The sequence below is a fragment of the Ciconia boyciana genome, chromosome 14 (assembly GCF_034638445.1).
Source record: "Ciconia boyciana chromosome 14, ASM3463844v1, whole genome shotgun sequence".
NCBI classification, from domain to species: domain Eukaryota; kingdom Metazoa; phylum Chordata; class Aves; order Ciconiiformes; family Ciconiidae; genus Ciconia; species Ciconia boyciana.
In genome coordinates, this window is record NC_132947.1 from 15006117 (window position 1) to 15256637 (window position 250521).

General features: G+C 50.2%; 2 protein-coding genes across 3 annotated transcripts; one reads left to right on the plus strand and one right to left on the minus strand.

Annotated features, from left to right (window-relative positions):
* Positions 1-26911: 26911 nt before the first annotated feature.
* TOX2 (TOX high mobility group box family member 2) lies at positions 26912-183641 on the plus strand. The gene is made up of 9 exons (XM_072879461.1): positions 26912-27077; positions 88690-88755; positions 119666-119911; positions 157474-157713; positions 162288-162515; positions 172763-172843; positions 174787-175194; positions 177309-177439; positions 182560-183641. The coding sequence occupies exons 1-9, from the start codon at positions 26976-26978 to the stop codon at positions 182594-182596; spliced, it is 1539 nt and encodes a 512-aa protein (XP_072735562.1). The 5' UTR covers positions 26912-26975; the 3' UTR covers positions 182597-183641.
* Positions 183642-220005: 36364 nt separating this feature from the next.
* SNTA1 (syntrophin alpha 1) lies at positions 220006-233435 on the minus strand. Of its 2 annotated transcripts, none has more exons than XM_072879291.1 (8): positions 232848-233435; positions 230200-230385; positions 222819-223017; positions 222519-222726; positions 222320-222450; positions 221260-221351; positions 221000-221187; positions 220006-220670 (listed from the first exon to the last, which is right to left on the minus strand). In XM_072879291.1, the coding sequence occupies exons 1-8, from the start codon at positions 233119-233121 to the stop codon at positions 220578-220580; spliced, it is 1371 nt and encodes a 456-aa protein (XP_072735392.1). In that variant the 5' UTR covers positions 233122-233435; the 3' UTR covers positions 220006-220577. The 2 variants fall into 2 exon arrangements, with proteins under 2 accessions (XP_072735392.1, XP_072735391.1); XM_072879290.1 differs by having other exon boundaries at positions 221260-221456; positions 232848-233432.
* Positions 233436-250521: the final 17086 nt, after the last annotated feature.

The following is a 250521-nucleotide window of genomic DNA, read 5'->3' on the forward strand; positions in this document are numbered from 1 at the left end:
CAGTCCTTTGCAATGAATTTGCCTGCAGTGAACCCAGGCCAAGCTGGCAGAAACACACAGTAAGACCTTTCCCAAAAAAGCTCATTTTGTATTAAGTTATAACTTCCCCCCTGCTGAGTTTCAGGGTTGCCTCAGTCCCAGCCTCAGCACACATTACACGGTCTTCCAAGGGACCTTCTAGTGTCCCCAGGTCTGGCAGGGCTCTGGGGCACTTTGCGATGGCACCTCCATGTCCCAGCGTGGAGGCCACTTGCAGGCGGCCACCAGGTGCTCTCTGGAAGGATCACTCAGAATCGGGCCCAGGGCCATTGCAGGGCAGTCTTCATCCTTCCCTCTTGTTTCAGTCCAAATAGTGTAGAGGTCCTACTGAAAACCCCTGAGGGACTGAGCTGCTCTCCCTCAGCTCTCCCTCTGACTCTTCCAGGTCCCCTTTAACCACCTGCTTTCCCTCCTGTCTCCTACATATTCTGGATTAGGTGGCAGCTGAAAATCAACTCACAAGCAGAGAAACAATTCATGTTATTTTGGAGCCCATAGCATCACATCTCCTCTTTCTCAACCTTTGACAACACATTTTCTTGAGGAACCAGTCTAGCACTATCATTGCTGATGCTAAGGCATGGGGCGCTCCCAGCACAGGGGATAAGTCTGGAGTGTGCCCCTCCGCGTGATGAGAGGCCCTTGAAGGACCCAGTAAGACTTTTTCTCTGTATGCCACTGTTTTCCTTAGTGAAAGCAAATTTTGAGGTTCTGCCAGAAGTTCACTAGTACCAAAGCAATAAATGCAAGGGAACGTGGGTACTTTACTAGTGTCTCTGCTTTCACCTACCTCCCTAAACCCCTCCTGGGAGGGAGGTCATCAGAAATCATCGCAAGACACTGAGAAGCCTCAATTCCTGCTGCAACCAGGCAGGATGGAGAGCTGCTTCTGCTGCCCAAGATAGAGCCCTGCATGAAGTCAGATTCACGTCATCACTTTACCTATATTTTTTTTCAAAAAGAGGGATGAGTGTTATCAACCAAGTTTTGCACGAGCAGTTTGCCCAGTTCTGCCTGTGTCTGGCAGAGGTGGAGAGACCTTAGAGACACATGTTGAATTCTGCTGTCCATCCACCTGCATGCAGCCCTGGCTCAAATCTATACCCCATCCTTGGCTTCAGGGACTGTAGAGTGAAGGAGGAACTGCCCGTGTATCTATACAAATTATTCTCAGTTACCTGCAATTTACGTGCATCTCCCTTTAATGATGTGACCCTTCTGGCGGGCAGGGTTGTGTCCAGGAACTCCTCCCTACGGCTCTACACAACTTTTTAACCTCTACTTCATCTGATGGTAGCGGGTTGAGGTACTAAGGAGAAAACCTCAGTGCATGTGCAGTGCAATTATTATTTCTCAAAACACTGGGGAAAAAGCTGGCAGTGCAGCCGATGAGTGAGAAGCTGCTTGCTCTGTCCTGGCTCAGCGAGGCCAGGATTTCTGGGGCAGCAGGCAGGGCTGCAAAGTGCCAGGGGTTTGACAGAGACTGACTCTCCCAATTCTCCCCATTCCCCGTGATGAAGCTTATAACGAGCTTTCCAATGGCTGGGTTTGGCCCCGCTGCTGGAGTCATACAAAAAGGCTGGGCACATCTTCGGACTGTGCGGATGTGGTGTATAGCCAGGGGAGGATTGTTTTTGGCAAACCTGAGGCATATCAGACAATCCATTTCTGAGACATGGGTCTTAGGAAAAATAAGTGTAATTCAGAGTGTTTGAAGCATCTCCTAATGCTTTTACATGTCATATCTCAAAAATGGCTTGGCCTAGAAACTTCAGATTTGTTTAATTCAAGAGCCCTTGACGTAATCTAGCACAGATGAGGGCTTCTGAGAGGCTGCAGTGCTTATTTGGAGTTATTCTCCTCCGAATTACAAATATATTAGTGTTCTATCAGCAGCTGTGACAGTGAAAAGTTAAGACAGGCTTTTCAGACTTTGTCAAAGCATCCTTGGAGTCCTTTTCCAGGATCCCTGTGTCAGACTTGTTTCACCCACAACAACCCTGGGGCAAGGACTGCTAAGATGCACTGGAAACCAAATTCCGCCCTGATGTCTACATCAGCCAGACCTCCTCAAACCTGCTTGCTTCCTCAAATAACAAGACTTTCCTTTCTTCTGACTTCAGTGCCCCGTTCTGGTACCACTGCTTCCTTGCCAGAGGTATTCCACGGTAGGAGGGTTTTGCAGACTGGGTGAAATGGGCTCAGCCATATTCAAAGCACAGGCTGGTGGCTGTGTGTGCACAGAGCACACTCGGAGAGGGGTGGCCCAGCTTCTGTCCCCGGAGAGGCTGAGAGATGCCTGCTGTGCTCCCACCAGAGCTCCTCTGGACACGAGTGCAGCCTTGCACAGGAGATAACAGGGGAACAAGCTCAGCTCCTGGTGATCCCTCAAAAAACACACAAAAAATGCAGATCTAGAAATGAGGCTATGAAAACAAAACTTCCCGGAGGGCTTCACCAGGGAAATACAATAATAGACAGGACCAATACCCTGGAGCCACCCTGTATCCCTCTTCCCAGCCCCAAATTACAGCAGCTGCCTTTCAGGAGGTCTTCCCTGGCAGTGCCCACCAGTAGGACTGACCGCTGCTGTCCTACCATGCCCATGCCACCCTGCAGTTTGTGGCCCAAGAGCGTGCTGACTTTCCAGTCCTCACCCACATCCCATTTCAGCCAAACCTAAATAAGATTAAAAAGTGTCAGACAATTCCTGGCAACAATTCAGGTCAGAGAAGGAGGAGTGAGACAGCATGAAGTTTGGGAAGAGCTCTATTTGCAGTAATAAAACTGAAAAACTACTGAAACTTGTTTCCTCTCTAATGGCCAAGGTGACTGGGAGAGTGTGGATTTTTTTCATAATTATCAGAGCTAAGGAGAGATGTTGCGGATGGGGTGTTAATTAGAGCTGATATACTTGGGTATATTGCATTTCATTAAGAGAGTAAATAACCCCAGCAGATTTTAATCCAGCTGGCAAATTGCCAAATGCTGTGGAGAGATTATCTTTGAGGGTTAAAACTAGGCTAAAGAGCTAAAAGCAGCCTTTCATGAAAGAAGAAGGCCAAGGATCCAGGCTAGAAGTGGTTGGCCAAAGCTCTGGGATAATCAGATTGAAATCCTCAGCAGAAAGCACATTAAAAATTAGATAAATCACAATTGCCTGACTTCTGTGGGTGAACAGGCACACAGGAGGAAGTCGAATCCAGGCACTTTCTCCAAATGGAAGAAAAACATAGCCTGATGTCATTTGCCTTATCAACCCCATCACACCAAAACATCTGACAGAGCTGCTTTGGCTGTCAAGGCTGAGGAGGGCAACCCAGCACCGACGCTAAGGAGTCTCGAGGGCAGCAGAGATCCCCTCCGCTCAGCCACAGCAGAGGGGACGATGGTCTCAGGCTGCCATAACACATCCTTGTAGAGGTGGGTGAGATGTCCCCCATGGTGAGGTCATCCAAAAAGCCTCCTGGTACCTCCCCAGCGCTCTCTCACACCATCATGTTTGTGAACCTCGGGGTGACCGGTAAGGAGACGCTCAAGAGAGACGAGCAGAGTGACCCTGGTTTGCTTCAGATGTGACTTTAGGTCAGCCCCATCCACCTGGCAGCATTTGATGCAGGGGGATTTAGTTACTTCTGGAATGAGCTTCTCTCATAAATGCACACATGGAAATGAAGCAGAGAGGTGCACGTATAGGAAACAGGATTTGCACGTAAATTTAACAGCTCCCAGTCCTACCTGATGCATGTAATGCAATTCCTCAGAAATCAGGGGAGCTGGTCCCTTGTTCCCCCAGGATTTACTGCAGCTACTTCTCAGACGTCTCAGCCTTTCGGCAAGGGAGTGCAGTGAACACCGTGCTCAGGGTTCAGGTAGCATCGGGGAAAGGGGACACACTGAGAAGTCAGGTCAGATGCATCCTGGCTCCTCTCATGCTCCATGACCCGTTCACCAAGGGAAGCTGGCTGCTAGATTACAGCTCAGGCAGGTGAAACGCAGCAGGCACGAGTGCTGTGCTCCAAAGGGCCGAGTTTTGGAGATCACCGTGGGTGGGCGAGAAGTTGGGGTCAGAGGAGTTAGTTGTAAAGGGCACAAATCTGCATCCTTCAGCGGAGAAGGGAAATGTGCCGCATCACGGAGGATCCAGCAGATGCGTTGAAAGCAATCAAGAGAGACACGAGCAAACAAGTATGGTTCAGCTGCCTTCATCTTCCCCAAATAAATTAGCACCGGTAACGTGGCCTTTAGTCAAAATGATCTGCATTTGCAGGAGCGCAGCAAAGCATCACTCTCTGCAATCGCAGACACAAGAAAAATTAAGTAGATCAATGTAAAAGGTGCAAATGAAAGGAAAAAATAAGCTCGAGCTGTGACCTTCTCAGAGCATTAGGAAGCAAAAACTGTTGAAGGAGGTTAAGAGGGTCTGCGATCAGTGTGAATTTCCATGTCCCACTCTTCACCTGACTCTCCACTGTCAGCAATTTTTGAATGTTGAAAATCACTTCTGAAAAATTCAAGTATCAAAAGTTTTCAGCCTGTAAATGAGGGAGAAATTAATTTTTGTCCTTTCTACTTGGGAGCATGAATTGTAAATCACTCCATGAGCTATTTAAGGGCAGTACTAGAGGGTGATTATACGATGGCTGGATTACTTTGACATAGCTTAATTCAATTAAAATGCAGTTGTTGTATCCTGAGAAGGAACCCAGATTCCTCACCAGTGACTGCACAGAGACTTGCGCTGAAGTAACCACAGGAGGGAATTACACCATTTCATGATCTCAGCTCCAAGTAAAGATGGTCTAACCCTCCAGCGCCCACAAGTCATGACATCAGTGCTGACCCACAAGGGCACCTTGCAATCAGCAGATATCTTTGGTTGGAGGAACCATGGGAAAACCAGAGTTTGCTAAACAAATCAAAGAACTGGAGAAGAGCACAAACACAGTCACATAAATATCTCCATCCACTCCACTGCAGTGGATACAAAAAGACGCAGAGCTCACTGGAGCATGATGCTCAGTGGCATCTTTGGTGTCTGCGGTTACTGCTGTCATTAACTTTGCTGGAAATCCTGCTTATTTGTCCTAGACTTGAATCTGAAATGATCACTTCTAGTCTGGATCTTCTCTCACATCTTTGATGTAGTGATCCTTTGGAAATGAGAGGGGAATGAAGCCAACCCAAAGGGAGGAGTAGGTATCAGGGATGATTTTTTGCATTTATTGAGAGATCAAGCCTAGGAAATTGTTTCCTTCCCACATGGCTGCTTGTAAGTCCCCTTCAGAGACAGTACTCATTAATGCCTAAGAGGCTTCAGTGCCGTAGGTGGATATGAAATAACAGCAGAGCATCTGTTAGTAGGTCTCAAAATACCTTATGCTTTGACATAATAATTACTTCTAAAGCTGAGTAGGGATTCAGTACGTTAAAATTCAGGAAAATAAATTAAAACGAGCTTCAGCTATGGGAAAGGCCAAACTGCAACGGGAAAGGAATCCTACACTGTGCCTAAGACCATGGCTGGATCAATTCAGGAGATATCTGGTATTTAAACATGGGTGATGTTTATTCTCAGAACATTGCTAGAAACAAAGGATCAGCTTCTCCCATATCATACCTATTAGATCTCATATTCAGGATAACAATCTTATATGCAACCTAATTTTCATGGCAGAGTTTCTTGAAATCAGCATGATACAAACAAAACTTTAAAATTAAGTGTGTTTAAGTGCTTGTCTTTGCCTACTAACTTTGATGTTGCCCGTGCCCAATAGTACTCCCTCCAGCCAAAGGGAGCAACTGTGGGTGCTAAGTGGGGATAAAAAGGAGACAGGAATACAACTGAAACAACAAAATCTTTTCAAGTAGGTACAAGGCACTAAACTGTTCATCACATAGAGTAGTTCCTAAAAAGCACCAGACTGAAGTGAAAGGGTAACAGGTGATTAAGCACAGGAAAGAATAGAAAGCAAACAGCAAGAAGGGATTTTTAGTAGCCTTTATCACTGTATTACTCAAAATTTTCACCTGTGAGCCCTGGCTCACCTGCTGCTGGGGAGCACTGGGCTGCTGTTTAACAGCCATGGGTAGCCAGCCCTGGGTAAAGTAATGAGTACTGAAGAGATCCTGCAAGGGAGGGTTACAGCATGGAGCCCACATTGTGAGCTAAGGTGTTTTACTGAAGAGTGTTTTGAAAGGGCTCCATCATCTAAAAGAAAGAGGGGGGAAAAGATATAGAGTGTTAAAGGGGCTGATTCTCCAGCTTTGTCAGGTGTGTGTGATTCTCTCAGATACCAGGTAGGTGCAAGCTATTGACTTGTTGTTGTTCTGGGACTATTTTGTCTTCTGGGTTCAAGGTCAGATGATGATAGCTAGTACAGAGAAGGGAAAATCAGACTAGCATATACAGTTTAAAAAAAAGAAGGGGGTATAGAACAGTGAGTTTGGGATTGAAGAGCTGAGGGGATACATTTTTCAATAAAAAAGCTAAGCCTCGTGGAAGGGAAGAGGTCTCTAAAGAATAGCAGGAATATTTATTCCCGGAAGTGTCTTGATTGAAAGAATTCCCTCAGCCAGTATGCAAAACTCTCTCTGCTACTGCTATTAGTCACACAATAGATTAATACTGAACAATTAGGACTGTTGGCAGGTAATTTAAGAGTGGAAAAAGTTCTCCTGATTAAGGAATTTTGGGCATCTAATTAGAAACTAAAACAAATTCCATGTGATTGAGCTGTCCAGTCATAAGGCTCTTAAAAATATTCAGAAAAGCCCTACCTCCTGAGGCTGTCTGTCTGTCCAGCCAAGCCCTACAGCTTGGTTCATGGACCTGTCAGCCTAGCTGTCAAAATGGCTTCTGGCCTCTATCTGTACCATGTTAACAAATATGACTTTACCCCCGTGTAGTTACAGTGCCCACCTGGTACCAACCAGGTTTGAAGTGGCGCTCAGTGGTGGAAAACTCTTCATCCTGTGGCCTGGCTTTGGTTGATACTCAGGGTGCCCTATGGCAACTGGACTAAAATCAGGTTTTCCCACAGTAACCTCTCTGAAAAGGATGCTTGGAAGAAGCTGCAGCTGGCTGCTAGAGATGGGACAGGACAGGAGGATGGGTACTAGGTCATTTAGTGCCCAGCTTTGCTCGGTACCAAGCAATTTGACTTTGCCTCCATTAATTTCAGGATGTAAATTAAGAAAAATGAACTCAGCTTCCAGGTTACTGGAGATGCATGACATTCACTCAGTCTGGCATTTAGCTATTTCTGTTGTTTACATTTGATGCCTCTTATAAATACACTATTTCTGATTAAGAAGAAACCTTTTTCTAAAGGTTTGCTTAATTTTTCACTTCAAAGTCAATCTTTAAAAACCTCTCTGCCATTATCAAGCCTGCAATGGTTTCATCCTAATCCCTCTTACGCTCTCCATTCTTATCCTTTGCTGAGGGGAAATGATAAAAATTTTTCTGACACAGAACTTGGATCCAGTGCTGAAAGATAAGCTGTTTCAAAATAAAATGATGAATTTCAATTTCAAGCATTGGTTAACATTGCCATTTTTATAGATATTTTCCTACTGCAGATTGAACAAAGCATATTAGCTAAAAGGCCTTCTCCTGAAATAGTAGCTCATATTTTTCTAGGACTCCTTCTTCCTTCTAAATTTCCACTTTTAAGTATTGTCTTTCTATAGTAGCTAACATCCAGGGATCAAAACCATCTTTATAATTAATTCAAACAAAACTAGGTCTTGGAAATTTCCAATAGGTGAGAAAAACCTAAGTTCACCTACAGCCAAGATTGCTAGCTGTTTTTATTGTAAGACTATTTTAAGATGCTTAAAGTTTCCCTGTTATAGAAACTAGCATTCAGACTTTGTCAGACATAGTCACAGGAAGATTGAACGAGGATGCGCGACTGCCCTTGAATGCTTGTCTTTGCGAATTCAACAGTCTTTCAGTGCAATTTGCATTGGAGTAATGGATGTGTATGTTATGATCTGAAAAGGTCTGTCCAAGGGTTTGGAAGAAACTGTCTTGTCTGATGGAATGAACTGGCCTAGCATGACTTTTTGGTGGGTATGAACTGGGATAGTTTCACTAGAGTCAACAGCTGGGTCAGCATCACCAGCTGGAGATTCCTAAATCAAAGTCATAGGAAACTGTATGTGCATAATACAGATTCTGTTAAATATTTGTGTTTTGAAGGGAACCAGAGGGAGGAAGGTCTGCTCTGTTCATGCTCTGGCTAATTTAGTTCATTTCTAGAGTGAAACAAAGCACCCATGATAGTGTATGCACACACATACCACCACCGCCACCCCCGACCATGAGCTGTGCGTACAGAGTAGGATACATCGATTAATACAAAATACTGAGTTCACTCCATCTTTAATATCAATAGGGGAGTACTAACCCAAGGAGGGAGTGGTGGTTCAGGGGGTGTTCTGGGGGTTCAGCTTTCCCTCCCCCTGTCTCTACATTCTCTGCTGGACACTAATCTGGAATTAGCATCTGCAAATAGCCAGTGGGCAAACCCACTGCCTTTGGACTGCTTGTTTCTTGCTCAATAGAGAAACAGCTATGGTGGCAGCTGGAGTCCTCCTTGGCCCTATTTGGATTGCAGCAGGACTATGCCAAACCCTTACCTGTCCACTAATATCACTGGGATCACTGCTGTAGGATCCCGCCTGGTTGCTGCAGCATTCATGGCTACAACCATGAAATCATTTCCACCAGCCAGTCTCCAGCTACAAACTGCAGCATGTTGCAGATACAAGCAGCAAATAGTCCTGGAAACTAAAACCCAGACTGAAAGCTCTTCTTTTTAAATCAAAGTACAGCCATGATAAATACCAGGTGTGTAGAAAGCTTGCAAAGTCCTGTGTTGCTGAAAGTTGCTTCGGTGACTACTGCGCAGTAAGAATATTGTGTAACTCGGTGAGGAACATCACTGTCCCACAAAACCTTCCAACATCCCCAGAATGTTCCTGCAATGGGACAAGTAAGAGGGCTTTATTAAACCCCATTTTGGGGGTTACTAACACTAAAGAAGATAGAGACTAACCCTCAAACCCCTGAAACAGCACATATTCACTTATAAGCTATGTGACACCTTAGGTCAAGTATGTTTCTGGCCAGGAACTTGAACCCAAGTGATGCACAGAGCAGCTGCGTGATTGACTGTGGGGCTGCTGGGTGCAGCTTTTCCCGTAGAACTTAGTATTCAGTAGAGGTGCATTGATGGAGGTTGAATATCAATAGTCAGGACTTTCAGCCTTTGGTGTGGAAAAGGAAATTTCAAGTCACCAAGTCAATGAAGGCTTTATATTTACCATGTGGAGGTGCTCCAACAGGAGATATGGGAAGCACCATACATCAGGATTCCTATGTCCCATATTCAAGTGTCTGTCTTCACCCAGCTCTCAGTTTGTGCTGTGTGTTCCCAGCTTTGATCAGAAATTTCATCGCTGACCAGAGACATCTTTTCTCAAGCAAATTTTGTCGGAAGTAATACGTTCCCATCATTTGGGTGAATCCTAAGTGTCTGATTTTTAGAAAGTGCTGTCAAGAAAAACCCCGCCCCCCAATCCCAGCCTGATGTTAATGAGATCTGAATCGCTGTTTTCAAAGTGTGAAGTTGGCAGTGATATCTTAAGCCTGAAAATGATACACATCCAGCAAGAGGAAGTGGGACCTGCTTGGTTTGTGAGAGGGCATGTTCCACAGCATAGACACATCTTTTGTTGTTGTTTTGCACATAAAATCTCTCTGCTCATTAACGACACAATGAGGCACGTGTCCACATCGGAGACTTTTTTGTTCTCAGGCGTTATAGCCACCAGTTCTTCTCCATCTCTGCAACACTCTGTATTTTCTAGTAACCTTTGGAAATTGTTCATTTCAATTTTATTCACCAGAGACAAAATGCTAATACCCTGGCACTTCAAATGGTGAGGGGAGAAGGAGGGGAAGGAAGGAAGACCTATGTGATCTATTCATTCATTATTCCACGGTGCCTGGGAAGTTGTCTCTTTACATGATTGACCTGCCTGGATTTGATTACAACACACAGCTAACCTTTTCCAAATCTGGTTGTGTCATACAAGAAAAGGGTTGAAGGCTGTTGCCATGGTGTTAAGGTATCTCTTGAGAAAGAAGAAAAAAAGAGAGAGAGAGAGGAAATGATGCTTCTTTACTTCCTAGCCAAGTATAAACAAGAAACACACGCACATGTTTTTGTTTTGGAAGAGCTTTCAGCTTTTTATCGAGTCTCATCTATCAATGCATTTCCTCGGGAAGGGAAGGAGGAATTGTCTGCTTTGCAGATCAGTGTCTATTCGGTGGGTGGGGAAGGGGGGGAGATGACAATCGGAGGGAGAAAAAAAAAGAATAAATCAGTCTTGCCACCATTCATGATTTATTCATGAGACACGTGAGTTTTGCATTTAAATGTGACATTCTCATGATCTCAATATTGTATATGCAAATCTAGAGATTTCTGCATCTCTCCACATGCCCAGCTTAAGTCTCGTCTCAGATCCGCAGCTCTGTCAATGTAAAACTGGCGAGGTTCGCACAGCTCCTGGTTTACTCCCTGTTTATTCTGTGACTCAAAGACTGTAAGCAACACTGAACTGCTCTTAATATCAGAGGTATAATTTAGATGTCATTATTTTTTATTTTTTTATGATAGTGAACTCTCACAGTCAGGAAATTACCTATAGATTTATTAATGGTTTAACTTTCTGAGGTCTTTCCTTGCCTGAGCTTTCCAAGCACTTCTCTGCTACGGCAAACAGTTATCACTCAGGATAGCATATCAGGATTAACACAGAGTAAATGCTGCGCAGCTCTGAACAAAGAATTTACACCGTGAGCCGTGCCTGCTTCAACACTTTCAACACAAATGTTTAAGTTGTCACTCAGTAAATAAGGGGGAATGATGTTGTTTGCAGGTTTTTAATTAAGATTTTCTTTATATATAAAAACAAACAAGTGCACCAAATATGCTGGTGTAGAGAGAACAGGCTTCCTGCCACAGCGGTGCTCAATTCGGGACACGACCTGAACCTGGGTAGAATCTGTCAGTCTTTGTCCCTGGCCAAGACTCCCACTTTGGGGACAGGCAGCAAAATGAGAGGCATGAAGGCATGACTGTGCAAAATAATGCAAACTCTGCTCCTAGCTAAACCGAGATATACAAACTCCTGCACAGGAGAGACCTTTGGCCCAGTATTTGCAAAAGTGGATTGTGTAGGGAAAACGCTGTTCTTGGGGCTTTGCCTGATCCGTGTGGCTGGAATGTCACTTCATGAATTAGTTACGGGATCTTGTTGGTACTTAGTGAATAAATCAAAGCATAAATAATTTTTATATGTTATTGGGTCAGCTCTGTCGCTAGGCTAATGCAAATATTCCTTAAATATGTTATTGACAAACAACCACCGCATTCATCAGTAACAATAAAATTTGTAGGTTTTTTAGCACTTTCCCACATTCTACACTCGCCTCCTGTTTTCTTGTCAGACTAAACCCAGAACTTGCTGAAGTTAATCGTATCTTACTCACTTGTGGACAGGGCCCATATCAGCAAAATTCTTCCTATTGGTTCCATGATTTTTAAAGCCATAAATGTTTCCTAAATATCCATATAGCCTAATATCCTACCTCCAACAATGACTGCTTAAGGCAAGTGTAAAAGAGACAAAGCCTGCCTTGAATGACGCTTCCCCAGGGTATTATCTCAGATTTAGGAAAATATGACTGTAGAAAGTTCCTGATGTTATATATTCAGGTCATCACATCTAATTGCTCTCAAGAACTTGTCCCTTTTAAACCCACCTGTACATTTGGTCCCACAGCACCCTATGGCAATGAGTTCCACAATTTAATTTCCTATGGGGTGGACAACTACTTTCTTTTGGATAATTTAATACAGGTCCCACTGTTTTTTCCATTACACGAGATAATAAATATTTTTTCCTGAGCATCTTTCTGCACGCTGCTCATGTTGTTCCACAACACCTTTCCTCCAGCAGCAAACCTGGCCTAAGAAAGTATGTGAATACCTTGCACTATCTGCTAACGTCTTCGTTGTGTTAATTGCTCTCTTTTCCAGACCGCTGATGAACGTGCTGACGGCCCAGGCCCCAGCCCGTGTCCCTGTGGGGCTCTACTGGCAGCCTCCCTGCTCGGGTGAGACCATCCATTTGTTCCTGTCCTTTGCTTCCCATCTCAAAACTACTTATTTAGCTCTGCAAGGCAACTTTCTTTTAGCCCATGACACTGGCTAGGAGCCCGCAGTGCGAGTGTGTGTTTGCCTCTCGCAGTGATCTCAGAAACTTGCATTCAGCTGAAAGACAGGGGAAGATTGCCAGGGGAAAAAAAAAAATCTCGGTGGAATTAAATATTCAAAAGTCATTTACCGATTTTTTTTTTTCCCCATCATTCTCACATCCTCTTTTGCCATGTCTTCAGTATGTTGAAAGGCTGGTACTGATACAAGCACCTGAAATAGCACACTTAATAGCTGGCCAGGCTGGCAGCCCTGTCTTACCAGCCAGGGAAAAGAAACTCACACAGGGCTTACATTGTTATTTAGAGATATGCTATCAGCTCATTTTAGCCCCCATTTAAAATCTCAGAGGGATAAACATTTCCTTGCAGAAAAAAACATATATATATATATATGTGTGTACTACATTCAAAGTCTCAGAAAAGACTGGGTTTGCCAGGTTTTCTTCATTTACTTGTTTTTAATATGGTTTAGCGGCGGGTGTTTGCAGCCGTGCTCAGCAGCGTTGAAACAAAGCAGTTTACGCCTACAGATGCCACAGTGATGCACTTGCTCTTGCACAGAGCTGTTCACTCCCTGCCTTTGAGGAATGCAAGGACATTTATGCTGAAGGGTGCTGCTTGCAGAAATACTGCAATGCATGTTATTAACCAGACTGAGTGAAGCCCAGAGCTGGATGAAGTGGCTGCTCTGGAGACCCAGGCCATGAATGATTTCACTACTATAATTTCATTCTCCAGCAGTGGATGGAGCAGGCTTCTCCATGCCTTCCAGCTCCCACAGACCTCAGGCATTGCAGCTCTGCCTCCAAGCCAAGCACCCTTGGACATCATTTGGGGCTGCATTTGTGAAGAAAGGGGCAAGAGGAATAAGCAGAGCTGTCACACACACTCAAACGTGATTTAATTGTGCTGCGCAAGTAGGTTTCACCATGTTGAAGTCTGCTCAGGCCTGCGTTCACGTGGAGCAGGGGTGTATTCTTAACACGAGAAGGATACGCTCCCTTGCAGACCTTGGTTTCTGCAAACGTGGCCCCTGTGAATGTAATCAATGTTGTGCAGAGCTGCTGAAACAGAAAACAAAGCCAGAATGATCATTGTGCTAAGTTTGGGTTCCTCATTGTTCATTGAATTACATCAGTGTTTTCTTTAGTTGCACAGTCAGCTGGCAAAGGTTTGTTTGAAATCTCGAGACTCTCCCCTTTCAGGGGAAAACATGAATTTCCGGGAGATGTGGGCTCTGCTGTGCATCGCGGTGCTCGGTCTGCTGTGGCCTGGGACACGACTCGACGGCCCACTCAGCTGGGGGGCTCAGCCAGCCCAGAGCCCATGAGCGAAGGCTGCAATGCATCCCAGGAAAAAAGTGCTCTGGGGTTTTTTGTGAGGTTTTTTTTTCTTTTGTATTTAATGTGCAGAAACTATTTTATCTGCTTTAAAACAAAAACAAGAAAAAAACATTAAAACTTGTTTTGTAGATAATCCCTCTCTCCAGCTCATGACCATAATGAAGTATTGTGTTTCACTGGCATTTTACAAAGGTGATCCTATGTGGCAAAAATCTTGCTTTCTCCAAAGACTCCTTGAATGCCGAGGGTGAGCAGCGACCGGCACAGCCTGCACTCCCAGGGCACTTCTCCCTGCGGCAAACCCCCCGGAGCCTTGCTCCCCTGCCCGGTGGGATGGTGAATGGCTGTTGTATCAGCATAATGTGGGATCCCCTGAAATTCCCCCTGGAATATCAGGACGGGGTAAATCCTTCTTTCCCCTGCTGCATTCACGTACGAAGTTCTCCAGCAGCTGTGGGACAAGTTGCAACTGGATGCTTCGGATCCTCAGGATGGACCGAGTTTGGGTGCGTGCTTTTGCACCAACGAGCACACATGCTGCTGAATGGGAGTCACTGCTCATTTAAATTTAACTTGACTTCCCTCTAAAAGTCTAATTTCCATCATCCACAGTCTAACTTCCCCCAGAAGTCATCTCTCCTGACACCCCCCATGCCGTGTCTCAGAGCAAACTCTTCTGGCAAGTTGAAGGGGTCAGATCATGAGCTGTAGAGCGGTGGGGTTTGGCTTTTCGAAAGCTGTATTTTTGTTTGATCCAGAGCATGTACTGAGTGGCTCAGCCTGCATAGCCCGCACTGATTTCATGTTGTTTGCCTTGCTCAGGGACTGGGTTTCTGGCTTTTTTAGCTGTATAGAGGAAAATAGTCATAAAATGGCAGAATCTGGGATGAAGTTTATTAAGAGTCAAAGCAAAAATCTAGCATGGAAGAAGGTGTACAACATCCATGTACAAGTTTCCCTAATAAGCCTGCAGAACTTAGGAAACTAAGAAAAAGAAACTTTGCCAAGTCTTGTGTGATACTTGCTGCTTTTATTTGGGGGGGAGGTCTGCATAGTCATGGAGAGAAGCTGGCCAAGGTGAAACTGAAGCCCAGAAGACCAACGAGAGGAGGCAGGAGTAAAAGGCACAACGGAGAAAAGAGCACTGAGGGACCATCGGGGCAGCACCAGTGGGTAGGGGAGGAAGAACAGGGGCAGAGACTAAGAGGAAGAAGAGTGTGGGTTGTGGTTTGGGGTATTTTACCAACGCGTCCAGAGCTGAGAACCAAGGTCTCTGCAGCTGGGCCTGAAGCAAACAGGGCTCATCCTTGGACACTGATGGGAGGAGGTATCTTTTTGGTGAAAACTCAATTTATCAAGGTTAAACAATTTGTGATTTGTATTAATTTTGCAACTTCTTTCTGCAAGAGAGAGGAGGGGGGAACAGACTGAAAATACTCAAAATATCTCATTTCAACTTTTTCAAAAACTAGACATTTTCAGTTTTCACTTTGAAAGAAAGCCTCTGTTTCCTGACTAATGTAATTATCTTAACATATAGAGGGCAGGAAGTAACCTGACACTTAGCTGAAAGTTTTGTTTCAGACAGAGGACGCTCTGGGGGTTAACCCGTGATAATTCCCTGCACCCTCCCTGGCATTGCTGGAGTCTTTAGTTCTGCCATTGAAATGAAAATCCATTATTTGTCCGGCTCAGCTAATAACACCGACCGGCATTTCCACGGGCAGCAGAAACCCTGGAGGAAGGCTGCCAAAAGCCCAGGGAATCAGAGTTCCTTTTCATGTTCAAAGCTTCAGACTCTCAAACGCTTTAGCGATGCCATTACCAATGCCTAATGTTAGGCTTGTGTCAAACCTCTCTTCTCCCTCACTCCATTAGCCCCGCAAGGACGATGATAAACCATCTGAAGAAGCAGGAGTCATCCCAGGTCAGGCTGAAATAGCTAGAAACCACTGATAATCTCCAGGTTCATTAACATTTTTGTTTTAAAAAAGGTAACTTCCTGTCACTAAGACAGTATAATATATATAGCAAGTGGAACCTGCGATATAATTTTAGCCTTGATTCTTAAGGCAATAATATTTTGGGTTGTCAAGTAGGGGTGCAGCGTGTGTTGATGCAAGGGAATACATGCAGAAATGTTTTTAAAGTGTAGTACGTGTACCTAACTTTAGATCAGAGGCTACCCTGGGAAGTTCCCATCCTGCCACAAAATACCCAGCAATGATATGTTGGATGAAAGCAAAAGCAGAAGCCTGGAAACATTAGAAAAAATTGCAGCAATGAAACTGAGCTAAAATGAATTTTGACATTTAATCCTAGATCAATTGGCAAATCTCACAAAAGATAATTTTTTCTTCTCACCCTGACAAAGCAGAGCCATGTGAAACTGGTTAAAAAAAAAAAAAAAAAAGAATTAATTTCTAAGATCAGCCTCCAATCTCCTCACTGGACTGAGGGGTGAGCAGAGGAGCTCCCTCACACCGCCAAAACGTTGAATAAGTTTAGAGAAAGAAGCCAACTATTGCAAGCTCAGGAGATCATTTATAAAACAAAAATCACTCTCTGCTGCATTGAAGAGCCTGAGAGATGCTCTCAGAAAGATTAATTTCCTGGTAAAGGAGGGGAGCGTCGGCTTCACCCCTCAAAATGAACTGGCGAGATGATTCAATCACGTCACTTTCAGAGTGCGAGCCTGAGACATTCATTCAAAGCGTAGTTATAAGAAATGACTCCTTTACTTTAGGAGGAGGAATACTGAAGAAACTGTTAAATTTGGTCACAGTATGTGACATCCTTGAAATCAAAAGCAATACTTCTTCTCAGCGACTGCACAGCAAAATTAAAGATATGAAGCCAAATTCATCTCTGGTGTAATACTCCTGCCAGTGGCCAGGGAAGCACCTGGGATTAATTTCCTCTATTATACAAATGGCACAAGACCCTGACAAATTGTTTTGAATGTTTTTTGTAACACTTAGTTACAGAAACCTTATTCACTAAGTGTCCCACGCGTGGAAATTGAGTGGCTCCAAGCTCCGCCTCGCCAAGGACGCGATACTGGGCTAATGGCAGCCCATGGGGGTGACTCCCACCCCGTTCACGTGGGCGAAAAGTGGGAAGCCGCTAGATTTTATTGATTTCTCATGTAGAAAAAATACCCCCATCGGGTGACTGGTGATCAAGGAGGGAATGTGGACCTTGGTGTGCCTGCCTTGGTGAAGGGGCAGGTCTTTGGCTGATCACTGGATTTGGAGGCTGGATTACAGGCTCATTGCCCTTGACCAGTGTGTTGCTGGTGGAGTTGAGCATCACCTCCTCAAACTCTCGGGTCATCCTGTGACACCTTCCCCAGACAGCGGCAGAGAAAGCTCACCTCTCTCTGTTCCTGCAGGCCTTCTCTTTTCCTTTGGGGTCGAGCTTGTAAACTCAACATGTGCAATACAACGCCTGTATTTATGCTCCTGGACATAGCCTGCTTCTTTGCTTACATTTTCCTGGAGGAGTAATAAACGTCAGTGTGGCATGCCGGTCCCTGCCGTGCCAGCGTGCTGAGGTGAGAGCTGGGGCAGCACTGGCCCAGACCCCTCTCCTGAGATGGATCCTGTGCTCAACTCTGAACAACCCCAGGCACTCGCTCCTCCCCGGAGTGCACACTCCTCTCTTACGCAGCGACCCTTATCTTGCTGCCCCAAATTTGCATGAGCATCGCTGGCTAGGTCAGATTTAAGCAAGCACATAGCATTCAGATAGTCTTCTCCTCCCACATAGCAGCACTAGGGAGAAAGGCAAGCTGTTACACTTCCCTGTGAAGCAAGGATACCAGGCAGCCAAAGAGTCAAATGATGTCCAAAGTCAAATGCAAACTCGGGACAGACGTGAGTACAGAGCCCGTGGTCAGGGCTTTTCAAGCAAGCCACCTGCAGCTGGCCTCCCAAGTCTGCATCTGGTGAGTAAATTCATTTTCTACAGTGCTGCCCCACATCTTGGAGGAGGGGGGTCTGCTGGTCACTTGACGCTTTGAAAAATGAGGAGTGTCTTTCGGTATGGGCTTAAGGAGGTGAGGTTAAGGACAAGGCTCTCTCTGCCTTTATTAGTGAAAGGATTTCACCTCACATGTTGAAACTTCTGGCCAGCAGAAACAATACCTATGATCTTTGAGAGGACAGGTCTGCTAACAAACCATAAAATACCCTCCTCCTGCTACATCACATATTTCCTAAACTGAGTCCAGCTCACTGTGGCACTCTGAAACAGCAACTACTGACACAGTCCTGAGCTGGCTCTGCAAGCCATCAGCTGTCATTCTCAAGCCCATGTGTTGATGTTGCCCCGAAGAACAGATTTACTGACAAAACTCAGGAAGAGGCAGCCTCGTGCAAAGGCTCGTGCCTCCGAGCACTGTTGCCATCTCCCGCGATGCCGAGCTGGCCGTCTGGCGCTCTGCCAGCGCGTGGCATCTTCACCTCGCAAAGGCCTGAGCTGCTCCTCTGAGGCTTTTGATGTTTGCTGCCAAATCTCCTCATAGAGTTAAACAACTAGGTAATCAGTGCAGCTGTGTTTCCTACGTTTAGCCTCTGTGAAATGTGCTAAACTTGAGCTTTGTTATATTTTCATTGCATAAAAAGAAAGTCGGGTGAGGATCTTACAGGTTCCACCGCCCCGCAACTCCATTTGGGTAATACCCTAAAGGTTAGGAGGAAGCACGGAGCCTGGGTTTGATGTATCAAGGTGCCCAAGCACTTGTATCACCTTGAACACAAGAAGAAACTTGCTGATGTGTTTTACAGTATTGGGACCTTTTGTCTTCAGAGTATTCACATTAATGGAGATTTTCGGGGGTAAATTATCCGCTCCTAAGCATCAGCCCATTTGGTATTTGACCAAAGGAGAGCAGATACTTTCACCTGGGCAGAAGAACAACGTAAGTTGATGTGTGAGCACCCTTAATGCTTCTCCGTCATGCTTGAGCTTATTTTGTTTTGTTATATTTGGGTTTCTGGAATGTTTTATCCTATCAATGATGTTAATTACAGAGTAATTGCCTTAGTAGCATGTAACAACTCTCCTCTTTTTTTAAATAGATTTTCACACAATGTGTAAACTTTGCTGTATATGTGCTACGTTTCTTGTGTCATGAAATAATGTGTAGACAAAATAATGTTTTTCCTGTCAGAAATTCAATGGGCATCTAAAGCAAAGTGACAGGTGGTTAAATAGCTGCATTTAAAGGATGTCAAGAAGATTTTTTGGACAGGTACCAAAACCCAATGCCAAAAAGAAGGCCTAATACCATCTGTTTTGTTAGCAGAGAGATGCAATTTTACATTAGATTTTAAATGACATGAAATGCCAAATTCATAACCTTGATTTGTGGGTCAAATCTAGCTTATCTAGATTGTGGATGTCTTTATTTACTAGCACAGTTCCTGACCCAGAGCCCACGCAGGTAAACGAACACGCTTTCAATCAGACCCATTTTAAAGTAATAGGAAGCTCTTGAGTTGCATTTAATTTTGTTTTGTATTACATGTAAATCCAGATGCAATGTGGATTTAATTAATCCAATTTCATTGCATTTTAATGTACACATTTGCATTGTGTTTATTGGCAATTGGTTTTATCCATTTGTTCGGCATTTTTATGACCAATGAAACTACTGAATATTTAGAGATCTATATACTTCCTAGCAGGAATGAGGAGTGTAGCCCTGAATTAAATAGTTCTCAGACATAAACTGGGGATAAGACTAAAATGTCAAAATATAGCTGCATAATACTGTGGAAAAATTATATCAGTATTTTAAAGTAATAAACTGTGTTGTGCTAAATTATTTTAAAAATCATTTCAGCTGGCATTTTAGATGGTATGTTGAAAGGAGGAGGACTACTCTGAAACAAATAATGAAACTGATAGATTCAGACAGGTTTTCCTGCTTCTAAAAGGTGCCTTTGAAATTATGATTGTTCAGGTTTAGCCTAATATTTAGAAATACTCACTGTAGAGTTTTCTCTTCTTTGTGAGGAGTCCGAGTGGCTTAAATGGGATTGCTGAGATAATCACACTCCGCTGTTTCTGTTCTAGGGCTAATGTTAGGCATGAAATGTGAGTTGTCATGTTTGGAGCTCCTCTTTCAATGACCCAGCCAAAGCAACTAAAAACATTCTGGGTTTTGTGAGGAGTCAGTTGTGAAAAGAACGAAAAGAACAGCATCTTTTCATTTCTGTGTTTAGCTGCTTGGCTTGGCTCTGCTGTGAATGCTGCGGCTCGGGTCGTATCACCGGCTTTGCTGTCCCTTCAGCCGTCCTGGACCATCCCTCTCACCTTTTGACACTTGGCCAAAGCACAAGGTCTCAACTCGCTTTTCCCTTGGTCCTCTCTTTGTGGATCCAGGGGGTGTTTTGCTGATCGGTGGCTGATCCGTTGAGCCATGTGAAAGCTGTTCCTCTGCCGAGGGTCTGCACCACCTCTCCCTGTCCCCTTTGGCACCCAGCTGTCCCTACGGAGGACACCACCCAGCTTTGCTGGAGCTGAGCTAGCCCAGAGGAATGGCCACGGCACACCTTGGAGGGGAAAAGCCTCTGCCCCAGCCCTGCAGGCAGATCTGTGCCTGCAGTGGGCATATGTGGTGTCGGGAGGTGAGTACACCTGCCCGGAGGTTTGGCCTTTATTTTCCCTCTGCCCTAGATCTCCTCGCAGTGAGAGGTCCCCCAGGGATGGTCCTTTGAGGTCTAACCAACCTGAATTATTCCTCCAGGTTATGTTGGCGCCAATAATGGGCAACGTGGACTGGGGCTGATCCCTGCAATTCTTTGCACTGTTGGGATGCTACTTGCTCGGCTGGTGATATCTTGTCCTGGTTTTGGCTGGGATAGACTTAATTTTCTTCATAGTAGCTAGTACGGGGCTATGTTTTGGATTTGTGCTGAAAAAAGTGCTGATAACTCAGGGATGTTTTCATCACTGCTGAGCAGTGCTGACACACAGTCAAGGCCTTTTCTGCCTCTCACCTCACCCCACCAGCGAGGAGGCTGGGGGGGCACAAGGAGCTGGGAGGGGACACGGCCGGGACAGCTGACCCCAACTGCCCAAGGGGATATCCCACACCGTATGGCGTCATGCTCAGCATGTAAAGCTGGGGGAAGAAGAAGGAAGGGGAGATGTTCGGAGTGATGGTGTTTGTCTTCCCAAGTCACCGTTGCGCGTGATGGAGCCCAGCTTTCCTGGAGATGGCTGAACTATGGCCTGCCCACGGGAGGCAGTGAATATATTCCTTATTTTGCTTTGCTTGCGCACAGAGCTTTTGCTTTATCTCAACCCATGAGTTTTCTCACTTTTACTCTTCCAATTCTCTCCCCCATCCCACCGGGGGGGGGGTGAGCGAGCGGCTGGGTGGTGCTTAGCTGCCGGCTGGGGTTAAACCATGACAGTCCTTTTTGGCACCCAACGTGGGGCTCGAAGGGTTCAAGATAATGACAGGTTTGATTGGAATGTGCTAGATCGAATTTATAGCTGTTGTTGCTGTTTAGCTATTAACTGACAAGCTCCTGTGCTTGCCACGGGGCTGGCTTGCCGTACTGTATATTAGCGTCTGGTGCTCGTTAGTGGCTGCTTTTGCTTTCACTGCTCGCTGCGCTGCTGATCATCTGACTCTGCTGTCCCTGTTTGATAACAGCAGTGGCCGTGCGCCGGGGCTGGCAGATGGCCAGGGCATCGCTGCTGTTTCTGTGCTGCTGCACTGGACAGGCTGGAACTCCAGTGTGAACTCGAGTCGAAGGGACTGTGACCTGGGGATGAGTCCACGTGGGAACAGGACACCCTGAAGTGTCTGTGGCCATGGATAAGTCCACGCCAGAGCAGGTACACCTCGAAGCCTCTGTGGCCGTGGTTATGTCTGTGCCACAGCAGGTATACCTCTGAAGGAATTGTGGCCCAAGGATACGTCTACGCTGGAGAAGGCACACCTCGAAGCATCTGTGGCTGTGGATAAGTCCATGCTGCAGCAGGTACACCTTGAAGCATCAGTAGCTGTGCATGAGGTCATCCTTGAGCACCTCAAAGCGTGTGGCCATGGATAAGCCCATGACAGAGCAGGTACACTCCTGGAGGGACTGCAGCCATGTTGGGGCAGGTTTACTTCTGAAGGGACTGTGGCTGTGGGTAAGGCCACGCTGGAGCAGGTCTATCTCTGAAGACATTGTGGCCCATGGAGAAGGCTGTGCTGGAACAGGTGCACCTCAAAGCGACTGTGGCTGTGGATAAGTCTATGCTGCAGCAGGTAGAGCCCTGGAGAGACTGGGGGGCTCCACTGGGAGCAGGTACTCCCCTAAGGGACTGCAGTCTGTGGATAAGTCCAAGCTGGAGCAGGGGCAAGGGGAGGAGTTCATTGCAACGTTAAACCCTATGGTCTGGTCCAAAGGGGCCAGGGGTGGAGATTGTAATGGATATACCTTCAAATTGTTGTAACCTGGGATTTGAGTTGCATGTTACAGGAATTACTATAGCAGGAACGCCTTGTTGCTAGCCAGGCTAGGAGCAAGGAGAGGAGTTCATTGCCATGTTAAACCCTGTAACCTGGCCCAAAGGGACCAGGGGTGGAGAATGTAAAGGAAATACCTTTAAATTGCTGTAACCCATGATTTGAGTTGCACGTTATAAACATTACTACAGCAGGAACCACCTGAACCAATGGAGGAGAAGCCTTACAAGAAGCAATGCAAGTGCAGCAGTGACCTGACCTGAGCTGGCTTTGGTGCCCGGTAACTCCACGCAACACACCACCTCTCCTGTCCTGAGTGACCACCGTAACAGATGGAGCCCAAAGTCATGGACTAAATGAACCCAATGGACTTTTTGTGGACATTTATGGACATTTTACAGACAGTTTAGAGGGATGGCCCATAGACTAAGGGAATGATATCTGTGTGTATATATCAAAAGACAGGAAAGGTGGTGGTGATTAATTGGGATGTATTGGAAAGCGTGGGACCTGGGCATGAAGTAGATGGTATAGAATAAGGGGTGAATACAGTCCTGGTTTCAGCTGGGATAGAGTTAATTTTCTTCACAGTAGCTAGTACGGGGCTATGTTTTGGATTTGTGCTGAAAACAGTGCTGATAACTCAGGGATGTTTTCATCACTGCTGAGCAGTGCTGACACACAGTCAAGGCCTTTTCTGCCTCTCACCCCACCCCACCAGCGAGGAGGCTGGGGGGGCACAAGGAGCTGGGAGGGGACACGGCCGGGACAGCTGACCCCAGCTGACCAAAGGGACATCCCACACCGTATGGCGTCATGCTCAGCATGTAAAGCTGGGGGAAGAAGAAGGAAGGGGAGATGTTTGGAGTGATGGTGTTTGTCTTCCCAAGTCACCGTTAGGCGTGACGGAGCCCTGCTTTCCTGGAGATGGCTGAACCCCTGCCTGCCCACGGGAAGGAGTGAATGAATTCCTTGTTTTGCTTTCCCTATTAAACTGTTTTTAGCTCAACCCATGAGTTTTCTCACTTCTACCCTTCTGATTCTCTCCCCCATCTCACCGGGGGGGAGTGAGCGAGCGGCTGGGTGGGTCTGAGCTGCCGGCTGGGGTTAAACCACGACATATCTAAGGCAAAGTGAGATGAGTCTCTGGGGCTGGCAGGTAAGACCTGTCCAATGTAGGCATCACTAGGGGAGAACAAACATGTTGTCATTGTGAGGCTCAACATCCCCCTGCTCCAGTGGCTCCTGCGGAGCTGAGCTTTCCAGAGATGCTCAGCCTTCTTTCTGTTATCACCAGCTCTGAAAAAGGAGAGGCTGCTTTCTCTCTGACCTGCTGGGAAAGACTCAGAGACAGGATAGATACCAACAAGTGGGGTCTGGGTGGATACCTGCATTCTAACCCATGCACGGGAAATTCCCCCACTTTGGGAAAAAGCTAGTAGGTGCCTGAAATCACTCAGCTCCCTCCATTTGGACAACAGAGATCCCAAAGAGGAACCTTCCAGGGGCATGAGGGCACCTTGCTCCTTCCTAAGCTCTGCTGCAATCCAGATGTGGGTGACCCAGCAGGAGCACATCTGCTGTGTGCGCACACCGTCTCGCGCGGAGCTCAGGAGACGCAGTCATCCTCATCCGAAACTTGGCCAGCACTGATTGTACCTTTGCAGTCCCCTCAGGGCAGGCAAGCTCCTGCTGCTCAGGCAGGATGTACTGCGTGTCCTACACCCACCAGGAAGAAGCCCTGCGCCATTAATCCCCCTGCCTTGGTGGGGGTGAGGTGATATAATGTTGGTCCTATGTAGAGAGGGACATCAAAGCGCTAGAGGAAAGCAGGAGTTCAGACGAATCTGCATCTCCTTGTAGACCCCCACTTGCTCCATAGGGCAGACACCAAAGTGCCACCACGAGGGACAAAATACATTGAAGCCTGGGTAAAACCAGGCTGAAGCAGGATTTAACAGCAGGTACAAGGTGGAGGCTTCCTGAACACATGGTGAGCCCAGGCAGGTCCCCCCAGCACAGCGGGAGCTGCTGATGCACGGGCAGAGCAGCGCAGAGGCTGGAGGCACTCGTGACACGTCATTCTCCAGGCGCTGCTCAGGGGTCGTGCCGGGAAGCCGACCGATGCTCAGCTCCATCAGGTTATCTTCTTCTGACAGTCTAACGAGTAGAAACACTGAAGACACGAGGTGAGCTGTAAGAACATTTGTTTGATGAAGAGCGTTTCCTCTGCCAGCTTCCCTTGGCATATATCAAAAAAAAAAAAAGCATTTATGGATATTAATAGCAATAACACTTTGTGACGACGGGTTTTTCAGATCAGTCTCTGTTTGAGGTCTAACGAAGGCAGATGAATGTGCAAAGTTTGACAGGGCTGATTGTTGTAAATCTCGTGCTCCGGGGATCTGAGGAGGCATTAAGAAAATGGTGCTTCGTTTGGGAAAGACGAGCATTTAGAATGGTTTGAATGGGACCGTTGTGGTGTCTCAGGCACTGAAAAGAAACTGGGTTGTATCTGCTGGGGAGACGCTGCAAGTTTGGTGACGAAATGTGTTAATTTTTGTAGGAAACAACAGAATTAAATCCTGCTTTAAGTGAAAAAGCCAGTTCAGCCTTAACTGTAAAGCTGCTAGCAATGACTCCACAATTTATGAAATATAATAATTATGATACTGTATTATTATCTTTATTAATTAAAACCTTGCTAATTCGTACTAATGACTCAGAGGCTGCTTACTAATTACTGAATTTTGTGGATAAACAAGCCAGAATAATGCATCATAAAATACACTTTGTTCCATTATTTTGACAACTTGCGTTTAGTTTTAATTATTTATACTTCATAATATACTAGTCACTCTACTTGGGAGGGTTTTACAAAAATAATGAAGCTCTAATAATTTGACATGTCAGTTCAGTGTTTGCTGAAACAGGGAGGGAGGAAAAGCAGCCCCTTCTGGATGCGTGCAAATCAGGAAGAGCGCAGATCAGTTGAACACAGATCTTCAAAGTCGTAATGCAAAATATTATATGTCTCTATAATGCCTTTGCCCGGGAGCCCTCGGAGCAGCTCTCCTCATGGAGAACTCCTGCGAGCTGACCTGCTTCACTGCTAAACATGGAAGGATCAATGCTGATTCTCCAGAAAAATCACATGGTTTGAAAAATAATAATAAATGTGAAGTAGCTTTTGTGCCCAAATCAATTTTTATCCTCAAATCATTTTTTTCCACCATCACGAGGGCTAAAAGCTTGGTTTTAATTTAAATGAGAGCTACGATTTTTACATAATCTCTTGATTCCCAAAGCTGGCATTCCCTCGAAACCCCAGCCTGCCTCCCCCCTCCCGAATTTGGCAGGAGTTGGCCACACTCTTGCAATGAAAGAGGCTCGTGGAAGAGCTCAGCATTTATTTAGCTCAGTTTTCCAGCTACAGAGAGTCCTGTAGGGTGCACGTTGCAAATGTGCCTTCGTAGTCATGATGGTTTTTTTTTTTTTTTTAAAAAAAAAAGGCCGTTTCCATCGTAGGTTTGCCAGCAAACTGACTCTATCAGCCCTGTCCTAGCTGTCTGTGAGCATATGGATCGGTTGTGGTAACTCGCTGTATCTGGAAATGGAATAACATACTGCAGAAACGCTCCATATATAATATTCCCTTCCACTGGGCTGGTTTTCTAAGAGGCCTGTTGTGAGACGTGCAGAAGGGAGCGGGAGAGCAACGAGCCCGCGGTGGCGTGGCAGAAAGGGGGTAATCCCACACGCCCCAGGGCCGCCGGGCAGGGCTCAGCCTGTCCACCCAGAGCATCCTCCCTCCCCACCCGCTAGATTTGGGCTTTCTGTGCCGGTCTGCGCCGCAAGCCCCAGCCCGTGGGGAGTCGGAGAGGGACGGCAGGGAGGGAGGGCTGTTGGTTGGCCATGGATGGGTGCTGCTAAATTTGGGCTTTCTGTGTCGGTCTGCCCTGCAGGCCCCAGCCCGTGGGGAGTCGGAGAGGGACGGCAGGGAGGGAGGGCTGTTGGTTGGCCGTGGATGGGTGCTGCCTTTTCAACAGTGGGGTCTATAAAGCCGCAGAGGTGTAGAAAGCTGGGCAGCCTGGGATGGTGGGAGGCTGCGGGTCTCCGTGCCTTGGGGAGCACGAAGCCAACACCGGTGTCGGGCCGAGAGCGGCGGCGTTTCTCTCCCGGGCAGAGCGTGCGTGGGGAGACGCAGGCCTTTCAGAAGCGGGGTCTCGGTGCTGGGGTCGTATTTAGGGGGGGTCAGCATGACGGAAAGCATCCTCCTTCAGGGGGTGGGCACCAGGGGCTGTGCAGGGGGAAGGGAAGGCTGCTCGGCACCGTCCTGTGTCGGGAGGAGGGCACAACCGGGCACGGTGTTTCGGTGAGGGCCGGGGGCAGAGGCGACGTGGCGGGGTCCCCGCCGGGGAGCGGGAACCGGTGTCGCCCCCGCTCTGCCGCTCCCCCGGGGCCGTTGCCGCCCGCCCCTGCCGGGTGGGCTGGGGATGGGCAGGGGGTGCCGTCCCGCTCTCCTCCCTTTCCAGGCACCCCGAGGGGGGGGGGGGGGGGCTCCCGCCCCGCCGCCCCGAGGTGCCGCAGCCCCGCCGGTGCCGGCAGCGGCCCGGGGGCGGCCCGGCCGCCGGGGGGAGCCGCCCGGCCCCGCCGCGAACAATAGCGGCCCCGGCGCGGGGCGGTGCGGAGCGGGGCGGGCCGGGGACCGCCGCCCGCCCTCTCCCCGCCCCCCGCGCCAGAGGCACCGCCGCCGCCGCAGCCGGGTCCATGCCCGCTGGAGCCCCCGCCTGCCGCCGCCCGCAGCCCCGGCATGGACGTTAGGTTTTACCCCTCCGCCCCCACCGCCGTGGGCTCCCTGCCCGGCGCCGACCCCACTTGCCTCGGGCCGCTGGATTATTATCACTGCAACAAGGTACCGGGGCGGCGGCGGCGGCGGCGGGCGGGGGGGATGCGGGGGGCGGCGGTGCCCGGCGGGGCTGCCCGGGCGGCTTCGCTCGGCGCGTCCCGCAACTTCTCCGCGGGGGGAGGAAGGAAAGTGCCGGCGGCGCCCGGCTCCTGCGGGAGGGAATTTTGAAAGTGGTCTGGAAGCGGCGCGGGCAGAGCCGTCGGGTCCCCGGGCCGCCCCGGCACCGGCCCCGCCGCGCTCCCCGGCGGGGCGAGCGGAGCTGCGGGGCGGGAGGAGCGCGGGCGCGGGGCGCTGCTCGGCGGGGCGGGCTGGGAGCCGTCGCGGCCGGGAGAGAAACGCCCTGGGGCGAGCGCGGCGCTTTGGGGCTGTTTGTTTCCGCGCTCGGTTCGAGCGGTGGGCCGCTTTCACGTTTTCCCCGCGGGAGCGTTTGGCCCGAAGCGGTGTACGCGGGGCGTTTGTTGCTGTGGCTGTCGTGGGGCACTTTTGCTGTTGTTGTTTGCTGGGTTGTTTTGCGCCTTCTTGGCGAGGCTGGGGCCGCTGGCACCTCCCGAGCGGGGGCCCCGGCTCTGCCCCTCGCCTCCGGCACCCACCTGCCTGCGCGCCCCCGGCGCTGATGCTCCCGCGGCGTGCGGCCCCCAGCCCCGGGGCCTGTGCTCCCCAAGACCTGTGCTCCCCACGGCGAGGAAGGCTCCCTGCCCTGCCCTTCCCCGCTCGCTGCCGCCGCAAGGCGAAGCGCTCTCCTCTGCTAACGAGAGAGGGTTCCGCAGGGGGATGTTTGGGAGCGCCGGGGGTGCTGCGGGAAATTCCCTTCGTCCGAGGGAAGCCGAAGTGAAGGGGATCGGTGCCGTGCTTCAGGGGCAGAGTTCTCTGCGAGTGTCGCCTTCCTCGCTGGTGTTTCGGCCGCGAAGCCGTAGGAAGCAGACCCGTTTGGAGGGGGGAGGATCGCCACCGGGAGCTCCGAGACGTGACCCCGGCTGCGTCCTCCCGGGCCAGATTCGGGTAACCGCACTGAAAAGCGTTCATAAAGGGCGACAATGTTCTCCTGCGTCGGGACTGCAGCGCAGGATGCCCTCGGCTCGGCTCGGCTCGCTGTTGTGATACTTCGGGATCAAACTCTTTCGAAACAAGCAGAGGGAAACCCGCGCGGCTTCCCAGATGCAGCAAATTAATCTTTATGTATCAATATACGTGTTTAACTGCTCTCTGCCATTTGGGTTATTTATCTCTTTTTATTAAGTTGTAGCAAGCCTAATAGTTCTCATTTATTTTGAGATGCCTGATTATGCTGAAAGGAAACAACTTAAATTGATTTCTTTTGTATCCACATACGGCTAGTTTCAAACTGTTTTATTCTCATTGCCGTTGCTCTTAAAATGCTAAATATGCTCTTAAAATACTAACGAGAGACGGGTCACCTGGGAGCAGGACATCCGTGCCGCTGAAACGTCAGCTGATAAAGTGTGCAAAAGCTGAAAGTCTGGGATCATGCGAGCGTGTGCCGCTGGGAACTGCGGCAACCCCCAGATCCCGCTGGCTTTAGGAACTCGATTTTACCGCGAAGTTGTCAGATGTGAACATGATTTAGTTTGCCTTCCAGTTTTCCGTGCGGGAGCTGGTGCTCGCGGGCGCGCACGCGGTGCTGCAGGCCCTTGCCGCGGGTCTGCACGGTGCCGGCATCGCCCCAGCAGCGCCCGCCTGAGCCTTGGGGTGCATGGGGCCCCACGTTGTCAGCTCATCCGTGGCCTGAATCCCTGAGATTAGTCCCGGATTAGGCGGTCGCAATCGGTCCGCGGGTCCTTGCTGCCGCCCGGCGCTGCGGACAGGGGGGCTGGAGGGAATCGCCTCTTCTGGGTCTGCAGCGAGCACAGCCCGGGAGAATTGCGGGTGCCTTTCGGCGCCGGTGCTGGCCAGGGTGGATGGGACGCTGGCGAGGAGCACCCCAGGTACTGACCACTGCCACCAGATGCTGCTGTTGCCACTGCTACGGAGGATCTTAAGGCAGCGGGAGGAAGAATGAAGAGACTTACCCTTTTCTGCTATTCAGGGCTCTTTTTTTTTCTTCTTCTTCTTCTTTTCTGAGTTGTCAAATGTCATTTGCTTATGCACAGCGGTGCACATTTGTCTGTGGGATGAGGCTGCTGGAACAAAGCTGGAGATGAAATGGGTTGACTTTGTTTCCCTGGCCGAATGCAGGTATAACGGTTGTAACTTCAGCATCAAAACGTGGCCCGGTGCGGAGCGGGCGGTGGTATCGCCTGCTGCCTTTGCAGACTTTGCTTCGGAGAACTTCTCCAGCCAGTGTGGGGTGGCGTACGGCCGAGGATGGCCACCGGCACGCCGTTACCTTGCGCCCGCTACGGAGAGCGCTGCCTGAGCACACCTGCCTCCTTGGAGCCGCATGGGACCCTCTGGGAAACTCCAAAAACTCACACCAGTCCCAGCCCCATTGCTCCTGTCCACTGCTGGTGGCTCGGCCCACAGCTGGGCCAAGACAGTGTCTGCCTCAAAACATTTCCACTTTAGAAAGCTACGGACTAGGGTAGGGTGGAGGGGAAAAATCAGAAGTTCTTCCACTATCGCATGCAGGTATCCCAGATGAAATCCAGCTCCAGGAAGGACCTGGGCAAGGAGTGCTTACAGGCTCTTTGCTGTCCTCCTGCTTCACTGAATTTATGGAGGGGCTTTAAAGCCCTTCGATTTAAAGGGCTTGTTCTGTTCAGGTTTGGCTTTTTTCTCCCAGAGGGCTGCTTTGTTTATTTATTTATTTAGGGGGGAGGCAGAGAAGCCGGGAAGGAGTGTGCAGTGTCACTGCGTATAAATAACTCGCTGAGAGCACGGCAGAGCTCTGCCTGCACGCCCATCGCCAGCAAGCTTGCTGGGGAGATGCGCTTTAGCCCAAAGCATCTTGAAATGTTAATGTAATTGTTTTGTGCACTTACTGAACATGATATTGTTACCGTGAGGTCTCTGATCTCGCCTGCGTGCTGCAGTAAGCCACAGTTTCTCTTTGTAGCGACAGAGGTGCCTAATGGGTATCAGCATTTCCATTTTTAAAAGGACAAGGGATGTTTAGAGGGGTAACGAAACGCGAGCATATGTTCAGCCGAGGCCTCCCCAGAAAGGGAGCATTTGCACCCTTTTTTCAACCGCTTCTGGAGCATACCTATTTTCCCTCGAAGGGCTGGCCACTGGGAGGGACCAGTGGCGGGGAGCGAAGGGCTGGACACCCATGGGTGGAGAATGGGGTCCCTTGTGCCCCAGCAGGCAGGGTGAGAAGGAGCCTTCCCCTCTGCTAACTGCATTTGGTGAGGAGTTTTTATGCGTTGGGCATGCTGGTGGCATCGGAGCAGGGGAAGAAGGACTCGCCATGTAAGCCGGTCCCCATCGCAGGTGACCTGCAGAGCAGCTTGCCATGGCAGGTGGGAAGAGGAGCCAACCCCAAACTTCCCGGTGCCCGGGGAGCTGCTGCTTGCAGCCTGGAGGACTGATGCTCCTTGGCAGGATTTTTAGGGTTTCACTGGGCTCAGCCCAAGGTGCAGGGGCGATAAGGAGTGACACCTTCCCGGAGCCACCCAAAAGCCTCCCTAAGGGCACGCTGCAACGAGCATTTCCCACTCTGGGGTGCTGGCCCCTCCCCTCCTTCTTGTGGGCTGGATCCAGGACCTCTCCGTCGTTGGGACTGCACAGAAGAAACACCACTTGTGCATCAGGTTGTGTCTGCACAGCGGCTACGAGGGACTGGGGGGATTCAGCTGAAAGTGGTACCATCTCTGCATGGAGCCCTCGTCCAAACTGTGACACCCATCTCTGTCATTGGCCACCTGAGCCCTGCTGAAGGGAGCACCTACCTTCATTTCGGATTCCTCTCTTAAATCTGGTTCTAAAGCCACTTTTTTCTGTCCCCTCTGGCCTTTTTCCTGGGACGCTGGTAGCTGCTGCAGACCCCCTCCTGCTCCCTTGCTGGGGAAGTGGGGCTTCATGGTGTTGTGATGGTGTTAGGGCGGCGAGGCAGTATGTTCCTGCTGCACCTAAGGGGATTGTCAGTCTGTGGTGGGATGTTTTCACATTCCCCCAGTTGCTTCGAGAAAATTTGGCGATTTTTCCCACTTAAACTCTAGGAAGACCCTTTGCATTTGTGCTTCACAATAAGTAAACCATAGGAAAAAAACCGTGCAGTTTAGTAACACAGGGGCTCATTCTGCTCTTAGCAGAGCTTTAGCAACAGGATCTAATATGCTGTCTGATATACCAGCATGGAAGGATTTTCCCAGATCTTAAATTCTGTGGGTCCACAAAGTACAGAAGGGAGTTTTTCATTCCTAGCTCAGGCAAAATTGCTTTTGCAAGGGAGGCATACGGCAGGAATCCTGCCTGAGCACAGTACCGCGTGCTCTTTCACCCAGCATATGCAGGGATGCTGTGCTGTGATGCACGAGGAATAATCCTGCTCCCTCTCCCTACGGGCAACTTCGGGGAGTGAATTAACATCTCTCTATTCTTCCCGCAGAAAGAAATTTAAATATAAATTCTTCTTAGTTGCTTCTGGTTTATCAATGATCAGACTTGGTTAGCACGATGCCTAATTTCCACTTAGGGCAATGATTGATGATGATGATGAGGAGGAGGACCCAGCCTGGGAATGCCTAATCCTTGCCGAGCAAGCGCACTGCTGTGACACTGGGAGTGCCCATGGTCCTTGGGGATCCCCAGCAGTTAATGGGAGCTGCGTGCTGGGGAGCCCTGTTAACCCTGTAGCATTTCTGTAGGATTCAACAGCACCATCAAAACTCGTTTGAAATCTTTCTAATAGGGCTCTGTGGCTTTGCATCTCCAAACACACCCTGTGTCTTGCCTGTTAGGCTGATAAATTGACAAAAACTATTTCACCAATACACCATCATAAATTATGGATAATTAAAATCTGCTAGTCATGAGATGAGTATTAATCTGCAACCAATGCTCTCTTCTTCTTTTAAGAACCCTTCAGAAATGGGATCTGAGCTGCTGGTAGGAGCCCGGGTCAATGTAGCGAATGCATTTCTGTGGAACATTCTGTTTTGTTTTGACTTTTACCATAAATTGTACATTGCAGTGATAAACACGGTCCCTTTTTCGTCATTCCAGAACTGCTTTGCCATTCTGGAAGATAAAATATATTCTCTTCCTTTCTACTTTCTAAGCCAACTGTTTTGAAGTAGCATAAATCTTTCTTTGGAGATGGAGGATTTTGGATGGGGAACAAAGTCAGGCAAATTTTTAATTTGGGGCCCATTTTATTCTCATTTGGCAGGCAGCTCCTGTTGATTTGCAAATGTGGATTTTTTTAGGCCCTGAATATGGGCAAGGGCTTCCTCTGAAAAGTGTTTGAGCTACTCAGTGGGACGATCCGGCGTTCTGCAGAGCGATCTTTGATGGGTTGCACAGCAGAACGTTTGAAGCTCCGTTTTGCCTTGGGCTTTAAGTCAGGGATTGGGAGCTTAATAATGAATGTCCATCCATTCATAGAAATTGCAGTTCTCTCTATATGTGCAGAGGGAAGGCTTTAAGCTGGTTGGTTTTGGAACAATGGAGATATTTTGAAGACCGGTCTGACTTGTATATAACAACGTGTTTGTTAGGGCCACTTCTGAATAACCTTGTCAAGGGTCTGATCCATGAAAGCCCCTGTAGCAGAGGAGGCATCAAGACACCAAAATTCAGGATCAACATTTTGCAAGTTTCTCTGATTTATTTCTGATGCTTCAAATAAATTATAAACGTTGTCCTCTAAATCAGTGGTCCAAAGCCTATTGCGTGTTACACCGCCATAACCACAGGGTAAATCCATGAACAGCTCTGGACTTACTCTATACATCTGAGCTTGCAACAGGCGCCAGGATCAGTTTGTGCATCCATAATGGAGAAAACATTCTGTTGATAAATTGTATTTTGCTTGTAACAGACCGCAACATCCTATAGCTTGTGTAGTGCATGGCTGCCGCTTGCTCCGTGGTGGTGGGGAGAGCACCTGTAACCCTTGCCGAGCTCTTTCCGGGCCCTGCTTTTGCTAGTTGTAAGAATGGGTGCTGCCGCCTCCTTTCCTAGTGATATTTCTGCAGCATTTAAAGAAAAATCTCTATTTTCATTCTGCCTTCACTTTGCATCTCCTCGACGCTGGGTGCAAGAAGCAGGAGGTGAGGACTCCTCCACTCTGCGAACGGACCGTGGTGCTGTGGTGGGGGAGCGTTATCCCCTCTAGGTGCACAATTTTTCCCTATTACCTTTGTGCTCATCCGTTTTTTTTACAAAATGAGCTCTAAATGCTTTTACCATAAGTTGGGTTATATCTTTCAGTATAAATGAAGCATATAATTGTGTTTTCCTAACAGCTCTACATTAAAAATAAGTTATTGTGCCGCTAATGTGTTTTCCTTGACAATTTTCCATCCAGCGAGTGCAAGGCTTCTGTCTGAAGCTGTTGTGCACCACCTTCTCTGCCTCTTCTTTATATTTTATTCTGCATTTCTAAAGTCAGGGGAAAGTGTTAGTGTGATTCCCGCTTTGATACCATTAACTCCTAATTGGAGGTTTGAGCTCTAATGTTCCACCTTTGTGATTTTACACACATGTTTCCATATAATTAAAGCTTATATTTGGGGATGCACAGTTCAGCTGCAGGGGGGAGAAATCTTGCAACAAAACTTACTGAAACAAGCACTAATCAAGCCATTCTTTAAAAAAAAAAAAGTGTGTGACTGAAAACAGTGTTACATTGCCTGATTTTGCACTTATATGACCAGATTTAAATATTTTAATCATCTGTATCCCCCCCCCCCCCCATTGTTTCCCTCTGGTGGTTTTGTTCTGATGGATGCCATTTCTTCTTTGAAAAATGGCATTGGCTGCTGCGTCGCCTGCAGGCGAAATCTTTGCATTATGCCACAGAATATCTCTCCTCCGCCGTAATCTTTTGCATAGATTGGTTGACCTCTGCAGATATAATTAAATCTCTTCCTGACGACTGTGTGATTTCAGTTCAGCTCTGTGGTGAATGTGACTGTTCGGTAAGTGTTAAATTAGGGCCCTGGACCAGTAATTGTTATTATGGAAAGATTATTTGAGCATCGGTTTATGCTGGTTGCCGCACATGGCTTCTGAGGAACCTTATCTGCAGAAATCGGGTGACTCTTGGTCTGAGGCAGTTTCTTGACCTCTTATTATAGCCTGGACACAGGAGGCTGGATTGTGCAAATGTTTAAAATGTAGATATTTTAATTTTTTTTCTGTTGGTTTAAGGACCCAGCCTCTTGCTTTCATGGTGCTGCTTTTTTTTTTTTCTGTGTTTCTAAGGATCTCATAACCCAGCAGGAGCTAGAAAAGGGGGGAGTCAATACGGGGCCCTATTCCCAAGCGGGGTGCATGGTAAAACTTGCTGTGGCTCTGCCCGGAGCCTCTCCTCCCCACTCCTGATGTGCACCTTCGCTTCCAGGCGGCTGAAGCCACCAGCCCTGCAGAGAAGGGCAGGGGCAGCCCCGCTCCACATGGGCAGCCCCAGCACCGCGGTGCTCGGGAGAGACGGGGGAGCGAGCACCAGGCGTGCTGGCATGTGCCGCCCTCGCCCCTGGTGACACCTCACCATCCCCTCTGTCACCCGGGTTGTATTTTCGCCTGGGACCGGGCTGCCCGTGCCCCGTGGATCCTGTTCCACCTTGGCAGTGGCGAGGAGTGCTTTTTTTTTATCCGATTAGCTGGATCACATTAGCAGGTTTTTCTTCCCACAAAACCTACCGATGACTCAGAGTTTCCATTCTCATCTGGACTCGTCAGGGAGGCTCCGTCCCCTTTCTCCCCGGCTGTTTGCCTGCACGCCGTGCTCTCCCTCTCCCTCTCCCTCTCCCTCTCCCTCTCCCTCTCCCTCTCCCTCTCCCTCTCCCTCTCCCTCTCCCTCTCCCCTCCAGAGAAAACCATCGTCTTCTCTTCATCTCCTTCTGCTTGCAGGGTGGAGCCTGCACTCGCCTGCGGTCAGGGCTGGGAGGTGAGGGCTGTGTTGTGGCTCTGCCATTTATCCTCTGTGTGAACTGGCCTAGGTCTCCATCTCCAGAAGCAGCAGGTCATTTTGGGGTACCCCAGGTATTTGGGGGTTATTTTTATGAACAATTTGAGCCATCCCGAGCACTGAGCATCCGTTGCAGGAGACCCAGGTACCTGGAGAGCTGCAAGCAGAGCCCAGAGCACCCTGAAAGGCTTCTGTCTTCCAAAGACGTGGATCTCCACATTTATACCTATCAAAGAGTTTCACCTTTCCGGCCTGATTTACGCAGCGGTTTATTCCCTGAGCATCTCCTCCCTCTCCCTGGGAAGGTGGTAGAGCTGTACAGCTCATTAGGAGCGGTTAAGCCATTTGAAAAGCCTCAAATGCAACAGTTTTAATGTGAAGGACGGTCCTGTGCAGGGGAGGAGATGGGGCAGGTGGTGGTAACGGAGAGCTTGGCCTCACGTGGTGCTGGTCTCGCAGCAGCTTGCTGTCCGCGTGGGGAACTGGTGGACCCCAGTCCCGTTCCCAGCAGCGTGCAGGCTGAGCTCCTTTCTCCCCCAAAAGCTGACCTCTGGGTCAGCGGTGAGCTGTTTCATTGCACCTCTACCATCACCTTTCCTTTACAGCATGGGGAAGATGCAGCCACAGTCCCAGGGACCTTCGGGGCACTGCAGCTGGGGGGAGGACAGCATGGGCTGGCTTATCCGAAGGTTGGCTTATCCGAGTCCAGCACTGCTGCGCCCACAGAGGCGTTTGTGGGCTTCAGGTCTCCTGGCTGGTGCTGCTTGCTAGCTCTGAATTAAAAGACTTTTTGTTTTATTGCTTACACTTAGTGAACCCTAAAATAAAGGTAAATTTCTTTTTCTCTGTCAAAAAATAGCTGTTTAGATGCATTCCATGTTTCTCATTTTTCATGGGTGCTTCTTTGAACAGTGGATTTTTATACGGCGAGCCATCTCAGCACAGCGTGCCTGCTGTGGAAGAATGATGTATTTTTAGAGAATTAGATTTCTAGTCCCTAGTGTCAGAAGAGGGGCAGTGTGCCCCGGAGTCCTTAGTGAAAATTAAAGAAACTTTGACAGCATGGAAATTAAATTTATGAAAACTTTAGAGGAAATTTTGTATGGAAACACTTAATTGAATTATCTTGGTTTGTCCCAGCTTGTGCAATGGGCACAAAAAAGTGTTTGGGTGTCATCTGAAAAAGAAAAAGCAGCAATACTAGGGGGGGAACATGAACCACAGAAGCTGGGGCTTGTCGTAGCGCTGGGAAATATGTGTTCCTCCTGATCAGGTCCTGCTGTATTTGTCCGTGTTAAACCCAGGGAGGCAACTTTTCCCCTGATGCATTATCTTGTCTCTAAATAGCATTCAGAGGAGAAGAAGAATGTGCTGTTAAAAATATCAAACTTTTGGGAATGGCTGGCGGACTTTACCACTGATAAGCATTGTTGATTGAAGATCAAACAGCCCTTGAAAGCAGAAGAAAAACCTTCCAGCAAGCGCCATGGATCTAACCCTGCAGCCAGACAGTGAGGTCGCGCAGGCTTCAATCTGTGTATATTTAGGAACCTGCACTGGAATTACAGTCTGGTCTCCTCTACCCCAGACGGATGTTGGCGACATGGTGGTTTTAAACCTGATAAATCTGTTAAAGCAGAGAACAACATTTATTAGATGCCAAGAAAACCAGAGTCATGTTTTCATTATTAGGTGGTAGGTTTATATATTCCCCCCCCCCACTTAGGATGAAGAGTCTGCCGAGGAGGAAAGGCTTCAAGTCATAAAGTGAACTGAAGACTAGTGGCATGTGTTTTTTAATTAATTGACAACCTGCATTTCTGTGTCAAGGTGGCAAATTAATTGTGGGTGGCTGTCTGTTTGCAAACCAGATAGTTCTGTCGTGGCTGTGCCAAATGGTACATGTGGAGTATTTAACTATTTGATTTAAATCAGACCACAGTGTAGGTTTTATGAAAACTATATTAAATCAGTTTTTCCACTTAAGAGTTGGGCTTTGAAAACGGGAAAAATATTAATGAAATGGTCTTTTTAACTTCATAAGCTTGCAGCCCTTTAAGTAAGGTGGTTGGCATGTAGTGACCTTCTTTTGGGGGAGGCCAAACCCTGGTGGGAATAACAATATGTGACTTCAGTCATCTGTGGAAGTGGGGTACCAAATTTGTGTGAGAGCGCAAATGAAACAAATACATGTTTAAAATCATAAAATAGCTGAGGCTGGAAGGGACCTCTGGAAGTGTATTTAAAATAATTCCAATAGCACCTTCTGGGATTGAGATGGCAGGAGAGAAAAATATCAATATACAGCCTGCACCAACTATGAGCCATGGATTTTCTGCTCTGATACAGTGAGAGTCTCAGTGGTGACGGCTGCAATCAAATGCTAAATAGGAAGTTTGTAATAAAAAGGGCTTTAGTTAGAATTAATAAAATGTGAAATGCCTCATTCCTTGGAAAACATGCGGTATTGACTGAGATTTAGAAACACATCCTGTAGGAGCAGGGATCCAGATTGCAGGCTCCAGAGCTGGCTCCGGCATCCTTTCCTTGCATGTGTTACTATTCCTATCAGAGTGCAGGGTTTAATTTATTTTGTTATTTTGGCTGGAAAGGTCACAGTGTGCAAGTTTGAGAGGAAATTAGTGAAGAGCTGGAAACAAGGGCAGCCTCGTACAAAATTGTCATCGGCTGCTCCCACTCTTGCACCTTCCCGTGCCTTGCGTGGCAGCGGTGCCACCCCACGCAGGCGACTTCCCTGCTCCGAGCCTGCGGGCTCTGCTGGAATCACACTAAGTCCCTTTGTAATGTTCCTGCTGTGTCCAGCTGGACCAAAGCCTGTTTTCATTTTGATGTTGATAGTATCTAAGGACTAACTTTCTGAATGTGAGGTGCTGCACACTAAACCTATGTGATAGACAAGAACACGCCCCGTTTCAAGTGTAATTGTTGGGTCCTCTATAAGCTCCCAGAGCGGAGACTGAGTACTGAATTTCAGGGAATATAGGCAGGATCTAAATGTAAAGATGTGATAGTCATTATCAAACTGCTTATATAGCGGGGAAATCCAAGGTTATAATGGAAACTTATTTCTGATTTGGACCAAGTTTGATTCATTTTAAGTCCTCCTATCCAGAGCTGTCCTCCACGAGCTGCACGTGAAGCCGTAGGTGCAGTTTCCATTTGCAGGAAAGCATTGCTTTAAGTTAATTGGGAAATGTGGATTTCAACATCCTCTTGTCTTGTGGAATTGTCTTATCATGTTCTGAAGCTCAAATGAAGCTTCCCATTTGCCCTCAGACTTGGAAATCTTGGGTAGCTCAGAGGCAGGAAGAGCGTGCTGCTGGATCTGGGGCTTTGGCTTGTGTCACTGTCATCGTGCCACGAGCATGGGGATGGTGCCAGCTTGGAAGGGATCCTCTACTTGGCAAAAAAAGGTCTCGAGAGCAGGCTGCCTCCTTGCTTAGCACAGTTATAGCAGGAAGGCTGCAGGACCCAGAGGTTTCTGAAGAGCTGCTATGGCTCTTTCCATCACTAGGTCACCAGGCCAGAGTGCCGAGGGACCAGACGTCCTCAGATGCTGCGAAATAGGGCTGGTGGTTGCCGTCCTGCTCTCTGAACGTGGGCGTGCACATCACGGCTGCTCCCAGTGGCAGTGTGGCACGTACAGCAGGACGGGGGCTAGCTGGGCCACCTGAAACTGGTGGCCTCATCCCTTTGGCCAGAGCCGGAGCCACTGGAGAGGCCAAGGGGGAGATCCAGCCTTCTTTGGGGTTTCTGCTGTATTTGTTTGGGGGTAAACACAACCTCCAATACTAGTAACCCAGCAACATCCAGGCTGAATCGGCGTAAAAATGACGATGTGAAGTTTGTGTGGTTGAACGCTTCCGAGCGCGATGCCTGTCGGTGCTTCGCCCGATGCAGCGGCGGAACCAGGCTCCGCGGGGCTGGCTAGCCAAGGCGATCAGTGCCTTGGGTCCTTGCCCAGGCGTCACTGAGCTCTGCAATTAGCATCCCGGGGCCGGAGGCGGCTCGGCAGGAGCTGCTCAGACCTCACAGCTTGGAGCCCTGCACGAGACGGCTTTCCCTTTGCTGTGTTTAAGTGGCGCAGGCTTGACTGGAGTGCCTTAATAAGCAGAAAGCTTAGTCTGACGGGGGTGGGAAGGAGGTGAAAAAGGAAAGCTTAATTCCCTGCTCATCTCAGCTGCGATTCAGGTTTCATTTCCCCTCACGGAGGTTTCCCCTCTTCCTCCCTGTTGTCCAAGTGTTGCTTCTGTTGCATTTGTTATTTATTTTCTTTTTAGCCTGGGGGCTGCTGCGAGAGGTGTCTCTTTGCTCTGCCGGCTGTTCCTGATGCTTCGTTTTCCTTGCTAATACCAATTGTTTCTGCCAAAATCGTTTGGTGGTGTTATGTAAACCTAGAATCACACGCTAACGCTCTAATCCGGGTGCTCCTAAACGTGCTGGATCGGATTCGCCCCCACGCTGACTCGGCTGCCGTCAGGCACGTTATGCCGGGGGTCCCCTTGGCTCAGCAGCCATCGGGGGTGGGATGCCACTGGTCACGACATCCACAGCCATCTGAGCCAATATCGCTGTTGTTGCTGGTAGTTTTAGTGGGAGGCATGAAAACACCCCGTAAGTCACTCAGGGCTGGGATTTAAGCTGTTTATAGAGTATGGTACCTGCACAGCAAAACTTGTTTCTTGGCACCGGGGTCTGTGTTTCTGCTGTTGGGTTTGCAGCAGCGTTGGTGGATGCTACGTGCGTGGTTCTGTGCTAGCACCAAAAAGTGGCTTGCTGCATCTCTGCCCCATCACTGCCCACGGTCTGGGGCAAAGCCTGCCTGTGCAGTCCCTGTGCTCGGCGCCAGCCAGCCGATGGGATTCGAGCTCCTGGAGCATCTTCATGGAGATCCTGTGTTCCTGCAGAGGCTGCTGGATGGGCACCTCTCCTCCTATGCCAAATAGCGTGGGCCCTCCTCTGAAGTGTGCACGCTGTCTCGGTGGCAACTGGTTGTTTACCTGGAAAGAAGTGATATTAGCAAAGATCTTAATGAATTTCCAAGTGCTGCTTAATATGATTTGGCAGCTAGAATTATTAAAAAAAAAAAAAGAACAAAAAAAACCAAACCAAAAAACCCCCCAGGGAGATCCACCATTGCTGTGTTCCCAACCTCTTCCTCATATACTCCACTGTTTTTTGAGAGATTAAAAAGAGATTAAATCCTGCTGAGCTGGCAGGTGATGCTGATGAATGTTTGGAGGGGATTAGGGTAAATCCATTCCTCCTTCTGATTTAGCTCAAGATTTGAATTCATTGATAAAATTTGCCCAGGTTACATCTCTGAAACCTCCTCTGAGCCGGTGAGTCTGTAGAGGTCTAAACGAAGGCAGAACTTGTTTCTGGGGCAGAAAGGCTAATGAATTAACCTTTATAAGGTTGATGAATGCTTAAGATAGCTGTACATCTATTCTTGTCGCAGTGTCCAATTAATCCGCATTGCCACAGAATTAAAGGGTGCCCAGGCTGGCTCCTTGGCTGGGGGAAACTGGCCTGATGCTCCTGGTGTGCTGCAGCACGGCTGTGCGATGCTCTGCACCAAGCGAGCTGCGTGTGCAGGATGCCGTGTTCATGAGTCACTTGAGTTTCAGCTAAAAAATGCCATCTCTCCAACTAGGGATGAAGTGGAATGGGTGCAGCTCTGCATTGGGGTTCAGGGACTAGATCCAGCCAAAGCTGTGTTGGTGTCCTGGCCACTGTTTTTCTTCTATGGTGGCATTGCAGTGGGTCTGGAGGTTAAAGAGGATGTACTTGGCAGCCTCCAGCAGCTGTTGGACCTTCAGGTATATTTGCATGCATCCTACGGCACAAGCACAGGGATGGCGGGACTCCAGCGCATGCTCCTATAAGGTGCCCCAGCATCAAAAAGTTTGTCTTCAGAGGAGCATTGAGACCTGCAGTGTTGCCACTTGGGCCAAGGACCAGCGCTGTGATTCACACCAGCAATATGTAGTGCCCTCTGCTGGGCATCTTGCTGGGGCTGCAGGAGAGAGCATGGCTCTGCAGCAGTTCCAAGGATATATTCAGCACAAGGCTCGGCAACAGCACCGAGCAACTGTCCTGGTGGTGGGAGAAATGAGAATAGTCTTCACGTCTTCTCCTCTGTGTTGCGCATAGTCTAATTAAGTTCTTGAGGACCAAAAAGACCTGCTGGGAGCACAGGGGGTACAGCGGTGCAGCCTCCACCCTGGAAGAGCTTTATAAACTAGGGCAGCGCACAGCAGGGTGTTTGCTGCTGGAGATCTGCACTGCCCCTGGCATCCATGGGAGATGACGAGGCAGAGAGAGGAAGATGCTTTGTGCAAAGCGACTTTGGCGTTCTTGGCTGTTGGAGAGGAAGAGCTCACACTTGCAGCCCTTTTGGAGCCCTTACCCTGGGACTGCTCATGCAAGAGGGCTGCAGAGTGGCTCGGCCATCTCGGGGTTTCATACCACCTGCAAACCTGTGCCCACCTCGGCTCTGAGTTTCCTTGCAAAGAAATAACCACTGGAGTAGTAACAGTGGTAGCTTTGGGATGCTTCAGAGAAGGTGAGCCTGTAAGCAGCAGGTATCTTCATGCTGCTTAGCAAAGCTGACATTTAAAAATCACCTGGATGCATGTAAAGTTACATATAGACCTTTTTGACCAAAGAGATCAAATGTGCTCATGCGAAGCCTGTCTTGGAAGCCTGGGGAAGCTCAGAGCATGGAGGACTCAACATACAAATTCACTCAATCGCTCAATAGATTTGTGGTAACTCTGGAGGTGCAAGAGACAGCTGGTGTGTGTCTGATGTGTCTGCTCACTTCAAAGCCCGTTAGGCTGCAGCTGCTGAGGGAATCCAGCAAAAGTTGGCTGCTGCTACGGAGCTCTTTGCTCTCTGTAATTCGATGACTTGTATATCTCATGAAAGAGAGTGCTGTTAATGCTAGCGCAGGCCAGGTGCACTCATCCTGAGCGTGATCGGAAGTTCCAGGCTTTGTAAAACAGGACTGAAGTCAGAGATGGTCTGAACAAGTAATATCGTGGCATGGAGGATACAAGGATCAGGCTTGCTCCCTGTGGAGCAAATCCGTTTGCTTCCTCTGAGTTACTTTGGATTTATACGGCTATCGCAGCAAACGCAGACCCCTCCCAATCATTACAGATGCTGGTGGGATGGGTAGGAAAAATGAAGCCCACTGGTAAGTCACAGACAACTAGGAATACTTTCAAGAACGTAATACTTGGGAATAATTTGGAAATAACTTTTTTTTTTTTTCAGTGGGTCATTGGAATATACACTTTTCTAGAAAGTAGGGGCAAGGAGAGCTTGAAATATATTATTAAACAGAGCTTTCTTAACTGCCATTAAGCAAGAGGATTTTGAGGGAAGTGTTTTCCAGTTTCTTTATGATGTTGCTGCACAAGCTGGTGTTTGCCAATGAGTGTGTCTCCTCCAAGAAGAGCAAAAAAATAAAGTTAAATTCACCATATGGTGGAGGAGAATATTTGGTATCCATTTTTTGTGATGATGGTAGTTTGTTTAAAATAAAGTTACCTTTGTATTTGCTTAGTTTAACTCTAAACAGGAAAATAATGGCTGTTGTAATGTCTCTATTAGAGGAATATTGTTTTAAAGCACTTTGGGGTTACATTAGTTGAGTGCAAAATGAATTCCTCCTCTGGAGCAAGTAAACCCCGGTGGGGCTGAATGCTGGTTGCTGACAGCTTGATGTGCGGATGTGCATCGCAGACGGGTCTCCAGGGGCCGGTTCTTGATGTAATTCTTCATGCTCCTTCTCCTCCCTCCTCCCTTCACTCACCTCAGTGAAGCGGCATCTCGCCCCAGCGAATTGCTTAAAGCACTTACGTCTGAAACTGGAAGGCACTGGGCGGCGCGGAGGGGGGCAGCAGCCCTAACCAGAGGTGGAGGGAGCCAAGAAAGTTTTAAATGTAGCCTCCTCATATGTCAGCACATGAGTAAATAGACTTTGGTGAAATACCTTTTATTTTCTCATCTGAACGCCAACTTATACTTGCAGTTTGGGGGTTTTCTTGTTTTTCTTTTTTTCTGACTATACCCAAGTCTGACAGCACGTGATGGGATGCAGTAGGAAAGTGCTCGCTGCTGATGCTGTGTGTGTGTCAGTAATTGCCTAAATAGCGCTTGGGCGTGTGAGGTGGCTTGCACAAAGCCCGTCTGCACGCACAGCCTGCGCGCAAAAGGCTTCTGTGCACCCAAGTCCGAGCCACATCCAAGAGCCAGCTCACCAGAACTGCAGATGCACACATAGAAAGTGAGCTGAGGCCTCTGAAGACTTGGCACCGGTTGGTTTTCAAGCAGTATCCAATGATGTAATATAGCAAATATTAGGAGAACAACATCTGGTAGCTCTGCTGTCTACATGCCCATTGCAAACAATTTCTCAGACCTGTGTAAATGTTCAGGTTAGTCACATAACAGTGTGGTAAGAGACTCGTGCAGTCAAGGCCACCTGCTCGCCTCTTTTCCTTTCACATAAAATAATGAGGACATTTTTTTGTTTGGTTTTGTTTCCAGTGCAATAAGTGACGCTTTAAAAGCAGCTAAATGCATTAGAAAGAGAAGTCAAGATCTCTTTGTGCAAAGGCATCAAAGTTTTTATTTTAGGCTTAATGTTGCAGTTAGTTCATTATCTCTGAATTGTAAAACACAGGTGGGGATGACTTGGATATCCTGCTGGAGGGATTCGTTCCCCACTGTGGACGGGAGGTGTTTTCGGTGAAGGGTGGGGTGTGGTGTGCTGCTCGTGCAGGTCTGAGCTCTGGAGCTCCCATTCTGCAGCCCCCCAGGACGCAGGTTTCCCGTGTTGGATGTGGCGATGCCCCTTCTCTGTCCAAAAGTGAAACGGAGCTCACAGCTGGTGTGAAGCCATGAAGCTGCGGGTGGTAAAAGTGCTATGCAAACTCCAGCCCTTGCATATGTGGTAAGGATGTGCCCATAGGATGCAAACCTCCCCGGCTGCTTTGCAGGCAAGTGCATAGTGATGGCAGTGGAGAGTCCCAGCTCTGTGTGAGCAGGGGGGACAGACGAGCTCTGCTGGCTTCCTTTGTGGCTAATGTGGGTTCAAGGCTTTGTTTAAACTTAGGAGATCACAAAAATTGGGGTTGGGTATTATTGCAACTACGTGTGGTCCAACAGTTTTGAGGCCCCAGCTGAAATGGATTCTACTGGGCACTGAGCAAACACCTGGTAAAGGATGGTCCCTAAGAAAAATAGCAAAGATGGACAAAGAGTGTGTATATAAGGGAGAGAGAAATGATATTGCTACCAGAGAATTTCTTTCCAGGATTATTTTTTAGAAGAATCTCAGTGCTGCAAGTTCTGCATTACCAGCATATCTGGTACGTGGTAGCTGAGACCGGAGCACGGTCCTGCACTGTGTGCTGAGAGAGGCCGGTGTCCGACACGAGACCGGTCCTCCCTGCTGCTGGGGAAATCGTTGTTCTTGCAAGTCGTATGCTTGGTGAGATTGCTGCTGAGCTGTGGCGTCTTCCTTCACTTTGATGCGGAGTTTGCACCATGGGAAATCATCAGATGATCGTAAGAAAGTACAGGTGTGATGCAAGTGTGGTTTAAGCTCATCTTTAGCTCCAGAAGACCTCTGGAGACATAGATGCCACCAGCATCCTACAACTATGTTATGCAGAGTCTGCTGCAGCCACCAGTGGTTTGCATCAGGCTGCTGCGTTTCAGCAGCACTGACTTCAGAAGAGGCTCTAAAACAAATAGGACTGGTCAGACATCCCCGGTGGGTTGCAGAAATGGGACTTCAGACATCAAAGAATCAATTCCACCTCTGAATTCCCTGGGCGCTACGGTCGATTAATTTGTGATGTAGTCTCCTGAAACACGAGGCACGTGGTTTATGGTTTTACCAAAATCATCAAAGCTGAAAAATTCATCAATCCTATTCCTTCCTCCCAGTGACCACACACTTGGTGAAATTTTCACATTCTTCCTTCCTCTTTTGCTCTGTGTGAAATGTCCCACCTTCTCGTACGAAACGCCGCAGAAAGCACGTGGCTGCCCGCGGTATGGGAGCCCCGGGCGCTGCTCTGAGCCACGCCAGAGCATAGCTGCAGCTCTCCAGGCTTGTAAGATGCTCCGTTTAGCATGTCATCTTGTTTCTTTTCCTTTTGGAAAAGTGGGGAAAAAAATGGTAAAAGAGGAGCTCATCCACTTTCATGCTCATCTCCTTGCTACAATGATGAGAGGGTTGATAGGAAAGGTGACCATTGAACTGGTAACCACTGTCTGCATGGGTTTTGCTGAGTTCCTAATGCACGAACTTCAGAGCTGGAGTGACATCCATGTTGTTGGTGAATATCATGAATTGCATGTCTGTCCTGTGTACGTAAAAGCTGTGGTTTATGGGGCAACGATAGCGCTGATAGAGGCAATTTCCCCAATCCAACGAATGGCCAAGCGCCTACTGAGCGGTGGCATCAGAAGGGGGTCCCCTGGTCCCCAGCAGGGGCCAGCACCTTGGGTTGGGGTCTCTGCATCTGCCTGGGGATGGGGGAAGCTGTGGAGGAGGGGAAGGGGTTAAAATGAATGCAGACTGTCCAACAGGCGTAAGCACGTAGGTGCTAAGGAAGACAGACTTTTCTGTTGCATTGTGCTGTTTTCATTCCAAGGATTGCAAAAATCATCAACCGTGGACCGCTGCAGAGACCCCACTCCTCTGCCCCATCCACACCTGATGGGGAGTTCCCCCCTGGCACAGAGGTGGTACCCAGTCTCCATCCCCGGGGCTGTGCCTAGGGCATCCCTTGATGGCATGAAGCTTTCTCTGATACTCGGGGACTTCAGTTCACATTGTCATTTTCATTGATCTTAGGCATCAGTGGCACGTGTGAATAGGAAAAGAAGGCAATTCCAGTTTGCCCACATTTGTTAAATTTGACATAAGACTTCATTTAAAAAAAAAAAGAAAATCTTAAAACATGAAGCCCAAGAGATGGGTAAATTTAAGTGCTATTAAGAGATTCCTGCTAATGCCCAGCTGTATATATTGATTCAGCTAAGAGGCAGCAGCAGCATTGCCTCATTTCTCTTGCAAGTACACCTCGTCCCTGGGCTGCGGAGCTCTGTCTCTTGGTAGCGAGGAGTATCTGGTTTCTCCTGTCTCCTCTACCTTTTCTCTTTGCTTGTCCCACCCTCGCTCCATGAGCCCTGCCAGCTGCGTGCGCGGGGATGGGAGGGAAGGTCGCCCTGAGATGTCTGGGCTTTGGTCAAGAAGCAACCTGCTGTTGGACACGGCTGGGCCCCGCAGCCCCAGAGCTCCCCGCGTTGGGGGTAAAACCGCTCCCGGCACTGCTCGTATGGGTGTCACAAGGCTGCTGCCCGAGGCCAGGGTGAGGGGCCTTGCCTGGAGGGTATTTGTTTACAGGCTTTAGTTTGATCCCTTTGCAGCTCCTACCACAGAGCCTTGATGACGGTGAGTGCTTCTCTCCACCAAGTTGCTTTTGGTGGTGAATTAAATCATTACATTATTTTTTTTCCCCTCCAGTATTCGGTGTTCTGAGCTAAATTAGAATAGAAACCTTTTCAAACCATTCCTTTAATAAAGTATTTAGTTAATAGATGATGCATAGCTCACAAAGCTTGCAAGAATCTGACACGGGGTATCATAATATTATGATATTTAACAGCAAAACCTACTGCATTATCAACTTACCTCTATAGCATGGAGGAGGCAACAGCTGAGGCATAAAAACTAATGCTTCAGTATGACAGAGCTAAAATTGAACTTGGCAATTACCGCGTGCATGATTCGCAGTATTGTGAAGTGAAGCTACTATATAAATCAGCTCCAGTAATCATAGGGTTTAAAATTAGTCAGTTACTATTAACTCTGCCAGTGTTAGCATATGTTGAAGAATTATAAAAGTGAAAGGTATGGAATATCTGAAGTACAGGTTTAAAGTAAACCACTTGAACAAGCTCCCAGTGGGAGGATTTTAAGTTCATGCAGAAGTAAGGTTTTGGGTACTCTGACAAAGGTTTGTGGAACACATTTAATTGCACATTGCAGTCTAATCTTTTGAATGCTTAACATCCTTTAGAAAGCACCTTTTCATGTTCCCAAGACTTTCACAGTTCACAGAGGGTAGAGTGGTGATTGAATTTAATTTTTTCTCCCTTACAGAATTTTTTTTTTCAGAGCAGCGCTATTCAACTAGTTTGCAGAGCTCTTCAATGCCAGGCATAGAAAAAAGGAAACAGCAGGATAATGTTTTAAAATCATTATGGGGAAGTGAAAGGCTGCTCTGAGCACAGCACAGAAATTAGCAACTGCTATGATTGCTAAATTTTTATTCAATGCAAAATTCATGGAATTTGCTGCTCTGAAAAATACGGGAGTCAAGTTATTGAATAGGATTCTAAATTATGGAGGATGCACAAATATTTTATATGGGGCACAGAGCCACATGTGTTTCTGTAGGAGAGCAGGAGCTGGGAGCAGCTCTGCTGGGGTCGGATGGTGGCTTCGTTGTCCGGTCCTGTTCCCTCGCTCCTCTGGTTTGTGTTAACACTTTCAACTTAATTTTTGAAATATCACTGTTTCAGTCCTGGGGACGCATGGCTGTGATGAATGTGCATGGGTTTATAACCTCTGAAAGCTTTAGAAGAAGGGTGAGGGCACACAGCTGACGTGCAGGGTTCACGTCCCTTGCTCCGGACTTGCTGCGTCGGGAGGACGTGTCACCGCATGGTTCCTCATGTGCTTGCAGGGGCCTCGTGCTTGCGGCTGTTGTTGTCGGGGCTTTGCTGTCCATGAGTAATTCTGGATGAGTTGCCTCCAGTGTTAGAGTGGTGGAGGAGGAGATGGCACAGTCCTCTTGGATCCCTCAACCTGGCCTGGGCTGCTGCGAGCAGCTCCCAAAGGATGCTTCTGGCACGTAATCTCATTTTGAATGCCTCAGTCCCTGGTTTCTCCCTCCCTGCATCCCCTCCGGGGAAGGTGGGATGTGCTCCGATGGAGTTTCCTAGCTGGATGCTTTTCCTGCTAGTGAATCTAGAAACGCATTTCCTTAACTTCATCTGTAGTTCAAGTTGGGGCCCCCGCACCCTGCAGTCCTGCCTCACCCAGGCAGCATCCCCTGCGCTCCTGCAAGGTGGTTCCCATCCCTCTCTTTTCTCTTTCCATGGCTGGCCTTCAGATTCTAACCTAAGTCATGATGACTTTTGTGGGTTTTTTTTTCCCCACTTGCCTCCTGTCCATACCATTTTGGTTACAGCCACGTCTGGTTCCAGAATAGGCAACTCGTGTCTTGTTTCTAACTCCAGTGAAGTGGAAACGTTGCAGCAAATCTGTGCTTTAGTCTTTACATTTAGTCCCCCCATGTGTCCTAATTATTTAGTGCAACTCATTCAACCAGTGTTTTTGAAGATGCTTATGCCCTGGCAGGGAGAAGGATTGGATGAGACTGCCTTTTCTCTCTTTCTCTCCCCCCCCCCGCCTTTCTCTCTCTTACGTTTTTAAATAGAAAAATAGGAGGAGTGGCATACAGCAAGGCCATGCTATGCTCCTGGTTAACGTGCAAGCAGCATGCAGAAAAATGCTTTGTTAATCAAAGTGCAGCCCGATCGGATGGAGGGATGGAAAAGTTAACACCGAGGGCTGTTTGGGTGCTGCTCCGGGGCAGCGCCCGCACGTGATTACAGAGTTAGTCGCTGTACGCCGCGATAAAGATTGAAGACTGTGAAGGTCACTGTGCACAGATGAGCCTATTTGCCATCATATTGGGGACTTCGTATTTTGGAAATAGGCTCTGTTATTTGTCTCACCAGCAGCAAGGCGTTACCTTATCAGTCAGAGATAAACCTTGCTGTGTTCTGTTAAAGGATTTTGAAATATATAATTTTCAATTGGCTGATACAGGGTAAATTGCCCCCATTCTCTCTGCCAATAACTTTAAGATTCACGAACAATTTATCAGTACATTTAACACTTCCATTGAAACTATATTTCTGAGGTTATGGAAATGAGCTACAAATGAAAGTCACAACTCAAAAAGCAGGAAACATGCCTGTAAGCGAGGAAAAAGCTGTCACTGGCATTGTGAAGAAAGAGAGGTATAAATAGGGCATTGGGTTAGAAAGCAGGAAATCTGCGTGCTGTGGGTTTTACTTGGAATTTCTTCTGGTGACCCTAGATAAGATTGTTAACCCTTGTATCTGCAGACAGTTGTACGTGCTCATTTATGGGCTCTGTTTCTGGCTTTTGGGATTGTCTGCATGAGCTAACTGTTTGAAAGTGTAGCCGCTCCATCAATCATGGGTGTGTGGTTTTCATGCTTAGGAAGGATCGCTTTACCAAAGAGACTGGATTTCTCAATATTTCCTGTAGAGCATAATTTAGTCTTGTGGCCTGGGGAGAGATGATCTCGCAGCCAAGGGTCTGTCCTTACAGGCAGGAGAGGGGAAGGTGGGCATCACAGATACAGCGGCAATTCCTACTGCAGATGGATTTAATGCAGTCAATGACCACAACGTCATGTTTGATTTTATTTTTATAGAGAAGGGAAAATAAATAGCGTCAATCAGGAGGGACTTTTTCTTATCTCCATGGTGGACCCAAGAAGACCCTTCCATGTGAGCCAGTGCCGTGGGTGTCCATGTGTGCCAGTCCTTGCTCGCAGCCGGCACAGAACCGCAAGTGAAATGGCTCCAGTCGTGACACAAGGCTGTGTCCTGGGAGGAATAACCTGCCAGAAAAGGGCAGGTTTCTGCCCAAAACACACTATGGTCTTTCAGCCTCCTATAAGCACTGCTGAGTGTGTAGCATATCAGCAGAACATGATCTGGTATTAGTCACACCGTTCTACATAACTTTGTTCAAAGTGATGTTTGGGGTGTTTTTACAGCAGACACCATATACGGCGATAGGCTGGGGGGAAACCGTCGAGGTGGATAGTTGCAATGGGAAAGCCAAAGAGATGCTACAGATCATTACCACTAAACGAGGCGCTGTGCAGCATCCCACTGGCGATAAGATGTGGGGATGTGCGTTACATCCTGTCCTCCGCAGCTGGAGATACAGGCGTTGGAGCGTCCAGGGGGTGTGCGTGCCGACATGCTCTGGAGGGGATGCTGCCTCCCCTCCTGCCCACCACCATCTGGAGGTGCTTTGGACTTTGTGGTGGGGTCCCCTTTCTGGGATGACCCAGCACTGCTGCACCAGCCAGCTGGGGGATGCGGCTGTGGCGAAGAGCCATCCCACCATGGCCTTTAATGACTTAAAAACCATTGAGGCAAAACCAATACCATGAGAAGAGGGCCTGGCCTCTCTGACACTGATTCTTTCGGTTCTTGGGCTGACGGCTCCAGTGCGTATGTAAGTCAGGGGGTCATGTGGGTCTTTAATAAAATGACAAGTGGGTATGATAGTTCTGACTGTTACAAGTTATACATTTGGCCTAGGGAGTTATTTCAGGCTTGTGCAGTCTAAAATTGTCTCACAGCCTGAAATCACATCTCAAATAGAAATAATAACCTCCCATCTCCCCGATCCCTGTGTGGTCTATAATAAACAAATGGTGACTTCCCCGAGGTGTCATCCCGGCAGCAGCACAGCCGCTTCCCGGGAGCGCTGGCATCAAGGAGCGCTTGTCTCACAGATGAGATGCAGGAATCGGGATGTTTCCCACACAGCTCATGACTCTGTAAAAGTTGGTAGTAGTAATCTTTTTTTTTTGGTCTTGGCACTCTTCTCTGAAGGTTAAAAAAAAAAAAAAAAAAAAAAAGAAAAAAGTGATGAATAATTTGTGCCTGGGCAGGGGGGACTGATTAGCTCTTGCAAGCTGAATCTGAATCCTTCAGAGGAAACCATGAAGGATTACCCATGTTTCTTGTTCTTTGATGTCCCTTGTCCCCGTGCACCATCTCACTGTGAATCTCGGTGCTTTCATAGGGAGGTTCCTCATGCCAAACCTGCAAGCTGGTGACTCAGTGCAGGGAGTAACTTTTCTGCCTTTGACTACGACTTAAACCCCCAAAGCTGAGCATATTTGGAAAAGATTTTGCACCTCTTGCAAGGCCCTTTGCAGAAGCTGTAACCGAAATCAGTGGGGACAGAGCAGTCGCACCCCCTTGTAAGCAAAAGCAGAATTCGTCTCGTCTCCGGAGCGCACAAGCATTTGCTCTGTGGGCTGTGCTGCAGCACGGCTTTTCTCTCTGTACAGGTTGTTTTGTTTCCTGTGGTGTCTGTGTTGCTGTTGAGGCAGTTCCACGAACCTCCTGTTTCTCCCAGGGCTGTTTGCATGGCAGGTGTTTGCTGTGATAAAATATTGACGGGGAGGAGGAAGGAAGGCTTCGTTCTCTCTCTATCCCTATCTCTCATTATTTTTCAGGTGGGAGGTACAAAAAGGGCCACATCTTCATTTTAAAATCAACCAAGGTCAAGATAGAGAATCTGAAGAATTCCTAGAATTCAAATATAACTGGGTTACGGTGCAGCTTGGGATAACTCTGTTAAATCCCTGCCTCTGCTAGAAGCTGGAGCTGGATGTTGACGGGTCTATTTGGGCACGGATAGGGGAGCAGGGTAGAAGACGTAGTGGGCAGTGAGGTATAGCAGGATGCGTGTTGGGCATACGGCAGCGCGGGCCTGTGCCGCTGTGCCGGGTGTCCCAGCAGCTGAGGGAACCATGCCTGTCCTGTGCTGCCCCGCCAATGCTGCCGGCCTTCAAATGCCCCAAAATGCAGCACGGTCCTGCTCATGTTGTCTTCGTTGATGTCCTCAAACTGTAAGAAAAGCTGAAAAAGCCTCATCAAAACCTCTGAACTCCCTGATGAGCAGAGCTGCCCGCTGACCTCTGGGCTGCCTGGACCCTTCCAGCGCAGGATGAGACCCCAGGCCAGCCCTGCCCATAGCACGCAGGGCCGCAGGCCGAGCCCTGAGCCTTGCCCGAGAGCCTGCCTGCGAGAGAGGGCCGGCAGATGCGTGGCTGCCCGAGCATCACCTGCTTGGCAGCTGGGCCAGCCGGCTGGTCTGCACCCGGGAGGACAGGCTCTCCGAGAGCCCGGCGTGCAGCGGGACTCAGGTAGATGGGCAAGAGGAGCAGGCAGCATCGCGGAGGAAAGATGGTGAAGGGAGACTTGGGGGGCTAGGACAACAAGCTGCATTTACTTTCGTTTCAGACTCATTGCATGGCTGCTCTGTAGCACTGAGCCCAGCCCTCTCCTGCCTTTTCTTTCAGTCTTGTTGCCACTTCTGATTTTCTGCCCCAGGACCCGGCAGGCTGAGGCCTTCTGGGTGTAACTAAAGATGGAGCGCAGTGCGTATAAGGTGATTTTGTATTCAACAGAGATGCTGAGTATTTAATACAAACCTGTAACCTGCAAGCAAGAGAGCTTCTCCCTGGATGTTGTAGGTGGCAGGCTGGGAAGCCAGGGCCTCGCTCCATCACGTTTCTCTTTTTCTTCCTGCAAAGAAGTATCCCCCCTTCCCAAAAAAGACCAAACCCTGATGCCTCTGGACCAGCTGCTTTGTGGGGTACAAGGCAGGTACGGGTGAGGAGGCTCTCCTCTGGCAGGGAAGGAGGGACCTTGCTGCAACAAATGCAAGATTGAACGGGTTTGAGGAGAGCTGTGGAAGGGAATCACTGGGTTGCACACATCAGGATGGCCTCCAGTGAGACCAGTAAAGCTCACTGGGTGGCTGTGCCTGCTCAGGTGAGCCATGAACCGCAGGCTGCCCACCGAGAGCAGGGCTCAGGCCCTAGCTTGGCCTTTGGTAATTTTTTTTTTTCTTAATACAGAAACTGAAAAAACCCCTGCTTTTGTCTTAATTGAAACAAAAACAGGAGGTGAGTGCCCCAGAAAGTTCTTCACTGTGCACAAGCTTTAAGTGGCTGTGGTTTTTGTTTCTAGCTAGCTATAACTATCTGATGAACCGTTTCTGTTGGTTTTTCTTTTCTATTTTTTCCTTTTCTATTTTCCCTGTGTGAAGGAAGACAGAAATGTTTTCTGGCCAGTTTGTAACTCAGCTGTTCCCAGAGCGTGCCGTTAGCGGCCGTGTTCATGCTTGGTGTTAAGCGAGTGTGCTCCGACTCCACGTGCACGTGCCAGGTCTCAATGTGACCTCCAGCAAGGATATTAAATGACTTTAAAAGCCTTTCTGCGGTAGTGCGTGTGTAACACACCACGGGTTTGGCATTGGTATTGACTGATGGCTATAACATGAGCTGCAGGATGATTGCAGGTTGTCGTGCCCGGTCAGCTGGACTGGGATTCCCAAGTGCCTGGGGGAGTCAAGTGCCTCCAGTATGGGCATAAGGTACTTGCCAGTCTTCTGCTAAGAGTTAAATAAACATTCAGTCACTCTCAGTACTGAAGAGAGACGTACCTACGCTCAACGCCAACGGACAAACCAGTAACTGATACACAGGCTTGGGTTGGAGTTTTGGTCATTACAATGAACACTTCTGCTTCGTACTTTTTTCCTCATTTCTGTGTACCTTTGGACTTGCTGTTCTTGTTCACCGTTGCTTGTGTGCTGTGCTGCTCGGGGACTGCTAACACCCAGCAAGAGAGATTGTCAGAGCTGATCCCCCAGTGTCGTTGCAGCCGTTTGCAGTTCCAGGCAGTATGTGTTTTTAATTTGTGTCATTATCCAGTCATCTTGGCTTCTGCTGGGGGGTGTTTTGAGCTTTTTTTGAAGCTTCACAACACAATGGTTATTTCCAAAGGAAAGGTGTTGAACTAATTGGTCTGACCGGCTGCAGCAAATGCTGCAGTGCAGGATTACTTGAAACTAGAATGATGTGCCTGCTTGACTAAGTTGGCGTGTGAGTATTGAGACTAAATCCTAGAGCAGAGAGGAAGATGAAATTCAAGATCTGCTGTAGTTGGAAAATGGGAGATATATGGTCTCTTCAATATTCTGCTATTAAATGGTGGTAACAAGGTGATACTCTCCACTGGAAGAGTTTTACCTTGTTGCAAGCATAGGTCTTACTGAGAAAGGGGTTTAGCAGCTTTTGCTGATTCAGGGAAGCAATATTCTAGCTGGGATTGTCCTTACAAGAAGACTTTATTCTCTGCAGCCTTGCAGAGTCTTTAAGTGGCAGTACCAAACCACCAGTATAATGAAACATGGATTAAAAATGCGTAAGTCCTGTCTAAACCTTTGGCTCCGGTATTGCCAGCAGCTGAGGGGGTATTGACTCTTAGCTGAATGCTTCTAACACTTGGTTGTGGTTTTTGCATTGGCCTTATTCTGGTGAGGATATGCTTAGTGTCAGTCATCGCTCGTGGTTGACATTGAAGTAGGCTCAGAGAGAAGCTGCTTGTTGGTTTGTTGGTGATGCTGCTTGTGCCGTGCTTCCGCTCGGTCTCCGAGCTTCACCAGCGTGCCTCGCTGGAGCCGGGCCAGGGAGCCCACCTCTGCGGTTAGTGCATAGCACGGGGATGTCTCCATCCTGACCTCCTGCTCGGGGCTGTACCGGCCCTTGGGGGCAGCTCATTCTGCTGACTCGGTTTGGTCCCACCCTAAGAGATGCCAGCTCCTGCTGCCATTGGCATCTCGTTACAAAGAAATGCATCTACGTGTTATCAGATAAACGGGAGAACGTTTCTGATAAAGATATAAAGACAAAGTCCATAGATAAGATTCTCTTGAATTATGAGGCCTCTCTGAAAATAGCTTATTCTTAAAGGTTTTCAACCACCGTTCTTGCGTGATACAAGACAGAAAGTCCTTGTGCATCAGACCAGCAGCAGATGTCAATTGAAGGACATGCTGAATTACAGTCGGTCCGTGTGCCAGGAGAACGGGCCAAGTTTGTAATTGTGAATGAAGTTCCTGTGCGACTGCGATTCTTCTGTCTGCTCACAAATTGGGTGTTGATGCCGTTATATTTTACTGAATGTGTTTGCCTGGAGGTATTGTTTAAGGAGTAGTTGCGTGTGACTGAATTCCAACCTGTTGGATGTTTGCAGGCAGTTTGGTGTGGTTATGTATTGGTTTTCGTGTGACTGGTGCGCAGCTGAATAAACGAGTGCTCATTCCTTCGAGTGTTTGTGAGAAGCAGCTCAGAGCCAGCTTGAATGAACAGCCTCAAGCGTTGCTCTGCATCCTGACAGCCGTCCGGAACTACATCAGGAGAGGTGAAAGCAAATTCACTTCCTGGAAAGGAGAGAGAAAAAAATTGTTGTGTCATTAATAAGTCTTGTTGGCAATTTTATTTGTTTAAGTTTTTTACTTTATTTTAAGGCTCCTGACACAGCTTACCAGTTGTGTAGCCCTTGCTGGCCTCTCCTGGGGATGCCTGCTGTGGTCAGAGGTGTTGGTGCCGGGTGCCCCAGGCCAGGCAGTGGCTGTCCCACCGGCCAGCCCGGGGTGGTGGGGTCAGCGCTGACAGCCACGGCAGGTCTGCCTTGGGGCATAGCAGCAGTTGGGTACCACTCCTGGGAGCAGTGACTGCATGTGCTGGCCCCATGGAGCTTCTCTTAATGGAAATACTATTTATTACAGCAAAAATACGTGCTAAGGAAATTCAGTAACAACGAGACCGTCACATTATGCGTATGCCTATCCTGGTCTTGCTTACCAAATATCTGACCGTCCTACCGAGATGGGAAGAGGTCCCATCTTCCTTGCAGTCGCCGAAATCTGTCTCTGGCTGGTACTGCTCTGATCCCTTCACTCACAAATGACTTGGCCTCCTGGCCTTGGGAGCTGGGTCTGGTTAAAAGCTACCAGTGCTGGTCCCTGCCCTCTTCCTGGGACAGCGGCACATCTTCATTCTCTATAGCCCTCTGGCGTGTATTAGCCCGGATACAGGCTCTGTGCCCCAGCTCGTGATGCAGAAGCACGGCGTTGCCTTGCAGTTACTTTCTTATGTGCTCTCTCCTGAAGCCGGAAGGATGCACCCTGCGAGAGGGACCGGGGCGGCAGCACCCTCATTGTTTTGGCCACCGGACACACAAAATACCTGAAGTCATCACTTGCAAGTCGTTATCCTGCAGTTCTATCACGTCCCATAACCACCACCTTCCTCTTCGATAGCGATCACGAGCAAAATGCAAGGTCTGATGGTAAAGGGTTGTGAATTCCCAGTCAGAGAGGATTTGAGGATTTAAAGACAGTTAGCTTTTATGCTTCTGCATATGGCACGTGGCTCTGGACCAGCATGGGACTCGGAGGGCAGTGGCCTCCCCAGCTGGGCAGCGTTTTGGTGGTGATTTAAGCCTTTCCATAAGGCATGAGGTGTCGCAATGATACTGCTAATTTAGCAAACCTTTAGAGTGACTGCTGCCCTGTGATCTGTATTAGTATAACTTCATACCCTCGGGCAAGCAGATCAGCATCCACACCAGGGGGTTTTAGTGGAAGTAGGGCATCCGTGTCTAAGCAGAGATGAATGAAACAATGCAAACACCGCCGTGAGGGGAAGCCAAACGCCGGCAAGTGCGGCGGGCTCTTCCCCAGGGCTGCGTTTCAGGTGAGCTCGTGGCACAGCCGGCCGGCGGGGACATGGTCAGCACTGACGAGATGAGATGAGCAGGGCTCTCTCTTGGTTAGCAAAGACTACAAAGAGCAGATTACTTATTTATGCAGCCCAGATCCTGGTGTGACGGAGTGCTGCACAAAAGCTAAAATGACAGTAATTAGAACAGATCTGCACTCAGTGACCCAGAGAAAAGTGAAAACCCGGGAAGGTAATCATGAGCGAAAGAGGCAACGTAAAACAGAACATGGTAATGGTTACAATTTGAATGAGAAAACGAGCTCCTAAAGCAAACTAGGTCCTGGAAATCCCATTAACTCTGACAAATATCCAGCTCCAGGATTTGGGAACTATCACAGTGAACATCTGCTCAGGTAAATAATGAGGACGAACCCAGTTGCTGTTTGAAAATGCTGCCTGCTCCTCTGTTTAAGGTGAGTCTGTTAATACAGGCTGCCTGTTAAAATCGCTCGCTATCATTACCATGCTAACAATTATAATATTCTCTGTGGTCGGGGATTATTGAACACCTGGCTCCCGGCATTAACTGCAGCGTGGCACCATAACCACTCCTGCAACAGCAGCTCTGAGGATAACCCGCGTTCTTGGCTTTAAGAATGATAGATTACCAAAGAGCTGTTGTTTTTGTTTGAACCCTCTACAATGGGCGAGATTCCAGTAAATTCAAGTCTGGATTCTGTTCTAATTTGCTCGCTGCTCCATCCGGCTATTTCTGGTTGAGGTTTAAATCCAAATGAATTTTGCTCCTCTGATGTTTCTTGAAACTCTTTTGGTTTTGTTTGGTTTTAACAAGGAGGCCCAGCTCATGAGCTGAAAAAAGACCTCAAAACTCCTGTATGAAGACAGCTTTGATTACACTTAGTTGAGTGGAGGGACTGATTCAACATCTCCATTTTGTAGTCATCCGGCACAAATAATTTATAACCATAAAAACAGCCCTAAGAAGGAGCCCTGCTCATCCAGGAGAGCTGGGAGGGTCAGGCTGGCTTTGGATTTGGCAGTCCTGTTGACTGTGTGAGGTCTTCTGGCTGGCTTTGACTTTTGTGAAGATAACTGGAGGTGGATCGGAGACCTGACTCCTCCGGGGACATGTGGGAGCTTGTATGTGTTTGGAGGAGAGGCTTGCCTCTTGCATCCCTGGTGATATGCCGTAGTGCAAGCTATAAAGGGTAAAGTTTGGCACTGTCAGGACTGCTTTGGTACAGGAAAATAATGACGATTTGGTCTGAGTTGCCTCTCAGCCAGGGAACAAAGCTGCATCATCAGTCCAAAGGCATTGCCTGGCTGTAGCTGGACGGGGAGAAGGTTGCAGGCTGATCCGTGTGCGCAGGGGATGGCAGTTATTCAGGGCTGAGTCGGATGCTTTTCCAGGGCTTTATTCATGTGTGAGGCCCATTCATGTGTAAAGGAAAACAGCGTTGCACTGGAAGTGCTGTGCACGAGTCAAACGCCCTTTGCCTCTGCTCACTGGAGCCATCTTCTGAGCGATAGCTCAGGTGGTCCTGCTCTCACCAGCACTCTGAAAAGCGGCCGCTTTTGTCCTCAAAATGTTTGCGATTCCTGCAGGGGTGGGGGTATGCCTCAGCCTGGGAAGTGAGAGGAAGGTTTCAAGCCATGGTGGACGCTTCTCCCAGCAGTTGGCATGGGCTGGACATGGCCACAGCGAGACAAAGCAGGACCAGGAGGTGGGCTTGGGCCAGGCACCAAAAGCAACGCCATCTGTTTGGAAAGGACCACGGTGGAAAGAAATTCAGGCAGCTCTGGTGTGCTCCAGGAAGCCATGAGTGTTCTTGGGGATTTCCTGGGGATTCAAGGACAGGTTTAAGTTCAGGGTTTAGTCTGGTCGTCTTTTGACAGCAGGACGTGAAGTGAACGGTGCAGCCCTGTCACCCCTAATGAATGGGAGTGGCAGCAGCTCCGTGGTGAATCTTGGCTCATGCCGGATATGAGCCCCATGGTGCCAGGACTAGTAATGGAGAAAATTAAGCAGGAACTCGCCCTCCGGAGATGTCACACATCTTGTAGTGTATCTCTGGATCTGCTGAGAACCAGGGCCCTGCAGGCTGTGGTGGCCATCCCTGGTAGCCTCAGAGTCCCTGGCATGGTGACACACCATGGGATCCCTTGGAGAGCTCCGGGGCAGCCCGGCTTGGCCATGATGAGCAGCCCAACAGCAATGGTCATGGGGCTCCACAAACCAGGATGAGAAATTGCATTAGAAATATCCGAGCATAGGGTGTTGTAACCTCTTATCCAAAAGCCCACAGGGTGTGTACATGTGTTAAGGGAGAGAGATGGTGGGCAGAAGAGGGTATAAACTGCAAGTGAAGGAACACAGTTAACAGCGAAGGCTCTTGCCTGGGTTGGGGGGTTTTGGCTGGAGCACGGTGTGCACAAACCGGCTCAGAGTGAGCAAGGTGATCACTTTGATCCCCGGAGCAGCATGGGCTGCATTTTCAGGACCTGATGCTGTCCCTGGGCAGACAGAACATGCCTGCCATCCTCCACGGGGATTTTTGCCTGCAACAAGACTCCAGGATTTCTCTCTCGGCTCTAGTTCCTCACCTAAGGCGGCGGGTGCAGGAGGGCAAACCTGCAGGAAGGGAGAGCTGGAAGAGATCCTACTTCTTTTCTATTGTTTTAAATTGTAGTAGGGATTTGTTTGGTGGGGTTTTTTTAATGTAAAGTGTGTTAAATGTTTCAGAAGTGCCAGAGCTGGGATGGGACCCAGCACAAGCGGAGAACAAAGCACATCAGCGAGTCCCTTGTCTCCAGGCTGGCTGACAACCCTCTGTTCTGGCTAATTTTTGGTGTCATCAATCACAAGTACCTAGACAGCAGCCTCGTGGTGCCCTGTGTGCATCGTGGAGCTCATTGAGTGACCTATTAGTGCTTTCAGTTAATTCTGGTGACATATTTATAGCACGGAGATCTACAGCACCGATTTCCTACAGGACACATCACCATTTGACATCAGATTAAGTTATAGAGTACCCTTTCCTGGCTGGATCAATGGGTAGAGTCAAACAGAGCCTTGTCTACATGCAGATGAGGAGGATTAGATTTAAATCGGCAAATGTCAGTAATGGCTGTTTTTCCCACCAAGGGAAGAATAGGCAGGGAAAAATTTCCATCATTAATAATTGAAGTTTATAGAGGGAAAAAAAATGAACGTATCATATAACGCTCCTGCAGATAACAGGGCCCCGCTTTTGCTGATAATTCTGTCTGGCAGACAAGTGCTAAAAAATTATTATGATTATCACTGGGTTTCTGAATCTGTTATGAATCTTCTGCAGTCATGGAATATTTTAACAAATGCCCTTTTGTAGCAGACCTGAAAATACTATTGGTAGCACAAAAATGTCCATAGAAAAATACGGACAAAATAGTTGGAAATGAGAGTTGGTATAATTTGCCAAAATGAGCAGAATAACAAAATCTGGTGTGGACTTTGTAAAGCAGGGTGACCGGAGTGGGTGGCCATTTCCCTCGTCAGCACCTGGCAGGGCGGGCGCGGGGGACGCAGAAGGGTGCAGCGAGCGCTCCTTCCCCAGCCCCGCGGGAGCGTGGTTTGGGCTTGCGGGGCATCGCGGCAGTCGTGCTCCGAGAGGCTGCAGGTACCCAGGGGTTAGCGAAAGACCTACGGAAGCAATTAGAAAGGAGCTTTTTAAAGCTATTTGCAATGCAACGTGTGAAAATGCAAAAGCTATGTTTCTACAGGCTTGAGAAAGAGTTTTCTGTTCTTTTTTTATATTTTCAGGGAAGGCTGCCAGTGGTAGCACTTGGGTTTGCATGTGCAAGCCATACCTGCCGGGCTTGCAGGCGGGGGACCACTTTCCTGTCATATGTCCGTAAAATGTTTTGGTCGCTCTTCGTTGCTGCTACTCTTTACGCTGCCGACAATCTCTCCAGGCTGCAAAGCACTAGAGGTCGTGGTGCTCTGCAGCGAACTTCTGTGCTTCATGCTCGCTCAGCATCCGAGAGCCTTAATCCCAGCAAGCATTCAAATAACAACAGCTCATGTAAATCAAGCAGGAAATAATACGTGAAAAGAAGTGAGCATGAATTTCTAATTAACTAAATTTGCAACTGGTACAAACAAGTTAAAGGGCATGTGATTTATCACCTGTCAGTAAAAATATTGGTTATAGCTTGTGCTTTCAGTACTGTAGTGTGTGCGTAGCTCAGCTGTGGAGTTAAAGGGCATCTGATTTATCACCTGACACCAGCCATACTGGTTAGAGCCATCATGGCTGGGATGGCGGAGACACCACGTTCCCATTTTCACCAAATAATAGCTATTTGCTTGGTTATTCCTCCAGCAGAGAGATGTGTGAAGGACTTTGTTTCAATAAGTACATAAATAAAGGAAAGTTCTAGTCAGAGCTGCTTTTCCCCAGTTGAAAGGGAGGTCTGGAGCACAGGAGAGCAGCCAGTTTGGCCAGTGCAAGGTGAGGCACAATGAGCCTGGGGGTTCCTCAGATATGTTGGTGGGTGAGAGCCCTTCTCTTTGTGTTGCAGGGCTTCCTTCATGTCTGATGTTGGCCAAAAGTGCCACACTGGCCTCCCTTTTCATGTTTGCAGTTCGCAGCCTTTGCCTGAGCATTTGATTTGCAATAGTGTTGAGGCCCTACCAGGGCTCAGTGATGGTTAATCAAATCCACAAATGGGCATGGATGCACAGTTGACTTAACTCCTCTTCTTTGTGCCTGGAGGTTTAAGTGGGTATGTTGAGACCAAACTTTAGGAAGCCCCTTTAATTCCAGGCTCTTTTCTAGATATTAGGAACTTTGGCTGTGCTTAACCTTTTAGTACTTACAAAAACGAGATCCTTTTGCTAGCAAAAAGATAAGCAACCTCACACAAGCTGTACATTGTAGTGTAGGTAAAACTGGCCTGTTCCCTGTTGGATGCCAGTATCATTGGTTTTGATGCAGAAAGTTCAGTGCAATTTAAGCATGACCAAATCAGCCAAGTTATCTCCATATGTCAGATGCTGGTTTCCAGGGGGCCATGTAGAAATCTGTGGGAGCAGAGTGTTAGTTGTACATGGAAAGACTGGCCAAACGGAATTCCACCCTTTGGTATCAACAGATACCTGCAATTGTCACCCCATATTTTTGTGTCTGTGTTCTCCTCTTTTGTGACCTGGTAGAGTCAAGGAAAGTTTTGAGTTTTACATGTTTTTCTCAAGTCTTAGATGCTCTCTGAGAAAAAGCAGCTGTTGCTAAAAGTGGAGTAGATGAGTTTCTGCTCTTCCTTGTGAGCCCACACTGAAGCGGTGGTCCTGCCAGCTGTGGGAGCTGTGCCGCTGGAGAGGGCTAGCTGTGAAACGCTTCTTCCTAGCTCCTTGTGACCTTAAACGGTCACAGGACCCTTTGCGTAAGCCATCACCTTCCTGGGTTCGGTGTGATCTGCCACAACTTCTCCGTCAGGTTTAGTGATTAGTGCTGTAAAAGCACCGTTTGAGGGGTGTGAGAAACGATGCCAACACAGTTCATTCAGTTTGGGTCCGCCAGAGTGTAAACCTGTTGTGTCTGGATCATTTTAACCTTGGCTTGCCATTAAATGTTAAGATAGATTGGGGTGGTGTTTGTGTGTGTGTGATATGACAGTTTTGTATCTAGTGTAAAATATTGAAAACTTTTCTATAAATGTTTGTGCGTGTAGTCATTGCTGTTGGTTGCATCAACAAGAGGATCAGTAAGAAAGCTCTATGGACCACAAAAACCTCATTACATAATGTCTGGGAATACAAGACATATATGAGTTCAAGTGAGAGATACAGTAAATCATGAGGCTCTTGAGGATGGAGGAAACTCTTTTAAGTGGCCTTTAATTACCAAGCTCGAAAAATCTCCTAACCCAATGCTGAGTAGAAATCAGCGCTGACTGGAAGGGTTGGGTGCTGAAGCTGATGTTTTCAGCTGAATCAGTTCCTGGATGAGGCCTCCAAAAAGCCCTCGGATGATGAGCAGAAGCTCAGGGTGGTGGGAAGCCGTGTTCCTCACCTTGCTGCTCACCATCCTATGGCCGCAGGTGAGTTAGAGCAGCACCGGAAGGTCCCACGAAGGGCAGGGAGTGAAGCCCTGCCTCCCCGCGTCCAGCTCATGGCCCTGCTCTTCTCCTGGGCTCTCCAGTGCAGTCTTGCCCTGCTAGTTCCACTTTTTTCATGTGTGCATCTGATTATGAGGTTTGGTCCTTGACATAGGTAGGACCCATATGTCAAGATTTAGTTACTATGGTTTGGGGTTTTTTTTAAGTTTTTAGTCTTCCTCTTTCTTTGTGCTCCTCTCCTGAGTGTTTTGCAAATCCGGGAAATTATCAGGGCAACCAAAGTGCCCTACTAGCAAGGGAAATATTCCATCAGCTTTGTATCTTTTCTACATAAAAATAAAAGTCCACTAGGGCCTTTCACGTAGCCAAGGTCTCGGAGGGGATGAAGGAATGAAAAATGGGCAATGTGATAGCATTTTGCTACTACCTCAGCTGAAGGATGGAAGGAATCAAGGTAACGTTTATTTGACAGGGAATACTTTGTGTACTTGTGTAATCTGTTGATATGAAAATTAAATCACTTTCTTCTTCATCTTCTGTGCCATTGATCTTGGAGTCATTAGTGAAAGTACAAGCCGTCACGGTGACATGTCCCCCTGCCTCGCACAACCCTCACGGAGGAGAACATGCATCAGCAGATGCTTTTATTCGCGAGTCAAATATGGGTTGTGCTTGTCCCCAGCCCATGTTAACTGTAAGGAAAAAAAAGAGAGGAGCTGGAAGACTCTGACAAATTTTGTTTATTTTCCCTAATAGTTACCTTTTCCCTTGTTTTTTGCAGCTGCCTCCCGTGCAGCTGGGTCTGCTCTGCTGCGCACGAGCGGCGTGTTGTGAAGAGCTGGGGGAGTGGGGCTGCAGCGGGGTGCAGAAGGCTGCCCGTGCAGAGCAGCACCTGCCTGGTCCCTGTGCGCAGGATTCCCTTGCCCTGCACGAGCTGGGCTTGTACGGCAGGAGGGGAGCAGAGGGAAACTGGGGTCAATGTTTGTGTCTGTACACATATATGGTTATATATATTTATATATGTGTGTGTGTGTGTGTACAGAAATATGTAAGTATATAATAATAAGTGTGTGTGTGTGAATTTGCGTGCATATGTATATGTATGCTTGTATAACTTCCGCAGTTTTTTAGCTCTGGTCAGCCTCACTTACTGTGTTTTCTAATTGTAGAAACACCATACATTTGTGCTTTGGAGATGCAGAGAAAAATGAAAATTTGAGAAAGTCCACTGGAAAACTTAAGCACTGATTTATTTAGACATTTGCCCTGTAAACAGAATGCAAGGTAACCTTATATTTTTAGGTAAAAGCAATTTTTTTAAATTTTTTTTTTCCCTCCCATCCACCAGCTACCTGTGTTTCCTGACATCCCTTCTGAGCACACCTGGGGATTGCTGCCCTGGTGTCTACACCTGCAGGGACGGTGCTGCCGAAATACCCCGCGGGCAGCCCTGCGCAGAGGGGCTGTGCCTGGGGGCCTCTGCACTTCTCTCCGTGCAGGTCCCTCCATCGCCACAGAGAAAGCACGAGCTGTAGAAAAGTGAGACGTGATGCTGGGTGATAAGCTACCAGTTGAGAGGGACGTGGCTTTTGGAGAAAGCATCCCAGCCTTGCCGTCTGTTGTGGCAGGAGTGGCCGTGGGCGCCGTGCCACCACCCCCTCCTGGGGCTGGCACCCTCTCCCCGCATGTTCGCTCTCAGCTTTCCAGAGAGCAGCTTTTGTGCTGCTGAAGCTGTTATTTAAAACCCTCTTCTGCTGGTTTATTCCAGCTGTGAGCGGTCCCTTAGAAACCCCAGTCTGCTATTTGCCCGTGAGTGCTTTTGGAATGAAGGCAGCGTGAGACCTGAGCACGGCCAGGGAGTGATGTGCCGTAGAGGGGAACGGATAAAAGGAAGGTGGATATTGAAAACATTGGGCAAAATAACACAGCGCATGGTATTTAGGATTGAATCTTCCAGCTGCCTTTCAGTCGTTTTATCGCATTTAATCACTATGCTGCGGGGAGGGACACAGTACCAAAAAGCATGGGCTGTCTCCCAGCTGTGCCTGCAGCACTGCTTCCCCCACACCGTCACCCTTCTGAACTCCCGGCTGGTTTTCCTCTGTCAAGCCGGGTGCCAGGTAGCCAGGGGCAGGTGCCAAAAAGTCAGCCCCGAGCTCCTCCCAGTGCAAAGCATTGCCCTGGGAAGCGGGGCAGGCAGCGAGCGCACCCTGCGCTGCCTGCGTGGGGCTCGGGGTCTCCCACTGCTGGGAGGAATAAAGAGAAGGGAAGATGAAAGAAACAATAATATTTTTACACTTACTGTAACTCGGATTCAGTTTCATATTTCATTAATTATTGTTTTGTCATGTTAGAAGCCTGGGGAGGAAAATATTAATCACAGGTTTTGCTGAGTGCTGTTTCAGTAAGTAAATTAATTTCAGACGGGAAACTTGTTTGTGTGGATATTTGGCTCCTTCCCGCTGTCAGCGGGCGAGCTGGCTGTGCTTCCCGGCACCCTGCCGAGCCTCGGGCCGTCCCCTGCCCGCCGGGCTTTTTGGCACGTTTTGGTTGCAGCGTTCGCCTTCACCGCAGCGAGCAGAGCTTGCAGGTCCCGTTGGGTTTTCTTTTGCTTGTTTTTGTTTTCTTTTTGTTCTTTAATAATTTCTGGCAAAAGCCAAGGCAAAGAGATGCCTTTTGGGGCCGGCGCAGAAGGCAGTGGAGGTGGTAGTGGCCACGGGATGCTGCAAAGATCCGAACTGGCCTGTGCACAACTCTTCCGGCCCGTGCCGCAGCTGGGCGAGAGGAATCGAACAGCAGGCAGGAAAGAGCACGGCCCCTCACTCCTGTCCCCTCTCTCCGTCCTCTCCATCCCAAATTGCTGCTCTCCAGTCCCCCAGCTGTATCCCACGGCCCTCCCCAGGCACGGGGCTGCACCAGGGCCATTTCCTTCCGTGCACCATCATCTTCATTTGCCAGCTCTTGGCACCGGGGAAATTCCAGTGACAGGTTTGCATCCTTTTTTATAAATCAAAGCCAGCATTTCTTTGTCAAGGAAGAGAGCCCCGAGGTAGATCTGATTAATGGCACGCAGCATGCTTCCCCCCCACCAGGGATTATTCCCTCCCTGTCTTAAAAGCAAGTAAGGACCTGTGTTGGTTGTGTATGGATCAGAGCAGTTACATCTCAGCTACTCAAAGCAAATCTCCCAGGTGCTTATTTTGGGAGAGGGCTTTGCATCCTTTCTCACTTCTGGAGTCCGTGACCCCAGACAAAAATAAAAACCATCTAACTGTTCCTGCTCTGGGTTATTTCTGGCAGCATCACCAAGTAACTGAATTTCAGAGGGCTGTGAGTGTGTGTGTGTGTATGTGTATATAAAACAGTAGATCTCAGTAAGATAATCAATTATATGCAAGAGGAAACCAGAACTTTTTCCATTGGTTTTATCAGATATTGTGGTCAGTCAAGGCAATTCAAAGCAACTCAGAACCCTATTACACTCATTCTTGCTATAATCACTCCATCTCTGTTTACCATATTCAGTTAAAGTGGCTTGTTTGCTACATCCGCTCTGCTGCCAAAATAACCTCATTTACTCTTGCAAACGGCTTCTGTTGCTGCTGCTGTAGTGTTCCTGCATTGCAAATATATTCTTGGCCACAGCACTGAGGTTTGGATATATCGTTCTTTGAATCCTGCCGTGGAGTTGATTGGTTGGCATTCTCATTCACTTTCAAATACCATTTGAATGACAGGAGGTTTGTTTAGGGTTTGGGTTTGTTTTTTGGGGTTTTTTTGTTTTGTTTTTTTTTGAAACATGGGATTTGCTTTCACCTGCTGTGGAGCTGAACAGTCTCTGAGCTTGGGGCTGCTTCCTTGGGGTGCTGGTGCTTTGTTGTTTTTTTGTGGTTGCCGTTGTTTTTGTTGTTTCTGCAAATTTAATCTTCAAACGGAAGAGTCTGTTAAAAATACTCAAGTCACTGCTGAATGGAAGGTTGGACCCAAAGTTGGCAGGAGCCTGCTACGACTGCAGCAGTGTATGCAAAGGAAGGGTTTGCCTGCACAGCATGCAACCATTAATAACCCACAGCCGGCGAGCAGCCTCGGCTCTGTGGAGCTGTGTCGTTCAGCTCGTTTCCTCCTGCCCCTTGCTTTTGCTGTTGTCATGTGCGTGAAGCCCTGCTGCGATGGCTCCGTTTGGTGCAAGGTGTTGGGGTGACGCTGGAAGAGCTGTCCCGTTTGCGGAAATGGGAGGAGGGGAAGGAAACCTGGCCAAAATGGCCAAAACCTGGGGTTTTGCCTTGCATTCTCTCTTCGCTATGGCTCAGCCCTTGCTCCTCACCCTGGTGGGTTGCGTGAGCCTGGCCGTGCGTCGCCCAGCCCTGCAGCCGTCTGTGCTGATGCTGGATGCATCCAAGGAGGGAGCAGCAGTTAACGACGCTCTCCCTTGGTCCCTTGGCCTTGGTGTTAGTGGCGTGCGGAGGTCTGTCCTGTCCCACAGGCTGGGGCAGCAGCGGAACTGGTGTTTTGGCAAACAGCTTTGGCAGTGTTGTGACCTGTGCCATCCCTTTTGAAGGAAAACATTTCTGCTGCTGGTTACTTCATCGGTGCTGGATGATGCTACGACAAAGAATGATGCGATACACCCAGCTTTTCTGCTCATCTTTTGTGCGTTGTTGGTGCAACCACAATTGACTTGTCCTGACTACAAAAACCACACTGATGCGCAGCAGCTCCCTGGTCCCCAAGGACCGTGGGCTGCTCCGTTGCCTGTCACCACACCGGGGACGGGGGGAGCAGCTGGTGCTGAGCACCGGGAGGCTGGGCCTCATGGTGGGATTTCACCTCTCCTTGCTGGGCTCCTGGAGCTGCTCCCCTCCCTCCCAGCCAGGCTTTGCCCCCTGGTTGAGGCAGTTGAGGTGCACCATCACTGGGTGGAAAGGAAGAGCTTTGTCTCCTTAAAGCTCAGGAAACAGCTGTGGAAACAAAGCCCCCAAAACAACCCAAAGCAGGTTTATACTTCTTATGAGTTTCTCATGCTTCTTGGCTCAGAATGTGATTTTAGTGCCCTGAAATGAACCGTCTTGAAAACACTGTGGGGTTTTTTTGGTTGTTTAGGTGGGGGGGGAGAGAAACTTCTCATAGGTGTAAATCTAAAGCCAGAGGTCAATTTGTCCCCTTTTGTTTTCCTGTAAGTATTATCTTCTGCTTTAAGGTATAGAAGTATTTTTTTAGCCTGGCATGCTGTGAAATTATGCTTTAAGTGTCAAAGCCTTGATTTGTTTCACTATGAATTGTGTCTCTGACCCAGCCCCAAGTGGGAGCTGCATCTGCGTTACAAAACTTGTCATTTGGAGATATGAAACTGAAATGGCAGGACACGGTTTTGTTTGCAGAGGGTTTCTCCTTCCAGCGGGCGCACGTGCTTCACTCCTCGCCGGAGCATCGCAAACCGTCTCGTTGCTGTGCCAGAGATGAGCGCGTTTTTCTGTATTTTACACGTGGGGAAATGGATAGCCTCTAAATGAACCCGTTTCGGGTGAGATTAGAGCAGTTTTTCCCTGTGCGCGGGGGTCCTGGCCAGCGCCCGCCGCCGCGCTTTCCAGGGGGAGCACGGGAACAGCCCCTATGCTGGGGAATCGCATCCCAACTCGCCAAAATTAATGATTTTGTATGTTGGCATCAGGTCTCTTCCACCTCCTTTTTGGGCAAAAGAGGGTCTTTTCCATTTTTCTTCCCTGAAATATCTCCATGTTTCAAATGTCCTCTCTTGCCCCAGGGCTTTGGTTCTCCATCTTTCTACCCTTGTTTTCCCATCTCTTTCCTCTGAGAAGGGGGTGAATGGAGCTGAATTCAGCACCTGAAGCAAGTGTGTGCTGACAGTTTGGATAACAACATTACAGTATTTTCTCTATTATTTTCTGACCTGTTATTTTTGCACTCTATCATTTTGATATTGCTGTGCTTTCAGTAGAGGTTTGCATGGGGCAGTTGACATGATAGTGGGTCTTATCACTTAATGTTCAGTTAATTTAAACCCTGCTAAAGTCTAGAAAGGTTTCAAACCGCTCCTTCCTGCATGGAGCGTTCTGCATGCGTCAGCGTAGCGTTTCTCCTGCTCTGATGTTGCCTTCTGCTTGGTTAGGTTAGGTGGCTCTGAAATTCCCAAGAGTTCCTTGTTTGTAATTAACCTAAATAATGTTCTTTTCATCTGCAAACTTTGTTTCACTGCGCAGCCTAGTTTCCAGGTCATTAATAAAGATATTAAGCAACAGGAGACCTGGTTAAATACTTCTGTTGGTGTGTTGTTAATTATTTCCGTCTTGAAAAACAAGTCATGTTTAGTCTTGTCATGGCGCTCAGCAGCCTCAGGTCTGCGTACAGCATCACCCACATTTAAACCCCAGTTTGGTTAAACCGAAGCACAGCTCAGTATGGGAACTCTTCACGCAGTTGAGATCAGTCTTATATTAATTTAAGCTTAAGTCAGTTCCTCACAGAACAACTGTATTTAAATGAGATTTCAGTTGAGAGCATCCACGCCAGTGGAAGTTGGTGCAAAGAAAATGCATCTTTATTGAAATGGCTTGAACCTCGAATGGAGGTAGGTTCAAAGCTTTACATCTTTCTTTGTAGAGAGCTCTGAGAAGAAACCTTGGAAAGCATCAACACGCCTGAGTAGCTGGTTCTCCCGTAGCCCTCGGTCGCTGAGGGTGAGCTGCAGAAGTGCTCTTTCCCCTCTCAGAAGCGCTGTGCTGCTTTGCTGCAGTATGGGACCGTCGTGATCTCCTACATGTCCTCTGGGTCTGTTGTGTTGTCACCAGTCTTCCTCACCCTACGATAAGGCTTAAGCTGTCCCGATTTGCAGGTTTGCTTTCCGAGTCTCTCTTAGGGACAGATGTAGCATTTGCCAACCCAGAGATCTTCTGCAGAGCAGCTGATTTTGCTGGTGATTTCGTGCCTGTGACATTTTATAGGTTTATTTGGGACTGTTGGGCAATCACATTCATGGGTTTCAACTTCTAGCAACCAAACACTGCTTTACCTTTGTCTGGCAGGTGAAGGAGCCAATGTCTTAACCCTCACGTACCTGCAGACTGAACAAATCAGTGCTCACCTTCTCTGGGGGAAGACAGACCGACCTCCTCAACAGCTCTGCCGCCCGCTGTGTTTTACCCTATTCTTTAGCTGTTGTTTGAGGTTATCCATGAGTTGTGCATACACGAACCTCACTCAGTGCTTGTTGCTGGGCCTGATACAGAGATAACGCCCACTAGAAATTTTTTCTTTATTTCTCACTGGCTCAAGCCCTCCTGGGCTGTTAGGGCTGGGCATCACGAGAAGAACAAATCAGCTGCTGTGGCCCCAGCAGTGAGTGGAGACATGTGTCCTTGGGAATTACCCAATCCATCCCCTCTTCTGCTATCTCATCCCTGACCATCTCTTTAGTACTTAAAAAGAAGTTAATACAGGTATCTCCTCCGTGCTTTGGGAGGCAGGGGGGAAGAAGGCTGCTGCAAACAGACTCATTCAGTCTTTTTGCATTCCCCATGTCTCCTGCGGTCCCAGTGAGGTCTTCTGCAAAAGCTTCCTCCTCCTGGCATGCCTCCTGTGTGCCCAGGTTGTGCTTCTCCGTTGCTTGGCTCTCAGTCCTCTCACTTTCCTGCTCATGGTGGATGTGTTACAGCGCATGCTCTTTTCTCCAGGCTGAAGCTTCCAGTATTTCACAGCAGGGCTCTTGGGCTGGAGATGCTGGCATTGGCGTTTCCCTGTTGCTTTGACCCAGTAGCTCGAGGGCTGTGCTCGGAGAGGAAAAGCTAAAAATTATCTCGCTGTGGCAAAAGCTAGAGTTTAAGCTGTTGATAAAATGGTTCTGTACATCTTGTCCTGATGGGATGTTTGGGGTGGGTGGTCTGAATTCAGACATCCTGTGCCCTGGTGCTGTGCGGGGGCTGCCCTGGTCCTTCTCCCCCGCCATCACTGGAGACCTCGGCTGGGAAGCCTCGGAGAAGGGCAGAGCAGCACGTCCTCTTCGCTGGCTGATCGGACTGTGGCGTAGCGGTGCTGGGAGAACAGAAACTCCCCAGGAGGGAGACAGTGAGCCTAATTTCTGAATTCAGAGGAAAACAATTAAATACACTCGGGTGTCATGCTGGGTCTGGGCGCTGTCAGGTGCAGGCAGGGGTTGCTGGGCAGCATGTTCCAGGCTGCTCTGAGACCCAAGAGGTGGATGGATGGATGGATGGAAGGGATGTAGCAAAATGATGGTTTCTGTGCTGCCTGCAGTAAATATCTCCACGCAGACTGAAACTACAACCCCGGGGGGGCAGCAAAGGTAAATGCAATTTGCACATGAAGTGTTTGCTTGGGGGTTGTCTGCGTCAGCACTTGCAGCATCCTTCAGATCTGACCATGTTGCATGTTGTTTCCTCTATGACTTGCAAAGATTTACATGCATATTTTTACACTTAATATATGAATACACTATTTTTCAAGAAATACAAACTATGAGCTTTCGGCTGTTTGGAAGATTCATTATGTTTTGTTTAAAGGAACCAAACTTGTTTTCCTTTCCAATGAGCACACAAGTGTCCAGTCCCACTTACCAACTAGAGAAGATGATTAATTCTTCTGTTTTTGTAGTCAACAGCAAAATGCGGTCTGGCGATACGTAACTGCCCTGCAGCCTCACTGGGGCTGAATTATCTGGCACAATGGAGCCTATAATTAGCAGGTGGAGAGATGCCGCACGTGTAGCGTTAGAGGATTGCAGAGGGACAGGTTGCAGGGCAACTGAGGGAAACGAGACTGTGGCCAGGCAGTAAAAAATTAAGTATTTTCATCTCTCCAGGATGCTTAAATCTTTATAATACATACTCAAATAAAGAAAACCTTCATTGATGTGATGGAGTTTAACCGAAGCAGAGTCCGCGGCTGTTGTACCACGTAGCACGTGGCACTGATATAATTCCTGCTGCTCCCTGTGGGTTCAGAACAAGGAGGATTCTTTCTCTTAACAGTTATGAAAAATTTGAAAGTGGAAAAAAAATTGTATCTTTTATTGAGGTGCGGCTGAAATATAAATGAAACATATCCACTGGAGGGCCTGAAATCTTGGCGTGACTTCCAGAATTGGGATGCAGCGTGTTTGGTGGAAATCACTTTCCCCCACTAAATGCTTTTGGAGAAAGCATGAGAGAATAATCTTGTTAGCTAGTAAATGTGATTTTTTTAGGTGTCTGACTTAGGCACCGTGAGGACCTGAGAAGAGGGTCCCAGTCTCTGGGAACATGCGGTTCAAATTATCCCACGAGAAGTCAAAGCTGAACTCGCGTATCATCTCATTAAAACCCTGGGTCTGGAGGTGTAATGTCTCGATCTGTTTTAACAGCGCATCCTTCCCTGCTGCAGAAGGACCATGAAACCCCTCGCAAGGCTTCGAGCAGCCCGGGCTGGGGAAGCCTGTGAGGTGGTACCCATCCCTTGTGTGCCCTTGCTGGGCATCGCAACGGTTCAGGAAGCAGCAGGACTAGGTGCAGCTCTGCTGATGGTCCCCATCAGCATGATCCTACCTTTACATTCCCACGCTTGTGGGGTGGCATGTGTAAGGAGGTCCCTCTCCTCCCACACTGCTATGGTGAGGAAGGAAAAATGGCTTCTCCTACCCATGCTTTGACCTTGTGGGCAACTTCTTGCCCAAGGCCATGCTTCATGGCAACGCTCTGCAGATAACTGCTGCTTTGTGAGGTCTTTGGTTGGTGGGTCCAACGTTCCTCAGCTGGATGTGCCTTTGGAGATACACTCCTGATCCTGTGGCTGAGGAAGAAATTGCAACCAAGGAAGAGGGAAATGCTGCTGTTTTGCCCTGTGCTAGCATACCTAGTCACCTTGGCTGTCCTGGTTTTGACCAGCAGTTAAGAATGAGTCTCAAAAATGAGAGCATGAGCTCTTTGCAGAAGGGTTTGTCCCTTTGTGCGGTGCCTGGTAAAGTCTTTCTGGTGCTGGGGTGGGGCAGTGCCATGAACACAGCAGTTGTAGGACAGTAACTGCTGCTCAGCCCAGCTGGTGCAAATGGGGTGGGCAGCCTGGGAGGTGTACAGTGGGACTACATGCCCAGCTCCTCAGGCTTTTCATGGTACCTGGCCTTGCAGCCCCTGTTGGAAGGGGTTGGCTGCAAGTGTGCTGGGGGCCAGGGTCCATTCCAGGGCTGAAAGCGTGCTTATCTGGAGGGAAACGGCCTGTGGATCAGTGCACAGCAGCCCTCAAGTGTGCCGGTGGGAAGTGCATCATGATAAGGAGGGTTGCTTGCAAGGACCCAGCCCTGGAGTCCCTTTGGTTCTTCAGATGATGTTTGCTCCTCTGTGGGAGGCCGAGGATAAAACCCATGCAGGCAGCTGCTCCGACAACCAGACCCACACGAACATGGAGAGCAATACTCCATAATACCTCTCACGATCGTTCCTTTAACAGGCGTTGCCTGGATTGTGTACGAGAATTAATAAATATTAAAGTGGATTTAAGAAAACCCTTCGGTGTCAGGAATCGTGACTGCCAGCCAGAGCAGGTAGGTGATTGCATCTCCTCTGAGCATCCCAGTGGGTTGAGCACAAGCTTTTCCTCCTCTTGCAAAGTCCGTGTTGAACTCTTCAGGGCTGTTCTGGTGGCAGCTTCAGTGTCACCGCCGTGCCCGTGACTTCGCAGGACGGATGCAGGGTACTGGAGCATGAGGATCTCGATAGCAGCTAACGTTTCCCTTTGCTTCATTAGTGCAGCTGTGCTGATTAGTGGGCTGCACCCATACAGACGAGAATGGCCAGGCCTTTGGGGTTCCCACCCCATGGCAAAGCCGGCAGCAGGCCAGTTTGGGGAATGTCAACAGCAGTGGAAGGAGTAGCACAGCCATAAATCCTGCGTCATTTCAGGGTAAGGGCTGTGTGAGAAAGATGGGAACTCAGCTTGTCAAGGGAGCTTTTACATTTTCCCTTTGTCAGCATGAGTTAATGTTGAACAGGGCACATACTTCCCTGCAAGAAGGAGCCTAGCGAGACCTTATTTGTGAATATATGAATAGCAGTTTTGTAAATAGTGCATCTGAATTTATGAATGATCTGACACCGACAGGTTGAAACGAACTCTGTAATTTTATTGTGTTAGATTTAGTAGGTCAGACATATACATGCCAAGTCAAAATGACCTAGAAAACCTTTCTAGGTCAAACTATTGCTTGAAAAGTTGTCTTTTTCAGAGGCAAGGCCATAAGATTTCATGCTTACTCTGACACATTTTCCTTCTAACAGTGCAACATGAGTCTTCGGGACATGGCAGAGAATTTGTCATCTCCTACACTGAGAAGAGAGAAAGAAATGTGAAGAAGGGGGATACTCATTTCTTAATGTAACGAGGCCTTTTCTGGCCACCTCTCTTGTCCCAAGATAGTGTATTGGATACCTGGCTGGCTAGAAGTTGCCACACCGATCGTATTAGCACCTTGCTCTTTCCTGGGTCCGGCAGCAACCAGCACCTCCAGCCTACCTTTGGAGTCCTAACCCTTAATTAGATGGGAAATTATTTATTAGAAGGAGCTGCTTCTCCCCTGAAGAGGCTCAGGGGAGGCTGGTGGGGTTTGCAGACAATGACTCTCTTCACCAGAGAGATGGGATGGGGCAGAGCCGCACTCTGCTAACCGGGGCCCCACAGCCCAGGAGTCACAGGGGTAGGGGCAGCTGGGAGGATCAAGGCTGGAAGGACCCAGGACCTTGATGTTGTCGTCCTGCTGCTTATGCCTGCTCTGTTAACACTGCTGCAGTCTGAGCAGATGCAGCTTTCGTGCTGTTAGAAGGAAGCCTGAACTTCTAATAAAAGCTCCGCTGTTTGTGCGGGTTACTTCTTATTTCAGAGTGCAAACATAACCGTGGCTCCAGCAAGAAGTGAAAAGGGCTACCCCCCCACCCCCGTATAGTTTTGGATGGACTGAAACGTATTTGTCCTGTGGTGCTTGTGGTGACGCTGTGCAGCGTGGCTGGATGAGGACCGAGGCTTGGCATTGGGCTGGGGACCAGCCGTTAGGCAGAACACGCACCGATGCTGGGCTGAGAGGGTACCTTGGAGGTACCCGAGCAGGAGTCCCGCTTCCCAGCCACGGCTGAAGGCGAGCAGCACCTCCAGGTGTTGTTTGCCCATCGTGCCCGCTGGCTTTGCTCCCCGGGAAGGGTGGCCGTGCCCCCTTTCCCATCCTGTGCCCAGGGCTCCCCCCTGCTCCCCTCCGCCTGCCCAAGCCGGGCAGGGTTAACCCCACAAAGAGGGCTCAGCGCTGGCAGGTACCAGCACGGGGGCATCCCTGCTGCCGCTGCCAGCTCCCCAGTGTCCGGTGACGCTGCCCTGCCGGCGTTCCTGCCGCAGCGGCACAACCCAAACTCCACAGGTTGCAAATGGTTTATTCAGCTGAGCCGTGACCTACTTGAAAGTAGCTTTTGCCATCCCAGGAAAGTGGGTAATCGGAGGCTGCGGTGCCTTCTGAACAATTACAGCTCACAGCAGTCCAAATGAAAATGTTTGTTGAAAACAACATGTGCATAATTAAGGCTTAATGAGCCCTTGTCTGTTTGGAATCTGCAATTAGATTTATAATAGAAAATACTAGCAAATGCCAAATAGCTTTAAAAGAAGCCGAGATAAAAGATAATTTTGCTGCAAATCTATAGTAATACTGTAATTTAATGAGCTGGAAGTGGTGCAGAGAAAGACTGTAAAAGCTTTGGACAAGTTTGTATTGTGCATGTTTATCTTATCTGCCCATTTCCTTATCTATAAAGCTGTCAGTCTTGCTTTTAACTGCTTGGAAAAAGGCAGGACTTTCCTAAAATCAGGAAGACTCCCTTTGTTTATTTTTATTTAAGTCATTAATTAGTCAGGCAAAACTGCTTTTTCTCTTTCTCATCAACATGCTTTAAACTTCTTGTTAGGGTTAATAATAGTAATAATAATAATAGTCATAATAATATCTCTATTCAATTATTTACAGTGAGGCAGGGGCATAATAATAATCAGAGGTGCCTCTTTCTGATTAGTTTCATTAATTTTAATGAGTTTTCAACTGTCTTTTTAAGACCTTGAGAATTTTCAATGCTAAGGTGTATATTTTAAGAAGTAAACTTGAGACTGGCTTGGCTGCAATAAGCACAAACTACCTTCTTGCCCTAACGAGAAAAAGTTCCGCGGCAGTAAAATTTGCTGGAAAGATTAATAAGATGAGCAGAGAGAGGTCTCAAAGAAAAGAAAAGAAAAGAAAAGAGCTGAAAGTAGAAGTGCTTAGGAGGGATGGTTTATTGGGGGTGTTTTAACAACCAGAAGTTGAGGTTGGGAATGAAGCGGTACCAGCCTTGGATATGACGCATGGACCTGGTAGGGAATCAAGGCCCGGGCGATGCGGTGGCGGGGCGTTACGTGCACAACCCCTGGCAATGCAGCCCAACAGCTTTGACAAACCTAACTCAGCACTTCATAAAATAGGACGTACAAGGATGTGGTAATGCTGCCTGTGGAGATACCTTTCCGATGTGATTTCATTGCCCGTGTGAAATGTTGCTGAGCTTCGGCTTCTGTAAACCATGGGTTTTGCATGTCTTGAGTCTCCAGCGTGTGAAGTCGCAACACCGGTGCTGCGTTCGCAGCTTCGTGCGTGCAACATCTGCAAAACTCTGGGTTGTCTCCCCGTGACCTTTCAGCAGGCGCATTTTGGCTCCAGGCTCTGCCTTCGCAGCGGCGATGAGCGCCCGTGCCCCGAGCGCGTCTGCGCGTTCACGACCCCACTCCCCACCCGCCACAACTGCCGCCTCGCAGGGTTTTGCTGTTCTCACAGACGTGGGACCTCACGGTCAGAGCAGTCCCGGGGGCTGGGTTATTTAACCTGGGCACGCAGCACGCTGCTCAGATCGCCACGGAGGGCAGAGCTCCCCCTCCCAGCCCTGCAGCCGCCCATCGCTGCTTCATGGATGTATTTCAACTGCTCCTTTCACCGAGCTTCCAGTAAAACTGCTCTTTCCACAGAGGGCAGGATTTTAAGACTTTTGGGGTATTTTCCCCAAATGGCTTGCTCAGCTTGCAGCCTCTGAGGCAGCGCCTGGCTGTGTGGCCCCCAGCTGCTTGGCCCCACGATGCTGCCTCGATGGCACGTCTTCTGGTGATGAAAGTCCGGTGTTGCTCCTTTGCTTCCACCACTGGAGGGATGGGGTGATAGATGGGGGATGGGGTGGTAGATGGGGGCTGTGGATGGCAGTGGGGTCCCCTGGATGCAGTGCAGGCTACTGGAATGGCTTGGGGGGCTCATTGCTCTTTGTTTAAGAAGATAATTGCAAATTTTGTTAAAAGGCAGCATCATCAGCATAGTCAAAAGGAGGCCCACGTGCTGGAGACAATGCTCGTTCTGGCAGAGTAGGGATCTGGAATCTGGCCACCTTCAAGCCTACGAGAGACTTTCATCTGAAGAGTCAGGAGGTTTGGGTAAACTTCTCTCTGCTCCCCAGCGGTCTCAGCATGGGGGTCCGGGCTCCCCTGCACATCCTCCCCACGGCACGGCGGCCAAGCGTGCCGGGACGAGCTCGCCATTGTCCTGTGTACGTCAAAATACACGTTGAGGTTGTGAGTGGTCCCCGTCGGTTTCATTGTGTGGGTTTAGAAAGAAGAACATGGTTGCGATGCTGGAGACACAAAAGCCGGTCCTCTGATACAGGAAGCTGTGTGCTGCAGTATTCTCTATTATTTGTTTACCCCGGACCTTCCCGACTCTCGCTAGGATTACAGTCTGGTTAGATGATGTAAAAACACTTCCAGAAGATGCACGTGGAGTCTATGATTTAAATAAGACAGGGCCAAATAAGTGAGGGAAAAATGCAGAGAGCTATAGTGCTGTATGAAAAGTGGGCAGTGAAGATGCTCCTGGACTTCCAGGATGTAATTTCAGAAATTAACTTCTTATCATCCTTGGGTTTTGGCTTTTTTTGTCTTTAAAGGAGACCTCACTTCTCATTAGCTTTTTTTTTAATCACGAACATGTCCAAACTTGTAAGGTAAAATTGTGAAATGGGTTGTACTTTGTCAGCCCGTTTTTTTTGCAAGTCATACTATGTACCGCTGCAAGACTTATTTGCATACACAGTTGAGTGCAGAACCACAGAAGGCAGGTTTTCACCGGTGCCAAATATTTGTGTGTTGGAAACTACTCTCTAAATGAGTAGCATGGAAGCTCTCTGATTTTTTTTTCCCTCCTGACTAGCTGTTTTTGCATAACGCTCCCCATTCTCGACCAAAGTTGTCTTGAAAATCGATTATTCTTCTCTCTTATGCTTTGCAACAGAAGAGGAAAAACAGGATCTTGAATTCTGGGGGGCAGAGATGTGCTTTTGCTTTCGCTAGCGGGGCAAAGCTTCAAATGGTGGAAGTGTTTAGCAAAGCACCTGGCCTCGCTTGCAAGTGAATAGCGTGTGCTCTGGGCTGCGCTTCGGAGCGGCTTTGCTGAGGTTACAGTGGCTGTAGAGAGAATTACAGTTACTATTTTTCTTCTTGAATGGCAATTGAGTAGCACCTGTGATTTTTGTGAATTATTGGAGTGATTTTGGAGCTATTTGGGAGCCAGGTTGTTAACCTGTACAGCTGTCAACGAGGCGTCGGGGTCAGAAGCATAATACATGGTCTTAAAAAGTTAATAGCTTTAAGCAATCTTTGCATCGCTCCTCTGACAGCTCTCTTCCTCTCTGCGGCGTGCACTCCTCTACTTACTTATTTGTTTACTCTGCAGTTGAGAAAAGATAAATAGAGATTTCCAAAATTATTCCCGCACTGTGCGCGTACGTCAAACCCAGCGTAACCACAGCGACTGCTCGTGCGGGGCTGCTGTGGCAACAGCTGCTTCCTTGCTTGCTCACACTGCACTCCTCCTCTCCAGTGAATTGCTTGTGTTCGACCCAGGCATTCGCTCTCAGCCCAGGGCTTAGGCGTGCATCCAAACATCGCTGCGCACGCAGGGTCCCTGCTCGCTCCCCGGGCCAGGGGCACAAACCCTCCTCGAAATTATAGGATGGGAAAACTTTCTGGCTTAAGGGTTCTTTCTTCCCGGCCACTTCCTTGCTTCCTTAGATATTTTGGTGCCGGTGGCCACGAGTAGCCCCTCTCCAGTGGTACCTCTGGTTGCAGCCAGGGCTGTTGTTCTCCTATCAAAATCAGCGTCTCCATAACAGACTTCCAGAGCAGAGCCACGCTGGTAGCTGCTTCCGAGGCAGACAGGTATAAGCTCTATTTTTATCTCAACCCTGAGGCTTTATCTTGCAAAAAACAATGTTTCTGGGTGCCTTTGACGCTGGCACAGTTCCTTGCACAGAGCCTGCCTGGCTTCTTTTATATCTTTGTACATTTTCTGCCTCTCTTAGTTTCCTGTGAATCACAAGTGTTACTGGTGAAGCAGGCGGTGTAGTTAAGTCTCATTATCACTTATTGTATTTGTTTCAGCTTGTCTACACACCAGCCTGGTGCCAGGAAACGGGCTGCATTCATTTACCTTCCTCCTTCCCCAGCAATGCAGAGGGCACCAGGCATTTACAGTGCGAGCTGGTGCCTTCAGCTCTCCTGGTTATTCAGCTGCTGATGGGAGAAGGAGCAGCTTAGCAAGGGCCCGTTGTTGGGGTTTTTTTGCAGATAAACTCCTCGAGCACCTGTGTAAGCGTGATAAACAACGCAGGATGTGCTTGTTTGGCTTCAAAAAGGAAGTGATGTACGTGCCCGAGACTTGCAGCTACATCGGTGCGATCGTATCTTGCAAAATAAACAGCGCTGAGCATGGTCAGCGATGGGCTGGAGAGATCCTGGGTGAAAGCAGGGCTGTGCTGGGAAGGTGGGTGTCAGGAGGTGCTGCTCACCTCCCAGGCAGCCTGTTTTCCCTCTCTATGCCCAAACTTTGAGAGAAATGGGGAAGGGTTTGGTCTGGCCAAAGCTGCGGCTCTGGTGAGCTCTCTGCACCGCGGGAGAGGAGGAGGATGGAGATCTCCGTGCACCTGGTGCACCAGGGCTGCTCAAAGCACCACACAACACCTCTCCCAGCCAGCGTTACGTCAGGGTGCTTGGCAGACGGAAAGGTAAAAACTAAACACAATCCCCTGAATGTGATCAAAATTTGCAGGGGCAAAACCTGCGAAGTTGAAAAAACCCAAGCCCTCGTCCATGCGCAGCGGAGGTGTAAGCGTGAGCAGCTTTGGCCTTTAAATTAATTTAATAGTGTGTTTCTCTGAGCATCGTTCTCCCTTGCTGTGGCCAGGAGAAGGAGAAGAGGCTGGATGGAGGATTAGCTGGTCTGTGCTGCTTTTGCTTCTTTTCAGAGTCACACGTGAAAGGGTTAAGCAGAATTTTGATCTCGGCAATATTTTCATGCTTATACATTCTGTTTCTCATTTCCATGACAAAGATGGTAGGAAGAGCAGAATAAGGTACAGAATTTGCAGAGCAATTTTAAGACTGTAATGAGAACAGAAAATAGTAGGGGGAGAAGAATTGTAATTAGAATATGAAATGGAAAAAAAAAATTAATCTATTTCCATGTCAGTCTTAAGACTAAATTCTGCTGCTCCCCGTAGCTTTCAGTGGACGGATATTTTTTGTGTGTGTATGTGAAGAGCTTGAACTCCTTTGCAGGCTCTGAAAGGTCCAGGTAAATGAGTTTAAGGCCTCATTCCCCCCAAATAATGCAATAACAATAATTTTGTGTGCAGCGTTCACAGAAAACCAGCCAGTCTCTTAGATAAATTAATGCTGTCACTTAAACAGTGGTGGCATGCAAGATCTCTCCAGCCTCGAGTGCAGGAGAATAAAAGGGGATGCTGGAGGTGCTCTTGGGGTGGAGGTCCGTGCGGCTGCCTGGGTGAGCATCGCATGGTCACATATCACAGAAGCACCCAAACACCAAGTACTGCTGGTTTGGAGGATCGTCTGCATGTCCCAAGCCCCCAAGCAAAGCTGGGCCAACCAGATGAGGTTGCGCAGCACCTGGTCCAGCTGAGCTCTAAGTATCTCCAGGGGTGGAGATCCCTCACCCTCGTGGTCTAATATTTGACCACCCACATGCTGGAAAATGTTTTTCCTACTATCTAATGAGATTATATCTACCCATGGAGCTTCCAGCAGCCCACAGGTCAGGGTCGTCCTGAGCTCAGTCACACAGAATCACAGAATCGTATAGGTTGGAAAAGACCTTTAAGATCATCGAGTCCAACCGTAAACCTAACACTACCAAGACCACCACTACACTATGTCCCTAAGCACCTCATCCAAACGTCTTTTAAATACCTCCAGGGAAATCTCCAGTCCTTTGGATTTACTATTCCCCTCTAATTTGTCCATTTGCTATTCTGGATCCTTCTAGGCCACAGCATCCTGCAGCAAAACGCTGTTGGGCCCTGTATGAAGAACTTCTCTGTAAGGTGTTTAATTCCACTAGCTAATGATTTCAGTGTCTGCCTCCTTGGTTTTAGGCTATGAGAACCAGAGAAGAGCCATTCCCTGTTCTCGTCTCATGACTCCATGTACATCTCTGCTGAGTCCCTCTATATCTGTCACCTCTTTTCCTTGTCCATGTATGCCATTCCACACCTTGGATCCTCCCTGCGATTGCCCTCTCCTAACTGTACAGATGGTAAAATAATGTTTGCTCTTTTATTCTTTGTTCTTTTCCTAATTGCTTCTAAAACTTAAATGTCATTTTTGGCAGCTGCTGAGGACTGAGCAGAAGTTGGAAGTGAACTCTCCAGAACAAATGCACAGTTTCTCTTCTGGACAATAACAGCTATTTTAAGGCCCATTGTCATGTCTGTATTATTAGGATTGCTTTTCTCCAGTGCATTACTTTGCATTTATTGACATTAAATTTAATCTTCCATTTCCTCACTGCCACTTAGTACTGCGAGAGTCTTAATGCAAAGCCATTCAAAGTCGCTTTTAGTTTTAGCTAGCCTGAATAATCTTTGTCTCATTAATAAACTTGAATCCTAGATCACTTATATTATGAACTGGATAGATTTTAGTGTAGATGGATCATGGACCATGATCCTCCTCTTGCTAAAACCTAATGAGCATCTTTTCACTGGCTGTGAGCAAGAGGACCTTCCATGGGTCCAAGCCCACAAGTTGGGTTTGGGTTTTAGAGCTTTTTTTTGAGGAACCTTGTGAGAAGTCCATCCAGAGAGATCGTGTCACCTTTGTTGGTACTTGTTGACCCTTCAGCAAACACGAAAGTGGGCTGCGAGGCATGACATCCCTTGTCTCAGGTCTCTCTCTGCTGCCTCGTGGTGTGTTGCAGCTCCAGATGGTTTCACACCGAGGGAGTCAGACCTGCTGCTCTGGCACCTTCCCCTTGCCACTCCCGTTATTCTGGAGCGGAGGCAGTGAGCTATGCACCCCATTTGTGACCTTGCATTGCTTTAGAGCAGATGGGTGAATGCCGCTTGGCCACAGGCGTTCCTTAGGACTTTGTTGGTTTGTTTTATATTTTTTCCTACTGGCCATCCCAGTGTGCGAGCTGCTCAGATGAGTCTTTCCAAGGGAGATGCTCCAGTTTGGGAACCACTGAATACTCACTCCACCAGTGTCCAAGCTGGTGCAGATCATTCCTGTCTTTCCCACCTGGTTTTAGTTTCTTGACAGTCTCTACCATACCTTGGGCAGCCCTTGGCACCACCAGCTCTGCGGTAGGTTTCCTGCTTCTGGTACGTTTGAGGAATAACTGTTACTAGGCTTTTATCGTATTTGTAAATTGTTCTTAAAACAAGCAAACCAACCAAACCACTTTTTACTATATGGTTTTAAGCCTGAAGTCTTCTTCATCTGTATCAATCTGATTTTACCCTAGGATAACACATGAGAATATTGACTGCGTGTGGAGAGCCCAGCCCCGGGAAGCCCAGGTGACTCTTGCAGATGCTCAGCTGTGCAGCCCTTTAAAGGATGTACAGCCGCTGGCACCTGCTGTGGAGCAGTGCTCTCTTTTAATGACGTTTGTCCTGAAGCAAATTGCAGCGCGTGGCCAGCCCGGGCGGCCGCGCGGTAGCCAGCATGGAGATGCCGAGCTTTCCTCGCAGGAGGGTCCTGGGAAGGGCCATAAATCTGTTGCTGAACTTTTGACCCTCTTTGACAGGATCAGCTGAGGGGCTATCCAAGCATTTCAGCGGACAAATAAATAATGCTAAGTAGATCGCTTTGGGCCAGAGGTTGTGTAAAGACCTTAATGGGGAAACTGCAGTTAAAGAGATTAAGCTAACCTCAGCGATGTATTCCCCGAAGAAGTGTGATGCTAAATTGCTCCTATAGGAAATCACAGCAGCAGCTCTGCAGGCAGCAGCGCCGACAGGGGCAGGGCTGAAGCGAATATTTCACATCCCAGGGATGTGGCAGAGATGGGAGCTGGCAAAGACGATCCTTGCCAGCGTCGGGTCGTTGGGCTTGGTGTTCCTGCCCAGCACGCCCACAGGGCTGAGCCTGGTGCACAGGGGTGCCTCACGCTGTGCGGGAGCAGCATCGTGGGGATGTGAGGCTGGAAATACCATGGCCAGAATGCAGTTGCAGCAGAATGTGGTTATGCCACTCAATGCTTGCCTGATAAAAATTAGTTGTAGAAAAAACTGCTTCTGTAAAACTTTCTAAAGAAGAGTTATATTTCTGCATGGTGGGCAGGGTGCCATCGGAGGCAGGTAAATAAACCCCAGCAACACATGGGCTACAATATTTTATTTTTTTTTGTAATGGGGAGTATTAAATATGGCATTGACTATGTAATGCAAGTTTTCTTGTATCCTAACTTTTATTCACTAAAACTTAAAGGTATTTGTTGCATGGCATTATTCTGGGTCACTCTATGTCATGATGCTGGTGGTGGCTGAGGCGTAGCTTGCTGGACACCGAACCCAGCTACATGCCAAGCATCTCCGGTGAAAGGCGATATACCCAGCGCACCCTGTCTGGAAATGAGGTTGTCATGGGCTGAGAGGGGACCTGCTGCCTGTGTCCTGGCACAAGGGGACAAAACCGAGAGGCAAGTGCTTATCGCTGTGAGCAGTCGGAATCACTGGAAGCATCCAATTCGTTCTTCATAGGGTGTTTAATAGCTCTTTGATGATGATATCTTTTAGTTACTGCTGAATTTGCATTAACAGGCCACTTTTAAAAAGATCCAGATCCTCAGTGGACTTGCAGTTAAGGTGCTCTGGTCCACTATTGCCAACAATGAGTGTTAAAATTTAGGTAAGACCCCTCAAAAAAACCAACCAACCAAACAAACAAACAAAAAAAAAAACCAAAACAAAAAAACCCAAACCCAAAACCCACCACACTGAAAAAATTAAAATAAAATTAAATAAGAAGTTTGGAAGATTTTTGAGATCTTGCAGGTGACATTGAAGCCATTCCTGGTATGAGTCCTGCCAACGTATTTCTGACAAAGTTGAGGTTTTCATCTCAGCTCATGACTCTCAAGAAATAAAAGGATATGATGAGATTCGTAATAAAATTGTACAAGCTGGCAGTGCCATCCATGAGAAAGTAACACCTTCTCTGAATCTTGGCAGGAGGTTGTGTTTCTTTCCACTGGGTCCTTCCCAGTTAACAAACATTTATTCTCTGTGTTTGCACAGAGCCGGAGATCACACAGCTGCTTTGCTCTGGGGTCTGTCCCAGCTTGCAGCGTGCATTTATTTTTCTTATTTTCATCTTACTAACATGGGACCCATACAGCCTCTGGGCACATTTACAGGTTTGAAAATAACGTCATATCGCAAAAATAACAAACCAAAGTGAGTCTAGAAAAGCAATAATAATTTAAAAAGTGCTTCTTAGAACATCATCTGAATAAAGCCCATGCTCAGCTCCCTGTATGGGCTGGTGGATGCACAGCAGCACTCTGCCTGCGGAGTTGTGGTGCCAGCTACAGCTCCCTGGAAGAGCCATAGTAAAAGAATTGTATTTTTAAGTACATTTTCCATGACAAACTAGATTTCAGAGAGTGTTTTCTCGCAGACTGGACCTGTCCTTGTATCTCTCGATTGGACCCAAAACACAGGGTAGTGTGTCTGATGCAGAGGCGCTGTCGTGGAGGCACGGCTCTGTGTCCGTCACCCTGATTTCCTTGGGACTCCCTGTCTGAATGCGGCTGACAGCGTCCGTCTGCTTCTCCATCGGTGCCAGGCCAAGTCACCTCCTGTGGCCTGAGACTGGGTCACCCCTGTGCTCCCCTTCCTTTGGGTTGGAGTTCATGTCACCTGCAGGCGAAGGCAGCTTGCTGGCGTTCATTTGACAGCGTGCCTTTGTTTCCAGAGTTGGTAGGAATTTGGGCAGTTTCCTCTGAGGGTTTTGTTTGCTTTTTAAAAAAATTGGGTGAGGAGTAGAGTTGTTTCTCTCCTGAGCATGTTACATGAAACAAGTTTGAGTTGGGATTTGGCAAATGGGGGCTTTATGGGTCCTTTTTGAAGTAGAGGTCCTTGATTCTAGTTGTGCTTGTAGGCAACCATCGCTAATGTAAGTCAGTGCAAGTTAGATAAAAATGGGTCCACGTCTCAGATGAAGGAAAAGTAATTAATCACATCTTCCTGCCTCTCCCAGTTTCCCAGCTTGGCTACGCAGGGTTTGCATTTCCCAGGTTTTCAAGCTAACACCATGTCTTGGACGCAAAGTGCTATGAGCAGAGAGTAATCCCAGCTCACCTCTGCTTTGTACCCATTTCACGCAGGAGAGGGTGAGAATTAGCCACAGCCACCGATTCGTTTAATAGGCTGCTTCTGTTAGCCAAAGAATAACAAAAATTAAATAATTACAAAAGAACAAAAGCCTGATTAAGACAACTGCATAAGAGTATGTTCCTTTCAAGTTAGGACTTGAAAATTATGCCCGCCGCTCCGCATGCGCACATCATTCGGTACAGGTTTGATCAATCTGGGGGAGCACAGAGGGTGATGAATGGATGCACCCAGGTCCGGAACTGCCTGGGAGGCTTGACACGCACCGGGAGTTAGACCAAAGCGAAAAGGGAGGAAGCGTTTGTAACCAAAGGGAAGTATTAAAATGTCTGTTTCTGCCGTAAATCTACCTGGAATGATGGGGCCGATTGTTTTGAAGTGCATTCTGTAGTGAAACAATAATGAGAAGAGGGAGAGCACATTACTTATCTGCTCTACCTGGCTGGTGTATAAGTGGCAAATGTCTAATTGAAAAAATATCCTGATGGGAGAATTTCTAATAAATTTGTTTGCACCCTCATAGCCTGGAGGAGAGGAAAAAAAATCCAATCAGCAGTGAGGAAGTTCCAAAGTTTCCATTGCATTTCAAGTCTTGATTTTCAGGCTCACTGCTCAGACTGGCAATCAGAGGCGCAGTAATTTTGAAGGCAGGATTCATTACAGTTATTATGAAGGCATCAAGGGCACAAGGAAGTGTGGAGCGGAGGTAGGGGAATAGTAGGAAGCCATAAAAAAAGATACATTCTGACAAACAGCGTGATATAGAGAAAGCAGAGTGCTTGTCCTGCCCTGGACCTCCCCAGTGAAAGACACTTTTTGTTTTCTGAATGTAGATTTCCAGGTGACTTTTGTTTTCTGGAGAAGAGTTGTTTCAAACAGGTCTTTGTCTAGATCTGCAAAATGCTGCGCTGGAGCAGGACAAAAATGAGGCACTTGTGTGCGAGGAAGGGGGATGGATGTGTATTTAAATCTCTCAGAGGGGCAAAGCTTTTACTTAAGAAAGAGCTCGTCCTTTCCTGATGTGGAAGTAAATATTTCCACAGTGCAAATTTCTGCCTGGTTCCAGGGATGAACAGAACTATCTCCCCACTGGAATATTTTCTCTCTCTTCCGGGCTGCTTGCTGGAAAGCTCCCGTGCGGCTCACCTGCCGCGTCCCAGTGCGGTCTCGAGGTGCAACAGCTTTGAAGCATCCCGCAGTGCCACGCCGCGTGTCTGTGCAGCTGATCTGACGCAAAGCGCTGGCACTGCAGGTCGGACCACTGGAAGGGGCCTTACATCCATGCGGTGCGCAGCCTTGGGGTGTCTGCTCAGGCTCCAGGACCCACCTGATGGTTTTTCGGTGGGGTGGTCCCAAAAGGAGCTTGGGAGTGAGACCTCAGGACCATAATTTTGCCTGTTCCAAAAAGATTGACTCTGCAAAACCATGCTGCTGCCCATGCCAAGTCAGAGACCAGCTCCTCCCTCAGAGCCTGGGTCCCGCTGCTGCAGGGCTGAGCATCTCCACCAAACTGTGCCACCTCTTCTGCAAATTCAGCCTTCTCTGCTGGGGTTGGTCACGTTGGCAGAGGGTATTTAGGCCGTAGAGCTGATTGAGTCTCCATGCCTGCAAGCACGGCAGCTCCAGCTGGAACCGTGTTAGCAGGAGCTGGCTATGCCAGTGATCACTTTACAGGTGGAGGGAGATTCAGTTTAAAGTGGATAGCACCTGGCTGGCTTCTGGGAGAGCTGCTTGTCCCAGCAAGCCTGTAGGGCTGCCAATGCTTGCTGCATCCCGTGGCTCCTGCCTCACTGTTCGGTTTAAGGAAATCCTGCATTTGCGCAGGGATCCCCTTCCACCCTGCTGTGGCTGCTATCAGTATTAGTTAATGAGTGTCACAATACCCGCTCTAATTTTGCTGCTTTTAATTGGTTCGCTCTGCTATCCCAGAGGATAGTTTGGCAATTAGAGGGTGCCTGTGCACTCTGACGCCGAGCAGAGCTGTGTCACCCCCACTTGGCTTTACTAACTCCGCTGACTTCAATAGCTAATCCTATAGCACTCTGAGAAATGGAAGTGTAATTAATAATCTACACTGAAAATCTTCACCTGGTTTTATTTAGATTTCTCTTTTATTGTTCTTAATATGACCCATTTCTGTTAAGGCATAACTGGTATCAGCTTCGTATCGGAGAGCAAGAGGACACGCAAGGGGTGAACAATCTTCAATTCATCATCCAACTTGTAAGGGCAAGAGGGTTAGCTCTTCTCCTTGTTAAGTAGATGGTGTCATTCACAGCTGGTACCTTCATCCTTGTCTCGGGAGTGTTTTATGGCATAGCCCATTTTATTGCCATAATTAATTTGTGAACTTAGCCTTGAGAACTGCCCCAGCCATACTTCAAGCCAGAGACAATCCTGGAGGGCTTTTTTCCTTCGTTTGGAATCGGAGCAAGTGAAGAGCTCCTGCCGTAGCTAATTAATGAGAAGAGTTTTGCAGTTCTCCATGGGGGTTTTGTAGCCTAATAAGTGGATTAGCAGTTCAGAACCAGGTGAAGGGGGCAGGCGTGTTTGCAGGAGCTGCGGGGGCACAGGCAAACGCACTGTGCTCAGGCTGCCCTGCCTCCCACCCAGCCCCAAAGCCCAGCCATGGAGGCAGAGTCCTGGCAGAGCCCGCGGGGGAAGAGGAGACGGGGGGCAATGTGCCTTCTTGCAGCCAGAGTTTGCGAACGATAGCAACCTGTCGGGATGGGGAATCAGGCTTTGCAGAGAGACAGCCTGCTGTGTGGTCTGGAGTGACTTTCTGCATTGCTGATGTAGGTTTGCTTTGGTGGTTGTAGGTGGCTGGAAGGGAACTGAATGGGACCTGCCTGTCTTGGAAATTTCCATCCGTGGAAATTGTCTTTTTCAAGTTGATTGATTGATTGATCTAGTGGGAATTTTAGCAAGAACTTCGTTTGGGTGATCTTTGCTGCTGGGTAGATCTGTGGTTTTGCACAGGTTTGGTTTGTTTGAACTAGAGTGATTTGTTCATTATTTTGCTGAAAAATTAACACGAATGTGCTATGTTACCATGGCCCATTGCAATAACAGTGATGTGGGTGTGCTCATACATGCTCAAAAATTTTAAAGGACCAGCTCGGGATTTTGTTCTGGGAATCTTGGTGTGAAGAGCCAGGAAGGTATTTGGGACGCACATAACCCTGGCACGCAGATGACATTTCACTAACTCTAACTTTCTTTTGTCTTTCTAGTTTGATGGGGAGAACATGTACATGGGAATGAACGACAACGCCCAGGAGTTTCTGTCAGCAAATCAGGTAAGCGTTGATTTGCTTGGGTGGGCAGCGTGGGTAGGTTTTCTAGGGGACTTAAGCTTTGCCTAAGCACAAATTCTAGGAGCTGTCTGTGAATCTGCACTCCTGGGACATCAGGAGGGTCCGTGGAGGAGGTCAGAGCTGGCTGCCAACCCAGCTGCTGCCAAGGAGCAGCAGCAGATGCTCTTGGTACAGGGAGAGGGATGCACTTGCGTGCCTGTGCTGCTGCCTATCACCAGAGCCCGGCTTAGCCACGGCTCTCCAACAAGGCATCCTTCACTTGAAATGAAGGTGCAATCAGTGTTTCTGGATGCGGTGAGGTTTCCAAGTATTGTGTGTAGTTCAGGTGTCTCCTTCCCTCACGCAGAGTATTTCCTGTAGCTAAATAGATTAACAGTTAGCCAGCTCAGGGAGAAAAAGGAATCGAAGGTTTCCTGTTTTGGAGCTATAAACCCACACGTGGAGGACCAGAATAGAAGTGCTCACATCTCACAGGTGCCTGAGCCTGCAGGGCTCTCTCTCGGCTCAGATACACATGAAACAGAAATGTCCGTTCAGTGGAGCCCTAAACATATGTAAAGTTAAGCCCATGCTTAGGTCCTGCTGGGAGGTGAGGACCTCAGCACGTGCTTACCTGTCTTCCTGACCAGGAGATGAGAAATGGTCCCATCTTCGTCCCCCTGGGATGGCCTGGCATGGCTAGAGTGTGCTGGGGACTTGGTGAGTCTTTGAGGTGCCTGATGCTGCACCCTCGGGGTGAAGCATCTCATCGCATCCCGCTGCCTCATGAGGGTGCACGTTCATCACTAATATTTTTCAGCATCCCATTTTTGGACTGCGTTGGGCCGTTTCACTGGGGGGCTCTGTTGACTGCAGCCACGTGCATCATGGGCTGTGCAGGGTTATGTCATGTGAAGTTGATGTGTTGCAAAATTTGAAAGGCGGCCGTGTGATGATTTCCATCCAAACCAAGATGCTGCCGGCATCCTATTGCCCTGGACCTGGTGTGTGTAGCCTGGGGTGAGGTTACAGTATGCTCCTGCTGCTGGCGTTCGGTACTTAATTCACAGCATCGCTATGAATTACAAGGCTAGTGAGTCATCCATGGTGTATCTAACTCGGATACCAGCGGCGATTAAAATATATGCATATTAAACTGAAAACAGGATGAAAACCTGTTTTTTGCCTTCTTAGAATGTGGCAGTGTGTTGGCTCGTTGCTCAGGAGAGTTGTTCCTGCTCTGGCTTTAGAAGATGGATGCGAAGCCGCCGCTGCCAAGGCGTGGGGAGAGGGCTGTTCTCGCATGAGAAGGATTTCCAGAGGGTGGGGAAGGAACTGCAAACTTTGTGCTATCAAGTGATTCAGCAGAAACAAATATGTAGTCGATCAACAACAGCGTGCGGTTGATCATTAGAGCCAGGAATTGCCAGAGGTTGAGTGAACGCAGAAAGGAACAGGGTGACCCCAAGCTGCCCGGGCTAGGGGCCAGCCCTGTGCCCCCCACCCCGTGCTCCTCAGGGCTGTGCCGAGCCTACAAGCAAGTGGTGGATGCTAACGGGAGCAGTTGTCTTAAATACTCTGCCTTTAAAAACTCCCAAGGGACGATTCACAGCCTCGTCGGGAAGGACTGGTGGCACCGGCTCAGCGGCCAGCCGCATTCCCTGGCCGTGATGTGCCTGTGGGATTGGACTGGCCTGGAGCTGAACCACGGCCAACGGGAACCATTTGTGTTTCCTCCTCTACATCGATAGAAATCGCCTCACAGCCCCTGTCACATCCCGCTTCCCCCGCGGGTGGGCAGCTGGAGAGAAATCAGAAGTGATGCTGCGGGGTGGGGAACGGCTTGCTGCGCCATGATCGAGGAGGAGGAGGGCTGACTTCTGCATAAAAATAGAGGCTATCATGTGATGAAGGATTCATGTACTGTTTGAACCTGGGAGAAGGATAAACCAAACCAGCTTAGATCCCTGTAACCTGGGAAATAGAAGTTTTTTCTTCATTTGTTCTCTGTTTACTTGGTGACCTTTATTTCCTATTTTGAAATAGCAGTTAAGGATGAAAAGGGAGGAAGTCGCTTTCTCTTGGCAGAGGGTGGGCAGGGGCAGGTACCCCCCGTTACAGCGATGGGTTTGTGCACAGGGCCGTGCTGCTGCTTTATCTCCTGGAGCGAAAGCTCTATGGGGAGTGGGGACCAACATGGAAAATAGATGGGGAAGTTTGTCTTGTCTTGCGTCTCCAGTTCCCCTCCTTGCGCTGCTATGCTTGGGATGGTCAGAGAGGAGCTGGGAGTGGGACCAAGGCGTGCAAGGGCATGGGGTGGCACCTGGGGCTCTGCAGGGACTCTGCGTGTCCCCACGGGATGCTGCAGGGACCCCCATAACCTCGCCCAGGGCGGAAGGAGGGGAGCAGGGAGGAAGGGCGAGCATCACGGTTCATGCCCTGCAAGGACGTTAGTGGCAGTTCCACCCAGCGTGAGCTTTTGCCAAGGAAGATGGGGTGCAGCCTTCCTCCCTCAGCCTCATTAATTCGTCACCTCCCTTTATTTACCTGCACATCAGCACTTGGTTACCAGAGTGTGCTTTATAGCACTGGTCATGACTTCATTACTAATAACACAACTCTTCGATTTAAATGGGGGTTCCAGGTGTTTTTTGTTGTTTGCTAAACCTGTTGTAACCTGAACGAGTACGTTAAACAGCAGGAGTGCGGTTTCACAATCCCACCTGAGAGGCTGCTAAATTACTGGCCCCAAGACGCCTGCACAGCACACGCGGGATATCGCTCAGCCCTTGGGATCCTTGGGGACAAAGACAAATCATACACACTAATTACTGAAGCCATCGCACTGTAATAGATGGGCCTGGTGGGTTGGGGTTTTTTCCCCATTTTTGTCTTAAACTGGTTGCACTGGGCACCATTAAGCATCTGCAGCTCTCAGCAGCAGACACAGCTTCACGTTGAGCCCAGTTCAGGTGCAGGGGCTGGGACATCCAGCTTTAATATTAGCTTCACATCGCCTGTTTTAGGGCACGCTTGCTTATTTACCCCAGTTTTGTGCTACACAGGGAGCTTCCCTGGTACCAGCACGCTTGGGATGGCCTGGGGTGAGGCTGTCATGATGAAATCCCCCGGACCTGCCTGAGGGCTTCCAGCCCCTCCATGCTTCGAGGAGGGTGGGAAGGGCTGGGAGAGCAAGAAATTAATCTGTCTATGTGGCCTCGTTTTAGCCAGAAAATTTTTAGGGCTCCACAGATGGAAGATGTTTGATAGTCTTTCTTATAGGAAATTCTGTATTGCCTTGTGATTTTTCTTTCAAAATACCTAGAAAGAGTTAGGCAGAAAGCAGAATTCAGTTTATTACCTCTCCCCCCGCCCTGGTTTAAACCCAGGGAGGTTTAAATGGCTCCAGCCTGTCAGTGCAATGCTTTACACTTTCTGCCCAGAGATCCAGCAACTGCTTAAGCTTGAGTCATCCTTTCCCATCACACAGATAAGATTATTCTCATTTTACAACTGGAGCTACAGAGACGGTGCGCTTAGGGCAGCTCCTGTGCTGAGCAGTCCTTGGACAGCATCGCGATCCTGCAGCACCCTGACACCAGCCTTATCTCAGCCCCTTGTACGGGTTTTGATCCTAAGGAGCTTCTGCAGTATCTCATGGCAAGAGCATGGTAAAGTCAGGACCGGGGTCTGCTTCCCTCTCCTTCCTCACTCCCTACTCTGCAGAGCTGCTAAATTGGGAGGGGAAGAATTAAAAAAAAAACAAAACCCCACAAACAAAACGCCATCAAAACCATCTGAAAGTCAGCTGGTCTGCTCCCTCCCTTCATCTTACTGGATGTGATTGCTTATGTGCTATCGGCTGCATTTCTCATCAACCCAAAAAGGGTTTGTCTCAGCTGAGAATGAAATGCAGAAATACAGGAACCTAAAACATAATAAGAGTGCTGACAGATCCAGACTTACGCCGGCACAGCCTGCTTGGGGAAAATAATTCCTCTTGTTCTATCAAACAGGAGGGACATTTGACCCCAGAAGTGAGTCAAATGTGAAATGTAATTCAACCCCCAACAGAGGCCAGAGTATAAATGCAACTTGACATCTGATCAAACCATCGCGGACATTTGACCCTCAAGATGAGTGAGGTATCTGTTGTGTCTCATGAAGTCAGCAGAGCATCATTCCTCACCCCTGTCAATTTTCTTTTCTTTTCTTTTCTTTTCTTTTCTTTTCTTTTCTTTTCTTTTCTTTTCTTTTCTTTTCTTTTCTTTTCTTTTCTTTTCTTTTCTTTTCTTTTCTTTTCTTTTCTTTTCTTTTCTTTTCTTTTCTTTTCTTTTCTTTTCTTTTCTTTTCTTTTCTTTTCTTTTCTTTTCTTTTCTTTTTTCTTTTCCCCCTTCCCCAAACAAAGACAAGGAATTAAGTAATGCAAAAATCCCAAGGAATGGGCAGATTACCAACCACACGAGGTACTCTGAAAGATGAGTAAAAATGCAATGGTGCTGTTAAAATAAATAAAAATACTTGCAAAATCAGTAAGAGAAGGCATTTAGTAAGGCCTTTGTGATAGGGAGAGTAACCCCAGGAAAGGCAAAGGTTGGGAAATTCCTCATGTAGCTGGACAGGAATGAGGTTGGTTTTGTTTGGCATTGAGACTTTTGCACTTGCAGGAAGAGTCCACAGGTGCTTTATAAACATGAATTAACTACACCTGGGAATACCTGCAAGAAGGTATCGTTATCCCGTGTTACAGGTGAATAAACACAGGAAATACCTTGCCGGGGAGCTGGGGATGATGTGGTGTTGGGGCGGGGTGTGGGAACAGCCGAGCCCTGGCATGGGTTTGGGAAGAGTTGTCCCTCGGCTTGTTGGGAGCAGGGATGTGACTCCATGCCTGGTCCATGGCGGGACATTACGGAAAGCCTTAGGGGAGTATTTGCCACATTCCTCCTCTCTCCGTTGCGTGTCTCTGGCCACTGGCAGGGCAATGGGCAGCTTCAAAGGAGGAAAGAGCTGCTTGCTTACCCCACTGGGCATTTTTGATCCTGCATTCTGCCTAATCCCAGGAGCTTTCAGTGCACAGCTTATTCCAGCTGAGCAACACGCCTGTTTCTGTACCAACAAGGTAATTTGTGTGACTCCTTGTGCAAGTGCTGTTATACATCAGCATAGTTTATTGAGGCCAGGGAGATGCATCGGCATAAGCAACTCTTTGCTTTTGTAACTTGAGAGCACAGACAGGACCCCACTACTTTAACTGTGAGTGTTGAAAATATGATAGTTAAATTGACAGAAAGTTATTTGCACACTATTTCCCCCTCCTAATGCTATTCTTATAAGATGCTCTTGCTGGCACACTCATGCTGCCCATCTGTGTATCGAAAACGCCAGGTCTTGCCTGCCAGGAACCACACGTGTCCTGTGGACATGCGTGGGGGCTGCAGGTTTGCAGAGGAACATTGAAAAAGCCTGATTTCACCCAACGCTGGTGAGACACCTGATGTCGATGACGCTGCAGAACAGCAAGGAGGGCTTTGGTTTGGCCTGTGTGCATTAGGGCAAGACTGGGTAACTCATGGATGGAGCTGCTCACATTTATACTGCTCAGAAAGTGGATCTGTGTGTGTATGTGGCAGTGTGTGCATAAAATAGAAGGTGGGTTTTTCTCTTGCTGTGTGCATCAGCAGGAGCTCAGCTGAGTGCAGGGGTTATACCAATGCACCAAGGGAAATGGAGTTGAGAGAGATTATATTTGTCATGTGCACGCACACATATACAGCACCTGCCTTCAAATGTGTCCCTATATAAATGTTAGCGTAGGGTTATACATGCCTGCCCCTTTCTGCACGCATGAAATCCATCTCCGTATCTATCTGTGTGCTTGGATGTGTATAAATCAACATTTATCTACTGTGTCTATTGCCCTTTATCTGTTTATCTCCATACATCTTCAGGCTCGGGTCTGTATTAGCCATAATAGATACAGTAAGTCGCTGATCTGGTGGGTCAAATGGTCAGGGCTCTTTGATCAGCCGTCAGGATACATTACTACCAGGGCCTCTGGTGGGGCTTGAATTACAACTTACATTTGACTCATTTCTGGGGTCAAAACGTCCCTCTTATTTGATCGAATGACAGAAATTGTATAATTTGTATATATCCCTGAGCCATATGTGCTCTGAGTGCCACTCTAATGTGTTTTATAAAGGCACAGCTGTCTTGGTGACTTATTTAAAATGGGATTTTGAAGTAGTGTTCTTGCCATTTAATGTCCTCATTCAGGGTTACGCAAGGTTTATCAAATAATAAATAACATTTAGAACATTCATTTTAGCATAACAATGGATTTGCTAGTTATAAGGAACTGGACGGTACAATAAAGCTGTGTTTGGTAAATAAGCAATAATGTAGAAAGCAAGCGACAGCGTAATTAGAAATTAATGACAGTGCAGGAAGCTACAGATACCTTCCTCGCATTCTGCTAACACTCCAGACTAGACAGAGCTCATCTTGGCAGCCTCTGCTATAAAATACGCCATCAAACCTTGTCATAACACTGGCAGACGCGTTGTCCTCCCACCTTCTGGGCCTCCCACCAATCTCGACTGAATTGCAGCAAAATGTCAACAGTTGATAAAATAAACCTGGGTCTGGGGCAGATCCGTGCAGGGCGAGTGCGGGGTTCCCCTTCCCTGCTGGGGGCTGCAGAGCCAGAGCGCGGGGACTGCACAGTCATTAAGTGGCCATGGAGCCCCAGGCAGCGGGAGGACAATTAGGTGCTGCTAACGAAGACACAGGTCATCCTCCCCTCGTTCTTGCACCTTCCTCCCTAGTAGAAAGCTGTAAAACAGGACCAATGTGGACTCTCCCCCACACGGTTTTCCCTCCATCAGTTGCTTTGGAAGAGATGCTCTGTCACTAGCAGTGAAGCAACAGCGTGTGATTGCTCGGGCGTGACCTATTCTCATGTTGGTTGGTCCCTGACCTACAAGGATGTGTGAATGTGAAGAAGTTTCCAGTAATTTGTCCCTGAAGCTCGTCAGGTACAGCAGGTTGCTCATGGTCACCACAGCCGCTGTCTCAGACCTGAGTTTCCTGCAGAAGAAAGGCTGGAAGAAACCAGGAGAACGTACACATCGCTGAGAGACACCTTAGGGCGATCATTCTTGAGTCTTGTCATAGTAAAGACTACGCAGCAGAGTGGTGGAGGAAAAATTAGAGCCCACCATGACGTTATTCTTGGTGCAATTTCCACTCAAGTCCCCTAATGAACTTTTGTGTTTGTAAGGAGTCTTTGCATATGAAGAAACTTATATTTGTTTTAACTTTAAGGAGACGTGTCTTGGGGTCTCCATAATCTTTTGATTTTGGCTATTGACTGGCTTGATCTATTGATCACAGGAACAGATGATGGTCAGGGGATGGTCAGTGCTAGAGAAAATCACTGATATAAGTAGAAGGGTTTAAAAGAGAAGGGACCCTGTCCCCCAGGCATGGAGAGCTCTGATGCTCCTGAATTTCTGGCAGTATTGTGCTCCTTGGGTTTGACTCTCGTGCCTCTGTACAGCATCTTGGTCTCTTCCAATCTGCAAATAGTCTGTATTTTTGAAGTCTAGAGTCAACCACAACAGGGGCAGAGTACACCTTAAAGTAAAAAAACTGATGACTCCCTAATCCCTTTACAATGATATATTGCAAATATTGCTGGAACATATATATAGAAGGCCCCTGCTGAAGAGAAGTGAGAGCTTTTAAACTGACTCAAAGTTGAAAGAGAGGATTAAACAGAGTTTGGCAGTGCAGTGGAAGCTGGGAGTGCGCGCTGCAGCGGGCACCCATGCTAAGATACAGATTTTGCTCTTTCCCTGCTGTTCTTTGAGTAATACTGTATAATTTCATATGTTGTGCTAGAGAATAAAAAATAGAGGGATTGTGCTAGAGAATAAAAAATAGAGGGAAGACATTGATAGATATTAAATGCCTTTCTCAGCAGACGATTCAGGAAGAATCTCATGTACTGTTTTAGAATGAACAATAGAGTGTTATATGTCATTTATTATAATCAGCAGCTAATGGAAACCCTTCCAGGAGGGGTTATGGAGGTGAGCACAACTACAGCTGATGATCTAGGCTCGTGAATTTTGCATGAACTCCTATGTGACAGTGAAATTTTTGAAAGGTGCAGTCAGGAAGCGATTCCTGTAACTTAGTCGTACCAAGAGAAGCTTCTGTTGCTGGTGTAGGGTCGGCTGTAGTGCTTAAATAAAATAATAATTAAAAAATCCCTTGGTACTACAAGCAGAACGGACAACATCTTCAACCCTTGGTCTCAAAGGACTCCTAAGCTGTTAACAACAGGGTGTTTGAAAAACAGCCACCAAGCATCACACAGTGAAAAGCTAATGTAACTGAGCAGTTCCTACACCAAAATGAATAGTCTCTGTTCCTATTGCATTTACTCGGGGGGAAAAAAAGAAATAGCATCTCATACAGTCGAAGATATCTGAAAGGTGACACAACACCTTGTAGGGGCAGAAGACTCTGAGGTTGTCATGGTGGTTGAATTTCACGCGTAGACATACATTTCATCAAAGAACTGAGGCTCCTAAATAGATTTAGGTTTAGGGGCAAAGGCAGGAGTGAGGACGAGATCCTCGTGTGCGTCAGAGCAGTGGTCAGAAAGCAGGGGAATAGCACGCACTGCGGCTGGCAGCCTGAGGCTAGGCACAGCGTCTGCCACTCCTCCAAGCTCTTCCAGGTGACCACAGCCAGCTATGCCCTTGGGTCAGTCTGAGAAGTGATCTTTCCTTCTCTTTCCCAAGTCTTTCCCAGGTTTTCTGGGATCTGAACCCGCTCAGAGATTGTTTTTGACTCGATGTTAAAGAGCATCTGTATTAAGCAGCACGCCTGATTCTAGCCCTCAGTCTGCGAGGAGTGTGATCAAAATGTGCATGAGGATCTTCAAACAGAGCTCTGGTTTCTTTTGCGGTGAAGAAGTCCATAAACTGCGAAACATTTAAAAAACAAAAACAAAAACAAAAACCAATCAATGCAAGAGAGCGGTCCAGAGCTGGAGGCAGCACAGCTCCAGCCCATGGTCCAGCTGCCTGGAGGCTTGGGGGGTGGTGGGTATCCAGGGGCTGGCAGAGAAAGGGGAGCAGCAGGACGATGTGTATCCCACTGAGGAACAGCATTTGCTGCTGCTGCATCTTGAGTCGAAGTTTTGCATATGGAAAATACTGATACCAAGAGGAGTTCTGACAGAGGGTTGGACATGGGTGTTTCTTGGCACCAAAATGCCATGATGCCCATCAGCAGGGCTGAAGGAAATGTGTAGCTGAGATTCCAGAAATGCCCCCTGTGTGCTGGAGGGTGAAGGAGACGGAGTACGTGGAACTGCTTCAGAACGCCGTGGGGCACAGCTCAGGTCCAGTCAGACTGAATAACACTGAAGACTATCTGCTGCTGTGCACGGTGACTCCTGTGGCCTGGGCTGGCAATCCAGCGATGCTGATGAGCTCGTAAAGCCAACAGCTCATAAAATAGCAGCAAAATATAGAGGAAGGTGGTGTGCAGTATCCTTTAGCCAACGAAGTGTCACTTTATCAAAGATTTCCCGCTGTGCTCAACACTGCTGTAAAGGGACTGCACGTGGTGTATGCAGAGCTGCTGCCTTTGATGGTCAGCATGGCCCAGGGCAAGATGGAGACCTACATGTGGGGGAACCTGGGGCAGCTCTGGAGGGAGCAGGTCACCTTTGAAGCATAGGTATCACGATAATATGGTGCTTACGTGTGCTTTAAATGCCCTGACAGTGCCCCTCCGGTCAGCTACCACTGCTCCTGGGAGGGTGCTGGGTTGTCCTTGAGTGGTGGCTGTCACTTCAGAGAAAGGCAATCCCAGAGCTTTTATGCACAAGCTGTTTCTGCCTTCAGATCCTCCAGCTCCTCGCACTGTGCTAATTCCTCGCCGCTTGCCTCCCGAATTACCCGCTGTGGCACAGTGTGATTGGGAGCCAGGTCTTTACATGCTAACGATTGATGCTGAGCTCTGATACTGCGATAACATCACTATCGGTTAGCTGTGACAAGCAAGGTTTTCTACCGCGTCCTGTTGGGTGGTTTGGTTTTGGCTCCTGCAGAGGTTGGTTTGCTTCTGTAATGGACCTCTGGGGAGTGGCTTTGGAAAATTGTGTTTATTTGTGGAAATGTAGCACCGTGGGCTGCAGGAATATGGAAAAAAAACCTAGCCTGTTGCTCTTGGGATTTCCTTTCCCAACTGATTGATTACTTCTCTTCTCATTGGAGCCCCGGCCCAAGCCGGTGTTTGGATCAGCCATCACAACAGAGTAATTAACTGGGGAGCCAGTTACTTCCAGCAGGAAAGCATTATTTTCCACTTCAGAGTTTGGATGAAGGCCTGTGCAGAAAGGAAGACCCCTCCATAGCCTCGGCCGGCTGCAGAACGAGGCCTTTGCTCCCTGTCAGCTCTGGGGCTGCCCTGGCTGCGTGTGGGGCTGGGCTCCGCTCCAGCCCCACGGTGGCCGGACCCACTCAGCAGAGCATCTCAGGGTCTCTGCAGGTACTGGAGGATGATGACAATTACGTATCCCGAGTGTGGCCACCCAGCTCCTCGCGCTCGGAGTCAGGCATTCACCCCAGCCTCTACTCGCTCGTGCGGTTGGGCAGAGCCATGGACCCGAACCGGTGTCCGGCAGTGCTTGGCAGCTTGCCTGCGCGCGTGAATTGGTACCCGGCCGCTCACTGCTCTAGCAAAGTGGTGGGACCTCATGGAGAGCCAGCCCAGGAGAGTGGGCCGGCTTGGCACCTGCACAAGAGGGGTTGGTTGTGTTAGCTCTTACGCTTCTGCTGCGGCGTTTGTTCAGTAGAACCCTGGGCATCCCCCTTCTTGAAGCCCGAGCGGCTCAGAGTGGGTGCAGCCAGCAGGTACCTGGTCAGGGGAGCGTGGGTGCCATGGGTAGCCGGGGCAGGGGAGCGTGTGTTGCGGGTACCGAAGAGGGGAGCGTGCGACGCAGGTAGAAGGGAGCATGCACCATGGGTGCCCGGGAGAGGGGAGTGTGCGATGCAGGTAACCAGGGAGGAGGTGAGCGTGCGATGTGGGTGCCACGGGTGGGGAGTGTGCATTGCAGGTACCCAGGGAGGGGAGCATGCGTGCCACCAGCCCTATGTGGTTCTGCTCCTTTGCGGAAGGCTTAGATCTTTCCCTGTCCGGTGATGCACCAGGCCAGGCTGGTCAGAGCTATGATGGGAACCAAAACTCAGAGGCGGTTAGGGATGCACTAGTCTTTTGCGGGGAGGAATGCTCTGGCGCTGGACCCAGCTGAAGGACCGCTATCACAGCAGTCTTAGCGCCTGCTGGCAGGGTGGAAGGTGGCAAAGCTGATCCAGAGCTCTGCGTTTGGCCCGTGTACCCGTCACCTGTATCGCGGTTCTGCCAAGGACTGTGCTGGGTCTCGCTCGTCGGTGACACCGCTTTCATGATCAGCAGCCTCTGAGCAAGCCTGAATTAAATTTATCTCAAACTAGGAAATCCATCAGCAGCCATCAAAAGTGTCTGAGCTGATGCTGTATAGTTCAGGTCTATACATCTGTGTACACTGTAAAGGGCAAAATATGACTTGGCTTTTATTACTTTAATTAAAACATGAGTGAAGAGTATGAGATTCATATTAAATTGTATTTTCCTGGCTGCTGTGTGAAGGAGCTAACTGATCTGATTACCATGAAGATTACAAACTATCAAAGTGAAAAAGAGCTTTTTGCAAGTATTTCTTATTAAACCTTCAAACATAACACTTTAAGAATAATTATAGTTGTATTACTGGAAAATGATTCATGAATTCTGAATAAATATAAGACCCTTAAAGGGAAATGTTCCAAGACCACAGTTTTCGTTCCAATCTGATGAAATTTAGTATCATTTTGCAGCTGTAGAATAAAATGAAAAAAAATATGTACATAGACTGTATCGAGTATATGTCAGACTAAACTAATGAGATTTTTTTCATCAACTCTAAGCACGCACACAGACAAATGGAATAGCCATTCTCATTTTCTGTAATAGAAAGCACCAAAAGAGAAGGCAGAAAGGATCTTACTGCTCACAAGTCTTTATTCTACCCTTGATTGTTAAATAATATATTTTAAGTTCTCATATCTTGCCTGCAGAATGTTTGAACTGACATTAATGGGTATATAAGAGAAAAGAGTGAGCTTAAAAAAAAAAGTGAGGAAGGGCTAGGATTGGGAATTTTATTAATATTCCCAGTGGGCTGTAATAAAGATACTTTTCACACAGTACAGTGAATGTTTACAGCAGACAATTTAGTTTCCTTCCAACAATTATGAGAGAAATTGAATCTCAGGAAATGTTCGTTTTCTCTAAAATTAGACATAACAATACAGATACCCCTGAAAGTTTATTACGGAGGGAAGGAAAAAAAAAAGTCATCAGTCTCTGGAAGACAATTTAGCAAATTTATTTTAAGTATTCCAGATGACTTCTAAACAAAACCAGACACCTATGTGGCGCTGAGGGCTCGTGCTCCCCGCGCCGTGCTCGAAGCCGGGGGGGCTGCTTTTCTCTCGAGGAGCTTTTTTTCCCTAGGCTTCAGCAATTCCTAGTGCATTTTGGAAGCAAATACTCAAAAGGTGCTTGCTCCCACCACGGACCCGGCTGGAGGAGGATGCCCATCACTTCTGCAAGCGGATGGGGCACAAGGTAGTAGCAGGTCACGCTCCTCTGCATGCAGGTCAGGATGCCACAAGCCTGGGAGCATCGGTATCGAAGGGAAGATGTGTGGTCCTCACCTGCCCACCCCTCATCCCAGGGCAGGTTTCCCTGCTCTGAACACATGAAAGGGAAACATCAGTATTTACATCAGAAATAGCAAAGCTGTAGGAGCCCCGTTTCGTAAAATCAGCAGGGTGTTTGCTCACCCAAGTGTTAGAAAGTTGAAAGCTGTGTATTTTTTCATGGATATTTGCATGCCTTCTTGCAGGCACAGTTAACGTTGATGCTTGTGCAAATGTGATGTTTCCTCCCCCCCCCCCCAAGTGCAGAGCTCTGCGTGCAGTCACGTGGGGGTTTGCATGCACAAAGGACTAGTTAGCAAAACACTGTGAGCTCAGGCCTTTAAGTTTTTCCTGAGAAAATTGGTCATGAAATTTCAAGTGAGGAGCTGCAAGGGAAAGGATGGAAATTATTTGGCACTTGAATGCAACTTCAGGAATGAATTTATCATGCTCACACAGAGATGCTGGGGATCAAAAAGGGAAAGCCACTCTGTAAAATGCAGAAAACTCTGAAGCTCTTTGAGCAACTCATGCTATGGTGTTTAATTTTTGAAACACTGCCATTTGAACATGCAGTGTAATTCTTCTGCTTGCCCTGGTTTCCAGACTTCTGCATTGAGGATGTGCTGCAACGTGCGTGTTAGAGACACCTGCTCACTTCTACTTGCGTGTTTTTTCTTTTGTCCATGTGATCCTTGATTGCTGACTTCTGCCTCACTTTGTTCCCATCTGGAAAGAGATTTCTGTTATTTGATACCAAGATTAGGGATGGGAGGAGAAATGGTGAAAGCTGATGCAGCTTGGCTTGCAGCCAAGCTTCTCTAGTAATCTTCCTCAAAAGGATCTGTCACGTTTTGATCATATTAGGGGCTAGACTGGGATGATGCTTGTTGGTAACACCAAGTAGGACTCTGAGGTACCCAGTTTGGTACCAGTATTAGCAATAGAAGCACTCGGCTCTGAGTTGCCAGAGGTTTGTGGAAATATCTAGGCTTTGTGTGGGCTTGGGTTTGAAACATGGCAGCTGAAGCCCTTGAGTACACTGGGCAAATGTGAATTTTTACCATGGGGTCGATGTTCTGGCTTTTTTAACTGCAGCCCTGTTGTGCTCAGAGCCTCCCCTGCCTCTCCATTAGCATCTCTCTCTCATTTTGGCTCTTCCACCTCTGCCCGTTTCCCTTGGAACAATTCAGGTTCTACCTGGCATGTTGTAAACTAGTAAAAATAATAGAAAAAGCTCTCCAGATGCTTAATGAATGACATGTTTCAGTTGTTTTGGCCTCCAGATAGCTGGGGCTGGTTTTCTTTGGATGCAGCTGCTAATGGAGTGCCTCCCGCCTCATGCCTTGTGCGTTGGGTTGGGTCCCTCGTCGTCATGCGATGAAGGTCGTGTTGATGTTGATGTGAGCCCTCTTGCACCTTCATCTCTTCCTCAAAGCTCTTCTCTGTGTCCACAAATGCTGTCCATTGCCTCTAGAGCTGCCAGTGCCTACAACAGTCCTTTCTCACCGCCAGCGTTAGAGGTGATCACTGGTACAGGCTCCTGGCTGTGACCAGCAGCTTGGTGTCCCAGCTGTCCTTCTAGGTGGAGAGTTGTCATTACTTTAGGGAAACATTGCTATTTTGATTGTTAATTTCATGTTTTTCCTTTTTGCCTTCCTCCTGAAAGGATGGTACCTACTCTAGCTATTCATTTTGTCCAGGTTGCTTAATGCTTTAGACGGTATTTGATGAGTATCTGTGATTTAGGACATAGATGAGCCCCTCACAGCAATGTGTGTGTTCCTGCCTTTTTTTAGAAACCATACGTAAGCCTGTTTCTATTAAAGAAAAAAATTGTTAAAATTGTTAAAGATAAAATCTGTTTGTTTCCCAAAATTCACATATTGGAGGCTTAAGGCTGAGATTTTCACACCTATGCTGGGGATTTGGATACTTGGCCATGCACCATGGTACAGTTCTCGCAATTTTGTCATGAGCCTCTTGGTGCTTCGTGCTTTCCCTAACAGCCCGGCACCTTTGTGCTCTTGTGACATGACAGCTTCTGCTTTGGATAAGTGAGTAAATGAATAAAATTCTTGCACTTGTAGTTGTGGAGGAAGGCTTGTAATTGCGGCGCTCAAAAGCTCAGTAAATGCAAAGAAGGTAGAGAGAGATCCCGGGTGATTATCTTGACATCTCATGGACTGGGACGACTGGCACATTGATGAGTTTTGCATATTTAGGGTCTGCAAGGAGTGAGGCATCCCGATCCCATAGTTAATCTTTAATATCTCCTTTGACCAACCAAAACCAGGTCATGCTTAGCTGCAGACATACGTTGCCTGCCCTGGCTTTGGAGGCAGCGCCTGCCCAAACCCAATCATTGAGACTGAAATCAGGTAGATGCTCTTACTCTCTCATCTCAGGGTTTACTTTGGCAAAGCTGACACAGAGGTATCTGGCTTTGGCACTTCTCCCGCATGCTGGAGCCAGATTCTGGGGCTGAGGGTCTTCGGGATAACGTGGGAGGCTGATTTATTGCGCTGGTGATCTCAGTTAATTTCCTTTTCCAATTTCGGCAACTTCCTGGCAGTCTGAAATGTTTTGCAGTGTATGGATGGGTAAAGGATTTCAAGCTCCTCTTGGGGATAAAGAAGAGAGAGGGGAGGGAAGAAGGTGGCATTTTACAAAGCATTGATATGTTCTTTATTTTAATAAAATAAAAAAAAAAAAAGGTAAGCAGTACCTTAGCTGCTAAGGCGACAGGCACTTAAGAAGCACTGAATAAATACATAAAACATATTTGCTGAAGGCATTTGTCGTTGGAAGTTTAAACATTAAACATGCCTGCTTCGTCTGATACCATAATAAAGCAGAGATGTTCAAAGAGCCATTAGTGGTGCTCTGACTACAGCTTTACATCTTCACTATATGTACCAAGGAAGCCGCATCATATCAGCGATGCCTCAGTGAGTTTTGCCCCCAGAAGGGAAAGTAAGTGAATTCTGGGAGGGATTTCAATGCGCCTTGGACTTTTTTGTAGTGCGTTTCCCCTTTCATATTGATCGACGTGGATGTTTTGGTATTGTTCCCTTGTAAAGTGCTGGGACAGGTCCACAGGAGGCAGCAGCTCTGCCATTGTCCCAGTATCCCCAGGCTTAATAAAAGCTGGCTCGAGGCCTGATGAGACAAATAAACAGGTTTGTGTATTTTTTTAAATTACAGGATAAGGAGAAACACAGATACTCAATCCATTAAGAAATAACTAGGTAGGTGATTCACTACCATTTGTGTAAATGGCAGTATTTCTGGTCTGCCTGCACAATTTATTAATACTTCACGGGAGGAAAAAAAATTATTTTAATCTCATAATGGATGATGAGCTGTGAAATTGCTTCTGCAGCAGCTGGGCACCCTGGGGGAGGTGCTAGATTGCACCACATTATGCAAGCTCTCCCCACGTCTCTGCCTTCCTCGTGCTAATCAGACACGTCAAATCTGGGCAAGGGGGGTGCCACTGCTTCTGTTGGATTTTATTACTTTTTTTTTTTTAAATATATGTAGTTTTCTTGTCAATTTGCTTTGGGGTCCCAAGTCTGACTTTGGAAGTGTGTGGGCTCAAATCTGAGCGCATTTGTGGTGAGCGATGCTTTGGGCTTCAAAGGTCTTGGCCTGATCCCTGCCGCCGCTGGCCACGCTGGCCTGGCTCACAGCATTAAACAACTAGAAATTTAGCAAATGTACTGGGGCTGACCCAGTTTGTGATTTCATCTGGCCAATGCCCTCACTTTGTACCTCACCTGGTTATCTTCGTAACCAAGAGCGGTTACTGTTGAACAGCAGCTTTGCACTGCCTTGGTAGGCTTGGACTGGGATCATGAGCAGTATCAACACTCCGAGTGCTGTGAACATTCATTTGTGTACCAAAAGGACAGCCTGGGGTTAAGTACGACAGTGCGCGTGTGTAGTGATGAGAGAAAACCAGCTGTAGTGTAGGACCACTTAGGAAAAAATTGCAGATTGCTCCCTTCAGCTCTAGCAAGGGATCTGCAGTGTTTGCTTCTGCAGTTGTGCTGGTAGCGTACTCTCAGTTGTACGTGCACGTCTCTACGCCTGGCAAACACCCGTGCTGGTGGCTGCAGCTGCGCCCTGGGGTGGGAGGGCCGCGCAGGGCTTCATTTGAAAATTTGTCTTTGCTGATGGGAGGAAAAAAAATAATCAGGCCACACTGGGAGAAAAAAGACTTGATTCAAGATGGGTTGTGTTGCCATTATGGCTTTGCTGGAGGATCTTGCTGCAGATGTCTAGGTAAAGCAGTGTTTGCCGCACTACCTGCGGCACAGAGAATGGCTCTGCTGGCTGCATGCAGAGGGCTAGGACATGTCCTTTGAGATAAAACTCTGAAAAACTTGCTACAAAGCATCCATGCAAAGTGTGCCACAAAGGCTTTTTTAATCCCTTAACCCCACACCTTCAGTTTTGAGCATAAGGGAAATACTCTCTAAGACAAAAACCGAAAGGGCACAAGTACGGTACAGAATATAGTTTCCTTCCTGCTCTGGGTCCTTCTTGCTCGACTGAAGCCAGGTTGAATTAATTTCTTAGAGTGCTTCTTCCTAATTCTTCCTTGCATGCACTCCACTACTGTTTTCAGGCTGCCTTATCTCTTGACCTGCTTACAGTGCATTATACATCATTATATAATGTACCCTTGGCTCAACACAAAATACCAAATCCGTACAGTCCAACAATGAATTTCTGTGAAGTGCACTGATCTTATTATGCAAGTTCAGTATGCCATGAGACAAAAAAGGCAATTATGTAAAATCTGTACTCCTCAAATAATTCCCAGAAATGCATGATATTCTTGAGTAGAATATTACCATATTCCTTGTATTCGCTTCCAGGCAAGATACTAGGAAAGAAAATAAAAGGGCTTATATCAGTCTGGCCCAGTCGGTCTAATTTTAGATCCCCATCGGCTCCTCTCTCGCTGGAGGTACAGTCCCTTCAATATATTTAAAAAACAGGCAAAAATCATTATAAACAATTTTAAGGAGGCTGATTGTGAGACAGATGACAGAGGGTACACTTTGCCGATGTGGAGCGGAGCTTGCACATCTCCTAGCTTTCCCTGGAGCACTGCCACGCTTGCTTTGAAAAAAATAGGGAAGAATAGCCACAAAAACACATAGTGAAATGAAACAGTCCTCTCGTCAGTGTGGGTAGGTAACTAAAACATAGGTGAAGCTAGATATTACTACGGGTGATCCAGGAGCAACTACGCATCAAACATGCCTTAGAGTCCTGGCCCTGCTTATGACGATACAACAAAGAGTTTTCAGGAGCTCTGGTTATTGCCGACGATTGCATAAGCCAATATTGAATGCTTCTGAAAACACTGTCAGCAGACTTTGAGCCTTAATAGCCCATCTGCTTATTTGGAAGTTGAAGGTCTTTGTTATAGGGACGTGGTGTTGTCATACGGAGTTCAGCCTCCAGAGCTGGAGATGGGGGTTCCAGATGTAGCATCTCCATGTGTGCCGCAACGTGAATACCCCAGCATGGATCAGGACAGCGTGGAGCAGAGGAAGGTGAAGCCTGGACGTGCTCTGTCTCATGAAAATGGCATTTCAGAGAACTAACAACAGCAAATCTGCAAAGCAGTAGGTTTGGGCGAATTTTGTAAGGAGCCTGGGGAACTCCCTGCCGCTAGATGTTGATGTCAAGAACGTAAAAGAGATGCAAGGAGGTGGAAGGATGATAAAACCAGATGAGGTGGGTGAAAGGGAGTGATGAATTGTTCTGTTCTCTGAGGAGCTTCCATAATTGTTCACTAGGGATTTTTAGATCTCCAAAACGCTAGCTAGTATTGGCTAATTTTTAGGTCAGCATGTTTGACCAGACGAACTGCTGGTCTGATTACAGAATCACAGAATCACAGAATCATATAGGTTGGAAAAGACCTTTAAGATCATCGAGTCCAACCGTAAACCTAACACTACCAAGTCCACCACTACACCATGTCCCTAAGCACCTCATCCAAACGGCTTTTAAATACCTCCAGGGATGGTGACTCAACCCCTTCCCTGGGCAGCCTGGTCCAATGCTTGACAACCCTTTCAGTGAAGTAAAATTTCCTAATATCCAGTCTAAACCTCCCCTGGTGCAACTTGGGGCCATTTCCTCTCGTCCTATCACTTGTTACCTGGGAGAAGAGACCAACCCCACCTCTCTACATCCTCCTTTCAGGCAGTTGTAGAGAGCGATGAGGTCTCCCCTCAGCCTCCTTTTCTCCAGGCTGAACAACCCCAGTTCCCTCAGCCGCTCCTCATCAGCCTTGTGCTCCAGACCCTTCACCAGCTTCATTGCCCTTCTCTGGACATGCTCGAGCCCCTCAATGTCCTTCTTGTAGTGAGTGGCCCAAAACAGAACACAGTATTCGAGGTGCAGCCTCACCAGTGCTGAGTACAGGGGGATGTACTAGTCCTTCCCTAGTCCTGCTGGCCACACTATTTCTATATTGGATGTATCACTATATCCAAAGCCAGGATGCCATTGGCTTTCTTGGCCACCTGGGCACACTGCTGGCTCATATTCAGGTGGCTGTCAACCAACACCCCCAGGTCCTTTTCTGCCTGGCAGCTTTCCAGCCGCTCTTCCCCAAGCCTGTAGCGTTGCATGGGGTTGCTGTGACCCAAGTGCAGGACCTGGCACTTAGCCTTGTTGAACTTCATACGATTGGCCCCAGCCCATCGATCCAGCCTGTCCTCTGTAGAGCCTTTCTACCCTCAAGCAGATCAACACTCTCGCACAACTTGGTGTCGTCTGCAAACTTACTGAGGGTGCACTAAATCCCTTCGTCCAGATCGTTAATAAAGATATTAAACAGAACTGGCCCCAACACAGAGCCCTGGGGAACACCACTTGTGACCGGCCGCCAACTGGAGTAAACTCCATTCACCACCACTCTTTGGGCCTGGCCATCCAGCCAGTTCTTTACCCAGCGAAGAGTACACCCGTCCCAGCCATGAGCAGACAGTTTCTCCAGGAGAATGCTGTGGGAAACTGTCAAAGGCTTTACTGAAGTCCAGATAGACAACATCCACAGCCTTTCCCTCATCCACTAGGTGGGTAACCTTGTCATAGAAGGAGATCAGGTTGATCAAGCAGGACCTGCCTTTCCTGAACCCATGCTGGCTGGGCTTGATCCCTTGGTTATCCTCTACATGCCGTGTGATAGCACTCAGGATGATCTGCTCCATCAGCTTCCCCGGTACCAAGGTCAGGCTGACAGGCCTGTAGTTCCCCAGGTCCTCCTTCTGGCCCTTCTTGAAGATGGGCGTCACATTTGCTAATCTCCAGTCAGCAGGGACCTCCCCAGTGAGCCAGGACTGCTGGTAAATGATGGGAAGGGGCTTGGTGAGCACTTCTGCCAGTTCCTTCAGTACTCTCAGGTGGATCTCATCAGGCCCCACAGACTTGTGAGTGTCTAAGTGGTGCAGCAGGTCACTAACCATTTCCCCCTGGATTATGGGGGCTCCATTCTGGCCCCCATCCCTGTCTTCCAACTCCGGGGGCTGGGTACCCAGAGAACAATTGGCCCTGCTATTAAAGACTGAGGCAAAGAAGGCATTAAGTACCTCAGCCTTTTCCTCATCCTTGGTCACTGTGATCCCTCCCCCGTCTACTAGGGGCTGGAGATTCTCCTTAGCTCTCCTTTTCCTGCTAATGTATTTGAAGAAGTATTTTTTGTTGTCTTTTATGGCAGTAGCCAGATTGAGCTCTAGCTCAGCTTTGGCCCTTCTAATTTTCTCCCTGCACAGCCTCGCTACACCTTTGTAGTCCTCTTGACTTGCCTGCCCCTTCTTCCAGAGGTCATAGACTCTCCTCTTTTTCCTGAGTTCGAGCCAGAGCTCTCTAGTCAGCCAGGCCGGTCTTCTTCTCCGCCGGCTCGTCTTTCGGCACCTGGGGACAGCCTGCTCTTGTGCCTTTAGGACTTCCTCCTTAAAGAAAGTCCAGCCTTCCTGGACTCCTTTGCCCATTAGGGCTGCCTCCCAGGGGACTCTCTCGACCAGTCTCCTGAACAGGCCGAAGTCTGCCCTCCGGAAGTCTAAGGTGGCAGTTCTGCTGACCCCCCTCGCCGCTTCTCCACGTATCAAAAACTCTATCATTTCGTGATCACTCTGCCCAAGACGGCCTCCAACCATCACATGATTGCTTTACATGGGTCTTGAGTTCTTGGGAGGGTAGTATGTGGTCGTGGGTTTCCATTCCTCCCTGCAAGTGGTTTTGAGAGCTTTTCTCCCCAGGATGTACTTGGTGGCATGAGAAGGTGGATCTGGAGGGACAGAGTCCCAGCAGGTTCAAGGAGAGCTCTCTTTTGGGACATGCTGTGGCTCTGACAGAGTCCTTCCCTGCACTCTCTTACAAGGCAATTGCTGCCTTGCAATGTAAGGAGGAAAGGCTGAGATATCTGAGGTGGATTACATTTTTCTTCCTCTTTATTCCTGGGGGTAACTACTTGCCAAACTCATTTTTGTCTGTGTCCCTGGGGAATTAGAGGTCTGCCTCTCTCTCTCTTCCCCAGAAGGATAAAAGCAGCATTACTACTCCTTTATGTACCATTGCATGCTGCACTGCTGCTGCCATGCATGTATATCTGCCTTTATGGTAACTGTAACCTTTTCTTGAACCAGAGATTTTCCTGAACAAGAGCCCTTTGGGATCTGTGTGGGCTTTCCTGGATACATTTTTAATAAACACAATAATTTGACTAGAAGCCCATTACCTATCCCCTGGTTGTTCTATGGGATAGTCATTTCCATGCCTGCAAAAACCACTAACTCATAGGGCAATCAAAGGAAGAATGACAACCAGGACAAAATTGGTATGTGTTGTGATAAACCAGTCCATCTTCAGCATCATGCACTGTAGCTTTATATATTGCCTGTAAATAATGGCCTCAAAAAGATATTAAATCTTTAGAAAAAATCAAGCCTAATTGTAACTATATTTTTGTTTTCCATTTTGGTTTATGTACAGTATATGACTTTTGCAGAGACATTTTTATTCCAGGAAAATGACAGGCCAACAAGAAGCCATAATTGCACTGATTTTTAGAAGTGCCTGCATTACTACAGATCTGATGTACTGCAAGACATGAATCAGAAAAATTCTATTAAAAAATCTCTTGAATGGCTGACACAGGAGTATTATCCACGATGATTAATTTGACTTGGTCATTATGAACACAGACAAGTCTGACAAAATTGCATTTCATTCCCCACTGAATTCATAAAATCACTATACACATAATAAGAAGTTATAGTTCTCTGCTATCCACTATTCTTGACAGGATTCCAGTTCTGGATAAGATACTGATTAAAAAAAAAAAAAAGTGGGGGGAGAGAGGGAGTTGGGAGCCTTTTTAAAAGCCTACAATAGGGCTGATTTCTTTTGCTATAAATTGTTCGGAGAACTCCATTATTTTTAGCTTTTTTTGGTGAAGTAGTGATGCAGGTCAACCGCAGCTTGGACAATATAAAACTGACTGTAATCTCTTATTTACATTGAAAGGGATGCGGCAGAAATGCACGCACACGCTTCCCATCATGAATCCCAAGAAGCCCTGTGGGGCTGTACCTGAGGGCACGGGGCAGGGACCGTCACCGCTGCTGCCTCTGTTCAGCCACAGCCACAAGCGAATCCTTACCCAGATTGAATCTCAGGGATTGTTCATCATACAGATGATTATTAATAACTGGTAGCGTGTTCTTCATTTCCTACCCACATAAATGAGGCACCAATGGACAAGTTGAGGCCAGAGAGTCCCAAGAATGTTGTTTCTGGCTTTGGCAGCATGTAAAACAAAAAAAAGTTCTCCAGTGAGCAGCAGAATTGGGCATATGCCTCCCAAAACTTTATCTTTCTGAGTGAACTGAGATTTTCTGTTCCCTCTGAATATTCCTGGCTGGTTCCCTTCACAGTCCCCGTCCTGCTGAGCACCATGGCACCACATCGCCGCCGTCCCGTCGCTGTGGTAGCAACTGGCCAAGAAGATCAAAGATTATTAGGGCAAGCATGAATGTTTAGGACCCTGGTATCTCCCTTCTGTGCACATGTGGTTGTATGAAACTTGTAGAAAAGAGACTTTTTTGCTCTGTGAAATTTGGTTGAAACCATCCGGCAGGCTCAGCTTGTGGAAGACCCATGGCTGTGTTAGTGCATGGGATTTGTGTCTATAGGAGATGGGGCAAGGTCAACTCATGTAAAGTTAGAAGGTAAACATCCAGCTCCGTTCAACGGCGAAGCCATGCAGTAGCACTGTGCTTGAGCTGGAGGCTGGCTTTCTGCTGCGGGTTGTCGTAGCATGCAGAGTCTGCGTCAGGGCAGTGCCTGCACGGTAGGAGGAAATGGTGAGAAATGGGGAACGTGGAGGCGTGTGCTTGCTCTTTGGGTGAACCAACATTTGTTCGGGATTTAAAAACCCACTGCTACAGGTATGGAAGAGGAGCACAGAGGTAGGCAGAGCCCAGCTTTCCCGTGGGTTGCCTGCTGCTCTGCTGTGCTCCCAACCTCCCCGGTGTGGCTGCCTGTTACTGAAGATTGTGCAGACGCTTCTAATGCACATTTATGTTCATGCAAGAACTCATTTTTCCCTTTTCAACCACATTCCCATAGTCAAAAACCTGAGCATGTGAAAATTAATGTAAAAGGGGCTGGGAACACTTCAAAGACAATTTGTAGATTGTATGTGACTGACTTAATAAATACTTCTTTACAGTATTTATCCAACTCTACCCAAGTAATTCATTGGCCCTGCCATTCACACGCTGGATCCCCGTGTGCGAAGAAGGGGCAAATCAATTTCCATTCCTAAGACCCAGAGCTGCTGATGTGGAAAATCAGCGCTACTTCACTTCTTGGCACAGGGCTTTGGGAATCACAGGTGCGAGTGCAGCCCTCCAGCATCCCCCCCGGAGAAGAGGTGCGAAGGAGTCCGCACCCCTGCCTGCAGCCCCCCGGTCACCCTGCAGCGAGCACCAGGCCGTTTCTCTTGCTGGCCCCAGATCATTTCTTTGTAGTTTGCAACGTCCAAGTGACTTCCACCTTCTCCAGCCACCTGAACTATAATTTCTGTCCCTGTGGATTCAGTGCTTTGCACCGAGCAGAAAACCTCTGTGGTTCACGTGCTGGAGAAACGTATCAAAATCCCCTTCTTGCAAATATGATCATGCCTGTGCTGAGTAATGTGTGTTTCGAGAGAGCGGTTCGGAGGCTTTCAAGGAAATGCAGAGTAGATTGCCTTCATTAAGCTTTGTTTTTCACTTATTCATTGTGTTTGGACTCCTTCCCTCTTTATATGGCCCAAGATCTTCTCTCAACCTGGTGTGCCCTGCAGCTTGTGTGAACACTGACACATGGTGAATCCTTTTGTATATATGTAAGAGAAGTAGGGAAAGTCTCTGTACAAAAAAGCAATGTGCTTATCTGGCTTCTGACCCGATCCGATGCATCATCCAGCTTTGGTGCAATGGAGATGTCCCACAAACCACCTGGTTGTTTTTCTGCAGCCCCTTTCCCAAGCTGCGCTGGTAGAACTCATGGTGCTGGTAGGAGAGGAGCACTCTCCCTGGGGACACAGCCCTCGGGCCCCAGGTCCTGCTGCCGTCCCCATGTCCAGCTGGGCTCAGGTGGCAGGGTGGGGATTGCCATTGCTGCTCGTGGGGTGGCGTGAGCAGCCCTTAACCTCCGTGTCCTCCCTGCTCTTCATGCACACCAGGAGCTCAAGGTGTAGCCCTTGGTCATACCTCTCAACCTCACAAATAGCAAGGTTTTCCTCACTTTGCAGAGCTGCCAGGCTGGTTTTGGTCTGCATAGACCTATCTAATCTCTGAAGTGTCTAGAGGGTCACATTCCTGTGGCAGTAAGCTCTTGCGTTAGCTGCAGGAAAAACCTAGTTAGAAGATGAGGGATGTACAGAGTCATAGAATCATAGAATATCTCGAGTTGGAAGGGACCCATAAGGATCATCGAGTCTATGGTGTTTTGTGTCATCTGGATGATTAGGGTGGGATGGATCACGCCAGCCTACGTACTTCCTTGTACCTTACCAAGAATAAATGTTCTCTCTTAGGCTCATATTTACTGTTGAATGTTATTTGACAGGGCAAATATTTACCTGCAATAATACTGCAAATCTCTGTCCTTCTCACTGTGAATAATATTTCTCTGAATCAATGCTTGGCTGCAACTCCTGGATCCTCGTGGATAATCACACAGAACATGACTCAGTGGAGAATTGGGGTCACTGGAAATTTGCCACGCTGCTGAAGAGAACAGTTTCCCAGGTCCTTGGTCAAGTCATGTCCTCTATGATTAATACCAACGTGCAGTGAAGAGATGGTGCTGGCCGGCTGTAGAGTGTTTTGTAAAGAAGGACAGCACTTTCCTCCCCTCCCAAGAGGGGAAAGGCAAGAGAAAGCTAACGGCTCAATTTGTAGTTGTGCTCGACACTTGTAGCTCCCTCACAAGTCACCTGCACGGCAAGTTGTCAGTGTCCTTTAAAACACGGCTGTGGTTATGGCTTTGGCTGAATCACAGCTGGTCCCTCAAGAGCTGCACTGCATTAAGGCGTCTGGACATCCCTTAGGCTCGGATCAGCTGGATGCTTGGAGCTGCCTGGCTGCTGCGCAGGGGTGGGCGGGTGGATCCAAAACAGCCCCTCTTCACTGTGCTTGCTGGGAACGCTTCCCTGGGCTCAGGTCCCCGGTTAGGGTTAGGCAGGGTGGTTTTGTTACTGAGTGGCCAGCAGGAGCCACCAGGGCTTGGCTTTATTTGCAGTTCAAGAGGAGGTACGGTGTAGGAGCAAAAGACGAAGCAGCAGCAACGCTGATGTGGTTCTGAGTCCGGTGGCAGAGGGTGTGCAGGGTCGCCGTGCCCATTGGGCCATCTCGCCGTGCGGAGGTGAGAGATGCCCAGGGCAGGTTGGTAACCCACAGATGTGCTCTGTGTCTGCAGCAGAGACAAGCTGCGTGCCATCGACAGACTAGTCCCCAAAGCTGCCTCCTGCCTCAGAGCCTTCTCCCGCACTGCACTCTGCGTGCTGCAAGGCAGAGAAAGGTCTGGGCTCAGTATATGTGAGCTAGAAGTGGAAACCTGGCCCGGTGCTTTGAATGGATCAGTGAGAGCTGGGAACAGGCATCTCCATTCCTATTCCTGCACGCCCCGTCAGTCTCAGGTGTGCTGGGGATTGGGTGTAAACACATCCAGGGATGTTGTAAAAAGGCTGAGGGATATGGCCTGGCTTTCTCAAAGCAGACAAGAAGGCTTCGGGGCTGAAGTTCTCACTACCTGCCCGGCTCTCGGGGCAGCCCCTGAGCTGCCACACGTCCAGCCCGGGTGGCTGCAAGGCAGCTCTGGCTCCGGCACCCCTTGCCTGACCTTCCCCCAGCACTGCCTGGTGCAGCCCACCGATAGGAGCAGAAGAACGGTGGGATTGTTCCTCTCCTGCCCTGGAGCAGCAGCAGAAGCGTGGTCCTTTGTTGCAGGCGTTTGCGCTGCGTTACAGCAATGGCAGATACTTGCCATGAAGTTGCTCAGCGCTACGTCCAGCTTGCTTGTCGCTGGATGCTGACAGTCTGGAGCGAGAGCTCCTCACTTCTCTCCTTGACCCTCAGTAATTTTCAGGTGCAGCTTAAGGGCATGTAGAGAGGATGTCCACAACTTGATGAGCTTATAATTCAGGTGCTTATCCGGCCATATAAAAGATCTAATCTTACTGTTAAAACTCAGGCTTCCCATGCCTGGGACACTGGAGACAGACAGTGGGACCAGCTCATTCCCCTGTGAAGATCTTGTTCTCCACCCACTCTCTTGATTCAGCTCCATGTCCATACGGAGCACCCTTTAACTGCAACTCCTGCTTCTTCTGCACCCACAAACATGCACCGCAGAACCACCTGGGCCGCAGTCGGCACAGCTTCGCTCGAGGTGTGCACAGTGCTGTTGCTTGAGCATGCATGCAAGAGGCAGGGACTTGTGTCCTCCCTCTTCGTCCTCAAATAGCTCTGCTCCCCCTGCTTGGCCAGGGCCACCCTGCAGGGCTCTGCTGTGTCACCCTCTCTTCTCTATCGCTTGTTCTGCTCCCAGGGACTTGCTCCTGCCAGCTCCTTGAGCCTTTTCCAGCCCCACCACTTCCCTGTCCTCCCTCTCAACCTTCTCCTGCTGGACAAGCTGTTGTGTCCTTCCCTGCTAGCCTCATGTGGGTCACCTACAGATCCTAGGATTTCGGGTGCCTCCTATCCATCTCTGTCTCCCTCTCCTGAAAAGCATCAGGGAGTACGGGAAGCCCAGGAGATCACGGCATATCGTCTCCGTGGCAGGGAGCAGCGTTGGCAGGAGGCCACGCTGGGGTGTCTCCAAGACCCGCTGGTGCTTTGGGAGCACCGGCTGTGCCTGCTGGTGCCACTGCAGCTCTGGCAATGGGGCCTTGCTCTGCAAGTCACCCCGTGCTTTTGCAAGGGGTTCAGCAGTTCTGACTTTCCTCTCAAATGAATGCAAATAGCGTGTCCCCATCCCTGTGCTTGTGAGCTGGGAGGGAGCAGCCGGTAATGCGGTTACCTGTTCTGACTCCTCGTGGTCCTGGACACGGCCTGGGTGTCACCTTGCTGGAAACCAGAGCCTTTCTCCCCATTACAGACCCCTCCACACTTCCCCATGCCAAAGGCACAGATCTAGGGAGCTGTGGCCCAGCAAGGCGTGATGAAAGGGTGGTGGAGAAGCTGCATGGCATGAGCACAGCCAGATGGATCCATCTCTTCACATCCCCACACCACCTCTTCTCCACCCCTCTGTCCTCTGCCCCTGAATCTGCAGGTGGATGGAGACGATCCAGGGACCTCTGTTCAAACTTGGCTTTCAAGAAAGAAAAATTGTTTTTAAATATGATTTTGGTGCGGTTGGAGGTTGGTCGTACCTGCTGCAATGCCATCCCGTAGCATTACTGTGCAAGCATGGGGCATAGCCCCAGTGCTGTGCTCAGGGCAGTTCGGTCCGTGCCCGGTGCCTGGCCCTGGAGCACAGCCCCTGGAGCTGAGGCACAGAGGTGCACGGGCGTCTGAGGGCAAGGAGGGAGTCAGAGCAAGGCACCGTCCCCTCTCCAAGAGTGCTTGGCTCGATCCCGTTGCTCCATCCCGCTGCGGCAGAAGCAGGGGTTGGCCACTCCGAGCAGCACCCATCTGCCCTGCGGTGTGGGCCGAGGGAGGGTTTGCAAGAAGAGGCTTGTTGTTTCAGCAGTTTTCAGTGTTTTAATTTGAAGAGGAATAATGTGTAATCACAACAACTATCATCTGTTTGACAGTGGAAATTCCTAGATCTTCCGTGCTTTTTTGTATACCGTAATGGGCAGCCTTTTAGCAGAGCGAGCTTCTCTGCACTCGCGTTTGGAGTCCTGGTGGGATGAATGGGTTCAGACCAGCTCACTAATCTAATTTGTAATGTATCCTTATAATGTATAATTGGCTGTTTAATTTAATTCAAATTAACATAAGAATAGAAAATATAATTTGCAGCGTAGCCCACATGGTAGTAGAAAGGGGTGTTGGGTGTTACCGGTTTGAGATGACGGCTTTTTTGCATGCGGCATGAGACCACCCTTCGTGGGGACCGAGACGTCACCTCGGACGTGTCAATAGGCACAGCGTGTGACAACAAATCATCCCCCTTTCCCACCCTTCCGAGCGTCTATCTGTCTCATCTCCCTTCCTTATCTTTCTAGCGATCTATTTAAAACATATATAGAATAAACGCGGCTTGCTTTGGAAAGTTGTTGGTAGCAATAGGGTGTAAAAGCTGGCAGGCGCCGAGTCTGATTATGTTGATTGGATATTGTCTAATCTGATTTTGATTGTGTACAGCTTTGATTGTAATTTTGATATGTCTACACAATACTGTAGCTGTTCGGAAAGCTTTGTGATTTAAACAGGTCTCTTTTTTTTTTTTTCCCCCGCTGAATAGAGCAGAGGCAGAAATGTGCAGGGGGGTGAGCAGGGCGACGGGGCTTTCGCGCTCCTTACAAAACCACCTCAAAGCCCTTCGGTGAGCTGCTGTGCAGCAACACAAGGAACTTGTAGTTTTGAAGAGAGCTTTAGGAAACTTTGAGTGGGTTTTACATAATTTAGTTAAGTACAGCAAAGCCACTTGCTTATATACCTGATACCAAAATAAACCAGTTGGAGGAACAAGTTTGCTGTGCAATGATTTATTTAAATCCCTTTCCGTAAAGCATGGAGCAAAATCCTCTTAAATAACTGGGAAAGAATCGGTGTACCTCGAAGTGTGTAGCCCAAACGGAAACCTAACTACTAGACGTATTAAATGGGATCTATCTGTCTGCTCTTGTGTACATCCTCTCAGCCCCCTGCCTTCCCCGTATAATACCACTGCTAGACAGAAGCTGGCTGGAAAAATAGCTGGGCTTGAATTTCCCTTGAACAATAGCTGTTGGTACCGAGCTATCTCAGCCCGGGCTCCGTCTTGTATTTCTTGCATACTCGTATTTCCCCACAGCCAGTGGGAATCTCAGGCGAACGTGAAGGGTCGGGTGGGACGTGCAATCCTGCCCTTTTCTCTGTCTCTTTTTGCAACAGGCCGAGGGGAGGCAAGAGGTGGGGGTCCATCCTCGCGGAGGATGAGCTGCTTCCAGCCCCGGCGGGGGGAGGCAGGAGTGACCCCTGCTCTGACACCCTCAGGGACGTGCCTCTCCCAGGCTGTGCCCGCGGGGTCCTGCTGGGAGCCCTTCCACCTCTCCCCAGACCCCTCCTTGTGCCCCGCTGCCTCTCCCACCGACTTCTGTATTCTGGTTAAATATGGGGTTTATTTTATTTTATTAAGGGTTTTCTCCCTGCAGTCTGGGGTGATGAAGAGCATGAATTCGAGTGTGAGCTCTGGGGCAATGGATTAATAAAGCCTAGAGTGCTTAACTGGTTTTGCACACATCTGGGGTTTTGCTCTTAAATCAAGTATTAAGTCAAAATCCAACCATGAAACTAGCTGATCTGAGAAATTTAGCTTAAAATCCATGTGTATAATACTATGGCGAATCAGGATTTCATATGCTATAATAATATGTGAAACAGTAGATGTTTAGAATAAGCCTCCTCTGCCAGAGACTCATTATATTTTGCTTTGATAATTAATAATTTTGGATAGATTCACACTCACATTATGAAGCAAATACGTTTTTGTCTGAAGTCAAAACGATTGCACGGGTGCTATAACATATTCTTTCTCCTTGTAAATTGGAATGCTTAAAAGTAAACAAGCCACCAGAAAACACGGGAAGCACGAGGAGTAGCAACATCTCTGCGTGTTTGTGGTCACCTCGAGGGAGCGTTGACAGGGAGGTGGGGGAGTGCTTGTCCAAATACAGTTTGGATGTGGATATAAGGAAGGACAAATCTCCGTGTGTGGTGGAGTCATGCAGGCTTTCTCTAAAAGATTTAAAAAACATGTGATGGCCGTGTTTCCAAATCTCTCTCCCTGGTTGTAGCTTCTGTGCTGGAGTTTGTGAGGAATCAACGGGAATTTTGTTCCCAAGTACTAGTTAATTCTACGGAGCTGATTCTCGTAAACACTCTTGAAAATACAAACTGTAGATATGGTAAGAGCTGAGCTGGGTGCCCAGAGAGGGACTTTGCCTTAAAAATGCAGCAGCTGGTTGGGAAATGGCCATGATCTTTCCTGGCTGTGGGCTCTGCGAGCATCACTTGCCTGGCTGCAATCCGGGCGAGGAGGATTCTGCTGAGGTTTTGGCAAGCTAAAGATGTGCTAGAGGGATGCAGCGTGGGAGAGGGGAGCCGTGCGGGTGCCCCAGGCAGATCTGAGGTGTGCGAGGACCTGTGTGTCCCTGATGGGTGGTGCGGCGCTGCCACACTCACTGCCTGCTTCCTACGTAGTTACGACCTGCTGGTGTCCGGAGCTGGAGATGTCTTTTTTATTAAAACAAAACCATTTCCACTGGAATGTGCTTTTGTATTTCTTACACAAATAATCGCTTTTCTTTGCTGAAGCAACAAGGCAGTGACGCATTGCAAAATGTCTTTTTCATGTTCTAGACGTATAATGGTCAGAATGAGAATAACGAAGACTATGAGATCCCTCCTATAACGCCTCCTAATCTTCCCGACCCTTCCCTCCTGCACTTGGTGGACCACGAAACTGGATATCACTCCCTGTGCCACAGCCTCCCTCCAAACAGCCTGATACCAGCATACCCCTACCAGAACATGGACCTGCCGGCCATCATGGTCTCCAACATGTTGAGTCAGGATGGGCATCTTCTCTCCAGCCAGCTACCCACGGTCAGTGGCTTTCCCCTCATACTATCTTTTGTTAAAGCCGCTCTTTATGTCGTGTTATGAGTTCAACTGAACGTAGAAGGATGTTAACGATGAGATGTTTGCACGGGGGGTTGGGAAGAGCTGGTGATGCAGCCCTGCCGTGCTGCACTGCTGCCTGCCAAGGTCGGGGTGCGGTGGCAGACACTGCAGTCACCTGCATGGCCATGCTCGTGGTGGCAATTTTATGTTTCCAGTTGTGTGTCTTCCTGAGCCTTATTAACTGCTCGACAGCAGGGGGGACGGGTTTTTTCCGCTGGGTACGTAATATCCTCACTGAACCAAGCAAAGTGCATGTGCTCCAACCCCGCGTGACGGTGACCAGCCAAAGCCCCTAGTTCATAGCCCCTCCGCCCTGCATCCTTTCTCCTGCTGGGAAAAGCCCCCAGCCCGTCAACCCTGTGTCCTGCTGCCAGGGCAGCCCCAGTGGCATCAGCAGCAGGAGCAGGGATGCTCCGTGAAGGGAGAGCTGTCCTATTGATTTCAAGGGGAACAAGATCCCTCCTGCCCTTGCAAACTCAAATTGCCTCTTGGCTCACGCCGTGGCAAGGGGATACCTTGCGAAGTTTCAAATGACTCTTCTGTAGGGATAAATAAAGCAGGGATAATGAAGTAAGTGCAGCTCTGGGAAGAAACTTCAGGGCTAATTAGACCTTACGATGCTCTGTATCAGCAGCACTGAGGAAAGGTTGTGACTTGATTTTGACAGTGGTATTGAATTAATACTGTTGCTGTTTAATAATATTTTCCTCTTTAGCAGATTTAGCCCTATGGTTAGTTTTCTACATTGTTTCTCTCTAAGATCATTGATTTTCATGGATGCCGTTGGAAGGCATCAATATAAAACAGAGTTAATTTTACTTAAATAGCATGCCTGCGAGTCTGCCACGGCGCTAGCTGGAGAACATTTGGTGTTGATTGCTTGAATAGATAACAGTCTGAAAGGTAGTGATATTTAAATATTTAAATGGGATATTATCTCTGAGTCTAGGAAAATCCCAAGGCTTTCGAAAGTCTTGATGTGTCTCCAAGTTTCATTTTTAGTGTGTTTAAGAAAAATATCATGTTCTGCCCATCAATATTGAACACAGGCATATTTCTATGAAATTTCTATTAAATTAAATATTACTTAGGCCTCTGTGTTAGCTTTTAGGTTCTTAGGTGATTAAAACATTCATTTCTGAGACAAAAAGAGTCAGTTTCAGATGAAATATTTTTCCCTGGTTTAATTTAAAGCACAGCCCCTTTGCCTGACCCCTATTTTCATAACACGATAATTTTATCCTGTGTTGATTGTCTCATTTTTGAGAGGTGATATTGCACTTATAAATCACTTTCTAAAATACCTAAAGAAACAAGAATAGTGGGATTTATTAAGCAGCTTCTGTACGTCTGAAATAATTTATTTTGGAGTAGTCCTTGGGAAATGTTCTCTTTCTTACTTTATGGTACTGTTTTACAAATGCAGCATCGTGACAATAAATCAGGACTGAGCCAGAGAAGATAAGAAAGGGACTTAGTGGGCTGTAAACGTAGAATAGAGAGATTAAGATTTGTTTGCCCCTTACCACAAAAATAAAAAATCCAGTGAACCCAGAATTTTCCAGCCGATAGTGAAGTGAAACTGTTTAGTTTTGAGCGGAAACCCTTGGAGCTGTAATACATCTTCACAGGTCCCAGCAGCAAAGGAAGTAGATCGGGGAGTGAACTGTGTTGCAATTTCAGGTCAAAATTAAATCCTGCCGTACCCTGTTGTCAAAGCCTTTTTTCCATGCCATCAGACTTCTCCCACTGAAAGGTAACACTTTCTAGCCCCCTTTTTTTTTTGGATGCCCTAATCGAGTCTCCCCTTACTCCAGCAGCAGCCCATGACGGCACCATTCATCGCATAGCACACATATAACTCCTGTTAGCATTAATGGGAGCAGCGCATGCACGTGAGAACACAATAAAATCCTGGAGACAGAGCAGATTTTTAAACTCATACGGTTACTACCTCCTGCCCGCGTGCCCATCGAGCCGTAGCCCGCTCGGTGGTGGCCCCGTGAAGCCAGCCGTGCTTCGGGCATCGCTGCATGACGGTGCAGGGCACGCAATGTGCTACAGCCCTGCCCCAAAGTCAACCACCTTCGGGTGGGTGTTTGCAGCAGGACGCCTCCAGATCAAGAAAGGGGCTTGTTTGCTAACACTTCCAAAAAGAGGGGATTTATTGCTGCACAGGTAGTGGTGGGAAGCCAGTCTGTGAGCAAGCCTTGCCTGAGCGCTGCAGAGGAGGCAGGCAGAGGATTTGTCTTTGTTGCAGGACCGACGTTGCTCATGCAAATGCTGGTGCCAGGAGCCTCTCTCCTTGCTGCTGCTCTTTGCTGTAGTTCGTTCTGGTTTTTGCATGCTCAGCTATTTCCTGCCTTGGCTGCCATGTCTTTTGGTTTGAATACAGTGACAAATGACAAACAATTCAAGGTAAAATGTTTAGACACTGGTTAGACTTTTCCTCTAAAAAAGCAGCTTGAGCCTTGGGATTTTTTCAAGGCATCCTCGTGAGAAAATCTTGAGCTGCTGAAAATACGTGAGCCATGACTCACTGAGAGCTATGGGATTGGCATTTTCCTCTACAGCTCAGAAGTGAATGAGGAAAATACAGGTGCAGGTTGCTGTCCCCTTTGGTGTGTCTCTTGTCCTGGGACATCCTAACATTATCCTTAGATGGAATTACGCCTCCCTGTGCCTCTGCAAGGAAGGAGGCTGCCGCTCCTATTCTGCAGGTGAATACCAAGTCAGAGCGGGTTTAAATCAGTGCAGAAATTCCCATGGCAGGTTGAGAGCTGGAGAATGAAGGTGGATTTGCTGTGTGCCAGACCCTGCTCCTGGCTCCAGCCCCTCCCTAGGGTGTCAGGAGCTGGAGCCCCTCGTTCGAGCAAAGGAGCTGTACCCTGATGGGGAAAAACCAAAGCCACTGTCACCTCTACCTTTCCTTATCCCTTCAACATCGTAATCCAGAGCACGCTCCACGCCACCGGCCTCCGCACACTTCGCTCTGCCCCATGGACCACGTCTACATTTACATAACATGGTTCTTCACTGCTGTTTCTGTCACTTTATTTCCTTATTATTATTTTTTTTCCCATCAGTTTTTAGAAGTCAAGGGAGTTTTCAAACACTGAAGGTGGGGTGCAGGCAGCTGGAGAGAAGAGAAGCAGGGATGGGTGGGCAAGAGTAGGCAAAGAGATGGCAGAAGATGTGACGTTAGGAAGACTGATGGAGCGGGGTGCAGGGAGGCTGGGGAGGAGGCAGGGCTGGCTCATTGGTTATTTTTTGTGTTGGTGACAAGAAACAAACAGAAAATTCTTAATACAGTGGATTTTTTTTTCTACTGTCCTCTCTTTTGCTATGGGAAAAGAGGAAGGAAAGAGGAGGGAAAGAGGAGGAATGGCAGGAGGGAAAGAAAATAGGAGAGATGTGATTTTCATTGAGAAATGGGAATATTTAGGAAAAAATAAAGAGGAAAAAAGTGTTTTCCATGGAAAGAGAATGACTTTGCCCGCTGTGAACATCCCAGCAGTGTTACGGTGTGGACAAGCGGCTGCTGAGCCCTCCGGGGACCGCAGGAAGACCTGCTGGGCTGGGGCCACACCAGGGCTGGGACCCGGGGCTGCGGGGACGTGGGGCAAAGCAGGGGAGGGGGCAGAGAAACGCCACGAATTGGCAGCGATCGCCAGCGAGGCGGGGTGCCCGCTGGGTTAAGGAGCTGCTGTGAATAAATGAGATTTCAGAAGGGATTTGGCAGAACATATTTGACAGAAACAAAGGGCGGTCAAGGTCAGAGCCCAAGAATCTCCAATGCAGCGCAAATGTATTTCCATAAATATTAGATAGGGGCTGAGCGGGCTGGGGGTATCTCTGCTTATCAGGTGGGACAGTGCCCGGTACCTGGGTGCTGCGCCAGGCTGGGGGGAGCCGGGAGCCCCCAGTCAGGGGGACAGCACTGCCCGGAGCCCGCCACCACCGCTCGGAAACCCCGGAACTTTGTGTTCCTCCAAGCCCGGTTGAAGGACGTTGACATGCTGGGGCATGCTGAAAAATCAGCCTGTTTTCCTGTGGCGCGTGTTGTGGGGCTACAGCCGCCCTGCTCCTTTCCTGCCCTGCCGTGTCCAGGTGAAATTAGGGCAGAGCCGTGTATTTTTGCATGGGGAAGCATCGTTTTGGACATGTGGCAGCTGTTATGAGCAAACATTGGCTTTATAGCAGGTATGTAGAGTTTGATTGGAGAGACTGGCCACTGTCCCTGTGTCTGTATCTTCCTGGTGCTTCTCGTGGTGAGAGATCTTTGAGACTATTTTAAAGGCATTAACATTTCCTTGAGCCCAGTGGGATAACTTTTTTCTGCTCGCAGCAAGCTGGAGCATCGGCTCGAGTGAAAAAAGGCTGCAGCCACAGCTTGGAAGTTCTTTGTTTCAGTTTGTTGAGTGAAAAGAGATTATTTGAAAAATATTAAAAATCTCCAGTGACGAAAAGCACATTCATGGTGTGAAAACGGCAAATTTCCAGTTACCTGTGGAACCTGTTTATGTAGAGGGGAGAGAGTAAAGGGTAAGTGGGGGTTGAATTGTAGTACCAAGGATGAGTGCAGCCCTGAAATTCCTGAAGAGCTGGTTGTTTGACTTTGCAATCTGAATAGCTGTTTCCCAACGCTATGGGGCTGTGCTGTGGAACAGAAAGGAAAACAGTAAAACAACTCAGCAGTAACCCACCTGCCCATCTCCCATGGGGGAAATGGAAAGGAAAAGTAGCCCTTTCCCGGAGCTGGGGCGTGCATGCCCGGGCTGTGGGGATGGCATAGGGCTCCAAGGAGAAGCACCCTCTCTGGTGCCCACCAGAAGACCTCAAGCGAGGTCTTGAGACCAGGAGGACCTCGAGGTCTTCCTGCAGGCAGGTGGCAGGACCAGCCCCCCGGCCAGCTCTCGTAGCTGCACAGGTCTCTCCCAGCTCCCATCCTTCCCAAGACCGCTGCTCCCTGTCAAACACAGCAGCGTTTCTTATTTCCAGCCGGAGCCGGAGGCAGTGGGAATCGCAGCAGTTTTCCCTGGAGAGCCCAGGGTGCAGCCCTAGGCAGGCGGTCAGGGCGCTGGGCGGGAGGCAACACGGTGGGACGTGGCTGTACAGAGCCAGTGAGTGTTAAAAGTTTTCCAATAGAGGATATAAGAAAGAAACCAATTAGATGTTGACACAAAAGCCAAGTAAGAATGCCAGTCTTTTATCTAAGTCGTTGGAAATACATGATCCCAGTAGGCAATACAACTTACATGTTGTTGGTAAATACAACCAATACATAAATATTTCAATATTTTTAAATCACTGACTGTTAAAGTAAGTTATTTAAAGTAAGCTGTATCCCAATGCAACGTACATGCAGCAGTGCCCTTTAGAGCAAGTTCGTGCTCCTTGGAAGAGCCGTAATAAATAAACAAGCAAGCAAGAGCGGCGGTGGGGCAGCGCTCAGCCAGCTCCCTCAAACCCCAGGCTGGCAGCGTGTCACCGGTAGCAAAAACTTAGCGGAGTCCCCCGTGTTTCAGTCCTGGATAAGTCTGCACTGGTAATTTTGTGTTGTGTGCTTTAGGTTTTGACTAATTTGTCTTTCTGCTTATTAATGGTTCGGTATTTAAAAACTAAACTCCCGAACATGAGCCCTTGATGGAAAATAGTAATAATACAACCATACATGAAGAGTTCTTTGTATTAAGCAGAGCCCTGTTTGCAATTCCCTGCTAGTGTTTTTCTCAGAGGCAATAAATGAAAGAAATATGTCTTTTTAAATTTTATAAAACTCAGAAAAATGGTTTTAAACAGCTTTTCTTCACCTCCTATAATTATTTATTTTCAAACAGTCCTTCAGGGTAATGTTCCGTTTTCTTATTTCACACTCCTTTTTCTCATAAATGAACCATCACTTCAATAAATCATTATGAAAACAGAGACTAACACAAACCCTGAAAGGTTGAAAGATTTATGTAACACATTTATGTTTTCCATTTTCTCATTCTGGTACTCCACTGCTAAAGCTAAGCTAATAAAAGCTGCTATTAATATTTCTTGTTGCCTAGCAACCGCAGAGAGGGAGTAATAGCTTTAGCTAGAAAAATAGATGACCGATAAGGAAAAATTCAATTCTTTTATTATCTCAAGGGAAAATGGGCTTTTACTGGAACATTATGATGTACGAGTGTGAAGTTGAATACAAAGGATATTTTTTCAGTTGTTTTTCTATTTTTAATGAACGTTATTTTACCTTCACAAACTCGTTTAAGGCATTTGCCCCACCTACTTGCGAGCTTGATTTAGCAACACCCACACATGCTTCTGGCTTTAAGTATCTGTTGGCATTTTCATTTGAAAGCCCCCTTCCCTCCACACCTCCCCCTGAGCTTTATCGCTTGGTCATAAAATTTCACTCCAGGTCGGAACCTGGGAGACAAGATTCCCAATCAAAGAGTAAATTGTTCTTGTATGTATTTAAAAACAGGCTTTCTCAGAGGAAGGGGCACATATTGATAGTTACTTTCTGAAGTTTTAGCCGTCGTGGCTGAGCTCTCTGTGTTGGAGGAGAGCAGGAATGCTGCTGCTCCTGCCCGTGCTCTCGGAGCAACAGCTGCCCGCCAGAGACGCAGGTGCAGAAGTGCGAGTCCCTGTGGGAATACGGGTCCTCTTCTGCTGTGGGAGAGGTCCTCCCTGAGCTTCCCAGTCATCCTGAACACCAGTACAAGCTCCCTGCAGAGCAGCAGACCTTCTTTTCGCATAGCTGACGCAGATGCTTCTGAGTGGTCCCTGCCAAGTGCCGCTGGGAGAGAATGGGGGTGATGGGAGGCACAGTCAGGTCCCGACTCCGCGAGTGCTCAGGCAGCAGCAGAGCTCACGAGGACTGGGCTGGGCATGAGAAGAGGGAACCTGAGGGACCAAGCTCCTACCAGTGCACTTGCGTGGTTGGTGCTTGGGTTCACCCATGGGTATCCCATTTCTGAGACAGGAGAAAGTAAGGTGTCATGACACGCTTTTCTCCCAAGTGAACTGTTGTGATAGCTGAGAAGCAAAGCAGATGTGGGTTTTGCTCGGTAATGCAAGATTTAGTTCCCAAACAAGGGAAAGGAAGAAGGCAAGGTATCACCTTGGCCTGCAGGGTCTCGAAGAGGGTGACCTTCACCTTCCAGGGTGGGGATCTTACACGGGAACCTGCCTTTTTTTGTGAAAACCTCTCAGAGCCTCCTCCCCACAGGAGAACTGCTCCTTGGCAGCTCAGCTGGGCATGAGGGGAGGAGGCTGGGACCCCAGTGACCCCCAGCAAGGGGACACCCCGACCTTCCCCCAGAGCAGCTTCTCCAGAGGCAGATGCAGTCCCAGCTCCCCTTTCGCACTGGTCCATCCTCTGTGGCTCTGGTCAGCCCACAACAGAGCAACAGCACTTAACAAATTAATTTACTTTGCAATAAGCCAAGTTGCTTTTTCCAGTAGTTTAAAATCCTATTTTTGTCTCGTGCTGTGAAGTCCCCTTACTTCAGCATGCCCCTGCCGCGTCTGGCCGGCGCTGCACGTGGAGGAGGGCCAGGGAGGGGGAGAGGAGATGGGGAGCTGGCACTGCCACGGCGAGAGCACGTTGCACCTGCAGGGGAATGGCCAGTGGGTTTTTGAGAAGTGATTTTCCAAAAGGCAGGTAGGTACCCAACCTGGAGAGGAGGACACTGCTCCTGTTCATGTCTTTGTGTGTCTCCTCCTTGGTGCTTTATAAAGTGGATTTTCCCTCTGCAGACAGTCTCCTCCTAACAGCCCAGATCCTCAGAGAAAAGAGGCTTGATTGCAGCCTGCAAATTTTATGGATGGCTGAAGGGTCTGGCTGATGGTCAGCACCTCTCATGCCCAGTTTCCCTTTGGCATATCTGTATGGAGTGGGCTCTGAGACCTGCGATACACGCAAAGTGCTTGGTCTTTCCTGGGAGGTAGCAAAGGTCTTCCTGGGCTTTGCAGGCTTCTGCCAGCCGGTGCCGGATTCTGGCCCGGGGGGATCCTGCCTCGACGTGACAAATTCCACCTGGCACCTCTCAAAGGATGAGTTGCATGGGATTACTGTGTCATTTAGGAGGTCTCACCCTTAGGAGATTTTCCATGATATCCACCTATAAATGACTTTTGCTCTATATTATGGCATCACTATTATTATTATTATTATTACAGTTACATGCTGTTACAATTGTAATGTCATCTATATCATACATACCTGGGCCAGAGCCACAGGTGCTTGACATGGTGCAAAACCTACAGGGAGGAGATACCTTGGAGAACTTACTACCTACAGAGGCAAGACAGAAAAATAACATACAAGTGCAAAGTAATAGCCAGAGGCGCACAGGAGATCTGCAGCCTGTAAAACACAGTGCTCTTGCACCCACACGCCCTGTTCATCGTGCCCCTGATCTAGATTTCTTCTTCCCCGTCCATCCTTTGTGCTGCAGCCACTGCTACACGCTCATGTCCACCCTTTTCTTTCTGTCCCATAACAAGGGGATGTAGGAAAGCATTAAAATGTGCTCTTACCTACAGCACCACATTGTACGATGCTGGAAGGGTCTTGCACAGTGGGAGCCAATGTGTGTGTGAAACTCTGACTGTAGAAGTGTCTCTCTTGTCTGAGTTGCTTTTGGTTTTGTGCTGCAAACTGGGTCCTTATCTGCCCCTACTCATTGCTTGGCCAGAAAGACAGCAGGTCCCGTCCCAACGTGGTGTAACTGCTGCTTCCAATTAAGCAGCATCTCTGCGCCACGTGGTGATCCGGTTGTGCTGCACCTTTTAACTATTTCATAGAAATTCATCCTCCTAATCTTTCCTTTCCTCTCCTTGAGTTGGTCACTATCTTTCTGATAAGCCGGTGGCTCTGGGGCAGTCCCACTAGTTAAAGAGTTGCCTTATCAGCCATAAAATAACCGTGCCATAACCGCGTGGAGGGTGCGCATGTTATCCCCAGAACATATGTCAAGTGAGATGGTCCCTCTTGTTTGCACTGTGCTGTGCGTTGCCTGCTGTTAAGCGTTTGCGAAACAATTTGGTTTGCTTTTATAGCAATTTAAAATATTACCAATTGCATTTAAGCAAACTTCTTTGGAACAATAATCAGCGCTATAAATACGCAGTTTGTGTAACACCAATGAGGAGGCTCGTTGTGAACAGCATGTACGTATTAGTAGTGTAATTAAAATATCAATTACGCTGTATCGACAGTTTGCCAAATAACTGGCTTTTGTGCACAGTAAACTTAATCACTCCAAAGTCTACTCACAAGACCTGATGCAATCTTGATGCCAAACTAGTACAACATAAAAACAGCATTTGCTAAAGCACAGCTTCGATATTACTTTGCGTAATGGTGCTGCACTCCATAGCTGGTATCATGTTCTGAAAATTATCTTTTAATGTACAATTTGTATTGCTGAGAAATGTCACTTACTTTGCAGAACATCTCGCCAACATAAAACCTAAGATTTATTCCTGTCATTTTTTGTCTCCTATGCCATGTTGATAATAAGAAGTCTACTTTATGTGTGTAATGCTCATGTCAGTTTTGAAATTTGGGGTTTCATAAAAGACAGTAGTATAAATAAAACATGATATAAATTAAAAATATAGTGGAAAATAAAATCTGTGAATTACAGTAGCAGATAAGATGAATACGGCATGAAGGAGGTTTTCAGAACAATATCAAGTAACTGGAGTAAATATGTTCAAGGTATGGGATGGATCTTTTTTAAGAACTGATTCTGATCTTAAACTGTGTTTGTCTCTAGAATGCAGACATGCTGATGGGTGCCTGTTAGCCTACTTTTAACCCTTTAGATTTAGGTTGTGTGCTCCTGCGGGATGACATTTTTTCCCCTTCTTAGCATTCAACCCCACTTCAACAGTTTTTCTGGGTGAGGTTAAAAATGCATTGGGTCGACATCAAAAAATCCAGCAAATGAGAATATAAAACCTCCATGTTTTGAAAAATGAACTAGAGATTTGGAAGAGAGTTTCTTTGGAGTCTGGGATGCGGCTTTGGGGAAAGGGTGGCCCAACGTGGCCAGTTCCCCATCTCCTCATGGAGGATTTGCCACCTTGGCCCCAGGAGCTGGGGGATGGTGCCTGTATGGGCTTTCCCCAGCCGCTTGGGCTCTGGCGTACTTGTGGGACCATCTCTGCCACCTCCTTCCCTCCTATCACAATTTGTAAAAATGTAGGAAATTATGTCAAGAGTTAGCATCAGAAAATATAAAAAGATTGAACAGTCAGCTAATAGTCAGAAAGTGTCGGAATTACCCTTGCCCATGCAAACTTATTAGGGGCATTGCAGAGCATCTTGTCTTTAATTGCAGCATGAGATAAGCCTTGTCAGACAGTCTTTGCTTAAAGGTTGGTGGTCTTTGGCGCAAAGGTTTTAGGTCCTGTTTGGACTTCGGAGACCCCAACCCCTTTGGTAACAGTAAGTAAAGTTAACACTAAAGTGTTTCCAGGGCCTCTCTGCTAACCCAGGCCTGTGCTTCACCAGCAACCTAGGCTATACGTATGTACCAGCACTGCAAAAAGTTCATGTGAGAGCTGCAGTTTCTTACTTCTTCCTCTGCCTCTTACTGGATGTGCTCAACCCTCTTGCAGCTGATCAACCAGAATCTGCTTCCACCCTCCCCAAAATGCTGTCTTTGTGCCTTATTTTGTGCTCGTGGGTCAACAGTGCAGGTTATCTGAGGACTTACTTTTGTTTGGGTCATGCACAGCAAAGCAGAGTAATTTCCAGGCAGCAATAATCCCCAAAGCACGTGTCTCTGTGCCTTGCCCCGCGCCCTGTTCCTGCTCACTGCCTGTCACTTCTGTCAGCATAGGGGTGCAAAATGAAGCCGAGCTTTCATTGCCACCTCTCTGGAGGGACAGTAATGGTCTAATGTGGGGAAGGTGGCTTTGCCAAAGAGACAGAGCTCCGTCCATCCCACTGGGTGCTTGTGCCATATATTCCCCTCGTTTGCTGTCCTTTCCGTCCCGTGCTACACTCCCCTCTTTGCGATGTGTACTTTTTTCGATGGGAATAACAAAGACATGTGGTGGGCGTGGGTCTGTGCCATGCGGAAGAGCCTCCGAAAGGCAAACGAAGGTTTTTAATTTGCATCATAACCTCTGCTGCACTCTCAAGTCTTCATGCTCCCACATATGTTTATACCCCACATCGTAATGCAACATAAAGTCTTTTTTGAAGTGCATCAGGCAGCTGTAAATAGAATAATTTTTGCCAGTTTTAACCAGCAGCAACTTGGATGCAGGAAAAACTGTGTGCTGTCAGTTATCCCACCAAATTAGCATGTCTGCGCCACTCTTTGCCATCCATCTTGCACATTTTGATCAATGTTGCAGCCCATCTTTAATTGCCCTTATCCCTTAGATCAATCATATTTATCTCTTAGCTGTCATTTGACTGCTCTTTGCATGTTACTGGGTTGCATCAACCTGCTCCAGCAATTACTCATCGCCCCGCATTTTCCTTGCTGACAAGGAGGGTCCGTGCAACTTTGAGGCTCATTTCCAGTCAACACACATGCTACGTTACATGGCTTGCTTTCAGTTGCCTTTCCAGAAGTTTCAAACTCAAATGGCCCTGCAGTGGCTGGTTTTGGAGGCAGAGTCGGTGCCGTCCCCACAGCTCGGCTGCTGCCAGTGCACGCCCGGGGCAGGAGAGCACAAAAGGATGGAAATTTCCATGGCTTTTGTTTCAGCTGTAGAGGTTATGATGACTATTCACTGCTGTAGGTGTGTGCACGTTGAGTAAGTCTTTTTTTATTATTTAAATGGGAGCCAGTTTTAGAGGCAAATAACAGAAAGTGCTTACAATAAAAATAATAGGCTGTAACAGGCTTTGTTATGCAATGAGGAGATCCAAGAGCTACATCAGCCACTCGGCTGATCACTCGGAGTGAAGGGAGAAATGGTTTCTAATTGGTAGGTAAGATTTCCTCAGCTGGTAAATATAAATGGTAATCCTAGCCTTTTCAGAGGAGTTTTCTCCTGCCTGTGGACTCGGTGGGGTTTGCTGTCAGTGTGAATGAAGGTGGAGAGCAAGGAAGAACACAAACATGAATCTTGAGTCACATCTCCCTTTCTTCAACAAACACCCCAAATCTCTACCTGCTTTTTACCAGTGGGGTGGGTGTGGATCTGGATAGGTCCAGCTGCCAAATTCAGACCCCCCCAGAAAACCAAAAGTGTTGAACCTCTGAAGCACACCCTGAAAAACACAGGTCCTGGCAGTCTTCCCGTCTGCCTTAGTGGTACAGGCTGAAATACTTTAGATCCCCATAGCCCAGAAAAATCAAAGTTACCATTTAAATGAAGAATGCTACTTGAGTCCTGCCTCTGTGAAGAGATGTGGGATGCAATGTCAAGAGAAATTATAATGATTGCTACAGATGCAGCTTGTCACAGAATGAGAAAAATGTTTCTGCATCTGATGCATGGCAGCGAGCCAGTTGGTAATGTTATATGTCCGAGTGTTTCACTTCGGCTCTGCTGGCTGGAAAGCATTCCTTAATGCTCTCTGTGGCTGTTATATTTGTCTCCCAGCTCTGCAGAATCCCATTAGGAACCTTCCGTTTACACCATGGAAATTGTTTGGTCTCTCCGAACGGCTGTGCAAGGGGGGGAGAAGTGTATTGCTGCAGTTCTTCAACATCCGTAGAAATTGCCAGCGTTATACTTCTCACTTATCTCTCTTGCAGTGGGCATTTCTCATTACGGATCGAGATGTCCTGTAACCTGCAGCAGGCAGCTGTTAAACACCATGGTGCTGTTAGAGGGAGCAGGATCTGCTCCCTTCCCCTCCAGCCACCAGCAACGCAGCACCCGGGACAGGCACCCGGCAGAGACGCACTGACGTTATTTTGTCTGAAGCCTGCTGCTTTTGTGTTGGTTATTGCTTTGGAGTTGGAGTCCAAAGGCAGATATGTAGCGGCCAACATGGGCAGCCCCATGATGGGCATCGTGCCCTTGCCGCTCAGAGCTGCGTTGGACGTGGTTCCCCCCACTGACCGATACCCCTCCCATCTGGTTTCTGCAGAAATCGGTAGCAGAGCAAGTGGAGATGACGGGGTGACTGGCAAGTTGGGAAGAACATGCCTTCTCTTTGCGGTGACAGAGGCAGAGGTGGATGAATTTGGGGCGATTAGAGGTGTTGCAGCAAGAAAAGGGAATAGCTAAGAGTGAGGTCAATCACAGAGTGGCTGTCCTGGCCCAGGCCATTTTCTGTAGAGGAGAAGCACTTTTTGCTGCTCTCTCCCATTCTTTATTATGTTGTTTGGCTACCATTAGAAAAAGCAGTGATTAAAGACCCATGCACATCATGATTTGTGGGGGTCTCTCAAGGTTTTGTTGTTGCCCTGGATGCTATGTTGTTTATGCTTTTTTCTTAACGACGCTGGATGTAGGCAGTGAGGAATAAAATTTGAGGGTGACACAAAGAAATTGGACATATTTGGGACAGGAGAAAGGGAATTCAGAGAGATTTAAACATAGGAGGGAAATGGACTGCAAGATTGCTAAGGCAGTTTGTTCAGTATCAATAAATGTTGGATTAATGCATGTTGAGGAGAAAAATATTCACTACTCATAAAGCTTGCAATGCTCTGAATTGACTGGCAGAAAGCACACGGGCTGGTCCCCCCAAAAACCCTGGGCAGGTACAAGGTGTTAGGGGACAGGAGAAATTCGGGGGGGGGAGTTTGGAGAGTTGGATATTGTGTACTGTGTGCTGTGCTGGTCAGCCTGTCTTGGGCAAGAAGGAGAAGGAAACAAAAGCGGCTCAAAGAATAGAAACAGAAATTATCATGGGCCTGAAAAGCTCCTCTACGATGGCAGATGGTAAGTTTAAGACAGAGGTGAATAAAATAACAGCAATTATAAAAGTGCATAGAAGAAACAAGCCAGAGCAGCTAGATCAGGAATATTGCTTAACAACAAAACTTCACAGGAATTTTGATTTGGAAGTTCAGAGCAATAAAAGGGAATACTTTTTTCCACGCAGGCCAAGATAAACTCTGAGACTCACTGCCCCAGAGAGGTGAAAATGAAAACACCAAAGGGATACTTTTTTAATGTTTATGGAGAGAACAAAAAGATGAAGAGTTGCTGTAGTAAATATTAAAATGCATGTTGGTGGCGAGGAGGAGGTAGTTGTTACATGTAATAAATCCAAAGCTAATTTCTAACTGGAATTAGTCTGAAGCTGAGGTGCACCAGGTCCTATCTCACCCATATCATGTCTCATTTGGGGTAGAGTGCAATGAAACTGGGCCATGTCTGCTTTGGGCTGCTGGTAACACTCTACACCTACTGATTTTGCTGTAGACCACTGTTAAAAAAAATGACTGAATCAATACTGACTCTGCTGTCCTTGCTATGCAGCAACTTGAGCCAGATCTGTGTAATTTCCCTCTGCATCCAAAGCTTAGATCCTCTTTACCTTGACAGAGTAGGGATGGAGGTTTGGGCACATTCCCAAATTAAACCTCGTAGCATTAATAACTTCTTGTTACTTGAAACATTTTTAATGTGTCTCACCAGCATCATTTTCTCTAACGCAAAGAGAAAGTCTGTCCCATTGCTCTTTTCCAGTTTGTACTACTGCCAACCCGCTGGGATAGACTAGCCTTCGCAAGCCACCTCTTTGGAGGTGCATTTTTCATGTGCTCATGGTTTGCATGGGCAGAAATGGTCTCTGGAAGAGCCGAGCTCCAGTTGTTAACACAGCACAGGTTTCGTGTTCGTAGTACAAAACATCCATCTGCCGTTGCCAATCCACCTGCTGTATCGCAGAAGGTTTCTGCCTAGTGCTGGAGGCAATCCTGTGCACGGCTCCAAGTTTCTCCCTAGTTGGGCTTTTTCATGGCATGTTTCCAGTTCTGTATCAGTTTTCTGTGTCTGTCCTAGAGACTCTGATTATTTCAGCCTGGGCTTTTTAGCAACAGTCTACAGACAGTTGGCCATCTGGTTAGCATTAATCTGTAGGAGGAAGTGGCATGCTTACCTGCAGCAAAATCATTCATTTCAAGACAAGTCCTGTTAACTTTCATGTTCCTGTTGAGCTGAACTAAGGACATCCAGTTCTGGCAAGGGCGGAAAAGAGGTGAAAACGGGATAGCTAGGACACATTCCCTTCCCAGCTGTCCCTTGTGAAACCCAAAGCTGGTATTCAGCAACTGAAGTTGAGTTCTTGCTTTGATTTCTGTTTTGGCAGGCATGGTGAGATAGAAAGTACCTGCCTTCTCACCCAGCATGACAGGGCAGGCCACTGCTCAGCTGGTTTTGATTTGGTTGTTAGCATAGGCCAAGTTCTCCCTTTTGGGAAATCCATTCCTTTTTGATTCCGTTTCATGACAGGATTTGTGGGTACCACAGCCTAGCTCCCCTCACAACTGTCCCATAAGAACATATATTTGGGTTTGTTTTTCCTATAACAGAGATGAGGGTACAATCAGGCCTCTCTGAGGGAATGCAGGAGGTCTGGAGGTCCATGAGAAATGTCCAGAAAATGACCCACACCGTGGAGCTCAGAGGTGGTCTGGGCATTGAGCACATATTTGCTGGAGACAGAATTGGCTTTATGGCCCTAGAAGTGACTACAGGGCTCTCACTGGGGTGTCTTAGACACCAGGCAGCTATAACTGAAGAAGCAGTTTAATTTTAATGCATCTGCACTGCAGAATGAAGGACAGAAAGGTCTGTACTTATGGGTCCTCCCATTGCCTCCATCCCATCAACTCACTGAGAGGACCAAGCACTTCTTGCTTTGCTTTGTCCTCTTGCAGGGGGTCCTTGCTTCTTCCGCGGCTGTCCTTTGCTGGCAGAAATTCAGCCCCTCCATGGTGGCTAGTAGATGCTCTACAGCATCTACAGACCGTCTAAGCAAGAGTTGTCCTAAGAATGAAATCCAAACAGTAGAGGCCAAGACAGAAAGAAAAAGGTTTTTTAATCCTTCCACAAAAGCAAAGACTGAACTGCTGGAGTCCTGGTTGTGCTAGGGACCCATACAAACTGTGTCAGGGAATTTGTGAGGTGGATTAGAGATCCCTGTCCCACCCGGGGTACGGCTGATTTTGAACGTCCTTCTTTTATAATTCAGCATCTGTGGCTCTGCCATGCTGTTTTACAAGGCAGATATCCAGTTCCTGAAGGGATGAAAGCCAAAGTTCAGCACCGAGTGTTATGCCCTGATGAGGGTATTGTATTAATGCCAAGTGGAAGAGCAATACCAGTGCGGATTTATGGGATGTGTGCGTGTGTGGCTAAGCAGCGTGGGTCTGTACACATTTCCTCTGCTAACCCAGTGGATATTCGTTTTGCAGTAAAGATCTGTAACGTTCAGCTCGTTGTGGAAGGGGCTTTCACTGTGTACAAGGTCCAGCAAGTGGAACTTATAAAAGTAGTTTTTCTCTGGCTTCTCACAGTCCCAGAGCATTGGTGAAATGTGACCCGATAGAGCTTCCCTGATGTGAATTTCCAAAGAATTTGAGGGGAAAAAGCCTGAATCTGCTAGGATCACACAGAGCTGTATTTCCAAGCCATATCCTGCAAGGAATGGTTTGCGTGTGCGTGTCTGTACACGCTGCTGTTGTGCACTAACAACTTCAGGTTTGCACAGGAAGACTTTTGTCCATGGCAATCCTGCCTTTTAATTTTATGCTTTGGGTCTTATGCCTCAAAAATCCGGGACTAAATTGAGCCCCTTTGAAAATTTGGATTTCCGTAATGGTTGATTGGCACTGGAATTCTTCTGAGTGACAGTTTGCTTCATTCCCTTTTGCTTTGCTTTCTCACTGAAGTAGAAAAGTCATATATAGTACAATGAATTTAGTGCAGTCAGCAACAATTCAGCCATGCTGATTTATTTGAGCTATTCACCAAGAAGTACTGCACTTCTCTGGAAGTGCTAGCGCCCATGAATTTCATGTTGATTTTTACTGTTGCCCATGAATGGTCAAAGGTTTTGGTTATTACAACTAGATTTTTTGCTCTCATGTCCTCTCGGGTGATGCTGAACTCTGTTACTCAGCTGTCTGTGGAGGATGCGTGCGTGGAAGCGGAGCTGGCTCTGCAGCCAGAGCTCTCTGCGAGGAGTTGGAGTGGGGTTCTTGCAATAATTTTACATCAAGTTCCATTGTATTTACATTTTTCCAGTGTTTGTGTTGTGTGGGAAGTTGGCCATATGATTACAATAAATAGGTGTGAGGAAGCAGCCAGTAACATTTTTAACACCCAATCAATCACTTGGCACACTCTGATGCCATGTACACCATGAGTAATAACTGGACTTCAGTTATAGCTTACATTTAGGGTTCGCTGGGGAAAAATTAGACGAATAACTACAATTATGGCTGTAGAAAGATGGCTCCTTTGTAGTACATAATCTACAGTAATTTAAAAAACATGGATCATTAAAATCAATACATATTGCAGCCAGACTTTATGAGCTTGATTCTCCCTTACGTGAAGACGTGTCAGTGTTGTCAAGAGCTGAGAGCCTTTATGGAGAACAGCATTAGCTCAAGGCTTACTATTTCCTCCAAGAAACCTTTTCCTCGTTCACTTCTTCCTTGTATTTATCACTGAATAGAAATGCAGGTATTTAACACAAGCAGAGTGGACTTCTCAGCCACTTTGAATTTGGCATGAAAACAGTGTAGCCAACACGGCTGCTAAGTCTTGAGCATGTATCTCGTTTATGGGATTGTAAGGCTTGGCTCCATCAGCCCTTTCCTTTGGGGCCAGTGCTGTGAAGTTACCTGTTTTCTGGGGAATGGGAAGCTGGTCCTGCAGGATGGTGCTTTGATCAGCAAAGAAACATTGTGTGATGTCAGGAGTCCAAGGCGCCTGATACGGGGCAGCATGGAGCAGCAAGTATTTTTGAGGTCAGCAGAGTTGGTTTTACTGAGAAAGGACATTGCCTTTGAGCTGACTGCTCTAAGTCTGCATACCAGAACATCTAAATAGTCCACCATGGGGAAAACTGAGGGCACCTGGTCATAGTATAAATACACATTTAGGTGACTTCAAAGACAAAAAGACTAAGAACATGGAGATAGAGAGAAGAATGAGAAACCCCTGCCCCTGATGGAGATTGGCCAGAGGCACTGAATATAGACAGTGCCCTTCTTGCTGGAGGGTCTGACAAGGGAGTTATGAAAAGTCCTTAAGAGACAGTAGCTTACAGAGTCCTTAGAAAAAAAATTGTTTATGAAAAAACAGGTTTTCCAGCCGAAGCTGAGAATGAGATTGCCAAGTGCAGAGCAGTGTCAGTGTTGAGTCATGAGCATAAAAAATACTAAGCATTGATCCTGGCCATTTTGTTAAAAACATTGTAAATGTGGAAAATGCCTACATCAATAAGCCAACTTTGTGGAGTGATACCCAGGGTGGGAGTCACTCACCAAGCCTGAATTAGTCACGCAAGTTTCTTTGACAATGAAGAGGCTCTTCTGGAGTGTGATTCATTGGACCTGTCTGAAATACCTAGCTTGGGATGGAGCGAATGTCTCTGTAGGGATTCAAGGAGGCCTAGACACCCGGCTCAGATGCATTAGTCCATGTTTATGGTGCCTGTGTTTGCATAGATGTTAATTTTTCCAGCTATTCAGCAGAAAGGAACAGTTGCATGTTGAAAGTGAAGGTTAATAAAATAATTCACATTCTGTCTTTGCAACACACTGAAGAGACATTAGTAGACATGAACGTGACGAGGAGGAGCTAAAGTTAGGAGTGAGATCCTGTTGTGGGCAACCGATCCTGGTCCTCAGTGGACAGGCACTGATGCTGCCGGATGAGCAGTGGCTGAGATGCAGGAGGGAAGGGGCTGGAGGGATAGGGGAGAGCTGCAGTCTGCAATCTCTTCACCCGATACATGAGAAAGGAACATGGCAGCATTCCTGCTGGTATCACAGGAAGGCAATATTCCTTGGTGCATCATCCCCCTGCAAACGTTGACTGCAAAGGCAGAGCAACAGGATAAGACCCTGCAGTTGTGCATCAAGGGAAGTTTCTTGTCTTCAGCTTGTGTTTCTGAAGGGTTGAGGCAGCCAAGTGCCTAGTCTGTACCACGGTACTGCGGCTCAGCCCTGGGTGGTTTAACCATGTAGAACTGTACGTTCACAAGGTGAGGGTAACCTCTGGTGACATACAAACAGGAGCTATGAATATATGCAGCGTATATCCTGCCCTTTGGGACAGTCAGTGTTATCAAGGAATTTAGAAGAGTGGCAGAACATCCCAGCAGATGGCATCACCGATGTGAGTAGGTCCATTCACGTGCAGCTGAGGAGGAAAGAGGGGGTGTCTTGAACTTTGCATCAATGCCAGGGAGTTAAGCGAGAATTTTAAAAGGAAACGTTGGCACTTGCCCACAAAACTTGGTGTTTGCCAAAATGGGAAGAACCAAATTCTTCCACAGGTTAGGAGTGTCTTTCCCACTTTCTCCTACATCTACTACCTGCCAAATTTCGCTCTCTCAATGAACCATCTGTCCTGCCTCTGCAGATTCTGCTTCTGGTGTGGAGGCAGCCCTGGGAGCCATTGGTCTCACAAGGTCCATGAGGCGGGGAGTTCCTGCAGGAGCAAAAGGGGTCACCAGTAATGATCCACCCCAGTTAGGTACTGGATAGCAGGATCTACCCACGGCAGTTCCTCAGGGCTTCAGGGAGAAGTCACTTCAAGCTGAGCAGAGTAAGGTGGCAGTTTCCAGTTTACGTGAATGCAAATTGAAGGGTTGGGTCAATTATGGCAGTTTGTAGAAGCTCAGCCAACTCCCCCTTCTCAGAGAGGCAGAACGGGCCCTGGATCTGAGAGCATAAAGGAAAGTGAGTCTGAATCATGCATTGACATCACCAGGAGCGCTGCAGCTCTCCGACTCACGTCAGAGCTGAATTGATATGGTTACAGGAGACTGCGTGGCTTTTAGTATTCTGGGAGAGCTGCTACAGTGGCAGAGAAAATTATTCATGGATCAAAAAAAGAGAGGCATTAGCAGTACAAAGTGTCATGATTGTCTCTGTTCTACCGCAAGGTTGAAACGAGATGCCAGCTGCGGTACATGAGAAATAGCTTGAAGAAACACCAACAAAAATGCGCTGATTATTCTTGAAAGACCCTTGCAATTCAAGCCAAGGTATCACTTACTAATTTATGGGGAAGTACAACGGGTGCACAACCCTCCGCTGACTCACAGGCGGTTGATCACACAAGAGGCATCACAACAGAAGAGCATAACAGTCGCACGCTTTATGTCACTGGAAATAAAGCTTGAGGTGAACAGAGGAACTGCCAGCAACAAAGCCATAATTAAGAGATGCCAAAACAGCTTTTTGTCCTAGAGGGGAGACAAAAAAGGAATACAAAGTTCACGGAGGAGATGGTGGTTCCTGCCGTGCGCACAGGGAATAGAGAAGGGAATAATCTTCCCCGTGAGGAATCAAATTCAGATACCAACAAGCAAATGCCACGCTGAATGTTGAGTCCTGTGGTGGAAGCATATTGTTAAAAAAGGAGCAGGTACACAATTACCGTAATGCTCAAATCTTTTACCAGGATCTGTTCCATGTTGGGTGTTAAGTTTGGCAAGGTGAGTATTGCCAATGAGGCCATGGGTGGTTAGCAATAGTCCACTGTCTCCACTGGTAGAAGAAAGTAAAAATGTATATAAAGTACTTGTAGGTGTCTGCTGGAGGTACTGTGAATGCCTTTCGAGGTTATGAAAATCTAGATTGCTATAGGAGAAGCATGACTGGAAGTTACTTTCTAAAGGGTCTAAAATCCTTCAAATGACCCCAAGCCAACTAAAACATGTCACTACAGTAGAAACTTTAGAATAACGTTGTTTCGTTAAACTTCTGCATTTTCGAAGTTGCTCACTCAGCTGATCCATCTGTAATTAGCGTTTAAACACTTTGTGAATATTCATTAGCTTTGCCACCCATCCTCATTGAGGAAAATCACTCTCGGTACCCAGGAGGGGCCGAGGGGTCAAGGCGCTTGCCAGGGGCATCTCGGGAGTGAGCTGCGAGCTGATGGGGGACCCCAGCCCAGCTCTCCCTGCGGTGTTACGCTCACCTCAGGACACGAGAGCCTCGGAGCAGCTCGTGGTCACATCAGCAATCAGCAAAATCTCCTCCTGAGATAAACTGCTTGGCCTTTGGTCTTTTCGTTCATCCACTTGCTAATAAGATTACCCCATGCAACAGAGGGACAGCGATATTATCCCCTAAGTAAGCAGGTGGGCTTTGTCGTGTACGTGAGAATGTCGTGGCCAGGAGTTTGCTCAAAAAAAAAAAAAAAAAAATCCCTATTCTTCTGGAAATAAAGCGATGGCTGCAAAAGCTGCTATTTCTCACCCGACAGCTCCGATCTGTGCAGGTGAAAGTCGGTGCCTGCGAGGGTGCATTTGAGCACTAGGGATTTCCCTGAGTCTTACCGTATTGCTGGGAATACTTCGCAGCCCTGTGTGATGCTGAATCTCTGCTACTGAGTCTCTGCTACCTTCGCTCTCATGCCACCGACCCTGTTTGCAAGGATGGCAGTTGGGGAGGAAATATTTTAATTTCTGAACTAAGCCACTGTTATGTGGTGCTGCTGAAAAGCCGCAGATGCAGAGTCCTACAATACCATTTTTACAGTCTCTTCTCAGAGCGGGACCTTGCTTTTAAATGAAAAAGTTCAGTCTTAAAATAGAAAACCACACTGAATTATACAGCCCCTTGATAATTATTTTTTAGTGCTGCTGCTAAAAATGCCCCATTAAAAGACTATAAGTCACCGCAGAGTGCCATCAGGCTACCACACACAGGGATTTTATTTCCAGCTGCATTTTATTTCCTAATTTTGGCGGGCCAAAGTCTTGAGATCAGGGAGTAAATATTTACATCTATCTCTATTTATCTCTATATTTCCATCTTCTGCGTGGTGGGAGCAGGGCACGGCGTGGGTGGCAGACGGGGCTGCCAGCTCGGCGGTAGTCCCCCGGGGCTGCGGGGTGCCAGGCGGAGCATCGCCCGGGGCACCCCGAGGGTGTCACCCGGGATTTGGCCGGGGCAGTCTGGAAGCTGCGGTGCCAAAGCCACGACGTGGGTAGATGTGCCAGGCTTTGAAAGCGTGCCAGTCCGCGCGTTCAGAGGCAAACAGGAGGGAAAGCATATCTGCCCAATATTAATTATGACTTTTGAAGCTTTGCCTAATTACATTGTCTCTCTTAAGACAACGACACAAATATTTATGAGTGGGACTTTTTATTCTCATTATAATCAGTGACATAAATAGGTAACACCTTTATAAAGAGTTAATAAAAATGTGTCAACACAGGTTCAAGCACAAACTATCGAGTAGTGTGCAGTAAAACATTCCAGTGTTTATTGTATTAATTGAATATTCATGATATGCCAATTTAAATTACAGTTCACAACTGTTGCTGTGTCTAATGAATAATTTAAACAAGTGTGGCCAAAGAGATTTCAACGCTGCATTAGCAAACTGCAAGGGATTAAGCAACAGAGAATTTATAATTAGCTTTGTATATCCTATAATAAATTCATTGGAAAGATGGGTTTAATTATCCCACATGTTAATTCAGAATTCAGTGCATTAATTTTCGATTGAAAAGTAACCCTTTCTTCCCAGATAATGTATTTGTCTCTTCTTCGTCTTCTGCATCTCAAGAACAGGAAGTTGCAAGTGTGGAATGGCGCGATCTTTGCAAACCTCATCCATCGTGACACAGCATTTATATCTGTCCGTCTCAGGTCTGGAGGAATTGCTTTTTTGCATTTCCAGCTGGGGAAGCTGAGACAAGTGAGATCAAATCCCTTCCTACAAGTCTGGATCCCAGAATCCTGCTGTAGCTTCTATCTGCTACAGCCCATCCTCTTTGATACACTTCTGGCTACTTGGGAAATAGGGTCTGCTCCTGGGAAGCAAGTCTGCAAAAGTGACAAAAGTTTTTGGCAGTCATCTCCTATAAGCAGCTTTAAGTTTTTGTTTAAAAAACGAGGATGCTTGTAAATAACAGTCTAAACCCGAAAGTTCAAGCTGAGATTGCTGCATTTTTTTGAGCAGAACAGGAACAGGTTTTTTCTCTATTTGGCATGTTTGTGAAGTGCTTTTTCTGTGGGAGACGGGCCCCTTTGCTTACAGGGACAGGGGCTGCACAGTCCCCGCTGCTCGCCCCTCTCCGGGGCGAGGAGGGCAGCAGCCCCTTGCCACGGCACGCGCAGGGGCCGGGGGCTGCGCCGAGCTATCGTGGCTTTACCCTCTCTGGCTGCTGGTGGTAAAAAGGGGATAGCAATGTCCTCAACAGCAGGGAGAGCTGAGGTCCTCATCAGTTGTGAGCCTCCCATGGAGATGCAAAGCCCTTCAGACGGTGAACATTGTCTGCGCTTTCCCCTCCATCTGCTTCCCCTAACCTACCATCTTTGCCATGCTGTTCGGCTATAAAGCCCATTCGTATGTATAGAGACAGCCGTAGCTCTTGAAGAACCTGAACGCTTGTGCTGAAACTCACTGGACAGAAAAAAACCTGGGAAGTATTCCAGGGAACGCAAATCCTTACACCTACATGAAGCCACTCGTGCTCAAAGCTTGGCTGGGAAACTCAGAAGGTGTCTTTCGGTGCGCGTTGGGGAGGAAAGCGCTTCCTTTCCAGGTGGTTTTGTTTAATTCCAGGTCAGCAGGTTAATGAGATCTCTGGGATATGCGATTTGATCTGGAATGTAAACATTCGCTTGGCATGTGTCCTTGATGTCTGATCAGATGGAAATGCTAATGCAGCGCCGAGTGTGGCATGCCATCCAAAATGTTTTGGTGACACAATGTGTAAGACAAAATAACGATCACTTTTTTAAAGAGCCTAATTGAAATGTTTTCCGTTGCCTTTGAGTGCTGCCATATCTATCAAATCAACAGCTCGGCACCGAGGGTGATGTGCCTGATACCGAGGTGGAAGCTCCTTCGGCTCCCTCGGGAGCACCGAAAACCCAGGGCCGTCCCAGGAGCCACCGGCGTGGCAGAGGCAGCATTCAGACTTCCCCTAAGACCTTAATTGCTGGTTTAGTGCCTCTGTCTTTTGGATGACTGGAGTTATTTAAGTTGATAAATGGATAGCATCGCTGTAATGCAGTATGTTGTCGTTGACACTTATTGATTGAACCTTGGGACTCAATTGATCAAGCTCCCCAGTGCCAGCATGTAATCCCAGTGGAAAAAATCAAACCTTTAATGGGGTTATGTGTTACTCTTGGTTTTCCACTTGGGGTTATACATTTTGTGAGGGAAGGAAGTGGTTTTGATGGCCTGAATCCCTGCCGTTACCTGGATTAAATAAAGACTGGCAGTAGGAACGCTTGTTATTGTGGCAATCCAGTCTTGGGCAGACCCAAGCCTCATTTAATATGGCATATTTCACCTCCAGGAATTGATGTTAGAAGGAGAGAAAGGAATCTCTCAGGTGTCTGTTATCCATCATGAGGAAGCCCAAGAGGACAGAGATGCTGCTGGACTGAATATTCTTTCACCAGTCCTCCTTAGTACACTGCAGCTAATCTAATAAACCATATTGCACAATGCAGGCAGCACAGCAGCTCAGGTTAATGTTGCTGCTGGAACCTAAGTAAGCACTTCCTAAAGTTGTATGGCTTTAATTCCACATTTATGTGGGTTTTTGCATGTCTGTAATTTGTGTTGGAATAGCATCTGCGGTTATATTAGCTAGTTAAGAAATGAGAAGGATTTGTCATTGTTGGGAGTCAGAACAGAAGTTACGGCATCTGGCTTTTGTGGCGGGAGTTGGTGCTCGAGTTTCTCTTCTCTGTTCCCTCCTGCAATTAGTTTTGTACATACAGAGTCATTTGGGCTTTTCGCACCTATTTTAAAAGTGCTCAGCATTTGCTATAATTAAAGACGAGAAGATAATAGACTGTGCCTTCTGTTAACGGTTTATGTGATGCAGCAAAGTCATCGCATACCTGGCAGCTCTCAGAGGTTCCCTCTGCAGAGCAGGTAAATGCCGTGATCATAATTTTGCTGACGGGGAACTGGTGTGCAGGAGATTCAGTTCCCTGTCTCAGATTGCTCTGGCAGAGCTGGGTTTTGAAACTCATAGTTTCCCAGCGAATATTCGGCCACAGAACCATCCTTCTTCCCTGGATGCTTGTAATGAGACTCTTACAAAACACTTATTACCAACCGACACAATAATCCCAGCAATATCTGGCCACAGAGGGATGCCAAGCTGGGGGGGCAAAAGGGGGGCAGCTTGTTGCAGACGTGCAAGAGAAGTGATGTGGTTTGTGCGCAGATGTGGTATCAACACTGGGGGACTTAGCTCTTTCTAATACCACAGGCATTTCTTATAGTTCTTAAAAGTGGGCTGTTAAACTTTGCAATCAAAAAAAAAAAAAAACCAAACCCAAAATCTTTTAAAATTCATTCACAGAGTTTAATCCCACGGGGACGATTTTTCTATGTAGTGTTCACATTTTCCTGTTGTGTTCTAAAATTACTTCTTTTTTTCTTCTTCTTTTTTAATGCTCCGTGCAATAAAACTTGGAGGCCTGTCATTACTTTTGAGTCTATTGCTTTATGTGAATGCAATATCTAAAATGTCTGAGAAGAGCCAAAGTGAACCAGACTGTGCAGAAAGGCTTCAATAAGCTGCAAGAGCTCACAGGGAGGGACCAATACATACCACAGGAGATGATGGGGCCAACGTGGCTGCAGGTCCAGCCCGTGGGTGGGAGGGTGGACTGCCACCAAGCCACGCAGAGCTATGTGGCCAGGGGTCCCCCAGGGTGCTGTCCCTTGTCCGCGGGGTGGGGAAGGGCTCGATGTGATCCTGCCTTGGCAAGGACACACAACAGAGCACGCTTCAGCTCTGTCCCTGTTGTTGTCCCATTTGACAGGCAGGGTAACAAAACTGAGATGAGTGGCCTCCAATCCACCAGCAGCTCTTTGTCATAGCCACCAAGGCTATCCTGAGCCTCACTGGGGGCTGCGAAGCAGCAGAGCTTGCAAGGGACAGCAGCTTCCGTACGGCCTCGGCTGGGCCAGCTGCGGTGCGGGAGCTCTTGTCCTTCCCGCACATCGGGCAGACCTGAGCTTGCACCCTTCCAGCCTCCCCCAGTGCCTCACACCGGGCTACTGGCTTCTTGATGGTAGAAGGGCTTTCTCCATTACTCATTTTTCTCCTTTTTTCCATTTTGCTAATTTTTTTCATTTTTAGTTTTTGGCATTGTCCTTTGTTGCATAGGGAATGGAAGTGGATGTCAAATCCATTGCGCTTTCTGAGAAATCGATTCTTGCTTTCTGGCCGGCACTACTGTCTTGCTGGGAGTGCCGGGAGTGCCAGGAGTGCCAAAGTGTTTGCGGGAGTGCAGCCCATGGAGCTGGACTTCTGTCCATCTCAGCAGTTCAAAATCTTGTAAAAAGGAGGCTGAGCTCAAGATGTTAAAATCAAGATGTAACTCAAGATGTTAAACTTATAGTAATGTCAAGGATCTGGTAAACCTACTAGGAAAAGCAAACTCCCCCAAGGAGTCTCTGTAGAGCTGGAAATGTGAAGTAAAAAACTTTCTGTCTCTAGTATTTTCCTGCTTTCCCTTTTTTTTTTTTATCCCTGAGATTATTTGCATGAAATCAGATCGCTGCGTCTCAGGAATCTATTTGCGTGTCTCAAATCCAGCCTTTGACCTGTGGGACGGCTTTGCTGGGCAGGTGATGGTCCCCTGGAGTGCACAGCTCTGGATCGAATCCACGTTCAGAGGGGACCTGGGAAGGGTGGCCAGGGACCACCTGGAGCACCACGTAACGTGTGGGCTCTCATCCCAGCCCTAGGAAGCACGCAGCAGATCCCACTATAGAGATGCTTATTTTCGTAGAAGGTTTTAACACTGGCTTCTTAATCCATCTCTCCACCAGTATCCTTGGGATTAAAAAGTGAAAGCCAAAAATTAAAGAAAATCTGATGTATAAGCAGCTCTCATGCTGAAGGGATTTTTCCCCTTGCTTCCCATGGGGATAGCTTTGCCTCACCATTAGACCCACATAATGCAACAAAAATACTCCCTGAGACAGTTTGTCTGCTCCTCCATCCATCTCAAGTGCAGAGGCAGAAATCTGGAGTAAGAAATCATTCTGGGGGGGCTTCGGGGCCAGCTCAGACCCTTCCCGCTCCCAGGACCATCTCAGCCCCCTCAGTCCCTACACCTGCACACCTGCAGGTATTTCTCATCTACCCCCTTTGCGTCTTTTCCCGTACGTAGCTGGTTCTCACTGGCTTTCCTCCTCTTGCCTCATCCACACAAAGGGGATGTGACAATTTTATTAAGTTTTATACCCCCCATGGGTTGGCAGGGGGCTCAGGGTCTCGTCCTATTTAATTAGCTCCCACTGTCCGTTACAGGGGAATTCTGGCCCCAGCTTTTGGGACGTGATGGTGTTATGCCTGGATGAGCGGCAATTGCCTTCATCTACAAATGGTTTTTACAAAATCGCTAAATAATGTATTCAGAAAACATGCTGGAAATTAATGGAATAGATTATTTGCAAACATGTTCACTGAGTTATCAGGCTTGTTCTTTATCCGTAACATAATGTACTTAAAAAAAAAAAAAAGAAGTTTATTGAATACGTTATTTACAGACTGTTCTCCAGCTGAGAGCTGCAGGAACACCGATGGAGCACACACACGGCCCGGCTGCTTCCCAGCGCCTGGGGGCAGTCGCTCCTCCTCCAGACAGATGCATGGTCCAGGACTTTGCTTGCATTTTGCTGGACCGTTGTACTCATCCCTGACCTCGGGACGGTGAGTTTGGAGAGGGCACGTGCTGGCCCTCCCCTGCTCCCCATGGGAATAGTCACAACGGTTGCTTTGCTTCGTGCATCACCTTCTTCTAAGACTCAATGAAGAGTGAGTGAAGAGGCAAAATACCTGTAAAAAAGGCAATGGAGGGGAATTAAGCCATTTTGTGTAGCGTTGTCACATCATGGTGCCCTGCTCTGGCAAGCAGCCAGGGATCATTTGAGGATGGATGGTTTAGACTTCCCATCTGGCCAGTCCCCACAGTAGCAGATCGCCCTGCAGTGAAGGGAGCAGGACGGGTGGGAACCCACCTCAGAGGAACCGTGTCTTACAGGAGGGGAGAAGTCTGAGGTCCTCGTGCCCAGGAGCAGTCCCGCCACCAGTCTTGGTTGCTTCTGCAGTTCTCCGGCAGTATCCATCCCGTCAACTTATTCCCAAGTACCTCCAATGCAAGCAGCAGGGTTTATACCTCCCTCAAGTCAAAGGAACACTGTGTGACACTGGCGTACAGGGACAGTGTCATCTCTCCACTGGTGATGAGGCAGCTCAGGAGCGTGAAGGAAGCCCAGGTCAGCCCTGGCGTCTCCATAGTGCAGGTGAGGTGGGGCTGCAGGAGGTCAGCTATAGGAAACGTCCCACGTGCAGTCCAGGTCCCCATCTCACCTGTGTTGTTTCTCCATCATCACACAGGGATGGATGGGCCAAGACCTTACAATGCTTTGGTCTTCTCCTTAAGAAGCAACATCCCAGCTAGGGGTGCAGGTCCGCAGCAGTGCTGAGATAGAGGGCAGGTCTGGAGGTCCAGCTAGCTTGAGTTTCTCTTTTGACATCTTGAGGTGCTTTAAAATCATAACCATTTGCAATCTGTACAACTACTCCACTAGCCCAACAGCGAGGGAAGCACGCATTGAAGCAGGACTCCTACCTGGTTGGCACTCCTTGGGGGTGGGAGTTACTGGATTTGGGACCCTCATGGACATCTCTGCTGTACAAGTCCACAGTAATGCTCTCGTTGGCAGATTACCATGGTGGGGGGTCATATCATAGGAAAATAACAATATTCAGTTCATGCCATAGCGAGTTGGTCTGTTCCTTTTGGCCATGCCCTTCCCACACCAGGAGTGATGAGAATATTAATGAGAAATATTTCCCGTTTGCCAAGCGCAGTCTCTGTCCTGTTTTACACCACGGTTCTCACACGGAAGTTACAGTGCTTTATCTTCATGATGAAGTGTTAATTGTGTTTGGAGGATTTTTTCCCCCGTAATAGCAGGGTATCGTAACACAAGATCACAGCCTGTCAGAGTGCTGAATTCGGCTTGTCAGGCGGGTGCTTTCCAAAACCAGCCCTCGGTCCTGCCTTCCCTGCCCGCCAGGCACCCGGGGGCTGCAAGCTGCAGAGAACTTCTCTTAGGGGGAAAAAACATGCAGAGGTGGTCAAGGCTGGAAAAGACATGGAACAATTTAGGTAGTAACAGAAGCAGATTAAAAAAAAACCCCATGGGTGAGGAGACAGAGATAAACACAACTGAACTGGGAGAAGCCCTGGGAGCCTTGTCTGGGGTCAGCTGTGTGGCTTTACGGTTTGAAAACATTGAAAACATTGTTTGAAAACATTGCATCTGAAGCTGCCAATATTAATTAGAAAGGTCGGGATTTCAAATTATGTAGCATTTAAAGCAGACCATAAAACTTGCTTTTCTCATATACGTCTGCTCAAATCCTCTTTAAGTCATCAGGCTGAGCTAGCTTGTCTGCACATGGCTTGAAATAACTGACTGAGGAGCTCTCGGTACTGCTAATGCTGGTATTTAGTAATTCTTGGAATATTGGGGAAGCTCTGGAGGACTAGAAAAAAGCTAATGTGCAAATATTTAAAAAGGGAAACAGAACAGCCCAGGTAATTACAGACCTGTCAGTCTGTCATCAATCCTCAGCAAAATAATGGAGTGGCAGATCCAGGCCTCAATTAATAAAGAATTAAGGAAAGGTAATATAATTAATGCCAATCAACATGGGCTGATGGAAAACAAATCTTGTCAAACTAACTTGATATCTTTTTTGATGAGATTACAGGTTTGAGTGATAAAGGTAACAGTGTTAACATAATATACTTAGACATCTGCAAGACACTTGACTTGGAAGCACAAAGTATATTGAGAAAGTTGAACAATACAAAATCTATGTTACACAAGTTTGGTGGATCGGCTTGTCACTCTGTCTTCCTGGAGTTTGTCATATTTTTGCCAAAGAAAGCATTAAATAATTGCCAGTGAAGTTGGTAGATGATGCAGTGAGTAGACAAGCGGTAGAAGACAGAGATGCAAAGCTTTTAGCATGGCCTGGTAAACTGATCACCAATAATGAATATGCATTTGGAGAGCCAATATTGTCCCACCTGCAGGAGCAAAAAAAATCTTTCACGATTGGGATTCTTCTCCTTAGAGGTGGTGGCTCTGGAAAAGGGACGTGAGACGCAGGGAACAGCTATGCTTCGGGGTGGCTGCTGGCTGATGGAGCAGTCCAAAAAGCATTCATAGCAATGAGCAGGGTGGGAAACTTGGAGAGAGTGCAGAGGACTGCTCTGCGTCTTCAGCGAAAGCGGGAGGGGTTTGGTTATGATCTGCAAGTGCTTTGGTGAAGGACAGTCTGGTGAGAGCCGGCCGGCCGGCAAGCGATGGGATGCGGAGCTCCGGGGGCTGGCAGCACAGGCTGGCCATGCAGGCTGCACGTAGGGCTTGCTCCAGGGATCACCCACTGGGCGATTTAGCAAGTGAATCCATCCTCGTGGGCAGCTTTTGAACCACACCTGGCAGGGAGGGTTTTGGGCAGTGGGCAACGCCTGCCCTCCTCCGCTGCCTCCTTGCAGCCGCCCCTTCTCTGTCCCGCTCTGTCCCCTCCACCCGCGGTTCCCGTGTCACGCCCAGCGGGCTCACAGCGATGCCTCAGATCCCCTGTGTCACAGCCACCAGGACAAAAGTAAGCTCATGAAACCGAGGGCCTGGGAGAGCTCTGCCTTCAGATCTGCCCTAGGGCATGTCAGAAATACTCTTTTTAAATCGTGAATGTGGATTCTTTCTCTTTGCTGCCTGGCTCTGAATTCAGACATGCTCCTTTGGATCATGTTTGCAAACTTGAGTCTGTAAAACCTTTTTTTTTACTGTGTTTGATGAAGAAAAACTGCAATTTCAGTATAGTTTGAAAAAATTTCCATGTGCCCGAACCAAACCCCCAAAGCCGGCACCATCAGTTCCCATGGGCTCCTGTGCTGCTGCTGCCGGGCCGGCAAAGCCACCCCACGGCAGCCTGATGGGGGTTACGGATCCCCAGGAGCTGGCAGGGGGGTGCTTGGTCCCTCTGGGGACCAGGAGCATGCGGGAGGGAGGCTTGTCCCGGAGTGACAACCATGGCTGGGAGCCCCACTGCAGATAGAAAGCCTCTGCCATAGTATAAACGCCCCCCGCCCCTACAAAAATAAATTGCTTCCTTTTTAAATCCTTTCCTACTGTTCCCCTCGTATTCGTAATAGGATGATCGGTGGAACCAAAGATGTGGCTGTTACTTTAAAGGATAAATTAGTTTGACTCTTAACTCAATAATTAAAACTGTTATGGCTATGAGCCTGCAGGGATAATGTACTATTATTATAGTCATTTGTTTCAATTAAATGCTTACTGATTTTACAATAGCAGCTGGGCACCTGTGTGAGATAGCTATTACTCTGAACAAGACATCTCAAATTCCAGCAGAAATTTGTCACTGCGCTAAAGCATTTTACATAGACCATGAAAGTTTATTAGGAGCAGTTACAAATCGGGAAGAGGAGGGGTGGTAATTGGGGATATATTTTCTTATCAGCTTCTCTCTCTCCTGCTCTCTCTCTTTTTTAAGTAAATCATCTTTAAGCATTTCAGCTATGGTGATGCGTTTACATTTAAACTTCAATACAGAAAAAGCCTGCTGGGAAAACTTTGCTTCAAAGCTGTTCAGCAGATAATTTCTCTCCCTGGTTGATTGTGATTGTAATGGCTTGTTCTCAGGAACAGACCTAAGGAGAGGTAAGCTGTGCTGCCAACAAGCCTTGTGGCTGCCCCTGGCGTAGCTGCTCCCCTCGCCTGGGGAGGAAGACCCCGGCCGGGGAAGGCTCTGGCAGCTCTGCTCAGCCCACCCGTGTGAACTCACCCCGGGAAGGGTGGCAGCCATAGGATCATAGACCGGTTTGGTTGGAAGGGGTCTTTACAGGTCATCCAGTCCAAGCCCCCTGCAACAAGCAGGGACATCTTCCACTCGATCAGGTTGCTCAGAGCCCCGTCCGACCTGACCTCGAATGCTTCCAGGGATGGGGCATCTACCACCTCTCTGGGCAACCTGGGCCAGTGTTTCACCACCCTCAGCATAGAAAACTTCTTCCTTATATCTAGTCTAAATCTATCCTCTTCTAGTTTAAAACCATTGCCCCTTGTCCTATCTATCACAACAGCCCCTTCTAAAAAGTTTGTCCCCATCTTTCTTGTAAGCCCCCTTTAAGCACTGAAAGGCCGCAATAAGGTCTCCCCAGAGCCTTCTCTTCCCCAGGCTGAACAACCCCAACTCTCTCAGCCTTTCCTCATAGCAGATGTTCCATCCCTCTGATCATTTTGTGTCCCTCCTCTGGACCCGCTCCAACAGGTCCATGTCATTCCTGTGCTGAGGACCCCAGAGCTGGACGCAGCACTGCAGGGGGGGTCTCACCAGAGCGGAGTGGAGGGGCAGAACCCCCTCCCTCGACCTGCTGGCTTTTCATCCACCAGTACTCCCAAGTCCTTCTCCTCATGTGCTGGTCTCCCCGGCGCGAGGGGCCGTGCCCCTGGGCTGGGGCTGTGCCGTCTGCCCACTCCCGCTGGTCCTGGCCATCGCTTTAGCTCAGGGGGCTGTGGTGCAGCTGGGGTCAGCCAACGGCGTACGGCAAGCTGGTCTGCTGTAGCCCTTATTGCTGGAAAGAGCTGCCTTTTACATATGAATTTCGGGGGGCAGTTAAGTTGAAGCTCGGCTTGACACATTTCAAAACATTATCTTTGCTAGCAGAGTGCACAGGTCCCCAGCCAGGCTCTTCCTCGCGGCATTTTGTCACTCGTATTGGATTACCCTTCTCCCCAGAAACAAGGAGCATGGAGCATGTGCCGTTTGTCAGCCTATTTTTCTCTCCTTCTTAGGATTAGCTGGAGCGTTTATAGGCCTGATATGCATATTCATTAAAAAAATTGAAATATTGTGGAAAAAAAGAAGCTGTCTTTGAGTTAGCACAGCCTTTGGGAATCTGCTAAGTAAGATGCACTTAATTACTTTATCTATGACTACGTCACATTGCACTCATGTTTCCTCTGAGATGCAAAACATCTTTTCAGCCTTTTGCAGCACCTCGCGGCGAGCTTGTTGCGCTGAATGCCCGGGATGGAGACAGGATCAGACCTGGCTCTCAGAGCCGCTCCTCCTGGTGACGGAGCTAATCACGTTTGCAGGGCGGTTATTTAATTACACATGTGCTTCAGTCGGGCTCTGCGGGGATGCTGAATGCTTTGTGGAGGGGAAGGGCGCGGGTGCAGCCCCAGCGAGCCTGTGGCTGGGGTCGCATCCCACAGGATGATGCGCCATGGCAGAAGAGGTTGCTTGCTCTCACAGGGGGAACGTCGCATTCCTGCTTTCACTTTAGTTTGCCGTCATCGCAATTTCATTCCTTGTTTACTTGCCTAATCAGGCCATTTGCTGCAGGCGAGCATCTTTGGGTCTCCCTGTCCTTGGTTCTTTCCTGGGGGGGATATCATCTACTTTGGGTGCACGACTAAGGCCCCTGAAATAGCTCAGTGTCTGCAGGGTCTCGCAGCGGAAAGCAGGACTAACCCTTTCCCCAGCTTCAGCGAAGGCCATCATCACCCTAAAGCCCACGGAAGACGCACTGGGGCTGCACACAAGCTGCTCGCCTTCATTTTCACCCCAAACTGTTTACATCTGGAGAACACAAATGGCTTTTCCACCGCTCACCCTCTCTGGTCCTGAGGACATCGGGAGCCATGGGCAGGGGCTATGGGGAGGTGGCAACCTGGTGTGTTGCTTCCAAAATTGCCTTTTTTTTTTAAAAAGGGAAGTGGAGAGAAATGTAGTGAGTGGCAAATGGTGGGGCCAGACCCTGCCCCTCCAGACAGCGGTCAGCAGGGTTGCATGCCGGGAGCATAGTTGTACATGTCCTTCTGCAAAACCTCCTGGCCAGAGGGAGAAGACATGGAGACATGGGAGAGTGACAGAGGGGGTCAGAACCAGCAATATTCAGCAAAGGTATTAAGTAAAACCACCAGTTTTTAATGATGTAAAGAAATAGGCAGCTGCTTGGGAGGAGGCCTCTGGGCTGAGATATCCTTGGGTGGGGGATGTCCCAGGAAAAATGCAGTGTCTCTGCTTTTTAAGAGAGGGCTGTGGTTGGGTTGCTGTCTGCAGGAGGCTTCTGCATGGATTCTCTGAGCCAGGGCTCAGGTTTCTGTTTTTTCCTACAAATTTTATAAGCATTTGAAGCACGTGTCCCATATCCATAATTGCACTCCTGGACTTGTTCTGCTCTGATGCATAAATAACATGCACTGTAAAGAAAAAGTGTATGATTACATATTTAATGGATAAACGGAGCCGTTGTGGTCTATTGGCCACATAATAAAAGTTTCAAAAAAATTGTCTTAATACAGTATTTACCCAAGAGGCTGCCATGGCTGCAAATGTGAACGAGCTACTTTAAATTTTAAAATTTTTTAAGCCACGTTTCATAGCCTTCCCCATTTCTAAAACACCCATCTTCTAAACTTTTTCTTCATTTAAATTTAAAATAAGGACAATAGATTATTCTTTTCCTTAGCAGCTGGCAGATCTTCTCCAACATGAAAGGTCTGGATTAAACTGGCAAAATCCAAGACAAATGCACCTTTTTCACTGGAATTTGGGAAGGAGCTTGCTGCTCGCACGGCAGATGGGTGCTGACCTGTCTCCCCACCTTGCAGGTTCTCCGTCGCTGCCTGTCTCACCCCTGGCCATTCCCACGACGTTTGCAAATTCAATTGCAAATGCAAAAATTGCCTCTCTGATGCCTCCTGTGCTGCCCAGGCCCGTTGTCCATCCCCATCTTGCTTGGCTGCAGCGTGCACGTCCTCGATGTCTTTTTGGCCAGGATTTCCCATGCAGCAGCGCGTGGCAAGGAGAGACCAGACCTCTGCAATAAGGCAGGTTTTAAGGGCACGTAAAACTTGCCATAGTTCAAGCAGCAGCAAGTTTCCTCGGCTCCGCGACGGAGCAAAGCCAACCCTGATGCCTCTGTAAGCTGACCTTTCCTTGCAACCGCCAAAGCCGAGGACAGCAATTCAGCAAGGCCCCCAAGTCAGCCTCAGTCAGACTCCTCGTGCTGTTGAAATGCAAGACGTTATTTTTTTCCTGCGAGTTAAATCCCTGTACTTCATAATTAATACAGAAAAAGGGCAGATCTAGGAAAATCTGTTCCCCTGACACACACTCCTCTACTAATGGAGAATCCAAAAGAGAGCAGAACATGCTGTCGGGTGTTGTGTAAAGCTCTTGATTGCTGACCTGCAGCAGTAAATCTGGGTTTGCATTTGGATTTATTTCCTCTGAAGCCTACCGAGCCCTTGCAGGTCTTCCCTGGGTTTCTTTCTGTATGTGCTGCTAATGGAGTTGGCAAGCCTCCCCTGGTAATGAGAATTTGCACCTCAGTGGGCTTATCGGAAATGAAGATTGTTAATAAATAAAGCCTGGGTCTTTAAACTCATGTTAACATTAATCAGATTAATATAAAAGGGAAAAAGTCTGGAAAACGTTTCAGGCAGGGTTTGCTCTCCCTCCCACTGGCTTCCTCCGTGGCTGGATGAGGCTGCACGGCAGCTTGGCTCTGCCCACGGGGGCTGCGGTGGGGCTGAGCCCTGCTGCTGGGGGCGGCCGGGCAGGGATGGGTCCTGGGGTGAAAATGGGGTTTTCAGGGAAAATGGTACAAACTGGAAATGGGGTCTTGGCTCAGCAGACAGTAGGGCAGCCCCAAAACCTTCCATGCACCTACAGTGTGGCTGCGTTTGTCCTCATCTCATCTCATCTCATCTCATCTCATCTCATCTCATCTCATCTCATCTCATCTCATCTCATCTCATTTCGTCTCACCTTCCCTCCTTGGCCAGGACAGGGGGTTGATGCTGCTCCCGCCTGACCCAACCACTTGAACTTTGGTTTATGCCATGACGTGGGGGGATATGCACGCCACAGGGTACTTTTGTTTTGTCTAATGGAGCATTTGACATTTCTTATTAGCCATATATATATGTTTCATTTTTCTTTCAAACTTTCAAGAGCGTTGGGCTCAGCAGCCTCAGGAGGCCGCGCTTGTGCCGGTGGCCTGTGCCGTGTCCATGCGTCCCTGTGGCCGTGTGTGATTAGTCGCCTTTCGGTCCCACCAGATGTCCCCTCACTCTCGCGTTACAAGAACAGATAAATAGGTATTAGGAAACTCTTCATTTTTGGGGACAACTCTATCATGTAGCCTCCTCCCTCATCTCCTACCTACACGCATGCACACACATACATTGCTTCTAATTCCTTCCCTCACTGGGAAATCTTAACAGGCAGCCCATAATTTTCTTTGCCCTTGTCTGGACTTTTTTTTTTCTGCTACATTCATTTTGAGTGGGATTGGAACTGATCGCAATATTTAAAATCGGAAGAGTCGTCTCCAGGAGGAGCTGTAATGAGGTGGTGGCCACCAGCAGAGCTTGCCCCCACGTGTTGGGGTCCGTCTTGGGACATGTTGTGGTGCTCAGGGTTTCTGGGGCTCGGAGACAAGCAAACCTCTGGCTTGATGGTAGTGTCACAGCTTGGGGCAGAGCGATGTGGTAGGAGTGGGGACCTGGGGCCTCCCCTGACTGCTTTTGTGCTTACTACTTCCAGGTTTCACCCCAGTAGCACTAGCGACCCGACAGCCGTACAGGGGATGCGGAAGGGTTGGTTGTGGTACCTTCACAAAGTCAGACAAGCAGATATTTTTTCACCTATGCAGTTACTAAACGTCAACACCGAGTATTGCTCAGAAAGAGCATGTTTGGGATCCACAGCCTCTAACTCTGCATCGCTGATGTTTCAGGGCTGGACTATCAGCCATGGCCCCCAAATACCCTGGCACAACATGTGCCAGTGCTCAGCAATGGCCTCACGTGTGCAGCGGCAAGGCTTGGCTCCAGAAATGCCTAGGACATTGCAACGCCCTCCCTTCTCCCGGTGATTTGGCCAAAAATTGCTCATTTCTGAACTTTTCTTTCAGACCGCTGCTAGGTGCCAGACACCACTGGTCCCTGAGGCAGCAGGGGCAACTCCTGGACACGCAGACCTACGTACAAAGAGGATTTAGCACCTCTCTGTAGTCCCTGTGGGCAGGGCGATGGCAGGAGCAGAGCCCTGGGTGCACAGTAGTCAGTTCTTGCTCTGGGCTTGTTTGGAAGGGGGCACAAGGGAGACTTTACCAGCTGTGTAGAATAATTTTCAATCAGTCAATAAGAGTTTGTCTTAAAGTGTTTTGACAGTATAATAAATAAATAAATACATTTTTTAATTACAAAGTGATATTCTCCTAACTCAGATCCAGGAGATGGTCCACTCGGACACCACGTCCTATGAGTCCAACCGTCAAGTGCCCCTGATCAATCGCCCCGGGATGTTAGCCGGCCCCATGAGCGCTCTCAGCCAGTCACAGCTGATTTCTCAGATGGGGATGCGGAGCGGTGTTGCCCACGGTTCCCCATCGCCCCCGGGAAGTAAGTCTGCTACACCATCTCCCTCCAGTTCTACTCAGGAAGAGGAGACAGAGTCACATTATAAGGTACGTGCAGTCACTCCTGTTTTAACAGACAGCGAGAAAACAGCAGATTATGTTTTTCAGTGAGGGATAAATTGCACTAAAAAAGAGCACAGACTTTTGGTCTTTTTTTTTTAAATACGTATATATAGTGGGAGACTTTCCCAAGGATGGGGAGATTGTTTCCAACCTAGGGTCAGGTACAGCATGGCAGGCTAGCACACATGCTTGGGTTGTGCATGCAGCAAGTTTGGCAATGAGAGCTGGGCTTTTCTCTCCACGGTTTACCAGGTCCATCAAGCTGCAGAGTTTCCTCCGATGAGGGTTTTGATGAGCAAAGCAGGTTCAGGGCTAAGGTTCTGCTTGGGTGCAAAATTAGATTTCTGGTGGCAGGTAGAGGAGACTAAAACAGGGAAGGAAAATAACACAGGGTGGGATTTAACTGAGCTGATCGGGCATGGCTTGCTAAGGAAAAAAACCCCAGAAATTAAAAGAGGAAGAGTCTTCTGCCTTTTAGTTTGCCCAGGCAGTGTTTTAGGTAGTCAGCAATGTCTTAGTGGCACAGAGTCTGTCTCTACAGCCAACACAACTGCTGCTGAGCGTGGCATCAAGAAACCCAAGGATTTCCTAGGGTTTTGCGGACATCTTGGTTGTTGCCCATCTTTCTCAAAATGCACCAGCAAAGCAAACAACACATGCTGTGTTCCATGAGTCTTCCATCTGTTATTTACTGAGGGCAAATTGCAGCAATCACAGGGTTGCTGCCTCGACACCCGGTGGGTCTCTGTGCCTGTAGGTCAATCACTGGGCTCCCTGGGGGACTTTGATTAAAGCTTTGTGTGGAAAATCTTCTCCTGGAAGGTGCTGATCCAAGGATGACACCAGAAGCACTGGTATTGTAACCTTGTCCCGCAAAAATAGATGGTTGTGACAGGATTTGAATGTATAACCAGAGCAGCAAACAGTGCAGAGACTGGAAAACTAGGAAAAAGCTACGACTGAGCAAAAACCTTTCCCTTTCCATGAAAATCCAGTCAAATGTATTCCCATCAATTCTGTAGTTTTTCATCCATTGTCAGCTTTCACTTCAGATCAGGACATTTCAAAGCAGAATGCACATGTGGATGTGAAAACTGAGCTTCAGTGGAATAAAACTAGGGATTTATTCCTAAAATAAAATTTAGGAATAAAATTTAGGAATAAAATTCCTAAAAAAAATTTAGGAATAAAAAATTTATTCCTAAAATAAATCCCTAGTAAAAAGAAGGGATACATGTGATTGAAAATAGATGGAGTTTCTCAAACTCTGTGATTCCACATTTGTGGGACACTGTGGGACGGGTTGTGCCACTGGACCCCATGGTCTGCCATCTCCCAGAGCCCGTGTCACACAGCTCCAGGCAATTACGGGGGAGCTGAAATCTTCCATGTCAGCGGAAAATGAGTTTCAGCTTAGTTACACACCAGGTTCTCTCCCTCTGCCTCTTTCAGCGTCACCCAGCTTTCCTCCCAGCCGTCCGGGGCCAGAGGAGTCACTGGGGAGGACATGGCTTTGGGGTTGGATCTTCTGTTCTCGTTGAGCCAGTGATGCCTGTGGGGGTGGCAAGAATTTGGAGATGTCCAAATTATGACAACTTGCAGACATTTGAATTTTTCCTAATCCTAAAAGCATGCCTCCTCATTTTTCTGCCCTGTAAACTACCTAGCAAGACAAGTGGAACAGGAGTGATGTATTTGATGGAGGAAGGAGACCGTAAGTGTAAAGAAAGCAGCAGAACCGCATTGTGGCCTGCAGGTTTCTGTTTGCTTTCTCTATCTACACAGCTGCTCTGTTCACCCAGCAGTCATTTTTCGTATGGCCATTAAGGGCCTTTCTGCAACAAGTCATCAAAGCAAAGTCTAACAAGCAGAAATTAATCTTGTGACCGAGAAGGTCACATGTTAAAGAAATGGGTAGGTAGTTCAGGTCCAGCAGGTCCTCTGAGCCAGGGAGTTTATGATTTTAGGAGGGCTTGCAGCCTCACTGATGCATTTACCTGCTTCATTGCTTCGGGGGGGTGCACACATGCATGGGAGGGAGAGGTGGTCACAGCCCAGATTCCAGCTGGATTAGTGATCTCTCTCCATAGTTATTAAAATCATGGTGTCCATAAGGTTCCTGCTCTTCATGGGTTAAAATCTAAGAAGGCACCAAGCCACAAGTTTATGGCATCACATCTGTCACCAGTGAATTGCCTCAGTCCACATCTGGTGTTAAACGTACCTTCTGCTGCCTCTCCAGAGCAGGTCCATGCAGGGGCTGGTGGCCATGCACTTCATCCCACTGCCTGTGCCTCCACGGTCGGTTTGGCCATGGCTCACCCCTTGGGGGATGCAGTTGCTCTGGGGCAGCGAGGCAGTGGCTCGCCAGGGCTTGCCTTTAGCCGTGAACATGGCTTAGGTTGTTCAAGCATCTTCTGCAGTCTGGGGCTCGGCTGTTGTCTCATCCCATGCTGCGTCACACCTGGCAAACCTCGGGAAAACCAGGCAAAGTCCTGATCTGCTCTGCTCCCTCCTGGGAACTGCCGGCTCCAGGCAGCCTTGCAGGCAGCGTCTCTTTTCCATAAATACCGTTTGCTCTTTGGTGCTGCCTAGGCAGTACCGATGTAAAACTGTCGTCGTGGCTGCGGTTGCATTGCACCTGTTCCCGACTCCTTCGCTTGGTCAACGGCCGTGAGGAGAGCAGGTTCCCCCCGCGGCACTTAAGTGAACCAAACAGGATTACGGTTAGTTAAAATACCATCTCACTTGCTAATGGGCTGAAGCCCTGTCATGCATTTTTTTTCTCCTAATAAGCTGGCCTTTCACCTCCAGGCCTCCCATTCAAGCCCAATTGGGCAATTTTAAATTAAATGCAATTTTTTTGGTCTCTCTGCTCATTCACTAATGGTCACTGTCTGTTTGACAAATGTCACTGCGCTGATACTGAACTTAATGACCAGTCAAGAGCTGCTGAGGGGAGAAGAGGAGCACTGCTGCCCTTTCCTCCCCGTGCCTGCCCTGTGCCAGCTGAAGTGAAGCCTCTTAAATCTCAGCGCCTCCAAGCACGCAATCAAATCAGCAAATCCATCAGGAGAAAAGGCCTTTTGCTTCCAGCGCTCACCGGGAGGCACAGTTTTTGCAACGCCTTGGTGTTTAGACCTGTGTCAATTGATTTTTTAATTTTTGTTAGACCTCTAGGTGACAGACCGGGCAACTTTCTAAGTGATGTAATTAGCCCGTGTACCTGGTAGAGCAGGGACTGCTGAAGTCGGGTAGCGGCTGAGCACTTGGTGCCTGAGCACAGTGGGTCTGCGGGCGGAGGTGCTGGTGCCCTGTTTGCCCTCAGGGCTGCAGAGATCCAGACTGCAGCAGCCAGCTGGCAGCGGTTTTATTCTCTGCTGTGTTTAACCACTGGTGTATTTAGTTTTTCCTCCGCTATAAAATAAGGATAATGGTGCTTCCCTGTGGTGTGAGCTTTCACTGACCACAGTTAATGTGTTGAGAGCTTTGGTGCGTGTCCAAGTACTTTCCAGGGGTCTTTTCCTTTGCACACCATCACACAGAAGCTTCTGTGGTCTCATATATTCAACACGCTGCCCAGGGCATCCCGGCGGAGGCTCAGCCATAGGATCTTCTTTCTGTGCTACCTTCACTGGAAACATCCCTGTTTCCACCTTGCTGTTTTACTTCCCAGCCTGGTGGCAGCATCTCATGCTCAGCAGCCACAAAGTCCAACTACTGTGGCCTGTGTCCTGCTCCCCTTGGTTCAACCGCCCACGGGGCACCGAGTGTGGATACAGCCGGACCTAGTCATCTGGCTGCACCCAGCCCAGTCGTAAAGAGTGAGCGGTGCGTGCAAAGCGTTTAATGCATAAGATTAAAATAGTTTAATTCCTGGATATTTTTCCTGGATAGGGGTACCCTGGATAGGGATATTTTTCCTGGGATTCACCTGTTAGCAGGGTGAAACAAATTTTGGATGGCCCCAGCGCGACAGCTAATGTGCTGCTGGTGCTGCTTGGTCGCAACCCTCCTGCCTCGGGAGCAGGGAGGCTGAGCCGCCGGCACACGTGCGGCAGTCAGAAGCAGCTGGCAAAGGGGGATTATTGGGCTGGAAATCAGAAACCATGTAGAAGTCGAGTTTGGAAAAATTCACGGACTGCTAAAGGGATGTGGCTAGGAAGCAAGGTGTTTGGAGAGGTCTCAGAAGAGGATCGAGGAGGGTGAGCTTGTGATGCCGGGGAGGAGGAGGGGGAAGGGGAGAGGCCGAGGAGGAGTGTCTGGAAAGCCACAGTTTTGGAGCAGGGACCACTGGAGCAGCAAGGGGCGAACCCAAGCCGTGAACCAGGCTGTGAGGAGGCACCCAAGCCAGGCTCAGGCACCCACCAGCAATTTGTGTAATGATCCTGGAGGCTCCTGGGGGCCAGAGAGACCCCCGGGGCTGCTGCCCTCCCCGCCGCGCTGGGAGCCCTTCTCTGCCCGTGCCCTCTCTCGTCCCCTTTGCTAAGAAGCTCTAGCAGGGACTTGGAGCAGACTACTCCCAGCTGACCACTAAGAGACATCTCTTGGTTTTGCAGGTTACTGGAGAGAAAAGACCATCAACAGACCTGGGCAAAAAGCCCAAAAGCCAAAAGAAGAAGAAAAAGAAGGATCCCAATGAGCCCCAGAAGCCCGTGTCAGCCTACGCCCTGTTTTTCAGAGACACGCAAGCAGCCATCAAAGGGCAAAACCCCAATGCTACCTTTGGAGATGTATCAAAAATTGTTGCATCGATGTGGGACAGCTTGGGAGAAGAACAAAAACAAGTGAGTTACTGATCTCCTTTTTTTTCTCTTCCAGCTGTTGAGATGTGTTTTTCCATGGCACAGAGCGTCGGAGTCTCCCCAAGCCCATTAGGAGCATGGCCGGGGGCTTAAGCAGGCTGAAGTGTATGCACAGCCATGGAGGCTATTTTCAGGAGCAGTGCTGAAGTGTCCGCTGCCACTCAAAGCAATGCTCGAGTGGTTTGCGTGCCGCGCTCCCAGCCCTGAGGCAGTGCAGTGGGGATGTGACCTGGCCCTTGGACACCTCCTGGGGTGCCCTGCACACACGTCTATGCCACCTGCATGCCCCGAGGACTGAGGGTCTGAGCCATGTCGCAGTCAGGGCAGGGATGGGGCTGCAGAAGGATGCTCTAAGTTTGCTTTGCCTCTGCCCCTTTTTTAGAAAAATCTCTGTTGTTACATGGGGAAGAGCAAATTTTTATGACAACTAATTATTCTTGATAAGATCATACTTTGCAAAAACATCAGTGGCCTTTCCCTGACATGGGGTTTTTACAGCCTTAGATGGGAGATGGGTTTCTATTTGCTTATTTACTTACAAGGAGTGACGGCAAACCGGCTAAAAACTCTTAACTCTGTACATCGCTGGCTTGAAATCTAATGTTAAGGCTTTAAAAGCTTATGAAGGAAATGTCTGAAGTGGCCTTGCAGAGGAAAGCTCCCTGCCCCAAAGCTGTCAACCACTTTCAGTCTGCTTCACACAGAGACTTCTAGGTCCTGGTTTAACCGTTTTGTTGATGCTGAGTCAGTTACAAAAGCCTGTAATTGCTTGTTGCCTATTGAGAAAACCCCAGGGAACACTTTCCATAGCAAGTATGTCTTTTTATGAGGCAGAGCGAGTTCTGACACTGCGTGTGATGTGTCTGAACCCAAACATGCTTTAACTGACAAATCCCCCCATAAACCCTTCTCCTAGAGCCTAGCTGCCAGCTTCAGGCTGGCTCCGTCTCCCGTTGAGTGTCCATGGCCAGCATTTGAAGCAGCTATGTTTGGGGAGGGAGCAGCAGGGAGGGGAAAAAGTCATTTAAATGGAAGTCATGCTAGGAAATATCCTTGCTTTCCACCCCGCACCAAGTCGGGAATAAGAGCAAGGCATCTTCTGGGATGAAAGCCCTTTTGCTGATCCATTTGGAGTCTCCATACTGTGCAAAGTGTTGCTTTGATGTTTTCACGATCCTCCCTTTTCTCCTCTTTGGACTGATTGCTGGGGGATCATGCAGGACTTTCTCGTGCTGAAGAAGGGAAGAAGGGAAGAAGGTCCTCTCCTTGTGCGGCAGGTTGGCCCCAGCCCTGCTGCCCGGGAAGTTGCAGGGCAGGTGCTGGGTTTGGGCTATTGGTGCAAGGTGTGGGAGGTTCGGGAGCATGGAAGAGCTTTTATGTCACCTCTTTCTCCTGCTCTCCTCCCTCCCAACATCTTGGTCTGCCTCTCCCTTACTCCATCTGGTTACAAATATCCCTGTAGATTGGGCACTAAGCTCGGCTGCAAATGTGGTGTATATAATGGAAGTGCTGGAGCGACCCTGACTCAGCGCAGTGCAAATGCTCGGCTCTTAATTAACAGCAGGGATTAGACCAGTCTGTTTATCTTCCCTGCTAACTCTCCCTTCTTCTCTTTTATGAGATAGTAGCAGCCTTGCCATCTCTTTACACACGCTTTCTAAGTGGCTCCATTTCTCCCTCTGTAATTGATTTAATTAAGTCATTTGTTCCTTGTCTGAATGCTTAAATATTAACTTCCTGGCTTTGTCTCCAGCTGTATACTTTTCTCCCACGACAGCTACCTCCCTGCCCGGGACTCCGGCTGGAGGGACGCTATTTATCTTTGGCTCTGGCACTGTATTGCTGGTTTGTGCAATGGGGCACGTTCACTCTTGAAGTGTTTGGCTGGAAGAGAGTTTATTTAGTCCCTGTTTGCTTTCCCCTGCCAGCATCCCCAGTCAAGTTTGTTTAGATTCATAAGGCAATGCAATGGAAAGGAAAAAAGGAAAAATTTTTAAAAAAGCATTAACAAATTGTCTTTAATACGTGAAAACCAGTGCCTAGGATGTCCTGCAGATCCTGTCTCCCGAGGGCTGCAGGACATGATGCATGCATTGACGACGAAGGCAAGCAGCCCATGCCTAGCGCTCTCTTGGCACGTCCCAGGAGGGGACGGTGACCGAGCAGGACAGCTACGTGGTGATGCCATCACTGGCCAAAATCTTGCTGCGACCTGGGAGTCCAGACTGCCACGTGGCTGCACCAGGCCATGGTTCGGCTCATCACTGGGCAGGAGCATCGCGCTCTGGGCAGGGGTGGAAAGGTGGAAAGGGAAGTATTTCACCCGGTGTGCTGCTTCTAGCTCTAGTGACAACAGTGGTTTTTAATATCTTCATATCCTCACTGCAGAAAGCAGTGCAGAAGTCAACCCAGGGAAAAGCCAACACAACGATGGCAAAGTAGGCAAGCAAGAGGTCAAATCTGGACGTTCTTGCTCAATTAGGACCAAGGTTTTAGTTAAAGAAAGCTTCCCCTCTTCCTGGCATGAGAAAAGAGAGTGGACTTGAGGCTGGAGGATGTGATTTTGGGCTGGGATCCCTCACAGCCTGAGATGTTCAGGGTGAGGCTGGGGCATTGTGTCTCCAGAGGGCCGATGTGCAGACCCCAGCCCCACCACGCAGTTATTAAGCAGTCACTTATATCACTGCTAGTTTCTGCTTCAGATGAGGATTACAAACCTTATTTTCCACTTTCCAACGGGCACAGCATTTCCCCAGCCCTGGGTGTGCTTTGGTTCCTGCCTTGTGGGAGAACAGCAGGCAGAACAGGCAGGGAGCAAGCAGGGAGGGGGTTCAAAGCAAGCTGGCTGAGAAACCCAGCCTCAGCCAGGGCCCTCTGCGCTTGTGATCGCCCCGGCACATGCCCCGCTGTGCCTGCAGACGCGTCCGTCCGTCCCGCCCGGCTCCATCACGCACAGAGGAGTTACACAGAGCTTGGGGTGGCCGCCGTGCCGGTGCCGAAGGGACGAGGAAAGCCCAGTGCCGGTGGCTGGTAGCCACGCTGCCAGGGCAACACAGCCAGTGGTCCCGTGCCACCCCCCAGGCAGGCAGAGCCTCAGCCCCGCGCCAGCTGCTCTCGCCCCACGGACGCTACGTGGAGCATTTCTGAGGCAGAAGCGAGATGCTACCCCTCTGCCAGGTAGATCAGGCCGGCACACGGAGGGTTAATCCTCTGCCATTTGTGCTGCTAATGATTATATGCTCTGTAATATCAAAGCTGTAGCTATTTATTTGCCATTGAGCAGGTGCTGCTGCTCCCACAAAGCAAATTTGCTTTCTCCTCCTGATGAAACAAGCAAAATAAAGGTTGCTCACGTCCCATTTCAGATACGGTTTTTTTTCCCTGTGCACTAGCTGAAAGACAAACACCAAGCGGGAACCAGAATTATGCAAGAAACGGTATAATCTAGGAGCATCTTTGATTTGGCTGCTGCTGTCACAGACATGTATTTCACAGAGAGGCTTTTTTTCCCTGCCTCTTTCTTTCGTTCTTACTGGTTTATCATTTGTGCCTTTGTCATTTTGTTCCTTCTTCTTCTTCTCTTCTCAGCCTCTTCACAATGAATCTTCATTTTCCCTCTGACACACTTGTATCTAAATTTCCTTATTTCCTGCCTTTTTTTATTTATATCTGTTGCCTGGTGATTTGATCATGCTGTGGAATACAGGATTAGCAATCTCCGTGTCCTTGGGTACTGCTCAAGGACACCTGTTCGGCAAAGCGCTGTTTTCTTCCCCATTTTAACTCCTTCCAGTGTGGCCGTGCGTGCGCAACAGTAATAAATAACAATACCTTTAAATATCTCCAGTGCTGCGTTAGCAGGACGTTGTAATCTTCATTCTTCAACAGCTGGCGTGGCCCTTTCTAAGAAGCTTACATGGGAATCTGAAGAATGTGACGCGGGGAAAAAAAAAAATTAATACGTACTCTTTGAACTTTGCAAATAGTTTAGCAGCTGTTCCTGTAGAGATAGCTTAGACTTTGGTGGAGAGTGAAATGCTAATTCGGCCATTATCATCAAATGGGGTACCTGTCGTAGTAATCCGCCTGCAGCTCCAGGTCCCTGCTCAAGACTCGCAGAATCCTGTGCCTCGGTGTTATTTTTTTTCATTAGCAGATATAGACCAGCGTTCGCAGCGTTATCCAGTGAGGTTTAAAAGGGCTGCCTGGTTTGACAGAAATTAGAAGAATGTGAGCACTAGATTGGAGCAAACGCTGCTAATTCACTGGGAAGGATTTGTCCCCGGCAGGGATGTCGTGCTCACAGCCTGGTCCCAGCTGATGCCACCCGGCAGGGCTGCAGCCCCCTCCCCTCCTCCCACGGGGCCACCAGCGCTGCCGCGGGCCATCTCTGCTCAAGAGCAGGTGACACCCAGCCCTGGGTGGCTGTCCCCTGGCAGGGGGATTTCATTTGGATGATAAGCCTGGAAACTCTCCAGAGCATATTGAGAAGTCACCGGTGGGATTTGCTCTTCTCTGCCCTGTTCTCTTAGTCCCTGTCTGAGCACCTTCCCACTGCTCACTGTATTTTGGGGGAAAAGGACGCTGGTTTGGAGCCTGGTGATGATGGAGCATGGGGAACACTGCCAAGCTGCCAGTTGCAGATGTCTCTGGAACCTGCTTCTTTTCATTAGGAAATCCAGCAACAGATTCAAAGCATTGGGTTGGTGTTTCCCTAGACCCTGGAAACTCAGAGTAGAGCATCAAGAAGTTTCTGAGCAATCTGTTGAGTGAACCTCAGGCTAAACCAGGGCTTCCCATCCTAAGTGATCAGAAGCAAAGTCGGACAAAATCAGCATTTCCAGTTGAGTTTATGAGTCTGGGGACTCACTGGGGACACAAAGGTACTGGAGGTGAGTTCTTGCTCGCGATAGCCCTGCTTCACCAGGACCAGTTCAGTAATGCTAAGTGACTCCATGGCCAAATGCATATGTGATTTTTCCATACAAATGCACAGCCTGGAGAATAACACAGCGTTCACACTCCAGGGATAAATTACCCAGCAGAAAAATTACTCGCTCAGCAGAAGATAATAGATCACCCATCTAATCAGATCCATCTGCTTATTGAACCTGATACATCACCTGGTGACAGGACACTGCATATACCTGCGGTGGGACAGAGGCATCTCGGGCCAGCTATAAAGCTGTATTACGGCAGAGCCATCACAGGGGAGAGATCCCATGGGAGCCGCACACAGCACGTGCTGCCTGGCAGCGTGGCCATCAAACTGCCCACTTCCAGCATTGTAGAGAGCTGTCAGCAGTGGAGCCACCACTGGTTGCAGTTCCCTGCTGCTGCCCCAAAGCCCTGGCAATGAGGGGCTGGAAGGGTCCAACCAGTTGCCCTCGCCTGGAAGGAGGTTTCAGCATCTTTTGAGTGTCAAGAAAAGCCACGTACTGGAGAAGGATGAAAGCACCTATCCCAAACAAGGTTTCAAGAGAGGTCTGGTGGAGACCAGGATAATGATCAGGAAGATGTGAAGGGACAGAACTGCTGTTAAAAGCAGCTCCAAGAGTGTGATTTCTCTTCTTGGAGAGCAAAATCTGAAGTGTGGAAGATGCACGTTGTGTACTTTTCGTCCTCCATGGCGGTTAGGGGTTGGATTTGTCACCCTCCTTCTCTACTTCATTTTGGATTCTGTGGGTTGTCCTGGGAATACACATGTCCTCACATGGAGCAATAGATGACTTACACCCAGGTGGCACAATGAAGTCAAGGCAGAGGAAAGCATGACTCTTTCAGGACACTTTAACCAATGGTAATTGCTACTTGATTATGGGTTTATCCATTCATTCTCCAAAGGACTGCTTCACAACACTGTATCTCCATGAGGATAAAGGAGCATCTCTCCTGAAACCAGAGACTTCTCTTAGCCAGAGCCTTCCATCTAGGTGTCCTCAGGGATGTCAGTTGTGCAGCAGCTCCCATGCCATAGCTGGGAGAGCCTGGGGGAATTGGAGCACCGCTTACCCAGCAACCTCGTGATGGGCATCATTGACAGGTGCCTCCCATGTCCAAGCTTGTTGACCTCAGGATTTAGCAATCCAGACTGTAGCCATTAGACCAAAGGAGGAGTGCTGAGATTTACACAGTAAACATAGCTTGGGTTAGTTGGTTTTAATGGTGGGAGGGACAGATTAAGCCTTCCCCAAGAAGAGAGCAGGAGGGATACAGAGGAGGGTGCGAGGAGGTGGGGAAGAGCTGGGAGGGAATAAGGATGACGTGGCTGTGTTTGCTACATGCATTTCCAATGGCCGTGTAGAGGCCTTATGCAAGAAGAAGGGTGGTGTGGCAGACACCACCGTGCAGGGAGGAGGTACTTTCGAGTCATCTTATGAATAAGCCATGTTATGATGAACCCAAGAGATATCTTGAAGGAAAGTGTATAATAGTTACAAGAAAAACCCTCCAGATTTACAAGCAGAATAAAATTGAAATCTATACATTTGGGGGGGAAAAAACCCAGTCATGGAATCATAGAAAGGAGGGCAAGGAGAGACTTAAGAGGTCAACCAGACCATACTGCTGCCTGAAGTCAGGATCATCTCTACTTAAGCCATTCTTGATGGATGTGTGCCTAATCTGTTCTTAAACCTTCAGTGGTGGAGATTGCACATCTCCCCAGGCAATCTCTTCCAGTGCTTAATTATCCTTACTGTTAGGAATGCTTTCCTCTCACTTAGCCAACATTTCCCTTGTTACAGTTTAAGCCTATTGCCTCTTTTCCTATCTGCAGTAGATGCAGAAGATCATTCATTGCCTCCTTCTTTGCTGTGTCACATTTGGAGACTGTGGCTCCTCTTGGTCTTCTCTCCTAGCTGAGAACTGAGCCCTTCAGCCATCCTCCTGGAGACCTTTGCTGCACTTCTCATCTCTTCTCTCCTGATGGTCTAACTCTTTTTTGAAGCAAAATGCCCCAAACCCCACCTACGATAGCAGCAGAGACCTTTTCACTTGACATCGGTGGACCCCTTGATTTTTTGGCGAGAGCTTGTGTTCTTTTCATCCTTCCCCAGGCTTGGGAAGCAGCGTTTCTGCTAAAGCAGGAGGGCCGGGATGCAGAGGTTACCGATAACAGCTCCGGCTGTCATTCAGTGCCTGCGTGACACAGAGCTGTTCGTGGGCGTCAGCGGGGTTTGGAATAATTGTCTTCTCTAATTAACTGGTTATCAAACAAGAACATTTCATTATGGTACAATTACTAGCTGCTTTGCTGAGACACAGAGGTGTCAGGATTACGATCCCAACATATGCTTCTTACAGCTCTGATTTTTTGTTTTCATAATCACTAACCATTTTTGCTCACCCCCAACCCACCCACTCGCTTAATGACTAATGAATCCTCCTGCTAACGAATAAGGAAAATAAATCAGCGGGCATGGCAGGTTAGAAAGAAAAACATGCAAAATGTTTTGAAGATCCTTAAATCTGATAAATTACTTTGAAATTAAAATCCCTGGGAGAAAATGGGATTTAATTAGAAAGTAACATGGTTTTGTCAATGTTTAAATTAAAATTTTAAAGGTTATAAATACTGCACTAGAGCTGCCTTGACACAGAGGATTCGTGAGAAGTTTTGTTCGGGTCTGCTCTTCCCACGTCAGCGCCGCGTTTCCCCGGGGGCAGGCTGCGGTTTCGCTGCCCAGTGTCCTTGACGGAGCACTGTGTGGGTGCAGAAAGCCCCCCACGTGCAGGGCAGGACTGCAGAAGTCCCGCAGGAGACCCTTAGGGATGGTTTTTTACAATGAGGGTGGTGAGACACTGGAACAGGGTGCCCAGAGAAGCTGTGGATGCCCCATCATTGGAAGTGTTCAAGGTCAGGTTGGACGGGGCTTTGAGCAACCTGCTCTGGTGGCAGATGTCCCTGCCCGTGGCCGGGGGTTGGACAGGATGGTCTTTGAAGGTCCCGTCCAACCTAAACCCCTCTGTGATTCTATGGTCACAAACCAGATAGCCCACCAGGAACCTTCCAGAGCTGGAGAGAGCATCAGAGGAGCACCAGAGGAAACACCGCCAGTGCTCGCCCTCTTACCCTTCTCTGTAGCCCCGCTTGTGGCCAGGGCTGGAGCAGGGGCTGGCCGAGCAGCACAGAGGCTCCTCCTCGGAGCCATCCCCCTCTCCCTTCGGGAGGACGTGCTGCTCGGCCGCCCCGTCCCGGTCTCGCTGCATCAGACAGCACCCGGCAGTGCTTTCCAAACACGAGTGAGGCACAGCGCTGCCGCAAAAAGACAAGGACAGATGAAGAGTGGGAAAAAAAAAAGGGTGTAGCAGAAAAAACAAGTGATGGAGATGAAGATAGGCACAGAATTTATTGGTTATTCATTTATTTGCATTTAGGTTAAGGAAGTCTCATTTACCTGCCCTCTCACTCTCCATAAATCGCAGGTTTTTCTCCAGACAAGTCTTCCTAATAATTGAATTCGTCTCTGCATAGCTGCGCATACTTTGATTTTCCACTGTCCCAGATTTAAAAAAAAGCAAAAAAACTCTTGGTATTTTGCTATTACAGAAGGAAAAAAAAAAAGTATGTTTTCGGTACATCAGCACCCAGCTATGGCCACTGTTACACCAGCCTGAGACACAGGAATTTGTATTTTGTTGCTGCGCAGGCATCAGGTACTGCATTTAAGAGCATCTGTTAGCAGCAGAGCTGGTGGACACCCCGCATTTCTGCTTTACAGTAAATGCTGTAGCGGTAGCACTGGGGTCACTGCGATGGCTACGGACATAAGTGAGGGGAGGATTGTCGAGAAAGGTAATAGCTTTTATTAGGGGAACTGATACAGTTTGAAGAAATAGTTGCTTTTCACAGGCAAACTCTTCTTCAGGCTGACATTTTGAAATGTAATTTTGTTCTGAATGGAGCAAATATAAGACTTCCTGAATACCATAAAGCCAAAGACAAACTTAGGAAAATGCTCTGTTTCAGAAAATTACCATCTGAGACCTCCAGTGCGTCAAGTCAAAATGTTTCATTATGGGAATCTCTCTGATTTAGCAATGAAAATAAGGTTTTCAAGCCATTTTTAATAGAATTTATCTGTACTGATTTTAAAGTGAAATTCAAATAACTGGATAGTTTAACCATTAGAAGGCTATTTTCCCTTCGGAGGTCAGTGTTAGAAGGGAGTCGAGGGTGCTGCCGTGGCCGTGGAAACGTGCAGGGGAAAGGAGCTAAATATTCCCACTAGGCTTCAGCGTCCTGACTGCTGAAAGCTGTCATTGTTTTTAAAGCAGAATTAAATGTATGCAAATCTGTTCTAATTGAAATCAACTTTCAACAAGCGGTGCGCTGCTTGAGGAGGGCTTTGAGTTTCCAGCGGAGGAGAGGACTGGTGGGTATTTTTCTCAGAAGTTTCTGCCTTTTTGCTGAAATTTTTATTCGGTTTTAAAATATTCTTCTCACTTGCTCAGTTTAATCTGTTTAGCCCCATGGGGACTCACACTGCTTGAGACAGGCTGGATTTTACATACATGGAGGACCAAACTCTGGGCAGAAAGGGGACCAGCGCTGAGAAACAATCATGAAATGTGTCTCATTACAGGGGAGAGAAGGAAGAATAAACAATAATTCACTCTTACAAAGCTTTATTTTTTTTTTTCCTTGGCGTAGCAAACTCTCCTGATACTTGCTGTTTCCCTGCAAGCCCCAGCTCCCAGAGTCGTAAGATTAGGCAAAAATCTCCGCTTTTATATGCTGAGAAAGGATTTCCCAGCTGTCAGGACTGCGGAGAAGAGCTGGAGAGTGTTGAGCTCTAAAGGCTTAATAACGGGAAAGCCAAGAAAATGAACGAGTAGTTTCGGATTTCTGAATGTCTCACTGTTTTTTAAGCCGGTCCTGTCATTTGGGGATTTTGGCTCTTGTCTTGCTCTTCCAAGAGCCTGGATCACACTCTCCCCCCGTTCCTGTCGGGAAGTTATTTCATTGAGTTCACCCTATCAAATCAGGCTACGTCTCTTACAGCAGAAGTGCATAAATATCTGCCCAGGCAGCAGACCGCTCTGGCCTGCGACGCCTCCAGAAATCCCAGCATGGTCCAATCCAGGGGCTTTATTTGCTTGATTTAGGGTAAATTCCTCTCCAGCAGAAATGAGTTTTTCATGCACACGTTTTTGCAGGGTGCAGCCGAGCCCAGCAGCACTCTATTCTGCTTTATTAATTATTATCCCTTGCTTGGTCCTTTCAGGCATACAAGAGGAAAACAGAAGCCGCAAAGAAGGAGTACCTGAAAGCCCTGGCAGCGTACCGGGCCAGCCTCGTCTCTAAGGTACAGCCCACGCTCGCACGGTCGCTGGACGTGGCAGTGCTGAATTTAGTTGCAACTCACGGCACTCTCTGGGGAGGAGCACGTTTATAAGAAATACGGCGTAATTGTGCTATCAGAACTGATATCAGTGTTAGCCAGCTTCCCGAGGAGCTAAAAGAAATGCTCTGCAGCACGGTTAGGGTGGGCACCAGGCTGCCTTCTGCCTGTAGCACCCCGAAACGAGACCCCGCTTTGGGTTGTCTTCATCAGCAGGTGTCACAGCAGGGGAGGACTGTCCCTGCCTGGGGACGAAGGAGTCCCCGCTGCCTGTCCCCACTGCCAGTGACTGTTCCTTGCCCAACTCTCAGGGCACGAGTGCAGCAAATGAGGGACTGCTGGCGAGGGCAGGAGGATGAGGCTCACCGTGGGTGACACTGGGGACTGGCCCAGGGGAAGGTGACATCCCAGCCCTGGGCTCATCAGCCAGCACTGGGCAGCAGCCAGGTGCCAGCACCCTGGTCCAGGCACTTGGGCTGTTCTGGCTACTCAGGACCCTGGGTCCTGCTTCTCCCTTGCACGCTCAGCCGAGAGCAGGGATTTTAGGGAGTGAGACCCATAACTGCGGGTTGATGAGCGTGTGAGCACGTAGGTGCTTAACGCACTGCTATCAGGCAAAACCCAGAGGGTCCATTTCGGCACCTAATAGTGAACTTTCAGGGGATTTCAAGTTCATAGGGGAACTCCCGGTGCTGCATCAGGGCAGCGATGATGGGCCAAGTGCCTGCCCATCCCAATCCTCCAAACATGGACGCCCATCCCAGGGGACCTCGCACCTTGCCCTCCTCCATGCCCTCAGAGAGGGGACACGGGCATTTGCTGCCTGTGGATTTGGGGTGACTTCTGCGGAGTTCGTAGGCTTGCTGGCTCAGGGGGATGTGCTGCCCTTGGGTTGTGAGTATGTGTATCACGTTGTTTTCCCTTCAGAGCTTCTCCTTGGTACTATACCGCACCCTCAGTACCTAACCACCGCATTCTGCTGCCATGGGAAATAATGCGATGTCCCAAATCAACCATCATCTGCAGGATCCATGCGATTGTGGTGGTGGACTGGAAAGGCTCAAAGCCCCTGTACAGACATGAGCACTGTTAGCTGTCTTAACTTGTAAACAGAACAGCAGCAAGGACAGAAAAAGGGAATGGAAAGGACTGTTTGGGGATTTAAAAACTCTTCTTGGTCCCTCTGGAAACCTCTGAGGGTCTTGCCTTGAATGTACCTAGCAGCAGCGTGGGGCAGGTAGCATGGAAGGCATGGAGCCACCACGCTCTGTGGTTTCATTTTTTCCCAGTTTCCCCAATGACCAATTCTTTGCAGAAGAGCAATTTTGTTTTCAGTAAAACAGCACAGTGTGATCCTGGCTGCCAGGTGAGAAAGGATCTGGAGTATCATTACAGAGCCCATCGCAGGACAAAAAACTCATTGTCCAAGCCAGAAGATGTCCCGTTGTTCTTCTCTTTTCCCTGCAGAAATGAGGCCACCATTGTCCTGTGCATTACAGACCCCACCAGGGCTGCAGGAATGCACGAGATTAGGAAAGCAGAGTTTTTACAGTCCCATTCGCTCTCTGTTGGAAGCAAAAGTGATTTTGTCACCCACCTATGTGGACCTAAGGAGTGAGCTGCAGGCGGGCGGTTTGTCCCTGCGCCGGTTAATGCCCCTCCGGTGCTCCAGGCTCTGCCGAAGGCACAGTTGAGTTACTGGACTTTCATTTCCCAGATGCGGATGCTGCACCCAGCCTGCAGTCACCCAGCGAGCCGCAGGGCTGGGAGCGCACGTGCTGCTGGTGGGAGGGGAGCAGGAGCCGCGGGGAGCCCGGGTAGCTCGGTTGGACGGACGGACGTCTCGGGACACATAACGATGTTTCCTCCCTTCCTTCCTCATCACCCTCCGTTCTGTTTTCCCACAGAGCTCTGCCGACCAGGGGGAGACGAAAAGTACCCAGAGCAATCCACCTTCCAAAATGATCCCCCCCAAGCAGCCCATGTACCCGATGCCGCCACAGGCTTCCTCGCCCTATCCCGGCCTGGGCTCGTTCCTGTCCCCATCGGACCTGCAGAACTACCGTGGCCACCCCCACCCCAGCCTCTCCAGGACCCTCACCTCCAAACCCATGCTGCCCAGCATCAGTGCCTCCCCACCACCGTCCTTCCAGATCAGCCCCCCCCTCCACCAGCAGCTCTCCTTGCACCACCCGCAGAGCTCCCTCCTCAGCCAGCCCCTCAGCATGCAGCAGGTCCCCCAGCAGCCCCTCCTGTCCCCCCCCATGGCACTACAGGTACAGCCCCCCATGAACGCCTCGCCTCCCGGGCAGCAGGTAGGTGCGAGAGCGAGAGCGGGTTTGCGGCACGAACCGCACCGTTTCCCTGCTTCCCGTTGGGTCTGCTGGTTTCTGGGTGGTTTGGGGATGTTGGGTGTCCATGTTGTCCCCAGGGAGTCTTCTCCTGGCTCCATCAGCCTGCAGATCTCGTAGTCTGGGGGTGACATTTTCAAGAGTGCTGAGCTGGGAGCACAAGCAGCCCCACAAATGGGGCAGATTTGTGCAATGTAGCAGTGAAGGCTCTTTCAGCAGGGGAAGGTGTGGGAATTGGGGATGCCCCTGGGGATGCTCCTTGTGCAGCTGGTCCCCCAGCCTTGTCCGGTCATCTGAAACAGCGGGTTGGGTAGTCAGTGAGAAACCCCTCTCGTGATATTGCTGAGAGAAGGGGGGGCTGGAAGGGCATGGGATAATAGCAGGGATCTGGGGGGCAGGTTGCCAGAAGGAGGAGAAGGATAGAGGGAATGTCACAAACAAAATATAAAATCAGTATTTTTCTAAAAACTGCCTGGCAATAGGAGAAAATCACTTTTGTGGCAGAGAGCCGAGAGCACACAATGCGTGCTTGCATGTACGCTTATACTAACAGCATAGCAGCAAAGCAAATCCTATAGACCGGTGCTATGAACGTGTGAAACCTGCTGAAGCAAACCGTCCTGAGCCGTGCCCAGGCTCAGCCCAGCAGCCCACGCTGGGCAGCCAGCCTGCTGGGTCAAAGTCTCTCCTCCTTAGACGTGCTATTAAGAAAATTTATCTGGAGGAAAAATTGGCTATAGCAAAAAACATTTCCTATACCTTATAGAGAACTTACCAGTATATGAAGGAGGAGAAGAGTGGTTTCCAGAGTTTCTCCATCTGGAATATGAACTGGACAAACTATTCACAGCAGAGGACATATGCTCTGAATTCACAGCTGCTACCATTTACTTGATGATACTTTTCACTGTAGTATTCACCCAGCTGGCTGAATTATTGTGTTTCACATGTTCGCTAGCTATATATCACAAAATTCATACAGTACTTTAGCAATGAACAAATCTTTTTTTCCCCATAATGTGACCTATTCAGTTTGGGGCTAACTTTGAGAAAACAGAAATTGTTAATTAGGGAACAGATGTTGCACTGGAAGGAAACCAAAGGAGAGCAGGGATGTGGAAGCACAGTTATCCCTGACCGTAATAAAAAGACAGCGCATGTGGGAAGGTCAGATCCTCAATCAGATTGTAATTTCCAGCCTGCTCAGGGTACCCCAAGTAACTTCTCCAGCACAGTGACTGGGCTTGGGCTCTGCATAAGCAAAGTGGCTTCTGTAATTCAGTGATAGTCCAGAAATGCGCAGAAAAGGGGATCCTCATAATCACTTCAGTTGGGGGAGTTGCTGTTGCTGAGGGCAGCATTTTGTGAAGCTTCATTCCACATATGTTTGCTAATAAAAAATTAAATGTAAAAAAAAAAACAAACCAACAAAAAAAGCCCACTGCCCTAATTTGGATGTTTTGGAGAAAATCATGTTCTCGGTCAGGTAACTACCATGACTCTTGTTTATATACATTGCCTAATGTTACCTAATTAAGCCAACCCCAAAAAATCAGGAAAGCTAATCAGTTTTCAGATAAAACAGTCCTGCAGCATCCTTGTTGCATTGCCAGCAGTGACAGCTGATGGAGAGAGCGTTGCTTGTGTGGATGTTCCTTACCTTGTTACTGTACATTATGACGGGGTAACACATTACTGCAAAGGGAGCTGCACTTGAAGTGGAAAAATGTTGATTGCCAGCGTGCTGATGCACAGGCTTTCATGGCCACGCGTCTTCTGCAGCCATTCACCGCCCCCGAGGAGGGAGGTCCTGAAAAACAAGAGGGGGGAAGAGGGATGTAAAACAGATGTTGCTGCATTGACACCTGCTTGCAACAACTTGCGCTCTGCAAGGTCCCACCGCCGTGGTTTCGGGTCCTGGGCTTGGACCCGCTGCTGTCCCTGGGGCTCCCCCTGCACTCTGCACTGCCGCATTTTTGGGGCAATGCATGTAAACGTGTTTATGCAGTATTATTAGATCTGCTGTTTCTCCTGCTGTATATACTCCTGTAACCCTTCCTTTCCCTTCCACCCTGCAGGACTTCTCACATATTTCATCTGAGTTTCAAAACAGTGTTGGACCCCGTTCGCCTGGTGCATCAAACCCTCCAGGAAGCACTGAGTGGGACAACGACTACCCCAGCAGAGAGTGTGGGATTAACCACTGCAGGCCAGTAGACAAAATAGCACATTGCTAATGCACTTTCTATTATCTGAACTGTGACAGTGTACAACAGCTGAGGATCTGCCCTAAAATGTACAGCAAGTTGGTAGGCTAATTATGGTCAATGAAGTTCAAGGTCTCCTCTTCTCTATAGGCTCACTGAAGTGATGCTATGGAAGCAGACAGCTTAAAAATCACTGATAAATTCTCCATTGGACATGAAGAGGTTTCCTTTTTTTGTGTTTCCATCCCGTTAGCAATGGCTGAGTTTGACATGTTTCCTTCTAGAGCAGGACCGGGAAGCCCAGTCTCCCAAGCAGAGTCTCTGGAGGTTTGAGGGTGGCCATGTCCATAAGCAATGTCCTTCTGTTCCTAAAGCGATTGTCCTTATTGCTGAGGCCAAACCTCCTCTGGTTGTCTCTAGCAATGGGTCCCTTATCGGTCCTGGGGTTTAACCACAATAGGGTGCAAAGCCTCATCCTCCCAAGAGCCACACAATGCTCCGGTCCCTTGCACCTTGCAGGAAAAGGCCACCGTCTTCTGCACAGGTCTTCCCCCTTATGCCCTACAAGCTCTGGCATGAACGTGCCAGCATGAAGGTCTGCTCAAATTCCCCAGTAAATAAAAACATCAGGATAGTCTCAAAGGTGGGGAACAGCAAGGGTGTGAAAGCCGTTTCCAACCTCTGCCTAATCCACTGCTCTTGGCTCAGCAATAATAGTTTGGAGACTGCTACCGTGCTCTGCAAAACAGGTACGTGGTTTGCTGGGAGAGCAGGTAGGGAGGGAGGCTTGGTAGCTTCTGAGTATTGTTTGATTTGCTTGAAGTACTGGAACATAGTGCTTTCACTGGAGATAATAGCAAGCTCCCAGCCTTTTCAGAGCACAGCTCCTGTCTGTGCCAGCAGTGCACTTACAATTGCTGGGCTGGGCACAGACTGTACAGACATTTATTTCTTTCAGGGAAATAAATAAGTTGGTGAGCCATTAGAATATCGCTGCTGTCTGCCTGCCTGAGGGTGCTCAGCTACGTGGATTGTTCTGGGCTCTGCCAGCGACCTTTGTGTGGTCCCTCTGCAGACAACCTGAAAGAAGGAACCTCTTTGGGACTTGATGATAAAAGTCACGTTAGATGCTGTGGACAAAATGCTAAAGATGCTTGGAGGGTTATGGCACAGGGATCCCAGTTTCCAGAGGTGCTAAGCAGAGGCAGCTCCCACAGAAATCAGCCCCCCGAGAAATAGGCATTGCTACTTAGGGATCAGCTGGGAAAACCCTTCTGCAAATCCCACTGCCCGGGCCCCACGCAGAAAACTCAGGGCACTCTAGAAACAGGTGAAACGCTCCCGTAGTAGTCAGGATTGAGTTTTGTGTTGCTAAAACAAGCTCTGTGACATCTGGCTGGAGTGCCGTATTGTAAGCAGAGGGCCCATGCAATTCATGATCAAAGCTCATGCATTTCATGCCTTTGTCACAGCAGAAATATCGAATTTCATGGGTTTATCACAGCTTCCTGGAAAAAAACCATTCTAAAACCAGACAGATTATGCAGAGACTTCCAGATAATTATTAGAGTAGATTATAGCAATGCACTCAGATGGATATAGATCAGTAGTGCAGAGTGCTTAGTGCACCGAAAAATGTTGTCGTCTCTGTTAAGGAAGGAGCCCATCTCCCACGGCTAGAGACGCACGAGCTGCTGGCAGCCCAGCTCCCAAAGCTGGCTTGTTCCCATTTTATTGTAAAGCCTGGTGCGTCAGCAGTGCCATCCCCTCCTGCTCCTGCTAGCCCCTGCTATTTGCTGCCTAAGTGCATGCTCTGCATTGCCTGTAGCATCCACAGACGTTTGTAGGACTGCAGCCCCGGTCTGCCTCAAGGTTACACTCATGTCGAGAAAAGAGGTGATCTGGTTCTCGTCATCTTCCTGTCTGTACTGCTTTCTCCAATGTCCTTTGCCCTAATTTGCAAGCAATGTTCAAAGTTACCCTTGGGCTGCTCCGCGTCACCTTGCCACGAGCTGGGCGTGAGATGCAGGGTGAGCTGTGTGCCTGAACGGCCCCGGCAATCAGCAGGACTTAGGCAAAGCAGCGATAACGGGAAGGCAGATCTCGTTGGGTTTGATTCATCAGTGCAGTTTTAGGTATAATCGGGAAGTCTCTGGATCATGTAATTGCCCGTTTCAACCTCAAAACTGCATTCAGCTTAATTGCAATTAAAGCAGCACTCTGAGGAGCAAAATCAGTAACTGGCTGGAAAGAAAAAGGATTATTTTCTGTTGTGATGTGGCTCAGCTGTAGAGTCCCAGATTCCTGAAGGAGAGGATCGTACCAACCTCCCCAGCACACAGGCAGTCCTGTCTTGCTCTCGGGGTTAGGATTTTTATTTCATGTCTGACCTTGATATTTCTTTAGCTTCCAACATGTGCTGGCACTGTGTTAGCTGGGGTACAACCTCCCAGTCCTACATTTTCTTTTGTGTTTGTCATCCAGACAACTTCTGAAAAACTAACAAGGTTGTCTTTCTCTCTGTCCTTCTCCATCTAATAAGGGAACTGCTGTAGGGGTTTTTTTCCCCAGTCTGTCAGTGGCAGATGATGCTTCTTCCCTTATGCCCCTCCGATTCTAGGACCCTGTGAGCAGACACTCCTTAATTCATAAATCGCCATGTCAGAGAGAGAGCTTTAAATGTTTCTTAGCTCATGCTCTCCCCATTCTTAATGGTTTTGTGCTTACTGACTTCCATCCAATTTTCCTAGCTCTTTCTGGGCTTAAGCCCAAGCTGTCCTAGATTGCTAGCAAAGACACGGGTAGCATTTCTCAGTTCCTGCTTAGTATATGACCATCGCTTCCCACAAGCAACTGCAGCATATAATTTTATTGCTTTTTGCCATCATATCACAAACTACTTACACAGTCCCCTGTCTCCCTCACCTGACAGCCTTATTCTCGCACTTGCTTTTTCCCACTGAATACCTGTGTTTTGCAGTGACTTTCTCCAAGGAACTAGCTCACCTGTATCAAGGGTGCAGCTTGGTTTACAATCACTTGCAAATCTTTCTTAATTCCTCGAGGCACCTCACTTGTTTTTTCTGCCCTGGCTTCTGCTTACAGCTCCCTCCATACCAAAGCTGTCTTCAGGGATTTCTTTACATTTGTCTCCTAGCATTTAGGTATTTTGGTGATAACACTGAACTGGATTCATCTTTCTGTGTCCTTCCTCTCATTTGCAAGGCACGGATTAGGTTCTTTTTGGGTACCATCATTTAGCAACTTTTCTCCCCTCTTCCCACTCTCCTTTGGGCTGAAAGACGGGATGCTCTCAGTTATGTCTTGTCCAGACACACAGAACCGTGTACAGCCACTTCATCTGGACACTTATAGCCTCACTAATTCCTGCTAACGATGAAGCGATCCTCTCCAAATGGGGGAATTTTCCAAATCAGAAACTAAATGAGCAAACACTGTAAAAAGGCAAGGATAAACCATCACAAATGCACTTAGTCTGGATTCAATTATTTATGGTGATACTTTGTAATGAACTGGGAAATGTTCTGTAGCATATTTTGTAAAATTAATGAAGTTTTAGTACTGGAATACCTCACTGCTGCTCAGGGACATTAAATCTTTGCTGAGTGCAGTAGGGAAGACTCTGCATTTTAAATGCAGATTATAAAATGTGGAGATTAACAAAGTGCAGACTCTTCTGCGCTCTATCAGAAGACAGCTCTATCAACAACATCATTACCTTGCTGTCTGCTATTTCCCTATTATTCCACTCATAAGCACACCCACACAGGCATCTCCCAAAGTTTTGTAATGTTCTTCACCGCCTTTTAAGGCCAGGATGTCTTTATGGAGCCAACAATCTTTCCACCAGGTCTGTGTAGATGATAAAACCCGTTAAAATGCCTGGATTTCAGAGCAAAACCCACACAGGACGTCAGCCAGGGGACGTGTACTTCAGCCACTCCTCTCTCTACTATGTCCCCAAAAAAAGAGCATCTGGGCTCCCTCGTAGGACACTGTTGATGGCAAGTTAAAAGTGCCAGCCCGCCCACGCGGAGGGTTGAAGCACTGGGTCCTACAGGCAGGGAAGGGAGCGGTGATACCTATCTGCGCACCTTGCTGTAGACCCGTCCACACGTGGGGTGTCTCAGTTGTGTAAGCCGGCTTCCCTCTCCAGGACACCCCTGGATCTCTTGAAAGCAAAGTCACTGCTTCAGTAACGTGATCAGTTCAAGATCTGGTGGGCCAGGGATGTACAGAGCACACAACCTGGCTGCTGTCCCACCAGCCCTCCTGGGTAGGCTCCTGTGAGTAAGGCAGCACTGCAGTCTTCCTTGGGTTCCTTGTACCTCCTGCTGTCTTCATCAGACCCCCGGGAAAGACCAGCTAATCCTGCTGTCTCAAAGATTTTTTTCCCCTCACTTCCTGATTATTAATTTTTCCAGTTGTAGTTCTTTGGGGAGAGGAGGAGAGAGGCATTGAGCAGATGGTGTCTCCTGCTCCCATGCTCTTCAGCCATGAAACTTATGTAAAAACTCCTGGACAGCTGCTAGCATCTTCAGGCATAAGCCCCTCAACCGTATTTTTGAGACCCCCTACTCCTTACGCAGTGTCAGAATGACACGTTTTATCCAAAAGCGAGTGTACATTTTCTAAATCTCCATGGCTTAGCCTAAGCACAGTGTGTGATGAAGGAGGCCGGTGGCCAAGGGGCTGATTCCAGGCACGGTGCTCCACAGCATGATGGTGGCGCTGGTACCAGCATCACACTGGTGTGCTCTGCAGGGAAATCCAGAGTTGGCCCTCCCCTGCAGCCCCAGCAAGAGCAAAAATTAAGCCACAGGAAGGAATTTATGTCTTAGCCCTTATTGTTAAAAATTCAGGAAGAACTAAAATTGCACCAGGCTCTTACTCTTAAGCGCCTTCTGCTTGGTTCATCTCTGCACACCCGTCCCTCGGTGGAGATCGCTTTATGTTTTGCATTATGAAGTGCCATAAAAACCATGGCACGGCTGAAAACGGGTGTGCGACCGAGTGTGCAAATGCTGATTTCAGCTCCTCCAGGCGACTTCCCGGCTGTTTCCCTGCCCGTCTCACCTTCTGCCTCTCGTTTCTCTTACAGCATGCTGCCAAGGGACAAGGCACTCTACCTCACATAAACTCAACATCTCTTTTCGAGGAGGCTCAGACGAAGGACGCTTGAGAGGGTCTATCTTACAGACTACCTGGAGAGGCACCGAGCAAGTCGTACAGACGAGAGAGCTACCACTGCACCTCGTCGCTGGCTTCGTTTCCAGGCTCTAAGAGCAGTTTTCTTTTATTATTTTTGAACTCTAAAGTCTACTTTCCGTGGAAGCCCAAAACCTCATAAATCATGAAGAACAAAAAAAAAAATAATAAAAAAATAAAATAAATAAACAGAAAACCAACAAAAAAAAAACCTAAGGACACCATTTTTCTGCTTGCCATCAGCTTAGCTACAGACTATTTTCCTAGTGAACTGCTTTTAGACGCAGCATAGGCCCAGGTCTGGTGTCCTACAGCATTAGGCCAGCTCAGTAGGAGGATGCACTCTTTTGACTTGCTAACAGCACTAAACTTTGTGCAAGAAAATGTGAAGTTTGTGTGAATATTGTACATGCAAAGGCCTTGGATGTCTGGCAAAAAAAATACAAAAAATAAATAAAAACTATTGCTAGGTAGGTGGGGGGAGAGAACAGAAGGCAAAATACGAGAGGAAAAATGTGAAAAAGATCATGAAAATATAATTTGTTGGATAGTTGTAAGTAGTTTACTAAGTGTTTTAGAGCTGTGCTAAAGACATCTTTAAGATTTTTTTGTGAAAAAAATTAGTAGTTTACTTTATAGTAAAAGCATTTTATATTAATTGTAGCACATTTTTTAGTTATACATAGAAGGGAGATGTGTATAAAAAAACAACAAAAAAGCCTGCCAAACTTGTTTCTATTATTTGTACAGCAAGAAATGGACAATTTATATCCATGTTGTATGGCATTATTATATTTTTTCTGCCATATGTCCATCTATTTAAAAATTGCTGACAATGATTTTTGTCTATTTATGAAAAATTAGAGAGCATAATTACAGTTTCTCATAAGGTGCATTTTTGGGTTTTTTTATTTTTTATTTTGTTTGACAGTGCTGCCTTCGCAGCACCTGGCACATTCGGTTCACAATGCTTATCTTACCTTTCTTTATAATAAAACATATGAAAAGTAGAACTGATCCAGTCTCTCCTTATTCTGGGGGCACACCCTGGCATGTCCTGGCCGGCGAGGTCCCTGCCTTCTCCTTGTCCTCCTCAGCTTTCCCATCCCTCGCTCCTCTCCCATCACGTTCTCACTGGCTTTCTCTTTCTCCCCTCTTTCTCTGGGCCAATACTACTTAATTAAATATAGCTGCGACCACCCCCAGAAATGAAAGCTACCACTGAGCAATGGCAGACGGACAAGGATTTTTCTTTCATTTTCTTGGAAAATGCCAACTTACGCTCACAAAGCTTACGCTTTCCTTTCTCAAGCAATAACTTGTTGCCCTATGCATTTGCTGACAAAGCTATCCCATGCCCCAGCTCTATCGACCCTCCTCCCTTCTGCCAACCCTTGAGCAGACAGAAAAAGTCCTCACAGACATGGGGGTCACCAAGCTGCCTGGTGGCTGCTGGCAGATGCCCACAAGAGCCCCATTTCCAACTTTTCCTGGGAAGTGTGGATGAGAAGGACACGAAAAGGATGGAAAATTCAAATGGCATAAGGATGGAACCGGCATTTCCATCCTTCCATAGCAAGGATGGAAAATTCAAATGCATAAAAAATAACACCATGTGAAATTTCACACCCTGGGCCACCTGCCGGGAGGAAACCTGTTAATTAATGTACCATTTTAAGCCCATTTGTAGGCATAGCTTGGCCATAGGAGTCTCACCACATTGTGTCACTACCAGACAAATTACTGCCATTTAGGTAAGGCCCAATTTCTTCCAGTGTGCATTTAAATGGAAACATGTGAAGCTGGGGCATGGCTGTGTTTCTCACGCAATTTGGGGCATCAGGTCTCGTTCAGGTCCAAATGCCACAGCTAAGATCCTATTTTTCCCCACTGCTACCTGTCTATGATGAAAGTGGCCTTAACATTTATGTTCTCCAATGACTTGAAATAACTTTTTTAAGCTTTCAGACCATTTTAATAAACCAGGGAAGAGCTCACCCTTCAGAGTTAAGGGGTTTTTTGATGAGGTAAATGGTCGTTTTCATCACCTAATGGTTTTACATACGCTACAAAACCTTGCTGCCATGCCCTGTGCCTGTTGCAGTAAGTCCCCAATAGAATACCAAGCCCCAGCTCTTGCTGGCCCACAGGCCACTCGACAGGGCAAGGAACAGGGGGTGGGAGTTGTCCTGCTGTGTCCTCTAGTTGACAGCTGCTGTAGCATCATCCCACACACCCTGCTGGTGCATGAAACAAGACCCATCCCAAAATCCCACCCAGAAGCTGCCTGCTCTGGATGGGGCAATGAGGAAGATCTGAGATGGAGGGGTGGTTTGGGGCATGGTGGGTTTGGACCAAGCAGTCCCCATCAGACCACCCTGGATGCCAGGAGAGGTGGAGATAGCGGCACCATGGCAAGGGACAGCAAGTCCCTGGAGCAGCAGGACCCTGCAGAGGCTTGCAGAAATCCAGGCAGGTCACAAACTCCTTCTGCAATCAGCCTGACATAAAATCTATGTTCTCCTCCGCTTCTGAGGCCATCACAGTGTTATTGCAAGGCGATTGAGTGGCAGTCCTCTCTGCTGAGAACATTTGCTTTCTCGGCATGAGAGAGAGACGTGAAATCAAGATGTAACTCTGTGAATCAACTTTCATTAGAGCAGTTACACTTTTAACCCCAGGCTTCCTGCTCTCTGCAAGTATAAACAGAAGTGCCTGTTCCTTGTCCCATTGACCATGGTGACTCTATTTTTTATTCTGGTATAAGCACAACAAAATCTCACCAACACAGCCCAACAGCTGTGGAGATAGGCAAGTGAGGAGAGTTGCTGGATAAAGCCATAAATGTGGGACTCTTCCTCGCTGGTGGACAGCATAAGGCCATGAAGCTCCCCTTTTAGATCTGTAGTCTTGAGACATTTGAAAATAAAACGAGGAGCATAAAAAAACTTCCTGAAGAGCAGCACGAGCAATAACATCTCAGCCCAGCTTGGCTAGCTAGTGGTGAGCAGATAATTACTCTGCAATATCAGAGCCAGGAGATTTCTTCCAAACACGCAATTATTAAAATAGGGGGGGAAATAGGACATTAAGACGAAAACCTTCCTTGAGTTATCACAGCAAGGAGACAGGACTTATTCCAGGGAGAGTTTCTGAAACGTTAATTTTTTTGTGTGTAGCAGGTAAGTGGCCTTGAGACTTTGAAATCACAGGGAAGCTATTTCCAGCCCTGGGAGGAGATCTGGAAGAGGTCTTCAATGGAAGCATCACATTACACCAGGGCCCTGTGCTTTGCCTTTTCTGAAGGAAGGTGCCCATCCACGATGCCCAGCAGCCCCGTGGACCTGCACCCCAGCAGGCAGCCCCCAGCTGCATCATCTTTGTGTCGCGGTGACGGTGGTTTTGAAGCCATTCAAAAGCCTCCACCGAGAAGGTCTCCTCGGTGGCAAGGTGACCTCGCCAATTTAGGATTGACAGTGCAAAGCAATACCCATGCTTGTAACCACTTTCTAGCCAGCCTACCAACATTACTGTGGGCTGCCTCTGCTTGTCTGCGGGCAGGCGATGGCAAAGTGCTGGTGGCTGCCATGGGGCAGCCGCGCAGGGCACAGCGACCGATCTCTGTGCGCGGCGATGCAGGAGCCGCCTCGGGGATGGAGGGCAGTTGGCTATTATAGAGCCCGGGGCATTCATGAGAAATTGTGAGACGTTCCAGACCACTTTAATCCCTACTAATCTCTAAATTTGCATGATGGCAGCTGAGCTTAAACGGTATTCCAGCTGTTGGCTATTTGTCGTGGACATGGAATTGCTCCAGGGAAGCAACTGGTAGCCGAGCCTCCCATCCACCACCACAGCTGGCTCATGAAATGCATCCAATCTCCACTAACGGGTTCAGCCCCGGCCCCGCGGGCAGGGGAGGGCGAGCACCCGGGGCAATGGGCCGGGCAGCAATGGTGTGGCCGGGTGAGCCTCTCCTTGGTCTGAATCCTTGGTCTATTGTTAGCATTAGTAGAAAATGTGGCAGCTGGGTCTCAAGAAGCCATCCGATCGCCCCTTGCACCTCAGGGCAGGGTCAGCTCTTCCTAAACCCTCCCTGTGTGCCTAACCTCCCTTTAAAAACCTTTAAATTCCAGGCAGATAACCTAAATCTCTCTCCCTACAAAGCAAATCCCTTGCTTTTGAACATAGGGAAGAATTTATTGCTTTCCTTGTTGTGGTAATTTTTTCCATATTTGAAGAAGGATATTGGCTCCCCCCACCTCCTCTCTGCCGCCCGAGCAGTTGCAATTGCGGAGGTCGTGCTCCCGGGCAGGACGAGCTGCGGCACTTCCACTTTCAGTCAATAAGCACCAGCTACACCCCCGAAAGGCTCCGAAGCAGCTCGGGGGCAGGGGGCTCGCCGGGCAGACGCTCCGCGGTGCCGCAGGGGAGGCAGGACCCAGGCAGGCGTTCCCAGGCGTCGGGCTAATGATGGCGGGGAAGCTGAGAGGCACGGGCAGGGAGAGACCTGGCTAATTGACTTTGGTTTATGAAGACGTAATTAGTAGCGCTGTAGGATGTAATGGGGAGTTTAACAAATCTCATCAGCGGGATCTCAGTGGTGTTAACCGTTCGAGCGCAGGGACTCAGCCCTCTGGGCTAGCCCACACAGCCCTGGTCGGGATGGGATGGGCTGCCTCCGGACGGCGATGCCCAGCTCACACGGAAACAGGGATACCCACCAGCATCCCACCGCCCCACCAGAACACGGCCTCCCGCATGCCCGGGGTGTCCCATGGGCTGGTGGTGTGCAGAAAGGGCCTGTTCTTTGCCTGTGGTTTCGCCTTGGGCCCCACCACGAGCTGCACCCACAGCGCAGGGCCATGGCCACAAATGCCCCGACAGCGCTGGGAGGACAGTTTCTCTTTGTTACGTCTGTGTTATTATTATTAAGATGATGGAATGGAAGGGAAAACAGTCCTGACAAGCAATATTGAAAACTTTACGCAAGAAGGATCAAAGGAAAGGACTTCATTTGACAAACCCCAGGACCTTGACAACAGCGGCACGTGCTAGGAGCAGAAGTCTTGTGCCAGCCCCAGTGAGGTCCTGGTCCTCCACCGAGGGCAGCTTTGCGCCTCAGCAAACGTCCCCATTCCCCAAAGGTCCCACCAGGGTTAGGGCTGCTGTGTGGTGCTGGTGCTAAGAGTGGTGGTCCTCGCTGTGCTTCTGCTGGAAGCAGAGCGGTCAGACCTAGAGCACGTCTGTGGTGAAGGAAACGTACAACGGCCCTGGGACCCAGCTGCTGGGACAGCCCCCACGTACAGCGCTGGGACTCCGAGCTCAGGCTCAGCAGTGCCGTGCAACCAGGCAAAGAGGTTGTGTGTCGGACCCAGCGTCGGCTGCTCAGCACCTCCAGCTCACCGCCCCACACGTACCTGTGCTTCACAAAGGTGGTGGCCACCGTCAAGTACTTCCACCTATGTCATGACCCAGCCCATTGGCACAGGCGGGGGGTCGATGGGGTCCTCGCTGCACGGTGCAAGTGGCCGAGGTAGCTGGGATATGAGCCTCATCGGCAGGACCTGCTGCGCTTTGCCAGCCCTCTGCCCCCTGCTGTCACCAGGTGATGGAAAGGCTCTACCCGTCAAGCAAACATGACATGATGCATCTTTGCCACGTTTCTGAGGACAGAAGGGCCCAAAAGAGAGACTGTGTCTTGCGGTGATGAACCACAGTCAGTTTGCTTCCATTTCATGTGCTCCACCTGCAGTGGGAGGTTTGTGTGCCCCGGTCCAAAATGCTCAGCATCACCTTAGCAGCTAATCACACAGTGCAGAGTGCAGGCAACGTACTTCAGTACACAAGGAGTGCAAAATTATTGGTTTGAACAATGAGTTTTGAAGAAGAGAGTTGAGAGGAATAACAATTCTTCTAGATGAAATACTGTGCTGGCCAGAAGGGTAATTTAGAGTCAGATTTGAGATCAGATGTTTTATTGCTGTATCCTCAACTCTTCTTGAATTTCAACTGCAATTTGATAAATCAGCATAATACCTGGCACAGTAATTGCTGTAGTTTTTATTCCTAGTGAGGTTACTTTATTACACTGCAAGCACATTAGAGAGCTTTCTGTTGCTCTGCCATTATTATTTGTGGGGACAGAAGGTCAAATAATGCAGAACATACTAGGTGGGTGTTCTGGCAGATGACACCAGTGAGCTCGTCTGCAGGTATTTGTGCAGCTGAATGACTTGTTGCTCAGCAGTACTCAGCCTCTCTGTCCCAGCACCTCCGTGGCTCCTGCCAACGCGCTGCTTTGCTTTTCTGCACGTGTTTATGCTCCCATCATGGCTCCAAGGCAGCAAAAGGCTGGGAACCCACCAGGGAGTCTCTGCCCAGGATTTTGTTTCATTTCCCTAGGTAGTGCATTACCTATTGCTCCTTATTTGCCTGAGTGGGATGCTCAGATTTCCTAGAGCTGTGAGCAGTTGCTGTGGGGGTGTGTGCTCTTCTGCCTCCTCCCAGCCAGGACCCTGTGGGAGGTGGGCAGACGCTGCTCACCATCCCATACCCCCTTGGCGCGGAAAGCCTTGGGTCTCAAAGTCCCCAACCCCTCTCCATGCCAAGGTCCTTAAGGTCTTCATGCCTCTGCCAGAGCAGACGCCCCACTTCCCTCCTGTCCTGACTCCCTCACCGTATCGCAACTCGGAGCCCCCATTCCCACAGCTCCTGGCCCAGAGGACCCCCAGCCCGCTCCACCGTCCAGCCACCAGCACCACACCTCTGCCACCGTGGCTCTGCAGTGGTTGTGGCCACGATGGCCAGAGACACCTAGACCAGCTTTAGGATGGGGATAAATGAGAAGGCAACGCAAGGAAAGACCAAGCCCTGGCCTATTTGCGTCATGGCCTGATGGTGTGTGGGGTCTGAGAGCGGCTGTGTTGCACTCTGACCCATCCGTCACTCCAGCACCAACTGCAAACTCACCCACGGAGAAGGATCACAGGGGACGAATACATCCCTGGGTGGGATCCTGAACATCCCCCCAGTCACTTGGCACGTCCCCATCCCTCATCTCCCAGGAGCCTTGCCCAGAGACAGGAGCAAGGACCAGGAGATGCTGCAGGGCTCTTTCTCCCCATGGCCTTGCTTTTAAGGTCAGCCAGGTCAGGCACCTGCAGCTGCCTTAAGTCACTGACGGCACTCAGTCTCAGTGGTAGAATGCAATTCCTTGGCCTGTAATCACATTAAAATTTTATTATGAATGAAGCCTCTTGCACTGCAAGTCTGTGGGAAAGAGTAACACTTTTACAGCTCTTCAATATGTAATTAATGGACGTTTCATTGCTTTCGAGTTGAATTTTTGGTTACAGGAGGTAGTTATGACTATAAAATGACAGTTACTTTTGATGGGATAAAAACTATAGGTCAGTGTCTTCTGCAAAGCTGAGAGAGGCCACGCGTGCGTGCCTTGTGCCGCCCGTCTCCCGTGGGGCTGGTGCTTGTGAAGGGAAGGCAGACGGAGAGTGCAGGCACCCGGGTCTGGCACAGAGATCCGCAGGCAAGGCAGCAATACCCCACTAATCGAAATCCTGAGGTCTGAAGCGGTTGGCAGGATTAGCCAGAGGAAATGAGCAGAACAAGCCCACCTGTTAGAGGCACCGCCAGTCTGGTGGCAGTTTAACAGTAGAAAAACAGTCAGACTACAGAGCCTGAGATGCATCTCTCCTAGAGGGTCTTCTGGGACCCTGGGTCCTCGTCCTCTTCTTACACCCATCCGCCCCACGGCTGAGCATCCCTGCCCCACGGCACCCACGCCACCGGGACACGGTTCAGCCAGGCAGCTGCTCCGCTACTGGGGTAGTTCTGCTCCTCAACCCCTCCTCTGGCTCCCGACAAAGGGGGAAACAAAGAAATGCCACCTATTGGTGACAAATAGCAGAAAATCCATAAGGCCTGTTGGTCTCTGAGAAATATCTAGGCAGAAATGGCGATTCCCCTCTAGATCCCCTCCTGACCACCCACGGGCTGGTCGTGTCTCACCGTAGTCATGTCTGGGGGATATGGCTCCCTCCATCCCTGATTCAAACCCGCACTTCAGTCCCACGGAGAACACCAGGACCGCTGGTTGCACCCTACGTCTGACGGGAGCCAGAGTGAGCAAGGACGGCTGGCTGGAGAGAGCCACGTGGGCTTTCAGACCCGTCTCTACTGCAGTCAGCTTCATGCAATAGCCCTCCGTGCTCCATGCAGCGCTGGCAGCAGGAATGTGGCAGCTGGATGTCAAAAGTCAGACTGCCTCTCTCCATCCCGTTGGGGCACACAGGTAACATGCAATCATTTCTGTTTCCTGATTAGGAGCTTGTAACTCCCACAATAAAGAGGAGGGCTGGAAGAAGTCCCAGGGATTTGGGATTTCTCCAGGAGACAGAACGGCTTGGGGGAAGTTAGCAGAGAAACAGGATAAAGGCATTTCAGAACATATTGAACCTTTTTTTCTTTTTCTGGAACACACAGACATTCGCTAGATACCGTCTCCGGAAGCACTACACTGCAAGTAGATTTATTGGCTTGGAGCACAGTTTATACTAAATTTTTTCTCTAGCAATTTACACAAAATATTTCTGTAGTTATGCAGGGAGTTTTTATAATTAGAGCCTTATTTGACTGCTTTAATTGTGGCTGGTCTTTTGGCAGAGGGCTTGAGTAGTGCTACCCTTTAGAGGGCTCGTGCTGTCTCCCACTCACCTGAATGACTGAGGGACGCAGAGAAAAAAAGGCCACAAGCACTCCCCAAGTTTCCCTGCCAAGGCTCTGGAAATGGCACATGGAGAGGCTCTTTCAGCTTCTAAAATTATCAAAGGAAAAAGGTGGGACAGGATGGACTTGAAGGCCTTTTCCACTCTCAAAACACATCTCCTGGGAGTTTCTCGTATCATCTCAGCACTGCGTGAGCGTTGTGGAGGACCACAGCTTTGCTGCCCTCTCTAGGGAGAGCCAGCCTGTAAAGTGAGGCTGAATTAATAAGGCCCAGAGCAAGTCACACTAATTGCCCTGACGACGGGCAAAATGAGCTTCAGCCCACAAATGGTCCTACTCGCCGCTGTCGCCCAGGTGGGCAAGTCCCAGCTTCCCCACTGGAGCTTCAGCAGCGCTCACAGGGGAGCTGGCTACTTCCCAGGGCTGTCCCCTTCCCTGGCACCAAAGTGTTGGCTCAAAGCAGGTAGAAAAAAAACCCACCCACAAAAACTCCCCCAAATTTTAAGGGTGTTTCTGACAAAACACCATGGGCACTCAGGGCCTTTCTCAGTATTCAGTAATTCCACTGGAAACATTCACAGACCGAAGCCCACATCAGCTTTGGGGCTCCAATATAAAGGAAGAAATAGCTAAATATCTTATTTTGAATAATTGAAAAGCAATCTAAAGTCATGTTGCAAAACAAATGCACGGTTCCCATTTTACAGATTAGAAAATTTTGATTTCTTAAACCACCGCAGCAATTCAAGACTCTCAATCAAGAGTTTCATGTTTCTAGGTTGGGTTGGTTTTTTTTTTGACCCCATCATAACACTGAATGCATTAAAGCAAGAAATGCCCAAGAATTGATTTATTTTCTTTTCTCTGTACTGAAATGTCTCAACAGTTCACTTTTTCCATTTCAAGTTGCCATTTTTACACAGTTGCAGGCATTATTTAAAGCTATAGAGTTGAAAAGACTCAAAAACCTGGAGAGAATAAGTCTCCTCTTCCCTATAAACATTTGCCATCCATCCCTTTGTGTTCTCATTTTTGGAAGAGAGAAACGAGAGAGAGAGAAGGGAGGAACTGGAGACATGAATAATTTCTTCTTTCTCAAAACCCAAAATGAAAAGAAAATGTGAATACAGAATGAGACATAAACTTTAATTTTTTTCTTTCATCTAGAAATTTCCCATGAAAAGATAACAGTGCACCTCCAGTGCATCCTTCTGTTGAGTTCCTCCGACACACAAATCCTTTCCCTCGCAGCCCAGGCAGGAAGGCAGGGGACTGCAGAGCCTCCCAGGGGGGCGACTGAAAGCCCTTTGGGGTGTCTCTTGTTCTGGATTTGCACAGACATCAGCACCCTGGAGATACGGTCTCTGCAGGATGCTCCAGGTAGGGGAGCCACGCAAGTAATCAGTCCAGCTCTTTAAGACTGGAGTGAGCACAAAATGGGTAATTTCTTCCATGCTTGGATATTCTCCTTGGGGAAACCTTTGCTTCATTAGAGTCAACTGTGTAATATTGCCTTTTGTAGGTGGAAATAGCCATATTCTGCTTGATGTCAGACCAGAAAGATGACTTTCTGTAGGACACAACACAGCAGAGCCTCAACCCACCTGCAAGTTCAGCTCCTACACCCCTCACAGGTTCAGTAACAGCAGCCAGCCCACTGATGTTCCTGCATGGTTTAGCACAGGTAAAAGCAGGCGGGGGTCTTAGATGGTATGAAGTGTAACTGCAGCACTGGTTTCGGCACACCCGACGATAAGCGTGGAGGAGCCATCACCAGATGCTGTCCAGACTCCATGAGCCTGTCCGTCCTTGGGTCATGATCACACTTACTCCATCGTTAGCCCCACTGATTGCTTGGGCTGCTCCCCAAAACCCAAAACTTCATGCCTAAGGGTATAACGGCCCAGCCTGAGCACTACAGGCCTGATTCAAAACGCACTGCAAGGAACAGATGATCCTTCAGTGCTTTTGGTGGTTTTAGATCAAGTCAGTTTTAAGCTGTAGCACGGTAACTTTTGAGCACCCTGGTTTTTAAACCACCAGCTTTGCACCAAGCCAAACCACGACACAAGTGCAGAGAGCCCCCAGCATCAGTGGGCACAGACCTCAAAGTTTGGGTTTATTCACATTTTCAGGCAATAGGTCAACCCACAGTCAACCCACCAAAATGCACTGGTGTTAACAGCGGTGTCTGCCACTGCAGGGCTTGGCTTCACGGCTGTATTCTGGGTCCTTGCATCGAGCACTGCTCAGCATCGGCTCATCCCGGCACACAACGCAGGCCATGGGCATCGGATGCCATATGGCCTCCATACTGAGAAAGGTGGAGCGCACATAGCTGAGCTCCTGAAACTCCCCTGTGCGTTTCTGCACAGCATTTTAAGAAACTTGCTTCATTTGGGGAACAGAAAGAGTTAGCCCTTGCAAACTGACAGCTGGGCTGGCAGCTCCACCCAATTCTGTGTCCCCAGGACCTACCATGAAGGGGATTGGCGTGGCAATGGAACCACTAGGTACCATCAGGTAACGTTAGGTACCATTAGGTACCATCAGGGTTAAAAAGGGCTTAGACACATTCATGGACAACAGCCCCATAAGTGGAGACTGGGACGAATGGAGGCATTCCCATGTCCGTGCTCAGTGCTGCAGCTGCAGGTGCTGGTGGAGTCCCGGGGTAATGGACTGCAGATACGGCCAGGCCCATGTGCTCCTCCAAAGTAGCATCACCCAGCACTGCTTCTGGAGACACAGACCATCTCTCTGACCCTCTACAACATGGGATATCAGTTGCAGAGAAGTACAGCGGTACGCCGAGCTCCCTTGAAGCCCTGCCTTTTCTTATCAGGACCTAAGTATTTGCCCCAGGATAACCTCCAAGTGTATCAAGAACAAAATCCCATTAAATGCTGCCTGTCTGGGAACTGGCTTGACCTTCCCAGATATCTCCATCTCAGAGGTGCAAGGGAACTGTTTGGCTGTGGCAAACGAACCTGAGGGAAGGTTTTCCTCGAAGCCGGATGATATGGTGCGTGCCTGAACTGTCGGCGCTCAGCTGGCAGTTCCTGGAGAGTCACAGGAGCCGTCTGTTCGTGCAGCTTTTCACTATTCTTCCTAATTATGTTTTAGGCATGAAATATGCTCTGGGGTTTCAAGCAGCAGTGAGTACAATCTACTGCCAACATGGCTTTGAATGCACACAGGGCTCAGCGGGGCAGGGCTGAGGGACATGTGGGGCAGGGCTGTCACCCCCCTTGCAGGCAGCTTTGGGGCACACAGCCCGCACAGTCACCGTATGTTTTATCCCCTCATCTCTTTGTTGCTCGTGGTGGGGGAGAGGCAGCATTTCAGAGCCCCGTTACTGGATGTGTGGAGACCTCAGTGCACCTGATATCACAACAGCACAGTTTGTTCTGTATTTCTCAAGTGTCCTCCTCCTCAAAGCAAAGTTTGTCTCTGTGGTTCTCTTGACCCTCTCCACCCTGCGTGTAAGGAGCACTTACTAGTGCCTCGCAAACTCCTCAGGGTTTTCATAGAGACAAGGCCAAAAAAATGAGCTAAATGCATCTCCCAGGCTTCGACCGTATGTGACTGTCTGCAACCATGTTTTGCACATAAATGGTTCAACAGTGCTGCTCGTGCTCTGCTCTCCCAGCCCCCAAAGCACAAGTCATCGTGGCCCGGACAGCCACCAGGCAGTTATGCTCACTTTTGTGCTGGATTTACACCTGGGTGAAAACAAAACTTGGTCTTGCCCTGCCGCAGTCCTGGTGCTGTGGCGGTCCCTGTCCTGCAGTGGCCCTTATACCACTGTGGTCCCATCCCTGTCCTGCTGCAGGGGCCAGGGCTGCAGGAAGGCATCGCCACGCTGTGCAGGGCAAGGTGCACCCTGCACCCGGGGCCATGCACCGCACCCAGCCCAGCCGGTGCTGGGGCACTCAAGCATGCCCACCCCTCCGGCTTTTCATGGCCTTTCACCCCTTGCAAGCCTGGCATTTTATAAAACCAACCCCAAAGCCACACTGGCATGAGGCTGTCGGGTGCTGCAGCAGAGCATCGGCTCAGCTGGCCACCCCGGAGCTGCTGGGCATGGACACAGTCACCCGGGGACTCATTTTTGAGACATCTCGAGGGGCAGCAAGATGGGCAGACCCCAGTTTATTCCTTTCTCCGGGAGCAGACCACTCTTGGTAGTCAGGCTCCCAAACCCACCAGACAGCGGGTGCGAGGCAGGACAAGGACCGCTCTGCCCACAGACCCACACCCAAGCCAGGGGGACCTCGGCGGGCTCGGGGAGGCATTCCTGATTTTTTCCTGGCTTTTCCCACCAGCACCAAAGCATCGGGTTGTGCCTGCCTGGAGGTGTCTCCCCTGCCCGCTGTGTGGGTGCCGACAGCCTCAGCGTTCTCCCCCAGCATCGCTGCTACGCTGCTGCTCTTGCTCACTTTAGCAGCCTTAGACCAAAATCCCCAAGGCAGAGCAGAACCTGGGTGCTACATGGAGCACCCTCCTCCCAGCCTTGCCACTCCGGCATGGGGGATCCAGCTCCCCTCCCCCAGCAAACAGAGCCAGGATGGAGATGGCCCAACAACAGCTGGGGGAGGAGAAGAGCTATTCAAAAACTTGACAAAACTTCTTTGCTAAAATAACTGCTGGTGAGAACCCAGCAAAGAGCTCCCAGCAGCAGAAGAGCCCCATGCCGCAACAAGCCTTGGGCTGCTGGGTCTGGCCGCTGGGGCTGCGGGAGAGGCGGTGAGGGACACGATGACCAAAAAAGGCTGGAGAAGATGAGGGGCTCGACCAAGCACCACCGTTTCAGGGTGAGCACCCCAGCACCTCAGCCCCAGTTATGCAAGCAGCAGGACAGAGATTTCCGGTGATATTTGCAGGGGGAGGTGGAGCCCCCAAGGTGCAGAGGTCCACCTCCCCCCGCAGACCTTTCCACTCGCCGTTTGACAGCGTTTGCTTCTCAGTTTATTATCTTGCGGTTTGAAACAATACAGGAAGGATGTAGGTGTTTGCAAGAAGAAAGAGAAAGAGGAGGGGGAAGGGAGGAGGGCTCGCCAGCCGCTGCTGGGCTCCTCGGCGGGTGTCACTTGCTGGAAACTGCTCTCCCACGCACATTATTAAAGGTGATGAAATTAATTTGGGAGAGAACAGAGCAGAAAAGGGTCAAGTTCCCACCAGAGCTGGACTGGGAGGGGCAAGGATGCTCTCATGAGTACCTTCAACCATGGGCGATGGATATCCTCCATGGCAGCCCAGGCTGGTTCCTCTTAAAAATCAAAAGGAAGCTGCTGATGGGGATGAACTGGGAACGCAGCAGGGACAGGATGAAATTGAGGAACTAGACTAGCCGGGAGCAGGAGTAGGTAGCCCCCAGCCAACAGCCCAAGGACTGCAGGAGGCCCAGCAGCGTGCAGAGAGCTTGGGCAAGGCACTGCCAGGAGCCCAGGTGCTGCGGGTCAGCCCCTGTGGATTTGCCATGAAACACTTGATGGCCAAAGGTACGGAGCCTGCTAGTGCAGCCTACGTAGGTCCCAGTGAATGTCTGCCCCAGTGAATGCACTGAGCACTCAGGAAGGAGTGAAAGCAGAGTGAGGAACAGACAGAGGTGAGCGCTGCATCTCACCCGGTAACAGGGAACATGGCAGGAACAGCAGCGAATGGGTCTGAATCAGGAGCACTCTGCTCAAACCCACTATGCAGTAGCATTCTGACATTTCTCCTAAAGCAGAATAAAAACAAATATTTGTGTAAAATTCCCCGTATTGTATATAACATTCCCCCTTAACATTATTTTGAAAACTTCACTTTGAAAAAATATTAATTGCTTTTTGGAAAGATATCCTCATCTTCAGAAGTATTTTATTGCATCAGTATTATGTTACTGTGGCATCTGAAGCTGGGCTTATAGCAAGACAGCAACAAATGATCAAACTAGTATTTTTTTTTTTCCCCAAGAGAAACCCCTCCAGGCTGCACAGACTGCTGTGGCTCATCTCCAAAGTGCCGGGCACCCCGCGCAGGCGACCATCCATCTCCCGTGCCCGGCCGGCCTGGGAAGCCTGGGACCCAATGCGGTTTCCCCCACAGGGTTTTGTCCCAGATCCGTAGCAGAACCACGGCACCGCAGTGGGGCCGTGGGAGAACGGCAGTGCCTCGGTCCAACCGCACAGTCCTTGAAACCACACGGCAGCTCGGCTCTGCAATGCCCTCCGGTCCCGGGGCACCGATGCCCAGGCACTCAGCACAACCCTCGTCCCTGCAGGGGGGACCCCGGCGCTGGGAAGGGAGCTGGCAGATCTCCGGGGTGGGATCTGAAAGGTGTAGTGCTGCTTCGGTGACAGGAAAGCTGTTCTCTTGAGCGGCGTTATCTCATCTATTTTGCAAATACAAATGTGATAGAAATCTGCAAAATAAGGAATATGCATTAACTTCTGAAAAGTTTTGACTACATATCATTATCTGTAATTTCACTGCTTTGATTTGCATATTCATAAAAGAAACATACAGCACGGATGTGTCAAAGGCTTTCAGATGAACACGAACAAAACCGGCAGACTTGCAAGCTCAGTTCTGAAGTAATTGCCAAGACGCCTTCACTTTCCCTGATGTTAGTGTGATATTTTGTCCCTGAGCTTGCAAAGCACTTCCTAGGTCCTGCTCTGGTTTGCTCAGCTCCGAGGGCGTGAGCAGGCACTTTGGCTGGGCGATGCGCCTTTACGTGCAGGAGAAGCAACCCAGTTGGATAATGCACATGGTCCACAAGCACTAGCAAGACAGCTTGGCGGGTTTTCAGCCCGGACACTGTTATTTGGGCTACCCCAGCTCCAGCAGCACTGAGCATCCACCGACAAGTGAGGTGACGTGATAAGAGATGCCGGGTGGGTGGGCTGCACCCCGACGAGCTTTAGGTGCTCAGCTCGTACGTGCGCCATCCCACCTCATTAGTGGGCACGTTCGAAGGTGTTGTGCAGCCCTTATTTTTCAGCTGTGTGACACAAACAGGCAAACCTGAGGCTGCCGCCCCTGCAGGCAGCCGGGGAGGTGGCAGCGCCTGCAGCACAACTGATAGTAAGGTGATAAAAAGCGCGAGGGACTTGGTTTTTAACTTATTTCCATCCTTTTAAGCTGTTGAGTAGGTGAAGCAACTGCAAGTGCCGCTGCACGGAGCCACTCTTTGTGCTGCTACTCTCAGTATCACAGTGATGTTATTCCACTACTTTTTGGGGCGCTTGTGATTCATATCTGAGTCTCTCCATCTTTATAATACACCTGAACCAAACTCTTTCCTTCCTTTTCCTCACCCCCTCCCTTTACAGAGGAAGAGCTCATCAGAGATGAGGTCCCATGCTTTTTCCCACACCCCTGGGGAGAAGCAGCACCCCACCATGTTTGGGTGTCCTTGGGCTCTGCAGCTGCCAGCGTCCCCCCCAACCGCTTGCACCCAGCTCCAGCAGCACCCGCCGGCACAGAGCTTGTCAAGATGCTTGGAGAAATGCCAGTTGCTGTTGAAGGAAAGCAGGTGTGGCAGCAGGAAAAGGGGAAAATGTTATTTTTCAATTTCCCTCTAACATTTTTCAGGTGGGGAGTAGCAGGGTTTTTTAACAACAGAGAGCAAAGCAGAGCTGACAGGCTCAAATGTACCCTGGTCTTCAATGTTGTTTTGGGTGGAGAGTGTGAATTTTTGGTTACAAAAATAAAATGCTCTGGTTTTGAAAGCTTAACCCTTCCCCTGCCCCCCCCCCCCAACTATCAGAAAGTTAACCATTCTGGCAAAATTTTACAGAAACATTTGGCATTTGGTTGAAGGCACTCTCTTGCTGCAAAGGCGCCCGTGCTGTTCGCTGGCTGTTGGACGTGGTGTGCCGAGACAGAAAGGATTTTCCCCGCGTCATTGCCATGCTCGTGGCCGTGCCTCGTGCTCCTCTCAGATGTGAGCCAAGGGGAAATCTGAGTTTCTTGGGGGATTTTGAGACCACCACTGAACATGGCCGAGCTCAGGCTTCTCCATGCATAGCCAGCACCGACCCCGGCCACTGTCTCACCCCAGGGACAGGGCATCCATGGACCAGCACCACCACGCTGCCTCTCCAGCCGCACTCCCCAGAGCAGCCTTCTGCTGTGGGTACGTCAGCAACTTTGCTTAATTGCTACAAGCATTTTTTTTTCCATCACCAAACAGCTTTTGTTATAGGACATAAATAAATTTGCCCCTTTAGAGAGCAAATGTAAACTCAATAAGCAAAGACACATTCTTGGGTTAACACATCATGGCCATAAACAATGCGGTGGGCTTGCTGCATTGCTGGCACTGGGCTGGGAGCAGATGTGGGAAGGAGCTCGTGCAGGCAGGGATTTTACAACGGTATGGCCGGTTCTCCTCAGAAACGCCCCCAAAATATCCCACAGGCACCTGAGACTGGGGGTAAGTGAACATGAGAGAGAAGGGGAGATGGGTCAGCCCCAAGCTATCAGGATGAGGCATAATCAGTCCCGCTTTTCTTACCCCACAGAGCAAGAGGGATGGTTTGACTGGAAGTATTTCATAATCCTTTCTCCCCCAAAAACAACCTGCAGGAGTTCATGCCCAGTTTCAGACCCAAGCGAGTTTTTTGATGGTCATTATGGTGCCCAGCTGCATGGAGGACAGGAGTTACATTTGTAAGACATCTTCTGAAATTTTAAACTGGAGCAAAAGAGCAAACAGAAAATCCCTAAAAGGAAATTCCAAACAGATGCATTTGTGGTGGACCAAAGGGTTTTACTATGAGATTGACTTCTTAACTATTAGCAACAGAGAATCTACAAAATCTCTTTTGTTTTTTTTTTTTTAAGGCCATTCAAAAGGAGATATTTATTTCTGCAACTGCTGCTTGGAGATATGCCAATATTGCCAGTTATTCCCTTTCGAAGGGAAACAGTGGGAGATCTCCCTGTTTTCCATCTCTGCTCCTGCCAGCTTGTCCCCTCCAACCCTGGGCCATGCCACAGCACAGCCATTGGGACACAGCGCAGCTCCACCAGCCAAAAGCTCCCTGTAACCTGTCACCCTGTCCCCTCCTGCCGCACAGAGCAAATGTCCTCAAAAGAGCGAGGCAGCAAGGAACATGCCCTCCGTGAGACATGGTGTGCCATTTTCTTTTCCAGCCTTTACAGTCCTTCCCCACCTTGGTTGCTGGATGGGGACAGAGACAAGGGAAATGCTTTGACTGTCCAAGGAAAGCTTTAACTGGCATGTGCGAATGCTGATGATGCACAAGTAGGTGCTGGTTTAACTGGGATGGGGTATAGTAGGGTGAGGGGAATCAGCCCATCTCTTGGAGCAGTGTCTGGTGCCCTGATTGCTCCCGTTTCAACCCAGTGTAGCCAAATTTCCCCTTCCTACCATTTAGATCAGAGCCGAATCCTGCGAGTAGGATGTTTTCTCAGAGCCTTTTCATGGGAGGGAGAGACCGAGTGGGAACAAGCGTTACTGCTTCAGCATTGGCCTTGGGTTTGGGGCTGAACCATTCAGGTGCCAAAGCATCTCCTGTCCTAAAGGCATCCCACGTATGGAGGGCAGGTCCAGAGCAGACTCTGGCACCACTTCAGTGAAGTCCACCTGCCACCCCTGTCACTACTGTAGCCTCCCTGGCAAGGGGACAGATTCACATCGCAGCTGGGGAAACCAGTCAGCAGCCCAGGGAGCAGCCTGCACCCCTAACTCGCAGCACCTGGAGCAAAACAGGTCCCCCCCAGCTCTGCAGCCAGCAGGGCTGGAGGGGACGGGGGCTGCAAAGCACAGCCCTGCGAGGCAGGAGGGCTGAGCTGGACCTGCCACACTCCTGCTGCAAGGGCTGAAGCTAAACCTGTCCCTAAACACAGGGCTGCTGGTCCCTCTGTGTTGCAGGGCTTGGTGTTTTCTTTTTTCATGCAGCTGCAAAGCCCCTCCTCTGGCTAGTGTTCAGTTACGTACATGAAGGCAAAAAATAAGCTTGCTTTTTGGTTTTAAAGGGAAGTCTGAAAATTGAAATTCTGCATGCTCAGAAAGCAAAACTGAATACCCAGAACTCAAGATGTATGATTTTTAAAACAGATTTTTCTAGTCATCCACCCAATGAGTGTCACAAATTATGATTTTTTAACATTCAGCATCAACTCCAGGTTACCAAGGTTACCTGCAACTGCCTGTCCCCTGGGCCTGGAGGGTAGCCCAGGTCACCAGAGCAGTGGGAAACCTGACCCAGGCATGTGCCCGATGTGGTGGGGCTGCCTTCGCTGCATCGCAGAGGCAGCGCCGGCACCCTCGTGATGCTCTGGCACGCTGGCCGGAGGCTGGACACACAGACTTTTTGCAGCCAGGGTGTAGGGTGAGAGATGTGCTAATAAGCGGAAGCAGGGACGCGCTGTGTTTCTCAGAAAGCTCACCTGGGACTTTCCCTTTACGTGTATCACAGCAAGAAGCAGCCTGGGAAGGCCTGGGGCAGGCTCTGGGCTTTGCAGTGATGTGGCGGGGTGCATCTGGGGTACCTGGGGCAGCAGGGCAGAACACAGGGTTCAGGTCTCCAGCTAAAATCCCTGCGTGCAGCCAAGTGCCTCCTTCCCGGGGAAAGCAGCCATTCCCATGGGGGACTTGCCAGGTGCCTCCTGCTGGGAACAGCTCAACTTCAGCCCATGTCCCCTCCCAAAGTGCACCCACCCCTGCTCCCCTCCACACCCAGTCCCCAGGGTCCCTCCAGCTCCTATTTCCTACCTTCTCTCCTGTTTGTGGTCCTTCCTCTTCCTCCCTTCAACCCGCTGAGACAGGGCGAGGCCAGGTATGCGCCCAGTGTTCATCCACCTCGTTGCTGCCTTGTGAGGACTCTGGAGAAAGAACATTTACAACCACCCTCCTTGGAGAAGACCCCTGGTTGGGCTTCCTTAAGCACCCAGCCACAGCTGGTGTTTGCAGCCGTGGCCATGCAGCTCTGCCCCGTGAACCTTGGGTGATGAGCAGTCTCCAGGGAAGCATCCAGATCTGCAAGTCTCCCTTCCGACGGGCAAAGCCAGGTCAGCACCAACACTCCTCTCCATCTGTTATCCCTTTCCCAGTTGTCCTGTTGGACCTCTTTCCTACTCAATGGGGCAGGCTGCTGCGATCATCTTTCTCAATACCAGCTGGTTTTGTCCCCCTTTTCCCATGTTCATTCCTCCCTGATCCACCTTGATCTTTTCACCTCCTTTGGCTCTTCCCCCAAACATCCCATAAGTCTTGGACAACCCCCAGGTTCTCTTATTCAGTCCCAAACTCCCACCCCAACACACTTCATAAGAAGTACCCTTCACCCCCTCCTTTCTTGGCATGGGTCCCTGGTAAGCAGTTCCTCCATGGGATCCCATAGTGACAGGGACAGTGGCTTCCTTGCCACCCCTAGTAGCCCAAGAGGACAAGGCTGGCCAGGTGCCACATCCAGCATCGCTCCTCTGAGTCTGGTCACTGCATCTATTTTAGCCATTAGCCTGTTTTCCTTACAAATAATCACACCTCACATTTTGGGCCAAAATGGCGAAGAAAATAAATGAAATGTTTTGTTAAAATGAATCACTTCTTTCAAATGAAAGGATGGTGTTTCCATTTAACTTTTCAGCAGCAGAGAAAAAAGCACATTCAAGATTTTTTGAAACCAAGGAAGTTCATATTAAAGAAGCAAACTGACCAGAACTATCTCATTCTTTTTGGAGTTACTTTTGTAGTTTCCCATTAAAAGCTCCACAGTGCTGACGAGGAGTCACAAATATTTTCTAACCACCAAATTCTTCTCCTGGAGCACTGTGCCCAGATCTGCTTTGATGTGACATTGCAGTGACAAGCATGACAGTCGTGGAGCTGCTCCATGGGTGGGACCTGCCCTTAACCCAGCACGTAATCACCAGCACCAGGGGTTGGAAAGTGGCATCAGCTGAACAACAACCTCCTCCCCATGGGCCCATCCTCAGGGACGATCAAGGTAAGTACTTTACGTGTATCTACATCCACCCCTGCAAGTCGTGGGCTTGGACAGCCAGTGCTTCTCACTCCTGCCTGAAACCAGTATTAATGTGTGCACTTTTCAACTATTTCTGCTGGGCTTTCTGTTCTCTGAAGCTGCTTGACCCAGACAGGTCTCCACTATTCCTGGCCAGGGCTGCAGTTCCTGCAACAGAAAGAACTGGTGCAGCTGGCAGTGGGAACAATCAAAATTGTCATTTTAAAAATAATTTTCAATTTATTCCCTTCTCTGCACAACTCAGATGGGAGTTAAATTGATTTTTTTACACTGCCTTCATTTAATGTACACAGCTCTTTCACTCTCCCTGCATCACTGGAAGAAACCTATGAAAATCAGTTAAATAAACACATCTGTGCTCAGAGCCCTGGAAATGCAGAATGGGCTTCTCACTGGGGAAACCAGAGTGGTTTGCAGAGTCTAGAAACAGCCCTCCCACCTACGTGAGGGCTTAAGAATATCATGCCTAGAGGAAGCCATGTAGATCAGGGCCTCAATTTGCGGCATGAACTGGGTGCAAGCCAAGGACATTGTAGCAACGTGCAGAGTCTGGTCTTCTGCTTCAGATGGTGCTTGGTGCCCAGAGCCCGATGAGCCCGAAGCAGGCTGCCAGCACAGCCACCCGGTACCAGCATGCCTGAAAGTGTCACAGAGCATCCTGCATGGTCTTTCCTACCCTACCTTTCAGCCACTGGAGGCTGTGTCACAACTGCCATTGCCCTCACCATCAACATCACCCTGTGGTCCTTCTGCTGAGCTCTTCTGGGGATGGACAGGGAGGGTTAGGTGACAGACGCAACCACCAGCACTGTGTAGTGCCAATGTAGTTCCAGTAGTCCTTGCAGAAACAAGGGGACGGGAAACAGGTGCTATGGGCAGGGGTGTGGACCTGGAAGAGGCTGGGATTTCCCTAGAATGACCCTTTTGGTAACAGCTTTCAGCCCAGAAGAATCAAATTGCATGGAAAGCGTTGTTGAGAGCGTGTTGCTGAGCAAGTCTGAAAGTCCAGGCCACACACGGGCTGTGGGAAGGTTGCAGCAGCCACACAGTGTACCTTCAGTATCTCACTGACATGGCCTGAGAGGTCCCCAGAGACATGTCCTTCCCCTCCCTGGTACCACCAATTCTTGCAGGAACCAAGGTCCTGGCTTTGCGTCCAGGCTCTGCTGATATAACACACCACCATCCCCAAGAGAAGTCCTCCCAGTCTCCCCCAAGCCCCAGTGGCCTGTCCTCCCTGCCTTGTGCCCTCCCTAGTCTATAGCATAAACTAGATCCGAAACCGGAGTCAAACCAAAACTCAGCTTCATTGCTTCCTACAGGAACTCTGGTCCCATGTCTGATTCAGCATGTTGCTGCACAATTTCAAGCCCTGCCCTGAAACAGTCATTCCCTCCTTGGCAGGAGTGCTCAGACACTCCTGGGCCCTCACTTGGGTTAGGTGCTCCAGGCTGCATCTCTAGAGCACATGCTACCTTCCCCGCATGTTGTTGTGTGGTGCGAAATGAGACCTTGCACGTGCTCCCAAGCTTCCTGCTCCTTACTTCACTGGGCAACCTCCCCTCAGAGCAGGAACTGTGTCACTGTTGTCCCAGGATAGCTGCAAAGGGCACCCTGGGCCAGACATGCTCCAGCTCCTGCCCCGCATGGGAGCTGCTCTCTGCTCACCAAATAGCTCCAATGCTATCTTGCAGCACGAACAGAAGATGCTCTCTGCGATCCACAAGGGAAGTGAAACAGTTCATCTTTGACATCATGCTAAAGCCATCTTAGACGAATTACCAGCTCCAACAGAAGGTGCACAACAAGCCAGAGGCAGAAAATGTCTTGGCTAATTGTAACAGGTCCTGGAAAAAAACAGTCCTGGCATCCTGGAAACTATTACTCTTGAGCCCACCATGCAAAGCCTCAAGTCCCCGTGTCACTGTGAGGGAACAGCACGAACAGGGCTGCTCCTCAAGGGACAGCAGGCAAGGTGAGCAGAGCAGACCCTGAGACAGCAGCCAGGTCCAACCAAGAGTCCAGCTCATAAGGCAATATCACGGTGATGAAGCAGGTCCGAGGTCAGGCCTGGGAGTCAGCCCTCAGATCAGGTTTAGGACTAGGTTCAGCAGCTACCAGACCACCACCCCTCCAGCATGGCTTATGACTGAAGGCCAACTGCTGAGCTTAAAGAGAGGCCCTGGGTCCAGGGATGTGGGTGGAGGCTCCAGGTGAGGCTGGTCAGGGCCATTAAGGCTTATTAGTGTCCTCAGAGCCCTGACAATCATCTCTGGAAATGATAATATATGGAACTGCTCCCATTGCCCTGGGGAACCAAAGGTTTCAACCAAAGGTTGATGGACTTTTCTGCTTGGAGAAACATGATGACACTCTCCCAGGTGGGTGCCAACCTCATGCCCACCATGCAAAGCAGATGTAAGTGGAGGGCAGTAGCTCTGTGCCCCAGGAGCAGGCATCTCCTGTGGGTGGAGGGGAGGAAGGAAGGAGAAGGATGGTCTGGGTGGCTACAGTGACAAGAAGGCACATAATCTCTGGCTCCAAGGATGGGGCTGTCCAGGGACCGTGCAACCCCTGGGGGTGCAGGAATACCTCCCTGAGGTGGAACTGCCCCCTGGGTTTGCCCATCTGGACCTCCAGGAGCCATGCACCATGCAGGTGGATGTTTTGAAGGGAGTTTGGAAGAACACAAAATTTCTTCTTTGGGGCCTGTTTTCTGTACTGACTATAAATGTTTGTTGGATGAAGAACATGCTCCCAGAGGTATGTACCTAATGGATCTCAAGGAGCCACCATCTCTTTGCTGATGGTTTATAAAGAAGCTCAACTATTCAACCATCGGAAAAACCTGAATGGAGACTTAATAAAGGTGTATTTCCAATATACAAAAAATTAATGAATTTGTATGGTACCCTGCCTACAAGATACACTAATTCAGATAGACAGCACTCAAGGCTTTAAGAGCTGGTACTGCAGAAGGTGGACAGAATGAAAGCAAAGGAGAGTAAACAGAGGAGAGATTTCTAAGTGCCCATGACATTTGTTCAAATACTTTATTTCAATCAGCTTAAAAGGGAAACATAAAGCTGGGGTTGCTCCTAGGAAAGGGAATGAAATTGAAAACCAAGTAATGCACTGAGAGCAATTCAAAGGGAGCTGAGAGGCAGCCGTCTGCTGCAGACAGAGCGCAAGCAGGCCCACTGAGGATGGGCTTTTGCTCTTCTGATGATATTTTTGTTTCCAAATACCATCTCACATTGTCTTGTCTGTGGAAGAGAAGCCACTCCAAAAACACAGTGCCTGAACGACACTGGGAGAGTTTCACCTGCACAGACTAAGTAATTTCACATTTATTTTGCCAAATGCTTGGGGTGGGGGTCCAGACCGGGCAAGGGAACCTGCCTTTCAGGAGAGCATCCAGTGTTTAAAGCTCATGTTCAGTTTGGTTTAGAAACACCAAGAACCATTGCAGAAATAAAAAAGCAAAAACTGAAATATCATCTCAGAAAAGGTGTGAAATTCCACCTCAACACTAAAAATTTCACTTTCCAATTCTCCAGCCTCTTTCAGGCGAGCCGGGACCGTGCCAAGGGGAGGAGCGGTGTGCGATGTCCTATCCAGGTGTACTTTCCCGGGCAAAACCATCTAGTGCCGCTTTAAAGCAGGACTTGATGAAAGCTGCTCCAATTTCCGTCACACCACCATGCCCCCGCTGGGCTGTCCTGGTGCCTCCATGGCATCAAACAGCAGCACCAAGGGGGATATTTAGGTGGAAAAGTGGATTTTGGGCAAAGTGATACTTATGGCTTGGTTTCCAAGGAAAGTTGTGATATTTTTTGTTTGAAAAATAGAAAACCAGCGAGCTGAAGAAGAAGCAAGGCTGTTTATGACCACCTTCACTACAGTAGACTGTGGGGTAAAAAATGTATTTGTTCAGCAATGTAATTTACTTCTAGCAACAGAAGAAAAAGGTGAGGCTATCGATTTATCACTATTTTGTATTTGTTTTCTTCTTTTTTACATTCGTTAGCTCACAGAGTTTATCTGTGAGCTGTCTCTGATAGTATTCAATACATTTAGCATTTCTATAAATATGTAAATATACGATCTGTATGTGTAAACACACATACGTAAATAAAATGGTAATGACGTGTATATCTATATTTGTGTATATATAAAAGCTAAATTATCTCCAATTTATCCAACGTCCTTTATATCTCCTATATGCATTATGTTCCTAAGTACATATTGTCTTCATATTTATATGAAAATGGTACCTATGAGGAATACAGATAAAAGACTAAAAAGTGTTTCTGGTGGATAAGTAACTCCTAATTCCTTAATTTCTTTTTACTTGTTCCCAGAGCAAGCAGTGGAAGATACATAAATAAGTCTGCACACATTTATTTAACCTCCTTGTTTAGCCGTTTTTCATGTGGTTTGTATCAGAGATACCTGAGCTGATACCGAGAGGAGCGAGCGATTCTCCCAGGAGCTCCTCTGCTGCTGGTGCTTTGGTCCTGATCCAGAGCAAAGTTTGGAATTACGAGTAGGGAAAATAAGGTTGCACCAGACGAGGTAAAGGCTGAGAGGAAGCAAAACACCCCAGGGGGACCTCGAGCTGAGTTCCTTTATTAGACACAGGCAAACAGGAGGCTTACGTCCCTCAACTGCGCACAAAGAGCTGGGGTGCCTGGGGCTGCACATAATCTCCCTCTGGCCCCAACCCAGCTGCAGCATCCTGGGGACCTTCCCCTTTTCCCCATGCACACAGTTAATCCTAGTTAATGGGAACCTTCTCTGGCTGTTAGAAAAGAAAATCAGATGAGAAAATTCTCTGTCCTTGTTAAAAATCATGAGATTGCCCAGCCGTACCCCAAGATCCAAACTGTCTCCCAAAGGGTGATGCCTGTGAGTCACCACGATCTCTGCTGTCACCTCCACCCTCTGCCCATCTCCCGGGAAGTTTTTGCTGGGGCAAGGAGGAAAGGTCCTCCCGTAAGGCCTGGCCCATGGCCTGGGGTATTTTGTAAGCACCAGCAAATGGACCTCAAAGGGCCAAACAGAGCTCAAAGGGCCAACTGCTGCTCGTGGAAATGGGCAGAAGCAGGAAAATCGGAGGGATTAGTTCAGATGATGCACGAGCAGCATGAGCCCAAAGATCGCTGCTCACTCGGACTTCTTGCAGCGTAAAGCAGTGCTCCAGCCAGGCGGAAGCTCTGGGGATCTGTTCTCCCATCTCAGGTGGTGCAGGAGCATCCTCGGGGAAGGGGCTTGCTCCAGCTACATGGGCAGAGAGCACTGGCCTCGAAGGCGGGGTGGGTGTGTGGGGGTGTGTGTGTGTGTATCTGCACTTACGACTGTGAGCCCAGCTCCCAGGTAAATGCCCTTTGTCGGCCATCAGCTGCTGGTGACTTCACGGGCTGGCTGTCCCAGGCTGCAGCGGGGATCATTAGGAGCGGGGCGTCGCCGTCCTCAATTTCTCCTCAGTGAGTTTGCACGAGATGAAACTTCGAACCACCCGCAAGAGACTTGCCGAGGAGGAGGAGGAGGAGGAGGGGAAGGAGGAGGAGGAGGGGAAGGAGGAGGAGGAGGAGGGGAAGGAGGAGGAGGAGGGGCAGGAGGCCGCTGAGGCGGCTGAGGCGGCGGAGGCGGGCGCTGCGCACGGCGCGAGCTCCCCCTGCAGCGCCGCGGCGGCAGGCGCGGGGCGCGGGGCGGGCTGCAGGCGGCCGGGCGGGCCGGGCCTGCGGGGGAGCCAGAATCGGCTGCTTTGAGCCAAGAAATGAGCCCTGCCATGGGCATCCTGCTAGGCCGGGGCGCGGGTGAGCCCCCGGCGGGGCAGGCAACGCTCGGAGGGTCTCTGAGCCGTCCGAGCCCCGTTTTCCCCGCTTCCCACGCCTGCCTGGATCGAGTCCGGATCTGAGCCGCGCCTGCCGGCCCCAGCGCCCGAGGGAGAGCCGCGGCCCTGCCGGCTCTGCTGGAGGCTCCCCGCTGGGGGGGGTGGCGGGGGGACCGGCCAAGCCCCGGCGTCCTCCCGCTGCCGCCAGCCCCCAGCATCCAGCTCCCACCTTCCTGCTCCAGGCGAGGTTCAGGAATCTTTTACAAACTGCATTTATTTTGCACCCTGTGCCTATACGTCCAATGGAAGGAAAAAAGCCACCGATATTTTGGGACTCCTGAAAGAGCTGTTTCCTAAATGCCAGTGCCCTGGGATCATGTCAGTTAGAGAGCCACGCTCCGTCCCATTGCTGGTGGCTTTGGATGCAGTTTTGCATTTGCTCTGTAATGGAGTAGTAAGGGATTTATAGCTCTGAGGGGCTGTGCTGGGCATTAATGCTGTCCTGGAGCCAAGAACCTCGATTCCTGCTTTTAGGCTAAAATAACACGGAGATCAGTGCCCCCACATGAGGGAAACGGGGAGGCTGAGGATGCTGAAACGCACCCTTGGTGGGACCCAGAGCAAATCTCCATTTGGCTGCAGGATACGGAGGTGGGGGCTCGAGCCCAGGTTTGGGGGGTTATAGGGCTGGGATTTAGCAGCTCCCTGGCCCTGGTGTTTTGGTGAGAACATGAGCAAAGCCTGGCAAAGCCCCACCAGCACAGGGGGCTGGGGCTGGACTCCCAGCAGCCAGAGAGGTTACAGCAGGGATGACGCAGCCTAAGGACCCTTCCAGCCCACGGGGGATTTGCACGTCTTTCCAGGCAGAAGGTGAGGTTGTCTCCATCAGCACTTGCTAACGATGCTGCAGAAACCGTAACAGCCAGGGGGACCAGTGGGAAACACAAAGTGTTAGTGGTTTCTACCAGTGGGCCACGGATGTAACCACAGCAGGGAGATGACAGCCGGGGAGGGGGGGTGGCAGTGAGCTGGGAGTCCCCATGGGTCCTCCTCCTCCAGAGCCCTGGCTGCCCAGCTTCACTGGGGACTCACAAAAAAATGTGTATTTTGACTCCATGTCTTCCTGGGCTCATCTGAGCAGCTCCCTTACCCGTGGCAGGGGTGATGCCAGGCCAAAACACCAGCTTTGGTAGGGCAGGGCTGGGGAGAGATGCTGGAAAAGAGAGAGAAGAGACCAGATTAGTGTGTTGAAGATGGGGAGGACCAAAAAGCAGGAGCATCCCTAGCCAGCTGCCATCGCCCACCCAGGCACAGCACATGCTGAGCCCCCCACCTTCACCCAGACTGGAGGGAGCTCACTTGCAGAGGCCGTTTCCCTCCAGATTTGCAGGAAGCAGCACAAGCCATGAGCTCCCTGCGGCTCCCTCTGGGCTGCGAAGGGGGGGGCGGCGGCAGGTGGGGCCAGCAGAATTAGCCCCCCAGCTCTCCTGCCACCCAGTACTCCCAAGGCAGGGCCACTCCTCTTTGCCCCTATTTTTGGGTCAATTTTTTCCCTTTTTCTCTCCATTCCTGGGCCAGCTTCCCTGCTCCATGCTGCAGACAGCACCTGCAGGAAGGATTCAAGCTGGGGTGCCCCAAGGAGGGTGTTTTTACCCCACACCTCAGTGCTGCCAGCAGGCAGGACCCGAAGATGCACCAGATTAAACACCCCAAAACCCAGAGAGCGCCATGAAAGAGCCCCAGGCCGCTGAGCAGTACCCAAAGCTCCCCGGCTCCTGTGGCTGCCAGGGCACCCCTCCCTCCCCCTCTGCTGCAGGATCTGCTCCTCCACGGATGGTCCTGCCACCACCAGGACACAAGCCAGGAGATGTCCCTTGCGTGGGAGTGCCAAGGCCATGGGCACAGGGGACATCGAGGTCCAGCTGGGTGCTCCACACCTGCAGCAGCGTGGTTTCCGCAGGGGATCCCAGTGCTGCATCCCACCGCAGGCAGGGTGCGGAGTGGTGCCCGCTGCGGTGCAGGCGGCTGGACTTTTCCACTGCGCTGCTCACTCCCTGCTTCTTGCTGGGTAGAAAATCCTGGGTGTCCTATGGGGGAAAATACAGCTTTTTTTTCCTCCCTCTTTTTTCAAAGTAATCTGCAAACCTCAACACATCTTTTTTTTTACCATTGGTGAAATGCTGACTTGTCAGCACCAGTTTTTAGCCTCTTTACAAAATTCAAACCCGGGAAAAGTTCAGCCAATGTGCTGGTTTTCCACAATTTGCTCTTTGCCAAGAAGTCAAAGGCTTCCCAAAAAGCTGCTGCAGCTCTGCGGCTCACAGCTGGCTGGCACGTGTCCCCGCAGTCAGGAGCACACGGCGGGCGGGCTGCGATGCCACGAGGATGCTCAGTGCCTACCAAAGCCGGGGCTTTGGCTGCTGCCACCAGACCTCAGTGGGGCTCCCCCAGGGCTCCCCTGCACCCCACGCCACCCTGTACCAGCACAGCCCCATAATTTCCAGCCTTTGCCACCAGATTTGCATCACTCCAGTTGTGATGCACGTTGGGGCGGACCTACTCCACAGTGGTGTCCGAGTCATGAGCACGGAGGGGACAGAGGCAGCCGGGTCCTGGATACGGCCATGGGATGCTTCCCCGTCCTCCTGCCAGGTCTGCATCCCCCCTCCCTACCTGCAGCAGGCTGCAGAACTGCCGGGATCACTTTCTGGACTCCTCTGGCTCATTCTTCACTCTGCTGACCAATATTTCATCATCCACCTCAGCAAAATGTATATTTCCCTTTTAAGAGCTCTCCTAGAATAATATATTTTTTTATTATCGTGACAGTGAGGGCTCCTGTTGCCATGGATACGTGCCCTTTGCTAGAGCAGGAGCTTTCTGGGTGTTAGAAATTCTGCTATTTTTCCTGATCTACGGGGTTTGATTTTTTTTTTAATTTGGTATTTATTCCCATTATCACCATCTGAAACAACAGGTCATTTATATTGCATATGGATATGTCACCAGTACAGTAAAGCCTTCAGAAACAACCTTCTGCTTTTAGAAGGAATTTTTTGGGGGAAAAAAGTCTACCATGCGGCATTAATAATATATAGTATAACAAAAACACAGAAACTCTGAAAAGGTCTCATCTGTATCTCACCACATTATACATTAAATCCCATTTCTGGCTTCAGGACTCCTGAATGAGTGTTATAAAACCAAGTCCAATTTTATGTGGTTTTCATACTCTTGCTGTAGAACAAACCTATATCTTCTGGTTGTCAATTCAGCTGTCCTCCAGTCCTGAGCCTCTTGAAACCTAATCTATTTGAGAACACACAGAAGAAATTAAATGGATATATTAAAGGGGGGGGAGATATGGATGGATAAATCAATTCAGCTTTTTACTCCAGCAGTCCCTTGCAGGCGAGTGCTGTAACATTTACATTTACAAAGGTATCACACGTACACAAAGACATTACAGGAACTTTTCCAAAGCACTTCATCCCTCAGGATAATTAGTGGTGCACGATTGCGCTCTGCTTCTGCTGCTCCCGGCTGACAATGCGCACTGAGAGGGAGCAGGAATATGCCCATTTTACAGAAAGGAAAACTGAGGCACAGAGCCAGCCCGTACCTGGTCCCAAAGCAGATGAGTGGCAGAGCGGGGGTGAAAACATCCAGTTTTCCCTGGCTTTCTGCCGAATCTTTCCCCAGTGTTTTCAGTGACAGCAGCCATACCAGCTGCCTCCTTCTTTTGTGGCGAGGAGGATCGAGATGTCACCTGCGGGTTCGTTTCCCTCTGTCTAATCAGGACCAGAGATGCTGCGTGAGACCCATTTGCTTCCCTCTCCCTGCCTTTTTTGTTACTCTTCCCTTTTTTGTTACTTTTTTAAAAATTGAAAATAGTAGAAATAAAGCAGACTAACATCACATGGAAACTCCCAGAAGAGCAAACGCTGCAGAAAAGGTCCAAGATTTGCCTACAGTAAGGCAAAAGATTTACTACTGAAGTTTTAAAAGAAAACTGCTGAAGTGAGATACCAAGTGGATTTAACGGTTTACACAAACTTGCATTGAGCAGACACTGATACTTATGGATTCAAAGATTATAGCCGGGTGGGAGATAGTTCAGGTGGTTTCCCCAGGCCCCAGCGAAGCCCTTCGCCCTGCCCGATGCTCAGGCAGCAGCCGTGCAAGGGACCCCCGGGTGCCCAGGCTGGGCAGCTCCTTGTGCCTCACTGCCTGCGTCTCTGCAGCACCCGCCGCCCCCCAGGTTCAGCCAAGGGATGGAGGGACGATGAAAACACGGCTGTGCGTCCATGTGCTTCACCCCGGAGGGCTCAGGAGGCTGCTGGAGGAGCCTCTGCCTCGGTGGCCGGGACCAGGGACCTCCCCCGGGTGATGCCAGTGGGGAGGGAAAGGCTGCCCAGAGCCCCTTCGCCTGCGGCTGGAGCACATGGGAGGGCCCTGGGAAGGGACGTGGAGCTCCCAGAGAGCGTGTGATGGCCGGGATCATCAGCTGGGAAAGGGAAATAGGGCCCAGCCCCATGGAGACATGGGCATGTCCCCATCTGCTGGTGGGAAACCAGTTAAAAGGTATTTACATCCTACCCAAGCCTTGTGGAGACAAGGCCAGCGCTGCCAGAAAGGGAGGCACGGAGAGGTGAAGGGATGCTCCAGCCGTGCCCAGCGAGATGGAGGAAAAGCTCCGGCTGAACCAGGGGGTCCCACCTGGGCACGGTCTCTCCCTGCCTGCACCGACCAGCTCCGTCCCCCCCAGACAAGCAGATTTCCACCCAAGGATGCGGCTGAAAACCTCCGCCATCAGCCACCCCGCAGCATTTCGGGGGAGAGTCTCCTTGAGAATGTCATGTGATAAAATGTATCCCACCGCGATTTGATTTACCTCTAATACAGAGGGGAGAACAGGGTTATCCATGACTCATTTCTTGTGCGAGCTGTGCAATTTCACATCGTGCTCTGTCGCCATGGAGATGTCACACGCGCGGGCTGGAAGGGGACCGAGCACCCGGCAGGCAGGCACAGCACCGGGGCGGCAAGGAGGAAACAAATATTGTCCATAAAGAATGAGAGGAGGAGGAACAGCGGCAGCCCAGTGGGCACAAGGCAAGATATCAATTACTAGGGTGTGGAGCTGAGGTCCCTGCAGGTGGGGGATACGTCCTCGCTGGGCGCTGGGCACTGGGCACGGCTTCCAGCAGCACCCGTGGAGCGGGACCGGGTGTTTGGGTGCCCCACGCCAGCGTCCCACGCTGGGGCCAGCCGCAGTTAGTGAAGCCCCTGCAGTTTTCTAGAGACATCCACATTTGAGAGCTGACTGCATTTAAAGTGCAATTTTTAGGTGCAATTTGATAAAAGCGAGAAATAAGCCTTTTTAAAAAGAAACGTTGCTGTTTCTGTGTTTCTCTTATTTCTTTATGAAACTGGCAGGCTGTTGCGCTGGGGGTGCACGCCGCCACCGAGGCAGCTGCCGACAGCACGAGTGCGTCCGTGCAAGCGGTCGTGCTCCGGCCCCCGCCGGTGCTGCGGCACACTCGTGCTGCACAGCACCTGAACATCTTTATCTTCTCCGTCCGACCGCTGCGCCCTGCCTGACCTTTCCTCCCACCGCCACCAACAAGCAGCACCCGAGCAGAGCTGAACGCTGCGGGAACATCGTGCAGACAGCGCTCTCGTTCCTCTGAGCAAAATACTTCTGTGTCCGGCTACTTTGGGAAATGCTGTTTGATGCCAACTGGTTGCAGACACAAATGCTGATCCCGGTTCTCATGCAAAATCCTAACGGGATGTCCCCGCGTAGCAGAACAACGTCAGTACTTCAGAAAAGCAGCACACGGAGCAACGCTGGGAAAATATGGCAATAAGAAGTGTTTCGGACATCTCATGTTCTGTTTTCTGGAATTTAAACAAATATATTCATTTCTTCAAACATTGTATTAGCAAAGGCAGAGAAGAGTCATGACTCAGCCAGGTGGGGCAGAGTATTTCGGGCTGTTTAAGCCCATTTATGGGACAAGGATGTTCCCGGGCAGGGTGGAGGGTGAGCTGTGTTGCCACAGGCCATCTGCTTTTGCTGCTGTTTGGAGGAGGCAAGAGGAACACTGAAAGTCATGAGCAGCAGCACGGGAAACCTTAGCCAGACTTTTTTTTTAATGGCTTTAACTTAATTAAGTGGCTCAAGTGGGAAGTTATCGCACAGGAGGAGAAGAGGCAGCCACCGCTGTGCGAGGACAAGCCAGGGTGGGATGGGTGCAGGACCTGGGGGCTCCCAGCGGTGTTTTGGCTCTCAGCACAGCCAAGGATACAGCCAAGGCTGAATGAGAGAAAACATCCTCATTACTGCCTTGGATCCTTAACATTTAACGTAGCTTCCCCGCTCCTGCAGGGCTCCCGCCTTGGTAAGATCGCTCCTGTTTACATTAATCAAATGCCAAATACAGTTTCCCTGCACTCCGAACAGGAGATGTCTGTGGGATCGCCAGCACCGGCGTGCCGCGCTAACTCCAGATGAATATTGACTTTTTAATGACAAGCGCTCTAGTACAAATACCAACCGATGCGATGCGGACCCGGGCAGACAGCTGAAGGGAGCCGGCACGCGTTATTCAGCAAATGAATTATTTGATTCCCGTTCCCTGCAGCATGCTGTCTGCTAGGAAATTTTCATTCGGTCTCTCTAACTCGAGAACCAATTGTAAATGTCAGCGCTAAATGCTCAGATTTAAGTGTTAGGTTGTCTTGTTCGATTACGGCACTAAAAGGTCAGAGCTGACTAATGGAAAGTACAAGCGGTATCGGGAGGGAAACAGTGTTCTGCTGCGGGTGAGCAAACACCTGGGGACAACCTAATCACTCTTCCCGCAGCATCTCTCTCTTCCCTCTCCAGCTCCTTCATTCAGGGCTGTTTTCCAGGTCTTGTGAGCTGGAAAAGCCATTTCTGGGGACAATTCCTGCTTGTGACATTGCTGCCGGGGATGCCGACAGCGCCGGGTTTGCCCACAGAGGAAAGGGAGAGTTCACCTCGCCGTGTCCCGGACAGATTTGCTCCCAAAGGGCAAGGGATGGCACGAGAGCCGGGCTGCTGCCAGCCCCGCTGCCATCACCCACTTCTCTCCGCGCATGGCTCAGGCCGGCATTGAAGCATTTTGGGTGCCAGTGTCTCTGCGCCTCCCTTTCCATCCCCGCTTTGGCCCGCCTCTGGCAACCAGCACCCCAGGAGTTCCACAGAGAGTGCAAAATCCAGCTTGTTTTTTCCTCCTCCTTTCCCATTTGCCATCCATTTCCCCGACACTCACAGCACCTTTAAAATCCCCTTTCCCTGAGCGCTTTCAGTCACGGTGGCCAAATAAAACTAACTACAGTTGCCTCAAAGTGACTCAGCTGAGGAAATCTGCTTTTTATCTGTGCCCATTACCATCATTCCAGTTCTATAAGCTGAGTTCATTATATTTATTTTAAAGCTGCTTTCAAAAATATTAGTCCTTCTGCCATAAAAGTGCCTGAAAGAATAAAACCCCGATGAGCTATTCCTCCCCGGGGAATAGCGTGGTGTGGTCCCAAGCAGGAGCACTCATCGCTCCATCCAGATGCCAGCCTGCACTGGGAACCGGTCCCCACTGCCAACCACAAAACCTTCCCTGGGCAGAGAAACCCAGTGCCGCTTCCGGATGTCTGAATGTTTCTGGACATTTACATCAACGAGAATTGGGAATTTTAGAAAAGCTAGGAGTTTTAGGAAATAATTGCAATGTTTTTTTCCCCAAGACTTTGGCATCTCTGATGAGCGCTGGCCTTCATCCTTCGGCACCAGCCTGGGAAATAACCACTGTCCCCAGGATGCTCATGCCACCTCTCCGAGCATCTTCCCGGGAATCAAAGATGCTGCTGGCCTTAGGGAGAGATCTCCAGCTGCCATGGGCTCCTCCTGGGGAGGCAGTTTCTATCCTCTGTTTCTGGGTGGTTTATGTTACAAGGTCTCACATCACTTGGAGAAATAAGAGGCAGTTGTCTTATTCACAGGCGCCTCTGTAAGAGCATCATCAGGGAAAGGGTCCCATTAAGCAGAGGATGGTGCCAGAAGGGTGAATCGGCTGAGAAACCACCATAAAATACATGGGGGGGGGGGGGGGCGGGAAATCCCTACCCCATCACCAATATCAAATGCAAAGAATCAAAGAAAATAAATGTCCATCTCTGAACTGAGCCATTTCTTTCATAGCCCAGGCACGGGCGGGATGGTCTGCCTGAGCTGCGCTGGTGAAGTCAAGGCAGTTTGTGGTCTATAAGATTAATAGGAAATCTGCTCTGGATTGGGAGTGATTCCCTCTTTTATTGGAATGAACCCCAAAGAGTAATGGCTGTAGGGCAGGAAGAGGAAGGTAAATTGCAGTAATAATGTGTTTCTTTGTGCAGACATGCTTTTGATCATAGAAAAATACACCATCTGTTTCTAAATTACTTGTTGTATTGATTTAACAGTTAGTAACGTGGGGGGTTTTTTCTTTTTTTTTTTTTTTTCTTTTGCAAATCCATTTTGCAAGGTCTCCTGGAAACCTGACAGTTATGTGCAATAAAAAGTAGGGGCTTGTTCATCATAAAAGATTACTGCTGCCAGCCATGGGGCTCTGCACAGGGAGGAACAGGCTGTACCCGCGTGGGCTCCTCGAGCCCCCTCCTCTCCAGCACCCTGTCCCGCAAGGAGCGGAGCAGCTGAGTGCTTATGTGCCCCATAAGAACTATTTATTTACACCAAATAAGCTATCCCTGTGCTTTCTCCCTGCTCAAACCGCATGCACCCCACTGCCCTTGTTGCTCTGCATTTTTACTGCTTTCCTTCCACTTTTTGCAGCTTACGGCCTGCTTCTCCCCCTGCACCCCAAAGGCTGCGAGAGCATCAGGGTCCCTGCACCTGGGAGGTTCTGCACATGGCAAACCATGTCCTCCCCCAGACGCCTCCCCCAAGACGCACACCTTCACAGAGGCAGCGAGGGCAGCCTCCCCCAGCCCCAGAAAGCGTGCCCACCCTCATCTGCCAGGGACCGGCTCAGCTTCATTAGGCAAATCATTAATTTCCCAGTAGCACGTTGAGATTCACTCTAACCAGAGCAGAAACGCTGCAGCTCGCAGCCTCCTCACCTACAAGTGCCACCTCCGCTGAACAAGCACCCAAGGAGCAGCGCTCCACACACAGCCCATCCGCAGAAACAGGGATCCCCTCCCTCAAAGGAGGCCCCAAAGGGAACGCCCGCGGCAGCCCGGCCCGCCACGCTGCCGACGCACCGCACCGCTCCCATCAGTGCCACACCGGGGATGACTCCGTACGGCGCAACAGGATGCGTGACTTATCATTAAAAATTATATTATTTTGCTGCTAATTAGTTGCTACTATTCAGCCTGCAGCCTGAGCATTAGCCTTCTCCCCGGCTAGTGGCTTTCCTGGGAGACTCTGGGCTCCCCCACGTACAGGGCCAGGACAAAAGGAGAAGGTTAACCCAGAATTTGTCACTGTGCAGCAACGTGAACCCGGACCTTTCCCGTCCCGGTGCGAGTGCAGACGCTGTGCTGAGAGCTCTGCCACTGCCGCTGGCCCAGGGCGCTGGGATAGCACATCTCGCAGCCCGGTAGAAAGGCGCTGGCAAATCACACCTCTCCTTAAACCACGCCAACGGCTCCCGGCACCGGCGCAGCGTGTTTCCCGAGGAGACGGGGGGACCGTTGGGTGGCTGACAGCTCTTGCCAAGCTCCCGGAGACCCCTCAAGGACCAACATCCACGCACAGCCTTGGTGCTTCGCGTTGGGCATCGGCGAGGACAGGCTGCGTCACCGGAGCACGGAGAGCCGTCAGCTCTGGGGAGGTTTTCTTGGGGAACTTCACCATTTCTGGGCATCTTCTGTAGCTCACCCGCAGCAGCCACCGCCACAGCACGGCTTCGCACTTTTTGGGAGAGAAAAGGGGTTTTGGTGCCGAGCCTCACGCTAACAGGGATTCACCTGGCAGGGATTCACCTGGCGTAACAGCGGTCGAGGTTAATCCGGGAAGCATTCGGTAAATACTGGCTGTGCTGCACACATGCCGGGAGCCCGCAGACACCATAACCACGCTGCGAGGGCTGCCTTCGCTGCCTGACTTTTCCAGCAAGGGCAGCACGTGAAGGGAACAATGTTCCAAGCCTCTGCTGCTGCCCAGCCAGGCAGCTACTTTTACAGGAAAAAGAAGAATATAAAAAGCAAAACACACAACTTTTTTGAGTTTGGCAACGATGCCCACCCTCCCCCGAGCATCCCAAAGCACAAAGCGAAGGTTATTCAAACCCACCCAGCGTGTCCCTCTCTGCCGCACCCAGCGCAGCGTCGGGCGCCTTAAAAGACTTTTTGTCCCCATCTGAAACCTCCCCCCAGGGTCCCCAGACCCCGCTGGCTCACAGCAACATCCCACAGCCTCCAGGCAAAACCTTTCCTTCCCCTGGTAGAAAACACCCCGAGGCACAGCCCAGGTATCACCCACGTGCAGATTTTCTACTTCTCCAAGTGAAACCAGGAGACAGATCTTGGCTCCTGCTGGTTGTGATCTGCAATGTTTATTTGACCCCCCAAAAAAGGCATTTTCATGCAGAATCTTTTGGTTCATAAAAGAAGTTGTTTCCCAGCAGCCACCTGACAACCCTCCCCCCTAAACCAAGAAATAAAGTGACCCAGGAGTTAGCAAAATAAAATGAACCGTCCAACTCCGACAAAGAAAAGTGGTTCCTATCATTCGGTACAATATGGAAAAATTTGGCAAATAGAGCTGATGTGCAGTTCCCATCTCTCAAGTGCTACGGAGCTGGCTCCAGTCTCCAGCCCTCCGGCTGTCTGTCTGGGGGACAGACGTACGTCCTTGTGCTGCAGGACCTGGGGACTCTCCAGGGGATCCAAGCCAGGTGGGCGAGAGCTGCCGCATCAGTATTTTTAACTGGGCGATATAAATATAAAACATCTATACAAATGGGTTCTTTGTACAGAAAATATCATCTCACAAGGCACTGGGGTGACGACTGCTGCCGCTGAGCATCAGAGTGGGAAGAAGGAGGGGAAGAAGGGACCGGAGAAGTCCTGGTGCTGCCATCCAAGAGGGATTTCACCCCACCGCTGCCCCCAGACGCCCCGGGAGCTGTTTTTCCCAGCCGGATGGTGCTTTTCCTTGGTGGGGGTGGTGTGACCCCGCGGGGGATCCGGTCTCCTTGGGATGGCCTGGGGCTGGGGTTGGCCTGGAGGGAGGTGCATAGATCGGCCAGGGGCTGGGGCTGCTCTGCCCGACGCTCCGCTCCCTCTTCAGGCCAGCAGCCCCAGCCGGGTCACCTTGGCCGAGAGGAAGGAGTGGATGATGAAGACGATGGTTTTGGGGCAGGAGTGAAGGTCCAATTGCTGCAAGAAAGGAACGGCGGGATGTTTGCAACGGGGAGGGCTGTTCCTGGAGCAGCCAGCTTTCTGCTTGCAGAGGGGAGGGCAGGGACCACCCAGAGCCCCCCAGACCCCACCACAGCCTTACTGGGGCCCTGGGAAGGGCTGCGCACCGCGGGGGCTGCGTGCGGCCAGGGGTGGGTGAGCGCGCCATGCCGCACCCCTGTGTGCCAGGCAGGATGGGTGACGTGCGCAGGGCGGGTGCTGTGCGCAGGGTGGGTGCTCTGCTCCCCCTCTCCCCCCGGGGCCGGTGGCAGCACGGGTGGGGAGCGGCGAGGGTAAAGCCAACTCACGATCTCTCCCTCTGGGCCACCGAAGTCCAGGTAGAGCATCTTGGTGCCGTCATCGGAGGACATCTGCAGCTTCTCGAAGGGCTGCTGGAGCAGGATGGTCTTGCTGAGCCCGGGCTCGGTGGTGGAGATGGTGAAGCCCTTGTCGATGTGGACGGACAGGGTGCAGTCCTGCCCCTTCCATGTGCAGGCTGGGGACGGGGACAGGGGTGAGACGGCGGCCGCCCGCCCCGCCGCCCGGGCCCCCCCAGCTCCCCGCTGACCTGCCGAGACCTCCTGGACCAGCTCGGCGGCCCCGTGGGTGCCGTCCACCAGCAGGCGGGTCCACAGCGCCAGGTCGCGGGGGCTCTCCAGGCTGAAGAGGTGGGTCTGCACGCCCAGCCGGGTGCCGGTGCGCAGCGCGAACGACAGCTCCGCCTCGTACAGCGCCGAGCCCTTGGCCGGCCCCGAGTGCACCAGCCTGCGGCACCGCCGCGCCTCAGCACCGCGCCGCCCCGCTCCGCGCCCCAGCACCGCTCCGCGCCTCAGCACCGCGCCGCCCCGCTCCGCGCCCCGCTCCGCGCCTCAGCACCGCCCCGCACCGCTCCGCGCCTGCAGCACCGCTCCGCGCCGCGCCCCGCACCGCGCCTCAGCCCGGCTCCGCGCCTCAGCCCCGCGCCGCGCCGCGCCCCGCCCCTCAGCACCGCCCCGCACCGCGGTGGTGGCTGCGCGGCGGGGCCGGCAGGGGGCGCTGCAGCCCCGCGGATGCGCCCCCGCGCACAGCCCGCCCCTGCCGCGGCCGGACCCGCCGGAGAGGGGTCCCGCGCCCGGACCCCCGGCCCTGACAGCCTGACACCGCCCCGGACACTGCCACCGCCCCGGGACACTGCCACCAGCCCTGGACACTGCCACCGCCCCGGGACACTGCCACCAGCCCTGGACACTGCCACCAGCCCTGGACACTGCCACCGCCCCGGGACACTGCCACCAGCCCTGGACACTGCCACCAGCCCTGGACACTGCCACCGCCCCGGACACTGCCACCAGCCCCCCTGTCTGCCACCAGCCCCAGGGCTCTGCTATTATCCCCACTGCTCTGCCATCATCTCAGGGCCCTGCCACCACCCAGGGACTCTGCCCTGACTCCTGGACACTGCCGCCACCCCCAGACACTGCCATCATCCCCAGGCCTCTGTCCTGACCCCCAGCCCCCACCACCACCCTGGGGCTCTGCCACCACCCTGGGGCTCTGCCCTGACCCCCAGCCCCTGCCACCACCCCTGGACACTGCCACCACCCTGTCCCCCACGCAGGGCAGGAGGGTGCTGGGCCCGTCGCCCCTACCTGGTGGCAATGAGGGGGTAGCTGTGCGCGGGCTTGCCCAGGGCGTCGCGGCTCTGCGGCAGGCTGCCGTACAGCAGCAGCTCCTTCTCGGTGAGGACAGCCAAGAGGTTCCTGGTGCCGGTGCTGGGGAGCTGCGAGGGGAGGGGGTCAGGGCCACCAGCAGCACGGTGGTGAGGGGCAGCAGGGGACATGGGGGTACCTGCTCAGTCAGCCAGCCCACGTGCTTGATGTCCCGTCCGGCCACCGTGCCGGCACCCGCCAGCTGGGCTCGCAGCTCCTCCTTCACCCGCGGCAGCAGCGCGCCCGCGTTGGCCTGGATGGCGCTGAGCCATGACTGCGCCGTGGCCTCGTCCTTCGCCCGCAGGAAGAGGGCAACGCGTCCGTCCGCCGAGCACACCTCCAGGTACCTGCAGGGACACGGCCCCACTGGGTCCCTGCCAGCCCTCAACGCCCCAGGGCACCGCGGTGGCATCGCCAGCCCCCGGCACCGTGCCCTGACCTGTGCTCCGGGTCGGCGGGGAGGCACTTGCGGGACACGTAGCACATCTTCAGAGGCACGGTCCTGCCCTCCCGGAGCTCCCGAGAGGGTAGGAGGGGGGACGACCGCTTCTGCAGGGCAGCGGGAGAGGGGTCCCAGCTGACCGTTGCTCCCGCGGAGGAGTTCTTGAAGTATGGGGAGATCTCCTTCATGTACTTCACTGGAAGAGAGGCAGCACCCAGCTGAGAGCACAGCAGGGGCCATGGCAGCCTCATCCTGCCCACCAGCACCCATCTGCCCCCCCGAAACTCTTTGCACTCTCCCCGCACTGGAGCCGGTACCTCCTTTGCTACCTCCCCAGAGCCGTCAGCCATGAGTGCTGCAGCAGGTCCTCTGCCCAGCATCCCTGCGGGTGCGGGGAGGGGATGGCACTGGTGGGCAAGGTTGTACCAGAGGGTGACATGAGACCTAGGATCCTCCCAGTGCCTCTGCCCCACCACCCCAGCCAGGGGAGCCCCCTGGGAGAGGTAAAAATGGCCTTCTCTCCCTTTTTTCTTTCCTTTAACTCAGATCAGTTCACAGATCCAACTCTGATCGGGTCCCCAGGGCGGCACATGGAGGCAAGGGGCGGGGAATGGGCAAGAGTCCCAGGCCAAAATTACACAGTCCAAACTGTGCTGGTACAGCCAGTCCCACCGCCAACTGGGAACAACAGCTCTCAAATACCATGGCTTTGCCCCAGGAAAAGCCTCAAACTGCGTGCTCACAGCTCGCATAGCCCTGCCCCGTGAGTTATAAACCAGGGGCAAGTACCAGCTTTCAGTCCCCAGCGAGGCTGGCTCCGGAGCCAGAGCCCTCAGAGCTGTGCTGGGACGACAGCGGGCTCCCGAGGTTCAGGGGAAGGGGGAGATGAAAGTCACCATGAATTGACGGGGCCCCGCAGCTGCATCCTGAAAATTAGGTCGGCAGCACCAGCCAAAAAGCTTTGACTGAGCAGGGGAGGATGCCCCGCACGCCGCAGCCTAGTGGGACCAGTGGTGGCCCTGCCCTGGGAACGGCGTGGGACCAGCTGGTGGCTCCGGGGAAGGGCTTCCCTTTGGCGGCGCTTGGGGAAAGGACCATGGGACAGACACATGCCTGCTGCCACATCCCCAGCCATCACTGATGGTTTCACTCCAGGTCCAAGTCAGCGGCGTGGGTGGCAGGAGGGGGACACGAGCTTGGCTTTGCAGCCAACTCTTGTAGGTGGCTGGTCGGTGGACCAGCTCCATCGCTGCAGCAAAGCCGCGGCAGCCTGATTTTGTGCCAGAAAAAAGCCTTTTTCCCACCAAGAGAGAGTCTGCAGGCAGAGCTTACCGTCCCCATCTGCCCACCACCACCCATCTTCCCCTTCGTTCCTATCCCAGCGAGCTCCCCAAAACCCCGGAATCCTGAGATCCCGCAGACGAGCAGCGGCGGGGCATGGCGGGGAGGCAGAGCCCCGCGGGGTGCCCCGCTCTGCCCAGCCCCAGCAGGACACAGCTATAAATGGCTGTGACGCCGCTGCGGCACATGGGTCGGGTTACCCCGCACAGTGGCTGGGGCCAAGGAGGCGGCGTGGGGCCACCAGCCTCGTGCCCTGCACCTCCCGTTATAAATAGCCACCACGTTCCCACAGGCATTTGAGCTGGGCTGGATTTTACCCCAAGTCATTAATCTTGGCAGCGGGGACCGGCCATTACCCCGGTGCCTGGGAACTAATTGGAGTTCAGAAAGATATCATTCAGCTGCTGAAACCCAAGCAGCGTCCCCGCACCAGCCTGTGGCTCCCCGGGCACGCGGAGGACGTCACTGGCATTAGCTGTGCGATGGTGGGGTCACGTCCCGACGGAGCAGAGGAGAGGAGCAGTGCCTGGCCCAGGACAGGGCACAGAGAATTCAGCAATGGCCAGCATGTGTGCCTCTCTGGCACGTGGCTTTAAGGAGGATTTAAGGCTGGTGACGAAGCACCGATGGGTTCCCGCAGCACGGGGGGATGCTGAGCCGGCGCAGGGAGCCAGGATGCGATGGGAGCTGCAGTACTCCCCGGGGAGCTGCACGCCCAGGCCCGGGCCACTGTCCCATGGGAGCTGCTGTCTCCTCTGACAGCAGCAGGCTGCATTTCAGACACACGGCACGGCCAGGGGACACAGTGCGACAGTGCCATCCCCAGCCCGCTCTGCAGCGGCAGCCACTGCACGCCTGCCCGTCCCTGCAAAGCAAAAACAAAGCCGTGGAGTTTTCCCAGCACAGGCTTTTTATAGTGGATTGACTTACACTTCTGCCAGTCCCTTCATTGCAGCGGAATCGCCTGGTATTGAATGGAGTAATTAATTACACCCACTTCATTAAAGCAAACGACTCGGACCATATTATTCATCATCTCTGCTACTGGTAACTCTAATTCTTGTACTGGTGTTTTGTTTTTTTTTAATTAACACCTTGCAGTGCTGGGGCTCCCAGGCTGGCTGCCCTCTTCTTGGTTGCCAGCATCCCTCCAAAAATCACTCAGCAGAAATACTCCACCTCCAGCCGGCAAAGAGCCCTCTCGGTGGCTGCTGGGCAAATCCACGTGGTCCCCAAAGCCACGCGGGCTCTCTGCTCCCCCAGGGAGTCGGCCTGTCCCACTGAGCTTCTCTGGCACACAGGAGAGGGGACAAATAGGACCTCTAGCCGCTCAGGGGTTTGCACTGAATAACACTGTATTTTAGGTTGTGAGGGAACAGCGAAAGTCTCTGGGGAGGCCACGTGTGAGCAGCTGCTTGTGGCATCGCCGGAGCATCGCATGCACCTCGAACCCCGCAGTGAGCTGCATCAAGGACACGTTTAACCGAAGGCCCTAGGTCTGCCCTGCTCTTCTGTCTCTGTTGCAGTTGTTTTTTTTCTCCTCAGCACTCCAGAAAGGGGAAAAACCATCAAAATCCCTTGGTTTTACTTCTTAGGTAACAGATCCTCCCCCTCCACAAGCCCATCCCTCCCAAGGATGGGGAACAAACCCGAACCAAGCATTGCTGCGCCCTCAATCCTGAGTCACCACGACCTGCCCCACGCGCACGCTCGTGGCTCAGCACCGCCCGAAGCCAAGCTCCTGACCCCAGAGGGCTTTGCAAGGAGCCACAAACCTTCCTCCAGCCGGGAAAGCAGCCCCAGCCACACGGACACCAGCAGCAGGCTCGAGAGCATCCACCTGCTGCTCGGGCCACCAGCCGGGTGCTGGCACGCTCTGCTTCAGCCCGGAGATCATGGCACGAATTCATGGCGGAGAGGTTTAAGCCTGCGCTGCCAGTCAGGGGTTGGATGGGTCCCACTGTTCCCCTCGCCCCGAGAGCTTTCCAGCAGCATCCGTACGGCGCTGTGAGTCAAAAAGGTCCAACCGTATGGGTGGCCATCACATCAGGAAGGGTTCCGAGAGGTGCTGGAGATCTAGCGCTAAGGAGACGCTAAGCCCATCTCCAGCTGGTCCCTCTCTGCCTCAGGACTAACGATGCAAAATTAACACATGAAATCAGGGGGATCAGCAAACACACATCCCACAGAGACACTCTGAAAGGACCTGTAAACTTCAAGCGACGCTGTGATGTGCTTCCAAAATGCTCAACACAGGCGCTGCCACAGCCACCCTGTCCTGCATCCCACCCAGGGACCGTCCCCTGCCCCCGGCTCCGAGCACGAACAAGGCAGCAGCTGCTGGTCCCAGCTGCCTCAACTCCAACCCTTCTACCCCAGGGAGGAAGACGCCATGGGATGCTGCAGGGCGGGGGTGCCACCACTGTCCCTCCTGGCCCAGGACCCTGTCCCAGTCCTCAGCGCCAAATGCCATGCCCCAGCTCTTTCCTAAATATTCACCTGTGCTGCACGGCCAGCGGTGACCCATGGGCTGAGTGATCCCAGGGAGATCATGGGACAACTCTCCATGTTTCCATGGAAGGAGAAACATCCTCAGAGAACTCCCAAGGGAAGTAAAGCTTCAGGGCAGCGAGGTGCGGAGGAGGCAGGAGGATGTGGACCCTCAGTGCCTCTCTGCATCATCCTAGGGCAGGTCCAAAGCCTCTGTTCCTGCTTTGGTTCGTCACCACGTTTAAACCATAAGAGCACACACAGCGTTGCCGAGGGCAAAGCCCAGGTGCTCAGACCCCGAGGACCATCACATCTGCCAGAAGACATTCACTTCAGTGTCCCACGAAGGGCTGGAGACCACCTCAGGGCTTTCTCTCCTGAAGCCCTCCTGAGCCCCGAGGGGTGGCAGCGACAGGGAACCGCACAAATCCTGGCTGCCACCGCCCGCCTCCCCTCGAAACCCCCTTCCGCTCTGCATCGTGTGTTACTTACCCCAGGGTCACCTAAATTTTGTGGGTATTTCACATTTCACACCATGCACATCTCCACCCTCTGCGACTTCTGGGCTTCCCACAGTTAGGGCAATCAGCCCGCTGGAGCCAGGCATCCCCAGCGCTACGCTCTGCCGGCACCACTTAGCTTTTCTCAATTTCAAGCTTCCAAGTTATTACTTGGCCGAGCGAGTCCTGGAGAGCTGCAACAGCCCCCGGAGCTCCCCTGCAGCCAACAAGCCCCGGGCTGCCATGGAGGCGAGACGCCTGCGGCCACCCCAGCTCCTCCTCCCCACTGCTCCCAGTTCTCCCTGTGACAATACGGCACGGGGCCTCCCGGGAAAACCACTCCTGGCACCGAAGCCCTTCCCAGGGCAGCTGGAAGGACGTTTACCAGCCTTTCCCCCAACGTGGAGGGTCTCTGGATACCAGGCAAAAAAAACCAGGGAAAAATAAGGTAAGGGAGAGCAACTCTCCCCAAAATGACAATGTAATATAAATACAGTCAAACTCCTCCCGCAAATATCAAGAGAGTAGTTTGGCACATCCAAAAAAAAAATCTTGGCAGGACACGCCGAGAGGTATCTGCGTGTCCTCATGCCCAGCCAGCAACGACACCCAGGAGCCAGAAGCCAAGCTGAGCAGCCCAGGCTGAGGTCTGGCACGTGGAGCCACTGCTGATACTTGGATTAAAACATGTCACCTCCCAGCTCTGCCATTTTGGAGACTCACCCCAACTCACCGTCCCAACCCGCAGACGCAGTAACCGTAAGGGAAGTCAGAGTCGCCCCTGGCAGCGCACGGGGACCAGAAAGGGCCTGCCTGATGTTAAGGCCATCGTGTCGCTTTTCACCAAGCCCTGGAGCGAGCCCAAGCAGGAGAAGGGAGCAGGGAAGCCGCCCCTTTGCCACCCTTCAGGCACTTTATGGCCACCTTCTGCCCCCCAGCCCTGCCACCCCTCTCCAGGGCAGGGCGCTCAGCCGGCCGGCTCCTGGAGAGCCATCAGGGTGGCAGGTATGAGGCAGGGGACACCTCGTCCCCAGGCAGGGCCATCACCTCCGCAGGGCAGTGACAGCCCGACCGGGACCATGCCGCGGTGCCAGCCCCACCATCCTCCACGGGCAGGGCTGTACCGCGCCAGCAAGCCAAAACAGGGAGGAGATGGAGCGCACCATGTGTGTACCCAACGTCCGCAATCGGAGGAGAAGCAGAGACCCCTGCCCCGCTCCGGCTGTTGCCTGCAACACCCCTGAGCAACACCGTGCCGCGGGAGCCCGACAGCATCAGCTACAAACTAATCAAAAAGCCTCCAGCACGTCATGGTGGGAGCCAGCCCAGCCCCGCTCTCCTCTCAAGGGTACCTGCTGGGAGCTTTAATTAATTAAGAAGCCCAGCGGGTCGTACCTGAGCTCAGCGAGCCACAGCAAAGGCCCTGCCTGCAGCTGCCTCCTGGGAGGGCAACCCAGCAGCACCCGGCTCCCCAGGGGGATGGAGGAGGAGAAGGAGGAGGTGGTCCAGGGAGAGCTGTTGTTCTCTACAGAAAGGGCAGCTCATCTCCACCTCCCGCAGGACCTCTAGCAGAAAGGAAACCCACGCCAAAGTAAAGGATGAAAAGAAAATAACAGAGAGAGGGTGGTCCGAGAACAGTGGCTACGGGGAGGAATTTTGCCGACTCCCAGAGAAAGAGGCTCTTGTATTTCTCTTTGGTCAAAAAAAAAACAACCCAACCCCACCAACAACCCTATCTGCTCCCAGCAGCTGTGCAGAGCAGCACATTCCTCCGGCTGAACCGTGGTCCTGCGGCTCCCAGGAGAGGAGGAACCCACAGCAGAAAGGGCTGAGCGAAGCTAAAAATGAAAATCTGGAGCTGAGACAATCTGGGGAAGGCGCAGGAAAGCAAGAGCCACGGCGGTCGCTGGCAGCAGAAGACACAGAGCTCTTCTTTGTCCAGGGAGAGCCCAGAGCGCTGCTCCTAAAGAAAACCTCCCTTTGGGATCCGCAGTGCTACAACCGTACTGGGAAGGGTCTCCGGTGCCGAGACGCTCCCGGTTAGCTGGGATGGCCCAGGGGGCTGGTCAGCGGTGAGGGAAGGGGAAGAGTCCCATCCTGGGGGACAGACCCTGGGTGCTCACCCCTGCCTGGCCGAGCTGGCAGAGGATGGGCAAGAGTGAACAGATGTGATGTGAAACGTAACGGGAGGAAAGTGGGGTCCCTCCTCCCACAGTCCCAGCCCACCAGTCCTCACCCACTCCCCAAGCAGGGTTCAGGGGGCTCCTACGGCCTGCCAGCCCCCACGGGGCTGGGAGACACCAAGGACCGGCCGCCCGGTACCAAGAGGGAGCCCATTCCCAGGGGACTGGCTTCAGTCTCCCCTGGGACGGCGAGGGCTGCGATCCCTGGGATGTTCGTAGCCTCAGCTGCCAGATCTGGGGGTCCGCGGTTGGGGTTCAGCTGCTGGACACCCCCCGGGGGGCAGCTCCTGCGGCTGTGCTCCGGAGCTGGCCCTGCCTGCACCCGGCACCCTGCTCCTCCTGCCTGCCCAAAATCCACCCCAGCAAACCAAAAGGTGCCCAGCAAGGAGCGGGGTGCCAGTGTACCCCCTCCCGGCTGGCGTAAGCCTGCAGAGCCGCACAGCCCCGCTCCAGCCAAGGATGTGGGTTTAAATGAAATTCACAGGAAAAGCAGAAAGTTTTCCACGGCCCCAGGAACGGCAGACCTCAGGGTGACACCACACGATAGAAGAGTCGCAAACCCCATAAACCCGCCCCACGCCTCCCATCGCTGCCTGCCCGCCGTCCCGCAGCGGGGAGATGGAGCCGCTGGGCATCGAGCAGTGGCACGTGCTTCTCCCTCTCTGGAGGGAGATCCCAGCAGTTACCTCCAGCTCTCCGGATGAGCTGATAAACCAGTCTGCACATGCTGTTTTGAAGGAGTACGCAAATGCGTGTGCAGATGATGTGCCACCCCCATGCTCCCAGCACATCCCCGGGAAAAACAGGGATCAGCCCCCCAGAAGCAGGAGGACCCTCGTCCCCCCTCACATCCTCATCTCCTACCTTCCAAGACCACCTCCTTGCCTGTCTTCTTCAATGCCTGCACCGCCTCGTCGTGCGTCGCCTCGGACAGGTCAGTCCCATTGACGGAGAGGATGGCGTCCCCCACGTACAGCGCCTCGGTCTGATCCGCCGCCAGCCCCTTAAATATCTTGGAGATCAAGATGGGCATTTTATTCTCTCGGCCACCTTGAAACAGAAGAGAAACGAAGCGGTTGTAGCTGTTGGAGCACATGGAGGAGCAGGTGGGGAGGGGGATGCTCAGGTACCCGCCGGCCCCAGGGAGGCTGAGCCCTGCCGTGCCGGGATATCCTGCTGCCCCATTTCCTCGGATGCCCCTGGCACGCTCGTAACAACCACAGTAGCCAAAATACCACAAGGCTTTACAGCAGACGAAGATGATTGCTCCAAAACCACTCCAAATGGTCGCAGATTTCCTTGCAGAGCAAACACATACCCTGGCCATCTCCCCATCGATTTTGGCAGGAAAGCACGTCTTTATTTGCATTATTAATCGTGTGTGCTGAGCGACCATCCCTGCTCTGAGGACTTAATGATCTAAATAGATGAGACAACTGAACGTTTTTGAAGAGGCAAAAGAGCCAGAGAGAAGTGAACCAACCTGGCTGTTTGCTCCTCTCCACACAGTAGCCCTATTTACCTGCTGCTCCCCATTCTCCAGCCTAAAAGGATGCTATTCAAACCTCCCGGCAGCTCGAGGAGATCAATTTGCACATTAACTTTTGAACCCGCAGGGAGATCCGAGCAGCGTCGCTGCCTGCATGCCAGGGAGCCGCGGTGCAGCAGCTACTGCCGAGCGCCAGCCCGGGGAAGGAGCAGCCGGGGATCGGCAGCCCCCGACGTGCCCTGCACCCCAGGACGTCCTGTCCTGAGGAGCCTCCATGAGATGATCTCTCGTCCCGGAGGGAGTTGTTGAGCCCGGCCTGTTGTCACCACCCGCCCTGGGGCTGCTCCCAGCCAGTGCCACAGGCATTTCCTCGCTCAGACGCCTGCCAAGCCCCTTGGAGGGCTCCGGTTATCAGCTGTCAGAGGCCCCCGCGGGGGCTGCTCCGAGCTGCCGAGCCCGTCCTTACAGCCGCGGCTCCTCGCCCGGGCTGCCTGCACCGAGAGCCCCTGCCAGGGCCAGGAGCCTCCGCCAGCTCGGCTCCCCGCTGTCCTGCCAGCCGGGGCAAGGCCAGCCCAGCAGCTACGGCGCCCGTCCCCTTGCCACGTCCCAAGGCAGGACACCTCACCCGCACCCCGGTTTGCAGTGAAGCATCCCTGGGTGAAACGCGGCTGGCACACATTTTAACGGTGAAGTGTCAGCAGCCCGGGTGAGGAGGAGCGATGCCGTCCCCCAGCAGCGGTGGTGGCACCGGCAGGGATGCCCCACCGCCCGTAACAGCTTCTGGCTCCCTGTTTGGATGGCGACCACTCGGTTTCCACACACATCACTGCAAAAATAAAGTTTTAACTGAACCAAGTGACATTCCTCCTTTCCTGGGAGAGCCACAGAGCTAGCAATAACTTGGCAGCCAAGGGGTTGTTACGAAGGGGGCTTTATGCTTCCCCAAAGGAAGGGATGGCAGGCTCGGGCACCCAGCAGACACAGCCAGCAGCACCATTTCGACCCAGTCCCAGCACCCGGACATCCACATCGCAAAACCTCCCCACTTCCAGAGGGAGCCAGAGGCTGCGGCCGCGTCCCCTCCGAGCTGGGAGGAGAAGCCACGTCAGGAGGCGAGAGCCACCCTGCCGCTGCCCGCCAGGCTGCCGGGCCGCGGCCGGCCCTGCCCGCACACGGAGTTACGAACCCTCTCGCCCACGCACCGCGACGGCCCTTTGCCTGCCTGTTTGCTGCCTGTTTCGTTCTCCTTTCACGGAGTTTCCAACACGCTCGGAGCCGCGTCAAAAGCAAAGGCAGGCAGAAACGCCATCCCTGCCCCAAGAAGTTTCCAGCCTGAAGTTCAGGCGAGTCACCGAGGAGCGGGGCGGCTCGGGAGGGAAAACAGGGATTATAACACGGAGGCTTCCCGCTGCTCAGCTCTCCAGGAGCGGGCATCTCCAAGCCTGAGAGCGTTGGTTTAACGCCCCAGCTCTCCACGCCTGGAGATCTCCAAGGGCTTTACAATCGCTTCCTTCGTTTTGCCGACAGTGTAAAAGGGGCACTTCTCAGCGGAGGGGCACGGAGAGGACAAGGACCCGGCCGGCAGAGCCCTCCCTTTGGCTGCAAAAGGGCAGCTTTTGTGTAAGCGGGTGCCCTGCGCGCCCCGCCTGCCTCATGAGACAGCACCCGACCCCTGCGTGCAAAGGGGCAGCGGGAGCCCCCTCCAGCCCCCCAACGCCGGGGACCCCCGCTCCGGCCGGGGCACGGCAGGCAGGGGCTGGCCGGTCACTGCTGCACCCCAAAGCGCTGCTCTTTCCCTGCGCTGGGGATGTTTCGGGTCCCGTCACCGCCACGCGTCCCCCTCCTCGTCCTGCCCGAAGGCAGCAAGACCCGTGCAGACCCCGACCCCCGCCCCGGCCCCGCTCCCCCCGCGGGGTTTTATTCCAGGCGTGGGAGCGAGCTGCTGGAAAGGCGGCAGCAACAGGTCCCGGCGCCCGGTGCCTCCCCCCGGCCCCGGGACCCCCCCCCTCGCCCCGGCCCTCACCTTTGATGCTGATGCCGAGCCCCCCCACGTCCTGCTTGACGACGCGCACCGTGCGCCTGATGTTGGCGAGCGCCTCGGGCACGGCGCAGCCCGGCTCGCCGCCGTTCAGCTGCGCCGCCGGTGCCTCGCCGGGGCCGGCAGCGGGGCCGGGGCCGTCGGCCGGGCTCACCCCCAGCACGTCCTCGGCCAGGGTGAGGAGGACGCGGAGCCACTGCCCGCCGGGGCCGCGCAGCTCCAGCAGCCCGGTGCGCGGGGCGCGCCTGCCCGCCGCCATCTTCCGCGCCTGCCGCGCCGCCCCCGCCGCCCCGCTCCGCGCCGCTCCGCGCACCGCCCCGCGCACCGCCCCGCCGGGCCCCGGCCGGCCGGGTGCTCCCCGCTCCGGCCCGGGATGGGGCGGGGGGGGACGCGGGCCCCCGGTGCCGCTCGGTGCTCCCAGGTGCTCCCCGCTCCGGCCCGGGATGGGGCACGGGTGGGCACCCGGGTCCCCGGTGCCCCTCGGTGCTTGTCCCGGGTCTGGCCCCGGACACGCGGGGGTTCCCCGTGCGGGGCTGTGCCGCGGGAGGAGCAGCGGGAGCCGGGCAGGGGGCGGCTGACTCAGCCCTTCGTGTCCCCCCCGGCCACCACAGCCCCCGGCAGCCCCAGCCCCTCCCCTGCAGCCCGCTCCCGGCGTGGGGAGCCCAGCGCGGGCAGGGCCTGGCGGGCCAGCAGGAGCACCGGGCTGCAGGCCCGGGGCGTGAATCTGCAGGGCCGGGCGGGACGCGCGGGGAGCCCCGGGAGCTCCCCGCTCCCGCACCCCTGCCCGGCGGGGCCGCCCAGCCAGACCCTGCGGGGCCACCTCGGGGCGGGTGCTGCGTTACGGGCGTTTCCATGCCAGGCACCAGGTCCCCAAAACGCTTTCGGCTCCTTCAGGGGCTGGCAGCAGCGCGGGGGCAGGCGGTGGCTCTGGAGGCCCCGCCGGGCAGGGCAGGGCAGGGGCTGCCTGCGTCCAGCCCTGCAGCGAGGAGCTCCTGGGCAGGCAGTTTCTTTGCGGTGACCCCAGGGCAGGCACCTCCTCACAGCCCCGCTGGGCCTTAAACAGCAGCGAGGCAGGGAGAGATGGTGTTTACAGACACTCGGAAGAGCCTGTGTGGCTTTTCCCTTGCTTGTCCTGTTTCTTGAAAACAGGAGCGATATTTTGCTGTCTTTGGCAGACTGGCAGTTTTTTTCTGCAGCCCAGCGGCAGCAATTAGAAATAGAAAATACCCCTAGGAGTAGCAAATATTGGCACATCCCCTGTGCCCCTTGCACTTGTAGCACTTTGGGTGGCTCCAGAGGCCTCTGGGATGGGGCTACCGAGGTCCCTGAGCCTCTGCAAAACACAAGGATTTATAAGAATTCAGTAACGTTTACCACAGGCTGGGAAGGGGACAGAGCGAGGGGCTCTGGCCGCCCAGGGCAGGGGGGCTGCAGCGTGCGCTGCTCAGCACAGCCCTTCCCCGGCCGGGGGCCGCAGCCAGCCCTGAGCATCAGCCACGCACAGGGGAGAAAAATGCTCCCCGGGCTTCCTCCCACGCAGCAGCAGCTGTGGAATTTCTTGAGGTTGCAGCAGAGGAAACCCGGAAGGTTATTTCTTTACAAAACAGACAGTTCAAATATTCCTGATTTTCTTTTTGCTAAAAAGTCCAGGGATTGGCTTGAGTGATTTCTTGCCTTTGCGGGACAGTGCTAGTCGCTGTAGCGAGCACTTCTACACCTCCCCATCACCCACCCAAAGGTATTTCCCTGTGATCCCGTCCCCTGCACACCCCACGGGGCTGTCTGGGCCCCGCGCCGGCTGCCCATGATGCTCAGTTCGTGTACAGCAGAGGGCAATTTTGTCCTTTCATCCTCGAGTGGAGACAGGGCTCATTTTCCCTGGCCACCCGCTCTGGGAACACTCACTTTATTTGCCAGCCAGGCAGCTGAAATCAGCAATTTGTCCGGGTTTTTTTCCTTCCCAGCGCTGCTTTTGATATTTCCAGCCTTTAAGGCCATGTTCCCGTCTGAAGTGGCAGTGGGAACTCTAAATAGTGCTTTTAGTGCAGCCAAATGGCACCGTTTGGGTTGTCTTCTTTCATTTCTCAGCTCTGTGCCCAGCAGCATGGATGCTGAGAAGCACAGCCTGGATGCAAGGAAGCCATCCGGATGGTGTCAATGCCAGGCAGAGGGAGGACCCCTGCCTTTCCTTGTCCTGCTGCTGGGATGGAGAAAACACCACGGTCCCCGGAGCCAGGGCACGGTATGCCGAGTTCACCTCCCTCGGAGAAACAGACACGCAGGCGCCCGTGCAGCCCCTGTGCCGCTCCCTTTCCAGCAGCAGATTTGCCTAAATAAAAGCATCACTTATTTCCCCCAAGTCACCCACGTCCCTGCTGCGGGGCCGAGGGAGCTCTGAGTTTGCAGAGACGTTTGCCGCCCCCCATCCCCACCAAGAGATCTCCCTCCAGGCCCCGTGCAGACGGGCTTCGTTAGAAGACAGGTTTCATTAGCACAAAAATGCTGAGGCTGGGGAAAGCGGATGCGGGACATGAGGAATCACCCTCCTGGAGCTACGGGGGCTGCAGATACAACAGACCTGTTGGCCCAGCCGTGCTCGAGGACACCTAAAGCCATTGAGGTCATGGTAGAAGGCTCATCCCATGGCCACGGCTGCTGCACGGGCTGCGGGACCGCCTGCTCTCCCCTTCTTCAGCAATTATATTCCTTTGGCAATTGCATCAATTACTTTTGTGGGATGGAGACCCAAGGCGAGTATTGCAGGTGTTGGTTTCTTCTAATGCAGATTGGGAGCCCAAAGTGCCCTTAAGACCCTGGTCCCAAATGGGGAGGCGCAGCTGAGCAGGGGCTACGTCAGGAGGGGAGCAATGGGGCTCAGCAGACTGGTGCAGCATTGGGGGTCTTGGCTCCAGGCTTTAATCCAAGACAAAACCCATTTGCCGGCTCCTCTGCGTAGCTGGGTCAGGCGAGAGCTGTGGCCCGGGGTGGTTGGGCACTCCATGTTCTTGGGGGTCCTGGTGCCCCCCAAGCAGACGTGCTGCTGCTTTTGGGACTTTTGCACAGGCTTTGCTCCCCTGTTCAGGCTCTCAAGCCTGCTTTTGCTCAGGCTCCTTCAACTCCCAGCAATTCCTTCCTGTCCCAGGGCTGGGAGCCCAGCGCGTGGGGTGGTGCCAGCTCGATTTGACCCTCCGCAAGATATCATGAGCGTAATTCCCGTGCCGTGGTGCTGCAGGACGGACTGCGGGATGGGAGGGTGGGAATGAAGGCTCTGGCCAGGGCTGGCACGCGGGAGTGAGTCGCAGCTTCCAGGCATGCCAGTGGCGTTCGTCAGGGCTCCTGCTGAAGGGAAGCAGGCGGGGGGGGAGTTGCTTGAAAAATTGCTATTCACAGAAATAGAAACTTCCCGCAGAAACACGCGTGCGTCGGTGACAAAAGCCCAGCTGGGAATTTCTCCCTGGCAGCAGGAGCGGTGGGAGGGAAAGGGGCCGGGGAGCACAGGAGGCTGCAGAGCGGGGCCAGGGATGCTGCCAGGGCCCTGACCCCGGCCCCAGAGGAAATCGCTGCTTTTTAGCTGGAAAGAGCATCGCTTATCTCCAGCCATCCTCCAAACGGTCCCCAGGAGGAGGACCTGGTGGTGCGGGCGGTGATGGGCTCCGTGCCCCCTGCCCAGGGGCTGTGCTGAGCTGTTCCCTCCCGCGGCACTTTCTCAGCGACCTGTTCAGATGCTGCTTCCCCAGCTGATCGCCCTCGCAGGGCTGAGCCCGTCCTGGCGTTTTCTCTACACAATCTCTCCAGTCCCCTGAACTCCGTCGTTAAGCAGCTATTATTAGACTCATTTCTTGGCATAGCCAGGAGCTGTGTCAGAGCCCACCAGTCTATTTATAGAGTGCCGTGAGATGTTTTGTTACTTGCGTTAATTAAATTAATCCCTTCTGAAACAAAATAAAAGACCTGAGCTCACGTTCAGTCCCTGGGACAACGTTCCCGAAGCGCAGGGATCCGGGTAGCACCTCAGGCTGCCAGTGCTGCTCGGGATGCTCGGACAGTCCTTAGCCCTCAGCGCTGGGGAAGCGCTGCCCCGCTCGGTGTCCTCTGCAAATTCATGGGGGGCACGGCACCGACCCTGCCCTGCAGGACTGAGCCCCATGAAAACCCTGGAAGGGTTGGGAAGGGAAATAAAATAGCTTTTATTATATAGACAGATAATCGTATAGATAGATTTTAATATAGATATTAATAGATTTAGATATGCAATATGTATTTAACAGATGGGTTTATCCTTTGTTATGCAGGAAATGCAGCAAAATGGCATTGTCTGACTTTAAAATCACTGGATTCTCCGAATCCTTTAACTTGAGAGCACTTTCTCTTTGCTTTGGGACATAATTAGTCCCTACAAAATTTCTTCCATCTCAGTCCAGGCGCTTCTCTTACTGGATCCCTGTAAGATAGCCACAATCAGCTAGGTTCTTGTGGTGTGAAAATACTTTTTCTACCACATGGCAGATCTTATGTTATCAGGGCAGGATCATTTCCATCAAAGAACAAGAGACCGGATGGGAAAAAGCAGCACCTGGGAGCTAAAATAGCTTTGAGAAAAGCAAAAGTTGTCGCACATTAAAGCCCAATATTCACTGCCTGCTGCAGCTTCTGGCTCTCAGATGCTCTAAGACCAAGCCCCATCAGTGGCAGGGATTCCAATCAGCCCCTAGGGTAATTTAACGGACATAAATTAATCATAAAAGTCAGCACATGAACTGCAGATTGTAAAATCTGCCATCACGTTTGAAGTTTTGATTGGGCTGATTTGCCCCACTGGCCTCTTCCATAGGGAGCGGGCCAAACACGCCGTGTTTTGGTTAATTTGCAGCTTGCAAGTGAAAATGCTGTTTCCTCCCTGCCAGGCACCGGGGAAGAGGCATACCTTGGACTGCAGAGCTGGTGGGACACACCGCTGGAGATACCACCCACGATTCTGTATGTCCCCTGGCACCGTGGCTGCAGTATCTGCAGCACCAGAGCCAGAGCTTGTGGGGAAACTGAGGCACGGAGCGAGGGTGGGCAGGTCCTAGCTCAAACCAGGCCTGCAAGGAGCACTGGGTGCATCACTGCCGTGTTGCCCGGCTGCAGGGGCGATGCACGGGGGCTCAGAGATGTTGTCTGCTGGCCAGTGCTGGTGATGTGGCCTCTCCCGTGGGCACAGGCACCGCGTGCCCAGGCAATTCTGTCTGCTGGGGCGTTTGACCTCCACGTGCTTTATTTAGCGATATCAAACCCCTCCTGCTCCCCAGCTGCTCCAGCCCGGCTTTAGTTGCATCCCTTGTGTTTGCTCGGGGGATTGCTAAAATCCTGGCTGCGAGTTCAGGGGGGTGACGGACAGGCAGACAAACACACTTGCAAGCAAAACCCTCCTCCCTGGAAAATGCAGTCCCACACACGGAGAGGGCTTCTGGATGTGGCCCTGCAGACAGAGACCCCCCATGCACCCCTCCCGGTACCTCTGTGCCCATGCAAATGCCGATGTGCCCCAGCAAAGCCGCGGGCTGAAAGCCCCATCCCCTCCTGGCTCCTCCATCGCCCTGGGGTGCCCGTGGGAAATGCCGGGTCCCCAGGCGCAGGGACCTGGCAGCACCCTGGCACTCGCAGCTCCCTGGGCTTTTTTTAACTCAACCAATAGAGCTTTGGCAAATGTCACTTCTTTCCGCTGCCGTTGTTTCTCTCCGATGGCCCGTCAACATGACAACATCGAGGTTGTCTGGAGCAGGAGACCTTGATGGATGTTATTTCGTTGCTCGGCTCAGGGGATGCTGCAGGAAGAGCCCCCTGTCCCAAGCACAGCGCAGAGGAGCAGGAGGGATGGGAAGAGCCTTGTGTCTCCAGGACGGGCTGCTTATGAGCCCGGAGGGATGTCTCCCCAGCTCTGGCTGGAAAGCCACCTTCAGCATCAGGTTTTTGAGTTCAGCGCACCCTTCTACCGGGGGCTGACCTTCCCTGCAAGGGCCGCGTCCCCGCGGGGCACTGCCGGCCTTGCGGATGCTGCGGGCGGTGACGGACCCGTCCTCCCAAGGACCGTTCCTCCTTCCCACGAGTGGGGCGAGGAACAGCTCTGGGCCGAGTTTCGGTATCGCTCCGTGGAAAAAGACAACTGCAGGATTTCAAGCTGACAGCAGGTGCCAGCAAAGAGCCGCTCTGCAGCCTGCCGGGGCCTGTCGTGGGCAGGGAGGTGGTCGGAGCCCCCCACCCTGGGTGCTGGGGCACCTTCTGCCCAAACCCACCCATCTGGTTGGGTGCTGCCTGCTGGAGGGCAAACCCCTCCTGGGACGCGGAGGAGCACAGGCAGTGCTTTGCGGCCAGCTGAGAACCCCCACGCTCAGCTCACAAACTGTGGCGTCCGCCCTGGCCTCCCTCCCCTCCCAGGGGAGTGAGTGGGGCAGCGGCTGCTAAAAAACTGGTGGCACCAACAAGAGAAACGGGGGACGTTGCTCTCTCCGCTCATCTCACCAGGCATGGCTTTGTGCCTCAGAGCCCCCGGCCAGCACCCACGGGGGACAGGGGACACGCCACTGGGCCGGCCACTGCCTGCTCAGCCTGTTGGTTACCACAGACTCAAAGAGGGGTTTAGGTTGGACAGGACCTTCAAAGACCATCCTGTCCAACCCCCAGCCATGGGCAGGGACATCTGCCACTAGATCAGGTTGCTCAAAGCTCCGTCCAACCTGACCTTGATGCCTCAATGATGGGGCATCCACAACTCCTCTGGGCAACCTGGTCCCGTGTCTCACCACCCTCATCGTAAAAAAACTCCTTCCTTACCCAGGCTAAGGGGGCACTGGAGAGGGATTCTCACCTCTTCTCACTGCCCGGTTAGTCTGAGCTCTGGGCTAGCCCCAGCCTGGGTTTTTGTGGCATGGTGTCCAGCAGGGTCCCCTTGCATGCCCTGGCTTTCTGCTCAGCACCATGGCCCCAAAACCCACCCTCCCCTTCCTTACCAAATTCCTTTCATAAGGACCTGGGAGGCACTTCGCACTCTCTCTCCACTTGGCAGGCATCCGTGACACTCCTGCTCTGCAACAGGAGCTATTTTTACCCCCTTGCTGCACGCACACTCCCCCGCCTCAGCCTCCTGCCCTCCCCATGCCCAGCACCTTCCCTGGCTCCCAGCTGGGACCCCGCTGCAGCTGGGACCAGGCTCTGCTTGCACCCCCCAAGCACCCCACAGCCGGTGGGGGGATGCAGAAGGGGCCCCTTCCCTTCGATTGCGGGCATCATTTCTGCAGGCCCCATCCACTGCCCCATGCAAAGCTCTTTTTTCAGCCTGATAAGTAGCTGGAGCTTGTTTTATAGGAGGACGTATACATACATATGTGGCCCCTGCTATTTCCCCCTTCCCAATGGTCTTTTCAGGTCCCTGGCCCAGGTCCCTCAAGCAAGCTCAGGGCTTCCCAGGGGCTCGGTGCTGAGAGATTTGCCAGGCCTTTTTGATGGTCAGGGAAGGGTGTTGGACCTGGAAAAGCCGCCGCTCCTCGGGTTCAGGGGCCAGGCAGGGTCTGTGAGCACTCCCCATCCTTCCCCGGGCTGCTGGACCCCGCGTACCTCGAGGGGACCCACCACAGCCCTGAGCCCCGGGCTGCTGCTGGCAGCGGGACATATGCTGCTCATCTCAGCGCCGCTTTTAAGGGCTCCCTAAACCAAGCATCAGGGCAGCAGCTTGAACCCACATGGCTAGGGGAACGCTGAGCAGGGGGGTTCATCTGCATTCCAGGGTGGATGCTCCGGGCGTGAGCCCTGAGGGGACTAGCGCAGGGGCTGGAGGGGCTGCGGCAAGAGGATGGGGGGCATCACCCCTGCTGCGGGCTCTCCATCCAGCCCATGACATCTCCAAAGGAGCCCCCCAGCATGGGAGGGGACCCAGGGACAGCAGCAGTGGCCCCCTGGGGAAGGACACCCGGAACATCACCCACCACCCTGGGCTGGCCCCCACTCACCTCTGATACAGCCCTTTACTCCTTTCCAAAGAAAGGTTTTAATTTACCCTCTCGGCTGGCGAAATCCTATCCCAAGCAATTCCCCAGCCGTTCCTCCGAAACACAGTAATTACCTCATTACTTTGATATTAATAGAATTCATATGGCCTGGAGAAGATAATTGAAATTAGCCCCGCACCGCCGGCGAGGGGGAGCAGAGGGGGCAGCGGGGGCCTGAGCCAGGTGAGGGGTGCAGGGATGTGCCCCGGCCAGGTCCTGGCACCCGCAGTGGGTCCTGGGGCCAGCGACGCCCGTGGGGCTGCAGCCTGGCCGGTCCCGGCAGCCGGGATGAATTTACAAATTGTCTGGCGCTTGCCCCGAGGTGCCAGCAATGAGTAGGCAGGGTGGGTGCCTGCGCTGGTCCCTGCTGGGGTCCTGCGAGTCAGCCTGGGAGGACGCTCGGTCGGACCCTGCCCCGGCTCTCGAGCCGCTCACCCTCCGTTGTCCCCCGCCTTGGCCCCTGCTCCAGGCCAGGGCATCCAGGGACCCCCACCAGCCCCTCCTGCCACGGGGCCGTTCTCATTCTTTCCGGGGAAAAAAAGAAAAAGAAAGATTCATTATCTGGAAGAGCAACAAAGGCAGCATGGCACTGAATAGCTCGCTCAGGCGACGCCGTGCCCCCGCAGCCGGCCGCTGCCCGGCGGGGCCGTGATGGAGCCGTCCCAGCGACCCTGCGGCCCCAGGCGCGGGCGGCTCCTGCCCCACCTGCTCCCCGTCAGATGGGAGGTGACCCCCGACAAAGGCCAGGGCCGCGTCTGCCACCCTTGGGCTTTGCCCCGACACGTGTCTCCTTAACCTCTTCCTTGGGACCAGCTGCTACCAGGGGACCCTCCTTTGTGGCCCCGGCGCACGGCAGACGAGTCTCCCCATCTGGCCGGCGAGGCCTCGTCTGTTGGAGACCCCCTGCCCCGGCTTATAACGGCATTAACCTCCCCCGCCGCACCCTGCCCCACGCCCACACCCCCAGCAACTGTCACCGAGCGCCCCGGTCCCCGCAGGGCCGTCGGGCTGGGGGGATGCAGGGGACAGCCTGCATCCCGGGCTTATCACACCGCTCACCCACAGCCCAGCCACCACCTCGGCACCTCGCAGGGACGGGCATCCCTGCCTGCACCTCTAACGCTGCCTGCCTGCGGGCTAAGCCATGCACGGAGCCGGGCTGGAAATCTCCTCTCTTCTCCCCTCCTAACACCGTGGCATAAATCCTGCATGTAAATGCTGTATACAAATGTTGCATATAAATGTTGCATGGAAATATTGCATGTAAATGCTGCATGTAAATGCTGCATATAAATGTTGTGTGTAAATGCTGCGTGTCGATGCTGCAAGATATGAATGCTGCACGTCCCTGCTGCATGGTGTAAACGCTGCACGCAAATGCTGCACAACATAAATGCAGCACATAAATGCTGCTTATAGGTGCTGCATATAGAAATGCATAGGGGCCAGGGGAGCGGGGCGCAGCCGAGGGGAGTGCCAGGGCTTGCAGCAGCCGTGCTGCACCCACCCGGCACGTCAGGCGGGCAGACGGGGCCAGCTCACCCCACGGGAGAGCACAGGAGATGGGTGCCAGGAGCGATGCCTGGACAGGAACCAGGCAGAACAAGGCAGGGGGTGAATTTGCCTCCAGAGGCTTTGAAAAGCTCCTGCACTCATGGCTGCAGGGGGGGCGAGTCCAGCCTTGGCTCCTGCAGTGCTGGGGCTCAGGACCAGGACCCCAGCACGTGGGCTCCATCCCAGCCCCACTGCCACCAAGCCATGTGCCCTTGCCCCTTGCTCGGTCTGACACTGAGCTCCCCAGGGAGCGGGGGGATGCTGGGGCACCCCAGGGTGCCTGGCTGGCAGGGGACCACCAGCGACGGGATGCAAGGAGCGATGTGTGGGGTCAGGCCCTGGAGCCCGCTGGGAAAAGGAGCCGAGGCAGAAGCTGGCATCCCCCGGCTGGCGGAGGCCCCGCAGGCTCCTCTGCCCGGTCAGCGGTGTCCCCCGGCCAGGGACAAGAAGGGGTGAGACTCCGCCACCGCCGCCTCCCTCGCCAGACATTTGTCCCCGAGGAGGCCTTATCTGCCGCTAATGCTTCGCAGCAGCCTCCCCAAAGCTTGTGGGCTTGGCAAGATGCTCCGAGACTGCATTTGCTCCAAATGGATTGTATCAGGGGGAGAACAAAGCACTGGAGAGTTTTCAAAGCAAAGTCGTGATCGCAGCCCGCAGGAGAGGCAGCCGGTCCCCTCCGGCAGCACCTCGCTGGGGACTCAGCAGGGAGTGGGCTTGGCCCCAAAACCCGCCGGGCAGCGGGCTGGTGCCCCTCGGCTGTCCCCTCCCGGCCCTCGCTCTGCTGGCCCACGGTGGTGGCGGGGCAGGAGCCGTTCAACGGGTGCTGGCCAGAAGACAACAGCTCCATTTTCACTGAAAAATGTCCTGCTGCAAAATCTGGCCTCGCTCCAGCTGCAAATGAAAAAATAAGGTTGGTGGGGTTTTTTTTTCCTCCTCCAAAGTTTCTTGGAAAGCTAGTGCGTGGCAGGCTCTGGCACAAACACTGACCTCGGCATCATGCCGTGGGGCTGGGGGTGTCACAGGGGTGCGTCCCACTTCTCTCCCCATCCCTGGTGCAGGCAGTTCCAGGTAGCAGCTCCCAGGGCAGAGCAGCTGGCAGAGCGGACTTTTTTTCCTTCAACACCCTCAAGGATTTGGGGAAAGAAAAGGAAATATTCTCTCCTATGTCGATCTTAGCATAAATTGCAGTCGCAATGTCAGGAGGGGTGCTAACGTGGAGGCTTCCCCTGCCCAGCCTGTGCTCCAAGCCCTGGGAGCATCAGCAGAGATGGCCATGGGTGACGCCAGGACTCACCCAGAGCACGATAGCCACATGTTGCATGAAGTAAGGTGTGCACCGTGCTCGTGGCAAGGCGTCCCCGAGGAAGCAATGGCAGGCGGGGAACTGTGCTTAACAGGAAAGACTGGAGGAGAAGAAGGAACTGTGTAGGCAGAGGAAGGAATAAGACCAGAAAGTCATGTTGGCTTGGCTTCCCCTCCAATACGCAGAGAAGATGGTGTCAGCAGTGAGTCAGCTCCGGGAGGTATGTGAAATCATAACTGAAGAATGCTGAGAAAACAGCAAAATCCCACAAAAAAAAAAATTGTGGGGAAGAAAAACCCAACAACCCTCAAGCAAAAGCAACAGCGATGGTGCAGATCCCAGAGCCTCGACGCTGGGCAGAGACATGAAAGAGGACGGGTTTAGCAACTGGATGCTCTTCAGGGCACAATGGGATAACTGCAAAATTGCATCAGGGCCGGGGAAAAAGGAAAACAAACCCAAGAGCAGTGGCTTTCTGCTGCGGGACAGTCAAAGGGCACCACATGGCCCTCCAGCATCTGGCCCTGCGGTGGCGGGCTGGAAGGACCCACGTGAGATCCCGGAGACTCTCCCAATGCATTCCCAACCCACGAGAAATGTTGCGGCCGCGAGGGCTCCTTTGAACAAGTGTCATCGAGAATCTGGGGAAACAATAAAGCTGCACAGTGCCAGGCTCTGCGAAACGCCTGACTCACGGCACTATCACATCTTGAACTCATTTGTGCCAGATTAGCAAGAGGGAGAGGCACAGGGGCTGCTCTGTGGAGGCTCAGACGTCCCCGTGGCCACAGCAAGAGAGATGCAGAGCAAGCGAGCAGCCTCCTGCAGAAGGTACGGGGTGGTTCACTGAGAGCCAGAGGGGGAAAGACACGGGAAAAACAAGCAAAATGTCACAAATTCAGAAACTCAAAGAAAAAGGGGTAACCAGAGGGTAAAGGGAGGTCTGTGTGCCCTGTGGGGAGAGGCTGTGAATGGAAGAGCTTTGTTGGGGGCTGCGGGCAGCACGAGCGGACAGTGCTGGACAGTGGTGGGACGGGAGAGGGGAGGGGTCCTGCCCATCACTGCTGGGGACTGCGCCCAAGCCCGGCCCTCCAGCCCTCCTGGAAAGCCCCGGACACGCAGCCGAGGAGGGGAGCAGGGACTCGAAGGATGGGGTGTTGCACAGTCCTGGTGTGAACGCAGCACAAAGCAGGGAAAATGCCAGTGCTAAACTCAGAGCAGCAGCAAAGTGGCAGCTGCGTGTCCCTGCCAAACAGGGCTGTGAAACCTTCTTCATCTGCACACTGGAGAGGGCCAGAGGGGCAGGGGAAAGCCAAATGAAAATATAGCAGTGACATAAACCCAGCGCACGTGGCCCGCAGGTACCAGGGAGGGCTTCAGGCTGCTGCCCCAACATCACAGCGCCGCCACGATGAGCTACGTCGGGTGAGATCAGGTCACACACGGCACCCACCCCGGGACAGGAACCCATCCGTGGGGCACAAGCGACCCCTGCCCACCAGGAGAGCACCCATGCCCTGCAGCATCCCCACGGGAGTGTGAGCTGGGCACCAAACTGCGGCTGCAGAGCCCCAGGTGGGGACCAGGGCTCGGTGCTGGGAGCCAAACAAGTGCGAAACAGCAACAAAAGATGGTCTTGTTATCGTAAATAAATCAAAGAATCCAACCAGTTCAATGTACTCTTCAAAGCGTGTCCACTGGATAAGACAAAAATTATGGCAGTAAGGAATGACTGTGTGAAAGGGGCTCCCAGCCCATGCCAAGGAGCAAGTGTAGGTAGGAGCACCATAAACTGCACTTTTCATGGGTGTAGGCATCTGCAGCGGAGAATACTGCACACTAGCAAACAGCCAGCATAGAAGAGAGGCTACTCGAGACGGCTGACACATTCCCAGCGCTTCCCTCCGGAGATGGACATTGGCCACAGCTCTGGGGTGAGCAAACAGCCCCTGGCAGAGCTGGGCTAGGCTGTACCTTGGTGCTGGATCCTCACTGGGCTCCCCAAGGCTGGGACCTGCCTCCAAAGAGCTAAAAGCAATGTGGGAAATGCCCCTAGGGACTGTGGGACAGGCAGGCAGGGGAGGTCCTCCAGTGGCTGAAGCCCCAGTGTCACCATCTGTGCGGCTGCAGATTCCCCCCCCAAACTGTCCTGGCCCCACGGAGCTCTTTGCCCTTGACGCGGAGGATGAACAAAGAGGTTTTCCATAATCCCATGCGATCTGCATAATGCACGGCCCCTGAAACATGCTGCTCTCACCCACCACGGCACACAGAGCTCCTGGATGTTCCTCTCTCTTCTCAGCCTGCTTCCTATTTCCCTGGCCGTGTATTGCAGCCGGGAGCGAAACCACGCGCCAAGCAGTTCTCCCAGCCCTCCAGGCACGGGTTCCCGCAGCCCAGCGCTTTTGGGGATGCTGCTGGAGGCACTCGTAGCCTGACAGGCAGCTTTTGCTCTGGGGCATAAACACCACACGGTCGACTGTGGAGAGATCAAATGTGAAAGCGTGTTGAGACATTTTCACAGGGACACTTTGAGGGTGCCACGCTGCTGGTGGCTCACCCCGAAAGGTCCCCTTCGCCACTCCCCCCATCACCTCTATCCCACCCCCGGGGAAGGAAACTCCTGCTGGAGCTCGGGTGCTGAGCTTTAGCCGGGGCCAAGCATTTCAGAACCACAAAATCCAGCCCCCTCAAGCTGAGAAAAGAAACTGCCCCTTGGTGATTGCTGGTTTTGCTTTATAATACAAAAGCAAAGCAAAAAAGCAAACCACACTGGTCCCTGCAGCCGGCTGCCTTGAATGCAGAAGATGCAATGCCTAGCCGCTACAGCCCCATGTGTTTGCAGGGCTGGAAGTGGCTGCATCCAGCGCCTGCACCCCTGCTAGACACAGCCCTTGGCCTTACCACCAGCTGGGACGACACAGCGACAGACACCCAACACAGCCGGCTGCAACGCTGCCACGTGGAAGCAGCCTGGCACAAAAGTGGCTCTTTCCCCGCAAATCACCCCAAAGGGAGGCTCCACGTGACGGCAGCAGCGCAGACCCAGCTGGGCAGCACGTGGGGACGCGCCCGGGCACCTGCTCGCCGCAGGACAGGCACGGGCAGAGCCGGCAGCATCTCAGCATCTGCAACCGTCTCCAATAATGCCACCCGGAGGCTCCAAAATGTTGGGGAAAAAATAAATACAGCTCAAAGGAGACTCAGAGATTGAAGGGAAATGGCCATTAGCAACCCTCCATCTGCAGTAAAAAAGCCAGCCATGTCCGGCACTCCGGATCTAATGGGTTTTTAATATTCTCGTGGCACGCACTGTGGTGTATATGGTAAGAGACACTTGGAGGCCTTGCATGAGCACCATTACTCGGGGGGCTGCTCGCGGAGTTCAGGCTCTTCCTTTCCCTGCCAGCTGCCTTGTAGATGTAGATGTTTCAATTATTCTGTCAAGCTGCATGTTCCAAATTAAGGCCAGAGAAGTGTCCCTGTCTTATATAGAAAGAAAAAAATATATCCCTAAAAGGAAAAGAAATGAACTCAGAAATTAATAAGGCTGATTGACAATGCTGCTTTGGAAACTCTGGTACCATATGGCATCCTTGAATGGCTGCAGTGCTGTTAGGACGGAGCTGACCAGCTGGAGAGTTACTGTGGGTTGTTTGTAATTGTAATAATGGATATCAGATGGCTGGTGTGGAGCAGTTTATAAATGAGAACAGACAATGAGCCGCACTGTTTGTCAGGAAATCATTGCTGATATGGGCTTTGCGCTACCCACCGCTCCTCATTTGAGCTGGCTGCTCCCAGGGCACCCCGTGCTGCCGGTTGGTCCGGCTCCGGCTGGGAGAGGCGCGATCCTGGGGCAGGTACCACATCGGCGACCGGGCGGGTGGTCCAGCCATGAGCAAAACTGCCAAAAAACCCCCTCGCCCTCCTGGTAGGTTGGGCAGAGCCCCAGACGCCACTCGGAGATGCCGGCGAGGCTGATGCCCTCATGCAAAAAACGTGACGTGCAGCCAGGTGCCTCTCTAAGGAAGCCAAAGCAAACGGGGATCCGGCTGGGGATCCGCCAAAGCCTCGGGAGCAGTCCAGGCTCGCAGGGCTGACGGGGGCTCGGATGCTGACACTTCCAGATTGGCTTTTGTGCTGAACAGCCGGAAAAATCATGACATTTCAGAATTTGCCATTTAATGGATTTCTTTTTAAAGTCGGTAACGGTGAAATTCATTATTTCAATTTCTGCTGCTCTATGGCTTATCACATAAAACAAAGCCTGAGTTTGGAACAAAAAGGTCACATGCTTGTTCCCTCATCTTTTCCAAAATGAAATTCCATCCAAATTAACACAGGGCATTGCCCAGCTGAAATTTCCCCTCTGCTCCAGCAGAAGCCACGCTGTGCCACATCACTGGCAGCCGAGGGCATCGAGCCCCAGCCCGGAGGGACCAGGGCAGGAGATGGCTGGGAGAGAAGGCTGCATTCAAGGCTTAGACGCCTATTTTTAATTCCCTAGCATTCCTGGATTATTTTTTTTCCCCAAAACTTATTAAAAAAAAGCCATAACCAAATTATGCACCTCCCCACCGGCACCCAGAGCCCCTTTGCTGGGGGAACCCGCCGACAGGCAGCAGCAGGGCCGGGCAGAGCCAGGCGATGTGGCAGGGTAGGAGGAGCACACCCATGTACCCGTGTGTCGTTTCACATTCACACGCACACATGCCCGCGAACCCAAACACAGCTGGTCGCTCCGGCAGGTCTTATTTTGGGCTCGACAGCCCTGGCGTGGGGATGGAAGGAGTCCCGGCACTGCTGGGTTTTCTCCCTGCTCGGCTTCAGGCTGACGGCATCTCTGGTGTCGGGGCTGGGGAGCGGTGGGTGCTCTGGGATCGGCCGGCCGGCAGCAGGGAGAGCTTTCTAGGAAAGCAATCTCTGTGGGAAGGCGGCCAGGACGGGAGCTGGGGCCACGGCACGTGCCAAGCACCGGGCAGAGCATCCACGAGCAGACATGCCCCTCTGCAGGGCATCTCCACAGCCTTGAAATGCTCCGACCTCTCCAGCTCGCTGCACAGAGCAATCGCGGCCACTGCGGTGCTGTCTGGGGACCCCCCACAGCCAGGGTCCCGCCGGCTGCGTCCAGCGTGCACAGGGAAGGGTGGACAGAGGTGCTGGCAGTGCAAGGGCACGGCCTGCGGGAACTGTACCCAACTCGGCACCCGCAGCAAAACCCCTCCCTCTGCTCCATCAGTTCCAGCCCTCGCTACCTGTAACAGAATTGCTGCTCTCTGGTTTTGTTCAGATAAGAAATGAAATATTTCTTATATATCTTTATTATATAATATTATATATTATACATATTTTATATATTTACATATTTATATTTATGCTTTTTATATATTCTTATATAAATATTTATTTTATATTATTTTTCTATACTATAGAAATATTTCTTAGAAACCCCAGGGCGTACAAATCCTCAGACAAAACCCTTTGTCAAGCTGGAAACGGGCAGGGCAAAGTGATTAAAGTCTGTGATCGAAATCAGCAGGCAGGAAAACTTGCTCTAAACCATCACCCCTAAGTGAGCTCTGTGGTTATTTCCCTGAAGAAAGACCAACTCCTGCTCCCAGCTCTGAAAATGTGCCCATTTATACTGGGGCATGGCTCTTCCCCAAAACTCCAGTATTTCTTTTTTTCTAGTTCAGAGAGGATTATTTGAGTCTGCTTATTCGGAGCCTCAGTTTCTAGGCTTTCATATAAAATGCAAGTAAGCCATTTCAATAGCAGAGATTCAAGGTTTGTCTTATTTATATCAAACACTATTTGGGGAAAATTGGCATGCGATTACCATGCACTGAACATCATAACCAATTGGTTTTAATTAGTAAGGGGACGCTGAGATGCGGTGCAGACACGAGACACAGGCGCGTTGTGGACACCCCCTCCGGAGCTGGACCCGGCCCAGGAAGCGGGAGGGCTAACGGCATCCCCCAGACCCGGCCATCACGTCCCCGTCCCCATGTCCCCACAGACCTCCAGGCGACCCGATCGCATCCTCCCAGCTCTAGCCTGAAGTTGTCCCTCCATAGGAAAACTCCCTCGCTTTTTCCAGCTCAACTTTGGCTGACCTCATCAGCGAACTGAACTAATTGAAGGAAGTGAAGTCACAAAGTAGCCCAACGGCCCTTCCTGACGAGGCGAGCGCTGTCAAAGCTTGTTCATCGCATCACCCAGCCCCGTCCCCTGCAGTGAGCTGCAGGTTCCCCATTTGACTTTGGCATTGTAGATGCATTGCTTACAACTCGCTATCTCCTTTTAAATCACCGTAACTGCAAGCCCTGACATACGTTGTCAGCAGTTTAACTGCAAAGAGGTTTAGATTTCAAAAGAAAGAGGTATTCAACACGAATCCTTAGTCAAATACACTATTTTTTCCAGCACGGGCACTCTGGAAATGCTGAGCACCCAGGCTAGGTGCAGCCCTTCACTGGCGCCCGAGCATCCTAGGGCTTGGACAGTTTGGTGCACTCAGCTTGGCTTGACATCACTTCTGGGTTGTCATCTGTTTAATCGGTCCCCATCACCCCCCCATTGCCAGTGGAGGGGCCCCACTCGCAGCCACGCCGGCGTTGTTGTTGGGTTTTATTTTACAGGGGTAATAGAGCCTACCCACATCCTCCTGGCCCCAGCCCGCCTCAGCTCCCACCCACGCACCACCAGCATTAATGGGTTTACTTTGCCGTGCCTGGCAGGTAGCGGCCTCCGAAAGCGGGTGTCGGTTTGT

Bases quoted from the DNA above. Each gene is read 5' to 3' on its own strand.
- TOX2 (XM_072879461.1), top strand. From the start codon at position 26,976: ATGGACGTTAGGTTTTACCCCTCCGCCCCCACCGCCGTGGGCTCCCTG. The intron at 119,912-157,473 runs GTCAGTGGCTTT...CTCCTAACTCAG, and splicing joins TCTCCAGCCAGCTACCCACG to ATCCAGGAGATGGTCCACTC. The intron at 172,844-174,786 runs GTACAGCCCACG...GTTTTCCCACAG, and splicing joins GGGCCAGCCTCGTCTCTAAG to AGCTCTGCCGACCAGGGGGA.
- SNTA1 (XM_072879290.1), bottom strand. From the start codon at position 233,121: ATGGCGGCGGGCAGGCGCGCCCCGCGCACCGGGCTGCTGGAGCTGCGC. The intron at 223,018-230,199 runs GTAGGAGATGAG...CCTCTCTTCCAG, and splicing joins CAAGGAGGTGGTCTTGGAAG to TGAAGTACATGAAGGAGATC. The intron at 222,451-222,518 runs GTACCCCCATGT...CTCCCCTCGCAG, and splicing joins TGGGCTGGCTGACTGAGCAG to CTCCCCAGCACCGGCACCAG.